Below are 266,087 nucleotides of genomic sequence, written 5' to 3' on the forward strand. Positions count from 1 at the left end.
AAGCTACCATGGTGACCGACTTAAACAGGAAATAATAGGATCAGATGGAGAGTGAAAATAAAAATGGAACAACAAACATTAATATGTGGAGGATCCAAAAAGCGGATCTCAACAATTACAGGACAAAAAATTAAAATATAAAACAGGTCAAAGTATTAATATAAAATACAGGAAATACAAAAGCAGTACATTGTAAAATACATAATATTACTGGACATTTACAAGACAGGACATTACAAGACTTACTATAATTTATAATTTATAACTTATTAAAGACATTATTTTCTGCAGAGAAATAAATCTAAAAAGGGACGGCGTGGCGCAGTAGTAGAGTGGCCGTGCGCAACCCGAGGGTCCCTGGTTCAATCCCCACCTTGTACCAACCTCGTCACGTCCGTTGTGTCCTGAGCAAGACACTTCACCCTTGTTCCTGATGGGTGCTGGTTGGCGCCTTGCATGGCAGCTCCCTCCATCAGTGTGTGAATGTGTGTGTGAATGGGTAAATGTGGAAGTAGTGTCAAAGCGCTTTGAGTACCTTGAAGGTAGAAAAGCGCTATACAAGTACAACACATTTATGATTTATTTATTATTTATTATTAGCTGAAACTATATAATAAAAACAGCAGATTAAGAAATACAAATGAAATACGGCTTTAAGTGTGATGACTGGTCATCACACTCGAATATAGCAAGAGGTAAGATATAATAATTTTTTTTCTAAATAACAAAAAGGAGCTGTAAACAGAAACACTGGAACTTAAGAAAATGCAAACCAAAAACGCTAGTATGAGAACTAGGAAATACAAAAATTGGAAATTAAACTGGCACGTGGGCACACAAAACGGAAATATTTGCGTGAAAGCAAACAATCAAAAACCAGCCGCACAGTTGCGTGAGAGCAAACTATGAACCCAGAAAGAATGAACAAAGAAGGTTGGTTTATATAGGAGGGTGATTAGCAAAAACAGGTGTGTGTGGACCGGGAGTAGCAGGTGGAGTGATGAGTAACCATGGTGACAGGCTAAACAGAAAATAGACAGTCACTTGGGACACCACCATGGAAAAATAACTAATAATATGTGTAGATCCGAGCAGCGGATCGCAACATTAGGAAGAATAAGCATTTAAGTCTCAACTTAAAACTCATTTGTATACTCTAGCCTTTAAATAGACCTCCTTTTTAGACCAGTTGATCTGCCGCTTGTTTTCTTTTTCCCCTCAGTCACCCCCTCCCTTGTGGAGGGGGTCCGGTCTGATGACCATGGATGAAGTACTGGCTGTCCAGAGTCGGGATCCAGGATGGACCGCTCGCCTGTGTATCGGTTGGGGACATCTCCTCGATGCTGATCCGACTCCGCTTGGGATGGTTTCCTGTGGACGGGACTCTCGCTGCTGTCTTGGATCCGCTTTGGACTGGACTCTCGCGGCTGTGTTGGAGCCACTATGGATTGAACTTCACAGTATCATGTTAGACCCGCTCGACATCCATTGCTTTCAGTCCCCTAGAGGGGGGAAGTTGCCCAAATATGAGGTCCTCTCCAAGGTTCTCATAGTCATCATTGTCACTGGCGTCCCACTGGGTGTGAGTGCTCCTTGCCCACTAGGTGTGAGTTTTCCTTGCCCTTATGTGGGTTCTTCCGAAGATGTCGTAGTCGTAGTGGTTTGTACAGTCCTTTGAGACATTTGTGATTTGGGGTTATATAAATAAACATTGATTGATTGATTAATTGATTGATTGATTGATTGATTGAATAGATTAAGAAGTATAAACATAAAATAGAGATAAAACAATATAATGCTATTACAATTTTAAAAACAGTTCATTATATTTTAATGAAGTCAAAGTTGTATTTTTAAAATAGGAAAAATAGTTCATAAACCTTTAATTAGGACACAAGTGACAAAATACTTTCATTATGGATCCATTATGGATTGAACTTTCACAGTATCATGTTAGACCCGCTCGACATCCATTGCTTTCCTCCTCTCCAAGGTTCTCATAGTCATCATTGTCACCGACGTCCCACTGGGTCATTATTGTCACCGACGTCCCACTGGGTGTGAGTTTTCCTTGCCCTTATGTGGGCCTACCGAGGATGTCGTAGTGATTTGTACAGCCCTTTGAGACACTAGTGATTTAGGGCTATATAAGTAAACATTGATTGATTGATTGATTGATTGATTGATTGATTGATTGATTGATTGATTGATTGATTGATTGATTGAAAATAATGATAATAAAAAAAGACTTTTAAGAGAAAATGTTACTTCTAAAATATGAAAAATAGTTCATAAACTTTTATTTAACATGCTGTGAAAGTGGATTAGATTAAAATTATACTATAATAAAATGTAAACCTTTACATATGTTAAAACATTGGGTGTGAGGCATTGTGCATGTTTATGTATGGCGCCGCTGTGGCTGTTAGCAGGAGCTCTGTGTTCTTGTGTCATCCTTTTGTGTTTCCCTCTTGTTTTCATGTGTTATTATGTATGGTTTTTTTTTTGCCTTTTGGTCCAGGACCCTTGGGGACTGTGTGACAAGGGGTGGCACTTTCATGACTTCTGTGGTGCTTTTTTGTGGACTTCTGGATCTGTCTCCTGGGAGCCTACTGGCCACGGAGACCAGCTGCTGGGTCTCTGCCACACCAGAGTCGGTTTGGAGAGATTGGAGGAGGTGCGGATGAGGGGACAGGGCTGCAGAGCAAGCACTGAGCGCCGGGACGGACAAGGTTCACAGTGTCTTGGCTGAATGAGCAGGTATCGGACACCTCAGTCTCCTCAGACGTATCCTCGCTCATCCATGCGGACTGGACACTGGCCAAGAGTTGGTTGGCGGCCGAGAGTGGAGTCGGCTCTCTCGGTTGCTTTGTTGGGTCTGCTCCTGTCTCTGGTCATGCTCCCTCCACCCCAGCAGACGATGGCGTGGAACACCGCAGAGGCCACCACAGTGTATATGTTTATTTTACTTTTAATTCACAGCTGTATGTAAAAGTGTCTGGTTGTATCAGCTGTGCTCTTTAATGTCTTTATTGTTCTTTGTGTTCTTTGATGATTGATGATATAAGAGGGATGTCTACTATGGCTATGAGTTGTTGTTATTCCTTTGGCCTCAGTCTGGACCCCCTCTCCAGGGGCCAAGGCTTAGACCAATTGTTTTATTTTATTTTATTTTAATATTTTATTTTTTTCTCCCATTACCCCCACTTGTTTACCTGTATCTCACTTTTTTGTAAGGGGTGCTGGAAGTTGGCAGACCCGTCAGCGTAATGTTTGTCTGATCTTGAATGGAATTGTGCTGAAAATTTTAATTTCCCCTAGGGGATTAATAAAGTATGTCTGATTCTGATTCTGATAAATGTGTGTGTGTGTGTGTGTGTGTGTGTGTGTGTGTGTGTGTGTGTGTGTGTGTGTGTGTGTGTGTGTGTGTGTGTGTGTGTGTGTGTGTGTGTGTGTGTGTGTGTGTGTGTGTGTGTGTGTGTGTGTGTGTGTGTGTGCGTGTGTGTGTGTGATGGGCGAGATAGACGAGGCTTGTCTGAACGGTAAGCCGTTTGAATGGAAAAGCGAAGAGAGATGACACTAAGATTCAACTATTGAATGAATACATCAACCAATTTTAAATTTTGTATTTATATTTTTGCATGTTCTGTGACTGCATGTCACTAAAGTTATTGGCTAATAGTAGACAGATACAAATATTGTTTGAATTGTTTATGTAGATTTATAGCTAATAGTCTAGGGTTAAAAATAGAATGTCAAATGTCAACATTTATATAAGTTAAATTGATTAAAAAAATACTTTTGAAATAAAAAATAAAAACCAGTATGTAAACAAGTACTTGACAAATATAAATTATCAAACCGAATAATAACTTTAAAACAGCGGAATAAAAAATATAAAATAAATAATACTTTGAGAAGAATAGATTAAGACTTATGAAACAAATTGATGTATTTCAAATTAAAAAGATCTAAAAGACAGTTGAAATGTTAATATATTATGAAAAGTAGTTTTAAGAGGGTCGGACTCTGCCAAGGCTGTCCTTTGTCACCGATTCCGTTCATAACTTTTATGGACAGAATTTCTTGGCGCAGTCAAGGCATTGAAGGGGTCCGGTTTGGTGGCCGCAGGATTAGGTCTCTGCTTTTTGCAGATGATGTGGTCCTGATGGCTTCATCTGGCTAGGATCTTCAGCTCTCACTGGATCGGTTCGCAGCCGAGTGTGAAGTGACTGGGATGAGAATCAGTACCTCCAAGTCTGAGTCCATGGTTCTCACCCGGAAAAGCGTGGACTGCCATCTCTGGGTTGGGGAGGAGATCTTGCCCCAAGTGGAGGAGTTCAAGTACTTCTGAGTCTTGTTCACGAGTGAGGAAAGAGTGGATCGTGAGATCGACAGGCGGATCGGTGCGGCATCTTCAGTAATGCGGACGCTGTATCGATCCGTTGTGGTGAAGAAGGAGCTGAACCGGAAGGCAAAGCACTCAATTTACCGGTCGATCTACGTTCCCATCCTCACCTATGGTCATGAGCTTTGGGTTATGACCGAAAGGACAAGATCACAGGTACAAGCGGCCGAAATGAGTTTCCTCCGCCGGGTGGCGGGGCTCTCCCTTAGAGATAGGGTGAGAAGCTCAAAGTAAAGCCGCTGCTCCTCCACATGGAGCCAGATGAGATAGTTCGGGCATCTGGTCAGGATGCCACCCGAACGCCTCCCTAGGGAGGTGTTTCAGGCACGTCCGACCGGTAGGAGGCCACGGGGAAGACCCAGGACACATTGGGAATACTATGTCTCCCGACTGGCCTTGGAACGCCTCGGGATACCCCGGGAAGAGCTGGACAAAGTGGCTGAGGAGAGGAAAGTCTGGGCTTCCCTGCTTAGGCTGCTGCCCCCGCGACCTGACCTCGGATAAGTGGAAGAAGATGGATGGATGGAACTTTTAAGACAAAACTAGACAAACGTTTTTTTTTTGTAAGGAAAATATTTAACTTGTATGTAAGATAAAACAGCCTAAATCCAAAATTAGACTTTTAATAATAAATAAAAATAGTAACTTTTATTTAAGATATATTTGTACAACATTATTCTTTTAAAGTAAGAAAAATAGTTAATCAACATTTAATTAAGTTCTATTACAACAACTCGAACTTGGTAGTACAAGACATTAGATAATGAGTTTGCCATTGCTTATGAATAAACTTTTGTAATTGGGTTAAAATGGTGTAAATGCACTATTTATAAAGTCAAATAAAAAGTTTATGTCACTGTAATCAAATGAAATAAAACATGTGAGAGGGTGGATTAAGCCTTAAAACAGCATTACACAGGAGTCATAAATCATTCTGATAATGGACTACAACTAAAATGGCGGACACCGTAAAAAAAAACAAATTTGTAATACCAACTTCTGCCTGTAGGAGTCATAAATCCTTCTGACCTTCCATCCATCCATTTTCTACCGCTTATTCCCTTTCGGGGTCGCGGGGGGCGCTGGCGCCTATCTCAGCTACAATAGGGCGGAAGGCGGGCTACACCCTGGACAAGTCGCCACCTCATCCTTCTGACCTACAAACTATAACTGAAATGGTGGATGTTTTAAGAGAATTACAAAACAAAATGGCAGCCGGACAAGACGTACATCTACTTCCGGTTTTAATTCACCCATTTAGGCCACGGCCACTGGGTTTGACATCACCCCTTCCCTCCCCTTAATAGGGTTTCCAGTACAAGCCATTCCCTTTGACCTTTAGATCAATCCCCTCGCTAGCCCAGGTGCGTATAATTCTTCCTGTTTATTATGGAAACCAAAATGAACAGGCAACCAGGGACGCCGAAAAGGGGGGGTAAAGGAGACGGATTCTAGGGGCCCATGATGGAGGGGGGCCCAGAGAGGCCCCTAATGATGATGAAATTATAATACAGAGGGGTCCTGTAAAGATACAGGGGCCCTGCAAAGATTATTTTCATGGGGCCCAAAATCCCTAGTGACGTCCCTGCAGGCAACTATAGACTTTAGCACAACAAATACTCTCATTTTCTTCTTCAAACTGATTTGTTTGAAAATCTGGTTTCAATTTGTTTTGGTTTGAATAAAGCCTAAAATGCAATTGTGGCTTTTTGTGTGTTGTGCTGTATCAGAAGTTGGCTCGCACCAACTTTCCAGACATGCCTTGTAGCAGTCTATTCATCTAATTCCTGACAGGGTGATTTTCTATTATGCATTTGATCTCTGCTGCACTACGTGACATTGCTTCGTGGTTTGAAGTATACAGAAATCCATTTTTTTTTGGTTGTGAATGTAAAAGTATTTGCAAAATTAGTGGCGCTGCAACTATAGCAGTCGGGCACCAAATTCTGAATTTCCTCCCTGGACATGAATTCTCAGGCATTCACTGAAGTTAAAGTTTACTTAAGTTTAAGTTAAAGTACCAATGATTGTGACACACACACAAGTTGTGGTGAAAATTTTCCTCTGCATTTGACCCATCCCCTTGTTCACACCCTGAGAGGTGAGGGGAGCAGTGGGCAGCAGCAGTGGCCGCGCCCGGGATTTGTATTTGGTGATCTAACCCCCAATTCCAACCTTTGATGCTGAGTGCCAAGCAGGGAGGTAATGGGAACCATTTTTATAGTCTTTGATATGATTCGGCCGGGGTTGGAACTCACAACCTACCAATCTCAGGGCGGACACTCTAACCACTAGGCCACTGAGTAAGTCACCTTTACTTTGCGGGTCTTCTTATCTTTGTCACGTCTGGGCATGACGGTGGTGATCAGTATACTTGAATGCGGAGGCAGCAGGCAGCGTGCGGGTAAGAAAAGTATTAAATCTGTTAAACAGGCAAAAAGACAAGGAGTCATGCTGCTAAAAAGCACACATGAAGCCTAAGGGACAAAAAATGAATATCTTTGCACAGCAAGGCATGACACAACACTAGAAACTCGCTCGGAGGTATCGTTCATTAAACTTTATTTTGTGAACTGTTTTTTGTCTTGCAAATTACGATTTCTTTTTTCTGACTATTTAAGTTTGACATCGTATTTTTCGGATTATAGGTCGCAGTTTTTTTTCATAAATTGGCCAGGGGTGTGATTTATACTCTGGAGCAATTTATAAATAAATAAATGATAAACGGGTTGTACTTGTATAGCGCTTTTCTACCTTCAAGGTACTCAAAGCGCTTTGACACTACTTCCACGTTTACCCATTCACACACACATTCACACACTGATGGAGGGAGCTGCCATGCAAGGCGCCAACCAGCACCCATCAGGAGCAAGGGTGAAGTGTCTTGCTCAGGACACAACGGATGTGACGAGGTTTGTACTAGGTGGGAATTGAACCAGAAACGCTCGGGTTGCGCACGGCCACTCTCCCACTGCGCCACGCCGTCCCTGGTTCAATTCCCACCTAGTACCAACCTCGTCACGTCCGTTGTGTCCTGAGCAAGACACTTCACCCTTTATGTGTGAAATTATTTACACATTACCGTAAAATATCCAATAATATTATTTATCTCATTCACGTAAGAGAATTGCTCATTTCTTTTTTAATTTGTCAAATTGTAGCTGATTTTGATGCATCTTCGCGTTTTCCGTTCGGGCTCCAGTACTCTGGAATGCCCTCCCGGTAACAGTTTGAGATGCTACCTCAGTAGAAGCATTTAAGTGTCACCTTAAAACTCATCTGTATACTCTAGCCTTTAAATAGACCTCCTTTTTAGACCAGTTGATCTGCCGCTTCTTTTCTTTTTTCTCCTATGTCCCCCCCTCCCTTGTGGAGGGGGTCCGGTCCGATGACCATGGATGAAGTACTGGCTGTCCAGAGTCCAGACCCAGGATGGACCGCTCGTCGGGACCCAGGATGGACCGCTCACCTGTATCGGTTGGGGACATCTCTACGCTGCTGATCCGCCTCCGCTTGAGATGGTCTCCTGTGGACGGGACTCTCGCTGCTGTCTTGGATCCGCTTGAACTGAACTCTCGCGGCTGTGTTGGAGCCACTATGGATTGAACTTTCACAGCATCATGTTAGACCCGCTCGACATCCATTGCTTTCGGTCCCCTAGAGGGGGGGGTTGCCCACATCTGAGGTCCTCTCCAAGGTTTCTCATAGTCAGCATTGTCACTTGCGTCCCACTGGATGTGAATTCTCCCTGCCCACTGGGTGTGAGTTTTCCTTGCCCTTTTGTGGGTTCTTCCGAGGATGTTGTAGTCGTAATGATTTGTGCAGTCCTTTGAGACATTTGTGATTTGGGGCTATATAAATAAACATTGATTGATTGATAGATCTATAACTTATCACCAACTTAACAATACCAAGTTTTACCATTTTGTAAATACATTGAAATTAGGTTTGGTGTATTTAAATTGCTGCCTCTTTCATGTTTATCAAACTTAATTGTGTTGCATCTTCAACTTATCACCAATTTAATACAAAGTTTCAAAAACCCATAAGTTCACAAAACTTGGAAAATGTTGGGACAATCTTCATGTTGCATGGAAGTAACATTTTTTTACAGTACTTAATTAAGGTAAGAAACTAACATGCCACATAGACAGTTAGGAGATAACCGTCACAGTAGCGTACAGCTAGCAATGGTCCAGTGACGAGTGGATGGCGACACTGGCAAATAAAGCCCTTTGATTGGTAATCGGCAACAGGTGAGTGTCCTGATCACCAAACATCGACAGGTGTGCACAATTAGCACTTAAATGCTGCATTCCACTTGCCTCAGAAGTTGGAAGTGGGTGGTCAGAATGACATCACAGTTTAAAGGCCTACTGAAATGAGATTTTCTTATTCAAACATGGATAGCACGTCCATTCTATGTGTCATACTTGATCATTTCGTGATATTGCCATATTTTTGCTGAAAGGATTTAGTAGAGAACATCAGAGATAAATTTCGCAACTTTTGGTGCTGATAAAAAAGCCTTGCCTTTACCGGAAGTCACAGACGATGACGTCACAAGGGGGAGGGCTCCTCACGTCCTCACATTGTTTTTAATCGGAGCCTCCAGCAGCAAGAGCTATTCGGAATTTCCCCATTAATTTGAGCGAGGAAGAAAGATTTGTGGATGATGATATTGATAGCGAATGACTAGAAAAAAAAAAATTAATAAAATAAAGTTACAAAAAAATTTAAAAAAGTGATTGCATTGGGACGGATTCAGATGTGTTTAGACACATTTACTATGATAATTCTGGGAAATCCCTTATCTTTCTATTGTGTTGCTAGTGTTTTAGTGAGACTAAATAATACATGATAGTCGGAAGGGTGTGTCCACGGGTGTCTAGAAGCCAGTCTCTGAGGGAAGTTGACTGCAGCTGCATGGATGGCGCAAGCTCAGCTGATCTCCGGTAAGAGGCGACTTTTTACCACAATTTTCTCACCGAAACCTGCCGGTTGACAAGTGGTCAGGAACCATGTTAGCTTGACAGCTCTGATCCATAGTGACACTTCACCTCCGGGAATTTTGAACGAGGAATCACCGTGTGTTTGTGTGGCTAAAGGCTAAAGCTTCCCAACTCCATCTTTCTTCTTTGACTTCTCCATTATTAATTGAACAAATTGCAAAAGATTCAGCAACACAGATCTCCAGAATACTGTTTAATTGCGCGATGAAAAGAGACGACTTTTAGCCGCAAATGGTGCTGCGCTAAAATGTCCTCTACAGTCCGTGACGTCACGCGTATACGTCATCATTCCGCGACGTTTTCAACAAGAAACTCCGCGGGAAATTTAAAATTGTAATTTAGTAAACTAAAAAGGCCGTATTGGCAAGTGTTGCAATGTTAATATTTCATCATTGATATATAAACTATCAGACTGTGTGGTCGGTAGTAGTGGGTTTCAGTAGGCCTTTAATTGTGAGGGTTCCAATTATGATGTGGAAAATCAACATGGCCACATTCACGAAAGGCTATGTTTGCGCTGGCCTTGTTTGATTATGAACAACTTATGAGAAAATGCTAGCAACATACAGTGGATATTCCACATTAATATTAATGTGGTTTACACTACGTCAATGACGTCCCCATTTCAAAACGTCCAACAATACATTCTCGATGGCTGTTTTACTGCGACAAAAACTCATTAGATGTGCTAAACGTGTATATTATAGAAGTGGACATCATTGTTTACATTCAGGGTGGCCATCTTTGAAACAATTTCAGGGGTGGTCAGAATTATCTGACTTTCCATGTCGGAAATCCTATCTCGAGGGGTCCTCCGGTCGAAATTCCAACTAGGAACTCGGAAATTTTGACTTCCCAGTACAAATGTACGATCCGGTGGCCATGCACTGCTCGCCTGTGTATCGGCTGGGGACATCTCTGCGCTGCTGATCCGCCTCCGCTTGGGATGGTTTCCTGCTGGCTCCGCTGTGAACGGGACTCTCGCTGCTGTGTTGGATCCGCTTTGGACTGGACTCTCGCGACTGTGTTGGATCCATTATGGATTGAACTTTCACAGTATCATGTTGAACTTTCACAGTATCATGTTAGACCCGCTCGACATCCATTGCTTTCCTCCTCTCTAAGGTTCTCATAGTCATCATTGTCACCGATGTCCCACTGGGTGTGAGTTTTCCTTGCCCTTATGTGGGCCTACCGAGGATGTCGTAGTGGTTTGTGCAGCCCTTTGAGACACTAGTGATTTAGGGCTATACAAGTAAACATTGAGTAATTGATTGATTGAAATGGAACGCACCTCTAGCAACAAGAGGAAACCTGAATAAACATAAACCACAACTATAACAAACCCAAACAAGTCATGACCCTCTTTGCTTTCGCCTTATGTAGTGAATATCAATCAATCAACTAATGTTTATTCATATAGCCCTAATCACAAGTGTCTCAAAGGGCTGCACAAGCCACAACAACATCCTTGGTTCAGATCCCACATGGTATGTTATGTATGCTTAAAATCTTGGCCATTTAAAATAGTTCATTTTATTTTCCGCCAAAAAGCAATCAGTTGCTGGCGCATTCCTGTATGAGTATGGTTGGGATCCATCTGCACTGTAAGGTGTCATCCATTCTGTTTAGTGACATTGGACTAAATGTAAACAAAGATTGGAGTCCTGATGATTTCACAATCTCTCATTAATCACCCCACTCATAAATCAAACAAGTTGGTCCGATAGTATCAGTCGTTCTCGGCTAAATTACTGGATCAGATACAGTACAAAGAATAGGTAACTCCTCCAAACCACTTGGTAAATGTCATGATCCACCGCTCGGATCATGTCATATTCTGTTTTTGTTCTGTTTCTGTATCATATTCTGTTGGTATTTGACTTCCTTAGTTGATGGTGGCACTTGCTGTTTTGTTCTGTTGCCATAGTTACGCATTAAGTGTCACCTGCCTCTTGTTTTTTACACGCACCTGCTTTGTAATTACTCTCCTTATTTAAACCTGCTTTTTCCGTTTACTCACTCTCACATTCTATTTTCTGTTCCATGCAACAGGTGACGACGCTGATTCCCGATTGTGGTAAAGAACTGTTTTTGTACTTGCTAGCTTCCGCGCTATGCTTCCTTTGTTTGTTCCCTAGCTCACATACTAGCGCTTTTAGTTCTTTCTAGCTCCCATGCTAGTTCTGTTTGTTTTGCCTTTAGTGCCTTGTGCAAGTTTTTCTGTTCTTAGTCTGTTCTTTAGTATAAATAAATCATTATTTCTTACCTTCACGCTGTGTCCAAGTCTGACTGCATATTAGAGAGAACGAACCCGCACCACCATGCCAGCTAACCGTCACATTAGGAAAAACAGAAAATGACATGATCCGAGCAGCGGATCATGACAGTAAATGCTCAACAACAGCTGCAATGTTGCATTGCAATGATCAGAGGTAGTCCTGGTATAAATAACTTAGACTTAGACAAACTTTATTGATCTACAAACAAAACAAATAGATAGGTCTAGATGTGACTTTAAGGTTTCACCTATTACGTATAAAATACTACACGATCTAGCTCCAGCTCCGGCCGATCTTGCCGATTGTATTGTACCACATGTCCCGGCAAGAAATCTGCGTTCAAAAGACTCCGGCTTATTAGTGATTCCTAGAGCCCAAAAAAAGTCTGCGGGCTATAGAGCGTTTTCCGTTCGGGGTCCAGTACTCTGGAATGCCCTGCCGGTAACAGTTCGAGATGCTACCTCAGTAGAAGCATTTAAGTCTCACCTTAAAACTCATCTGTATACTCTAGCCTTTAAATAGACCCTCTTTTTTAGACCAGTTGATCTGCCGCTTCTTTTCTTTTTTCTCCTATGTCCCCCCCTCCCTTGTGGAGGGGGTCCGGTCCGGTGACCATGGATGAAGTACTGGCTGTCCAGAGTCGAGACCCAGGATGGACCGCTCGTCAGGACCCAGGATGGACCGCTCGCCTGTATCGGTTGGGGACATCTCTACGCTGCTGATCCGCCTCCGCTTGAGATGGTTTCCTGTGGACGGGACTCTCGCTGCTGTCTTGGATCCGCTTGAACTGAACACTCGCGGCTGTGTTGGAGCCACTATGGATTGAACTTTCACAGCATCATGTTAGACCCGCTCGACATCCATTGCTTTCGGTCCCCTAGAGGGGGGGGGGGTTGCCCACATCTGAGGTCCTCTCCAAGGTTTCTCATAGTCAGTATTGTCACTGGCGTCCCACTGGATGTGAATTCTCCCTGCCCACTGGGTGTGAGTTTTCCTTGCCCTTTTGTGGGTTCTTCCGAGGATGTTGTAGTCGTAATGATTTGTGCGGTCCTTTGAGACATTTGTGATTTGGGGCTATATAAATAAACATTGATTGATTGATTGAGGTGCAATGTGCAATCTAAAACCAGACTTTTTCAGCCTTCTTTGATGCGAATTCATCAATTACACTATCATTAGTAACCTATTATTTCATTGTATTATTGATGCGAATGATAAAAAAGTCCAGAGATATGTTCCTGTCACATAGTGCAGTGTTTATTAAAACATAGGGCCGGGCCAAACCAATCAGAGGACAGTGTTCAGTATCGGGGGTGTTGATTGACTCAGCCTCAGGCAATATTGCTATATTGGATTCCATGTAAAGGTGACTGGGTGTGTATCATTTTATGTCTAGAGGCCTCTCATTGTATTAAAACCATATTTAGCCCATTGTTGGGCTGACAATATATATCTGATCCTCAGCTGTGGTCTGGCTCGCAGCGGTATAGTCACTGACCTAAGCGAGGGTTACTCTTTCCCTATCAGATTTACGCGTTGTTTAACTCACACTCACACACAACCTCTGCAGCCGCAAAGTTATCCCACGCCGGCCTGCCCCCTTACCCTTGCCTTTTCTTCTGACAGTGAGTGACACAACCTCATGACACGACCCATCAGAAGCAAGTTGACGTGAAAATTGGCCGTGCAGCTAACTTGACGACTTGAAGTGAAAATGAGCTGTAGTCTGTTTTCTGTTTTTTAGGAGAGCGCCCTGGGACCACATTGCCCGTAGCAAAATCTGCCTCTGGTAATGATGCCACTAGAAACAGTATACTGTACAGTTATCCCTCGCCTCATCGTGTATTTTGGGCCTAAATTAAGCATTTTAACGTTTAACTAAAATATCAGTACACTAGTACTATTTGCCCACTTGATGAGACCAAACCAATCAGAGCACACTGTTCAGAACCTCAGGCAGTATTTTCTATATTGGATTATGTGTAAAGATGACTGAGTGAGTGTGATTTTATGTCTGGAGGTCTCTCGTTGTATTAAAACCATATTTAGAAGGCAGTAAACACTTTTTTAAAAGGCTTTAGCAATGAAAACCTTCAGTTTACAATTAATGATTCCTATTTTGTAGAAATTAATTTACATTTAACAGCAATAAACTGTCATGTCTGTGTGATCATGTTGTTTTTTAGTCATGTTCCGTTTGTTTTTTGGACACTCAGTTCCTGTTTTTGCACTTCCTTGTTTATTTTGTTTCCATGTTTACCCATTAGTTTTCACCTGTCCTCATGTCACGCACCTGTCTCACGTTTTGCACTCGCACACCTGTTTTCACTGCTATTTAAGCTGGTCTGTTTCTGTTGTTCGTGCTGGCTGTGAGGACTGGTGGGCATGGATGCGATGACGTGAACACAACAAAAGGTAGGATCTTAAAATATTTATTTAACAAAAAGAGAGCTCTGAACAGAAATGCTGGAGCTAATAAAAATGCAAACCAAAAACGCTAGTATGAAAACTAGGAAATACAAACAGAAAACTAAACTTGGCATGAAAGCACAAACGAAAAAACAAATCATCAGTATGAAAACTGGAATAATCAAGTGGTATAGCGTGAGAGCTAGCGAGAATAAAAGTAGAAAAAGTAGCAGTCGTCACTTGTTGCATGAGAGCAATTTATGAACCCAGGAAGAAATGAACAAAGAGGCTGTCTTAAATAGGAGGGTGATTAGACAAAACAGGTGTGTGTGGACCGGGATTGGCAGGTGGACTGATGAGTTACCATGGTGACAGGCTGAACAGGAAATAAACAGTCACTTGACGGCGAGTGATACCAGAAAGGAAAAATAACTAATATGTGTAGATACGAGCAGCAGATCGCAACACTGGCAACATCATCTTCTACCACCATCTATCACCTGCTAAGCGCCTTGTAATGAACCATGCCAATGATCCATGTCCCGTTCTCGTTCGGTTCCAAGTAAGTTTTTTGTTATTTATGCCGTAGTGCAAGTTTTTGTTTTATGTTCATAGTTTAGCCTTAGTGCACGTTTTGTTTTCACTGCCAAGTTTTTGTACCTCCTTGTGAGGGCCTTTTGTTTGTTCCTGTTTTTTAGTAGTTATAGTGTTAAAATAAAAGATGTCTCTACCTTCACGCCGTCTCCGGTCCAAGTTCACTTGCATCTCGGGAAAACAACCACCTCATAGTCCACGTATTGACATAAACAAGGGAATGTTGTATGCCTGTACAGCAAAAATGTGTGGAGGGTGTTGGGGAGGATTAAATAAATAATGATAAAATGAAATAAATATGTATATCTGTTCATTTAACTGTGTTATAAATACATTTTTCGTATGATTCCAATTGTTAAAGTAAAGTACATGTCATTATCCGTCGCCATGATTATGTTTTGTTTAGTTAAAGACTACCTTTGTTCTGTTTCAGCACCCCTGAGTTTGTGTGTTCTTGGTTTCCATTGATGCTAATTAGTTTCACCTGCCTCTGATTAGTGTTTGGGACGCTCACCTAATCAGAGAGCTACTTATTCCTGCTTTTCCCCACTCAGTCTGGCTGTCTTGTTGGCTTCACGCAACAGTTACGACGTATACCTTTTGGATTCACGTTCTAAGCTTCGCCATAGCTTCCATGCTCTCGGAAGATTTTTATGATTTTTGAGGAATAAATCATTTCCTTACCTGTACCTTGCCTCCGGAGTTCCTCCTGCATTTCGGGAGAATGGCCGCGTTGTGACAAAATTGTATTAGATAGACCGTGTTGATATCAAACCTCATCCTTATACTGATTTTGACTGTACTAAATGGGAACAGATCATATAACATTACAAATTACATGTATCTGTATTTATTGGCCATAGTACTCTATATTGTGTCATAATTGCCCATAGTCGGTTCTGCATAGAAAACTGTGTGATCTAACATCAGTATAACATATTTGTGAAGGTATTTCACATTTGAATTCACCTCTTATGCTAAACAACACGCTCACTGAGTTTGTCTGCCTCTTTGTGTTTACTATCAACAAGAACAGTCAAAGGTTGGACCTTAGCGGCGCCGAGTGAGATTGTTCTTACTTCCCTGTGGTCTGGAATACAACATTTAACCTGGTCTTCACTTCTATTCATCTGCAGTTTGTCTGTGTATTCCTCAGACATGTCTCAGTCATGAAATAGCTCATTTGCAGTGGAAATAGATTATTTTCAAAGATCGATGATGAATCCTTTGAGCTATAACCATAGCTGCCTCACAGTTCATATGACTTCCTATTAGTTGATTATGTACTCTCATATTCAAACCATGAATGAAATATGTTTTCAGGGTCCCAGCTACTTTGCATAGATCCATCCTAGGTGATGACTAATACAGTTTTTTGATTCAGACAGATGCATTAGCAGAATATTCATTAAAAGCTTTGTGTTCGGTAGAGAGCTGACATGATTATGGAATTTGATTGCCCTCCATTTCCTCCAGCATCGCTGACGAGTTGTTTACGAAATATGAATGGAAAACTTAATCGAATGGCATCCACCTGCTCAGGCATATGAAATAATGAATGAATGAATTTGTACTTCGCAAAGAAAAAATGCATCCGTAAGAACCTGTGAGTGAATTGATTAACGTAGACCCCGACTTTAAAAAGTTGAAAAACTTATTCAGGTGTTACCATTTAGTGGTAAATTGTAAGGAATACGTACTGTACTGTGTAATCTACTAATAAAAGTATCAATCAAGCAATCAGCCAATCAAAGAGAGAAAAGACAGCCAAAATGAGAGCAAAAATAATAAAACTAAGTATGCGGGCTCTAACATGTGGTATGCCAAAGAATCACTTTAATACAGTGTTTTATTTCCCTATATTCAAACACAGTGTTACTGTTCAAAATGTGTGTTAATGTTAGAGTGGCCAAAAAATATTAAATATACTTGTTAAAAAGGACGTATACCTTGTTTTAATGAATACCTAGGCCGACTACGCTACTGTATTTTAATGTTGGTCATTCTGGTGATACTTGGAAAGCTATTTGTTTTCTTAAGTTTGAACTTAGTTAAAATGGTTTGAAAAACACTGATGTAGAGTATTTATTTTACTCCTTAATTTTCATATCCATGCTGCCATTCAACCAGACTAAAGGATGATTATCTCATGTTTATCACTAGTTGAGTGTTTTTTATGCAATACTATATGTCCCACTGACATACCACCTGTTTGGGGCCTACTGCAGATGGGCTTTTTTTTCATTTGTTGTCACCCTTTTTTATTATTTAATATCACTTACCCTGGATACAAGCCTGCCACTTTGTGACAGTGGTTGCTGTAGCAGTAAACACACAAAATACAGAACACAGCAGTTGAATAACTACCAAAGATTAGATCATGTCCACAGGGGTGCCGCTAGGGATTTTGGGCCCCATGAAAAGAATCTTTACAGGGCCCCTGTATCTTTACAGGACCCCTCTGTATTATAATTTCATCATCAGTAGGGGTCCCTTTCCACCAAGGGCCCCCAGAATCCGTCTCCTTTTTGACGCCCCTGCATGTCCGTGATAAAGCAATTGGTTGCACAACAATTGCACAGTCAATGACAACAAATAAGGAAGGCAAATCCCCACAAAGTTGTGTGACATTTTCACTGACTTATCTTACTATTTAAATAGAAATGTATAATATTAGTCCAAATGCCACACTAATACCCATTTTGCACTGATATGAACATATAAAATGTCTACCTATTTTCCTCCAAAAAGAATGTACAAACATGTTTCATTATGTATAATATCCACTCCACACTCAGTACGCTGTAGCAGAAGTGTTGACAGAATAATGTCAATACTTCAAAGTTTGAGTATTTATATTTATTCATGTTGTGAAATGTGGCTGTTGTCTGTCGAGGAACATCTATGTTAATTAAATGGAACATTAAGGGTCTGATTTACGAAAGTTTTACTTAAACATGTGCAGACTTGATAGCACATACAAAGCTGATCTACTATGCCATGGGTGTCAAACTCTGGCCCGCAGGCCAAATCCGGCCCACCGTGTAATTTAATTTGGCCCTTGAGGCAATATCAATTTAGCATTAGAGCTGGCCCGCTGGTGTTATACAGCGTCGGTGCCGCTGTAACACCGCATTCACTGCTAATACTCATACTTGCCAACCCTCCTAATTTTCCCGGTAGACTCCCGAAGTTCAGTGCCCCTCCCGAAAATCTCCCGTGGCAACCATTCTCCCGAATTTCTACCGATTTCCACCTGGACAACTATATTGGGGGCGTGCACTTAAGGCACTGCCTTCAGCGTTCTCTGCAACCTGTCGTCACGTCCGCTTTTCCTCCATACTAACAGCGTGTCACATAATATTTGTGGCTTTTACACACACACACACACACGCACAAGTGAATGCAAATCATACTTGGTCAACAGCCATACAGGTCACACTGAGGGTGGCCGTATAAACAACTTTAGCACTGTTACAAATATGCGCCACACTGTGAACCCACACCAAACAAAACTGATAAACACATTTCGGGTGAACATCTGCACCGTAACACAACAGAACAAATACCCAGACCCCCTTGCAGCACTAACTCTTCCGGGAAACTTCCAGCAAACTGACCAATAATTAACGTTTTATTCATACATTTTCTCTTGCTACTTCAAGGCTTAAATGTTTGGTTCATTCATTATTAACCTATGAAGATTGTATATAGAAAAAAAGGCATAACATTTTTATTTAAATTTTATTTGATATGCCATTGATATTTGTTTTTTATTATTATTATTATTATTTGAAACTGGATTTTGCATGTCACTAAAGTTATACGAGCCTTGCTTGGTCAATATTTAATGCAAAACTTGTTTGGGTCCCTATTAAAAGGTTAATTTATTCAACCTTGGCCCGCGGCTTTGTTCCGTTTAAAATTTTGGCCCACTCTATATTTGAGTTTGACACCCCTGTACTATGCGAAGTGTGCAAAGTGGATTGCGTCCGTCAAAGCAGCACTAGGTAAATGTTCAACCTTTATTAAATATTTTCATAACTTTTGGGATATCACATTGACTTACAACAAGTTGAATGACACCTCTGTCATGACCTGAGGGGGTCTGCATCTGCCACAAATCAACTTCAGGAGGGTGGAACACACCCTGCCACACGGAAAACTTCAAATTTGCAGACTGCTTTGCTGCATATGTCTCTTGCCTCTTTTTGCATTCGTTACAAAGACTGAAATTGATGAAGAAGAAGATGCAAAATAACCAAAAAGTTTTGTATGAGGAGACAAAAAAAAAAGTGAGACTACCTGGATGTAAGGACAGTCAAGGATGAGCTTAAAAACGTTAAAGGGTTTTCGCCCGATGCTGTCTTGGCTCTGTTCTTGCTGGAATGGTAAGTACCTTTTGATACTCAAATTAAAATAATAATGCTAACGTTTAGCTATCGGAAATTTGTGTGGTAGCAATAGAGAGCCACCAGCTTGATAGTTTGCAGTTCAACACTGACACTACCAGCCATGCAACAAACTCAAACGTACTGTATAAAGAAAAAATACAATGTTATGACTGCAAAACGCAAGTATAAAGTTTGTGTATAATATGTATGTTCCTACTGTGGAACGATCAGTCATATAAAATCATTGTGGTACTATCATGTCAGTTTGTATGCACTTGACAGAAGTTCCTGGCGATTAATGGCGCTATGCGCAGGTCCTTGTGAGAAATTTGGTCTTTCTTCAGGCAAAACCCTACCGCTTTGGTCCACTGGCGCTGCCAAAATCAGCCAAAACTGAAAGTTCTTGAATAATAATAATAACATATATTTATATCGCGCTTTTCTAGAAACTCAATGCACTCACAGAGAAGTGGGACTCATCATTCATTCACACCTGGTGGTGGTAAGCTACATCTGTAGCCACAGCTGCCCTGGGGTAGACGGACAGAAGTGTGGCTGCCAGTTTGCGCCTACGGCCCCTCCGACCACCACCTATCATTCATTCATCATTCATTCAGCAGTGTGAGCGGCACTGGGGGGCAAAGGGTGAAGTGTCCTGCCCAAGGACACAACGGCAGCGATTTTTGGATGTCAATAGGTGGGAAGCGAACCTGCAACCCTCAGGTTTCTGGCCGGCCGCTCTACCCACTATGCCATGCCGACCCAATGGGGCTTTAAGTAAGCAGAATAAGGACGGCAACACATTTTGTGTCTCTGTCTTTGTTAATATGCAGAAAACATGCTCATCACCAAAACATCCACAATACTGGGAGGAGAAGATGCAAATATGATAAACAGCAAGTGCAATGTGATTTATCAACACTTATCACAGTTCTACATATGGACTGACGGAAAATAAAAATACTGTGGAAAAAGAAAACAGATTATAATAGAATATTATCGTTTATTCAGCGATTTCCTTTTATTCCATAAAGGCTGAAAAACACTGATTTATTCAATGTATTTGTATGAAGAAAACGTGGCATTGATTAAGGCACAAAGGCTGGACGAATGGGCAGCAAATAAAAAAAGATGATACTTAACGGGAAGAAGTCAGTAGAACTCCGAATATGTTTTGCCCGTAATCCACCACAACCTCCTGCACTGATGTTGGGGGGACAGGAGGTCCCTGTCGTGGAAACAACAAAGTACCTGGGTTACCACCTCGACCAAAACCTCACTGGAGATGTGCACATCGAGAAGGCAATAAACACCGCCTCCAAGCGGCTGCACTACCTTACAGTCATGGCGAGACATGGACTACCTGCCGACGACCTTGTTACCATCTACGCCACTCTCATCAGGCCGTGTCTGGAATATAGCTCAGTGCTCTTAGTGGGCTGCTCCAAAAAACAACAGGCAGAGCTAGAGCGAGTCCAGAAACGTGCTTGTAAAATCATTACAAGGAGAGCTGGAAACATCTCACAACCCCTACCATCACTCCAGACCAGGAGAGAGGAGGCTGCAGTGAAGCTGGTCAGGGATATGCATGATGAGCAACATCCTTTGCATGACCTGCTACCTCCAACACGAGGCAGCCGCACTGCCAGGACATTGAGGAACCAACATAAGCTGGCTGAACCCGAGCCCAGAGCAAAGACAAAGAGACTTAAAAACTCTACCCTGCACGCTGCAATTAAGCTGTATAATGACACTAATTAAATAAGTAATATAGTTATCAATCAATCAATCAATGTTTACTTATATAGCCCTAAATCACTAGTGTCTCAAAGGGCTGCACAAACCACCACGACATCCTCGGTAGGCCCACATAAGGGTAAGGAAAACTCACACCCAGTGGGACATCGGTGACAATAATGACCCAGTGGGACGTCGGTGACAATAATGACTATGAGAACCTTAGAGAGGAGGAAAGCAATGGATGTCGGTAATGGCACCATTCCCAAAGTATGTGGGCTCTATTGATAACCTCACTAACAACTTTAACGACACCCTGCGCGAAACCATTGATAACATAGCACCGCTAAAGTTAAAAAAGGCTCCAAAAAAGCGCACCCCGTGGTTTACAGAAGAAACTAGAGCTCAGAAATTATTATGTAGAAAGCTGGAACGCAAATGGCGCATGACTAAACTTGAGGTGCACCTTCAAGCATGGAGTGATGGTTTAATAACTTATAAACGCATGCTTACCTTAGCTAAAGCTAAATATTACTCAAATCTCATCCACCGTAATAAAAACGATCGTTGTGGCCGTATTAATGTTGTTATATACCAGAATGCTAACAGTTTCCATGCTGCTGCTGCCCTGAGGATGTTCAACATTTTTAAAATACTGTTTGTTCTTTTAAATTTTTATTGTTGTTTGTTTCATATCTATTGTAAAGTTCAGCTGTTATTTCAGTGGGGCCTTGGCTCCACTGCAAGCATGAATAAATAAAGTCAAGTCAAGTCAAGAACCTTTGAGCATCGACCGTAGAACAATCTTTCACTGACACAACTCTGTTGTGAGCATACATCCATTCCTTTCACATACATCATCTTATCACAGTCCCACCTTACAGTTGCGGTATCACCACATATTTGACACTCTGCTGGCATAGCTTCACAGATTCAGTTGACATATCAGCAAGTGGAGGTCAGATAATAGCAAAGTGACTAGACCCAAATAGCACAAATTGCATTTCCCCCTCTTAGATACTATTAATACTGCAGAATACAAGAGGCATATGCGGTACTATTAATCCCACTTAATACACAGGACAAAAACAATAGACCACTGTTTGCCATGCACTAATAACTGTCCCAATGTACTGTACATGCGGTTGTTCAGTCTGAATCAACATTTCTACTTGGGAATTCAGTATTTCTGAGAAGCGTGATGTACATTTAGACATAGTTGCCATATTAGAGGAAACAGCTGAAGGCTGAGTACAGGGAGTCCTGTGTTCGGACCAGGAAAACCAGGGTCAGCATGTTCCAGTGTCTTTGTTAGTCTGATGTATGTTCTGATCAAGCTAAAATAATCTGGAGTTTATTTGAAGGAAAAGCAGGAAAGACAGACGTCAAATCTCACATTCACCAACATGCGCAGAGTGATTGAGTGAATCAGGCTTCTGCTCAACGGAAGGTAACAATAATGGTGTTAAAGGGGAACATTATCACAATTTCAAAAGGGTTAAAAACAATGAAACATCTGTTCCCAGTGCCATCCATCCATCATCTTCCGCTTATCCGAGGTCGGGTCGCGGGGGCAACAGCCTAAGCAGGGAAACCCAGACTTCCCTCTCCCCAGCCACTTCGTCTACCTCTTCCCGGGGGATCCCGAGGCGTTCCCAGGCCAGCCGGGAGACATAGTCTTCCCAACGTGTCCTGGGTCTTCCCCGTGGCCTCCTACCGGTTGGACGTGCCCTAAACACCTCCCTAGGGAGGCGTTCGGGTGGCATCCTGACCAGATGCCCGAACCACCTCATCTGGCTCCTCTCGATGTGAAGGAGCAGCGGCTTTACTTTGAGTTCCTCCCGGATGGCAGAGCTTCTCACCCTATCTCTAAGGGAGAGCCCCGCCACACGGCGGAGGAAACTCATTTCGGCCGCTTGTACCTGTGATCTTATCCTTTCGGTCATGACCCAAAGCTCATGACCATAGGTGAGGATGGGAACGTAGATCGACCGGTAAATTGAGAGCTTTGCCTTCCGGCTCAGCTCCTTCTTCACCACAACGGATCGGTACAACGTCCGCATTACTGAAGACGCCGCACCGATCCGCCTGTCGATCTCACGATCCACTCTTCCCTCACTCGTGAACAAGACTCCTAGGTACTTGAACTCCTCCACTTGGGGCAGGGTCTCCTCCCCAACCCGGAGATGGCACTCCACCCTTTTCCGGGCGAGAACCATGGACTCGGACTTGGAGGTGCTGATTGTCATTCCGGTCGCTTCACACTCGGCTGCGAACCGATCCAGCGAGAGCTGAAGATCCCGGTCAGATGAAGCCATCAGGACCACATCATCTGCAAAAAGCAGAGACCTAATCCTGCGGTTACCAAACCGGAACCCCTCAACGCCTTGACTGCGCCTAGAAATTCTGTCCATAAAAGTTATGAACAGAATCGGTGACAAAGGACAGCCTTGGCGGAGTCCAACCCTCACTGGAAATGTGTTCGACTTACTGCCGGCAATGCGGACCAAGCTCTGACACTGATCGTACAGGGAACAGACCGCCACAATAAGACAGTCCGATACCCCATACTCTCTGAGCACTCCCCACAGGACTTCCCGAGGGACACGGTCGAATGCCTTCTCCAAGTCCACAAAGCACATGTAGACTGGTTGGGCAAACTCCCATGCACCCTCAAGAACCCTGCCGAGAGTATAGAGCTGGTCCACAGTTCCACGACCAGGACGAAAACCACACTGTTCCTCCTGAATCCGAGGTTCGACTATCCGACGTACCCTCCTCTCCAGTACACCTGAATAAACCTTACCGGGAAGGCTGAGGAGTGTGATCCCACGATAGTTGGAACACACCCTCCGGTCCCACTTCTTAAAGAGAGGAACCACCACCCCGGTCTGCCAATCCAGAGGTACCGCCCCCGATGTCCACGCGATGCTGCAAAGTCTTGTCAACCAAGACAGCCCCACAGCATCCAGAGCCTTAAGGAACTCCGGGCGGATCTCGTCCACCCCTGGGGCCTTGGCACCGAGGAGCTTTTTAACTACCTCAGCGACCTCAGCCCCAGAAATAGGAGAGTCCACCACAGATTCCCCAGGCACTGCTTCCTCATAGGAAGACGTGTTGGTGGGATTGAGGAGGTCTTCGAAGTATTCCTTCCACCTATCCACAACATCCGCAGTCGAGGTCAGCAGAACACCATCCGCACCATACACGGTGTTGACAGTGCACTGCTTCCCCTTCCTGAGGCGGCGGACGGTGGTCCAGAATTGCTTCGAAGCCGTCCGGAAGTCGTTTTCCATGGCTTCCCCGAACTCTTCCCATGTCCGAGTTTTTGCCTCTGCGACCGCTGAAGCTGCGCACCGCTTGGCCTGTCGGTACCTATCCACTGCCTCCGGAGTCCTATGAGCCAAAAGGACCCGATAGGACTCCTTCTTCAGCTTGACGGCATCCCTCACCGCTGGTGTCCACCAAGGGGTTTTAGGATTGCCGCCCCGACAGGCACCAACTACCTTGCGGCCACAGCTTCGATCTGCCGCCTCGACAATAGAGGTGCAGAACATGGTCCACTCGGACTCAATGTCCAGCACCTCCCTCGTGACATGTTCAAAGTTCTTCCGGAGGTGGGAATTGAAACTTTGTCTGACAGGAGACTCTGCCAGACGTTCCCAGCAGACCCTCACAATGCGTTTGGGCCTCCCAGGTCTGTCCGGCATCCTCCCCCACCATCGCAGCCAACTCACCACCAGGTGGTGATCGGTAGAAAGCTCCGCCCCTCTCTTCACCCGAGTGTCCAAAACATGAGGCCGCATATCCGATGACACAACTACAAAGTCAATCATGAAACTGCGGTCTAGGGTGTCCTGGTGCCAAGTGCACATATGGACACCCTTATGTTTGAACATGGTGTTTTTTATGGACAAACTGTGACGAGCACAAAAGTCCAATAACAAAACACCACTCGGGTTCAGATCCGGGCGGCCATTCTTCCCAATCACGCCTCTCCAGGTTTCACTGTCGCTGCCAACGTGAGCGTTGAAGTCTCCCAGTAGGACAAGGGAATCACCCGGGGGAGCACTTTCCAGTACTCCCTCGAGTGCTCCCAAAAAGGGTGGGTACTCTGAACCGCTGTTTGGTGCATAAGCACAAACAACAGTCAGGACCCGTCCCCCCACCCGAAGGCGGAGGGAGGCTACCCTTTCGTCCACCGGGTTGAACTCCAACGTACAGGCTTTGAGCCGGGGGGAAACAAGAATTGCCACCCCAGCCCGTCGCCTCTCACTGCCGGCAACGCCAGAGTGGAAGAGGGTCCAATCCCTCTCGAGAGAAGTGGTTCCAGAGCCCTTGCTGTGCGTCGAAGTGAGTCCGACAATATCCAGCCGGAATTTCTCGACTTCGCGCACTAGCTCAGGCTCTTTCCCCCCCAGTGAGGTGACGTTCCACGTCCCAAGAGCTAGCTTCTGTAGCCGAGGATCGGACCGCCAAGTGCCCTGCCTTCGGCTGTCGCCCAGCTCACAATGCACCCGACCTCTATGGCCCCTGCTATGGGTGGTGAGCCCATTGGAGGGGTGACCCACGTTGCCTCTTCGGGCTGTGCCCGGCCGGGCCCCATGGGAACAGGCCCGGCCACCAGGCGCTCGCCATCGTGCCCCACCTCCGGGCCTGGCTCCAGAAGGGGGCCCCGGTGACCCGCGTCCGGGCGAGGGAAATCTGGGTCCATGGTTTTTCTTCTTCATAAAGGTCTTCGAGCTGCTCTTTGTCTGATCCCTCACCTAGAACCTGTTTGCCTTGGGAGACCCTACCAGGGGGCTTTATGCCCCCGGACAACATAGCTCCTAGGATCATTGGGACACGCAAACTCCTCTACCACGATAAGGTTGCAGCTCAGAGAGGAGGTTCCCAGTGGCTTGTTTTATTTTTTGAAGTTTTTTTCAAAATTTTACCATTCCAGGAATATCCCTAAAAACAGCTTTAAAGTGCCTTTTTTTCGCTCTCTGCGAAGACACTATCCATTTCCCTGTGACGTCATACAGTGCTGCCAATGTAAACAAACAATGGCGAATAGCACAGCAAGATATAGCGACATTAGCTTGAATTCAGACTCGGATTTCAGCGGCTTAAGCGATTCAACAGATTACTCATGTTTTGAAACGAATGGTTAGAGTATGAAAGTATTGAAGAAGAAACTGAAGCTATTGAGCGAATAGGTATTGACGCTATTCATAGCCGTAGCATGGCCGAATAGCTGCCTTAGCATCGCTGGTAAAATGTGCGGACCAAACAATCAGGACTTTCGCATGTTGTGACACTGGAGCAACTTAAATCCTTCGATTGGTAAGTATTTTTTTTCGCATTAAATGTGGGTGGAAGGAAACATAATATAGTTGCAAATGCATCTGCAGATTATCCATACATCTCTGTGCCATGTCTGCTTTAGCACCGCCGGTAAATAGCATGTTAGCATCGATTAGCATAGCATGTTAGTATCGATTAGCTGGCAGTCACGCCGCGACCAAATATGTCTTATTAGCACATAAGTCAACAACATCAACAAAACTCACTTTTGTGATTTCGTTGACTTTATCGTTGCAAATGCATCTGCAGGTTATCCATACATCTCTGTGCCATGTCTGTCATCGCCGGTAAAATGTGCAGACACTCCGGCACATTCAATGGGGGTCTGGCGGCAGATTTTTTGCCAATTTCGCATCTTCGGGCCAGTGGTGCAACTTGAATCCCTCCCTGTTAGTGTTGTTACACCCTCCGACAACACACCGACGAGGCATGATGTCTCCAAGGTTCCAAATAATAACAGAGCTGAGACCCGGTGTTTGCAATGTGTTGAAAATGAAAATGGCGGCTGTATTACCTCGGTGACGTCACGTTCTGACGTCATCGCCAAAAGAGCCATAAACAGAAAAGGCGTTTAATTCGCCAAAATTCACCCATTTATAGTTCGGAAATCGGTAAAAAAAATATATTGTATTTTTCCTGCACCATCAAGGTATATATTGACGCTTACATAGGTCTGGTGATAATGTTCCCCTTTAACAATGAATCACAATGCAGTGGCTCGCAACTAACCCACCTAATGAACATTCTAAGATACAAACAGTTTCTCGGCTATGTCTATTTTTTTGCTTTTAAGTTAGAGAACAAATGTGTTTTACCAACCAACTTTAGATACTGTCCCACTGCTAGTTGGCATAATGTATGTCAGAGTAAACCCTTGTTGTCAAAATGATCCATACTTCGAAACCAAGTCGATACTACCACACAGAAAATACTTCAATACCTGCTTTTTTTACATATTGTCAGTACGAAATATTGTACAAAATATGGCAAAGTACGTTAATTCTTGGTGCTTGATCAATGAGTCAGTGCCGAAGAATAACACCTGCTGTCTTTAAAAAAAAAAATTAAGGAGCCAGTCGTGGTTAGTTACCAGTTAACCATTGGTAAACAGGTATGAGCCAATGATTTACTCTTTTGTGGAACCCTATCATGAGTGTGGATCTGGAGCTTCTGGTCCCCCCTCGCTCATAGAACAAATATTGGAAGTGTGGCAGTGTAGCATTCTTTGTAGGGGTGGTGTAACCCTGCTTCATAGCACACCTCATACGCGTCTGGTTGGTCAGAGATTTAGATCTAGAAGAAATTATCTATGATGCACTTTAGCCACGTTGTCGCTATATTTAGCGAGCAGAGGTACAAATAAAAAGTGCGAGAGAGGCGTATCGTGCATCATGCATTTATTCGGTAATCAAATACAAGCGGTCACAAAAGTATTCGCCATGCGAGTGAGTGCAGAGCTCTGCCACCATAAGTCTAGAAAGTGTACGTTAAAATCTCCAGATGCAAGCAACCCATACTTGAAATTCAGCACCACTCCCGAAAACCTCCGGAAATAAATTTTCTCCAGAAAATCTCCCGAAATTCAGCTGGAGCTGGAGGCCACGCCCCCTTCAGCTCAAACATGCACAGTTCGAAGCATTTAAAGTCATTTTTAAAAACGACTGCTAATCCTCCTCGTTTTCGACTGGACGACCGCGGACAATTAAAGTAGGAACACTCCGGAGGCAGAAGTTCATTTAGAGGGGCGGACTCACCGGCTCTCAGCCATGTTTCCGTCACACAGAGGAAGTCAAGTCCGCGGGAAGTGAAGAAATCCTTCAGGATAAACGTTTTGTTTGTCAAAGATCTTGCGTTCACAAGACCGAACCTGGCGGGGGCCAGCACGTCCAAGGACGCAGCTGATCCAGGTGGCGGGGGAGGGGAGCCACGAGGCGGGAAAGGAAGGCAGGAATCCGGCCAGGTGAAAAAGCTGACAGGGACGTCGAAAAACCAACGTCGAAGTTGATCATATCAGTGGGAAAGGGGCAAAGATCCAACAGTGTTTGGCGGTCATACTCAAGCAGTGAGCTGACAGGGACGAAAATAGATGCAAACAACACAAATACGAACAGAGCTGACAGCAAGAGACGGCAGGGCAAAGCACATACTGGCGCCATCTTCTGGAAACTCGGAAGTGACGTTACTCAAATAGTGAAAGGTAAGTGTTATTTTGTTTTTTTTTAGCAACCAGCAAGCACAGTACAGTTAGTAAAACAACTGTGTTTTTATTACTGTGTATTTGATAGGTGCTGTATGAAATTCAACTATTTATTGTATTTATATATATAAAAAAATAAGTATATATAGCTAGAATTCACTGAAAGTTAAGTATTTCATATATATTAGGGGTGTGGGGAAAAATTGATTCGAATACGAATCGAATCGTTTACGTTGTGCGATTCAGAATCAATACTCATTTTTAAAAAATCGTTGTTGTTTTTTTTGTTTGGTTTTTTTTGTTGTTGTTTTTTTTTCATCAATCCAACAAAACAATACACCATAACAATGCAATCCAATTCCAAAACCAAACCTGACCCAGCAACACTCAGAACTGCAATAAACAGAGCAATTGAGAGAAGACACAAACACGACACAGAACAAACCAAAAGTAATGAAACAAAAATGAACATTATCAAGAACAGTATCAATATTAATTATAATTTCAGCATAGCAGTGATTAAAAATCCCTCACTGACATTATCACTAGACATTTATAAAAATAATTTAAAAAAGAACAATAGTGTCACAGTGACTTACACTTGCATCGCATCTCATAAGCTTGACAACACACTGTGTCCAATATTTTCACAAAGATAAAATAAGTCATATTTTTGGTTCGTTTAATAGTTAAAACAAATTTCAATTATTGCAATCAGTTGATAAAACATTGTCCTTTACAATTATAAAAGCTTTTTTTTTTTTAAATCTACTACTCTGCTAGCATGTCAGCAGACTGGGGTAGATCCTGCTGAAATCCTATGTATTGAATGAGTACAGAATCGTTTTGAATTGGAAAAATATCGTTTTTGAATCGAGAATCGAATCGAATCAAAAAAATCGATATATTATCGAAATGTGACCCCAAGAATCGATATTGAATCGAATCGTGGGACACCCAAAGATCCACAGCCCTAATATATATATATATATATATATATATATATATATATATATATATATATATATATATATATATAAATATATATATATATATATATATATATATATATATATATACATACATAAATATATATATATATATATATATATATATATATATATATATATATATATATATATATATATATATTTATATATGTATATATATGAAATATATATGAAATACTCGAGTTGATGAATTGGCTGTAAATATACTCTCCTCTTAACCATGGCCCTGCCCCAGCCACGCCCCCAAACCACACCTCCGCCCCACCCCTTTATTATCTTCTTAAATCTGTACTTTCAAATCCATTTTCTACTGCTTGTTACTCTCGGTGTTTCCTAGCCACTCAGACAAATCAAATTGTCTAAAAATGCTCGCTCCTTCAATTATTTAGAGGAATATATATATATATATATATATATATATATATATATATATATATATATATATATATATATATATATATATATATATATACACACATACACTCATATATTTACAAATATATATATATATATACGCACATATATATACAGATATATATATATATATATATATATATATATATACACATATAAATATATAAACATATATATATATATACACATATAAATATATAAACATACATATATATATATATACACATATAAATATATATATACACATATAAATATATACACACATATATATACAGATATATATATATATACACACATATATATATACATACAAACATATATATATATATACAGCCCAGCCAAAATTTTTGGAACCCAATGCGGCCCCCAAGTCAAAAAGTTTGAGGACCCCTGATCTAGAGTCTCCCATTTACCTAACATGCATATTAGTGGAATGTGTACCCAGGCACGCACAGGTAGAACATGCACTGAATAGTTTATAATAAAGTGTAATTATAAATAATACATTGGGTACAGGTTTTTTTTTGTTTTTTTATAAGCATCGAGAATTGTGTATATTCATAGGTTCTATACCTGTATATCTATGCCATAGGGCCACGCTCCTTCTCTCCAATTCATGCACAGCCCAGTCCATACAAATATTGTGCAATTGGGTTTTTTAATGCTTAGTCTAAGTGCAATTATTGTCCTTTTATTCTCACCCAAAGGTATGCTTCCAGGTGTTTCCAACCGAAGCGATCAGAATAGAGTTGTTAGCTTACCGGAGGCTGTTTTTTTTTTTTTTAACATTTTTAATCTTGTTTGGTGTCCACTGCATTAAAACTTTAAGTGCAATGTAATGTTTCACCTTCCAGGGACGCTGGAATTATTGCAGTGTCAGAAGCTCGTAAAAACAAAAGTATTCAAGTCAGATTTGATAGGGAATGCTGCTCCACCAAGAGTGTGCCCATCTTTTTCCTCTTAAACACATGGGAGAATATGGCCCAAAGTAAATATTCACATATCGTTACAGTACTAAATGTCATAATCTACGGTATTTGCATTTCAAAATATGCAAAATTTGCCAGGTAAAGGGATTTTTTCTGTTGATTTGCTCGATGCTATTTATATAAACCTGCTAACAAAAAAACACAACCGAATGTGGAAATCCAGATACAATGCAGATAGCAAAAATGTAACATAAAACCATTGAAATTGTGTTTTTATTTACAGGTTAATGATCTTTTCAATACATTGCAAAGCCCTGGGCAATGAAAGTGAGCATTATGGAAATGGGAAATCATTCAATAACACTGAAAAGAAGCTGTCTTTCTTTTAGCTGACAGTATGTTCTTTTGCATAGTCCTTTTGTTCCTTTGTCATCCTTACACGTGCCGGTGTTTGCATGCAAACAGGCTTAACGTAACCATGGTAAAGTACACTCATTTACACATACCAGGATGGATTAACCCTTTTGGCCTGAGACGGTGAAAGGGAAGACATTCATTTGTGACTACACGTACACAAGTGCAGGAAAAAACCCAACTAATCACCAAAGAAAAGTCCTCACCAGAAATGGACTGATTAAAGGCCTACTGAAATGAGATTTTCTTATTCAAACGGGGATAGCAGGTCCATTCTATGTGTCATACTTGATTATTTGGATTTAGTATACCGGGGCGGTATAGCGGCCGTGCTAGCAACTTGAGGGTTACAGTTTCAATCCCCGCTTCTGCCATCCTAGTCACTGCCGTTGTCCTTGGGCAAGACACTTTACCCACCTGCTCCCAGTGGCAGCCACACTGGTTTAAATGTAAAAATTAGATATTGGGTTTCACTATGTAAAGCGCTTTGAGTCACTTTGAGAAAAGCGCTATAATTCACTTCACACTAGAGAACATCCACGATAAAGTTCGCAACTTTTGCTTGCTAACAGAAAAGCCCTGCCTCGACCGGAAGTCGCAGACGATGACGTCACATGTTGATGGCTCCTCACATCTTCACATTGTTTTTAATGGGAGCCTCCAACAAAAACAGCTAGGAAAGTTTCTCCATTAATTTGAGCGAGGATGAAAGATTCGTGGTTGAGGATATTAATAGCGACGGACTAGAAAAAAAATAAAAAAAGTTAAAAAAATAAACGCGATTGCATTGGGACGGATTCAGATGTTTTTAGACACATTTACTAGGATAATTCTGGGAAATCCCTTATCTTTCTATTGTGTTGCTAGTGTTTTAGTGAGTTTAATAGTACCTGATAGTCGGAGGTGTGTGTCCACGCGGGTCTGTTGACGCGCAGAGTCTCAGGGAAGTCGACGGCAGCTTTGTGGGCGGCACAAGCTCAGCTGATCTCCGGTAAGAAGCGACTTTTTACCACAATTTTCTCACCGAAACCTGCTGGTTGACATTCGGTCGGGATCCATGTTCGCTGTGACGCGTAGAAAAGTTTCACCCCTGTGAATTTTAAACAAGGAATCCCCGTGTGTTTGTGTGGCTAAAGGCTAAAGCTTCCCAACTCCATCTTTCTACTTTGGCTTCTCCAATATTAATTGAACAAATTGCAAAGGATTCAGCAACACAGATCTCCAAAATACTGTGTAATTATGAGGTTAAAGCAGCCGACTTTTAGCTGTGTGTGTGCGCAGCGCTTATATTTCCTAACAGCCCGTGACGTCAAGCGTAAACGTCATCATTACGCGACATTTTCAAGAAGAAACTTCCGGTAAATTTAAAATTGCAATTTAGTAAACTAAAAAGGCCGTATTGGCATGTGTTGCAATGTTAATATTTCATCATTGATATATAAACTATCAGACTGCGTGGTCGGTAGTAGTGGGTTTCAGTAGGCCTCTAAGATAGCACTTAGCAATACCTCCTTTTGAGAGTAGTGTTTCATTTCTGGGGGTTTGGATTACACACACACTTAAATGCACACACACGCACACACACACACCGGCCTAGTAAAACAGTCTGATAAGGTTGTCAGACAAAAACAACAGTCTGTTCATCAACCAGCCTCTCGGAAACTGAAGCAAAAAGAGCAGAGCTCCATCTCTGCAACCTTAGGCTGTGAGAAAGGAAATATAATCCTCATTTGGAATTAAGAACGGCATTCCAAGTTTATATAAATGAAATTGATGCAATCCACTGAAAGTAATTATTAAAATCAGGAGTCATTTTTAAATCGTAAGTAAACATTATTTTACATTTTATCACAACTCAGTAAGTTCTTTCATGCTTTGATTTCTCACTTGTTAAAGCACAAAATAATTTTAAAAAATCCACCCCGATAATCTGTTACGAAAGTGTTTCCACATTGATTGAACCAATCCTATTTTCTGTAGAGAAAATCCTGGGTTCAATGTAGTCTTTGTTAGATTGCTCTTTGTAAAACAATTTTTTTCTGCTCGATTCCTACCAGAAATAATGCCAACGCTTGGAACAACTTTCGTCTATCATTAGAAGAGAAACGTTTCCTCCCAAACCTGGCAAAAGGTGATAGAAAAGTCTCTCTGACTGTATTTTTGTTGGTTTCCCCTCAGTGAGACAGCAATAACAAATGTGGCACCAGGCAGCATTTTCCTGTAAGAAGATGATAGAGACTTGACTTCATTTGCAGTTTAACTCATTAGTCATGCGTCGCCAATCTGGTCATAAGGATTTTCCTAAACGTTGCACATCATTGGGTTTGTGAAGGTAGCATTTTTCAGGTACATACTTGCAAGGATATTGGAAAAAATCCATGCAAAATGTGCTCCCAATTTTGCATATATTTAGTTATAAAGACCATCTTCAAGCCGCCTTTTGACTGTCTCTTCAGAATGCTCCGTTTTGTGGGCGGTCTTATTTACGTGCCGAAGCCGTCCTCCAAGCCAAACCCGCTTCAAATGTGTCTCCAACCCGTCGCCCATATCTTACTTTTGAGCGCCTCCATATTGTGTCCACTGATAGATATACAAACCCCGTTTCCATATGAGTTGGGAAATTGTGTTAGATGTAAATATAAACGGAATACAATGATTTGCAAATCCTTTTCAACCCATATTCAATTGAATGCACTACAAAGACAAGATATTTAATGTTTAAACTCATAAACTTTTTTTTTTTTTGCAAAAAATAATTAATTTAGAATTTCATGGCTGCAACACGTGCCAAAGTAGTTGGGAAAGGGCATGTTCACCACTGGGTTACATCACCTTTTCATTTAACAACACTCAATAAACGTTTGGGAACCGAGGAAACTAATTGTTGAAGCTTTGAAAGTGGAATTATTTCCCATTTTTGTTTTATGTAGAGCTTCAGTCGTTCAACAGTCCGGGGTGTCCGCTGTTGTATTTTACGCTTCATAATGCGCCACACATTTTCGATGGAAGACAGGTCTGGACTGCAGGCGGGCCAGGAAAGTACCCGCACTCTTTTTTTACGAAGCCACGCTGTTGTAACACTTGTCTTGCTGAAATAAGCAGGGGCGTCCATGATAACATTGATAAATGATAAATGAGTTGTACTTGTATAGCGCTTTTCTACATTCAAGGTACTCAAAGCGCTTTGACACTACTTCCACATTTACCCATTCACACACACATTCACACACTGATGGAGGGAGTTGCCATGCAAGGCGCCAACCAGCACCCATCAGGAGCAAGGGTGAAGTGTCTTGCTCAGGACATAACGGACGTGACGAGGTTGGTACTAGGTGGGAATTGAACTAGGGACGCTCGGGTTGCGCACGGCCACTCTCCCCACTGCGCCATGCTTGGATGAAAACATATGTTGCTCCAAAACCTGTATGGAACTTTCAGAATTTTTGGTGCCTTCACAGATGTGTAAGTTACCCATGCCATGGGCACTAATACACCCCCATACCATCACAGATGCTGGCTTTTGAACTTTGCGCCTATAACAATCCGAACGGTTATTTTCCACTTTTTTGGAAGACACCACGTCCTCAGTTTCCAAATATAATTTGAAATGTGGACTCGTCAGACCACAGAACGCCTTTCCACTTTGCATCAGTCTATCTTTGGTGAGCTCGGGCCCAGCCAAACCGGCGGCGTTTCAGAATATTGTTGATAAATGGGTTTGGCTTTGCATAGTAGAGTTTTAACTTGCACTTACAGATGTAGTGACCAACTGTAGTTACTGACAGTGGTTTTATGAAGTGTTCCTGAGCCCATGTGGTGATATCCTTTACACACTGACGTCGGTTTCTGATGCACTACCGCCTGAGGGATCAAAAGTCCGTAATATCATCCCTTACGTGCAGTGATTTCTCCAGATTCTCTGAACTGTTTGATGATTTTACGGACCGTAGATGGTAAAATCCCTAAATTCCTTGCAGTAGCTCGTTGAGAAATGTTGTTCTAAAACTGTTCGACAATTTGCTTACAAGGTGGTGACCCTCACCACATCCTTGTTTGTGAATTACTTAGCATTTCATGGAAGCTGCTTTTATACCCAATCATGGCACCCACCTGTTCCCAATTAGCCTGCACACCTGTGGGATGTTCCAAATAAGTGTTTGATGAGCATTCCTCAACTTTATCAGTATTTATTGCCACCTTTCCCAACTTCTTTGTCACGTGATGCTGGCATCAAATTCTTAAGTTAACGATTATTTGCAAAAAAAAAAATGTTTATCAGTTTGAACATCAAATATGTTGTCTTTGTAGCATATTCAACTGAATATGGGTTGATAATTATTTGCAAATCATTGTATTCCGTTTATATTTACATCTAACACAATTTCCCAACTCATATGGAGACGGGGTTTGTAGTTTAGAACTATATTCCACTTTTTTGTTAAAAATGGCAACACCGGTGAGTTTCCGCATGCATGTGCATATACGATCCAGTCTGCCCGCTCCACATTACTTGCATTTTTAGCCGCCTCGTACTAGCAGTTTTTCTAGATTTAGAATTCACAGAAAAAGGAATGACATGTTTTTTTGTCTCGCATAAGGATTGTGAATTATGAAACGTTACAAAAAATAAAAGGCAGAGGGGTTCGTGCGTCTGCCTCTCAACACGAAGGTCCTGGGTTCGATCCTGCGCTCTAGGTCTTTCCGTGTGGAGTTTGCATGCCCTCCCCGTGACTGCGTGGGTGCCCTCCGTGTACTCCGGCTTCCTCCCACTTCCAAAGACATGCGCCTGGGGATAGGTTGATTGGCAACACTAAATTGGCCCTTGTGTGTGAATGTCAATCAATCAATCAATGTTTACTTATATAGCCCTAAATCACTAGTGTCTCAAAGGGCTGCACAAACCACTACGACATCCTCGGTAGGCCCGCATAAGGGCAAGGAAAAATTCACACCCAGTGGGACGTCGGTGACAATGATGACTATGAGAACCTTATGTGAATGTGAGTGTGAATGTTGTCTGTCTATCTGTGTTGGCCCTGCGATGAGGTGGCGACTTGTCCAGGGTGTACACCGCCTTCCGCCCGATTGTAGCTGAGATAGGGTCCAGCGCCCCCCCGCAACCCTAAAGGGAATAAGAGGTAGAAAATGGATGGACAAAAAATAAATTTGCAGTACCCTATGAAATATATGTGTTAGCGTCCATGGCACAGTAGTTTATGACGTTCTCAAGTGCAGACATCCATCCATCCATTTTCTACTGCTTATTCCCTTTTGGGGTCACGGGGGGCGCTGGCGCCTATCTCAGCTACAATCGGGCGGAAGGCGGGGTACACCCTGGACAAGTCGCCACCTCAGGGCCAACACAGATAGACAGACAACATTCACACTCACATTCACACACTAGGGACCATTTTTTAGTGTTGCCAATCAACCTAAGTGCAGACATGAGATACCATTTTTTGTGTGCGTGTGTTTGTGTGTGTGTTGGGTTTTTTTATTCAACAGCAATTTGTAAGTAAAATTAAAAATCCTTACATTTTGAATCGCAAATTTTGACAGGCATGTATGTGGGAGGCATAGTTTACTTATTCAAGGATAATGCAGCACATTTCAAAGTTAGCACCTTCTAGGCCAGTGATTCTCAAAGTTGTTTCACTAAATACCAATACAAGGAACACTCTGCTCTTCAAGTACCACCATAATGACGAACGTTAAATAGTTCTTAACAACCTTGAGACCTCCGATTTCGGAAGGTGGGTGGTGGGGGTGGATGGTTGGTCGGGGGTGGGACAGGGGGTGTGGTCGGTGGCGTGGGCGTGGTCGGGGGCGTGGTTAAGAGGGGAGGAGTACAGTTACAGCTGTTGTGTGCGCATTTTCTAAAGTAGATGTTATTGTCACATATGCATGATTGATTGAAACTGTTATCAGCAGATTGCACAGTACAGTACATATTCCGTACAATTGACCACTAAATGGTAACACCCGAATAAGTTTTTCAACTTGGTTAAGTCGGGGTCCACATTAATCAATTCATGGTACAAATATATACTATCAGCATAATACAGTCATCACACAAGTTAATCATCATAGTATATACAATCCGGGGGGTGGGATGAGGAGCTTTGGTTGATATCAGTACTTCAGTCATCAACAATTGCATCAACAGAGAAATGGACATTGAGACAGTGTAGGTCTTATTTAGTAGGATATGTACAGCCAGCAGAGAACATAGTGAGTTCAGATAGCATAAGAACAAGTATATACATTAGAAATACATTCGATTCGATAAGGTAACGTGTGGAGTTCCCCAGGGTTCGGTCCTTGGCCCTGCACTCTTCAGCATCTAAATGCTGCTGCTAGGTGACATCATACGCAAATACGGTATTAGCTTTCACTGTTATGCTGATGACACCCAACTCTACATGCCCCTAAAGCTGACCAACATGCCGGATTGTAGTCAGCTGGAGGCGTGTCTTAATGAAATTAAACAATGGATGTCCGCTAACTTTTTGCAACTCAACGCCAAAAAAACGGAAATGCTGATTATCGGTCCTGCTAGACACCGAACTCTATTTAATAATACAACTCTAACATTTGACAACCAAACAATTAAACAAGGCGACACGGTAAAGAATCTGGGTATTATCTTCGACCCAACTCTCTCCTTTGAGGCACACATTAAAAGCGTTACTAAAACGGCCTTCTTTCATCTCCGTAATATCGCTAAAATTCGCTCCATTCTGTCCACTAAAGACGCTGAGATCATTATCCATGCGTTTGTTACGTCTCGCCTCGACTACTGTAACGTATTATTTTCGGGTCTCCCCATGTCTAGCATTAAAAGATTACAGTTGGTACAAAATGCGGCTGCTAGACTTTTGACAAGAACAAGAAAGTTTGATCACATTACGCCTGTACTGGCTCACCTGCACTGGCTTCCTGTGCACTTAAGATGTGACTTTAAGGTTTTACTACTTACGTATAAAATACTACACGGTCTAGCTCCATCTTATCTTGCCGATTGTATTGTACCATATGTCCCGGCAAGAAATCTGCGTTCAAAGGACTCCGGCTTATTAGTGATTCCCAAAGCCCAAAAAAAGTCTGCGGGCTATAGAGCATTTTCCGTTCGGGCTCCAGTACTCTGGAATACCCTCCCGGTAACAGTTCGCGATGCCACCTCAGTAGAAGCATTTAAGTCTCACCTTAAAACTCATTTGTATACTCTAGCCTTTAAATAGACTCCCTTTTTAGACCAGTTGATCTGCCGTTTCTTTTCTTTTTCTTCTATGTCCCACTCTCCCGTGTGGAGGGGGTCCGGTCCGATCCGGTGGCCATGTACTGCTCGCCTGTGTATCGGCTGGGGACATCTCTGCGCTGCTGGTCCGCCTACGCTTGGGATGGTTTCCTGCTGGCTCCGCTGTGAACGGGACTCTCGCTGCTGTGTCTTGGATCCTCTTTGGATTGGACTCTCGCGACTGTGTTGTACCCATTGTGGATTGAACTTTCACAGTATCCTGTTAGATCCGCTCGACATCCATTGCTTTCCTCCTCTCTAAGGTTCTCATAGTCATCATTGTCACCGACGTCCCACTGGGTCATTATTGTCACCAATGTCCCACTGGGTGTGAGTTTTCCTTGCCCTTATGTGGGCCTACCGAGGATGTCGTGGTGGTTTGTGCAGCCCTTTGAGACACTAGTGATTTAGGGCTATATAAGTAAACATTGATTGATTGATTGATTGATTATTTACATTAAGTTACTTACAATCCGGGGAGATGGGATGTGAATGTAGGAGGATTAGTAAAGGGTTGAAGTTGCCTGGAGGTGTTGTGGTGCATGTACAGTAGATGGCAGTATTGTCCTGTTTAAGAGTGTCACATGCTGTTTACGGCAGACGAACTGCCTTCTGGTAGAGTGGTAGACGTAAACGTGACTGCTGTTGTCTTGTGTTGTTATTGCTCTGGGAGGACGTTAATGAAACTGCCTAACAATAAACCCACATAAGAAACCAAGAACTCGCCCTCGATCATTCTACAGTTATAAAGTCATTGGGCAGACACACTCTCAGACACGTCACTCAGCTGGAGGTCACGCCCCCTCCAGCTCCGCCTGAATTTCGGGAGATTTTCGGGAGAAAATTTGTCCCGGAAGAGGCGCTGAATTTAAATCCGGGAGGGTAGGCAAGTATGCGTTAAATACAGTAGCGTAGTAGGCCTAAGTTGTCATTAAAAACAAGGCAGAGCTTTTATTTAAGAAAATGTTGTAAATTTTTGGCCACGCTAACATTACACACAGTTTAAAGAGTAACACTATGTTTGAATATAATTATTAATTAATACGTAATAGTAATTAAGGGATTATTTAGCATCATCATCATCAGCGGTCACTTGAAGCGAGTATGACAATCCTCCTGGGTCCTCCTGATAGGGGGAGGGTATGTGTCCTGGGCATGATGTTAAAATGCATCTGGCAGTGGAGGCTCCTCTATGGGTTCTTGGGGCAATAGGAGGTTAACCCCTTTACTACTGTTACCCCAGGTGGCCCTTGGCAAAGGTTAGTACCTGACTGCCCGCTAGCCAGGGATACGGTGAAAACCTCAACGGCGGTACAGGCGGAAAATGTTCGATTTGGGAAATACCACAACAGCTTTAATAGCGAAAGAAGGCTGCAGCAGAAAAGGGTCCCTAGTCATCATGGACTCCATGCCACTGGACCCTGAACCGATTCTGTCAAGGATCGTGTGGTGACTGTCTGTGCAACAGTCTCCCCACGTAAAACAAAGTCACAAGACAGGCATCCTCCAGAAAGGGATACACCCCTACCAGGAGGATCGTCATACTCGTTCGAGTGACTGCCAATAATAATGGTAGAGGGTATGCCTGTGTGTGAATTTGTTTAACATGGGGAGACTGGTGCACAGACAATCACCACACAATCCTTTTCAGATCCGGGTCAGGGTCCGGTGGCATTGAGTCCAAGACGACTGGGGACCCTTTTCTGCTGAAGCCTTTATCGGCCATCGCAGCCTTTGTGGTGGTTATTACGTCTACCGTCTTCCGCCTGCTCCGCCGTTGAGGCCTGCACCGTATCCCTGGCTAGGGGGCAGTCAGGTACAAGGCCTTTGCCAAGGGCCACCTGGGGTAATCGTAGTAAAGGGGTTAACCTCTTAGTGCCCCAAGACCCCATAGAGGAGCCTCCACTGCCGAATGCACTTTTAACGTCATGCCCAGGACATTTATTTAGCATACCACGAGATGGAGCCCACAGTTTCAGAATTGCTCCTCTAGGCAGTTGTGCTGAGCTGTCCCTCCCTGAAGTCTTTGTCCTAGTCCGGGGTATCACCACCTCCAAAGTTATTAACCGTATCAACTCGGTATCCATTGCACCGGTCTCCCTGCGGCCCCTTCCAAAGTTTCCCGTTCTTCCCATTGGGTTGAGTTTTTTCTTGCCCGGATATGGGATCTGAGTCGAGAATGTCGTCGTGGCTTGTGCAGCCCTTTGAGACAGTTGTGATTAAGGAATATGTGAGTAAACTTTGATTGATTGATTGATTGATTGATTGATTGATTGATTGATTGATTGATTTATCAAAGGCAAAACAGGAGTGTGTGTAGTACCTCATGTAAAATATCAATAATGAATGACAGGGCACTTTGTACGAAACTTTTAATGCAAATGTACGATATTCCTCGCTACCTTCCAGCCCCCTCATTGATAAGAATCTGCAGTACTGGAAAATGTCTCCAAGCAGTATTATTGATTCCTGTGGCAGAGTGTTCGTGCTGGGCTGGTAATTTGACATACCAAGTCTATCACGTGTCAAATCCTTTGTATGTCAAATATCTTTGGCCAATTAAGCTGATTCTGATTCTGATATGTTGCACCAACAACCTAAAATAATGAAAAAAATACGTTTCCCATTGTTTTGTATTAGTACGAAACGTACATAAAATGTAATTCAGGCTTGATTTTTTTCAAAGTATAAAACTTGTTTGACATACATAAAATAGTGTGAAACAATTTTCTAATGGGGGGGAGACACCCATACATCCATTTTCTACCGCTTATTCCGTTTGGGGTCGCGGGGGGCGCTGGTGCCTATCTCAGCTACAATCGGGCGGAAGCAGGGGTACACCCTGGACAATTCGCCACCTCATCGCAGGGCCAACAGAGACAGACAAACAACATTCACACTCACATTCACACACTAGGGCCAATTTAATGTTGCCAATCAATCTATCCCCAGGTACATGTCTTTGGAAGTGGGGGGAAGCCGGAGTACCCGGAGGGAACCCACGCAGTCACGGGGAGGACATGCAAACTCCACACAGAAAGATCCCGAGCCCGGGATTGAACCTAGGACTACTCAGGACCTTCGTATTGTGAGGCAGACGCACCAACCCCTCTGCCACCGTGAAGCCCGGGGGGAGATACCTCAAAATATAATTCTGCTTAATGCCCCAGTTAAGCCTGGCAGCCATGGCAACTAATCACTTTAAAAAAAATGCAATTAAAAGTAAATATATTCAACCTTTTGTCACCTAAAAACCTCAATTAAATTAAGCAACAGTCTGGTTAATCATTGTCATAAGAAAGAATCATTTAGAATGAATAATCACCCACTTCATTAAAATATGCCATTTTAAGGTTGGACCTTCAGTTATTGAAACCCGAGGCAAAGCGTTATAGCCAACATCAAACCAACATCGACTCTTTATTGGTGATAAATGAACTTTTAAAGCAGCCTTTTAAACCCTAAAGGTCACAGCAGGGTTAAGGTGCATAAGGAGAGGTATATACAAATTATGTAATGTGTATATTAGAGGTCTAAACTTTTGAGAGAAGAAGCCAGTTTAGTGGCGAATGATGCATAAAGAGGCTTCATAAACACAAGGTTTCTCTTTGACAGAAATATTTTGAACAGATTCGAAAGACAATATGCCACGGGAACCCACACATAAACCAAATTATCATCCTAATCCTGCCAAAACAAACTTCCCTAACAGGATCAGTATGCAGAATGCACCGTTTTAAATGAATTAACCTTCCAGGGCCTCTCTCTATCCACTGCTTTCTTCATCTATCTCATGCTCGAGCTACCACATAATAACTCTTTCCACCCTTTTGTTTCCTTCTGTTTTTCCATCCATCTCCACAGATGAGATCACTGTACTGATTTCATCACAGCTGCTACAGTTTGGAGCTTTGTGCGGACAGTCCAGTGCGGCCTTGTATTCAGCTGTGCGTTTTTTAACAACTGTAGAACATCATTTAGGACAGCTGCATATAACACTCAAATCTGTGTGTGTGTAATATGAGACTTTCATGTAAAATACAGGATTGTGCAGACTGCACAATTTTGATGGCAATTAATGTTTACTTTTAAGGCGCACATTGCCCTCTGAGAGCCTCTAGTGGTCATTTAGCGACATTACAAAAAATTGTTGTGTTATGTCCCAATTGTCATCACATATGTCATCACAATTCCATCCGTCCATTTGCTCTGCATAACTGTCAAATATCATTTGTTCTCTAATATCCAAGATACTACAAAAATAAATAAAAATAATATTAATCAAGGTACAGAACTGTGGTTGTATATATATATATATATATATATATATATATATATATATATATATATATATATATATATATATATATATATATATGTATATATATTAGGGCTGGGCAACGATTAAAATTTTTAATAGAAGTTAATCGCACTATTTCTCTGATTAATCGTGATTAACTGCATTGTATACGCAAAGCCCAATAATGAATTCAAAAGTAGTGTGTAATGCACCTTTATTGGAATATTCTCCCACATGAACAAAAGCGCCAAAACATTTGTTGTGCAAACACAATTTAAATCAGTCCGTGTTAAACAGTAGCAGTTAAATAGCATATTTTATGAAAATCAACTCAAAAAATGAAAATACAAACATTTAAGCTTATTGCCACTGCCAGGGTATTTAAGTTATCCTGTTTGTTATGGAAAATAAATATAATCTACATACAAATCTCTGAGCCACAATCATAACATCTGAATAGGCAATTTCTGAGGTAACAGCAGGAAAAAATTTTTTTATCAGGGTCTTATGTTTAAAAAAACCTATATTATAGGTAGTGGGCTGTTTTAGGGAATTTTTGATCAAATTATCCGTAGTAGCAATATTAATAATGTTGTGTTTATTCTGCGTAGTGCACTTGAAATATTTATGACCATATCTAGGAATTGATATGATGGGAATTTTCCGATTGTTTGCTTGGTGCTTTGATAAACTGAACGCATATACATGGTACTATTTGTGATGTTATGAGCCAGGGGAAAAATGAACTACCCTACCCAGCATGCAACAGGAGTGACGAGCATGCGCGGTAGCCCGGTATAGGTTGTGTCGCCATGACGGCATCTTGTATGTTGTGATATGCACGCTCTGAAAGCAAACGTTAAGAACTCAGCCAACACTCCTCGTCTGCATTATTCATAAATAGACAGACAACAAAAATACTCCGCTGCTTCACAAGCTGCTGGATGTAGCCGGCAAAGTATTCCCATGCTAGTTAGACGGTCTAGCAAGCACGCGTCATTCAGTCCAAAACGGCCCGATCTATCCACATTCAGAATTGTCTGGCGGCCGTAAGTGATCCCGGAGTGACCACGCTGTAAGCCAGCCATGAAATTTGCAGAATTGTACGGTATTTTTGCCAAATGTTCCATCTTTACCAAGAGCCCCTCGACGCCGAAGTACATCCGGGAGATGCCATCTTGTTAAGAAAAGGCGTTAACAAAATAAAAGCATGTAAACAACATACGCAAATGTGTGATAAAATAATTGTCGGCGTTAATAGATTGATGAGTTAACTCGTATTTAACGCATTAATTTGCCCACCCCTAACATATATATAAATATATATATATAGTCTGTTTTAAATTTTCCTGAGCGAACTCTCCTGAAGAAATCAATAAAGTACTATTTGCTATCTATTATTTATGACTGGTGATTCATGATCATTTTTTCTCCTCTCAATAGGAAAATAAAAGGATGTAATGATATATTTTTAATTGAATTCTAATACATATTGTTATTCCTATTATAACGCAAGCTAATGATGTAGCGCTCATGTCGCATAAAGAAAATACAGGGAAAAAAAGTATGTTAGTGAAATATGCTAAGCAGTAGGAAGTAATGCATTTATTATTCCCAATAATTGCTAGTGATATCTTGTAACATTACAACTTTTTGCTCTCAGCCTCTTTAGGACCCGAGCACAGAGATACAAAGATCATCTGGAAATTGTTTCTTTCCAGGGCCATTGCTAGGAAAGTGAATCGGTCCCTATACCCCATGTATTGCCAACTGCACTGTTCTTGTTTGAAAGTGTTCTACACAGTAAGTTAATACACCCAATTTGTTTCCTTTTTTACAATTACTACTTAAGAAGTCATTGTATTTTTTTTTAATTATTAATTATTAGTTGTCTTTTATTTATTTATTTTGTATTTAAGCTAATCAAATTTCCCACTTTTAATAAATTTTTCAAGACCATGTTAAACACATCATCATGACCTAACTGACCTTTGTCAAATGCTCATAAATATGAATTATAACCATCTGATTAAGGTCATTCAGTTACTCAGTGATTAATAATTATTGATAAGGATGTTTAAGAATTACTCAGAAATGAAGAATTACTGAGTAGAACTTCAATGTGTCATAATACAATTCAACCTATTGGAAAGAGGCAGTATTTACATGTTAGAGATGTTGAACTGTGATGATAATATGTTATGTGTTGCCAACACAACATACCACTAGATCGATTTCAACAGTTCACAAATGCTTTTAATGTGTGGTGAACATAAATGAATGTTTAGGTTGGACAAAAATGTAAATGTTTGCACCTTGTGGGGCAAACAGCGAACAATATAGAAGTGTTTGGTGGTGTTTCTCACATCTTTCTGTGACTGTCATCAAAAACTTGTAAAGTTTTCACAGTGTTATGTTACAGCAGGGGTCGGGAACCTTTTTGTCTGAGAGAGCCAAAAAAACAAATATTTTAAAATGTATTTCCCTAAGAGCCATATAGTATTTTTTTTTGCACTGAACACAACTAAACGCGTGCATTTGTAAGTAAGACCAACATTTCCAGAGTATAATATGTCTCTTATTCTTTGTATTAACATTGTTATTCTGAAGTTAACTATGGAGGGGGCGTGGCCTGGGGGCCTGCTGCAAAGCGGGATGTTGCCAGGACCGGCCTCGAAATCAGCGACAGGTGCGTAGAAGGCCCACCTGGGCCTTTTTATCTAATCACCTGTCGCTCTGTTATAAGCAGCAGCCAGGAGGACTGACAGGGTTGGGGCTGGAGCCAGAGCGCGAGTGAGGACGAAAGAGAAAAAGACAATTGCAGGAAAGCAACTGAGAGACTAATTAAAAAACAACTACAATATTTTAACCCTAAAACAGGCTCTCATGTCGGTGCTTGGTGGTCTGAAGAACCCCCAGGAGGGCAAGCCCAACACTAACCAATAATAAATAAATTACTTCTTACCATTAACGCAACTTCTTGAACATAAAAATGCATGAGAATGTTTTATATTTTGAACGTGATTACAAGTGGAATTATTCATTACTTATCCTGTTAAGCAATGTCAGCGCAGATTTATCCGAGAGCCATATGCAGTCATCAAAAGAGCCACATTTGGCTCTAGAGCCATAGGTTCCCTTACCCTTGTGTTACAGCCTTACTCCAAAATTGAGTTATTGTTTTTTAAATCACATGTACATAAGTATTCTCAGCCTTTGCTCAATACTGCATATTTGGCAGCAATAACAGCCTCAAGTCTTTTTTGATACAATGCCACAAGCTTGACACTCCTGTCTTTGGGCAGTTTCACCCATTCCTCTTGGCAGCACCTCTCAAGCTCCATCAACTTGAATGGTAAGTTTTATTTGTGATCCAGGATGTCTCTCTACATTAATACATTCATCTTTCCCTCCGTCCTCACTAGTCTCCGAGTTCCTGCTGCTGAAAAGCATCCCCACAGCATGATGCTGCCACCACCATGCTTCATTGTAGAGATGGTACTGGCCTGGGAATAAGCGGTGCCTGCATGGTTTGCTTCAAACATGGCAGTTGGCTAATCCAGTGTTTTTCAACCACTGTGCCGCGGCACACTAGTGTGCCATGATATATACAGTCTGGTGTGCCATGTGAGATTATCAAATTTCACCTATTTGGGTTAAAAATATTTTTTATCAAACCAGTAATTATAGTCTGCAAATGATGTGTTGTTGTTGAGTGTCTGTGCTGTCTAGAGCTCTGCAGAGTAACCGTGTAATACTCTCCATATCAGTAGGTGGCAGCAGGTAGCTAATTGCTTTGTAGATGGTAATACAACGGGAGGCATAAATTATTTAATGCATAAACTACAAATAAACAAAAGGTAAGTGCCCTTAAGAAAAGGCATTGAAGCCTAGAGAAGGCTGTGCAGAGCAAAAATAAAACTGAACTGGCTACAAAGTAAACAAAAACAGAATGCTGGACGACAGCAAAGACTTACTGTGGAGCAAAGATGGCTTCCACAATGTACATCCGAACATGACATGAGTATGTCCCCACGATGAAGGATAAAAACAATGTAGATGCGGGAAATATCGTTCAAAGGAAGACATGAAACTGCTACAGGAAAACTCCACCAAAATAGGAGTGCAAGACAAGAACTAAAAGACTACACACAAGAAAACAGCAAAAAAGTCCCAATAAGTCAGGGTGTGATGTGACAGGTGGTGACAGTACACCTACTTTGAGACAAGCACTATAGTGATACATGCTTGGTTATGCTTTAAAGTCATATCCAACAACTGCGACAAGGACTTTTCACTATCAACTGAGTTTTGTTTTTTTAATGATTTCTGCTGTTTGTGTGCCTCCGCATTTTTTTAACTCGAAAAATGTGCCCTGGCTCAAAAAAGGTGGAAAAACACTGGGCTAATCAGACCAGAGCATTGTATTTCGTCTGGTCTGAGAGTATTTCAGGTGCATTTTGGCAAACTTTACTATGAAATGGCTTCTGTCTGGCAACTATAGCATGCAGCCCTGATTGGTGGATTGCTGTACAGATGGTTGTCCTTCTGGAAAGTTCTCCTCTCTCCACAGAAAGTGTAGCTCTGACAGAGTGACCATCAGGTTCTTGGTCACCTTCCTGACAAGGACCTTTCTACCCCCGATCCCTCAGATTAATCGACAAGCCAGCTCAAGGAAGAATCCTGGTGCTTCCAAACTGTTTTCATTCATGGATGATGGAGACCACTGTGCTCATTGAGACATTCAAGGTAGCAGATATTTGTGTACACCCTTTCCCAGATTTGTCCTTTCAGACAATCCTGTGTCCGAGGTCTACAGAAAATTCCTTCGACCTCCGATTTTCTTTGTGTTCTACCATGCACTTTGAGGTGTGCATCTTTCCAAATGATGTCCAACCAACTGAATTTACCACACGTGGACTCCAATTAAGCTAAAGGAAAATCTCAAGGATGATCAAATGAAACAGGATGAGTCCGAGCTCATTTTTGAGCTTCACGGCAAAGGCTGCGAATGCTTAAATATATGGAATTTATTAGTTTTTTATTTGTAATAAATTTGCCAAAAAAACGCAAAAAATTTTGCGAGCATGTACATCGTGCCAGACGTATCAATGTATTTTAGGGCTACCATACACGACCACAACCCTAAACCCTATTCAGTAGCAATATTGCATGAATTTGGTTGAAATCATTTTTTTTTAACACATGTAAAAACCTTAATTATTTTTTTGACTTTTTATGTATGGTATTAACATATCTATAACATGTCTCAGTAACCCCCTAAAATAATTTATTATTGTTTTTTGTTGTTTTCCTTTTTTTTTTTTTTTTTTTTAAACTGCCAACAAATTCAGTATAACACTGCCAGAATATGAATTTTAAAAATTGTTTAACATCATTCACTTAAATATAATCAAACATTTGTCAACTTGTCCTTTATTTTTAAAGTAGAGATTAGCTGATGCCTACAGGATTGTCCTCAGCGGGTACTATGAATTGGGATAATACATCATTGTTATTATAAGTATATCATTATTAGCCTATATCCTTAGAGCAGGGGTAGGGAACCTTTTTGGCTGAGAGAGCCAAGAAGCCAAATATTTCAAAATGAATTTCCGTAAGAGCCATATAATGTTTTTTTGAACACTGAACACAACTAAACGTGTGCATTTTTAAGTAAGACCAACATTTCTAGAGTGTAATAGGTCCCTTGTTCTTTGTAATAACATTGTTATTCGGAAGCTAACTGTGGAGGGGGTGTGGCCTGCGGGCCTGCAGCGAAGCGGGGTGTTGCCACGATCAGCCTCGAAATCAGCGATAGGTGCGTATATGGCCCACCTGGGCCTTGTATCTAATCACCTGTCGCTCTGTTATAAGCAGCAGCCAGTAAGAGAGATGGGGTTGGAGCTGGAGCCAAAGCACGAGCAAGGACGACAGAGAAAAAGACAATTGCTGGAAAGCAACTGAGAGACTTATTGAAAAATAAAAAAATATTGTAACCCCGAAACAGGCTCTCATGTCGGTGCTTGGTGGTCTGAAGAACCCCCAGGAGGGCAAGCCCCACACTAACCAATAATAAACAAAAAACTTCTTACCTTTAACGCAACTTCTTGAACAGGTGCGATAGAAAACGGATGGATGGATTAAAAATGCATGAGAATGTTTTATATTTTGAACATTATTTTCAACACTGTGATTACAAGTAGAATTATTCATTACTTATCGTGTTAAGCAATGTCAGCTCAGATTTATCCAAGAGCCAGATGCAGTCATCAAAAGAGCCACATCTGACTCGCGAGCCATAGGTTCCCTACCCCTGACTTAGAGTAAAGCCTCCCTCTCTCTTTAAAAACAAGTAATATTTATATGTTTAACATTAACCGTGGGTCCTTGAACACACCACAGTTATGGGCAAAGACTTAGACTTAGACTTCCTTTTTATCGTCATTCCAATTTGAACTTTACAGTACAAATAAGAACAAAATGTTGATGCATTAGCTCATGGTAGTGCAGGATAAAAGAGCGATAAGGTGCAGATATAAATAAATAGATTACTCTACAGATAAATATATTGCACTTTTGCCCATCCATCCTTCACTCAACGTAGACATCATAACGTCATCAAAACTCACCTTTGAACTTTCAAACACACACAGCACCAACATTGTGAACAAAGATGAAGTGATGAATCAAAGGGTAAAATATATAATACATGTTTATGTGGCAGCATGGTCAAAGTGATAAATAAGTTCCACGTTTGCATCTCTTTGAGACTGTTGAACGCATCATAACTATCCCCTCAATTCCTGTTATATTGTCTTTTTATTCCAGCAAGTTAATCCATTTTGGGGGGAATTGAGGGGATAGTTATGATGCGTTCAACAGTCTTAAAGAGATGCAAAAGTGGAACTTATTGATCACTTTAACAATGCTGCCACATAAAAAATGTATCATATATTTTACCCTTTGATTTATCACCTCATCTTTGTTCAAAATGTTGGTGCTTTGTGTGTGTGAATGCTCAAAGGTGAGTTTTGATGACGTTATGACGTCTATGTTGAGTGAAGTATGTCAAGTTAGATTTGCTTATGTCCAGGTTTAATGAATCATTTTGTATTTTTATTGGGTAGTCTTAGACATTTTAAATTAAACATTATTGGCCACATTTTTAATTAATTTTATTCAAACATGTGTGACGTCGTTAAAAAAAAAACTTACATATTTAAATGACAGAAGAACATTTTCAAACTCCCATTTGTCCATGTGCATTTTAAAGGGTATTTTGATGTAGGACATGAGTTTGTCCACTAGATGTCACCCATGTGTTTTGGATCAGATGCATTGCATTTTCGTGGGAACCTTTCGTTAAAAAATATTACTGAATAGAGAATAATTTTTTGGACAGTTGACTTTATTTTAATGATAGCATAAAGTGCTTCATGAGGGTGGTTGCCGCTTTAACCCGAAGAAGTCGACAAAACAAAACTATCAAAACAAAATGAACTTGACCAACAAGGAGCATGGCGGCTGGCTAACAAGGGATGCTATCATCGCAAAGTAATTGTGGTAAGTCAGGGCCAGTTAGTTAAGTAATTAATGAAGTAAGAAGGAATATAGGTAGGATTTCTTCTTCATTAATGTGTTGAGATTTATTTGTGCCATTGAAGCAACTGAAAGTTGATAATGTCCACCCCTACATGCCGAATATCAAATATTTGACATGATTTGAACACATGTAAGTGAGGATGTTGGGCTGAAAGAAGTAAGTAAATACAGTACAAAGACATCCATCCATTATCTACCGCGTATTACTTTTGGGGTCGCGGGGGGCGCTGGTGCCTATCTCAGCTACAATCGGGCGGAAGGCAGGGTACACCCTGGACAAGTCGCCATCTTATGGCAGGGCCAACACAGATAGACAGACAACATTCACACTCACATTGACACAATAGGGCCAATTTAGTGTTGCCAATCAACCTATCCCCAGGTGCATGTCTTTGGAAGTGGGAGGAAGCCGGAGTACCCGGAGGGAACCCACGCATTCACGGGGAGGACATGCAAACTTCACACAGAAAGATCCCGAGGCCGGGATTGAACCCATGACTACTCAGGACCTTCGTATTGTGAGGCAGACGCACTAATCCCTCTTCCACCGTGAAGCCCAGTACAAAGACATTTTTCGACAATTTCAAGAAATATCTTACTGTCTCAGGCTACAAAATAAACGGTCATACATTTCCAATAGTTGGTTTCCACTGAAAACATATATCTGGAAATTGGAAGCTCAGAATATGTCGCTTAAAAGGTTACTGATTTGTGGTGTTACTATCGGTGTCTATAGTTTACACAGGGAAACCATCAAAACAAGCATTAGAGAAATGTCATAAAACTCGTAAAAGTCCCACTTTATAACATTTTATTGTATTTATTTTTGTATAAATGGCTGTAATGATAATGTCAATGAGGGTTTGCTAATCACTACTATGTTGGAATTGGTATGAATACTGTTCTTGATCATATACATTTTTGTTTGACTGCTTTTGGATCGTTTTGTGTCACGTTTGTGTGTCCTTTCAATTGCTCTATTCAATCAATCAATGTTTACTTATATAGCCCTAAATCACTAGTGTCTCAAAGGGCTGCACAAACCACTACGACATCCTCGGTAGGCCCACATAAGGGCAAGGAAAACTCACACCCAGTGGGACATCGGTGACAATAATGACCCAGTGGGATGTCGGTGACAATGATGAACCTTGGAGAGGAGGTAAGCAATGGATGTTGAGCGGGTCTAACATGATACTTTGAAAGTTCAATCCATAATGGATCCAACACAGTCGCGAGAGTCCAGTCCAAAGCGGATCCAACACAGCAGCGAGAGTCCCGTTCACAGCGGGGCCAGCAGGAAACCATCAATAGCAGAGGCGGATCAGCAGCGCAGAGATGTCCCCAGCCAATACACAGGCAAGCAGTACATGGCCACCGGATCGGACCGGACCCCCTCCACAAGGGAGAGTGGGACATAGGAGAAAAAGAAAAGAAATGGCAGATCAACTATTCTGGTCGGGTTTGGTTGTTGAATTGCAATTATTATGGTATTGTTGGGGCAGCACGGTGGAGGAGGTGTTAGTGAGTCTGCCTCACAATACGAAGGTCCTATGTAGTCCAGGGTTCAATCCTAAGCTCGGGATCTTTCTGTGTGGAATTTGCATGTTCTCCCCGTGACTGCGTGGGTTCCCTCCGGGTACTCCAGCTTCCTCCCACTTCCAAAGACATGCACCTGGGGATAGGTTGATTGGCAACACTAGATTGGCCCTAGTGTGTGAATATGAGTGTGAATGTTGTCTGTCTGTCTGTGTTGGCCCTGTGATGAGGTGGCGACTTGTCCAATTGTAACTGAGATAGGCACCAGCGCCCCCCGCGACCCCAAAGGGAATTAGAGGTAGAAAATGGATGAATGGATGGATGTTGTGTATAGTGTTTTATGATTGATTAATACAAAAATTAAAATATTTCAAATGCCATTTTTACGGTCTGGAAAAGTTATGAAAAATATATTTTTTAGAAGTTTAGAAAAGTAATGGAAATATATCTGAAATGTCATTCATCCAAACAAAAGGAATGTGTTGTAATTAGGGGTTTAATGGTCTACTGAAATGAGATTTTGTTATTTAAACGGGGATAGCAGGTCCATTCTATGTGTCATACTTGATCATTTCGCGATATTGCCATATTTTTGCTGTAAGGATTTAGTAGAGAACATCGACGATAAAGTTCACAACTTTTGGTGCTGATAAAAAAGCCTTGCCTTTACCGGAAGTAGCAGACTATTACGTCACAAGGGTGAGGGCTCCTCACGTCCTCACATTGTTTATAATGGGAGCCTCTAGCAGCAAGAGCTATTCGGACCGAGAAAACGATAATTTATCCATTAATTTGAGCGAAGATGAAAGATTTGTGGATGATGATATTGATAGCGAAAGACTAGAAAAAAATAAAATAATAAAAATAAAATGAAGAGAATAATTTCGCCACATCTAGTATGTGTGTGTGACAATCATTGGTCCTTTAACTTTTTAAATAAAAACGACACAACACAATGTTATAAAGACATAACTTAACTTTAAGCTACAAAGGATGGAAGAGACAAAATGGATGTGACAGCGGAACTAGTTTCGCCATCAGACCCGGACCAAGCTGAAACGGAAACTTAAAAACGGTGTAATAAACATAGTTTATTTATAGTTTATTATTTAAAACATGTTTTTAAAAATGTTACTTATAACCGTAAAAGTGGTCACATATCACTTACTTTTACAACTCTGTTCATTACACCCACAGCCATTTGGTCTGTCCGTCACTGAAACGTATCCGCTTTAACTTCCATCACGTTTTGGAGAAGGTCAAACCACTGCTCATTTAATATGAAAATATTTGGTTCTACATAATTTCTTAAGTAAACCTACTGCTAATAGAGTCTGTTCTAAGAGGTGTTGGTTGCACTTTATTTTGTATATGTTAATATTTTATTATTTCAATGTTGAAACATTTGTCAGAGTTTGTTGTAGACGAACCCCAAGATGCAGAGAAGGAATGAAGCACTTTGCAGGAAAACATGATTTAATTTAAAACACTAAGGGTACATCAAAAAGCGCGCACGAGGCGGATAACAAACAAAATGGCCTAGCGTGGAAGCTAGCAGGTATCAAGCAAGAAACAGACGTTGTACTTATAATATGAAAACAAACTTGAAAGCAGGGAAAAAAAGACAATAAGCTACAAATTATTATTAAATATAGCTTACCGCAACACTGCATTGACACGATATAATATGACACGACACGACGGGTAGCAACGACGAGAGTGACAATAATCCAGCACTGACTGGAAGATCAAAGCAGGTAAAATAGGAGTGGGCTGATTGACACCAGGTGTGGCCAGGTGCCAATCAGCCGCATCAGAGGGGAAAACAGGGCACAGGGAAAAAAACAGTAAACAGACAAAATAAGAGCGCTGACAGGAACTAAAAACAGGAAATACTAAACACACACAGAAGAAAAACTATAACAAACAAACTGTCAATGGCAAGCCTGACAAAAACAACAACAATAGAATCAGGTAAACCCACTGTACAAATGCTGGTTATTGTAGTTGTACTAGATTGATTGATTTGAATTAGATTTATCGGTCCCCGTTGGGAAACAAAAAGACATCATACATGACCAACACACAGAAATTTCTTGAATATGGAAAATCAGAGCATAAAAGGTTTCCTTTTGTTAATTCAACCTGAAGTGTTGTTTGGACTTTAGTCATTCAAGGTTTGAATGCATCGGTCCATAATTGTTGTTTGCCTGCTTGTTTGTCTTTATAATTCATTTATACATAATTCTCTTACAAGAAATAACAGGAATATAAGAAACTTCACCTACAATGTCAAGTATGCAGTATTTATTTCACAGTCAAACTACTTTTTTTTTTTTCTTGCTAAAAAGTTACTGAATAGATTTTCAAATGACTGACTCGTTTTGGACCGTGTAGTTCTAGAAAAAAAAATTGTCCCTGAATCATATCAGAAACCACAAATTCTGAATCAAACCGAATCATTGTTATTAGGAATTGTTACGGAAGACACGTTTTATCCCACTCTTTTTTTTTTTTGGTGAGGATTATGGGATAATTAATAATTTTCCCACGCTTCCGTCAGTCTACATCAGGGCAGCTGTGGCTACTGATGTAGCTTACCACCACCAGGTGTGAATGAATGATGGGTTCCCACTTCTCCGTGAGCGCTTTGAGTATGTAGTTATAGAAAAGCGCGATATAAATCTAATCCATTATTATTATTATTAATTTCGACTGGAAAAACAAGACTTGTGCTGAAATATTTAAACATCACAACTGTTCGCGCTTATGAAGTCATGGAGGTGCTACAGAGTTCCACAGGCCAAAGGTCCAAAAGTCCTCAAAACTGAAAAACTTCCGGCACTAAAATGCATGAATTCATACGACTCGATCAAGTCATATGAGTAGTGAGCCGCCCTTTTGCCACCGTGTTTTCTGGACTGCCAGATTGCAGTGAAATATAACTGTGGTAAGAACAATCTGTGCTTTTGGGCTGGATCTGCACTTTAAAAGACTCTTACTGTCATTATTGTTCCAACAAACAGTATATGTAGTGCTGTTTAACAAACGACTAAACCACCAGATGTCCACAAATTAATAGATTTGTGAAGATGTGGGATGGAGCAGAAGTAAAGAAAAAATACATTGGAATTGAAATATGAGAAGATATATCCAAGTCTGTCTCTGTTTTTGAATTTGGTTTTAGAGAGACCATTTCAGATGGAAACCTAATTTTACTTTATTGACCCACCTGTTACGCTTGGGTGGCATTGTAATGCGCGGATCGTTTCCCCAAGATGCAGATGAAACTCCAGAGGCAGCGTGCAGGTAGGAAGATGATTTATTTTTCATAAATCAGTCAAGAATAAACATAAATGGGTGCCGATTGCATGGGAAGTTATGGCAAAGCTTAGCACAGGAACAAGAATCAAGAATCACAGGAATAACCAAATGTAACTTGTTGCATGAAGCAAAAAAAAACAGCCATTGTAGCAAAAGGCAGGCATAAATGCCTGGGAGCAGGTGAGCATCCTGAACACTAATCAGATGCAGGTGAAAATAATCAGCACCTACAGCAACCAAGAACACAAATTCAGGGGTGATGAAACAGAACTAAGGGAGTTGGTAGAGCAGCCGTGCCAGCAACTTGAGGGTTGCAGGTTCGATCCCCGCTTCCGCCATCCTAGTCAATGCCGTTGTGTCCTTGGGCAAGACACTTTACCCACCTGCTCTCAGTGCCACCCACAGTGGTTTAATTGTAACTTAGATACTGGGTTTTACTATGTAAAGCGCTTTGAGTCACTTGAGGAAAAAACACTATATAAATATAATTAACTTCACTTCACATAAACTAAAATAAAACAAGATCCGGGCAAGGGATCATCACAACACCAGCACACATTAGATGGCACCAAATGTTGTGCTGTAGGTCCCAGATTTACCACAATTAATTCAATAATATGTAAAATGAACAAAAAGAGCACTAAGTTTATGTCCTGTGCCCTTATTTTGTAATATTAACTTCCTCGTGTGGGACACACCTGCACACAGCTGCCAATTAACTTTCTATTTGAAAGACAGCGCTGGACTGCTTTTACTTGCTAGTCATACACATGTTGTTCCCTTCTCAGAGTGAGCTATACCACAAAAAGAAGTTCAGTGACTTGTGCAATTACGTTTGCACTCGCCCTCTTTTGTTACTCTCCACTCCTACGTGTGTGTTTTCCCACTCCCTCGTGAGAGCATTTTCTTTTTTTATGTTTAATAATGTTATTTTTACTCGCTGTCTGTTTTGGAGAAGCCATGGAAGGTCATTGATGACAAAGAGTACAAACCCTACTTTGGTCCATGTAGCGTTAAAAACTGAGTAGCAACAGAGCTCATTTAAAAGTACTCATTAGAAGCGAGGCAACATATTCAACATAGCAAACAACACTTTTGAACATTTGAGTTTTATTGTGTAATAAGTCATGTTTAAATACCAGCTAAGAAGTATGATAATTGGTCATTTAAATAGGATTGAACTGAATGCCAATTTTTAATTGTTTTATAAAACCCAGGTCTCGAAAAGGAAGGGTTGTCTTATATTCATAGTGGCTTTATATTTGTATCCATACTCTTCCTATGAATGTAAAGTCTGTCCTTATTGAGTATCATCAATATGAAAGACCAAAATGCTACCTCATAAGTTGCCTGTAAAATGTTAATTATTAATTTCTTAAAGGTCAAATGCACACATATGTTGATTAAAGTATTCACAAATATATTAAACAAGTAATAATGCAAATTCTAATAGTTAATGAACATGTATTCATGTCTGACATGTAGCCTTTACTGCCCTGCTGACAAAGTAATAACTTGACACCTCAGAATTGTTTGTCAGATTCACACACGTTTGATTACAGCACAAAGAATGTCCAATGCCCTGTGAAAAGAAAAAAAAGACTGACCTTTAAAAAAAGGATTTAAAAAGCGTGATGTCAAATATTGGATATGAATGACGCATTGAAGGCCCTAACCACAAGACACTGAGAAAGCTAGTGTAAAACCATTGCAATCCACAGGGAAGTGTGTATATGCATGGGTGGAAGTGACAATAGGTGTCTCATAAAATGAGTTCCTCAAGAGTTTTCGGGGGGGAAATTTGCATGTGAAAGGTTAATACTGTACCTGTATAAATGGGACTGTTGACAATCACCACTATATTGTTAGGACATCAAAGACAAGGTAAGATGCCGCTCAGAACTTTTAGCCTTTAAACATTTAACTAGTCTTTTTAGTTTTAACAGATACGCTTTTTAATTTCAAACCCATATAGAAGGCATTGAAATGTGTGTAGAAAAAAGCAGCTGTTAAGATTTTGTGCTGTTTTTCTTTTGTTTTTATTTACTTTTGTTAAAAAAAATGTTTTTTTTAACTTTGGCATGATGGTCAGATTGAATGATAAGAAGTAGTCGGATTTAAAAATACAGAGGAACCTGCTTATGTCGACAACCAGTCCAAACTGGGAGACACTAGTGATTTAAGGCTGTATAAGTAATCATTGATTGATTGATTGATTGATTGATTGATTGATTGAAATGGAGCAACTCAGCATATGCTTCGGATTATTAGAAAGTACCCGCTTAAACCGACATACAAGATGGATCGCTTTTCCAGACATAACATGTATGACCAAAACAGGTCATTTTTGTATTATTACAACAACTCACCATTTGATTTGATTCTGATTATTGGGGTGACAATTTGTTTTAACACGATTCTCCATTCAAACTGACCCTTGCAATACATTATTTGCCCCCAAAAATTTAATAAAACCCTTTCAAAATGGCACTTTCTATATCTTCTCCTGGAGCTTCACTCAAAATATGAAATATTTCCCCTCCAAAAAAATATTAGAAAGTCGAATATATGATGTGAAGTAATTGAAGCCTTAAATAGGACAATTATTTATAACAACATGGATTTTAGGGACGGCGTGGCGCAGTCGGAGAGTTGCCGTGTGCAACCCGAGGGTCCCTGGTTCAAATCCCACCTAGTACCAACCTCGTCACGTCAGTTGTGTCCTGAGCAAGACACTTCACCCTTGCTCCTGATGGGTGCTGGTTGGCGCCTTGCATGGCAGCTCCCTCCATCAGTGTGTGAATGTGTGTGTGAATGGGTAAATGTGGAAGTAATGTCAAAGCGCTTTGAGTACCTTGAAGGTAGAAAAGCGCTATACAAGTACAACCCATTTATTTATCATAGATTTTAATTAAGCATTTTTTTTTTTGAGCAAAGACATATAAAAAAAATCCCACTAAAATTCTTGGCGATCCAAAAGGACTCATGGAAGTGTTGAAAAGTTCCCCCACCCCCACTCCCAAGTGGTATAAAATGGATGGATGGATTAGAATCTAAATTAAAAAAAAATAGCTTTTCGGTTGGGAATCGATTTTTTGGAGTACTTATTGTAATTTATATTAAAAATTGGTTTGTATATATATCGATATATTGTAGTATTGTTAACTCCCTCATTATAGCTAAGCACCATGTAACAACTGCGGCATAACTACTGTTATCTGCACACAGTAACTTCCTGCAAACTGCGTTCCAGTTTAAAGTAAGCTTTAAAATAAAAGCAAAGCTGTATTAACCTGGATTTTTATTTCAGCAAATAACACAACTTATCAATGTCATTTTAATTATTTTTTTTATCAGTCACAGAAAAAAAGATGAGAAGATTGCACAAAAAGAGATATGGTTATTGTAGTCAAGACATACAACCAAATATCCCCTGTTTGATAAGAGTATAAAATACCGTAATGTTGGCGAAATAATAATGTAAGATCAGCCATATCTTCTTCACTCTTGGGCTGGATGTAATTAAGAGGCAAATACCATTGTCCCCTTTAGCCCAACTCCTGAATCGCTCCTCAGAACCAAACACAATACAGGCGATCCTTGGTTTACCACGATGATGTAACAACCGTAGGTTCAAGAACTCTTTATTGACCATTCTCAAGTAAATGTGCGAGTAATGGCTTCGACTTTGGCTATTTTGAATGGGGGTTGAGATAAGTTTGTTCCACTGTAGTGTACACTTATAGTAACTCATGGATCAATCTCATCAATAGATGTCTTCTTTTTCAGATGAATGTGTTTGACTTCACCCTCATCTGTGCATTTATTCAACTGGGTTATCAAAACCCACTGAGTTCTTGGACTCTCAAGCCAAACGGTATGTTTGATGGCCAAGAAAACCCTTCAGGTCAAAGTTCAAATGATTTTCATATTTCATTTTTTTTTCTTCTATGTTTGTTTGGCATTTAGTTCTGGTTGTGAAGGTAAATGGTATGTTGGGCCAACAAGCCCTCAAGTGCTTGCACTCAGCAGAGGAAGTAATGAGAGGCGATGACAAGGATATATTGTGGAAGAAGAACGGCGCAGAGGAAGCACAGAGGGGTAATTCATACCTGGTGCAGCTGGAAGAGAGTTTAGGAGGAGGCAACTACAGCTGCTACAGCAAGGACGGGTCTCTCCTCAATCACACTCTCGTCCTGATTCAAGAGGGCAACACAAATAAAAGAAAGATTCTGGTGAAAAGTGACCTAGGTAGAGTCACTTTTAAAACATTACAAGATGCCATTGCGGTTATTTAAACTCGCGTGAGATGTTTGTGTTGCTCGGCTCTGACTGTGTCTCCTCGTTGTAGGGGATTATTTAAAGTGCTCAACCAAAAATTTCGAGGGGGCGTTCAACTGTTCTTGGACCTGGGACAGGTCTCGTGTTGGAAAAGTGGAACTTATCGGAGTTGAACGGTAAGCTCACACACTGTAGCAATGTTTCCTGTCTCGCGGTCCAATAATAACACACTGCTCAGACTCACACTCACGCTGAGAGCAACAGCCAGAAATACTTCATCTGGAACTGCAAAATACGATTAAAGGTCAAGGGCACATCACTGAAATCAGTTTCACATGAATAGTCATACAAGTTGCTGAGTTGTACAGTGTAATCCAGGGGTCGGGAACCTTTTTGGCTGAGAGAGCCATACAACCTGAATATTTTAAAAAGTATTTCCTTGAGAGCCATATAATATATTTTTTTAACACTGAATACAACTAAATGCATGCATTTTTAAGTAAGACCAACATTTTTTGAGTATAATACGTCTCTTATTCTTTTAAATAACATTGTTATTCTGAAGCTAACCAACAACAAATAAAATACTTCTTACCGTTATTGCGACTTCTTCAACAGGTGCGGTAGAAACCGGATGGATGGAATAAAATGCATGAGAATGTTTTATATTTTGAACGTTATTTTTGACACTGTGATTACCAGCGGAATTATTCATTACTTATCGTGTTAAGCAATGTCAGCTAAGATTTATCTGAGAGCCTGGTGCAGTCATCAAAAGAGCCACATCTGGCTCTAGAGCCATAGGTTCCCTACCCCTGGTGTAATCAAACACCTTAGATCAGGGATTTAGGAATGTGCCCGGTAAAAAAGCCCGTGGGCCGCACTTTTAGACTTACTCCTCCACCAAAAATGTGGTCAGCACTGATTCAAATTTCCTTTTAGTTATCTCTACTCTGCCACTGTACGCTTCTTTACAACCTAGATCTCAGTGTTGTGCTCTTGGTGACAGTGTATTATTAGTACTAGTATCTTGAATATTTTTTATGTCAACATTACAGCTTTTTTTTCTCACATTGCTTAATTGTAATTTAGGAATGTGCCAAAGAAAAAACGAGCTGCAGGCCCTCAAATGGACACCCCTGCCCTAGATGAAACGCTGAACTTTTTGTTTACTCACTCACAGAGAAAGGAACTGCTCAGTGGACACCAGTGGTCATCACTCGACATGCAATTTCAGTTGCTCAGAGGACGGCACTGGACACGGGATCTCCTGTGTGGACGAGCAGTACTGCGCCTATGCTGAGGAGAAGAGTCGCATCCACGTCACGGTATACGTGAGGACGGATGATTTCCTGGTGGAGAGCTACTTCAAACACTTCTTTCTGTCCGAAATAGGTCTGTATTCTGTATTTTTTGTTCTGTTCATGTGTCCTTTGTTCCTTTTTTTCAAAATATTAAAACTTTCAATAGATGGCCATTAAAAAAAGTTTTTTTTTTAAATGTGCTAGATGAATAGTTTTGTTGGTGTCTTGCAAACAACAAGTTTGGAATAGAATAGAGCATACTTTATTGATCCCTGGGGGCAATTCAGCACCACAGTTCGCTCACAATAGAAAATAATAATAATGAATAATATATAACATATATTATATATATAATATATGAATAGTATAAATATATTCTACATATATTTTACATTTAAGCGCAGTCAAGGAACATATACATTATACAGTCTGATGGCTGTCGGTATGAAGGACCTCCTGTGTCGTTCCATGTTGCATTTAGGGAGTCTGAGCCTTCCACTGAAAGTGCTCATTCTCTCCGCAAGCTCCGAGTGTATTGGGTGGGAGGTGTTGTCCATAATGGCTAGGAGTTTTGCTAGACTTCTCCTCTCTGACACCACCGCCAGAAAGTCCAGCTCCACTCCCACCACGTTACGAAAATTAATACTGTCAAGCCTTGGTTTTTGTAAGCCATCGGACAGTATGAGTCGTTTTTAGGACAAATTTGGACAATATATTTTCCCAGTTTTTCAGTTCTCATCTTTTGGAGGTGTGTGGATCGTAATCTGCTGGAGGTGACCGATGTTTCCAGGCCATTGCTCCCATGCTTTGGAAAAATTTTCCGCCCTCATTGTTGACTCTGTTGACATATTCAAAAGCAATATTAAGACTTTTTTATTTGTTCAAGCTCTTAATTAGCTTCTCTTGGAGTGCATTAATTTTTATGTTGTCTATATATATATATATATATATATATATATATATATATATAAAGTTTCTTCATTCGTATTCATACTGTGTGTTATATTGTTTTAATGTTTTAATATATTTATTTATTACTTTATTTTTAATTATTTTATTATTATTATTATTATTATTATTATTATTTGTTTTTTAGGGGGCTTTTATATCAAGTGTAATTTCTGATATTTTAACTGTGTTGTGAAGCACCTTGTGGCTTTTTTCTCTGTACTTACTTATCAGAATAGAGTGCCCAAACAAAACATTTTAAGTGTTTGTGACTCAGTCGCTGTCCTTCTTTTTTATTGAGTGTAACTGGTTAAGGCTAAAGAGTGTAACTAAAAATATATTTATAAATTACGGACCGCGTGGGGTGGCCTTTACTTTAAATAAAGGGAAATAGTTTAGGCGCAACCTATGCAATAGGTAATTTATTTTAATTAAATGTTTTTTGTTTTTTTTTATGCACACATATTACTAGTGTGATTTTAATGATGACAATGTGCATTTATTAGAAAAAATTAAGGTTATGGCAATTTTTTTTCCCAAAATTCACAGCTTGGCTTTAAACTTTGTTTTATCTGATTACTCGATTAATTGAATGAAGTAATTTATAGCTTACCTGATTACTTAAATAATTGATAGCAATAGCCCGTGATTGCTTAATAAACTACTATGGAACCAAATAATTTTGCCAGGATGCATTCCTCTCTCTGAGCTCTCTTAAATGTTAATGTATTCATTTAATTTTTCCTTTATATTTATTCTCATTTTGCTTCTGTATCTGGAACAGATTAAGATGCTTTACATTACTACTTGTAGGAAAAAAAATCCTTATTTTTTTTGTAGGATTGGAACTGCCTCTGACTTTTTGGAGAGGATTACAATGTCCGAATCTCGACAATGGGATCAAATTGGGGGCAGATATTTGCATTTTCTAACTGATTGGCGATAATCCGATTTTCACTTCAGCTGTGTCCCAGTGTTTACGTGCTAAAGATTGTACTCACGTAAAAGATTCCTTGAAAAGAAATGCACGCTCAGGAAGACACTATTACATGCCCATATTTTTTTTGTTACAAACATGCTGGAGTTGCATGAATTCCAGTAGAGTGCATGTCTTGCCAGAAAAAAGGCTGAAATGAGAGAACAAGGCTCGTTGTCTATCCACAGTGCGAAGGCACTCCTAATATACTAATTCCCACCAACATGGCGGAAAATAAACTAACTGTCTCCCAAGTAGCATTTCCACTGAAGGACTAAAGAAAGAGGCATGGCTAAGGGGACAGAAAAAAATGTCAATGTTAAGTAGGGGTGATCGACCCAAATGTTGATACTATCAATACTCAGTGTAGTGCCAGTATATTATCGATACTAAAGTGATCAATCCATATTTATATTTTTCTTGTTCTTATTATTACAAAATAAATGTTTTTCTTTGATTTTTATTATTATTTACAAAGTGAGGGAGTAAGACTTTAGATACAGAAAGTCCTTGAGGGAAAAACCCAAATAATTTGAATGGGAGCCAGTAGCATTTTTTGCTTTTGTATACTTTTTATGCACTAGCAACATTTATTTTCTTAAAAAATGTATGTAGCATTCAACACCACAAATGTAGTACATCATCTTATTCATAACAGTACTAGATAATTCTAAATGTAAAAAGATAAGCTTCATAAAAATATAATGTGTACTTTAGCTACTTGCTATAAAACTTTTAGACTTTTAGACCCATAATCTTTTGTCCAAGTATCAAATCGGTACTTAAAGTTGGATCGTATCTGGGGCCAAATACATTAAACAGGACATCCCTATTACTAACCAAAACTAATTTTTGCCTGTAAATTGTTTTGTGAATGGGGTTTGAATCATTTTCAAATATTTGGGAGTTATTTTGCCTTGATGCTGTTGGGTATCAAATTGGCCTTTAGAGTTATGGCGATAGCTAAACTGGGAACTTCTTTTGTAATGTATACATTTGTCAAAAGTTGACCTCTTCTCTTTGCTTTAACAGTGAAACCTGACAAAGTGAAAATACGTAGAGTCAACACTTCGATGATCGAATGGACTTACCCAAGCTCCTGGAGCAGCCCCTACTCTTACTTCCCCCTGACGTTCCAAGTTTTAGAGCGCCGACGTGGGTGCAAAACTTGTGACAAACCCTGCAATGAGTCAGCCAATGCAAAGGTGAGGACAACAGTTACAACTGTTGTTGTAATGAAATTGAAAGTACTATTCATCATTTATTTGTGAGACACCACAGAAGGTGGATACAAATGGTATGTTACTTTATGGAGCTTTGTGTCTTTTGTCAGACCATAACGGTGCACTCCTTGAGCACTTGTCAGTTTGAGGTCAAGCACAAGTCTGGGACTGTCTGTGTCCGAGCCAAGGATGCTCTCTGCAACTCACAATGGAGTGAATGGAGCCACCTAAGGTCAGTTTATGCATTAATAATACCAGTTCCAGTCATGTCTATTTGTGTTCCATTACTGGCATGGTACAGGCCCATGCCTTTATTTCCCAGGTTTTGAAGCAGTTTTTTTGTGGTCCTGACCTTTGTTTTTTCATGACACTGTTTTCCTAATGGGCTGTTGTAGTACATGACTGATTTGTTTATTCTTTTTATGTTTTTCTATTCCAGTATAGAATGAGGAAGAAGAAGAAAAACATAAACAAACAGCGTACCAGCCATCAAAGCAGAGAATGTGTGTAGTACATAAAAGTACACTGGACCTCCCTATTATATTTCTCACTTCTATTGTATTTATTACATATCCTATATATTTATTGATGTGTGTCATCTTGACAAATGTGTTTCTTGTAATAAATTATTAATGCACCTTTTAGTAGTGATGTATGTTTTGTTACTCTTTATTGGTTTGTTAAGTTTACTGGGAAGGTTTTGCTTACATTACGTAAGGACATTAGTTCCTATTTTTCAGACAAAGCCAAAATCCGCTTACAAACCACAACTGTTCACTAGAAGAGGATATGGCCGTCAAAAGACGTGTGTTTTATTTTGGCTGAAACTATCGACTCGTCAGATCATCACACACAATATAGTGATAATACTAATACAATAATAATAAACAGTAGACCAGGGGTTTCTTAACCATTCTGACCACGGGGCCTAACTTTTACACTGCAGAGGTGCCCGGGTCCCACTCCAATATTAACACTGAATAAGTAATCTCACTCTTGATTTTAATCATATGCCATATTTATGTCTAACGTACTGACAGTCGAACATTAGAAATCTTGTCAAATGATACAAAAGCATGTGTTAATTACAAAGATTATCATCAAGCCATTAGTATAGGCTGATTGGAAAATTAAATACTTGTCAAATATACTAAAAAGGAGTGGTCTCATGAAAAAGTTTTAAAAAAATGAATTTACGCAGTGCTAAAAAAATACGTACAAACGAAATGAATAGTACAAAATAATATTATATGTTTATTACATAAACTCCCCAAAAAATAAAGTGCAAATGAAAATACAGCTACTTCACTTTAGTCACAATTTTTTGCGCTTAAGACTCAACATTATGACTATTATGGCTTCAAACTTCTTCTGTTTGTTTGAGATTGTCTCCACTGCCACATGTGGTGGAATATATATATATGTAGGTGTGGGAAAAATCCCATGACTACTTCATCTCAACAGAACTGTTTCATGAGGGGTTCCCTCAATCATCAGGAGATTTTTTTTTAGGCTGAAACAGTTCTGTAGAGATGAAGTAGTCTTGTGATTTTTCCCACACCTACATATTGCGCTCTACCACGGTATCGAGCACTATTCTCTGGATAATCCAATCAAGACATATATATATATATATATATATATATATATATATATATATATATATATATATATATTATAGATAGTATTATTTGCGGATGATACAACAGCATTTTGTTCAGGAGAGAACACACAGAGGATAATACAAATAATAACAGAAGAAATGAACAAATTAAAAAAATGGTTTGACAAAAACAGACTATCATTGAATCTCAGTAAAACTAAAATAATGCGATTTGGTAACAGTAGAAAAGAAAGTCAAACACAAATACAAATAGACGGAATAGAAATTGAAAGCGTAAATGAAACCAAATTTCTAGGTATAATGATTGATGATAAATTGAACCGGATATCTCATGTAAAAAATATACAACATAAAGTAGCAAGAAATACGTCAATAATGAATAAAGCCAAGTATGTTCTAGACCAAAAATCACTTCATATTCTCTACTGCTCACTAGTGTTACCATATCTGAGTTACTGTGTAGAAATATGGGGAAATAATTACAAAAGTACACTTCATTCACTAACAGTGTTACAAAAAAGATCAGTTAGAATAATACATAATGTTGGATATAGAGAACATACAAACCCTTTACTTATTGAATCAAAGATACTGAAATTCCACGACATAGTGGAATTGCAAACAGCTAAGATTATACACAAATCAAACTATAACCTGCTTCCCAAGAATATACAACAATTCTTCTCAACAAAAGAAGAGAAATATAATCTTAGAGAAAAATGTAATTTAAAACATTTGTATGCACGTGCAACACTTAAGACCTTTAGTATATCAGTATGTGGAATTAAATTATGGAATGGATTAAGCAAATAAAAATCAAAAAATATACAAATATGATCCACTTCAAGAAACTCTTCAAACTGGAAGTGTTTACAAAGTAACAAAAAGAAGAACTATAATAAACATTCTGATTTTACTCACCCATTTATTCTCAAAATAATCTTACTTATCTCATCGTATGGAATAAAACTTACTTCACCAATTATTTATTTGTTTATTTATGTTTATCGTGATTACTTGTTACTTAAGGAGTATACATTGTGAATACATTGAGAACAGGAAGTGAACAAAAGTTTTAGCAACTGTTATGTAAAGAAAAGGGGTAGGATTTAATAAGCTCTGCTTCTTCCTACTCCTTTTCGAACATGTTGAAAAGAGAAACTGGAAATTGTGATGTTTCATGTTGTATGCTTGCATGTTCCAAATAAACTCAAACTCATATACATTTACGTTTAGTATAGATTATAATTTGACTGAGAAGCCGTACACCCATGTTTTGTATTCTGGTAAACTGATTTAAAAATGTCACAGTTTTCATAATGAGCAGAAAAAACACGGTATTTGTGAATGCAAGTAACAGATCGTGGAAATATCATTTCTGACATGTTTAAAATATTTAAAAAATGGCAATCAAACAATGCTGACATGCATCATAATATATGAGTTGCAGGTTAAGTACAAACACGGATGCGATCATGTACACGTTTCCACATTTAATCGCGGGAAAGTCCCAAATGCACTACATCATTACCATAGAATCACATAGCGCAGTATTGTGGTCTGTAAAGGTCCTGAAGAGGAAATGGGGAACTATCTCTTCCCTCCCTTGTCTGGAAAAGCAGAAGAGATTGTAATGTGATGTGATTCAGATGTTTAAACTGAAACCCTGATTTATGACCTTTTACTGACCATTCTTCAGCTGCCCCTGTTCCTCCATCCATCCATCCATTTTCTACCGCTTATTCCCTTTCGGGGTCGCGGAGGGCGCTGGCGCCTATCTCAGCTACAATCGGGCGGAAGGCAGGGTACACCCTGGACAAGTCGCCACCTCATCGCAGGGCCAACACAGATAGACAGACAACATTCACACTCACATTCACACACTAGGGCCAATTTAGTGTTGCCAATCAACCTATCCCCAGGTGCATGTCTTTGGAAGTGGGAGGAAGCCGGAGTACCCGGAGGGAACCCACGCATTCACGGGGAGAACATGCAAACTCCACACAGAAAGATCCCGAGCCTGGATTTGAACCCAGGACTGCAGGAACTCCGTATTGTGAGGCAGACGCACTAACCCCTCTGCCACCGTGAAGCCCCCCTGGTCCTCATCACAGTCAAATTAAAGAACATTGTCCATCCATCCATTTACTACCGCTTATAGGTTGAATGGCAACACTAAATTGGCCCTAGTGTGTGAATGTGAGTGTGAATGTTGTCTGTCTATCTGTGTTAGCCCTGCGATGAGGTGGCGACTTGTCCAGGGTGTACCCTGCCTTCCGCCCGATTGTAGCTGAGCTAGGTGCCAGCGCCCCCCGCGACCCCGAAAGGGAATAAGCGGTAGAAAATGGATGGATGGATGGTATTCCCTTTTGGGGACGCGGGGGGCGCTGGCACCTAGCTCAGCTACAATCGGGCGAAAGGCGGTGTACACCCTGGACAAGTCGCCACCTCATCGCAGGGCCAACACAGATAGACAGACAACATTCATCCATCAATCCGTCTATTTTCGACCACTTGTCCCTCTCTGGGTGGAAGGCGAAGTACCCCCTGGACAAGTCGCCACCTCATCGCGGGGCCGACACAGATAGACAGACAACATTCATCCATCAATCCGTCCATTTTCGACCACTTGTCCCTCTCTGGGTGGAAGGCGAAGTACACCCTGGACAAGTCGCCACCTCATCGCGGGGCCAACACAGATAGACAGACAACATTCATCCATCAATCCGTCCATTTTCGACCACTTGTCCCTCTCTGGGTGGAAGGCGAAGTACACCCTGGACAAGTCGCCACCTCATCGCGGGGCCAACACAGATAGACAGACAACATTCATCCATCAATCCGTCCATTTTCGACCACATGTCCCTCTCTGGGTGGAAGGCGAAGTACACCCTGGACAAGTCGCCACCTCATCGCGGGGCCAACACAGATAGACAGACAACATTCATCCATCAATCCGTCCATTTTCGACCACTTGTCCCTCTCTGGGTGGAAGGCGAAGTACACCCTGGACAAGTCGCCACCTCATCGCAGGGCCAACACAGATAGACAGACAACATTCATCCATCAATCCGTCTATTTTCGACCACTTGTCCCTCTCTGGGTGGAAGGCGAAGTACCCCCTGGACAAGTCGCCACCTCATCGCGGGGCCGACACAGATAGACAGACAACATTCATCCATCAATCCGTCCATTTTCGACCACTTGTCCCTCTCTGGGTGGAAGGCGAAGTACACCCTGGACAAGTCGCCACCTCATCGCGGGGCCAACACAGATAGACAGACAACATTCATCCATCAATCCGTCCATTTTCGACCACATGTCCCTCTCTGGGTGGAAGGCGAAGTACACCCTGGACAAGTCGCCACCTCATCGCGGGGCCAACACAGATAGACAGACAACATTCATCCATCAATCCGTCCATTTTCGACCACTTGTCCCTCTCTGGGTGGAAGGCGAAGTACACCCTGGACAAGTCGCCACCTCATCGCAGGGCCAACACAGATAGACAGACAACATTCATCCATCAATCCGTCCATTTTCGACCACTTGTCCCTCGCTCGGTGGAAGGCGAAGTACACACAGGACAAGTCGCCACCTCATCGCAGGGCCAACACAGATAGACAGACAACATTCATCCATCAATCCGTCCATTTTCGACCACTTGTCCCTCGCTGGGTGGAAGGCGAAGTACACACTGGACAAGTCGCCACCTCATCGCAGGGCCAACACAGATAGACAGACAACATTCATCCATCAATCCGTCCATTTTCGACCACATGTCCCTCTCTGGGTGGAAGGCGAAGTACACCCTGGACAAGTCGCCACCTCATCGCGGGGCCAACACAGATAGACAGACAACATTCATCCATCAATCCGTCCATTTTCGACCACTTGTCCCTCTCTGGGTGGAAGGCGAAGTACACCCTGGACAAGTTGCCACCTCATCGCGGGGCCAACACAGATAGACAGACAACATTCATCCATCAATCCGTCCATTTTCGACCACTTGTCCCTCGCTGGGTGGAAGGCGAAGTACACACAGGACAAGTCGCCACCTCATCGCAGGGCCAACACAGATAGACAGACAACATTCATCCATCAATCCGTCCATTTTCGACCACTTGTCCCTCGCTGGGTGGAAGGCGAAGTACACACTGGACAAGTCGCCACCTCATCGCAGGGCCAACACAGATAGACAGACAACATTCATCCATCAATCCGTCCATTTTCGACCACATGTCCCTCTCTGGGTGGAAGGCGAAGTACACCCTGGACAAGTCGCCACCTCATCGCGGGGCCAACACAGATAGACAGACAACATTCATCCATCAATCCGTCCATTTTCGACCACATGTCCCTCTCTGGGTGGAAGGCGAAGTACACCCTGGACAAGTCGCCACCTCATCGCGGGGCCAACACAGATAGACAGACAACATTCATCCATCAATCCGTCCATTTTCGACCACATGTCCCTCTCTGGGTGGAAGGCGAAGTACACCCTGGACAAGTCGCCACCTCATCGCGGGGCCAACACAGATAGACAGACAACATTCATCCATCAATCCGTCCATTTTCGACCACTTGTCCCTCTCTGGGTGGAAGGCGAAGTACACCCTGGACAAGTTGCCACCTCATCGCGGGGCCAACACAGATAGACAGACAACATTCATCCATCAATCCGTCCATTTTCGACCACTTGTCCCTCGCTGGGTGGAAGGCGAAGTACACCCTGGACAAGTCGCCACCTCATCGCAGGGCCAACACAGATAGACAGACAACATTCATCCATCAATCCGTCCATTTTCGACCACTTGTCCCTCGCTGGGTGGAAGGCGAAGTACACCCTGGACAAGTCGCCACCTCATCACAGCACCAACACAGATAGATAGACAACATTCACACACTGGGGCCAATTTAGTGATGCCAATCAACCTAACCTCAGGTGCATGTTTTAACCCAAAGGGACCCTAATTAATCACAGGGTTGATGCGTATTGATTTTGATGATCAATTATTAAATACCATTCCTTTTTAATCAAAATCAATTGTGTGTCATCGTGCATAATGCAAAGACTCAAGAACGAAGGTAACATACTGTATATTTCCCTTTTTATCAAACACTTTAAACGGAAAAAAAGTGGACCTGTTACTCTTTTTCAGTGCCAGCAGGATATCGCTGATTTTTTTTTTGTTGATATTGCAGCTTACAGCTGCTTTTCCACAAAGTTTGAAAAAAGTTTGAGAACCACTGATTTAAGGTGTTAATTTTGCCTTATATTATAAGTGGTAGAAAATGGATGGATGGATGGATGGATTATATATCATCCATCCATCCATCCATCCAATTTCTACCGCTTATTCCCTTTAGGGTGGCGGGGGGCGCTGGTGCCTATCTCAGCTACAATCGGGCGGAAGGCGGTGTACACCCTGGACAAGTCAATCAATCAATCAATCAATCAATCAATCAATGTTTACTTATATAGCCCTAAATCACTAGTGTCTCAAAGGGCTGCATAAACCACTACGACATCCTCTGTAGGCCCACATAAGGGCAAGGAAAACTCACACCCAGTGGGACGTCGGTGACAATGATGACTATGAGAACCTTGGAGAGGACCACATATGTGGGCAACCAAACCCCCCCCTCTAGGGGACCGAAAGCAATGGATGTCGAGCGAGTCTAACATGATAATGTGAAAGTTCAATCCATAATGGATCCAAAGCGGATCCAACACAGCAGCGAGAGTCCGGCAAACTTTTTTTGAGCTTTGGGAATCATTAATAAGCCGCAATCCTTTGAACGCAGATTTCTTGCCGGGACATATGGTACAATACAATCGGCAAGATAGGATGGAGCTAGACCGTGTAGTATTTTATACGTAAGTAGTAAAACCTTAAAGTCACATCTTAAGTGCACAGGAAGCCAGTGCAGGTGAGCCAGTACAGGCGTAATGTGATCAAACGTTCTTGTTCTTGTCAAAAGTCTAGCAGCCGCATTTTGTACCAACTGTAATCTTTTAATGCTAGACATGGGGAGACCCGAAAATAATACGTTACAGTAATCGAGGCGAGACGTAACAAACGCATGGATATTGATCTCAGCGTCTTTGGTGGACAGAATGGAGCGAATTTTAGCGATATTACGGAGATGAAAGAAGGCTGTTTTAGTGACGCTTTTAATGTGTGACTCAAAGGAGAGAGTTGGGTCGAAGACAATACCCAGATTCTTTACAGAGTCGCCTTGTTTAATTGATTGGTTGTCATATGTTAAAGTTGTATTATTAGATAGAGGTCGGTGTCTAGCAGGACCGATAATCAGCATTTCTGTTTTTTTGGCGTTGAGTTGCAAAAAGTTAGCCAAAAAAAAAAAGTTGTTGATTTGAAAAAAAAAACATAAACAATTTAAAAAAAGTCTCTACCTCATCATAGGGCCAACACAGATAGACAGACAACATTCAAACTCACATTTATCAGGTGATTTCAAATGACTCTAAGAAATGTTTTGAGCTTTTGCCTGGCACTGCCTGACTTTGATAATTGTCCAGCTGAGTAGAGGTGATTCTTACACTAGACAATAAGGTCAAGTTAAAATGAAAAAACTATTCCCTGCAAAAAGTCTAACAATATGACCCAATTAATTTGATAAAGTACCCATTTCAATGCTGATTTGGGACATCATTAAATCCCATGAGGCCAAGGCTAAGATGCAAAAAAAAATGCTGTCCAGTGAGCAACAATTCTACATTCATGTTTAACATGCAGTTAAACTGTAATTTCTTACGTCCCCAACAAGATCAATTATGTGCACGGATTAAAATTCTCAGATCTTGTTGACCTTGCCCACATTTGTTGATCCTGTTAATTACCGAGCACAGAGAAGCAACACTTACAGCAGATGGTATTTATCTGCCATGCATGGGCCAAATTTGACAAAACATGGTTTCTACAAGAACTCGGACGGTGACGTAAAAAAAGTGTGGCCTGGAAGTCATTTTTTTTGTTTTTTAATTGGCCCGTGATACACTCTTAAAAATAGAGATACCAGATTGTACCTAAAAGGGTATTGTTGTTCAGGGTGTACCCTTTTGACGGACAGGAACCTTTTGAACAGCTAAATTCAGATCACTGTAGACCAGGGGTCACCAACCTTTTTGAAACCAAGAGCTACTTCTTGGGTACTGATTAATGCGAAGGGCTACCAGTTTGATACAGACTTAAATAAATTGCCAGAAATAGCCAATTTGCTCAATTTACCTTTAATAAATAAACCTATATGGGTATATGGGTAAAAAAATGGGTATTTCTGTCTATCAGTCCGTCGTACATTTTTTATTCTTTTACGGGAGGTTTTTTGTAGAGAATAAATGATGACAAAAAACACTTAATTGAACGGTTTAAAAGAGGAGAAAACACGAAAAAAATGAAAATACAATTTTAAAACATAGTTTATCTTCAATTTCGACTCTTTAAAATTCAAAATTCAACCGATAAAAATTAATAGAAAAACTAGCTCATTCGAATCTTTTTGAAAAAAATACAAAAAAAGAATTTATGGAACATCATTAGTAATTTTTCCTAATTAAGATTAATTTTAAAATCCAATCTGCACTTTGTTAGTATATATAACAAATTGGACCAAGCTATATTTCTAACAGAGACAAATCATCATTTCTTCTAGATTTTCCATAACAAAATTTTTTAAAGAAATTCCAAAGACTTTGAAATAAGAATTAAATTTGAGTCTACAGATTTTCTAGATTTGCCAGAAAATTTTTGGGGAATTTTAATCATAAGTTTGAAGAAATATTCCACAAATATTCTTCGTCGAAAAAACAGAAGTTAAAATGAAGAATTAAATTAAAATGTATTTATTATCCTTTACAATAATAATAAAAAAAATTACTTGAACATATATTTAAATTGTCAGGAAACACGAGGAAGGAATTTAAAAGGTAAAAAAGGTATATGTGTTTAAAAATCCTAAAATCCTTTTTAAGGTTGTATTTTTTTTCTAAAATTGTCTTTCTGAAAGTTATAAGAAGAAAAGTAAAAAAAATTATGAATTTATTTAAACAAGTGAAGACCAAGTCTTTAAAATATTTTTGGAGGATTTTCAAATTCTATTTGAGTTTTGTCTCTCTTAGAATTAAAAATGTCGAGCAAAGCGAGACCAGCTTGCTAGTAAATAAATACAATTTAAAGAAATAAAGGCAGCTCATTGGTAAGTGCTGCTATTTGAGCTATTTTTAGAACAGGCCAGCGGGCGACTCATCTGGGCCTTACGTGCTACCTGGTGCCCGCGGGCACCCGGTTGGTCACCCCTGCTGTAGACTATTTTTTCAGACTATTTATTTGAGCTGAAAAAGAAAACAGCAATACGCACATTTCCATATTCAGCATAAGCAGCAAGAATGTTGCAGTTACATAGTGAAAGCACCATGAGCTCAAAAGGAATAAGCAGAAGTTATATAATTGGTCAGAACTGCTGCTAGTGCCAGGGTGCTGTAAATGTGTGCTTGAAGCCAATATTAAAGAGAATAAAAGCTCAATACACAAAAATAGGTAAAATCTCCAACAATACAATTTCCAATAAAACCAGATGGTATCCTCCTGATCAAGAACTCCCTTGGTGCTCTGGGTGCATCTGTTAAAGGCCTACTGAAACCCACTATTACCGACCACGCAGTCTGATAGTTTATATATCAATGATGAAATATTAACATTGCAACACATGCCAATACGACCTTTTTAGTTTACTAAATTGCAATTTTAAATTTCCCAGGAGTTTCTTGTTGAAAACGTCACGGAATGATGACCTATACGCGTGACGTCTCGGACTGTGAGGAAATATTAGCGCTGCGCACACACACAGCTAAAAGTTGTCTGCTTAAACCGCATAATTACACAGTATTTTGGACATCTGTGTTGCTGAATCTTTTGCAGTTTGTTCAATTAATAATGGAGAAGTCAAAGTAGAACGATGGAGTTGCGAAGCTTTAGCCTTTAGCCACACAAACACACGGTGATTCCTTGTTTAAAATTCCCGGAGGTGAAGCTTTACTATGGATCAGAGCGGTCAAGCGAACATGGATCCTGAACAAATGTCAACCAGCAGTTTTCGGTGAGAAAATTGTGGTAAAAAGTCGCCACTTACCGGAGATCAGCTGAGCTTGTGCTGTCCATAATCAGACACTGGCCTCAAGACACCCGTGGATACACCCTTCCGACTATCAGGTACTATTAAACTCACTAAAACACTAGCAACACAATAGAAAGATAAGGGATTTCCCAGAATTATCCTAGTAAATGTCTCTAAAAACATCTGAATCCATCCCAATGCAATCACGTTTTTTTTTTTAATTTGATTTTTAATTTTATTTTTTTTCTAGTCCGTCGCTATCAATATCCTCAAACACAAATCTTTCATCCTCGCTCAAATTAATGGGGAAATTGTCGTTTTCTAGGTCCGAATAGCTCTTTTTGTTGGAGGCTCCCATTAAAAACAATGTGAGGATGTGAGGAGCCATCAACATGTGACGTCCTCGTCTGCGACTTCCGGTAAAGGCAGGGCTTTTCTGTTAGCGACCAAAAGTTGCAAACTTTATCGTGGATGTTCTCTACTAAATCCTTTCAGCAAAAATATGTCAATATCGCGAAATGATTAAGTATGACACATAGAATGGACCTGCTATGCCCGTTTGAATAAGAAAATCTCATTTCAGTAGGCCTTTAAAAGCAGCCTCGGAAACCTTGGGGTTGTGTTTGATCAGTCAATGTCTTTGGAGGGTGACTGTCGTCAACTTACCAAAAACTTTCTTCATCATCTCAGAAATATTTCTAAAGTGACACATTTGTTATCAAAATTGGATTGCAATTGTCTCTTCACTTTTTTCAACAAGTCAACGCTAAAGAGACTTTAGACGGTACAAAATGCGACTGCCAGACTTTTGACCGCTGCACCCAGAACTGCCCATATCACCTCTGTTTTATCTAGTCTTCATTGGCTTCCAGTCAAATTCAGCATTGAGTTTAAAATTTTAGTCCTGACTTTCCGTGCGTTGCATTGTTGGGCCCCTTAGTACATCACTGACTTGTTATGAACCCTACTCTTCAGGACCGAGCCTCCGGTCTTCAGGCCAGGGTCTTCTAAAGATCCCAAAAACTTGTTTTAAAACCCATGGAGACCTGGTATTCCAGGCTATAGCTCCCAGACTCTGGAACAACTTGCACCAGCCCCGCCGTGATCTTGACTGTGTTGAAACTTTTAAGAAACGTTTGAAAACTTCTCTTTTTAGTAAAGTTTTTAGTTAATGCACCTTTCAACTATCATTTTTAATCCTGGTTGTATTATTTTCATGATGTTGCCCCGGTTGTTTTAATTGAATTGTTTTTTTTACTTCACCTATGTTTGGTACAGCCAAAGACATGCACCTGGGGATAGGTTGATTGGCAACACTAAATTGGCCCTAGTGTGTGAATGTGAGTGTGAATGTTGTCTGTCTATCTGTGTTGGCCCTGCGATGAGGTGGCGACTTGTCCAGGGTGTACCTCGCCTTCCGCCCGATTGTAGCTGAGATAGGCGCCAGCGCCCCCCGCGACCCCAAAAGGGAATAAGCGGTAGAAAATGGATGGATGGATGTTTGGTACAGCGCTTTGTGACTTTATCTGTGAAAAGCGCTAATAAATAAAATTTACTTACCTACTTGGATCATCTTGAAATAATTAAAAGAAGTTAATAGAATAGGGATAATGGAAATAATCAAACATGGTAATAAAAAAACAATATGTTCTAATTTTTAATATTATTGTTATTAATTATAATGCTCTAAATGCCTATATTTCTACTATTATTAGTACAGTCTATGAGACAAGCACAGTTTGTATTAAATCAGATATTGATTATTAAATAAAGGTGCAAAAATTTTCTTGTCTCGTTTAACAAAACAAAAACCAAAGCGCTAAATTGAGCAAAACAGGACGCTCAATCTTTATAATTGTAACTAGGAATACAAAAAAGTCCAAAAAAAGTGCAATTTTCATTATGCAACCCATCCATCCATTTTCCTACCGCTTGTCCCTTTGGGGGTCGCGGGGGGGGGCGGGGGGGGGGGGGCGGTCGCTGGTGCCTATCTCAGCCCTCTATGGAAAACCCCTTTTGACCTGCAGGATAATTCTCATGCAATGTATTTTACCAGACACTAGATAGCAGTATTGCACCAGACACTTATTTTGACTTTTTTTTGTCAAGATGTCAGAGATCATAAATGCCACAATCAGCACTAGAACTATGCATACATTAAGATTGACCATACGAAACAATTTGATTATTTTAATTGTAACAATTTAAATCGATTAGAGTGCTCTTTGGGCAAATTAAAAGAGTACACATTGGTATATTCAAATTGATAACACACCTTATGATATGGTAATGTATTTGTATCAGACATGTTTCACAAGTTAGAATTAGACACATCATGTGGTTACATTTGCAAATTTCGACATATCTGAAAAGGAGTATGAAGAAACAATCCTACTGTACCCTTTCTCCTTACTGATAGTTAATTCGCACCACACATTCTACATATTTACATTCAGTTAAAGTATATGTATCTCCATTTATGGCAGGAGTGTCCACAAATTCAAAGAATGCTAAGGACCACTTAAATATTTGTTTATATTTTGTTAAAGTAAAAAGTATACACAAACAAATATTGGCAAAACTTTTTTGTCATTATTAGTTATTAGTATCAATCACAGTTTATTTGTATAGGCCTTAATCACACATGTCTCACAGGACTGCACAAGCCACAGCAACAGAGCCCACATCAGGGCAAGAAAAAACTCAACCCAATGGGAAATCAACATAGCAACTTTTTTCTCTTTACATTGAGAAATTCTTCTATATTTTTGGAGTTGTTGTTTTTTTTTTTAAACAAATATTATAAATTGTAAAAAAAAAATTACCAGGATTTCACAGCATTTAGTAGTTGTTTATTTACAGTAAAATAGTAGATTGTAGCTGAGATAGGCACCAGCGCCCCCCGCGACCCCAAAAGGGACAAGCGGTAGGAAATAGATGGATGCATAGTGTCAAAAATTAACTGTAATAATTCAACAAATAATAAACAATTCAAAATATTGTTATACTTCATAACAATTAACTGTTATTTCACAGCAACATACCCTAATCATATTCCTCTGTATTATCACAACAAATTATTTTAAATTCAAGCTGATTTGTCTTTAAGAGGTTCTGTAGACCAGTGGTCCCCAATCACCGGAATTGGTACCGAGCCGCAGAATAATTTTGTATTAATTTTTTTTTTTTTTTTTTTTTTTTTAATTAAATCAACATTAAAAAAAAAACACAAGATACACTTACAATTGGTGTACCAACCCCCAAAAAACGCTTAATTTTTTTCATGACAAAATTATCAATCATCAATTTCGGGACAAATTATCAAGCGTTGACCGGTCAGCAGCTACAAAAAGGTTGGGGGCCACTGCTGTAGACTATGTTGCACACACTTCTACAGTTAGTGGTAGCATACTGTTAAAACAAGACGATCCATCCATCCATTTCTACCAGGGGGGGGGGGGGGGGGGGGGGCGGCTGGCGCCTATCTCAGCTACGATCGGGCGGAAGGCGGCGTACACCCTGGACAAGTCACCACCTCATTGCAGGGCCAACACAGATAGACAAACCACATTCACACTCACATTCACACACTAGGGCCAACTTAGTGTTGCCAATCAACCTATCCCCAGGTGCATGTCTTTGGAAGAGGGAGGAAGCCGGAGGGATCCCACGCATTCACGGGGAGAACATGCAAACTCCACACAGAAAGATCCCGAACCCAGGACTGCAGTACCTTCGAATTGTGAGGCAGACGCACTAACCCCTCTGCCACCGTGAAGCCACCGTGAAAACAAGACTAATTAACTCTAAAATAAAACATTTGTGAAGTCACAGCATGTAATGATTAACTGTAAAATCGCACCTCTGCGGCTAAAGTAAACTGCTGTAATGATATTTCACGGTAATACACTGTAAATGTTAGTGTGAAAGTAATGCGATTGGTGGCCAGTGATTTGCTGTGAATTTACAATGACAATGTTTACAAGGAACATACACAGGTAGGCCTATTCAGAGTACCACATGGCGATAAATGGCCCCCGAGCCGCACTTTGGCCACGCTATTTTAATGGCAGCAAGAGCCTATTGTGAGAGCCTCTCCCAAGCATATGTCTTGAATTTTACAACCGGGTCATGTTATGCGTCTGCAATCCAATCAAGCCATTATTATCATCAGCCCGACCTTTTTTGATTTAGGACAACATCTGGCGGTTACAACTCCTTTCTGATCACTTAGCTTCTTCAAGATCAGTTTTAACGCAGATGTTTTATGGCCTTGCCCCATATGTGCACACGCACGCACACACACGCACACACACACACTTTGACAAGCTTTGTTCCACAGCCAGTGATATGTTGCCAACCTTATGTCTGCATGGGTGCCATGGAGTTAGTAGATCACAGTGTTGGGATCATCAAGGCCCAAGTGACATCTCTGTTTTGTGGATGGTGATACACTGATATTTGGGCTAACAGTGCGTGTGTTAGCGGGCGGGGATATAAATATAAGCCACCCGAGGGGCTTCCACTGACCCGCATGCCGACCAAGGCAAGGCGGATCACGGCGAGCTACAATCAAACAAATGTGCTGAAGGATAACTCTGAACGTGTGTGTCCAGTGTGTGAGTGTGTGTGTGTGTGTGTGCGTTGCTTTGTATTTATCAGCATTGAGGATATTATGTACTTACATAGGGAGGCGCTCACATGTCTCCTTTCACAGCAGGAGACGTAAATAAACAGATAAAGGAAAAGATGAGATGATTTTCTCCACTGGCTGTTTATAGCTTTTGCACCCCTAAAAGACTCAAATGGGAAAACAGTGCTAGGAAATATTAGCATTTAAGTTATGGAAAGTGTACACACACACACACCAACACACAAAAAAAAGAAAAAAAACATGAGATTTGTTAATTGTGCATCTTGTTTCTAAGAAGTCCTCCACTAATTAGTATTATTGTATCACCTTTTCATTATAATTAAACACTGTTAGTTTCTTCTGCACGCATGGTTAAAAACATGATAATTCACTGGACATTTTATGAAGAGCAACTGTCAAGTCAAAATGTCCAAAGTCAAAGAGATGCAGATTATAGTGGTGTATGCATGACTTGCAGTTGGAAAATGTTGGCTTAGGTTCAACGAAGACACACGGTTAATATATAAGGTTCAATGAAGACCTATAAGGTAAATATCAATTAGAGGATTACAGTGTCTTGGTTTTGCTTGTCGGTTTATTCAGATGTACTGAAATTGTGCACATTTTTTTGGAACATTTGATATGACCTTTTTACTTTTTTGAGGCCCTATCAGCGTTCCTCTTTACTTTTTTTGAACATTTTTGTGCAGTTCTACCATTCTGTGAATAGATATAAGCTGCTGCGAATACTCTGCAGTGGACATTTGTTTTATGCATTCATTTCCATCCATTTATATACCGCTTATTCCCTTTCTGGGTCGCGGGGGGCGGGGTGCCTATCTCAGCTGCAATCGGGCGGAAAGCGGTGTACACTCTGGACAAGTCACCCCCTCATCGCAGGGCCTAAGCATCCATTTATCGCGGCTAATTAGTTGTGAACAGCCATTTTCTACCGCTTATTCCCTCCAAGTGTTGTTATGGACATGCCTGTGATGGATGAATTTCTGCAATGTAGAAACCTTTAATTATAATTTGAACGTTTTCCAACAGAGAGCATTAAAAGTCTGTTTAGGACCTTCTCGATACGTTGTTCAGAATTATGGGAGGTATGTGATAGACATGACAACACACCCTTTACTCACTGTTACGTACACTTTTTTAATCCTGCTACTAATAATGCTGGGCCAATCAGTGACCACGATACTGAGGAGTGTGGTCTGGGTTGCTTTGGTCTCCTATAGAAGCTGATATAACTGTAATATCAATATATTTAGTTTATTTCCTTTTTTTTTTTTTTTTTTTTTTTTGCTTGAAATGCTTAATTCATTTAGCAGCAAAAAAATATGTACAGAAAAAAAAAAAAACGAAAAAATCTGCGTTGTGGGGAAGCTGCAATATTTGGAAGCACTTTGTGATGCATGGCGACATTAACAGGGATGCTTTGTTTTGAGGGACAAGCGGTAGAAAATGGATGGATTATTATTTTTTTTAATTTTTTTTTTTTCAAGAAATAGACCATTAGTGCATACCCAGTAATATATAAGTATTTTCCACAGTGTCAACATTTTTATTGTAAATACACAGCAAGTTATTAGCTAATAATTCATTTAGTCGCAGTAACATTTACTGTAAGGGCAGAGCTGTTTACTTTTAATTTCAATAAACTAAATGCCTTAACTTCAGAGTTGTCATTTTGTACAGGTACTCACAATACAATTATAATTATATGTTGTGATGTCACCATTCTAATTTGTGTTTTGTTAAATTATCTCTCGTTTTAACAGCTTACTGCCAACTACCGTACAAGAGCGTCAAACTGGTTTACGGAACCCCATAAGGCAGTGGTTCTCAACCTTTTTTCAGTGATGTACCCCCTGTGAACATTTTTTTAATTCAAGTACCCCCTAATTACAGCAAAGCATTTTTGGTTGAAAAAAAAAGAGATAATGAAGTAAAATACAGCACTATGTCATCAGTTTCTGATTTATCAAATTGTATAGCAGTGCAAAATATTGCTCATTTGTAGTGTTTTTTTTCTTGAACTATTTGGAAAAAAAGATGTAAAAATATGTAAAAACTTGTTGAAAAATTAACAAGTGATACAGATTTCTACACATAATCATCAACTTAAAGTGCCCTCTTTGTGGATTGTAATAGAGATCCATCTGGATTCATGAACTTAATTTTGAACATTTCTTCACACAAAAATAAATATTTATGCAACATGTCCACAAAAAAACCTAGCTGTCAACACTGAATATTGCATTTTTTTCACAGTTTATGAACTTACATTCATATTTTGTTGAAGTATTATTCAATACATTTATTTATAAAGGATTTTTGAATTGTTGCTATTTTTAGAATATTTTTAAAAAATCTCACGTACCCCTTGGTTTACTTTCAAGTACCCCCAGGGTTACGAGTACCCCCAATTGAGAACCACTGCCATAAGAGACGAATAGGTGTGAATTTACAGTAATTCGCTGTGATATTACAGAGTGCTATATGTTTACGGTTCATTGTTGTAAAATAGAAGGGTGTCGTATTTTTTTTTTTATATAGTAATCCCTCAGAATGCATTTGTATTATTTTACTGCGAACAACTATACTGATAAATGCTGTGAAATCCTGGTCATTTCTCGAGGCATCACGCGTGTGGTGTACAAATGCATGGCGATCACTTTTTTTTGTTTGTTTTCTTATCAGTGTTTGCAGCAGTTTCTTGGCTGGTTGCAGTGTCGTGGGAGAAGTAACAAAAAAAAAAAAGCGCACAGCACAGACGCGCCGTAATCCTCGCATTCATGTTGGATTCACCACCACTTGGTCCCAATAGAGTTCCGGCGCTCATGAAATCCAAAGCTCACAGAATATTATCCACGATGCTTTTTTTTTTTTTTTCTTTAATTTATTTATTATTTTTAACTTTATTTTAAGTGTTACTTTTAACTTGTTTATGTGTGTGTGTGTGCGTGTTTTTAGGCGCGTGTGTGCAGCTTCTGACTAAGTGGCTGCAGGGGCGGGACGCTCCAAAGTGGTGTCCGGACGGGAGGAGAGAGATGGAGGGGCGTCCAGTCCGCGGACAAGCTGATCGTCCGTCTTATTAAGCGTGCTCGAGGGGCGTTGCCGCTCGCAATTTTTTTAGGCCACGCCCCCTCCTCTTTGGCATCCCCACAGAAGGTCTAAAGTGATTCCTCTGGGAAGGAAAGAGTGCAAACCACGCAGGCTGGAGCCGGAGCGTAATTGCGGTTGTTTGCGTCGTCTGAACGGGGGGAAAGACGTGATGTCACCCGGTTGCCTCTTCTTCTTCTTCTTCGCTTGGACTGTTTGTTGCAAAAATTGACATTTTTTTTTATATCAGCTGCGGTTTTGCTCCCTCCGCCCTCCGCGTGCCTTCCACACAAGACAAGGTGCGTTTTGACAGCTCGTCTCTCCTTTCCCACATGTGGCATCTTTTGTTCACTTTGAGAAGCGGGAGCGCGACAAAAGTGAAATAGTGCGCGCCAGGAGGAGTTGGAGCGAAAGAGAGAAAGCGCGCGCTCGCCAGAGAGAGAGAGAGAGGTGCGTTTTGATGTTCGGCATCCACGACAGCATCCACAGGAGTGGGAGTAGTATGAAAGAAGAGCCCATGGTGGCCGGCATGAACGCAGTTCGGACATGGATGCAAGGCGCCGGAGTGCTGGACGCCAACACGGCCGCGCAGAGGTGAGCGCGCCGCGGCGGGGAGGAGAGGCGTGCATGCCCGGGGGTCTCGAACCGTGTACCGGTGGTGCCAAAAGGACGCTGATGTTGGATAATCACGACTAAATACTTTTTTCAAACTATTTTAAATGTCAACTTTTTATATTTTAAATCATCGCATATTTAATTAATTATCAAGCTAATTGTTAAAAATGAGTAAATTCACAATGTTGTTTAATTCAAACGACGCGTTATATAGTGCGTCACATGCCGCGGATGTATACATGTTTGTGTTCGCTATAATTGCTGTTTGTTTGGCTTGCGGTGTCCGCAGCGGAGTGGGTCTGGCCCGGGCACACTTCGAGAAGCAACCGCCTTCCAACCTGCGAAAGTCCAACTTCTTCCACTTCGTGCTGGCTCTATACGACCGCCAGGGTCAGCCGGTGGAGATAGAAAGAACCACCTTCATTGACTTCGTGGAGAAAGATAAGGTATCGTTTATGTGACTGAAATGTGGTGAAATAATGTCATTACGTAAATAAAGCGGCCTGTTGAATTAAACCACACCTGCCTTTACTTGGGAACATCTTCCTTTTTTTTTTGATTAACTGATTTAATTGAATGGACTTTTTTTTAATTTTGGATAGTGGATTTATTTCGTTGGATATTTTACAAGCTCAAAAATGAAAATAATAATAAATGTGTGTGGGTGTTTTGAAAAAACAAAACAAACAAAAAAAAAAACCTCCGCCAGATAAATTGGATAAGTGTAAATAATACCACGTGATATTTGTCATTACGCTTATTTTTCAAAATAAAAAACGCATCCACAAATTGTATTTATTAGCGTAATTTATCACAGGTGCAACGTGTTTTTGTTTGGTTGTTTTTTTGGTGTGTTTTTTTTAAAAAGCGACTTTTTTTTTTAAAGCGCCTTAATGAGACAGTTTTTTTTTCTCGTATTGACTACGAAAACTAAATAGTTGTTTTGAAAACATTCATATTTACAGGAAACGACGGGGGAAAAGACCAACAATGGGATCCATTATAGACTTCAGCTCCTCTACAGCAACGGTGAGTGTTTGCTTTTTGGGGATTTTAATGCAAAAAAAAAAATCAGACGAAAACGTATTGAGTGCAAGTAGCCTAGAGCTCTAATTACTAATTTATAGAAATCGACAGAAGAGAAGCGTTAGAAAAACAGATGGATGGATGGACAAAAATCTAAAAGAAATGCTTTGTATTTCATAATGATGACAATAATGTTTGTTACTGTAAGAAAACATATTTAACAATATTCAGCATACCAACCTTGAAATAATTTTTTTAGCCTTATTTCTTGGATTGAATTGTATTTTTAAAAATATATTTTTTTAGTTTTTTTAGCTTTACAGTTTATATACATTCCATTGATTGAATTCCAATTAAAATATGTATTTATTAATTATATGTATTTGTATATATATATATATATATATATATATATATATTTGTGTGTATATTTATATATATATATGTATGTGTATATAGAAATATATATATATATATATATATATATATATATATACTTGGGTGTATGTGTGTGAATATACAAATATATATATATATATGTATGTGTATATAGAAATATATATATATATATATATATATATATTTCTATATTCACACACATACACCCAAGTATATATATATATATATATATATATATATACTTGGGTGTATGTGTGTGAATATAGAAATATATATATATATGTATGTATGTGTGTATATATATATATATATATATATATATATATATATATATATATATATATATATATATATATGTGTGTGTGTGTGTGTGTTTATATTTCACTAGGAAAATAAAAACAAACTTGTTATGATTTTCTAAAGTGGCCAAAAATTAAATTATGTTGTTGTTCTTTTGCGCTAATAATAATTGTTAAATGTGTCCTGCAGGAATAAGGACAGAACAAGACTTGTATGTTCGGCTTATCGACTCCATGACCAAACAGGTAAGATATTTTCTAATATTGTCAACTTTGCATTATATTCATGCTTGTATGCTCTTAATTCTGACCACCCCCATGCATGCTTGTGTCTGAGACCCTCAACTTCAGCCCGGCAAGCACAGCCATAGTGTGATAAACGACCTGTCTTACCTGTGGAATACATTTACCAAGGAACGTAGAGGACATGTGTCGTCCTACTCTACCTCCGCATATAGAAGCCAGTAACTGGAGTGTGAGATTGTATAAGCATCTTTTGTGTGTGTGTGTGTGTAGGTAGGAAAAAAAGTGCAGGATTGTGTCAGTGTTTGGGAGAGACAGTGATGCATACCAGCTCAGTCTTTGAGGACCTTGACCCTCATTTCCTCAATGTGAAACAGAACAAACTCTATCCCAGAATGTGATGTGACCAATCATCAAGAAACATGCAGGACTGGCACCAAGTGCATTAGGGAGTTCACCGTTAAGATGAATTAGCCACCGAAGCTCTTTTAACACCGGCCGCCAATACGACTTAAATGGAACTTACACTGAAACGAGAGAGAGGAGGTTTTATTTTGCTGCTATAAATGTGTTTGCGTGTTTATTGTTTACTGAGAGTGTGTGTAAGAGTGTGTGCATGTTGATGGCAGCCCTGGAGAGCATGTTGAGTGGGGTTGGAGGGGAAAAGCAGCCTACAATTTTGGACGCTGTGCTATGTAGAGCAGATGGTGCACTATACTCCAGTCTGGCAGCCCAACTGCTCACTGTACACCACACATAAACATACATGCACATATGTGCACACAGGACAACACATATGCGCACACACACACACACACAAATGCTTTCTTTTCCGTGTGGCCACAATACACACATTCGCTTGAGGTTATGTTCAAAGCACGCCGTATTCTTTTTGTCTCACTTCAGGCCATCGTCTATGAAGGCCAGGATAAAAATCCCGAGATGTGCCGAGTTCTTCTCACCCACGAAATCATGTGCAGGTAAGACCGGACCCCCGCTTTGCTGCCAATGTCAGTTTATTTTTAAACCTAATTGGAGGTGTCTCGGCTGAAGTAAAGTGAGGGCAAAGATGTGACGAGCACTTCTAAATTACTAAGGAAATCCTATCATTTTCTTCAAAGTGGGTTGGGAAGATCGGCCCTGGCCTATTTCTGTTGGTAGGGGTGTGAGAATGCGTGTGTGTGGATCCTTCTCATGTTCGGCTAATTAGGACAAGAAAAAGCTCATTACTCAAACCCATCCTCCTTAGTCTGCGTAACACAGTTTGCCGTGTCCTGACAGTGAGCTACGACACACTGGGATTCAATTCAGCCTCACACACACTCCAATCCTGTCACGGTGCACATTCTGAGTACCAATAAGGGCATCACACAGGCGATGGCCATCTAAACACACATGGAGAGTTACACAAGTAGAAATAAATGGCCCGTGGCACTTCCTGGTTATCACACAAGGCAATTTAGACCACTTGTTTTCATATGCTGCAGGAAACGGCCCGAGATCAGAAATCTGATCCGGCTCCACAGGGACGCAGGAAAGTAAAGGGAGGGGGTGGGAGTGGGGGGTGGGGGTCATTCTCCCTCCCTGCTCTCTTTTGTGTGTTTCCCCCTGGTGCACCACTAAAGCAGATGCACACACACAGGTACACACACACACACACACAAGAATACTGTACACTAACATGTATGCACGCAGAGCACAGAGCAGGCAGAGGGAGGAAAAGGTAGTTGTGTTGCCAAAGGTGCAAAATAAAAAAAAAATAAGGATGACAACACGTTGTTACATTTTCGCTGCAGTCAAATCATCGGGAAAAAAAAGAAAAAAAAGGCACTCGTCACATCAGTATGCAACCCCCTTCCGTACCCAGCATGCACTACTCCCCGGGTCCGGTGGGACCACTCTGTGACCCACTTCTGAGGGAGAGAAAGAACACGGCGGAATAGAGGGAGGGGACGAGCTCTGAGGAGGAAAACTAGAGAACACAAGATGTCTGCTTGTGTGATGTCTGACAGAAATGGAAGTAACCTGAGTTAGGTTTCTAACTTTCCTTTCCAAACCGTGCCCGAGAGTCACCCCGCCGATCTCACCTAGCGTTAAAAACTAAGCTCCTCAGTCCCTAAAGTCTCATTCCAACTGTACGCCATCGCCATGTTCCTCACACTTTCGTGGTTAACGCCCGTCTTGTCGCCCTCCACAGTCGGTGCTGTGACAAGAAGAGTTGCGGCAACAGGAACGAGACCCCGTCAGACCCGGTCATCATCGACAGGTAGGCATACTCTGACCTTTTAACCTTGGCCCGTGCGTTCAGGGTGTGATGGGTGAGACGCAATAATCATTTGAGAGGAAGCAGATCTCCGCTTGTTTACATTTCTGCAGCCTTGATCATCTCTGTGAGGGAAATGTGTGAAACAGCAGTAAATACTATAGCAGCGGTGTGTGTGTGTGTGTGTGTGTATGTGTGTGTGTGTGCGGACTCCTTCATGTGTGGTCACACACTGTCCGTGTGGTTACGTTGATGCAGTTAGAGCATGTGTATTGGTGGATAAATCCCGACCTACCCAAAATGCTTTGTTGTTTTTAGCCCACACTCCTGCACTTTTCCTTGAGTGCAGACCGATTCCTTCTGTCGTCATAAACCAGAGCTGACTAATGCAGCGACACACATGATTTACACTTGGCGGGGGAGAGAAAAAAAAAAAAAAAAAAAAAAAAGGAAAAGCCCTGCAGATTTGCAGTCAGGTCTCTGTTGCATGGCACTCACGTTGTGTGCTTCATCACAACTTAACTTTATTTTCAAGCAATTTGCAGTTTTTATTTCCTGCCCTTTATCCAAGTTTTTTCTGTTGATTGGACATTTACAAGGGGATGTGTGTGCTAATGAGGCAGTGACCTGATGAACACAGCTGTCCTAAGCTACTCTTTTACCTGTGTGTGTGTGTGTGTGTGTGTGTGTGTGTGTGTGTGTGTGTGCGTGCGTATGTGTGTGGGTGTGTGCCACCCTCGTTTCGCTCCAGTGAAGCGGAAGGCCTCACCTCAGTGCTCCCTGAGACAGCTGCACCCCAACCACGTGGGCGCAGAAAACACGCCTGCCCGTCACTCCGTGCCACAACTATTTTGGTTCGCATGCGTCCTTACTTGTTGAATTGCTCATCAGTGCACCTGCTGCGTCTTCACCTCCGCCATTTCTCCTCCAGTTGGGCTGCAGTCATCGTCGGGCGCCTTTTTAGTCCCCCGCCTTAGCGTTTGTGTTTGTTGTTGCGGTGGCTTTCTGACGGTATTCCCCTGACGGCGTGATGGCTCAGGTGTAAGGGTTGCATTAACGAACAACAAATTAGACGAGTGGGGGAGGGAAAATAAGGATATCTCGGCTTTCCTCTTTCTGGACAAGGAAATTAGGTCAGGTCAGAGGAGTGACGTTTTGGGGGGGTGGTTTAAGAGTAAAATGAGGTGGGTTCATGCATTTGCTCACTAATAGGGATGGGTATTGTTTACATTTGAACAAAATCAGTACTTTAAAAATGGTAAACGGTGCCTGAACCTTAAAGGCCTACTGAAACCCACTACTACCCACCACACAGTCTGATAGTTTATATATCAATGATGAAATATTAGCATTGCAACACATGCCAATACGGCCGGTTTAGTTGACTAAATTGCAATTTTAAATTTCCCGCGGAGTTTCTTGTTGAAAACGTCGCTGAATGATGACGCGTGCGCGTGACGTCACGGACTGTCAGGAAATATTAACTCAGCACGGCTAAAAGTTGTCTGTTTTCATCGCATAATTACACAGTATTTTGGACATCTGTGTTGTTGAACCTTTTGCAATTTGTTCAATTAATAATGGAGACTATAAAGAACAATGAATGCTGTTGGTGGAAAGCGGTGTATTGCAGCTGTCTTTAGCACCGAGACACATCCGGTGTTTCTTTGTTTTTAACACAGAGGGGTCAAGCGAACATGTTTCTTTCTCTACGTCAACCAACATGTTTTTGGATGGGAAAATTGTGCTATATATATATATCTTACCGGGGACATCATTGGTTTATTCATCCTCCTGCTAAAATTGTGCTATATATATATCTTACCGGAGACATCATTGGATTATTCGTCCTCCTGCCGTAGCTGTTTAAAAGTCAGCTGTGAGCTTGGCTCCTCGGCTTCTCTCTGAGACACTCACTGCGTGTTCACCGCAGCCATTCGACCTCGAGGTATGCCTTTACAATCTCACTAAAACACTATTAAAACAATAAGCAGATAAGGGATCTTCCAGAATTATCCTAGTAAATGTGTCTAATTACATCTGAAACGCTCACACTGCCACTGCTTTTTATTTTATTTTATTTTATTATTTTTTCTAGTCCTTCGCTATCAATATCATCATCTACGAATCTTTCATCCTCGCTCAAATTAATGGGGAAATTGTCGTTTTCTCGGTCCGAATAGCTCTTGGTGCTGGAGGCTCCCATTTAAAAACAATGTGAGAACGTGAGGAGCCCTCACCCTTGTGACGTCATCGTCTGCTACTTCCGGTAAAGGCAGGGCTTTATTATCAGCACCAAAAGGTACAAACTTTATCATCGATGTTTTCTACTAAATCCTTTCAGCAAAAATATGGCAATATTGCGAAATGATCAAGTATGACACATAGAATGGACCTGCTATCCCCGTTCAAACAAGAAAATCTCATTTCAGTAGGCCTTTAAAACATGCAATTGTTTTGTGAAACAACAAAAACAAAAAAAAAAAACCTTTTTATTTTCGATGAATTTTGTGACGTTCAAGACTGATGATTTAAATCCATCCATCCATCCATTTTCTACTGCTTGTCCCTTTTGGGGTCGTGTGGGGTGCTGGAGCCTATCTCAGCTGCATTCGGGCAGAAGGCGGCGTACACCATGGACAAGTCTCCACCTCATTGCAGGGCCCACACAGATTGACAGACAACATTCAAACTCACATTCACACACTAGAGCCAGTTTAGTGTTGCCAATCAACCTATCCCCAGGTGTATGTTTTTGGAGGTGGGAGGAAGCCGGAGTACCCGGAGGAAACCCACGCAGTCACGGGGAGGACATGCAAACTCCACACAGAAAAATCTCGACCCCAGGGTTGAACTTGATAGGCACATGCACTAACCCCTGTTTCACTATGCTGCCCTGATAATTTAAATACTTCAGTTCAATAAATTAAAGAGGACCTATGATGAATTTAATATTTTTCTGACCTATACAATGTTGGCCACTCGTCTTAAACAATGCCAAAGTGTCAAATCATAAGGTTCATGCATTTTGGCGTTAGCTTGCACACAGTTTTGGATGCCTTCGTTCGCTATGTTTTGCAGTTTGGCTGCGTCGTGACATCACAGTGAGGCGGACGTACTTATTTGGACATTAAGATGTGAGGAAACACAAAAAAAGGTTAAGTTAAAGTTCCAACGACAGTCACACACACTGGGTGTGGTGAAATTATCCTCTGCATTTGACCCATCCCCATGTTCACCCTTTTTGGAGGTGAGGGAAGCAGTGAGCAGCAGCGGACGCCATTCTTTCAAATCATTTGGTGATTTAACCCCCAATTCCAACCTTTGATGTGCTAAGCAGGGAGGCAATGGGTCCCATTTTTATAGGACCCATTGTTTTCTCTACGTCAACCAGCATGTTTTTGGATGGGGAAATTGTGATATATATCTTACCGGAGACATCAATGGATTATTCATCATCCTTCAGCAGCTGTCATGTCAAAAAAGGCACCTGTGAGCTTGGCTCCTCGGCTTCTCTCTGAGACACTGCGTGTTCACCGCAGCCATCCGACCTCGAGGTATGCCTGTACAATTTTTAAAATCTCAGTAAAACACTATTAAAACAATAAGCAGATAAGGGATCTTCCAGAATTAACCTAGTAAATGTGTCTAAAAACATCTGAATCGCTCACAATGCAATCGGCGTTTTTTTTATTTATTTCAACTTTATTTATTTATTTTTATTTTTTTTTTCTAGTCCTTCGCTATCAATATCCTCAGCCACAAATCTTTCATCCTCGCTCAAATTAATGGGGAAATTGTCGTTTTCTCGGCCTGAATAGCTCTTTTTGTTGGAGGCTCCCATTATAAACAATGTGAGGATGTGAGGAGCCCTCACACGGGTGACATCATCGTCTGCGACTTCCGGTACAGGCAAGGCTTTTTTATTAGCGACCAAAAGTTGAGAACTTCATTGTTGATGTTCTCTACTAAACCCTTTCAGCCAATATATGGCAATATCGAGAAATGTTTAAGTATGACACATAGAATGGACCTGCTATAACCGTTTAAATAAGAAAATCTCATTTCAGTAGGCCTTTAAGAGTGGAATAATTGAGGCACGATAGCTTCTTCTTTTTTCCTCTAGTTAGCACCAGTGCTAGTATGCAACTGAGTTTTTGTTCCCAACCCTACTCATTTAGCAACAATATATTCTTGGCAGTTGTAATATTCAAGCTTTCATAAACAAACAATCAACTGAGACTCCGAAGCTGACTCAATTAACAGGACCCCCCCCCCCACCATCCCCTCAAATTCATAAATACCATCAGCAGCTTCTCTCCACCCTTGAAGTTATTTAGTTCGTTAAATAAGGGCTCGTTAGCTCGCTGCTGTTTTGCAGAGATGATTAGATTTTACAGCCCTAATTAGCCGGGCTAGCTCAAACTCCTCTGGAAGAGTAATGGGTCTTATTGCCTAATTAGCTCCCTCTCGTTAAGATTGGAGAAACAGGCCACGGCAGCAAAACCGCAGGAATGAGGGGAAAAAAAAAATAAAGGCAGCTAATGAGAAACTTATTTGATTGTTAGGAGAACAAATCTGGTACAGTGTGCATCGGCAGCGCTTTGGGTACTGTATTCTCTCGCCGGGAGACCGAGAGAGAATTTGTTTGGACATTTAAGCGCCGACGAGCAGCGATGCGATGCTGATGTTAATTATGAAACATGTCTGTTTAAGCTGCACTCGCCGAAACGTTTAAGAAGTCGGAAACGTCTTCAATGTGTCCTCCTTTGGCGTCCCTGACGGTTAGGTTGGAGCTAGGGCTGGGCGATATTGCCTTTTTTTAATATCGCAATATTTTTACGCCATATTGCGATGTACGATATATATTACGATATTTTGCCTTGGCCTTGAATGAACACTTGATGCATATAATCACAGCAGTATGATGATTCTATGTGTCTACATTAAGACATTCTTCTTCATACTTCATTCATATATGCTACTTTTAAACTTTCATACAGAGAGGGAGCTCAAAAATAAGTCAATTGAGCAAAAGTGTATTTATTAAAGTTAGTAAGCAATGGCACAAACATTCAAGTCATTTCCAAAACATAAATTGCAAGATTGTCAGACATTTTAAGTGTCAAATAAAAATGAGCTGCATAATAGGAAATCAATTAGTAGTCGTCCTTCACTATGTGGTATGTTACTAAGGTTATGAAATCCTCTTCATTCTCTAGCGAGTGACTTTTCAAATGATGCTACATATTAGTCGTAATGCTACTTTTTCTAGCAACGCTTTTTCCCCACACTTGACAAATTACGGTTGTCTGTTCGACATATTCCCACTTGAAGCCGAACCACCGCCAGACGATGGAAACCCTGCTGTTTTTCTTGGGAATTAAGTCTTCCTTCATTTGTTACCACATACGCACCATCTTTCTCACCTACGGCTACGTTAGCAGCTAACTTTAGCCACACCGCTAGCTCTCTGCTGGGCGAGGGCGTGTATGTGACGAATGACGTGACAGTTTGTGACGTATGTAAGAATGTGCGCCTGCTTGTCTGTGAGGAGACACAGGAAAGACCGAGGAGAGCCTGAAGTGTACGCCCGCAGCTAAAAGTCCTGCGTGAGAACGTATACCGTATGTCCTTGAATAGCCGCCGGGGCGCTAATTCATTTAAAACCTCTTCTCACCTCTGCGCTTATTGAAGGCATGCGGTAAAAGTAAGCAGGCGCTAATTATTTTAAAACCTCTTCTCACCCCTGTGCTTACCAATGGCATGCAGTAAAATATCGAGTGTGATATATATATAAAAAAAAAATAATAATAAAATTCCTCCCGCGGCCCGGTAGTTGGGGACCCCTGCTCTACAACATGTCATCGCGCCCACCTTTAAACCATGCTGTCTGCGTGCCTGTCAGACTCACGCATATCGCTGCTTCTCATACGAGATTGCAATGCATACTTGGTCAACAGCCATACCTTTTACACTGATGGTTGTGATAAAAACAACTTTAACACTCTTACTAATATGCGCCACACTCTGTGAACCCACACCAAACACATTTCTGGAAAACATTGGCTCTGTAACACATTATAAACGCAACATAAGAATTACCCAGAATTCCAATGCATCCATGACTCTTGGCTGTATTATACACGTGCCCCCAACCCCGCCCACCTCAACCGGCGCCAAGAGTCATGGATGCATTGGAATTCTGGGTATTTCTTATGTTGCGTTTATAATGTGTTACAGAGCCAATGTTCTCCAGAAATGTGTTTGGTGTGGGTTCACAGAGTGTGGCGCATATTAGTAAGAGTGTTAAAGACAAGTTGTTTTATATCACAACCATTAGTGTGATCTGTATGGCTGTGGAACAAGACCCCTGGTTTACACATAGTGAAAGCAAAAAAATAACTCCTCCGCCATTTTGGAAATGACGACACGGGAAGTGTCACTCGTGGCGTCACGACTTTGACCCAGCGGTAAAAGTACGCATGCGCTAATACATTTGGGGAGTGAGTTTGACCTGGCAGTAATTCAAGACAGGCACATATTACATGCCTGGCGGCTATTCAAGAAAATTCGGTACTTAAATATTTAGATATAGTTATTTTCTATATCGTACAGAGACAAACCCGCGATATATCGATATATCGCCCAGCCCCTGTTGGAGTTACTCATTTCAGGAACACAAGTTTGTAGGAATTTGCATCGCCGTATTGTGTCAGCGTAGCGGAAAGGTGAGACGCTCCTGTTCACCTCTCTATGTCTTCCCCAGGGAAACACGCGGTCCACTTTAGACTCTTTACGGAAACAGGATAATATGAGGGGGGGAGCCCTTAACCCCCCCTCCACCTCCACTTTTCAGCTCTTCTCATCGCTCCTGCTTAGCACGGAGGTTAATGGTATGCAGACGCCGCCAGTCACTGCGCGCCCTGACATCATGAACACATCTTCCTCTCACCCGTGGACACCTTTTTGCTATCGCTTTGCATAGCTTCTGTCAATCCCGCGTTTCTCAACGTCTTGCTGCATGCACATGATTGCAAGGCTAATCTGTGAGCGCCGCTCTGGGGGCCAATGTCCTCTCTTTCCTCAAACCACCTGTGTCCAGTGGCCCTTTTCTTTGCCTGTGCAGCTCTCGGAGGCTTGCCGCAGGGTGTACCCTCCCCCCCCCCTCCCCCTCCCCCCCCCCCCCCCCCCCCCCCCCCCCCGGCCCCCCAGGCTTCACCCCTTTGGAGGGCTCTCTGCGGCCCCTGATAAGCATCCTCCTTGCATAGCCAATGAACCCATCCTTCCAGTTGCTGTTTTTGTTATGAGGCTGCTGTGTTTACATGCACGGGAGATGTTATTTCAGGTTAATTGCTGTTTTCGAGTGTGTGCTTATGGGTGTTTGTGTTTGCGCACGCTCCAGCAGCCCGCTTGTTGATGTGGCCCACTTCCTCGCATGCCGCGTCTGTGTTTGTGCGTCGGCGTCGATGTTGGTTGCTTCCCCGGGAGTGTGTGCGGCGATAGAGGCCATTTCCTGGCGAGTGTGTGTGTGTCTTGAGTGAAGAATGTCGGGCAGGAAGTGCTCCTCCCGGGGAGGATGATGTCATGGCGGTTTCCTGTCCTGCTACAGCGGAGCGGAGCGGCTCAGGGCAGATTTTAGATCACCTCCAATCAAAAATTGTTTTCCGAGCGTGCGCGCTGCGCCGCTCGTTTGTCACACCTGCTAATTGTCTCTGTTTAGCGGGGAAGCCCCTCATTGTTTTGGTTGCTGTGTTTGGATGCACTTCCCGAGGTGAGAGGTCATGTGTTGCCTTGGCTGAGCTAACGTGCGCTTGTGAATAATGTATTTCATTGACTTTATGTCAGCTCTGCCAGCCCCCCCAAGCCGAGCCCACCCATGTTTAATTCATCTGTCTCATTTGTGTGCGTGCGTGTGTATGTGTGTGTTGGTGAGCGCACGCAAATTTGTGTCATTTAGAGGCCCCGTCTGCACCTGTCCAGCCATTAGCCCGCTTCTAATTTGCATTTGATGCTAATGTGGTTTACTGGCAGCGCCTTACATTGCTGCAGCTTAGTTTCACTTTCATATCAGCGGGCAGGTGAAAACACACTTAGGGCCTCATCTACTAAGATCCAAATACCACACGCTTAACAGCGTGGGAAAACTTTAAAAATGGTGTGTACTATTTGTGGGCGTTTTAAACTGCGTGTAAAATTGATAACTGGCGCAGAGCGCCCTATAGGGCTAGGCGATATTGGCTTTTATTAATATGGCAATATTTTTATGCCATATTGCGATATATGATATATATTACGATATTTTGCCTTGGCCTTGAATGAACACTTGATGCATATAATCACAGCAGTATGATGATTCTATGTGTCTACATTAAAACATTCTTCTTCATTCTGCATTCATATATGTTCATTTTAAACTTTCATGCAGAGAGGGAAATCACAACTAAGTCAATTGACCAAAACTGTATTTATTAAAGACTCTTCATTCTCTCACAGGTGACATTTTTTAAATGAAAGAACAAATTAATAGTGCTGCTACCTTTTTGTAATAACACTTCTGCTGTATACTTTGCATTGATTGATTGATACTTTTATTAGTGGATTGCACAGTACAGTACATATTCTGTACACTTGACCACTAAATGGTAACACCCGAATAAGTTTTTCAACTTGTTTAAGTCGGGGTCCACGTTAATCAATTCATTGTACAAAAATATACTATCAGGTAGGGGTGTAACGGTACACAAAAATTTAGGTTCGGTACGTACCTCGGTTTAGAGGTCACGGTTCGGTTCATTTTCGGTATAGTAAGAAAACAACAAAATATAAATTTTTGGGTTATTTATATACCAAATTTGTAAAGAATGGCTTTATCCTTTTAACATTGGGAACACTATAATAATTCTACCCACGTTAATCCACATTAAACTGCCTCAAATTGTTGCTTTGATTAAATAAAATGACAAAACCTTTCTTTTACATATAAAAAGTGCAACATTAAACAGTTTCAAGTCAAATCATCATGCTTAATTTATTACAGCATTTGGGAAGCCTGTAGTTGACTTTTATTATACACACACACGCAGCAAAATGAGCTAACCTAACGCTAAAAGCTAATTAGCCTTCACCTCAACCCAGAACTATGAGAGAGCTGAGCTGCAGTTTAAGTTTATAGAAGGTCAAGTTTGTAAATGTTGTGACTGGGAAGTGTTTTTTATAATTTGGGGAGAGTACGATGTCTGCTGCTAACCTGCTAAACACATATCTGCTCATCTCGACGCTGGAGCACTGACTCCATGCTTTCTGAATACGCACTGCTGATTGGCTGTTACATCGTTCTGAATACGCCCTACTGATTGGCTGTTACATCGTTCTGAATACGCACTGCTGATTGGCTTTGTATGTAACCAATCAGATGGTTGTGTGGGCGGGACAATGCTGGGTGCTCACTGCTCAGACAGAGGCAGCTGCAGAGCAGCTTGTTAAGACTTTAGATTACAAACGCGTTCGATACACCCTCGTATCGAACCGAAACCCCCGTACCGAAACAGTTCAATACAAATACACGTACCGTTACACCCCTACTATCAGCATAATATAGTCACCGCACAGGTTAATCATCATAGTATATACATTGAACAGCATATTTCTGTTGTCTGCTGAATATCTTTCCACTTGAAGCCAAACCACCGCCATATATGTTGGGCATTTACTGTATTGTTCTTCCTCCATTTGTGATAAGTTTTGCTCCATCTCTCTCTTGTATTGTCACAAGCTCCGCTCGCTCGACCTGGCTCAGCTAACGTTAACCGTGCTGCTACCTCTCTGATCGGCGAGAGCTATGACGCTAGACTCGTGAGAGTATGTGACGTATGTAAGAAGGCGGCTTGTTTTCTGTATCTGTCAGAATGAGAGACGAGGAGGAGTGACAAACGTTTGTTGTGTGATGCCCGCAGCTAAAAGCAACTCGACCTGCCTCAGCTAACGTTAGCCATGATAGGTTAGCTCTTGGTGAGCGCATATGACGCTAACGCGCGACAGTATGTGACGTATGTAAGAAGGCGGCTTATTTTACGTCTCTGTGAGAAGGACAGACGAGAGAGTGAAAAACGCCAGTAATGTAATGCACGCAGCTTAAAGCAAGGTGTGAGAACATATAATCGAATATCACAATAGTCATTTTCTATATCGCACAGAGACAAACCCAGCGCCCTATTTAAATGAGTATATGTGCGGTGTTTTATCATGAAGACACTCAATTACTACACATTCAGGATTTCATGCTCCTATCTGTGGTGTTTTTTCCTGTTTTGAAACAAGCAGCAGACCTGCATCACTTTTGCTGGGCATTTTAGGGACTTAAACTTAGACTGAGACTTCCATTATTGTCATTCAAACTTGAACTTTACAGTACAAATAACAACAACATGTTGTTGCATTAGCTTTGTTGTAGTGCAGGATAAAAGAGCAATAAGGTGCAGATATAAATATATTTACTCTACAGATAAGTATATTATGGGGACGGCGTGGCGCGGTTGGGAGAGTGGACGTGCGAGCAACCTGAGGGTACCTGGTTCAATCCCCACCTACTACCAGCCTAGTCACGTCCGTTGTGTCCTTGAGCAAGACACTTCACCCTTGCTCCTGATGCGTCATGGTTAGGGCCTTGCATGGCAGCTTCCACCATCAGTGTGTGAATGTTTTTTTTTTTAAATAGTGTCAAAGCACTTTGAGTATCTTGAAGGTAGAAAAGCGCTATACAAGTGTAACCCATTTACTGTAGATATTGTACTTTTGCATATGAATCCACGTTTACGGATGTATGTTTTATTGTCTTTGCAGTCCAGCGAGTTAATCCGTTTTGGGGGGGGAATTGAGGGGATTATTTGGGGGGAATTGAAGGGATTTTTTTATAATTTATTTATTATTTGTTATTATATGTTATTTAAAGGCAATCTACACCTACAACAGAACCCGCTTTTTAAAGCTCGCTGCAGCTGAAGCCCTTTAAGTTATCCAGCAGCATTGAAATTATGTATCGATATTGCTGAATAGACATATGTCTAATATTTCTTTTTTTTGACGGTCCATATATGTTGACAAGCATACGTAGAACAGAGCAAGATCACAATCATCTCCTTTCTCCCAAGTATTTCTGCTCAACTGCCAGTTTGCACGCCAAACAGTTTTAGTCTTGATGAATCACACTGCAAGAGCTCGATAATTCCAATGTTGTTTTCTCCTCCAAGTATTGTGGGCGTTCTGATGATCGGCACACCGCTAAATGGATTGCACCTGTTATTTTGCTCTCCTGAAGGCCTACTGAAACCCACTACAACCGACCACGCAGTCTGATAGTTTGTACATCAATGATGAAATATCAACATTGCAACACATGCCAATACGGCCTTTTAGTTTACTAAATTGCAATTATAAATTTCCCGGGAGTTTCTTGTTAAAAATGTCGTGGAATGATGACGTATACGCGTGACGTCACGGACTGTGAGGAAATATTAGCGCTGCGCACACACACAGCTAAAAGTCGTCTGCTTTAACCGCATAATTATACAGTATTTTGGACATCTGTGTTGCTGAATCTTTTGCAATTGGTTCATTTAATAATGGAGACTATAAAGAACAATGCTATTGGTGGAAACCGGTGGATTCCAGCTGTCTTTAGCACTGAGACCCAGCCGGCGTTTCTTTGTTTGTTGTAAAAGCAAAGCGGTCAAGCGAACATGTTTTCTCTACGTCAACCAGCATGTTTTTGGATGGGGAAATTTTGATATATATCTTACCGAAGACATCCGTGGATTATTCGTCGTACTGCAGCAGCTGTGAGCTTGGCTCCTCGGCTTCTCTCTGAGACACTGTGTTCAACGCAGCCATCCGACCTCGAGGTATGTCTTTACAATCTTTACTTTACAATCTTTAAAATATCAGTAAAACACTATTAAAACAATAAGCAGATAAGGGGTCTTCCAGAATTATCCTAGGAAATGTGTCTAATTACATCTGAAACGCTCACACTGCCGTTGCCCAGAGCTGTCGCTTTTTTTTCTTTTTTTTTTTCTAGTCCGTCGCTATCAATATCCTCAAACACAAATCTTTCATCCTCGCTCAAATTAATGGGGAAATTGTCGCTTTCTCGGTCAGAATCGCTCGCGCTGCTTGCGTCCATGATTGTAATCAATGGGTGGATGTGAGGAGTCCGACAATCTGTGGCGTCATGCGCACTACTTCCGGGTAAGGCAGGGCTTTTTTTTAAGAGTGACCAATCGTCGATTTTCTCTACTAAATCCTTTCAGCAAAAATATGGCAATATCGCGAAATTATTAAGCATGACACATAAAATGGACCTGCTAGCCCCGTTTAAATAAGAAAATATCATTTCAGTAGGCCTTTAAGAGACGCAATCTTAGTAGATAAACTTTGCCTTTGCTATCGAGTTTGTAGCGTTTCAACACATCAGGCCCTCAGTGTACATACAGTTGTCACACGTGTGCTGATGTTCATTGGCTTTGTCAAAACCGTCACACAAATCCGTCACTTGTTGCCTTTATAAGAAAACAAAGTCTTGTGACCCGGCTTGCACCTGTGAAGAAATGGCTGCCGTTGGCGATGCTATTTTTTAGCTTGACTCTGGCTAACTAAGGTTCGCACTTGTAGTTTTTGCAGATTTGGCGGGGTCAAATGCACTAGCAGTTAGCGAGGCATTGTGAAGCTACATGCTACTTGTGGTTGTGGAGGGCTTACGGCCAAGAGTTACTGGCTCATCGATATGCAGAATTCCCCTCCCTCAGGTGCTGGCTGCTCTTATAAGAATACACACACACATCGCTCTCACCCCCAGATAAACTCATTTCCAAATATGTGTAGAGCCAAGCACACGCACGCACGCACGCACACACACACACACACACACAAAAATCCACAGCCATGACTACAAACACACACATATACACAAATACGTTTTGACCTGCAGTTCCCTGCATCTGTTTGGCGGTGTTCTTTCTTCCCTGCAGTGGTTTCCCCCCTCAGGGTTGGAAGAAAGCGCGGCCCCAGGGGACGGACGGGCTCGCATGATTGACAGCAGTGAGTTTGGAGGTCGAGGAGCCTCTAAAACAGGGCTACCTCTTTTTTCTTCTCCCTCTCTCGGTGCGGCGCTGTAACCCCCAAAAACTGCTGCACTTTTACTTGCAAAGGGAAAAGAAAACACACAACATCGCGTTGGTGGTTTAGTCTTTCCGAATATGAAATTTACTTGGCGGGAAGGAAACAATGGGAGACATTTATACATTTTTGAAAAGAATGTGCATGTGTTTCATTGCGTTGTTGTGAGTAAAACAGACGCCCCGTAGCTGAATGCAGGTAACAAACACTTTATTAGTCCTTGTAAAAGGCAATTTACAAATGTCATAACACCCAAACTGGCAAGCCGGCAGCTGACTTGTCAGCTCCAAACTGCTTGGTCATTATTGCTTGACCTGGCTCTGCTTGGTGCCAGTGTTTCTTCAGTCCCGGAATGACAGGGTTCGCTCCAAATGGGTAGACATTTTTAGTGTGGAAATTGCAGACCGGGGGATAGAGAAAGAATGGAATAAAGATATATTTGCTAAGAAAAGGCCTCATGTGTGTGTGTGTGTGTGTGCGCGTGTGTGTGTGTGTGTGTGTGTGTGTGTGTGTGTGTGTGCGCTGCAAGTGATGAAAGAGTAACATTTTCCAGGACTTAGTCCATGCCCTGGAAGATGCGCTCAATTTGCTTTTCAAATGAGGCGTGAAGAGCACAAGCGTGTGCCTCTCGGTGCAATGCTATACATTTGTCTGTGTGTGTGTGAGCGTGTGTGTGTTAGAGAGAGGCTTTGTTTTCTCACTGCGCTGATGCCTGTGGACAGTCTGAGCGCGGCTTAAGTGCGCTCTCACGGCCGATGTGTTACACGGCTGTCTGTTTGCGGGCCTTAATAGAAAAAGTAACACCGGCAGCCTCGCACGCCCTGATCTCAGGCCCCAAATGATGCATTGTTTACTCCTGCTAAGTGAGAACACAGACAGCACGCCTCATGCCAGCTCAATAACCCCTCTCCCTCCCGCCCCCCGCAAACTGGCGTCTCACTTCCTACCAGCCAGTCTCCATCCGAGCCCCTCAACTGCCGGCTTTACCTCAGCGTCGTAGCCCAGGATGTAAGTCCAGGTGTCCAGGATGAGCGCTCGGTTGACCCGCTGTGCCCGAGTGCAATGTATAGTCTGATGATTGTTTTCCATCAATCTGTTCAGGAAGAATGGATAGCTGGCCAGGGCGAGGTGAGCGGCGTTCTCAGTTTCACACGCCACAATTGAAGGAAGACCTGCACAGCAGGGGAGAAGGGGAGGCGGGGGGGGGCTGGAAGTGGAGACGGGGGACTATATGGAGACTGATAATAGTGTTGAGTGGGTGGGACTAAACAACACTGTGTATTTACTAGTGTTGTTAAATCAGAATTAGAATCAAAAATACTTTAAATTCCCTGAGGGGAAATTAAGATTTTCAGCACATTCCCATTCAAGAGCAGACCAACTGTCACACTTGGACTATGACTTGAACTATGGGATAGTTTGTTTCTCCGATGCAAAGGGAAATTGGCACGAGCGAGACGTGAATGTACTCTAAGTACATTTTTGATTTATTACTACACAAACAAACTACCAAAGGCAAACAAATGGCGCGCACAATGGCGGAGAACAAACTTGACTAATGAAAAACAAATGACTAGCATGAAGGGTACAAACTATAAACATGAAACAAAAACACTTGCACTGTGGCATGAATAACAAAACTTACGTGGCGTGGACAAAATGAACAGCATGGTCTTTGGCATGAAAGGAGTTGAGTAATACGGGATGTGTGGGGAATGTGAAGTTGCCAGACTGACTACCAGGTAACTGTGGTTTAAATAATAACTATGATCATTACAAACAGGTGTGAGGGCTGAGGACAGGGTTGTGACATGAGGACCAGGTGAAAATTAATGAGTTGCTATGGAAACAAAGAAAACAAGGAAGTGCAAAAGCAAGAACTAAATGTCCAAAAAACAAAACATAACATGACCAAAACAAAACATGATTTCCTGGGTGTAACACAAACATTACAGGGAGACAGACAGGTGTGCCAACTTCCAGCGGCCTTTACAAAAAAGGTGAGAAACAGGTAAACATTGGGAAAGGGGGAGGGGGTGATGAGGAAAAAAAAACAGTGTAAGCCTGTGTAAGAGGGGGTCCGGACTGAGGCCAATGGAAAAAAAAAACATAGTAATAGCACACATAAACCGTGCGTAAGAGGAAAAAAGACAAAAGGACATTAAAGACATTAAAAGAGCAGAGCTGATGCAACCAGCCACTAACATACACAGCCACAAAAGTAAAACAACAACAAAAAAACAAACACTGTGGTGGCCTCTGCGGTGTGCCACGTCATTGTTGGCTGGGGCGGAGGGAGCATGGCCAGAGACAGGAGCAGACCCAACAAAGCAACCAAGAGAGCCACTCCACCCTCGGCCGCCCACCAACTCTCGGCCAGTGTCCAGTCTGAATGGATGAGGGAGGATACGTCCAAGAAGACCGACGTGTCCGATACCTGCTCATTCAGCCAAGACACTGTGAAGCTTGTTCGTCTTAGCGCTAGCTCCGCAGCCCTGTTGCTTGATCCACATCTCCTGCAGTCTCTACAAACTGACTCTGGTGTGGCAGAGACCCAGCAGCTGGTCTCCATTGCCAAAAAGCTCCCGGGATGCAGATCCAGAAGAATGATTACGGTTTTTAATCAGATGAATTACACTTCTGAATTTGGATTAATCGTAATTAATCACAGATTATTACTCACTAAAATCAACCCATATTTTGACCCACATTAAAAGTTATTGTCAGAATGTCACATGAACATTTTTTCATTGTTTTGATTGAATGCGCGTCGTTTATGTGGGACAGGGTGTCATATGGCCAGTAACTTTTCCAGCTCCTGCCATCCTAGTCATGGCCGTTGTGTCCTTGGGTAAGACATTTCACCCGCCTCGCTCCCAGTGCCGCTCACATCGGTGTATGAATGTGAATACATGTTTGGTAGTGGTTGGAGAGGCACAGATTGGCAGCCAGGCTTTCGTAAGTCTACTCCAGGCCAACTGGGGCTACAAATGTAGCTTACTGAATGATGGCTACTCGGTTCTATGTGAGTTCTCTGAGTGTCTAGAAAAGTGCTATATAAATCCAACCCATAGTTTGTTTAAAATTGGGTAACAGTTTTATTTAAATTAAATTTGCCAGTCTGTGCACAAGTTAGTGTCCTCACTCATCCTTGCACTGATGTATGCATTGACCTGGTCACTAACCGTACACCGACAACCATCAGCTTTGGTAAAGGAGCATGTGCGGCCAAAATGATTTGTGCAAATAATCTGTGTATATACAGTACAGGCCAAAAGTTTGGACACACTCTCTCATTCAATGTGTTTTCTTTATTCTCATGACTATTTACATTGTAGATTGTCACTGAAAGCATCAGAATTATGAATGAAAACATGTGGAGTTATGTACTTAAAGGCCTACTGAAACCCACTACTACCGACCACGCAGTCTGATAGTTTCTTTATATCAATGATGAAATCTTAACATTGCAACACATGCCAATACGGCCGGTTTAGTTTACTAAATTACAATTTTAAATTTAAGTTTCCTGTTGAAAACGTCGCGGAATGATGACGCGTGTTTGTGACGTTATTTGTTGGAGGGGACATTTTAGCCCAGCACGACTTACGGCTAAAAGTCGTCTCTTTTCATCGCGCGATTACACAGTATTTTGGGCATCTGTGTTGTTGACTCTTTTGCTATTTGTTCAATTATTAATGGAGAAGTCAAATAAGAATGCTGTTCGTGGAAAACGTTGGATTGCAGCTGCCCTTAGCACCGAAACACAGCCGGTGTTTCTTTGTTTGTTGTGAAGCTTTAACACAGAGCTGTCAAGCGAACATGTTTCTCTACGTCAACCAGTACGTTTTTGGATGGGAAAATTGTGATATTAAGTCGGGGCAGCGTGGCGTAGTGGGAGAGTGGCCGTGTGCAACCCGAGGGTCCCTGGTTCAATCCCCACCTAGTACCAACCTCGTCACGTCCGTTGTGTCCTGAGCAAGACACTTCACCCTTGCTCCTGATGGGTGCTGGTTGGCGCCTTACATGGCATCTCCCTCCATCAGTGTGTGAATGTGTGTGTGAATGGGTAAATGTGGAAGTACTGTTAAAGCGCTTTGAGTACCTTGAAGGTAGAAAAGCGCTATACAAGTACAACACATTTATCATTTATCTCTTACCGGAGACTTGAGTGGATTACGCGACCTCATCCTGCAGTTCAAAAAGGCAGCTATGATCTTGGCTCCTCGGCTTCTCTCAGAGACACTGGCGTTCACCGCAGCCATCCGACTTTCAGGTATGACTTGATAATCTCACTAAAATACTATTAACACAATAAGCAGATAAGGGATTTTCCAGAATTATCCTAGTAAATGTGTCTAATTACGTCTAAAATGCTCCCACTGCAGCCGTCGCCTTTTCTTTTCTTTTTTTTTTTTTTTTCAGTGCTTCACTCTAACGTTCCTCATCCACGAATCTTTCATTCTCACTCAAATTAATGGGGAAATTGTCACTTTCTCGGTCCGAATTGCTCTTACTGCTGGCGGCTCACATTATAAACAATGTGAGGACGTGAGGAGCTCTCACACCGGTGACGTCACGCGCACATCGTCTGCTACTTCCGGTACAGGCAAGGCTTTCTTATTAGCGACCAAAAGTTGCGAACTTTATCGTCGATGTTTTCTACTAAATCCTTTCAGCAAAAATATGGCAATATTGTAAAATGATTAAGTATGACACATAGAATGGACCTGTTTAAATAAGAAAATCTCATTTCAGTAGGCCTTTAACAAAAAAAAAGTGAAATAACTGAAAACACGTTTTATATTCTAGTTTCTTCAAAATAGCCACCCTTTGCCCTGATTACTTTTTGGCACTCTTGGCATTCTCTCGATGATCTTTAACCCGAAATGGTTTTCACTTGACTGGTGTGCTTGAAGCTCATCGAGAGAATACCAAGAGTGTGCAAAGCAGTAATCAGACCAAAGGGTGGCTATATTGAAGAAACTACAATATAAGTTGAAGTTAAAATACCACTGATAGTCACACACACCAAGTGTGGTGGAATTACACACTGCATTTGACCCATCCCATTGTTGCACCCCCTGGTGAGGGGAGGGGAGCAATGAGCAGCAGCGGTTTGGTGATTTAACCCCCAGTTCCAACCCTTGATGCTGAGTGCCAAGCAGGGAGGCAATGGGTCCCATTTTTATAGTCTTTGGTATGACTCAGCGGGTGTTTGAACTCACGACCTACCGATCTCCGGGCGGACACTCTAACCACAAGGCCACTGAGCAGGTTTTTGTATATATATATATATATATATATATATATATATATATATATATATATATATATATATATATATATATATATGTGTATATGTATATGTATATATATGTGTATATATGTGTGTGTGTGTGTATACATATGTATATATGTGTGTGTGTGTGTGTGTGTGTGTGTGTGTGTATATATATATATATATATATATAATGTGTGTGTGTATACATATGTATATGTGTGTGTGTGTGTATATATATATATATATATATATATAAATATATATATATTTATATATATATATATATATAAGTATATATATATATATATATGTATATATATGTATATATATACAATATATATATATGTATGTAGGTGTGGGAAAAAATCACAAGACTACTTCATCTCTACAGAACTGTTTCATGAGGGGTTCCCTCAATCATCAGGAGATTTTAATGGAAGCATTCACATACAATGGTGTATATAGGGCACAGAGTGGGTGGGTACAGGCAGGCGTAGGGGTGTGGTGATTGGCTCATGTGTTACCTAGGAGGTGTTTCCGTCTGTGGCGGCATGTTGAAATTATTTCACCACGCTTGTTGAGGGATGATAGATCTGGATGATATATAATAAACAGTTTCTCTTTTAAGCATAGGTTGCATCTTTTATTACCACTGTTGTAAGGTGTGCTGGATGCAAGAATTTGCCATGTTATTGAATATTCAACATCATTGTCTTTGAGGTTCCAAATGTGCTTGCTGAGTTCTGTAGAATTCCGCAAAGTCTGGTTTCTAAAGGAGGCCTTGTGATTATTCCATCTGGTTTTAAATGCTCCTTCGGTTAATCCTACGTACGTGTTATATTTACATATAAAATATGTTCCCATTATTTCACCTTTTTTTGTTAAGTACATAACTCCACATGTGTTCATTCATAGTTTTGATGCCTTCAGTGACAATCTACAATGTAAATAGTCATGAAAATAAAGAAAACGCATTGAATGTGAAGGTGTGTCCAAACTCTTTGGCCTGTACTGTACATAAATAATCCTAGGGTATTTAATCGATCCCAACTGGACTGTTTGGTTGCAATTAGTGCAATATTTTCTGTGGTTAATCACACAATTTATTTTTGACACCCCTCGTGTATAGAAATTATATTTGTGGTGTCTGTTCTCTTATAAAAAACAGATTCATATCTTCCAGTTGAATCTTTTTGTATCTGTTTTTCCATATCTGAGTTTTCTGACATTGAGCTGGACTATTACGAGCTGCAATGTTAAAATACAATAAACACACCATCAGGGGATATAATTAAAACCCAAAGCTGGCACGTCAGTCAGCAGACAATTATGGTCGACAGAGCAATGACATACATTCTAACGCCCTTTAATAATTCTTTGCATTAATCAATGACAAATGAGAGCGAGCGCATGTCAGTGCTTCACTTCAAACAGCCGAGCATGAATTTAAAGGCCTTTGTTTGTGTTTATGTAAGTGATGGGGGGAGACAAAGTAAGGCGTAGGCAATCGACTGAGACACTTTGTTGTTTTACACGTCTCAGCCCTTTTGTGTCTGCGCTTGTTTGTTTGTTTGCTGAGCGACTTGACCTCGCTGAGAGGAGCGTTCGCTCCTCCTTGTGTTCGTCTCGCTGACTGCTATCCTCGACTTCTCTCTCTGCCCCTCTTGACGAGGTGTTTTTCTTTGGTCCTCCCACTCATAACTCCCTTTTTTTTTTTTTTTTTGGTTAATCACATGGAGTCTTCCCGCTTTTGAACACGCTTACTTGTCTCTTCCTCCATGCCTGAGTGTGGCACAGGGGTGAATCAACGCTAATTATCCCGGTTATTGGCTTCTGCCGCATAGGGGCCTTGATTTACATGAGGTGACATTCAGTTCAAACACAGAGACCTGCGCAACCTTTTTTTGGAAAACAATTAACCGTGCAGCGTTCTCCTGTCTCTTTTGCTCCTGATGCACCACTCCCCTCGCTCTTTTCCTCTGACTATTGTCTTCGCTAGTACAGAAGGCGCAGAAAAAAGTCAGCGTGCATGCGAGCAGGCAAATTTATAAAGAATTAAGTGCCGATATAGGCTGATTTTATCGTGCGAGTGTCCACGGAAATGCAAGAACCTCCATTGTTTTATTTTTAGTCCAAGAGCATCAACAATGAACTTCCTTTGTGTTTTGGATACAAAGAACAAAACACACGAAAGTTGATGATAGCTGCTTTTCCATTGGAGATTCATGCTGGAAAAACAGTGTATTTTCTTAACAAACTTAAAAACAAAATGTGCAGCTTGTTTGGTTTGGATGAGCTATTATCTCCCATAGCCCAAAAATATATTGGTTCTGAACTATTGCACAATAACTGAGATATGGTAACACTTGCGAGCAGTAGAGAGTATGGAGTAATTTTTGGTTCAGAACATATTTTGCCTTATTAATTTTTGACGAGTTTTTTGCTACTTTATTTTGTATATTTTTTACCTGAGATTTCCAGTTCATTATATCATCTATTATACATCCATCCAACCATTTTCTAGCGCTTGTCCCTCTCGGGGTCGCAGGAGGCCGGGAGCCTATCCCAGCTGCACTCGGGTGAAAGGTGGGGTACTCCTTAGACCAGTGCTTCTCAATTGGGGGTACGTGTACCCCTGGGGGTACTTGAAGGTATGCCAAGGGGTACGTGAGATTTTTTTAAATATTCTAAAAATAGCAACAATTCAAATATCCTTTATAAATAAATTTATTGAATAATACCTCAACAAAATATGAATGTAAGTTCATACACTGTGAAAAGAAATTCAACAATGCAATATTCAGTGTTGACAGATTTTTTTGTGGACATGTTCTGTAAATATTGATGTTAAAGATGTCTTCTTTTGTGAAGATGGATGGATTTCTATTACAATCCCCAAAGAGGGCACTTTAAGTTGATGATTACTTCTATGTGTAGAAATATTTATAATTGAATCCCTTGTTTATTTTTCAACAAGTTTTTAATTATTTTTATATCTTTTTTTTCCAAATGGTTCAAGAAAGACCACTACAAATGAGCAATATTTTGCACTGTATAGAATTAGTGCTGTATTTTACTTCTTTATCTCTTTTTTTCAACCAAAAATGCTTTGCTCTGATTAGGGGGTACTTGGATTAAAAAAATGTTCACAGGGGGGTACATCACTGAAAAAATGTTGAGAACCACTGCTCTAGACAAGTCGCCACCTCATCGCAATCATCTATTATTACACTACTATGTACTACTCCATCTATTTGTATTTGTGTTTGACTTTCCCTTCTACTGTTACCGAATAACATTATTTTTGTTTTACTGAGGTTTAAAGATAAGTCTGTTTTTATCAATCCATCTTTTTATTTTTTAATTTCTTCTGTTATTATTTGTATTAGCTTCTGTGTGTTCTCTCTTAACTGTGATGAGGTGGAGACTTGTCCAGGGTGTACACCGCCTTCCGCCCATGTGCAGCTGAGATAGTTTCCAGCAACCCCCGATACCCCCAACGGGACAAGCGGTAGAAAATGGATGGATGGATGTTCTCTCCTGAACAATACACTGTTGTATTGTCAGTAGATAATATTAACTTTAATTCCTTTTTAATCGCACAAATACCGTTTATATAAAGATTGAACAATATTGGTCATAGTATTGATCCCTGGGGTATGCCACAAGATATTTTCAGCTCCATAGACATTTCTCCTACTATTTTCACATATTGTTTCCTGTTGGTTAATTTGCTTCTTACCCAGTTCAAGACCAACTCCCTGAGACACTACTGTTCTATTTTTTTGCTTAAGATACTATGATTGATTGTGTCAAATGCTTTTGTTGAATCCATAAACACTGCAGCAGTACATTTTTTGTTATTAGTGATCTCTTCCGTTATTTCGATCAATTACATCGATGTTGAAATGTTAGCACTGGATCCGTATTGGTTATCTGTGAGTGTTTCATTTTTATTTATGAATTTGCCCAATCTATGGTTAAACAGTTTTTCAATAATTTTAGAAAATTGTGGAAGTAGAGAAACTGAGACTTTTACTATTTTAATTTTGTCTGGGAATTTGCCTGTTTAGAATGATAAGTTGCTGATATATGTTAAAGGTTCTGAAATCTCTTCAATAACCATTTTTATCGTTTCCATATCAAAATGGTTACAATCAGTTTAGCTCTTGGATTATTCACAATATTGATTATTTAATTAAAGTTAAGTTAAAGTACCAATGATTGTCACACACATACTAGATTGTGGCGAAATTATTCTCTGCATTTGACCCATTACCCTTGATCACCCCCTGGGAGGTGAGGGGAGCAGTGGGCGGTGCCGCGCCCGGGAATCATTTATGGTGATTTAACCCCCAATTCCAGTCGAAGAATTTTGATAGTAGTTGTACCGATCCACTTGGCCCTTTTTAAAAAAAACTAGAAACTGTGCCTTACGTTTTATTACTGGTTGTGGAAATCTTGTCCACCACTGCACTTTGTATGCAAAGGCAAACTGTCCATCTTTAAGTGCCCGAAGACTTTCTCGATGGATAGTTTTTATAAATAAATGTCTTCCTGGACTTGCCTCCACCTTTCTGTGTTCCTTTGTGTGTAGTGACTCAAGTCATTACAGCCTACGCTCAAAGGATATCCTCCACATGTTGGTTCCTAGAGCCAACACAGAACTTGGTAAAAAACCTTCAGTTATGCTGCTCCCTGGTCATGGAATGACATCCAGAAAGATCTGAAGCTACCAGAATTGATCACTTTGGGGGAGTTTCAGACCATTTTAAAAGGTCGTGAAGCTATGGACAAAATTTTAAATTGAATTATTACTTAATCGTTTTACAACCTTATTGACCTGTTGAGGTATGACTGCTGTTGCTCTGTTGCATTGTCTTGTAATTATTATTGTAAATTTGCTTGTGCCAACCTCTTTGTCAGGTCGTTTTTGAAAAAGAGATTTTAAATTCAATAAGTCTTTACCTTGTTAAATAAAGTAATGGAATGGAATGGAACTGACAATGTATACTGACCTCACTTCTGTCATCCAAACTGTCACTTCCACATAAAACACAAGTGAAATGCCTCGAGAACAGTATTCTCCCAATCCTGCCTTACAGTTACAGTGTGCTGAGATGACCTTAAACTGGTGAGCCGTGATTATCCAGGCTGTCGAACTTGGGTCGGATCATTTGAGAGAGCATTACTCTAGTCTTGACAGCATAATATCCACTTGGTATAAATACATACAAACAAACACAGACTTCACAAACCCATCCAGCAGCAAATGAGTCATAGTTTGCTCGACTCTTGCAATTTTGATAGTCCGTACAGGTGTAAAAAGCTGTGTTGAAAAATTAGGTAATTCACCAAGTGCAAGGAAGATGTTGTGTGATATCTGCTCCAGACCTGTCAATCTGACAAGGATCACTAGATTTTTGATTGATTGATTGATACTTTTATTAGTAGATTGCACAGTTCAGTACATATTCCGTACAATTGACCACTTAATGGTAACACCCGAATAAGTTTTTCAACTTGTTTAAGTCGGGGTCCACGTTAATCATCCATCCATTTTCTACCGCTTATTCCCTTTTTTTGGGGGGGGCGGGGGGCGCTGGTTAAAAGCGGAGTACACCCTGGACAAGTCTCCACCTCGTCGCAGGGCCAACACAGATAGACAGACAACATTCACACTCACATTCACACACTAGGGCCAATTTAGTGTTGCCAATCAACCTATCTCCAGGTGCATGTCTTTGGAAGTGGGAGGAAGCCGGAGTACCCGGAGGGATCCCACGCATTCACGGGGAGAACATGCAAACTCCACATAGAAAGATCCCGAGCCTGAATTTGAACCCAGGATTGCAGGAACTTCGTATTGTGAGGCAGATGCACTAACCCCTCTTCCACCGTGAAGCCCTCCACGTTAATCAATTTGTGCTAATTGCCACTCTTTTCTAGTGTTGTCCCGATTCCAATATTTTGGTACCGGTATCGGTACCAAAATTATTTTGATACTTTGTTCTTAAATAAAATGGTGACCATACAAGAAAACTTGTCTTTTAGTAGTAAGTAAGCAAACAAAGGCTCCTAATTTAGCTGCTGACATATGCAGGAACATATTGTCACTTTCCATTCTATAATTTTGTCAAAAGTGGTAGAAAATGAATTATTAATCTACTTGTTCATTTACCGTTAATGTCTGCTTACTTTCGCTTTGAGCCTGTTCTATCTACACCTCTGTTAAAATTTAATAATCATTTATTCTTCTGTTGTTTGATACTTTACATTAATTTTGGATGATACCACAAATTTGGGTATTGATCCGATACCAAGTCATTAAAGGATCATACATTGGTCATATTCAAAGTCCTCATGTGTCCAGGGACATATTTCCTGAGTTTATAAACATAATATTCAAAGTCCTCATGTATGTGTCCAGGGACATATTTCCTGAGTTTATAAACATAATATGGGCTTCACGGTGGCAGAGGGGTTAGTGCGTCTGCCTCACAATACGAAGTTCCTGTAGTCCTGGGTTCAAATCCAGGCTCGGGAACTTTGTATGTTCTCCCCGTGAATGCGTGGGTTCCCTCCGGGTACTCCGGCTTCCTCCCACTTCCAAAAACATGCACCTGGGGATAGGTTGATTGGCAACACTAAATTGGCCCTAGTGTGTGAATGTGAGTGTGAATGTTGTCTGTCTATCTGTGTTGGCCCTGCGGTGAGGTGGCGACTTGTCCAGGGTGTACCCCGCCTTCCGCCCGATTGTAGCTGAGATAGTCGCCAGCGACCCCAAAAGGGAATATGCGGTAGGAAATGGATGGATGGATGGATAAACATAATATACATTTTAAAAAAACGAAAGAAGATGTTGTGATGCCCCAAAAAATACAGACGTAATTATAGTAGTATCGACTAGATACGCTACTGTACTTGGTATCATTACAGTGGATGTTAGGTGTAGATGCACCCATGGCGTTTGTTTACATTTTGACGCCGGTGAGCTACGGTATGTAGTAAAGCACTTTTAACTATTCCTCGTCCTGCAGGGATGATACTTGTAAGAAACTTACTTTTATCCTCCCCACGGAGGCGAGGATTAGTGATTTAGAAGTTACTAAATCACTGCCGACTGGGGCTGGGGGTGGACTGGTACTTTTCAGTGGCAGTATAGCACCGAATATGATTCATTAGTATTGCGGTTCTATACTAATACCGATATACCGTACAAACCTACTCTTTTCTCCTTTAATGACAGAGTGACTTTTTATCACTTTTATGACTCACAATAATTCTCAATCATGAATAGGTCGAAAATATCACATGTAGCGTCGTCGTAAACAATGACTCTCGATGAACAAAGCCTCATATAATCTGGGATACTTTAGCAACAAAACTGAAGATCCTCCCACATTCAAAAACAGAGACAAACTTGCAAGCATTGCTGTTAATGAAGCGTGTCTCTCTACTGTCATGGCGCCGGCATTACTATGTGACAAGATGTTTACACCAACAATCACGGCCGCGCCTCTGATACGAGCGGGGATGAAAGGGAGCGGAGAAAAAGAAGACGTGACTGCAGCTTCTCTCCGTTTGACAGGAGGACGGTTGTAACAGTCGCCCACTGAGAGCTCAGACGGAGACATGGCGAGAACAGGCATGCATGGCGAGGGAGATGTACCTGTAGGAAAATACTCTGCTGTTTCCCCCTCCTCGCAAGACTCCGAATCCAAAGGAAAACAATTAGATCCCCCTCACAGTCCTGTAGTGTTGATTACAAATGAGCAAAGCTGGCATTTATCACATTACTACAAACATTTATTAAAGCCGGTTCCCCCTGTAAAGCTGCAGAGATAACAGTGGGTAATTGCAGAGACCGGCTCTATTAGTTAAGTATGCCTAATGTCACTGCCTCAGAGCATTAATGGACGCCGTAGTATTATGTTCCTGCGCTCATTACCACCCCGCTCCCCCTCATACACACACGTACACACACACACACACACACACAAGCCCTCTCCCCGTGCATTGACCCTGCAGCAGGAGTCTGTGCCACTCTAATGAGAAATGGAAAACACTGCTCCACATGCTCCAAGACACACACACACACACACACACACACAAACACAAATGGACACACACTCTCGGCAGGAGCCATTACAAGGGGACAGAAAGGTACAACAGTATAATCACACGCGCCCTGGGAAACAAACACGGCGTTATCAGAGTGATTGCTAATAAAAGTTTAATAAACACCAAACGGCCTTAATGGTGAATTAGCCTGCCTCTGCCCTCTCGTGTGCTATAATTAGCGATTTCACAAACGTTCTCACCCATGGTTTTCCTCACTTTTGCGGATTTCTTCGTGGGTCCCCTTTGCCAAGATATTCACTTGAGAGTACCATGAGTTGATTAAGGTGGACCCCGACTTAAACTAGTTGAAAAACGTATTTGGGCGTTACCATTTAGTGGTCATTTGTACGGAATATGTACTGAACTGTGCAATCTACTAATAAAAGTTTCACTCAATCAATCATTGTCCAAATACCAATATTTTGTTACCGGTACCAAAATTATTTCGATACTTTTTGGTACTTTTCTAAATAAAGGGGACCACAAAAAATTGCGAAATTGGCTTTGTTTTAACAAAAAAAAAATCTTACGGTACAATAAACATGTTTCTTATGGCAAGTTTGACTCTAAATAAAATAGTGAACATACAAGTCTTTTATGAGTAAGAAAACAAAAGCTCCTAATTTAGTTGCTGACATATGCACTTCTATTATTTTGTCAACAAAAGTGGTAGAAAATGAGTTGTTAATCTACTTGTTCATTTACTGTTAATATCTGCTTACTTTCTCTCTTAACATGTTCTAGCTACACCTTATGTTGAAATGTAATAATCACTTATTCTTTGTGAATTAGTGAATTATATTTATATAGCGCTTTTCTCTAGTGACTCAAAGCGCTTTACATAGTGAAACCCAATATCTAAGTTACATTTAAACCAGTGTGGGTGGCACTGGGAGCACGTGGGTAAAGTGTCTTGCCCAAGGACACAACGGCAGTGACTAGGGTGGCGGAAGCGGGAATCGAACCTGCAACCCTCAAGTTGCTGGCACAGCCACTCTACCAACCGAGCTATACCGCCCCTTCTGTTGTTTGATACTTTACATTAGTTTTGGATGACACCACGAATTTGGTATCAATCCGATACCAAGTAGTTACAGGATCATACATTGGCCGGTACTTTTCGGAGGCGGAATAGTACCGAAAATGAATGAATGAATGAATGTATGTATGACGGCAGACACTTCATCACTCTTTGTAATTTGACAGACATGCAACGGCACCCGCCGAAAAGGGATACGGAAAAAAAGCAAGAATGCTTATCCATGTGCCGCCCCTTATTTAAAAATGAACTTATATGTTGGTTATATAGTCCAAGTTTCAACAGCAGATTTGATGGATACATGACAATTTCTGAACAAGAATAACATGATGGAAAACACTTTGTTAATAGCATTGAGCGACCATGAGATTAGCTCCATCTTGCCTGGGTTTCTTTCGTCTTCTGAAGCCTTGTCTGGTGTGTTATGTCCTTTATTCCACAGTGAGTTCTTTTGCACCTGTGGCCCACAGTTGAGATAGTCCAAACAACTAGTCAGGTTTTTGATAGTTTCCCAACACATTTTTTACCGCAAGGTTGAACACTCTTAGGCTAGAAGACATTTTAATTTCCCCCGTTCACATTGTCCCGCAAGAATGTGGAATTTACTATGTTATGTTTGAATTTCAGGACACCCCTGAGTTCATGTGGACCATTTCTGAGTGAAAACAGACTGTATTTTTGCATTTAGAGCCCTTTGCCGTAAACATAACTTGAAGGATACTGTATTGGATTATATCATGTTGTTTAAGAAAAGGTGTCTTTATGAACAGATCATTGGTATGAGCTCTATGATTCATTAGTATGGCGGTACTATACTAATACCGGTATACCGTACAACCCTACTTGAGACCAAAGTTTTCTTGTTGCCTGTGAGGGATAAAAACACTGAAGCGCTATGTAAGGGAGGACGGTTTGGCTCAAGCCCCAGTCTGGTGTTCTAAGTGCCACTTGAGATGTGTGAGGAGGGCCGCGGGAGGCTGGGGGTGGGGGTGGGGGGTGCTTGAGACTGTTGAGGAGGAGGAAAAGAAGAAAAGGCACAGGACTGGATGGCAGTGAATGATGTGGAATCGGTTAGTCAAGAGGGCGGGTTGCTGCAACCCCCCCCAACACACTCCTCGTCCAAAAGCTCTTTATTTGTCTGAGAGCATTTCCATGTACGCCGTAATTGACGTTAAATCGATGACGATTTGTAATTCACAATCGCAAGGACCTATCACTTTTTTATGGCGCCTCCATCCTCGCTCATCAATATTACATCAGCGCCCTGACGCTTGTGGCGAGAGAGAGCAGAGCAGGGCGCCAAAAAAAATGGCTGAGGGGAGAAAATGTGGCTTCAGTCCACTTTGTGTGTGTTTGTGCGGGTGGGAGAGGGCATCTGCTGAGGTTGTAGAAAATGTCGCTTCCAGCATACACAAATGTGCAAACGCTGTACTCGACTCTATGTGTGTGTATGTGTGTAAGTGTGTGTTGTGTCTTATAGTCATGTGTTTATGTGTGTGGGCTTGCCAGCTGAGTGACAGTTTAGTATTGATCGGTGGGAGGCCCCCGTGTCATTAGACCCAGTGTGGACCAGCAGGCACACGTGGAGGTCAGGGCACACATTTTGTGCTAGTGTATGTGTGTGTGTGTGTGTGTGTGTGTGTGTGTGTGTGTGTGTGTGTGTGTGCGTGTGTGTAGGAGGAATTGGGACCAAGTGTTCAGTAGTGACAGGCTCAAGCATCTGAAAGAAAATCAATGGTGTCATAAAAGGAAGGTTTCCTCCTCTCCTTTCCCGTCCCCGTCCCCCCGTTTTATTCTCATTCTTTTTTCCGCTGGGAGAGTTGCGCCACTTCACTCCACTTTTTTGGTTTTATCCTCCGTCTTTGTCTTATTTTGGTAAACACCCCCAAAAAACAGACATTTGGCTCGCCAAGTAACCACCAGTGTTAAAATACAGCAGCGTAGTCGGCCCAAGTAGTCATCAAAAACAAGGCAGAGGTTTTATTTAACAGGTATATTTATTATTTGTGGCCACTGTAGCATTAGACACAGTTTGAACAGTAACATTGTGTCACAACTTGGCTTGGAATTAAGTTGTTTCTTCGATGCAGAGAATGATTTGCACGGGCGAGACGTGACTGTGAGTACATCGTTTATTTAAACACTATAATAAAAAATAAACAAATTAAGGGTGCTCACAAGGAGGTACAGACACTCTGCTATGAACAAACAAAAGACTAGCATAAATGCTGCAAACTACAAACATGAAAAAAAAACACTTGCTCGATTGGCATGAATAATAATGAACTATGAACAAAACTAGCACAATGGCATAAATACAAAAACTTACACGGCATGGAACTATGGACGAGGGCATGAAGGAGGTGCAGCATGGGTAGCGTGTGTGAAGATCCCAGAATGAAGACAAGAAAAAGAGTGACTTAAGTAGCTATGATAATTAGTGAAAACAGGTGTGAGGCTGAGGACAGGGACGTGAAATGACAGGTGAAAAGTAATGAGTTGGCATGGAGACGAAAACAAACCAGGAAGTGCCAAGACATAGCTTAAATGTCCAAAAAAACTCAACATAACCTGACCAAAACCAAAACATAAACTTACAGGCGTGACACATTGTGTTTGAATAAGGTGTTTTCATTTGTTTTTTTTAACCTCATTTATATTTTCATACTGCGATGAGGTGGCGACTTGTCCAGGGTGTACGCCGCCTTCCGCCCGATTGTAGCTGAGATAGGGACCAGCGCCCCCTGCGACCACAAAGGAAATAAGCGGTAAAAAATGGATGGATGGATATAGTTTCATATAAGTAAGGTTTGATCTCAATTAGAACATTTTAACTAATTTTTTTTTCTACTTTTGTCTCATGATTTTACTTTTTATATAATACATATGATCACAATTATGACTTTTCATCTCATAAATTCTACTTTTTATCTAATTCATAATCATGACATTTTATCTCATAATTTCAATTAAATATCTCATGATTTCAATTTAATATCTCATAATTATAACTTTTCATCTCATATTTTCAACCTTTCATCTCATAATTTTGACTTTTCATTACACAATTTAGATATTTTTAATCTCAACATTCCTTTTTTTTATCTGAATTATGACTTTTTAATCTCATAATTTCACAATTCATTGCATAGTTCTGACTTTTTCTCTCATACTTATAACTTTTTATCCCATAAATTCCACATATCTCATACTTATACATTTTTATCGCGACGGCCCGTCAAAAATATCTGTTTCCCTCTTTCCCTGTGTGTGTGTGACAAATGTGTGTTTGTCTGCCAAAGACACGTACACCCGGCGAGGACTCCAGGGTCACAACAAGGAATGCATGTGTGATGTGCGGATCAATGGTTGAGGTTATCCTGGCAAAAGCAGCTATTAGTGACAGAAGTGATCCCGGATCATCCCTCATTAACTTAAAGGGCACGGGGGCTGTTTGTCCAGATAAAAGACATGACCCCCAAACCAGGGCCAATTAACTGCGACTCCTTTGTTTATCCCAGCTTCAAATCAAAAAGTAACTGATTTGACTTGTGCATTGTTGTGAATCTACGCTGTCCTTCAGTTATTTATTATTAAAGATGAGCTCACACACACACACACACACACACACACACACACATATATGCACGCAGGGCAAGCATCCACCTGTTCTCCTCTCTCGCCTGAGGGCACTAGTATGGTGGATAACAATTTGAGAGAGCCTGCTGCAAAACACTAATCAGACCTAACGCCGCCTAATTAGCACAGAGTCCACTGATTGGCTTACAGCAATAATTAACACAGGTGAGAATAATTAGCTCCCCATAGACCAGTGTGTGTGTGCGTGTGGAGGATGTTATTATGCAGCCTCGGTCCCCAGTGAGACTTAGCAGGCAGAGAGAAGAATCAAACTCATTACAGAAACCAGGCCAAGCCGTGTTAGGTGCTCTGCTTTCCCACACCCCGAGAATTAGCCACAGAGAGATCCACCTGCCATGCGTATGTCCCTTCTTCGCCTTTCTTGCTTACATGGTCGGTTTTTCTGCATCGTCTCTTTCTCTTCGAGCCTCCCCCTCAGTTGATGATGACTGAAGGTGCGTTTGAGGAATCTCACCGCGGGGTGAACCTGCTAAGATGAGATGAAACACAAGCACGGGGCAGCTTTCCATCATATTCTTTCTTGCTGGGGGTATGCTCGGAGATTGTATCACCCCTCCCAGCCATTTCCTCTCCATATATATATATATATATATATATATATATATATATATATATATATATATATATATATATATATATATATATATATTTATTTATTGTAACGATACCAATATTTTGGGACTGCTACTAAAATTATTTTGATACTTTTCGGTACTTTTCTAAATAAATAAAGGGTGATGACAAAAAATTGCAGTTTTGGCTTTATTTAAAAAAAAAAAAATCTTAGGGTACATTAAACATATGTTTCTTATTGCAGTTAAGTACTTAAATAAAATAGTGAACATACTAGACAACTTGCCTTTTAGTAGTAAGTAAACAAACAAAGGCTCCTAATTAGTCTGCTGACGTATGCAGTAACATATTGTGTCATTTATCATGCTTTTATTTTGTCAACATTATTAAGGAGAAGGGATAGAAAATGTATTATTAATCTACTTTTTCATTTAAAAAAAATAACTTAGATTTATATTGCGCTTTTCTAAACACTCAAAGCGCTCACAGAGAAGTGGGACTCAACATTCATTCACACCTGGTGGTGTATATATATATATATATATATATATATATATATATATATATATATATATATATATATATATATATATATATATATATATATATATATATATATATATATATATATATGTATATATATATATATATATATATATATATATATATATATGTATGTATGTATGTTGTTACGATACCAATATTTTGGCACCGCTACTGAAATTATTTTGATACTTTTCGGTACTTTTCTAAATAAATAAAGGGTGACAACAAAAAAATTGCAGTTCTGGCTTTATTTTAAAAAATAATAATCTTAGGGTACATTAGACATGTTTCTTATTGCAGTTAAGTCCTTAAATAAAATACTGGACGTACTAGTCAACTTGTCTTTTAGTAGTAAGTAAACAAACAGAGGCTCCTAATTAGTCTGCTGACGTATGCGGTAACATATTGTGTCATTTATCATGCTATTATTTTGTCAACATTATTAAGGAGAAGTGGTAGGAAATGTATTATTAATCTACTTGTTAATTTAAGAAAATAACTTAGATTTATATCGCGCTTTTCTAAACACTCAAAGCGCTCACAGAGAAGTGGGACTCAACATTCATTCACACCTGGTGGTGTGTATATATATATATATATATATATATATATATATATATATATATATATATATATATATATATGTATACATATATATATTGTAACGATACCAATATTTTGGCACCGCTACTAAAATTATTTCGATACTTTTCGGTACTTTTCTAAATAAATAAAGGGTGACGACAAAAAAATTGCAGTTTTGGCTTTATTTAAAAAAAAAAAAATCTTAGGGCACATTAGACATGTTTCTTATTGCAGTTAAGTCCTTAAATAAAATAGTGAACATACTAAACAACTTGTCTTTTAGTAGTAAGTAAACAAACAAAGGCTCCTAATTAGTCTGCTGACATATGCGGTAACATATTATATAATTTATCATGCTAATATTTTGTCAAATGTATTATTAATCTACTTGTTCATTTAAAAAAATAACTTAGATTTATATCGCGCTTTTCTAAACACTCAAAGCGCTCACAGAGAAGTGGGACTCAACATTCATTCACACCTGGTGGTGGTAAGCTACATCAGTAGCCACAGCTGCCCTGGGGTAGACTGACTTACTGCTTACTTTCTCTTTTAACATGTTCTGTCTACACTTCTGTTAAAAAGTTATAATCACTTATTCTTCTGTTGTTTGATACTTAAAATTAGTTTTGGATTATACCACAAATTTGGGTATCAATCCGATACCAAGTCGTTACAGGATCACACATTGGTCAAATTCAAAGTCCTCATGTGTCCAGGGACATATTTCCTGAGTTTCTAAACATAATATATATTTGAAAAAAAAAACGAAAGATGTTGTGATGCCAAAAAATATCGACGTACTCATAGTAGTATCGACTAGATACGTGCCTGTACTTGATATCATTACAGTGGATGTTAGGTGTAGATCCACCACTGGTGTTTGTTTACATCTTGACGCCGGTGAGCTACGGTGTGTAAAGCACGTTTAGCTATTTCTCGTCCTGCAGGGATGAATGATACTTGTAAGAAACTTACTTTATTTGACGCCATGGAGACCAGGGTTAGTGATTTAGAAGTCGCTAAAACACTGCCGACGGCGGATGGACATTATCCGCCAGCTGGCTAGCCATATCTTAAAGCACCTCTTCCTGAGGGCGTTTCAGTGTTATAACTTCACCTTTATCGTTAGTTTTTAAGCCAAAATGTGTCCGTTCTCCCTTTTCTGTCTACAAACTGTGTCTGCTTGTAAGTATTCCATGATTGTGCACAGCTGAACATGCTCGTCCGCTCGTAAACCAGCAATGACACGATGTGATTTCGACGCGGGGGGGTGGGGGTGTTCAGGACCGGTACGTTTCAGAGACGGTATAGTACTGAAAAGGTTTCATTAGTATTGCGGTACTATACTAATACCGGTATACCGTACAACCCTAATATATGACAAAAGCCTTTATACAGTGGCGATATAGCCTGCGAGCTGTGGTCTCCTTCTCTATAAAACAACAAAACAGCAAGCATTACTTACCTGCTGGCTGTATTTATGCCGGAGAAGCATGGAATCATGCACAGGACACCAAGGAGATAATGAGAAAGACAGAGATGGACAGACCAAGGAAAGAAAAGAGGAGCGTTTTTGCAGAAAGTCTGGCCGTTGTGCATCAGTCTGTTTAGCAGCATGGTGTCTTCCTATTTTTACCAAAGTGCGGCTTCTTTGATCAAACCGACATCACAGAAAAGGAAGACAGAGGCAGGAAGACGACGAGAAGGTTTTTTTTATTTTTTTTATTGAAACACAATTGACGGCTTGTCACTTTTAGCTCCAAGGCACCGACGATGCAGAGTAGTTAGAGAGGTGCCTCAGAAGAAGCTAGCGGGACGGAACGCGCTCACACACATACACCAACACACACCCCTTCAGGAGCTTGGTGTGCTAAATAAATAACAAGCGACGATGTAAATTGGTGTTTTCCTGGAGTGTGTGGTTGCTTCTGAGATGTATTTTTCATGTCAAAACATTTTACAGTGGTTTAGGAGAGCATGGTTAATAACCCCGCCTCTAGCGTCTCTAGAAGCGCATGCATAAATACACACTCTCACTCAGGGTGGTAGTTATTGCCGCCTGAATGTTCATTATTGACCAACTACTGTCAAGGGCATGTTTGTCTAGATTTTTGACTGACACATTGATAGAAATATCGTAAAGAGGACACGAATACTGTATTTCCTTAGTACAGTATGGTTAGGCATGGATTCCTATCACATTCGAACTGATACAGTAACAATTCACTGTACTAAATGCCATCCATCCATCCATTTTCTACCGCTTAATCCCTTTTGGGGTCGCGGGGGGCGCTGGCGCCTATCTCAGCTACAATCGGGCGGAAGGCGGGGTACACCCTGGACAAGTCGCCACCTCATCGCAGGGCCAACACAGATAGACAAACAACATTCACACTCATACTTGTATAGCGCTTTTCTACCGTCAAGGTACTCGAAGTGCTTTGACATTATTTCCACATTCACCCGATCACACACACATTCACACACTGATGGGGGGAGCTGCCATGCAAGGCGCTAACCACGCCCCATCAGGAGCAAGGGTGAAGTGTCTTGCTTGAGGACACAGTGGACATGACTAGGTTGGTAGAAGGTGGGGATCGAACCAGGAACCCTCCCAACTTTGTCATGCCGTCCTAATAGGGAGTCAATATAGGTACCAATTTTGTGTTCATTTTGGTGCCGGTACCAAAATTATTTCGATGCTTTTCGGTACTTTTCGATAATTTTCTAAATAAAGGGGGACCACAAAAAATTGCATTATTGGCTTTATTTTAGCAAAAAATCTTATGGTATATTAAACATATGTAGTGAAGATACAAGACAACTTGTCTTTTAGTAGTAAGTAATCAAACAAAGGCCCCTAATTTAGTAATTTATTGTGTCTTTTTCCATTCTATTATTTTGTCAACATTATTAAGGACAAGTTGTAGAAAATGAATTATTAATCTACTTGTTCATTTAATGTTAATATCTGCTTAATTTCTCTTTTAACATGTTCTATTTACACTTCTGTTAAAACGTAATACTCATTTATTGTATGTTAGCTGTTGTTTTTTGAATGCTTTACATTAGTTTTGGATGATATCACAAATTTGGGTATAAATCGATACCAAGTCGTTACAGGATCATACATTGATCATATTCAAAGTCTTTGTGTGTCCAGGGACATATTTCTTGAGTTCATAATAAGTCAGTGGCCTAGTGGTTAGAGCAGGGGTGCCCACACTTTTTCTGCAGGCGAGCTACTTTTCAATTGACCAACTCGAGGGGATCTACCTCATTTCTATATATCATTTATATTTATTTATTTATGAAAGAGACATTTTTGTAAACAAGTTAAATGTGTTTAATGATAATACAAGCATGTGTAACACATATAGATGTCTTTCTTTCACAAAGACAAGAATATAAGTTGGTGTATTACCTGATTCTGATGACTTGCATTGATTGGAATCAGACAGTAATGATGATAACGCCCACATTTTCAAATGGAGGAGAAAAAAAGTTGTCCTTTCTGTACAATACCACATGAAAGTGGTTGGTTTTTGGCATCTAATTCATCCAGCTTCCATACACTTTACAAGAAAAACATTGGCGGCAAATTCCGTAGCTTGCTTGATTGACATTCACGGCACCCGAGGGTCTTGTGAGATGACGCTGGCTGCTGCCAGTTCATTATTATGAAAAAATGACAGAGAGGAAGGCGAGAAACACTTTTTATTTCAACAGACTTTCACGCCGTCCCTTCCGTCAAAACTCTAAAGGCCGACTGCACATTTCCTATCTTCACAATAAAAGCCCTGCTTCATGCTGCCTGCGCTAACAAAATAAGAGTCGACTGGTAGCTCGCGATCGACGTAATGGGCACCCCTGGGTTAGAGTGTCCGGCCTGAGATCGGTAGGTCGTGAGTTCAAATCCCGGCCGAGTCATACCAAAGACTCTAAAAATGGGACTCATTACCTCCCTGCATGGCACTCAGCATCAAGGGTTGGAATTGGGGGTTAAATCACCAAAATGATTCCCGGGCGCGCCACTGCTGATGCCCACTGCTCCCTTCACCTCCCAGGGGTTGAACAAGGGGATGGGTCAAATGCAGAGGACAAATTTCACCACACCTAGTGTGTGTGTGACAATCATTGGTACTTTAACTTTAATATAATTGTTTTTTAAAACAAAAGAGGATGTTGTGACGCCAAAAAACATTGATGTAATCATAGTAGTATCGACTAGATATGTTTCTGTACTTAGTATCATCACAGTGGATGTCGGGTATCAATCCACTCATGGCGTTTGTTTACATTTTGACATCGGTGAGCTAGGGTGTGAAGTGAAGCATGTTTAGCTTTTTCTCGTCCGGCAGGGATGATACTTGTAATAAACTTACTTTATTTGTCGCCATGGAGGTGAGGATTAGTGATTTAGAAGTAGCTAAAACACTGCTGACTGCGGCTGGACTTTAGCTGCTAGCTTGCTAGCCATGTCTTAAATCACCTCTTGCTGAGGCCATTTCAGTGTTATAACTTCACCTTTATAGTTAGTTTTTAGGCCAATATGCATACATTCTCCCTTCTCTGTTTACACACTGTGTCTGCTTGTAAGTACTCCGTGATTGTGTGCCGCCGAACTTGCTCGTCTGCTCGTAAACCAGCGATTTTTTTTTTAATTTAATTTTATTTTATTTTAATCTTCTATTTTTTTCTCCTATTTCCCCCACTTCTTTACCCGTATCTCACCTTTTTTGTAAGGGGCGCTGGAAGCCGGCAGATCCGTCAGCGATCCTGTTCTGTCTCCCTGTAATGTTTTGTCTGATCTTGAATGGGATTGTGCTGAAAATTTTAATTTTCCTGAAGGAACTCTCCTAAAGGAATAAATAAAGTACTATCTAATCTAATATAATCTAATGAGTGACAGAAGACATCCCGAACTATAAGGGGTACAAGTGCCCCTTATAGTCCTGAAAATACGGTAATGTAAGAATAATGTACAACATTTACCTTGGAAAGTAGACTTGTACAGTATCTCCTTCCAGTTGATTCTCCATCAAAAACACCATCAGCAGCTTTTCCATAATTTTATGTATAAATGTCCGTTGTTCAGATATTATGTTAACATTCTTGGCTGACGTTATTGACTCATTCTGCCTTAGTTTGTTGCACAACAGCAGTAATACACTTAAATGTGTCTCCTTCACACTCATTTTATTCCTTCCCACGGTTGGAAAAATGTTATATCCATCTCAATGTATAAGCTAATGTTAGCGAGTAAGAGCAGATGTTTTGGTCAGACGTTATGGGGTTCACTGTGACATTTGACACGCCAACTACTGATGAGGACGCTTATTTCTCAAATCTTGGCTTGCAACTTAAAGCATAACCATTTGCTGAAAGACAGTTCTTATCCCAAAACACTCTTAAGTTGGGGCACTCTTAAATTGAGGTGCTCTTGAAGTGGCTTACTACTACTGCAGAAGGGAGCAAGGTCAACTCTGGGTAAGCCACTTTTTAAGTATTAGGCCTTTTATGTGCAAATGACATTTCACAATCATAATTAGTGAAGTGAAGTAAATTAAATTTATATAGCGCTTTTTCTCTAGTGACTCAAAGCGCTTTACATAGTGAAACCCAATATCTATGTTACATTCAAACCAGTATGGGTGGCACTGGGAGCAGGTGGGTAAAGTGTCTTGCCCAAGGACACAACGGCAGTGACTAGGTTGGCAGAAGCGGGAATCGAACCTGCAACCCTCAAGTTGCTGGCACGGCCACTCTACCAACCGAGCTAAACCGCCCAAAAATACACAAAAATATTTTGTCAGCCAAGAAAAATTATTGATTATAATTAGAGATATCCGATAATACCAGGCTGCCGATATTATCGGCCGATAAATGCTTTAAAATGTAATATCGGAAATTATCGGTATCAGTTTCAAAATTATCGGTATCTGTTTCAAAAAGTAAAATTCATGACTTTTAAAACGCCACAGTGTACACAGACGTAGGGAGAAGTGCAGAGCGCCATTAAGCCTTAAAGGCACTGTCTTTGCGTGCCGGCCCAGTCACATAATATATACGCCTTTTCACACACACAAGTGAAGGCAAGCCATACTTGGTCAACAGCCATACAGGTCACACTAAGGGTGGCCTTATAAACAACTTTAACACTGTTACAAATATGCGCCACGCTGTGAACCCACACCAAACAAGAATGACAAACACATTTTGGGAGAACATCTGCACTGTAACACAACATAAACACAACAGAACAAATACCCAGGCTCCCTTGCAGCACTAACTCTTCCGGGATGCTACAATATACACCCCGCTACCCCCTACACCCTCAACCTCCTCATGCTCTCTCAGGGAGAGCATGTCTCAATTTCCAAGCTGCTGTTTTGAGGCATGTTTAAAAAAATAATGCACTTGGTGACTTCAATAATAAATATGGCAGTGCCATGTTGGCATTTTTTTCCATAACTTGAGTTGATTTATTTTGGAACACCTTGTTTCATTGTTTAATGCAGGGGTGCCCATTACGTCGATCGCGAGCTACCAGTCGACCGCGGGGGGTGTGTCAGTCGATCTCGAGCCAGGCTTTTAAAAAAAATAGACCTAAAAATTAGTGATCATCAATCTTCACCAAGACGTCACTTAAATGACATTCACGGTACCGGAGGGTCTTGTGAGATGACGCTGGCTGCTGCAAGATCATTATTATTAAAATATGATCGAGAGGAAGGCGAGAAACACTTTTTATTTCAACAGACTCTCGCGCCGTACCTTCCGTCAAAACTCTAAAGGCCGACTGCACATTTCCTATCTTCACAATAAAAGCCCTGCTTCATGCTGCCTGCGCTAACTAAATACAGAGTCTCGGAAAACTGGCGTGCACAAGCGATCCCTCAGAAAGCTGGCGTGCACATCACTTGTGCACGCCAGCTTTCCGAGACTCTTATTTTGTTAGCGCAGGCAGCATGAAGCAGGGCTTTTATTGTGAAGATAGGAAATGTGCAGTCGGCCTTTAGAGTTTTGACGGAAGGGACGGCGGGAAAGTTTGTTGAAATAAAAAGTGTTTCTCGCCTTCCTCTCTGTCATTTTTTCATAATAATGAACTGGCAGCAGCCAGCGTCATCTCACAAGACCCTCGGGTGCCGTGAATGTCAATCAAGCAAGCTACGGAATTTGCCGCCAATGTTTTTTTTGTAAAGTGTATGGAAGCTGGATGAATTAGATGCCAAAAACCAACCACTTTCATGTGGTATTGTACAGAAAGGACAACTTTTTTTCTCCTCCATTTGAAAATGTGGGCGTTATCATCATTACTGTCTGATTCCAATCAATGCAAGTCATCAGAATCAGGTAATACACCAACTTATATTCTTGTCTTTGTGAAAGAAAGACATCTATATGTGTTACACATGCTTGTATTATCATTAAACACATTTAACTTGTTTACAAAAATGTCTCTTTCATAAATAAATCAATATAAATGATATATATAAATGAGGTAGATCCCCTCGAGTTGGTCAATTGAAAAGTAGCTCGCCTGCAGAAAAGGTGTGGGCACCCCTGGTTTAATGCATCTGGCGAGGCATCACAACTAAATTAGGCATAATAATGAGTATTTATCGGTATCGGTAGATATCGGAATCGGTAATTAAGAGTTGGACAATATCGGATATTGGCAAAAAAGCCATTATCAGACATCTCTAATTTTAATAATCAATTAAAATACATGTCAAATAATGTGTCAAATAAGTGTCAACAACGTTGGCTTGGGTGCAACCAAACATAGAAGATTGAAATGTACGCACAGAACACTTTAACAAACACACGTTAATCAGTGAGGTAATCAGAGTGAGGTGAGGTAATCCTAATACAACACAGAGGTCTTGTTTCCAACATCTCGGTGCTTGCCGCTAAGAGTCACACGGTAATTCATCTGAAGGATTGTTTACATTGTGTAGGTACTGCTGTTTTGATTGGCACCGCATGTCATGTGTGCTGACAATAATCTTCTGTTATGGGTCCGACATTTGTGCAGTGATCGGTTGAGTATAGACATTAGTGTATGTCATTGTATTAAGTAATTTTCTGCAAGAAAGGAGGAATGTTTGTGGGTTTCACAAAAGAACATTGGAGAAAAAAAAGTGAACCTTTTTGCTGAACTACCGTATTTAAGAAGTAATCAGATGTTCTTTACTATCTTTAGCCAACCTGTTTGCCAGTACCTGCTTCAGTAGTCATCCTCCGTATCGGCAGTGAGCTGTGCAACACGTACTGTACATCGAGGTTGCATGAGCGAAATGGATGTACTGACGAGCAGCTTAAAGCCATATAAGAGCTGTTAAAGTGGTGTTTATATGATGCATTTGCATACCGTTCATAGCTCATTCTGTCTGCTGCCTCCTTCAACACACACACACACACACACACGCACACACACGCACACACACACACACACACACACACACACACTCACAATGCACGCACTTACACACAAGCTGCACTTTTCCCTCTTGAATACTTTCCGCATGCCTTACTGACTAAAGAAAAATGAAAGAAGGTTGATTGAGGCAAAACAAGGAAGGTCGTTTTTTTTTTTTTTCCATATTTCCTGTTTCAATAATTAATATGCATGAGTTTTATGGCCGCTTAAGATGCGATCAATTATTCATTAACAGCATGTTAATTGCATCCACATTCGTGAATATTTAACCAAACACTAAATCAATGGGGTCGAATGAGCAGCAATATGGACATTTTATAAGCCTTGCCAAAATGAGGTTAGGCTTTAATGAAAACCGCAGACGACAGATTGAAAGGCGACAAATATGGAGAGTTTGCAACGCAGATACTATGAATAAATGCAAGGTTGTAACAACAGTCTTTGACCCATTTTTTTCTCGTTGTCTCTTTATTCTCATCCCTTCCTATTTTAAATGGAAAAAAATGTAATCTCTTCATCTTTGCCCAATGGAGCCAGTCTTTTTTTTTTAAGACTCCAGACTCCTTTGTCCTGGATGTGTGTGTGTGTGTGCGGACTTTGTATGTATACGTGTGTGCGTGTCACAGTGGCGTCTGGACGGTGACATTTCCCTGCTTGGATAACCATCGAGCCCCTTGTCCCCCTGTCCGTCCAGCCATGACGCAGGGTAATGTCACCTGTCAGTCTCAAACTCCTACTTACAACCGCTGTCACCCCCCCTGCCTCCAGCCTGAAAACCCACACGGACCGCCCTTTCACCTTGGCCTGCAGCTTCTCGCCATGCAGGACCTCAGCTGAACAGCCTTCACGGCCGCCATCCTAGCTTTTTGTCTTGGTCTCTTGTACCTCAGATGACTTCATATACGCCTGCTCTTTTCGCTGCCGTATATCCAAATGGCAGCCCCGCCTCCTCTTGCCCCCGGGCCTTCAGACACGGATTGGGAGGACTTCTGGTGAATGGCAAAGTCAGGGGTGGGAAGTTGACTTTTTACTTGGACCCTGGTGCGTCGGGCGCCTGTTTCCAATTACTTCCTCGGCACAGGCCGGGTGGAGGTTTATGCGTTATATGGGAATGTAATTGACTATAACTGCCCTCTTAACATTAACCAGGTGTACTCGCTGAGTGTGTGAGATTAGGCCCCGGGTCTTGGCCTGTTGTAATGTGCCTTGACTGTCTGTGTGTGTTGTTGTTGTTGATGCATTTATATTGTGCCTCTCTGAGGGCCTTCTGCCCTTTAGCGCTGCGTTCACTAATAAATCTGCCATTTCTACTGTGCAAATGTGCGCATTTGTTGCAAGTGATGCATCTGCCTGTGTGTGGATGCAAGAATAAGAGGGAAAGTAATTGAGGGAGAACACAGAACCGAGGGGGCGGGCTGACTTTACAAGGACAAAGTCAAAATGGGCCCTTTCACAAGACTGACACTGTGATTTGTATGTATAGCGCTGTGCAGGCTGCAGGGCACAAGCCCGGGGGCTGTCGCAGATGCAGAGAGCAGTTCATGGGCAGGAGGGGGTAGAGGTGAAGGGGGTACGTGTGTGAGAAAGCGACAGTTGTGTGTGCCGGAAAACCAAGCCCCAACTGCCTGTCAATCACGCGTCGGCCACAGCCTGTCACTCCCAGATAGAGCTCGTCCGAGGGAGAACGGGACTCCCTGGGACCCTGAGAGGTGAAAGGAGGGAGGTGACTGACTGTCTGTCTGTCTTTCTCAGGCGATTTGATTTGATATTTGATACCGAGCATGTGGCATTTGAATGCAAATCTATTTTCATCGTCCCACTGTCTGATAGGGTTAAGAGGAACCTATTGGGGATGTGCATGCATGTATGCATGCGTGTCAAGGGGCTTTGGCACACACGGAAAATGGGGAATTATTCAGATGCATTATATTACTCGCCCATTCAATCGCATCAGGCACTTTTTGCTCCGAAGGCAATATGACGGCAGCTCACTCATAAAACATCCAATAATAACTTAGAGGTTACAAATATTTTGAGTGGAGCGATCTTTTGACTTGCTGGGTGAAGTCGGTTGCGGCAGTTGCAAAAACCATACATTATGCATGTATTTTGTACGTATGTTTGGATACATGAGCTGGATAATTATTTTTTGTTTTTTAAAAGCCCGCAGCATGCCAAGCAGGTGGACAGACGGATAGAAAGAAGCACGGATAAAGCCGCCAGTATCGCTGTATGGAAATGTGAGGCTCACTTCCCTCCCAATTAGAGCAGTGACTTCTGAAATGCCATAATACCCATTAATTAGCCGGCTGCTATTTTCTCAGTGATTTGACTAATTAGTCTGCGAGGCGCTACACTATCTGGACCATTATTACTGGGTTGAAGCCATGCAAATACGCTCACTCGTGTTCAATTGACGCGCAAACACCGGCGAGCTGGTGTGTGTGCGCGCCGCCGAACAGTTGACCGACCCTATTTTAAGTGACGCCATTATGCGCTTCAGCGGCGCCATGAGAGGGTTAATGGTGAAGAAGGCGATAGTGATGAACAGTTACACACAGCTCGCCCTCTTTATTCTCCTCATAACATCTTAATGTATGTAATATAGAAGTGAAAGCGAGCAAACAGCACCACTGGCCTGTGATCTCCTCCAGGAAGCGTTTTTAAAGGCCTACTGAAACCCACTACTACCGACCACGCAGTCTGATAGTTTATATATCAATGATGAAATATTAACATTGCAACACATGCCAATACGGCCTTTTTAGTTTACTAAATTGAAGTTTTAAAGTTCCCGCGAGTTTCTTGTTTAAAACGTCGCAGAATGATGACGCGTGCGCGTGACGTCACGGACTGTCAGGAAATATTAGCAGCTGCACCACTCGCGGCTAAAAGTCGTCTCCTTTAACCACATAATTACACAGTATTTTGGACATCTGTGTTGCTGAATCTTTTGCAATGTGTTCATTTGATAATGGAGACTATAAAAAACAATGCTGCTGGTGGAAGGCGGTGGATTGCAGCTGTCTTAAGCACCGAGACACAGCCGATGTTTCTTCGTTTGTTGTGATGCGGAGCGGTCAATCGAACATGTTTTCTCTACGTTAACCATCATGTTTTTGGATGGGGAAATTGTGATATACATCTTACCGGAGAAATCATTGGATTATTCGTCGTCCTGCAGCAGCTGTTTAAAAGGCAGCTGTGAGCTTGGCTCCTTTGCTTCTCTCTGAGACGCTTCGTTTTCACCGTAGCCATCCGACCTCAAGGTATGTCTTTACAATGTCTAATTACATCTGAAACGCTCACACTGCCGCCGCCTGGAGCCGTCACTTTTTTTTTTTTCCTAGTCCTTTACTATCAATATCCTAATTCACGAATCATTCATCCTCACTCAAATTAATGGGGAATTTGTCGCTTTCTCGGTCCAAATTTCTCTTACTGCTGGTGGTTACCATTAAAAACAATGGGAATATGTGTGGAGGCCTGCAATCAGTGACGTCACACGCACATACTTCCAGTAAAGGCAGGGCTTTTCTTTTAGCGACCAAAAGTTGCGAACTTTATTGTGGATGTTCTCTACTAAATCCTCTCAGCATAAAGATGGCAATATCGCGAAATGATCAAGTACGACACATAGAATGGACCTGCTATTCCCGTTTAAATAAGAAAATCTCATTTCAGTAGGCCTTTAAACACCTTGTAATGACGGTGTGCGGCGCCCCCTGTGTGACAGTCCATCAGACCAGTCTCACATAGGACAGACGGGCCATGAGGCCGCTAAAGCTTTTCAATAACTCCTTCTGTCAGGTGTCGGATTGATCTGTTGTTTCTCCACTGGTGTAGAAAAAAAAGTTGGATCGAAAAAAATACTTCAAAAAGGCCTCGCCGTATGTGTCTTCAGCTTATTAATCGGCGTTGTCAATAATGCAGGCGCATCCCCCGCTGTTGGCCGCCACTTGTGTGTTTGCACGTGCAAGTATGCGCTCACACTCCTCGCTGCCCCGTGAACTTCATAAGTGTCCCATCACCACTTTAATCAAATTACTCATGAACCAAAATTGACAGTTTTCATTAATTATAAAGGATTATTCTAATTGCGATTCAAATTTATTCATTTAGAACAGACGGCATTCAGTAATGTTTCAGCAAATTTGCATATTAAATGGAGAGGGGAGGCCATTAGCTATGCTAATATATGCATGATTCCTTATTTTGTGATTGGTGGGCCATATGTAGCAGGCTGGGGAGTGCAGGTGAGGAATCGAGAAGGAGCCGTAATATGTTTGATAAACACAGAGGGACACAAGGCCAAAACACACACACACATAAGCCATGCTGAGCCATACGTCTCTGCTCGGCATCGGTCCGTCTTTTCAGTCTCACACACACTCTCTCTCTCTTTTCATATTCCTCCCTCAAGACCCGTCGGAGGAGCAACTTTTCACCCCGGGAACAAACGCGTCACACTAATTAAGTTTCAGATTTCTGATCCGACTGCATTTACCAACGTAACCTTGAGCAAGCGTGCAGTCACAGTCACAGTTTTGATTTAATACAGTGCTTAAATGGAACAAAAAGAAGGAAGTTTTGCAAGCGGCACATTCATCGCCACAATGTATGGCGCCGGGCTCGGGTTGACACCATGCTCTTTATCAAGCTATATATAGTCATTGCATTATGCATTAACTTTAACATGTGCTTAAATCGCAACTATGCGAATATGCTCCTCAACTAAGTTAGAGAAGAGGACATTAAGGGTGAACGAGCGCACACACACACAGTCACACACACCTTGCGGCTCTGTGGTGGCGTCCACCCATGCTGATGACAGGGCCATTATTCACTGGTCAGTCCGTGAGGGCAGCGTTTGGGTTAGACAAGGTAGCAGAGCGCCTCAGTTTGGCAGAACGGCTCTGAGGTGAGAAGGACCAGAACCCTTCATTATTCCTCTGATCAGGAGGCCTCTAACAACCCCACCCCCCCCACCCCAAACACACACACACACACACTCAGCCTGGTGCTTGGTCTCTGTCTTCATCAGATTAATGGGCCAGGCCCGACAGAGGAAGTGTTTCAATCAGCACCGCCTGCCAAGCTTGTCCATCACTCCGACAGCCACTTATTCCTCGTGGCATACCAAGAAACACGGGCTTACAAATGCATGTTTGATGTTTATTTGGCCGCATTATCCCCGACTAAACCCCAGGTCAGTCAGATAGCAGCCTTAAAGGCCTACTGAAACCCACTACTACCCACTACGCAGTCCGATAGTTTATACATCAATGATGAAATATTAACATTGCAACACATGCCAATACGGCCTTTTTAGTTTACTAAATTGCAATTTTAAATTTCCCGGAAGTTTCGTCGTGAAAACGTCGTGTAATGATGACGTGTACGCAAGACGTCACGGGTTTATAGGAAGTATGAGCGCTACACACACACACAGCTAAATGTGGTCTGCTTTAACGGCATAATTATACAGTATTTTGTAGAAACCGTGTTGCTGAATCTTTTGCAATTTGTTCAATTAATATTGGAGAAGTCAAAATAGCAAGATGGAGTTGGGAAGCTTTAGCCTTTAGCCACACAAACACACGGTGATTCCTTGTTTAAAATTCCTGGAGGTGAAAATTTACTATAGATCAGAGCGCGGTCAAGCGAACATGAAACACGACGGAATGTCCACCAGCAGGTTTCGGTAAGAAAATTGTGGTTAAAAAGTCGCTTTTTACCGGAGAAAAGCTGAGCTTGGGCCATCCATAGCTGCCGTCGACTCCCCTGAGAAACTGCGCGTCAAGACACCCGTGGACAAACCCCTCCGACTATCAGGTACTATTTAACTCACTAAAACACTAGCAACACAATAGAAAAATAAGGGATTTCCCAGAATTATCCTACTAAATGTGTCTAAAAACATCGGAATTCGTCTCAATGCAATCGCGTTTTTTTTTTTTGTTTTTTTTTTTCTAGTCCGTCGCTATCAATATCCTCAAACACGAATCTTTCATCCTCGCTCAAATTAATGGGGAAATTGTCGTTTTCTCGGTCCGAATAGCACTTTTTGTTGGAGGCTCCCATTATAAACAATGTGAAGATGTGAGGAGTCCCCACACGTGCGACGTCATCGTCTGCGACTTCCGGTAGAAGCAGGGCTTTTGTTTTAACACCGAAAGTTGCGAACTTTATCGTGGAGGTTCTCTACTAAATCCTTTCAGCAAAAATATGGCAATATCGCGAAATGATCAATTATGACACATAGAATGGACCTGCTATCCCCGTTTAAATAAGAAAATCTAATTTCAGTAGGCCTCTAAAGGTCTACTGAAACCCACTACTACCGACCACGCAGTCTGATAGTTTATATATCAATGATGAAATATTAACATTGCAACACATGCCAATACGGCCAGTTTAGTTGACTAAATGGCAATTTTAAATTTCCCGCCGAGTTTCCTGTTGAAAACGTCGCGGAATGGTGACGCGTATGATGACGCGTGTTCGTGACGTTATTGGTTGGAGGGGACATTTTAGTCCAGCACCACTCACGGCTGAAAGTCGTCTCTTTTCATCGCGCAATTAAACAGTATTTTGGACATCTGTTTTGCTGAATCTTTTTCTAATTTGTTCAATTAATAATGGAGACGTCAAATAAGAATGCTGTTGGTGGAAAGCGGTTTATTGCAGCTGCCTTTAGCACCGAAACACAGCCGGTGTTTCTTGTTTGTTTGTTGTGAAGCTTTAACACAGAGCGGTCAAGCGAACATGTTTCTCTACGTCAACCAGCAAGTTTTTGGATTGGAAATTTGCGATATTAAGTCTGCTCTTACCGGAGACTTGAGTGGATTACGCGACCTCATCCTGCAGCTCAAAAAGGCAGCTGTGATCTTGGCTCCTCGGCTTCTCTCAGAGACACTGGCGTTCACCGCAGCCGTCCGACTTTCAGGTATGACTTTATAATCTCACTAAAATATTATTAACACAATAAGCAGATGAGGGATTTTGCAGAATTATCCTAGTAAATGTGTCTAATTACATCTGAAACGCTCCCACTGCCGCCGTCTGGAGCCATCGCCTTTTTTTAAATTCTTTTTTTTTGTAGTGCTTCACTCTAACGTTCTTCATCCACGAATCTTTCATCCCCGCTCAAATTAATGGCGAAATCGTTGCTTTCTCGGTCCAAATTGCTCTTACTGCTGGTGGCTCACATTATAAACAATGTGAGGATGTGAGGAGCACTCACACCGGTGACGTCACGCGCACATCGTCTGCTACTTCCGGTAAAGGCAAGGCTTTTTTATTAGCATCCAAAAGTTGCGAACTTTATCGTCGATGTTCTCTACTAAATCCTTTCAGCAAAAATATGGCAGTATCACGAAATCGCCGTTTGAATAAGAAAATCTCATTTCAGTAGGCCTTTAAGCCATGTCTACGCTAAATCGATTAACCCCTTAAACAAATATTTTTTTAGCCTAAGCCCCGTTTCGGCCACACTAAACCAGCGTTTAAGGTTCCCCTCCTCGGACAAATTTTTACACGGCTAAGTGCGCCGTGTATCTCTTGACTCTCCGGCACTTACCTTTGTATGGTAAATGGTAAATGGGTTGTACTTTTATAGCGCTTTTCTACTCCTTTTTAAGGAGCCCAAAGCGCTTTGACAGTATTTCCACATTCGTCCATTCACACACACATTCACACACTGCCGGTGGGAGCTGCCATGCAAGGCGCTCACCAGGACCCATCAGGAGCAAGGGTGAAGTGTCTTCTACTTACCGAAAACTTTGTCCGTTTGTGGAAGGAGAGTCAACGAGAATGCGGTCTCCCGTGGATGTGATTAAAAGGAAACGTGTGCTTTGTATTACCTGGCCGTCAAGGGATGACTAACTACGGGAAACGGTGAATGCTTTTGGCCTGGCAAAGCAAAATGTATCGTTTATTGTCCTTCATGTACAAACCCTGTTTCCATATGAGTTGGGAAATTGTGTTAGATGTAAATATAAACGGAATACAGTGATTTGTAAATCATTTTCAACCCATATTCAGTTGAATATGCCACAAAGACAACATACCGTTTTTCCTTGAATTGCCGCCAGGGCGCTATTTAATTTTAAACATCTAATAACTCCTGCGCTTACCAAAGGCATGCGGTAAAAATAGGTATGCACTAATTATTTTAAAACTTCTTTTCACTCTGGCACTTACCAAAAGTTTGCAGTACAAATTTGAGTGTGATGTAAGCTTGGACCTTAAATCCTACTGAATAGCGCTTAATCTTCTTCCCTTAATGCGATTTCAAATTACCGGTATTGAAATCAGCCTCCTCCATTTTGAAAATGATGACAGGGGAAGTGTCACTCGTGATGTCACGAGTTTGACCAGGCGGTAATACTAAGTATGTGCTAATTATTTTGGGAAGCGAGTTTGACCCGGCAGTAATTTAAGGCAGGCGCATACTATATGCCCTGCGGCAATTCAAGGAAATACGGTATTTGCAAATAATTATGCTGAATGGTCCATACAGGTTTTGGAGCAACATATGTTGTCATCCAAGCAACATTATCATGGACACCACTGCTTATTTCAGCAAAAAAATGCCAAGCCAAATGTCACAACAGCGTGGCTTCATAAAAAAAAGAGTGCGGCCCGCCTGCATTCCAGACCTGTCTCCCATCGAAAATGTGTGGCGCATTATGAAGCGTAAAATATGAAGCTCTACATAAATCAAGAATGGGAAAGAATTCCACTTTCAATGCTTCAACAATTAGTTTACTCAGTTTCCAAATGTTTATTGAGTGTTGTTAAAAGAAAATGTGATGTAACACAGTGTTGAACATGCCCTTTCCCAACTACTTTGGCATGTGTTGCAGCCAAGAAATTCCAAGTTAATTATTATTTGTAAAGAAAAAAAAGGTTTATTAGTTTGAACATCAAATATCTTGTCTTTGTAGTGCATTCAATTGAATATGAGTTGAAAATGTTTTGCAAATCATTGTATTCCGTTTATATTTACATCTAACACAATTTCCCAACTCATATGGAAACAGGGTTTGTATGTCGCGGACTCAACGTCTAGGTCGAGAGTATATAAAGGCACCAAAAACGAATGGACAATGAAGGTAAAGGCAAATGAGTGAAGAGTGAACAGATATCTAGATCCCGAGATTGAGTCATGTAAAATGTTCTTTATCACATTGTTTACGTGTTTAAAAAAGATTGTATTAATTTATGATGGCTCAGGTGTGATTCACTACAGTAGGCCCCCACAGCACACTGGATTCCAGTTAATTGAAATACCACAACACTGGATATTGTTCAGATAAGTTAAATTTAAGAACTTGCACACAAAGCAACACTGCAGATGACTGACGTGTGAATTTTCCGCGCATGCGTACTAGGTCGCGCTACGCCGGCGGACAAAGGGGAGCGGGGGTTTTTAACGGTGGCATCGTTGTGTGTGGACAGGTTTGGTGTGATTTACCCTGGATAACCTTACCCAGTTTAGTGTAAACGGGGCCCTACTCAGCCACAAGTTGCTCAATCTGACTGCCTGTCTTTCATCGCTCTCTTTCAGTTGAATTTTGAATGATCCTTTTTCAGATGAAATGGATGAAACACAATTTGTTAAGTGTCTCTGGGACTTCTGTCCCCAAGCTATAGGACTGCCACTGCGACTGGGTAACCGGCGACCGGCTATCTCTCCCAAGTGGGGCTTCTACCCGAGCGGCGACGGCGCTGTGCGGATGCTTCCCTGCGCAGGCCCGCTCTCTCTCTCCCTCCTCCAGGGTCCATTTGTTCTGAGAAATATTTAACGACGGGGCAAATCCAGCTGACATGACATGCACAGACACGGAGCAAATACTGAGGAGCAGGGAGGATGGGGCGACCAGTTGGAAATGAATTTTTCAGCGCAGTGAGATGTTCTATTTGAATAAATCATGACACTTAAGATAGACATGGGGGCAATAGTGAGGTGCACAACACTACTTTGAGGACTTTCATGTCTGAAGGAAGAAAGCATCAATGTATCTGTCTAATATACTATTTAATCAATCTATTCATCTCATCAATTTATTAGGGATGGGCTTTACTTTATATTTTGTTGCCCAATCTCCTTCTTGAGTAAAAGTTTGGCTTCAAGTCTATATCTACAGTATTGTATCTAGCCTGTATCATATCTGTACATTGGTCTATTGGTCTGTTACAGTAACATGCATTTTGAAAAGAAATACAAACGCTGAAATAAGAAATAGTTTTTGAAAATCAATGCAAAAGAACGCACTTTAAATGGTATGGGCTAATATACTGTAATATTATGTACAGCATTTACCTTGGGGGTGTTTCAGTTGCGCTGCTTCTACGTCCAGTGTTGCCGAGTCGGCTTATTATCCACCAATTATACGCTACTTGCAGGCCTCGGATTTTAGCTTTTTAAGGTCAAGGCAAGTGTTGCCTTAAAGGAGGGCTCATTTTTTATGGCACCAATGCAAGTTGGAAGGGCACAGAGGCAAACATTATCTTTCGAGGCAGGGTCTCCATAGCATATATATATATATATATATATATATATATATATATATATATATATATATATATATATATATATATATATATATATATATATATATATAATTGGCCCTAGTGTGTGAATGTGAGTGTGAATGTTGTCTGTCTATATCTATGTTGGCCCTGCGATGAGGTGGCGACTTGTCCAGGGTGTACCCCGGCTTCCGCCCGATTGTAGCTGAGATAGGCGACCCCACAAGGGAATAAGCGGTAGAAAATGGATGGATGGATATATATATATATATATACATATATATATATATATATATATATACACATATATATATATATATATATATATATATATATATATATATATATATATATATATATATATATATATATGTTGGTGTGGGAAAAATCACAAGACTACTTCATCTCTACAGAACTGTTTCATGAGGGGTTCCCTCAATCATCAGGAGATTTTAATGGAATCATTCACATGATATTCAACATTATTGTCTTTGAGGTTCCAAATGTGTTTGCTGAGTTCTGTAGAATTCCGCAAAGTCTGGTTTCTAAAGGAGGCGTTGTGATTATTCCATCTTGTTTTGAACGCTCCTTCGGTTAATCCTACGTACGTGTCGGATGTGTTAATGTCCTTGCGTATTACCTTTGCTTGGTAAACGACTGATGACTCTAAGCACCCTCCGTTGAGAGGGCAATCAGGTTTCTTGCGACAGTTACATTCCTTATTGGTTTCAGAGTCATTTAGTCCTGGGTTGGGCAGTCCTTTTGCAATTGCTTTGTTGTGGTTTGAAATGATTTGTTGTATGTTATTCATACAGCTGTAGCTCAATTTAATGTTGTTCTTGTTGAATATTTTTCTTAGGGTGTTGCCTTTGGGGAAGTGTTTGTCGATCATATTCTAGTTTCTTCAAAATTATAACCCTTCAGCTCTGATTACTTTTTCGCACATTCTTGGCATTCTCTCGATGAGCTTCAAGAGGTAACCTGAAATGGTTTTCACTTCACAGGTGTGCTCGAAGCTCATCTAGAGAATGCCAAGAGTGGGCAAAGCAGTAATCAGAGTAAAGGGTGGCTATTTTGAAGTGTATGCTCCACGCTGATGTATTTGAGTGACAGACCAGAGAAGTCAGAATTGACAACAAGTGTCACAAAGGTAAGACCGTCCCGTCTGTTAAGTCAATACTAGACAGAATGTGACGATCGGTCACTTCATTTCTGTTGGTTTTCCTTGTTTTTTATTTACTTCCCGTCAGTGCTCTTATTTTGTTAAATTTCGTGTTTGTTTCGCGGAGCACTGTTTTCTACTCACCTGCCATTGATTGGCAGCTGGTCCACACCTGCTGCCAATTAGCATATGTGTATATATGTTTTCACTCGAGCACTCCTTATTGCTCGAAGATCTCACTCTGTTTGGAACCTTTGTTTGCAAGACTGCTACATTTTTCCTGCATCTTGGGGTCACGAAATCGGCAGCCATGAGCGTTCCTAACACAGACCAAATTAAAAGACGTCAACACAGCATTTGTAGCTTCTCAATATTTTTATGGATGCATGTTCATCATTTGGACGCAGACTGCAGCTTGCGTGATGCGGACTGACGCTATGACTTGACTCGTCGTCTAGGCTGAAAACAGGGAGGACATATTTGCTCAAAAAGGTTCATTATGTCTTCTTATTCATCCCATCCATCCATTTTCTATACCGATTGTCCCTTTCGGGGTAGCGGGGGGTCGCTGGAGCCTATCTCAGCTGCACACAGGCGGAAGGCTGGGTACACCCTGGAAAAGTCGCCACCTCATCACAGGGCCAAAACAGATAGACAACATTCACACACTAGGGCTAATTTAGTGTTGCCAATCAACCTATCCCCAGGTGCATGTCTTTGGAGGTGGGACGAAGCCGGAGTACCCGGAGGGAACCCACGCAGTCACGGGGAGAACATGCAAACTCCACACAGAAAGATCCCGAGCGCAGGATTGAGCCCAGGACTTTCGTATTGTAAGGCAGACGCACTAACCCCTCATGCACCGTGTTGCTTGTCTTCCTATTCATGTACTCTTTCAAATGTTCTTGTAATCAGACAATATTCAAATGGAATCTTTACCTGACCTGTTTTGACTGTCATCTGCAGTCTTCTTCAGAAGGGTCACCTGACCACTGTGACGGGTTGCCTATCAGATGTTCTTATAGGCCTGGCCAACCAGGCAGGTAAAGATTCCATCTAAATATAAAAATATCGTCGGATTACAAGAAAATCTGAAAGGGAGGACATGTTTTCAGTGGATTGTGTCGATCTTTAAGTGGCGCTCAAACACTCACGTTAACTGTCAAATCAAAACTTATATTTTTTTCTTACAAGCGACAGGAACAAGCAATTCTGTAACAATATTGCAGCTCTTTATTGCTGAAAAGACATATGCTCGTAACTCAAATTATGCGATCAATTTCTCTCTCTCTCTCTATCTATCTGATAATCAGATCCTATCATATCATATAAGAAAGCTGGGCCATTGCAGTCCTGTTAGTGTCCGAGGCCCAGGGCCAGACCCTGAGACAGACCTGGTTCTGGATTATTAATGTCCCCCCCTGCGGAGACAGAGCCCCTCCCCCAACCAATGGCCCCCTACACCCCTGGGGTCAGCCTCCGTGGCTCCTGGTGCAAGGCTCCCCTCATAAATCTCCCTAAATTAGTGTGCGCGTGCACTCGTGTGTGTGTGTGTGTGTGTGTGTGTGTGCGTGTGCGTGCCCCTTCCAGGCTTAAATATGTACCGCAGGAAGGGAGACAGGTCACCGGGAAAACAAGCCAGGCAAGCTCACGGTTGAAGTGTCAGTGATGCATGGCGGAAAGGAGGGAAGTACAGAGTTGCAGAGCCAAGAAGAAATAAGAGAAATGACACACCAGGGGAGGAAAAAGAAAATGTATAAAGCAGAATCACAGAAAGAACATTTTGTGAGTCACCTTCAGTCCTGACGTTTACATCCTGCTTTCTAATATTTACACCCAACGCGACTTCGTTAGGAACGACTTCCCGAACAATCCCTTTTTGCTTAATTGCCTGCGATGGAGGACGTTCCATTCCTCTACCTGCCGAGATTAGTTCAACATGTCCCACGGTGGTTAACAGGCGCGGGGAAGTGCTGTTGTGTCACTTAGTTAACCTTGGAGATAAATGGCTCCCCTCAGGAGCACAGTGAATTACACACCTCATGAAGCATATTAGGCGCCTGATACAGAGCTTTTCTTGTGGAGATGATGTGTTTGGCAGAAATGGATGGAGAGAGGCGCAGAGGGCTGAGTTATGGCATTGCTATTCTTACAGTGTGTGTCAGCATCGTAGGAAAACTGACGGCGCAGAGAGAGGAGGAGCAAATAATAAAGAAATGTGCCACAAAGACGTGCAACACGATGAGAGCTGGGGGAGAAGATGAATCAAGCGGAACGACTGCATCGCTGTAAAAGTTCCCCCTTGTGTTAAATTTGACAAGGAAGAATACTGTTCTCCTCATTTGTGGCTGATGTTGGGAAATTATTAGAGACTTAAACGCAATCAGCCCTTGGAGGCTCGCTCGCTGTGTGCTAATCACATAAACATTCTGTGTCTCCTGCAGAGTAATAATATTTACATGCTACAGGGATTACTTAAAAGTTGGCTTATAATTGCTTTCCTTGTTTTGTTTTTTATGGGCAGCGGGCGATTTTCTGTTTAATTGCTCCGGAGTGACGAATAATGCCAGCTCATGATGAAAGTGCGGGATCATTAAATTACGACAGCATTACACTTCCACTGTGCGCGCGTATTTTTGTGTGTGTGTGTGTGTGTCTAATTCACCAGTTTGCGCTGCTACACACGTTTTTGCCATGCGCCGTCAAAAGGGCCGAGCAGTAATTTACACAAATTCACTTCCACAGCCATTTCTGGATTTGGGAGTTGGCGGGAGTGGGGGGAGGGTAATTATGGAAGGTGGGGGGGGGGGGGGGGGGGGGGGGGGGTACGATGGTTGTATTTAATTTAATCCATGAGCCCATGCAGCAGTTTTGCAGTAGTAATATTTTAGCAGCGGAGTTGCAGAACACAAACAAGGGATTTGTAAGGCGGCGGACAAAACGAGCGTCCGTGCGGGCGGGGGCCACGTGAGAAAGTGTGCATATAGGCAACGTGTGGGAATGAAATGCTAATTTCTGTTCTTTTAACCTGCACTCCTGCCTGTGTCAATTTGACATGACCCATCCAGCTCCAATCGGGCAGAAGGCTGTGTACACCCTGGACAAGTCGCCTCCTCATCGCAGGGCCAACACAGATAGACAGACAACATTCACACTCACAGCTATACCGGATGGCGGTATAGCTCGGTTGGTTCAGCTGCCCTGCCAGCAACTTGAGGGTTGCAGGTTCGATCCCCGCTCCCGCCATCCGAGTCCCTGCCGTTGTGTCCTTGGGCAAGACACTTTACCCACCTGCTCCCAGTGCCACCCACACTGGTTTAAATGTAAAAATTAGATATTGGGTTTCACTATGTAAAGCGCTTTGAGTCACTAGAGAAAAAAGCGCTATATAAATATAATTCACTTCACATTCACACACTGGGGCCAATTTAGTGTTGCCAATCAACCTATCCCCAGGTGCATGTCTTTGGAAGTGGGAGGAAGCCGGAGTACCCGGAGGGAACCCAAACATTCACGAGGAGAACATGCAAACTCCACACAGAAAGATCTCGAGCCTGGGATTGAACCCAGGACTGCAGGACCTTCGTATTGTGAGGCAGATGCACTAACCCCTCTGCCACCGTGAAGCCCTTGACATGACCCTTTATTTTTTAAATAGGTTTCCGACATTTTGTTTTGTGCGCCTGAAGTAAAGTTTAAACTGAGAGGAGAGGTGAAGAAGGTTCACTTCTTCCAAATTGAGGCTCGGTTTAGTTTTAATGGAACCTGGTTTGATGAACCTGATTGGTTATTTAACAGGTTTCGTGAATAGAATAGTTTGTGTATTAAGGCAAAAAGTTGTCCTTTCTGTACAATACCACATGAAAGTGGTTGGTTTTTGGCATCTAATTCATCCAGCTTCCATACACTTTACAAGAAAAACATTGGCGGAAAATTCCGTAGCTTGCTTGATTGACATTCACGGCACCCGAGGGTCTTGTGAGATGACGCTGGCTGCTGCCAGTTCATTATTATGAAAAAATGACAGAGAGGAAGGCGAGAAACACTTTTTATTTCAACAGACTTTCGCGCCGTCCATTCCGTCAAAACTCTAAAGGCCGACTGCACATTTCCTATCTTCACAATAAAAGCCTTGCTTCATGCTGCCTGCGCTAACAAAATAAGAGTCGACTGGTAGCTCGCAATCGACGTAATGGGCACCCCTGGGTTAGAGTGTCCGCCCTGAGATCGGTAGGTCATGAGTTCAAACCCCGGGCGAGTCATACCAAATATTATAAAAATGGGAGCCATTATCTCCCTGCTTGGCACTCAGCATCAAGGGTTGGAATTGGGGGTTAAATCCCCAAAATGATTCCCGGGCGCAGCCAATGCTGCTGCTCACTGCTCCCCTATGGGGATGGGTCAAATGCAGAGGATACATTTCACAGCACCTAGTGTGTGTTTTTGTTTGATTGATACTTTTATTAGTAGATTGCACAGTTCAGTACATATTCCGTACAATTGACCACTAAATGGTAACACCCGAATAAGTTTTTCAACTTGTTTAAGTCGGGGTCCACGTTAATCAATTCATGGTGTGTGTGTGTGTGTGTGTGTGTGCGTGCGTGCGTGCGTGCGTGCGTGCGTGTGAGAGACAATCATTGGCACTTTAACTTTAACTTTAATGATCATTTCAGTTCAGTTCAATTCAGTTCAGGTCAGTTCAGTTTCAGTTTATTTCCAACATGCATACGATACAATGTATTGCATCACACATTTCCAGTTGTTTCGTTACAGCACGTCCGAAAAGGAGTAGGAAGAAGCTGAGCTTATTTAATCCTACCCTTTTCCTTAACATAGCAATTGTATCCAATTTCCTTTTTCTCTGTAACAGAACTTTGAACAAATAAAAAATAAATAAAACATATGACATAGTAAGCAAACAAATATTAAATACAAAAATATTTGTCTAAAAAAAAGGGTTCAAAATGTTCATCATAATTCTTGTTCTGTGTTCTTTGTGAAGACGTGTAGTTTAAACAGTCTCTTAAACTGAATCATATTGGTGCTTTGTTTGATTTCTTTGGTTAATCCATTACATCATTTAATTCCACGTACATATATGCTAAAGATTTTAAATGTTGTACAAGCATACAAATGTTTTAATGAGATTTTCCTCTACGGTTATATTTCTCCTCTTTTGTTGAGAAGAATTATTGTACATTCTTGGGTAGCAGGTTATAGTTTGCTTTATACATATTTTTAGCTGCTTGCAAATGCACCAAATCATTGAATTTCAGTATTTGTGATTTAATATATAAAGGGTTTGCATGTTCTCTATATCCAACATTATTTATTATTCTAATTGATGGGTTCCAGTCTTGACAAAAGTCCATATTTAAGTAAAATATTTAGTACATTTTGAACACAATATAAAGTGCGATACAGTACTGTATATCAAACAAACATAACTATTTGGGGTTGTCAAGTTGGGCAATTAATAGCTGAACAGTGTGCTGAGCACATCATTAAAATGCATTGTGCAGGTATCTTAATTGTTATATTGGCGAGTAAGCTCGGCTCAGCTTGTGCAATCATGGTCTACTACAAAATGAACTTTTTATTAAGATCATTATTTAGTTTGATTAATAGAGTAAGTGGTCTTCTTTCAGTTCTACCATCTATAATGGTTACAGTAAGACAGTACAGTGTACGTCATTTCGAAATAGTGTTTGTTGGGAAGATGTCCCGATGGTTAGTCTGCAAGTTGGTTGTATTTTTACCGAAATAATTTGAGCCACATGGTTTACAACGTGTCTTGTTGTCCACCACGTCAAAGGTGTAGTGCAGGCCTGGGCAATTATTTTGCCTCGGGGGGCCAAATTTAGAGAAAAAAATTTGTCTGGGGGCCGGTATATCTAATACAAAACCTCACAATGATGTCTGATTGAATGCTAAAACAGTTATGACAGATGCCTTAAAAACTAAATTTAATTTAAATGTATTTTACTAGTGAGACACCCAGAATGTACATGAAAATAAAGAATGTGTGATTTACAATATTAACTATGAACAATAAAACACTGAATATTGACAACATATGGAAATCTCACCCTCTCTCGATCAACATATATTACAATCAAGTTTAATGCAACAAACACAGCGAAATATGAACGCGGAGGGTAAGAAAAAAAAACACCTAGAATCTGATATATGACTAAGCTTTAGAACTTTGTAAGATCTTTGTAAAAATCTTCTACGGCGTTTCACCCGCGTTTCAGGTTGACACTCTTTGGAAACGCTCCCCAACCACACTGCTTGGTGCCTCGTCTCAGCTGCTGTGACTTACATTACCATAGTATCTAATTAGATGACCATAGTAACTAGTATATCATGCAAAAGTCCAAATTCTAACCTTTGAAAGACTCTGTTGTCCTCTGTGTTTTTTATACACTTTTATTTTTATTTTACTGTTTTAATTGATTTTACCCTTTAAAATAGTTTTTAATCATATTTGTTTTTATATTGTTTTTATTGGTTTTATTTTTATTCATTTTTTGTTTTATTCAGTCATTGGTGGAGCATAATATTGTTTTTAACATGGCTGTGCAGCACTTTGGAAACGTTATTGTTGTTTAAATGTGCTATATAAATAAAGTGGATTGGATTGATTGGATTGGATTTGTATAGTTCAAGACTTACGGTAGTATGAAAACATCACTGCACATCGGAATACAGTTTGCATCTTCCATCCATCCATCCATTTCCTACCGCTTATTCCCATTGGGGTCACGGGGGGCGCTGGTGCCTATCTCAGCTACAATCGGGTGGAAAGCAGGGTACACCCTGGACAAGTCGCCACCTCATCGCAGAGTTTGCATCTTAAAGATCTAAAAAGATTGGGAATGTGCCTTACAAAGACACTACTGATTAGAAACCATCCTCGCTTTTCCACCCATCTCTCTCCCACATGAAATTTAACCTGATTGGATTTTGTCTCTGTCAACAACATTGTCTCGTTTTAATTTGTTGACTAAATCGTCAATTAATTTCGTCAACTGATTTGTTTTCATTCGTTGTTGTCCTAATTTCTTCAAAGGAAAATATGTCGTTGACGATAACGAAGACGAAAATTATTTGACAAACAAAATTAACACCGCAGCTGGGTGGCAGCAGTGATCAGTCTAATCATCAGGCACAGTTGGACACAGTATAAGTACAACATGCACATGCAGGAACACAAGTACAGACCTTAACGGAGAAGTTTGTGACAGCAATGAAAAACAAAAGGAGTCACCATCTACGGCATATATAAAAAATGTAACTTGCACAGTGAGTTGTAGGGATGAATAAATAAATATTATCAAGTTCTCAATAGTAATTGAATTTCCTTATAAGACTCCATCATAAACGCCACAGGTCCCAGTGTGGCCCCAACGTTACTTGCATGCGCAGTACGATAAAGTTTGACAAAGGAAATTGACCATATTCTACCTACTCAGACCTACTCAGTGGCCTAGTGCTTAGATTGTCCGCCCTGAGATCGGTAGGTTGCGAGTTCAAACCCCGACCGAGTCATACCAAAGACTATAAAAAAATTGGACCCATTGCCTCCCTGCTTGGCACTCAGCATCAAGGGTTGGAATTGGGGGTTAAATCACCATAAATGATTCCCGGGCGCGGCACCGCTGCTGCTCACTGCTCCGCTCACCTCCCAGGGGGTGATCAAGGGTGATGGGTCAAATGCAGAGAATAATTTCGCCACACTTAGTGTGTGTGTGACAATCATTGGTACTTTCACTTTAATTTTATTCCGTAAATGAACAAGGAAGTTAGTACTACACAGGAAAATATGGACAAAATGTAGGCAGAGGATGGAAAACAACTGCAAGAGCAATGCAAAAAAAGGAAAGTGATTGTGCTCCACACACCAATGACTTAAAAGTCGCAAACAGGTCGCATTGCAGTTGAGACTTCAGTCACATTTGGAAAGATCAGTTTCCCAACAGATTCGGACTACCTCCTAATCTGGCCCAAATCTGATGCGGAAATATTACATTTCAAGTACATTGGAGCATTTTGACTGGCAAGGGGGGGCAAGGTAGGAGTGGTGGGGGTTGACGTGGTTTTCGCGGGTTTTGGTGAGGTGGAAAACAATGACCAGGGATCCACGAAGAGTCCCCCGAAACCTGTGTAGGCCGTGGGGGGTCCAGGTGACGTGGCGATGACCCTCAGGGTTTCGGGAGAGGTTAGGAGGACCTCCGCACTTAAACAAGTTGAAAAACTTATTCGGGTGTTACCATTTAGTGGTCAATTGTACGGAATATGTACTAAACTGTGCAATCTACTAATAAAAGTATCAATCAATCTATCAAAAAAAAATATCCAATCTGTGTCACATGATGGCAAACAAATCTGATTTAGTGTACTTTGTAAACGAAGCCTTACTTGGTACAGTGTTTGGCTACTCCAACCTCCTCTGCATGAATGCATGTCTCACACTCGGGTGTTCCAAAAAAAAAATCTCTAAAGGTTGTGACAAAAAGGAGGTGTAGATTGCCCGACACCTGTTCTGGGTCATTACTAGATCAGATACAACAGAACATGTCATTGGGATCATCTGCACTTTTTCAGTTAAGTGAGCTGAGTAACAAAATCTTGAGGAACACGAGGAAATCTGTCTGGATTTTTTTAAGTAACATTGAACAATGGAACTTCCACACAAGTGCACAACAAAGTCTATCAGGGATGGGTATTGTTCACATTTTAACCGATTCGGCACCTATTCCCGGTGCCCAGGAATTGATCTTTACTCAGCAGTACCAATTTTCGTTACTTTTCGGTACCATGTGGTCATGAATGTTAATGTGTTTAAAAATGTAGTATCTTGTTTTTTAATACAACAATTAAAACTGAGCTGATAATTAGAACTGTGTTGTCTTTATATGTTGTTGTTTTTTACACACCATCTTTTTGATTATAACGTGCATCTTAGTTGTAGCTTTGATTACCATATTTACAGGTGTCGAAATTGCCATGTAAAATTGCTAATGCTAATTAGTAGCATGTATATGGTATATCCGTGGGACAGATCTCTTGCCCCCCGGGATGATATCTGATTAGTATTAGAAACGGCCCGCAGGCCACAGCCGCGTGCTGCTGTTTTGCGCGCACCAATACTCCATCATTGTTGGCGCTAGGAATTTTCAAAATGGTGTCCAAGGGACCCGATCAAGTCATAAAAATGGGGTCTCACAGTACATTTTTGGGGTCCCACTTTATTGTAAGCATTTTGAAAACAAATGATAAATGTATGCATTATCCTGTTATATCTCACATTCTATATTGTGTTTTGGAAAAAGGTTGTCATTAACGTTACTTAAAGGCCTACTGAAATGAGATTTTCTTATTTAAACGGGGATAGCAGGTCCATTCTATGTGTCATACTTGATCATTTCGCGATATTGCCGTATTTTTGCTGAAAGGATTTAGTAGAGAACATCCACGATGAAGTTTGCATGTTGATGGCTCCTCACATAATCACATTGATTTTAATGGGAGCCTCCAACAAAAACAGCTATTCGGACCGAGAAGACGACAATTTCCCCATTAATTTGAGCGAGGATGAAAGATTCGTGTTTGAGGATATTGATAGCGACGGACTAGAAAAAAAGTTTTGAAAAAAAGTTTTGAAAAAAATAACGTGATTGCATTGAGACGGATTCATATGTTTTTAGACACATTTACTAGGATAATCCTGGGAAATCCCTTATCTTTCTATTGTGTTGCTAGTGTTTTAGTGAGTTTAACAGTACCTGATAGTCGGAGGTGTGTGTCCACGGCCGCGTGTTGACGCGCAGTGTCTCAGGGATGTCGACGGCAGCTGTATGGGCACCACAAGCTCAGCTGATATCCGGTAAGAAGCGACTTTTTAACCACAATTTTCTCACCGAAACCTGCTGGTTGACATTCGGTTGAGATCCATGTCCGCTCTGACCCATAGTAAAGTTTCACCTCCGTGAATTTTAAACAAGGAATCACTGTGTGTTTGTGTGGCTAAAGGCTAAAGCTTCCCAACTCCATCTTTCTACTTTGACTCTTCCAATATTAATTGAACAAATTGCAATAGATTCAGCAACACAGATCTCCAAAATCTTGTGTAATTATGCTGTTAAAGCAGACGACTTTTAGCTGTGTGTGTGTGCGCAGCGCTCATATTCCTAACAGCCCGTGACGCCAAGCGTACACGTCATCATTACGCGACGTTTTCAAGAAAAAACTCCCGGTAAATTTAAAACTGCAATTTAGTAAACTAAAAAGGCCGTATTGGCATGTGTTGCAACGTTAATATTTCATCATTGATATATAAACTATCAGACTGCGTGGTGGGTAGTAGTGGGTTTCAGTAGGCCTTTAATTAATTAAAAAAATAATACAAAAGAAAACACATTTTTATTCAGTTATTAATATTCATTCACTTTCTTCTTTCCTTCATGGACTTTACTGCTGCCGGTATTTTTTTTCTATATTTTTATTGTAATATTTTAAGAATGTGTTTATTCCATTTTTGGCCAAAGTAAGACAAAGAAAACAATCTGAAGTTGTCCTTGTTTTTTAGTTTTAATGCCACGATTTTAATGGCCTGCACAGATTTTCCTCCATGCAGCCCCTGAGCTAAAATGATTTCGACACCCCTGGTATATCTCATTTGAAAAAAGTATACAGCTACTGCATTGTTTATTCTAATCAAACAGTGCAGGTAAACCTAATGTTGCGGCTAGTAAGCTTGAGTCCATAAAATTAACTTGTATTGACAGCCTGTCGGGAGAACAACAACACATCTAAAATGTGATGAACTAAAACGGGGGAAATAATTATGAGCTCTCGTTAGCAGTCTGTCAGTATTCACTGGTCAGCTGTCAATCAGATTATACATAAATGCTTAGAATAATCTCTTTGCTATTGCAAATCAACCCGCATTGCCCTTTAAACCCCACCTCCCACCCACTCACTATGTCGATCCATGTAAATATGCACAGAGATAGAGCACAGAGGATTCAACATGAGGCAGTTTTGTCATCTTTCCGTGCGACTGACTCCAGCACCTTAAGTCATGTAAATAATGAATCAGATGATCCATGCGTGGATGAGATGTGTGTGTGGGGGGGTTGGGGGGTACACCTTGGCACATGCACATGGGGACGGCGTGGCGAAGTTGGGAGAGTTGCCGTGCCAGAAATTTGAGGGTTACTGGTTCAATCCCCACCTTCTACCATCCTAGTCACGTCCGTTGTGTCCTTGGGCAAGACACTTCACCCTTGCTCCTGATGGGTCCTGGTTAGCGCCTTGCATGGCAGCTCCCGCCATCAGTGTGTGAATGTGTGTGTGAATGGGTGAATGTCGAAAGACTATCAAAGCGCTTTGGGCTGTTTAAAAAGGGGTAGAAAAGCGCTATACAAGTACAACCATTTACTATTTACCATTTACATGTTGATATCCTGCCAACATCTCACTTTTTTTCCACTTTTTCTTTCCAAACCTGATATTTAACCCAATGATTTAGTCACCCCTGACTCCGGTGACCTTAACTTTCCTACTTTCACGTATCCATCATAAACGCCTCCGAGGAAGAGGAGGACACTTGGGGGAAAGATTGGAGTCAATGAATTAAACAGGAGGTGCCGAGAGGAAGGTACAGGATGTAGTCTGCAGCTGTCTGTGAGGATGCCCTTTGACCTTTGGTTGATAAGGACGTTAGGAGACCCTCAGCCTGTGGCCACTGTTAAAAGAAAAGGAGGAAGAAAAAAAAAAACATCTCTCATCTTCATGAATTATTGAGCTATTGGTCCACAGCTTCTAAAATATACAGTAGGGTGGTCTGTCTCTCCTTTCGGATTTCACTTTTTCTTTTTCCCATTTCTCTCTTCCTTCTTCTCCTTCAGTTTTAGTGTAGCTTCTTGCACCAACAAGATTGTAAATCACAACACAAACAAAGCAGGAAGCGCCAAAAAACACTTTGTTATTCAGATCATAAGAGGCTGTTTTCGTTTTTTTTTTCCCCCCTTAAGGAACATCGTCTATCGCTAACCAGCTGTCATGCATTTAAAAGTTGTCGACTTCTTGAGTTACATCAGACACATGTAATGCGCGCATGAGAAGGGGCGGCCCTCGAAATGAGACAGAACTCTGCTCCGTCCATTTATCTTTGTCTCATTCTCCGTGTATTCCCGCGCCTTACTTGACACGCCTGCTATGTGTGACACGCTTGCCAGCGTGCGATTATATCTAACGGCGAGTTGGCTCCAAAGGCGCTGCCCAGTGCAGAATCCCCGCCGTAATAAATGAACAGAGGGGCGGAAAATAAGACGTAAGGAAGAAAAGCTGAGCAAAGGAGCGATTCTCTCTCTAGCTGGTGGAGATCTGTATTGTAAGCACTTTCGGCTGTCAGCACTTCTTTGAGCTACCTCAAAGGGAGGATGAGGAGGGGCGGGATCAGGAAATGTAGAGGGAAGAAGAAGGAAAAAAAAAAAATCGCCTTTTTTGAGGGTTCCTGTTTGTTTGTCGGCAAACACGCTGCTTATGTTAGTCATTCATCTGATAATGTGATTTATTTGTCAGAGGCACAATGCGGGAGCAAGGATTTACGGTAGTATCTGTTCAGGAAGAAGTTGTCAGGCTTCAAGCAATAAGCTTGGGGGGAAGGAGGAGGAGGAGGGGGGGGGGTATGGGAATAAATTGCCAACCATCCTTTTTCTGCTTTTCAGGCCTGCGGTGGCCCCCCCATGCTGCCAACCCCCCCAACCACCCCGCACCCCCTTTACTACTCCGACCCACCCGCCTCCCTCCCTCATTAAGTATTGATGTGGGCAGCCATACTTGCCATCTCAGCCTATTAATAATGCATGGCAGGTGCTGTTGATGTGGTCTCTCACACTGAGATTGAGAGCGGCAGGAATGGCAACACGGAGCTGCATAGTCGCTACAGTACAACCTCCGTCGCCGGGCGCTGCCGCTTTGAGGGAGGGGCGGGCTCGGGAGGGGCCGCGTCTGCCCCTGTGAGTTTATGGCAAGCTGTGACAGCAGCCCCCGAGATGGATATACAAGGTAGCATCTTACTCAATTTCCCGGAGCAGTTTTTACATTGAAAACTGCCTTTTGTCATAAAGTAGTGATGGATGAGGTGTGTGAGAGAGTCTGTCACTGTGGCTGCTTTATTCTGTTTTCTTGTTGTTTTATGTTTCTTCAACCCCCCCCCACAACACTTTCACTGACAGACAAGTGTTCCTATTTTAATTTCTTTCTTTTATTCTGTGTGCAGGTTCTTCCTTAAGTTCTTCTTGAAGTGCAACCAGAACTGCCTGAAGAATGCAGGGAACCCTCGAGACATGAGGCGTTTTCAGGTGAGATAAAACTACTGTGTGTAAATGAAAAAAAAAAAAAAAAAATGCAATATGAACTAAACGCTCAGCTGACAGTCATACAATATACAAAACACAACATACACTGTATTGCCAAAAGTATATGGCCACCTGCTTTGACTAACATATGAACTTGAAGTGCCATACCATTCCTAACCTATAGGGTTCAATATGATGTTGGTCCACGTTTTGCAGCTAATACAGCTTCAACTCTTCTGTGAAGGCTGTCCACAAGGTTGCGGAATGTGTTTAGAATAGAATAGAAAGTACTTTATTGATCCCTGGGGGAAATTCAGCACCACAGTTCGCTCACCATCCATTTTCTACCGCTTATTCCCTTTCGGGGTCACAGGGGCGCTGGCGCCTATCTCAGCTACAATCGGGCGAAAGGCAGGGTACACCCTGGACAAGTCGCCACCTCATCGCAGGGCCAACACAGATAGACAGACAACATTCACACTCACATTCACACACTAGGGCCAATTTAGTGTTGCCAATCAACCTATCCCCAGGTGCATGTCTTTGGAAGTGGGAGGAAGCCGGAGTACCCGGAGGGAACCCACACATTCACGGGGAGAACATGCAAACTCCACACAGAAAGATCCCGAGCCTGGATTTGAACCCAGGACTGCAGGAACTTTGTATTGTGAGGCAGACGCACTAACCCCTCTGCCACCGTGAAGCCCCAGTTCGTTCACAATAAACAATAATAATAATAATAAATAATATATGACATATTTATATATAATATATATTTAAGTTCCCTCACAATAAACAATAATGATAATAAATAATATATGACATATTTATATATAATATATATTTAATATAAATATATTCTACATTTAAGTGCAGTCAAGAAGGAACATATGCATTATACAGTCTGATGGCTGTCGGTATGAAGGACCTCCTGTGTCGTTCCGTGTTACATTTTGGGAGTCTGAGCCTTCCACTGAACGTGCTCATTCTCTCCGCAACGTCCGAGTGTAGTGGGTGGGAGGTGTTGTCCATCATGGTTAGGAGTTTTGCTGGACTTCTCCTCTCTGATACCACCGCCAGAGAGTCCAGCTCCACTCCCACCACGCTACTGGCCTTCTCTAACCAACTTGTCCAGTCTATAGTCATTTTCGACCATTCTTCCAAAAGTTGGTGAGGTCACACACTTATGTTGGTCGAGAAAGCCTGGCTCTCAGTCTCTGTCCTAATTCATCCCAAAGGTGTTTTATCGGGTGGAGGCCAGTCAAGTTTATCCACACCAGACTCTGTCATCCAGGTTTTTACAGTATGTGCTTTCTGCACTGGTGCACAGTCATGTTGGAAGAAGAAGGGGCCCGCTCCAAACTGTTCCCACAAGTTTGAGAGCATGGAATTGCCCAAAAGTTTTTGTATCCTGGAGCATTCAAACTTCCTTTCACTGGAACTAAGGGGCCAAGCACAACTCCTGAAAAACAACCCTGCACCATATTTCCTCCTCCACCTAATTTCACACTCGGCACAATGCAGTCCGAAATGTACCGTTTTCCTGGCAACCTCCAAACCCAGACTCATCCATCAGATTGCCAGATAGAAAAGTGTGATTCATCATTCCAGAAAACGTGTCTCCACTGCTCTAGAGTCCAGTGGCGACACGCTTTACACCACTGCATCCAACGCTTTGCATTGAACTTGGTGATATATTGCTTAAATGCAGCTGCTCGGCCATGGAAACCCATTCCATTAAGCTCTCTGCGTACTGTACGTGGGCTAATTGGAAAGTCACATGAAGTTTGTAGCTCTGTAGCAACTGACTGTGCAGAATGTCGGCAACCTCTTTGCACTATGCCCGTCAACATCCGCTGACCCCTCTTTGTCAGTTTATGTGGCCTACCACTTCCTGGCTGAGTTGCTGTTGTTCCCAAACTCTTCCATTTTCTCATAATAGAGCTGGCAGTTGACTTTGGAATATGTAGGAGCGAGACAATTTCTCACGACTGGATTTGTTGCACAGGTGGCATCCGATGACAGTTCCACGCTGGAAATTAATGAGCTTCTGAGAGAGGCCCACTCTTTCCCAAATGTTTAAAGTTAAAGTACCAATGATTGTCACACACACATATATAGGTGTGGTGAAATTTGTCCTCTGCATTTGACCCATCCCCTTGATCACCCCCTGGGAAGTGAGGGGAGCAGTGGGCAGCAGCGGTGCCGCGCCCAGGAATCATTTATTGTGATTTAACCGCCAATTCCAACCCTTATTGCTGAGTGCCAAGCAGGGAGGTAATGGGTCACATTTTTTCATAGTCTTTGGTAGGTTTGAACTCACAACCTACCGATCTCAGGGCGGACTCTCTAATCACTAGGCCACTGAGTAGGTTTGTAGAAACTGTCTCCATGCCTAAGTGCTTGATTTTATACACTCGTGGCTGGGCCAAGTAATTAGGACACCTGGTTCTGATCATTTGGAAGGGTGGCCAAATACTTTTGGCAAAATAGTGTTTTTTTCCAGTGAGGAAACAGGTAACAAAAGTGTGTAATTATTGTAAATATTATATCAATAATGGATTAGATTTATATAGTGTATTTCTAGACACTCAAAGTGTCAAACGCCACATTCTCACTTTGACGGTGGTAAGCTACATTTGTAGCCACAGCTGCCCTGTGGCTGCCAATTTGCACCTACTGACCACCACCAGTGTGAGAGGCCAAAGACACAGGAGCTGGGACTCAAATGAGCCACGCCGTCCCAATAGAGCACCCCATGTATTAGCACAGGGGTGCTCATTACGTCGATCGCGAGCTACCGATCGATCATGGAGGGTATGTCAGTCGATTGTCAGCCAGGCATTAAAAAAATACAACAAAAAATTTGCAATCATCAGTCCTCACAAGGACGTCACTTTTGTCACTTGATTGACATTCACTGCACCCGAGGGTCTTGTGAGATGACGCTGGCTGCTGCCAGATCATTATTAAGAAAAAATGACTGAGAGGATGGCCAGAAACACTTTTTATCTGTACAGACTCTCGCACCGTACCTGCCGTTAAATCTATAAAGACCGACCGCACAGTTCTGTCTTCACAATAAAAGCCCTGCTTCATCCTGCTTGCGCTAACAAAATAAGAGTCTCAGAAAGGTAGCTTGGAAAGTGTATAGACAAGTATGGAAGCTGGACAAATAAGATGTCCAAACCAACCACTTTCATGTGGTATTGGACACAAAGGAGGACTTTTTTTCTCCTCCATTTGAAAATGTGGAAGTTATCAGCACTACTGTCTGATTCCAATCAATGCAAGCTATCAAAATCAGGTAATAAATCAACTTATATTATTGTCTTCATTAAATAAAGGAACATGCTTGTATTATAATTAAACACCTTTAACTTGTTAACAAAAAAAGTATCTTTCTTAAATAAATAAATATAAATTATATATATATATCAATTGAGGTAGACCTCCTCGACTTGGTCAATTGAAAAGTAGCTCGCCTGCAGAAAAAAAGTGTGGGCTCCCCTGTATTACATGTAGCAGCTTTTTTCTAAGCAAGAACTTTCTATATTACACGCTTCTCAGTTCAGAATAAATCCCAGCAACGAGACAGCCATGTTTGATCACAATCACCACTTTGCTCAACACAAAGGAGCTTGTAGAAAAACAAGTGTCAAAATGTATCTTGTACTAGTGGGTTATGAAAGTAGGCAACAATTAGACAAAAAAAGACCAACACACACAAACGTCTCCGTTGCAGTAAATGGCAAAAAAAAATCTCACATATCTACGAATGCATTTAGAAATTAAGTAATTTTCCTGAAAATCTGTGTTATTTCCTGCTGTTCTTTTAATTTGAAGGCCTGACTTCAAGTCAGCATTATGCCCTAGTGTTGACGAGCGAACCAGAAGGTATGTTCCTTCGGCAAGATCTGGGAGGGGTTTTTTTTGTTCATGATAATATAAGTAAGCATGAACTATTGAAACAAGAGAGCAACGGAAAGGAAAGACAACGTGTGGGAGATTCCCAGAAAAAAAGCAGTGTAGTGTTGACAGGTACAGTATGTGTCGTGGAACACTATTTAATTTTAAAAACTGGGCCAGGGGACTTGAACACTACTTTAGAGCTCATACAGTAAGGTACACATCTGGATGTACCTTAGCAAAAAGGCTTGGGGTTAGAGGTGTCCGTATCCAATATTGATATTGGTCCGATCCCAGCAAAAAAAGAAAAAAAAAACATATCGGCTTGCACTTGAAATTTCCGATATAAGGTCTGATACAATCAGTTCTCACTGTGTTCACTTACAGCTTAACAAAGGTCCTCCGATAAGCACACATGGTAGCTCTTATCTAGCATGTCAGTGTAGTCATTTACTAAAGGTAAACATGGTCGTTTGTAAGATACTCAGAGCGGGCAGCTACAAAAATAGCTAAGCGCACAATAGCACACAAACTAGACATACTAAATTAGTCTCCTTAATGCAAGCCATCTCAAATAATTGGACGAGCTGTTCTGGAAGTGCGCCGCGCAATGCGCGTGTAACCCCAGGAAACATGCTTTATCAGTATCATCCATTACCATGCTTCATACCTCGTTTAGAAAAGCTATGCACTACAAAACATGCTCATTAACCATTAATTCCAACTCATTTTAATTAGGAAAAAACAAAAATACCACAAATTGTGCTATACATTTTGGTTGTGTAGGTTAAAGTGTTGTCCTGAGTTAATGAGGCTGATCAATTTCAATTTATTATTTATTGAGTTTGTTTTATTTTAATTTCTTGCATCAATCAGTTCAAGTTGGTCAAAAAATGTGTACTGATTAAAACATTTTTTTTTTTTTTTCAGGCAAATTAGTACAATTTAAAGATTTTCTGTTACAATCTAAAAAGCAATGTTAATAAATGTATTATTTTTGTAAGTTGATCTATATTTATCTATTTTTTGTTTTCTTTAATGTTTTGCAGAGGTGTACGCTAACAATTTTTATACATAAAGTATACTGTGTATAGTCACGGTGAAGAGTGGGGGAGGTGCAAATAGTTTTCTTCTTATCTAGAAAATAATTGAGAAGCACTGTCATATTGTAACATATTGCAGTTTAAAACACAACATCTGTCAATAAAAACTATTATCAAATAACTATAGTTGCGTATTACTTACAGATGCAAAGTATTTAAAGGCCTACTGAAACCCACTACTACTGACCACGCAGTCTGATAGTTTATATATCAATGATGAAATATTAACATTGCAACACATGCCAATACGGCCTTTTTAGTTTACTAAATTGCAATTTTAAATTTTCCGCAAAGTGTCGTGTTGAAAACGTCGCGGTATGATGACGCGTGCGTTTGACGTCTCGGGTTGTAGCGGACGTTATTTTCCAGCCCGATCCAAGCTATAAGTAGTCTGCTTTAATCGCATAATCAAACAGTATTCTGGACATCTGTGTTGCTGAATCTTTTGCAATTTGTTCAATTAATAATGGAAAAGTCAAAGTAAAAAGATGGAGGTGGGAAGCTTTTAACCTTTAGCCACACAAACACATGGTGTTTCCTTGTTTAAAATTCCCGGAGGTGAAGCTTTACTATGGATCAGAGCGGTCAAGCGAACATGGATCCCGACTACATGTCAACCGGCAATTTTCGGTGAGAAAATTGTAGTAATAAGTCGGCTCTTTCCGGAGATCAGCGGAGCTTCCGTCCTGCTGTAGCTGCCGTGACTTCCCTCAGAGACTCTGGCGTCAAGACACCCGTGGCCACACTCCTCCGACTTTCAGGTACTATTTAACTCACTAAAACACTAGCAACACAATAGCCAGATAAGGGATTTCCCAGAATTATCCTAGTGAATGTGTCTAAAAACATCTGAATCGTTCCCACTGCAATCGCCTTTTTTTTCTTTCCTGTTTTTATTTATTTTATTTCTTTCTCTAGTCCTACACTCTAAATTTCCTCATCCACGAATCTTTCATCCTCGCTCAAATTACTGGGGGAATTGTCGCTTTCTCGGTCCGAATAGCTCTAGCTGCTACTGGCCATGATTGTAAAAAATGTGAGGATGTGAGGAGCCCTACAACCCGTGACGTCACGTGCACATCTACTGCTACTTCCGGTAAAAGCAGGGCTTTTTTTTATTAGCGACCCAAAGTTGCGAACTTTATCGTGGATGTTCTCTACTAAATCCTTTCAGCAAAAATATGGGAATATCGCGAAATGATCAAGTATGACGCATAGAATGGACCTGCTATCCCCGTTTAGATAAGAAAATCTCATTTAAGTAGGCCTTTAAAGCGTATTTTAAAGTCTCCACTAACACACGTGTCAGAATCATTCATCTTACATTATTGTGGCCACAAGATATTGCCAAACATTTACCACTCCACTTAAATTTGAAGACATCATAAGCCTATAATTCCCGTGTTTTTCAGACTATCAGAAATACCTGTGAAATTGTGGTTAGGGGAGCATCCCACTGAGAATACTTGGGATGTGCTGAATAAAAAGTTGTGCAATGGTCCGATCAATACACTACAACAAAAATTATCAATAAAAGGTTTTGGCCAAAAACGTATGCAACTTTGGATAGAAATGAGTTGTGACTTCGCAGAAACATGTAGAAATGAACAAACAGCAAACGTTCAATCAAAGCTCAAGGTGGTCCAACCAAATAAGGCAGGAATTGAAAATATCCATAATTTTATGTGTCTATTGTCATATTTTTGTTTGTTGCTAAGCCTAATTGTGCAAAAAAGAAAAGAAAAAACTACTTTCCAAAAGGTAAGACATTTTGTTCAGAAATTGTAAAGAATATATGTTCGACTTATTTTGGTTAATGCCATATTCTTTTTACAATATTGCCCATTATTTCCAATGTATTGATGTGTCAACGTCTGTATGAGAAGTTATATACAGAAGCTAAGATTCTATGAACGTGTACAATTAGGTTCTAATCCAAATGGTTTGTTCCGCTTTCAGCACTATCGTCTCGGCTCCCATTTAATTTTAGTCAATTTTCCAGTTTCATGCATTCCATCTGTCTTTCCCCGGTCTCAGGTGGTTGTGTCGACTACGGTGAGCGTGGAGGGTCATGTCCTGGCCGTGTCTGACAACATGTTTGTGCACAACAACTCCAAACACGGGCGTCGAGCTCGAAGATTGGACCCCTCGGAAGGCACACCGTCCTACCTGGAACACGGTGAGCACTGAAAACACAGTTTGTCTGTTTTTTAAGTCATTTTAAGGGACCACGCACATTATTGAACACAATAACACAGGATATTGTGTCAATATGCCAGATATTTGCGAGGTTTCTAATTTCCATCCGTAGTTCCACAACGAATAAAACACACTACCTCAAAACATTAAATATGGATTAAAAACAAGGACTGTCAAAATGAATGCGATAATAACCAGTCAACAAATGTTTCCTTTAACGTAAGTTAAAGGATTATCATATGTGACGACCAATCCATACCGTAGCGTAAAAAAAGCAGTGGCGTTCCGTCTGATGTTAAGCCAGTGAAATGGCCAGACCAGGCCTGGGTGATTATTTTGACCCGGGGGGGCCAAATTTAGAGAAAAAAATGGTTCGGGGGGCCGGTATATCAGATATTTAGGAACACGAATACTCAACCTCACAATAATGTCGGATTGAATGCTATTGTTATGCCGGTTCGGCATTGTGATTCGATTCCCTCAAGGATGCGTCAAGTGAACACAGCAAAGGTAACATATACACAATTTATTTAAATAACAAAAATAGTTATATAACAAAAATGCTGGCGCTAGTAGAATAAAAGAAACAAAGGACGCTAGCATGAAAGCTAGGATATACAAAAATGAGAACTAAACTGGCACATAGACACATTAAAGAGTAAAACAAAACATACAGCATGAGAGCTGGAATAAACAAATGGCTGAGCGTGAAAAGCTAGCGAGAATATACATACGATAGTGCAGGCGTAACTCGTTGCGTGAAAGCAAATTATGAACCCAGGCTGAACAAAAAAAAAGAGGATCGGCTTATAAAGTGACGGTGATTATCTGTAGCAGGTGTGCGGGGCGTGAGCAGCAGGTGAACTGATGAGTAACCATGGTGACCGACTTAAACAGGAAATAATAGGATCAGATGGAGAGTGAAAATAAAAATGGAACAACAATAAACAATAATATGTGGAGGATCCAAAAAGCGGATCTCAACAGCTATGGCAATAATGACAGACCGCCCTGAAAACGGATTGGAATTTATTTATTTTTTACTGAATGAGACACCTAGCATGTACATGTAAATAAAGAATGTTGGATTTACAATATTAACTATGCACGATAAAACACTGAATATTGACAACATATGAACGTCACACCCTTCACGATTTACATATTTTACCATCAAGCGAAACGCAACAAAAATGCAACGAACAGTGAAATATGATCGCGAAGGGTAAAAAAACCATCTACAATCTGATACATCTGATATATCACTAAGCTTTGGAACGTTATTGAAAAAATCCCCTTCCGCGTCTGTCCCTGACACCTACATTACAGGCTGGTGCCTCTGGAAACAATCTGTGGAAACGCTCCCCACCCACATTGCTTGGTGCCTCGTCTGAGCTGCTGTGACTACCATAGAAAACTAATTAGATGACCATAATAACTAGTATATCATGCAAAAGCGCAGATTCCAACCATTGAAATACTTTGTATAGTTCAAGACTTACGGTCATTTGAAAACATCACTGCACATCATTATGGCAGCTACAGTTTCAGTCTTAAAGATCTAAAATGATTTGGGGATGTCCGGTGGGCCAGATTGAAAAGCTTAATTTGCCCAGGTCTGGGCTAGAAAGCAGAAATGGACAGAAAAGGGTAAATTGAATGATAACGTAGAAGCCATGACAGGTCTCTCTATGCACAAGACCAAGGTTATTTCCATCCATATCGACGTGCCTAATCACCGTTCACCATTCCTAGGAACGAGCAGCACTGTTTCCAAGTCTGCGTATTACAAGTTACTTGTTTTCTAAAGTCGCTTCCAAAGTTTGTGAGTTGCATGTCACATATTTTTGGGTTTGTTTTTGAACGTGTGGTTGCTTATTTGGGTTTGCGTTTCTGTCCCCACAATAAAGCAAAGCACGACTATGCCAGTAAGTAACCTGTCGTTTTCTACACAACGTTTCCTGTGTGTACACTGCCTTCCGCCCAAATGCAGCTGAGGTAGGCTCCAGCAGCCCAAAAATAAGGGACAAGCGGTAGAAAATGGTTGGAGGGATAGTTTCCTGGTCATTGCTCCCTTGGTCGACTTGGCAAGCCCCCAAACACTAATGACACATCTGCAACTACACCAGAGCCCCGACTGACGGACAAGACATAAGACATAATGAGAATTTGTGGGGAAAACATAATAATTTAAAGTAGTATATTTATTAGGGCTGTCAAAATTAACTAGTTAACTAATGTGATCAATCACAAAAAAAAATCACACATTTCACTTCAAAATACAGCCTGAAGGAACTTTAGTTAAAACTGTTCCCAAGTTGTGTGCAAATAAATGATTTGTTCAAGTAAAATATTTAAAAATGTTCCTAGATGACATTCTGAAAATAAAATGACATTACTGTATAGATATTGGGTATTTTGTTTAGCTAATTTCAATTCCACAAGCAAGCAATCACTTGTGATTAATCATGATTGAAAAAAAAAATGTCATATATATATATATATATATATACATATATATATATATATATATATATATCCATCCATCCATCCATTTTCTACCGCTTATTCCCTTTCGGGGTCGCGGGGGGTGCTGGCGCCTATCTCAGCTACAATCGGGCGGAAGGCGGGGTACACCCTGGACAAGTCGCCACCTCATCGCAGGGCCAACACAGATAGACAGACAACATTCACACTCACATTCAGACACTAGGGCCAATTTTAGTGTTGCCAATCAACCGATCCCCAGGTGCATGTCTTTGGAAGTGGGAGGAAGCCGGAGTACCCGGAGGGAACCCACGCATTCACGGGGAGAACATGCAAACTCCACACAGAAAGATCCCGAGCCTGGATTTGAAACCCAGGACTGCAGGACCTTCGTATTGTGAGGCAGACGCACTAACCCCTCTGCCACCGTGAAGCCATATATATATATATATATATATATATATATATATATATATATATATATATATATATATATGTATATAGTTTAAAAGCCCTACTAAAAACTCAAACACAGCAACATTTTTGTAATAGTTTAACAACGTTTGCAAGTTTGTTTTGCTTTTTACCAGGCGTCTAGTTTGACCTTGAAAGTAAAAAGTGTGCTGCTCTCCCTGATTGGGACTGAAAGGCTGTTCCAGATTTGTTTGTCCTTAATTAAAACAATATTTTCCCCAAAGATGGTTCTTCTGTGTTGCGACACACAATCAACTCTCGTTCCAGACCTCCCAGCAGGCACAAAACATTGAAACCACGTTGAGAACTTGTTGAATTAGCTGCTGACGTTGAGCAACTCAAACTTAACGTTGGGACAACATTTAATCAATGTCGGCTTCTGACGTTGATTTGATCATTGAAATTTGGTCATTTCCCAACGTTAGACATCATTATTGTCTAAATCAGGGGTGTCAAACGTACGGCCCATGGGCCGGATCAGGCCCGCTAACAGGTTTTTCCCGGCCCGCGTGATGAGTGTGCCAAGCATAAGAATGAGCTGCTTATTTTTTTTTTTTTTGTGAAAGAAAATGCTGTTCTAAATGTGTCCATTGGATGTAACAAAAGTAATTCTGTTAGGCAAGCAAACGATTTATACCGCGGCCGAGCAAGAGGTACACAGTAAAAGGTGACTGTGGCTCCACCTCTTCAACCCAAAAGACACTTGAAATTTGCCATTTTATGTCTTCTGCTTCGAACACATCGTCACTTAGCACTCTCTTTGCTCCAAAATGTCTCTGTCAAATACAAACCCCGTTTCCATATGATTTGGGAACTTGTGTTGGATGTAAATATAAACGGAATACAATGATTTGCAAATCATTTTCAACCCATATTCAATTGAATGCACTACACAGACAACATATTTGATGTTCAAACTCATAAACTTTGTTTTTTGCAAATAATAATCAACTTAGAATTTCATGGCTGCAACACGTGCCAAAGTAGTTGGGAAAGGGCATGTTCACCACTGTGTCACAGTATCTTTTCTTTTAACAACACTCAATAAACATTTGGGAACTGAGGAAACTTATTGTTGAAGCTTTGAAAGTGGAATTCTTTCCCATTTTTGTTTTATGTTGAGCTTGAAAACCTGTATGAACCATTCAGCATTAATGGTGCCTTCACAGATGTGTAAGTTACCCATGCCTTGGGCACTAATACACCCCCATACCATCACAGATGCTGGCTTTTGAACTTTTGAACAATCCAGATGGTTATTTTCCTCTTTGTTCCGGAGGACACCACGTCCACCGTTTCCAAATATAATTTGAAATGTGGACTCGTCAGACCACAGGACACTTTTCCACTTTGCATCAGTCCATTTTAGATGAGCTCAGGCCCAGCGAAGCGGGCGGCGTTTCTGGTTGCTGTTGATAAATGGGTTTGGCTTTGCATAGTAGAGTTTTAACTTGCACTTACAGATGTAGCGACCAACTGTATTTACTGACAGTGGTTTTATGAAGTGTTCCTGAGCCCGTGTGGTGGTATCCTTTACACACTGATGTCGGTTTTTGATGCAGTACCGCCTGAGGGATCAAACGTCTGTAATATCATCGCTAACAGGCAGTGATTTCTCCAGATTTGTTGAACTTTTCGACGATTTTTCGGACCGTGGATGGTAAAATCCCTAAATTCCTTGCAATAGCTCGTTGAGAAATGTTGTTCTAAAACTGTTTGACGATTTGCTTACAAAGTGGTGACCCTCGCCCCATCCTTGTTGTGAATTACTTAGCATTTCATGGAAGCTGCTTTTATACCCAATCATGGCACCCACCTGTTTCCATTCAGCCTGCACACCTGTGGGATGTTCTATATAAGTGTTTGATGAGCATTCCTCAACTCTATCAGTATTTATTGCCACCTTTCCCAACTTCTTTGTCACGTGTTGCTGGCATCAAATTCTAAATTTAATGATTATTTGCAACAACAAAAAAAGTTTATCAGTTTGAACATCAAATATGTTGTCTTTGTAACATATTCAATTGAATATGGGTCAATAATGATTTGCAAATGATTGTATTCCGTTTATATTTACATCTAAAATAATTTCCCAACTCAAGTGGAAACGGGGTTTGTACAAAAAAAGTGAACTTTAACCCTTTTGAATAGTTTTTACCTCCGTTTCTTGAGGTTTGTTGAGTTAGCACTGGATTAATAGGTGGACATGACAAAGTATTTCCACCGGCTTAGCAACCTTGTGGTTAGAGTGTCCGCCCTGAGATCGGTACGTGAGTTCAAACCCCGGCTGAGTCAAAGACTATAAAAATGGGACCCATTACCTCCCTGCTTGGCACTCAGCATCAAGAGTTGTAATTGGGGGTTAAATCACCAAAAAATACTCCAGGGCGAGGCCGCCCCACTGCCCCCACCTCCCAGGGGGTGAACAAGGGGATGGGTCAAATGCAGAGGACAAATTTCCCCACACCTAGTGTGTGTTTGACTATCATTGGTACTTTAACTTTATTTTGACACCAGGAAGCGTTTAGATGTTGTGTTTTTTGTTAATCCCAGAAAGACTGGGATTTAAAGTTTAATCCTGGCTTTGTAGATACACAGACAAAGTGTTTTTGAAGCTGCACCAATTTCCTCAAAATTTTCAACAAACTTAAAGTGTTTTGTCCAGAGGATTATTTGTGATTTGTACGTTTTCATAATGTGCTTCTTCTATTTTTGGCCAAAGTAAAACAAAGAAAACAACCTGGAAATGTCTATATTTTTAAGTTATCATGCCATGATTTGCACAATACAGCCCATTTGGGAATAGATATTCCTCTTTGCAGCCCCTGAGCTAAAATGAGTTTGACACCCCTGCTCTAAATTTACCAATACAACATTTTTTTTTACGTTGTTCGGAAGTCAGGTTTAAAGGGCATGTGTGTATAATCAAAGTTGCATCAATGTCTTGTGCCTGCTGGGCTGTTGCCAATTCCTGCGGCTCTTCTTTTATGGATGTACAAACCCCGTTTACATATGAGTTGGGAAATTGTGTTAAATGTAAATATAAACGGAATACAATGATTTGCAAATCATTTTCAACCCATATTCAGTTGAATATGCTACAAAGACAACATATTTGATGTTCAAACTTATAATTTTTTTTTTGTTTTTTGCAAATAATCATTAACTTTAGACTTCGATGCCAGCAACACGTGACAAAGAAGTTGGGAAAGGTGGCAATAAATACTGATAAAGTTGAGATATTCTCATCAAACACTTATTTGGAACATCCCACAGGTGTACAGGCTAATTGGGAACAGGTGGGTGCCATGATTGGGTATAAAAGTTTTAGAACAACATTTCTCAACGAGCTATTGCAAGGAATTTAGGGATTTTACCATCTATGGTCCGTAAAATCATCAAAAGGTTCAGAGAATCTGGTGAAATCAGTGCACGTAAGCGATGATATTACGGACAGTTGATCCCTCAGGCGGTACTGCATCAAAAACAGACATCAGTGTGTAAAGGATATCACCATATGGGCTCAGGAACACTTAATAAAACCACTGTCAGTAACTACAGTTTGTTGCTACATCTGTAAGTGCAAGTTAAAACAAACCAAAAGTCATTTATCAACAACACCAAGGAGCACCGCTGGCTTCGCTGGGCCCGAGCTCATCTAAGATGGACTGATGCAAAGTGGAAAAGTGTTCTGTGGTCTGACGAGTCCACATTTCAAATTATATTTGGAAACTGTGGACGTGGTGTCCTCCGGAACAAAGAGGCAAATAACCATCCGGATTGTTATAGGCGCAAAGTTCAAAAGCCAGCATCTGTGATGGTATGGGGGTGTATTAGTGCCCAAGGCATGGGTAACTTACACATCTGTGAAGGCACCGTTATTGCTGAATGGTCCATACAGGTTTTGGAGCAACATATGTTGTCATCCGAGTAACGTTATCATGGACGCTCCTGCTTATTTCAGCAAGACAATGCCATGCCAAGTGTTACAACAGCGTGATTTCGTAGTAAAAGAGTGTGGGTACTTTCCAGGCCCGCCTGCAGTCCAGACCTGTCTCCCATTGAAAATGTGTGGCGCATTATGAAGCGTAAAATACAACAGCAGAGACCCCGGACTTTTGAACGACTAAAGCTCTAAATAAAACAAGAATGGGAAAGAATTCCACTTTCAAAGCTTCAACAATTAGTTTTCTCAGTTCCCAAACGTTTGAGTGTTGTTAAAAGAAAAGGTGATGTAACACAGTGGTGAACATGCCCTTTCCCAACTACTTTGGCACCTGCTGCAGCCATGAAATTCTAAGTTAATTATTATTTGCAAAAAAAAATAAAGTTTATGAGTTTGAACATCAAATATCTTGTCTTTGTAGTATATTCAACTGAATATGGGTTGAAAAGGATTTGCAAATCATTGTATTCTGTTTATATTTACATCTAACACAATTTCCTAACTCATATGGAAACAGGCTTTTTACATATAGTATATAAATTTATGAAATAGCACTTTTGAATTATTGGAGGTTTTTATAGTGTAAAAACACACATTTCTCCAAAATATTACAGTATTAATAAGGTTTTCTGTCAAATATCTTAATTGTAAATGTATAAGTTGTAATCATACTAAATGCCCATAGTCTGTAAAGCAGTATTCAATGTAGGAGAACACGTTTGTTTTTTAAAAATGTACATCCTGACAGTATCATCAAGCTTCTTTGTCCTCCATCTCGTTCCAGTTACCCCCCCACTCTCCCCACATCCCTCCTCGCCTTCTTACTGTCTGTCTCCGAGCTCATTCTCTCCTCCGTCTTTCTTCCTCGCTCATGTTTCTCACTTTGGTCTCTTGTAGTGTGTCTAAGTCGCGCCTCAGAGAGGAGAAAGTGGTAGCTAGTGAGTCTCTTGCGTGTCCCTGGCGTCTTGCTCCCCTCAGGTCTCCGCCTCTGGGCCTTCTACTCTGCCTGGCATAAGCACTACGTGTCTTATGAGGTCTGTTCTGCTTAGAGCCAACACTGACTTTATTTCCTCGGAGACCTGCTTTTTATCCCGCAGCCCTCCATCACTCCCCATCCCTCAGGTTTTTAAACACACCCATGCACATTGCGCTGGCAGAGTCAGACCCTTTAATACTTCATAATGACATGTGCACATGATTTAGGGAGCACGCACTGATTCCCAAATCTCTAATCCAGTTATTTTCTCATTTCTGTTTCCTAGAGATTGAATAAGAGAAACATATTTCTCTTTCTCTTTGAGGAAAGTCAACCTCGGGGATGATAATGACAAAAAAAAAGCCAGGATTTACATGATGGCCTATGGTAGATTGCATTAGGATTGAACGCTGTGGTTAAGTCTTTTTAATGACTAGTCTCCGGAGGTGCGGAGGACCACTTGGCCTGGACTGATAGGCGATTAGAGAAGTCCACAAAGACATATTGGAGTCATCATAAAAGCTTGGATATTACAATGAAACAATAGCGCAACTCGCCACACTAACAGATGTTCCTTGTGTCAGAGAGATTTGTTTGGGAATTTCCTCCCTGTGATTTTTTTTTTTTTTTATTCTCCTGATGATGGGGGTCGGAGGAGGAACAACGGGAGTGAAGGAAGAGAAGCGAGAGGTGCCTGACAGGAGAAGGGGGAGCAAAGATTGTTTGATGGTACAAAGCAAAGATGAAATACTAAGCTCGGAGATGCCGCGGTTTCCTTTTTTTTGTTGTTTTTGCCTTCACTTTCCATCCGGCACCGTGTGTGCGACACGCACAACTTTGGGGGGGCTCATTTCAAGCGATAATAGATGAACAGTGCATAGAGTTGAACAGATGGCACAGAGGAACACCCCAAAGTATAATCCTATCACATGGATTCACGTTCCACCATCTGGTTAATCCAAACACACACACACACACACACACACACACACACACACACATCCGCATGGAGCGCACGTAATATCAACGGCTGCGAAAAGGAGGCATCTTAGGCTATGATTACAGCCACAGATTGCCGCGTGGTGAATGTTGATCTCTGCAGGCGTATCGGGAGGCTAAATATCATCCCGGCTTGTTGGGGAAGATCAACAGAACACAGAGTCAGGCAAAGCGCAAAGGCTAGGCTTCGAGGGGACGGGGGAGTCAGCCTAGGCTAAAGTGGATTATGTCGCTTTTGCAGAATTACAACATGTCAGACAAGCAAATCAGAGGTTTAGCTCGTATAAACATATATTTTTGTTCTTTTTCTTCAATCACATCCCGCAATCTCTAAATCCGTAATACTGGCAGACAAGGTCACGTAACAGTGGAGTGGCACTCATTGTTTGTTCCGTTGTTCCGTGTAGAGTGAATATGCTTTGAAAGAAAACACAAAAAAGCTCGCTAGACACATTAGGAAAAAGTGCCGCGAGGCTTGGAGATGACCGTGTGCAGGAAACAGATAGCTGAGCAAGTGCTAAGTGTTTGCTTAATGAGGGCGGCGTATTCCGAGGGCAGCGCCACTGTTGGCCCGGCCCCGCTCCCCGGTCGCATGGCCTTTGATCAGACACTCAGCACACCTGACATTTACACGCCTTCACGCTTTGCCACGTGTCATAAAACAAGCACACCGCCGCTGCCCTCGCACACAGGGCAGGGGTGATGTTTAATAACGGGGTGCGTATAATCACTCTGATTAGTATTCCTCTCTTGTTCTTAACCCTTGGGATGGATGAGGAGAGCAGGTAATGTGTGTGTGAAAGAGGGGACTGCTACATGTGTCGTACCCATAAAGGTCTTCTCTATGGTGCCAGACCTTTATGGGCTTGTCATTAGGTTACTTAACATCTCATTCTTTCTGTCCTTTCATCTGCTCAGCAACCCCCAGCATCAAAGCCATTAGCCCCAGCGAAGGTTGGACCACAGGGGGCGCTACAGTTATCATCATCGGGGACAACTTCTTTGACGGACTGCAGGTCATTTTCGGCACCATGTTGGTTTGGAGCGAGGTGAGTCACTCTCTTGTCACCTTGATAGGCATCGCTATGATGATCTTAAACACAGTGGCGGGCCGTGCGTTTCTCACCTAGGCCTTCAGTGATGTTCGACTTCAATGATTACCTCTCAAAATACCATAATTTGTGTCACCACATGACCTATGCTGGAGAAATATTATACAGGTACACATTTACGCACTACTGGGCATTGAATCACCACTAACAGTGTACAAAACTGGTTATTTTCTGACGCATTTTAAAATCAATTCAAACATATCTTATGTGGTACTGTCAAAATAAAAATGACAAAAAACATATTAAACGTGAAAAAATTAAGAAATAAAATATCTGAACTCACAATTTCTAGAACACATTCGAGCTTCCAGGGTTGGCCGACATCATCACGTAAGATGTAGTTTCTCTTGAAATATCCTTCTTGAAAATGGCCTTGCAAATATATGTGTTGTCTTGTCTAATCATAAAAGATGCAGACGAGGCGTGTTGGCTGAGTTCTTACAGTTTACTCCACAGCGCGTTCATCCAAAACATCCAGCTGGCTACATTCAACAACCTAAACGGGGCTCCTGCGCATGCTCTTCACTACCGTGGTATGCTGAGTAATGGAGTTATTATGTTACCTAGCTCATAACATCACAATATACAGTGGGGCAAAAAAGTATTTAGACAGCCACCGATTGTGCAAGTTCTCCCACTTAAAATGATGACAGAGGTCTGTAATTTTCATCATAGGTACACTTCAACTGTGGGACACAGAATGTGAAAAAAAAATCCAGGATTTAACATTGTAGGAATTGTAAATAATTTATTTGTAAATTATGGTGGAAAATAAGTATTTGGTCAACCATTCAAAGCTCTCACTAATGGAAGGAGGTTTTGGCTCAAAATCTCACGATACATGGCCCCATTCATTCTTAACACGGATCAATCGTCCTGTCCCCTTAGCAAAAAAACAGCCCCAAGGCATGATGTTTCCACCTCCATGCTTCACAGTAGGTATGATGTTCTTGGGATGCAACTCAGTATTCTTCTTCTTCCAAACACGACGAGTTGAGTTTATACCAAAATGGATACATGGATGATACAGCAGGGGATTGGGAGAATGTCATGTGGTCTGATGAAACCAAAATAGAACCTTTTGGTATAAACTCAACTCGTATATCTGCCTTAGGCCAGCTAGAAGGCCTTACTGACAACAACTCGTGATCTGATTGGCTATCGCAACTGTCTGTCAAACGTATGTGTCCGTTTACTTACAGTGCACAGGCGCCTGCATTGTTGATTCTGAAGGCTTCTGGCAGATTTCATACAGCATGGGAACATAATTTAGCTGAATTCTGAATAGATATAAACTCTATAACCTAAAAACAACAGCTTTGGAAGGAGCATATAACATGAAGAGAAAATGAATACTTTTAGATATTTAGGGAAATAAAATAAAAAAATAAAAACTTTTATCTTTAATTATGATCATAATTTCTGGTTATAAGCTCTGCCATCCGAGAGGAGCTCAAAGTAAAGCCGCTGCTCCTCCACATCGAGAGGAGCCAGATGAGGGGGTTCAGGCATCTGGTCAGGATGCCACCCGAACGCCCCCCGAGGGAGGTGTTTAGGGCACGTCCAACTGATAGGAGGCCTCGGGGAAGACCCAGGACACGTAGGGAAGATTATGTCTCCCGGCTGGCCTGGGAATGCCTCGGGATACCTCGGGAAGAGCTGGACAAAGTGGCTGGGGAGAGGAAAATTTGGGCTTCCCTGCTTAGGCTGCTGCCCCCGCGACCCAACCTCGGATAAGCAGAAGAAGAGGGATGGATGGATTGATTTCTGGTTATGTTATGGCAGCAGAGAAGGCCTTGCTGGCTCTGATGGCACACCACTGATAAACATAATGCTTATCTCAACACTCCTCAGAATTGGTGACTTACGTTGGCATAGGCGATTATTAAGGGTACCGAATTCAATACGATTTTTGGCACAGACTGAATTCTGACGGTCCAAAAGAGGATCGATTAAAATGAAATCAAACAGTGTCATGATTTTGATTGCACGTGATGTCACGTACGGTAGCAGACTCTACCGGCTCAAATACTTAGCGGGCAAACAAAGCAGTCAAGCAGCAATCAGAACGGCCCGAGGTAATGCAGCAATTTTCCATGCAAAACAATGCTAGTATGGCTGATAGAAAACTCTCACACGCACTGTAAATCTCCACTTTACAAAATACGCTAGCTCATTGCTAATATAACATCGGAATTGCTGTAGACATGCTAACTATTAGCATCAGCGATTTTACATGAGAATTTCAACAGCTCTAAAATCCATTTTATAATTCATTAGCTGGGGTGTAATAAGTACAAACCATACAATACAGACAACTATGTAGGGTGCAACAACAACAAAAAAATTACAACTATATACGTCTAACGTCTTGGAAATGCAAAGTTTACTGTAAAATACTTGCAAATGAGACTCAAAAGTGTGAGAAACCAGTATATGATAACTGGATATCACAGTTATTATCAGCTTACTGTTAAATGTTGAATTTTAAAAAGGAAATTAAAATGTATTAACACATAAACACAAACAGAAGTACAGACAATTGATAACGTTGAGTGCCAGTAACGATTCCCAAGTACAGAAAATTGGCAACGTATTATATTCAATGTGAAAGGTACCCATCCGAAGTTGTCGACATAGCCAAAATTGAAAGTTGAAAATAACTATTTCATGCATATAATACTTTTAGAATCTACGGGCTTATACTAAGTGGATTAAACAAGACACTTTTTATCTGTTCCTGATGCATATATTGTACATGATATTGTACTGTTGTCCTATCAGCATGCCAGTATTGTACACAATATTCACCTCCTTAAGATGAATAGCAGTTACTACCACTTTAAGACAAGTTTGTACGACAAGTAGATTGCACCATGCATAATTATCACGCTTGAATATAAAGTTAACTAAATCAACACATTAAATTACTCTTTGCCTATGAATAGAAGCGGATTTTTAGGAATATTCACAAAAGTTATTTGGAAAATGTCAGGGCCAAAGAGTGTAAAATTAAATATGTTTATTTATTTATTTTTTTAAATAATGAAGCCTTTGTTTGTGTGGCTGTTGCCCAAGGCTGCGTATAAAAAACATCAATGTTGAGTATGTTGAGTACGCACACAACACATAAAGCCATGTGAGCAGCAAAATTCATGAGATCACAGCTTAAAATGGTGTGTGCTGCTCGATTAAAAGCTGCTGCTTGTGTTGTTGTGTACAAAAGTGTAGATAAAAATATAATCGGGCAGCAATCAAACATATGTACATGTGATTATCATGTATACCATACACCAACAAGATTCTGTGGGCAAATCTTGGCTCTCTCAATGTCAGTTTATGGCTGTTTGTATACTGTATAAGTGCATTTAGGGTTGTCACGATACCAGGATATATATATATATATATATATATATATATATATATATATATATATATATATATATATATATATATATATACATATACATATACAGAAAAAACTCAGAAGCTATATCATCCCTAGCCTGTTTAGCAGGTTTTTTCTGCTTGTCAAGGGATTGGCAGGGGAAACCTGCGAAACAGGCTTGTAGGGATGATATAGCTTTTAAGTTTTTTCTGACCTAACGTGTGTATATATATATGTATATATATATATATATATACATACATACATACATACATACATACATACTGTATGTACATATATATATATACATACTGTGTGTATATATATATATAGGGGCTTCACGGTGGAAGAGGGGTTAGTGCGTCTGCCTCACAATACGAAGTTCCTGCAGTCCTGGGTTCAAATCCAGGCTCGATATCTTTCCGTGTGGAGTTTGCATGTTCTCCCCGTGAATGCGTGGGTTCCCTCCGGGTACTCCGGCTTCCTCCCACTTCCAAAGACATGCACCTGGGGATAGGTTGATTGGCAACACTAAATTGGCCCTAGTGTGTGAATGTGAGTGGGAATGTTGTCTGTCTATCTGTGTTGGCCCTGCGATGAGGTGGCGACTTGTCCAGGGTGTACCCTGCCTTCCGCCCGATTGTAGCTGAGATAGGCGCCAGCGCCCCCCGCGACCCCGAAAGGGAATAAGCGGTAGAAAATAGATGGATGGATATATATATATACATACTGTGTGTATATATGTATATATATATATATATATATAAAGTGTTGCCAAATGACAAAATAATGTCTCGAAGCTGTGTTTTTTTAGCACTTTTAGAAGTGATAAAAGTTGGGTTGCACTGTGGTAATGCATGCTCCCTGGGCTTGTGGTGGTGGATCTAAGCAGTCACTCGCCTGGCACCTACTTTCGTGGCCGCTTTCATAAGTTATCGAATAAATGCATGACACCCCTCTTTCACTTTCAATATGCATTTTTTATATGCTAAATATAGTAACAAAGGGCCTGAACTACAAACGTACTAAGATCCAAATACCACTGGCTAAACAGCAATATGAACTATAAAAATGTGTGGACTTAGTGGAGGTGTTGCATGTGATCTACAAAGACTACATGTACAATTGAAAAATGGTGCAGGCACCCTTATTTAAATGAGGTTTTTTGGGTGTACCATTGGGGCTTTTACCACAAAGACACTCAATCATGCTCCTACCTGTCGGTTTCGCTGTGTTTTGAATCCAACATGTGCCACTTTTTCTGGCCAATTTATTTTTGACAGTCCATATATGTTGGCAAGCATATGTAGAATAGAGCTGCTGCGCAATGGCCTCCTTTCCCACAGCTGTGTCAGCTTGCACGCACTTCTTATGCGTACCAAAAAAAGATGCAAAATAGCCCTCGCAGTTGAGTTTTATTCTTGATAAATCAAACTGTGTGCAAAATAATTGTACAAACCTTGTATCCATATGAGTTGGGAAATTGTGTTAAATGTAAATATAAATGGAATTCAATGATTTGTAAATCATTTTCAACCCATATTCAGTTGAATGCACTACAAATACAAGATATTTGAGGTTCTAACTCATAAACTTTTATTTCTTGCAATTGCACTTTGAGAAACGTTTTGCAAATAATAATTAACTTAGAATTTCATGGCTGCAACACGTGCCAAAGTAGTTGGGAAAGGGCATGTTCACCACTGTGTTACATCACCTTTTCTTTTAACGACACTCACCAAACGTTTGGGAACTGAGGAAACTAATTGTTGATGCTTTGAAAGTGGAATTCTTTCCCATTCTTGTTTTATGTAGAGATTCAGTCGTTCAACAGTCCGGGGTCTTCGCTGTCGTATTTTACTCTTCATAATGCGCCACACATTTTAGATGGAAGACAGGTCTGGACTGCAGGCGGGCCAGGAAAGTACCCGCACTCTTTTTTTACAAAGCCACGCTGTTGTAACACATGCTGAATGTGGCTTGGCATTGTATTGATAGTGTAAAACAAAAAAAACAAAAAAAGATAGTGTAAAACACAGAATATTTGCGCAATTTATTTTGACCACAAATGCTCCTTACCTTAATTTGGATGGTTACCTTATAGGAGGAGCTAGTTGAGTGAGGAGGAGACTCCAACCGTTTTGCTCTCTGGCAAATTTATTTTTCAAATAAACCCCGACTATACTTGAAATAAATCTGTGACCAGGTTTTAAGTAAATCAATGAAGTGCATTCAAATACAACGTGATGCTGTATGACAGTCTGACAGAATAATTGCACTTGCATCATCTCCTCCCAGTATTGTGGGCATTCTGATGGTCAGCATATATTTTGCATATTCAGAAGACAGACGTGCTAAACGGATTGTGCTCCTTATTCTGATCACTAAAGAGACACAATCGACTGTGCGCATGGTTAGTAGATCAGCTTTGCATGTGCTATCAAGTTTTCACGTGCAAGCATGCTTTTAGCCCATGGGTCGGCAACCTCTACCACTCAAAGAGCCATTTTGACCCGTTTCACAAAATAATGAAAACAATGGGATCCACAAAACTCTTTTGAAATTTAAAATGAAATAACACAGCGTACAACGTTTTTTTTTCCCTTTTGCTATGTATAAACTAGGGGTCTCAGACACGCGGCCTGCACCTTTTATATGAACATTTTATATTAGTGCGGCCCACGAGTTTTAATTGAATGCCGCTTGACAACACCACAATTGCCAACCATCCCAATTTATCCGAGAGATTCTTAAATTTCAGGGCAACTGTTCCCTCGAATGTCTGCTGATTTTCACCCAAACGATAATATTAAGGGCGTTCTGTGATGACATTGTGCTTAACACCCTCTACAAATGTAACAAAAAGCTTGTCAGCCCATTTATATATTGTATGTGGCTTCTGCAGACACATGTAAATGACTGCAAGGCATACTTGTTCAACAGCCATACAGGTCACACTGAGGGTGGCCGATTAAACAACTTTAACACTCTTACTAATATACGCCACACTGTGAACCCACACCAAACAAGAATGACAAACACATTTCGGGATAACATCCGCACAGTAATACAACATACACACAACAGAACAAATACCCAGAATCCCATGCATCACTAACTCTTCCGGGCTACATTATACACCCACAACCCCGCCCACCCCAACCGATGCACGGAGAGAGAGGGGGATGGGTGGGGGCGCGATTATGGTTGGTGGTAATCCATTAAAATTGTCAATGAACAAGGGCGGACCGGAAGCGGCAAATCCGCAGTCGTGATAGGCTTTGTAAAACGCTGGCTCATTTTTTTTAAAACAGCACACGTTCTTTCTCGATGCTGACTAAGTAAACAAGCTTATTTTGTACATCATTCGGTACTGACAATACTGAAAAAATCAGGTATGGATGTATTTTGTGCGTGTTTGTATGGTCTTGGTATCAAAGTATCGATACTTTTGACAACCTTATGTGTACTGGGATTGGTTGGCGACAAATGTTTGTACCCCAGTCCCACCCAAAGTCAGCTGAGCTAGGCTCCAGGTCACCCTGCACACAAGGAGAATGGATTTAATTCAATGGGATGTGCAGCTTTCTGCCTTCTCACCTCACTCACGGTTTATTTGTGTCACTTGTGCACAAATATTCAGCTCCCTGTGTATTTTTATTAAATTTGTATTTGAAAAATATGCATCCCTTTGTAAGGAGCATCTGCCACATGACTAAAATGTAAATTCAGTCCATGTGAGAAATTGAAGGTCAGCGACTGGCGCAGTGAAACAGCTTTCTCTTTAGTAAAGAAATTATTCTATAAAAAGCTCCCTATATTATCGTGCTGGAACGTGAGCGGGGGGGTCACACAATGGCAGAATGAAAGCCTAGTTAAGTGAGCAATAAAAGGGAGGGTTTGAACAACACACGTGCACGTACACATCCGTGCACGCTGGCAGGAGCATTGATAGCTTCTGAGCGCCTCGAGCTTTGAGTGCTAGTTGGGCACAGGATGCAGAAAACGAGTACTCAGTGAGGTCTCATCTGTGTTTTGTCTTGTTGCCGCTTTCCTTCAAAGAGCCTTCAGCACGCGCCCACACACACACACACACACACACGCATGGCGAGTGGGCTCATCAGCCACTCTAAGCGAGCCTCTTAAAGACAACTGTGGTGCTTTAATGTAAGCTCACGGCAGCTAGACAGCCAGCACTGACAGACACCGAGACAGGGGCAGAGAGGATGAGCATATCATACGTTTACTTATACGGCATAATAGATGTTTGCGGAGGGAGGGCTGTTTTATTCATAGACTACTTTTGAAGCCCTCTGTAAAGATCCATGTCAGCACTGATAACCATCTTTAGCATGACACTGCCTTAGGCTTTATCAGCTCACCTCAGGCCTTTAGAGCACGATGATTTAGTTCAAGTTCAAGTGTATTGTTCTTCGGTCAACAAACAAACAGTTATACACACATAGATTGAAAATGAGAAAAAAAAAATGTTGCAGACCGAAAGGGTTTAGGCCGAAGTTGAAAACTTATTGCGCCTAACCCTATAAGCAATGTCAAAATATTAAATAATTAAAACCAATGGTGTCCTGCATTATTGATCTTTGAGGGCTTTATTTGCTAAATAACGGAACTCTCCTGAAGGAACCATCCATCCATTTTCTACTGCTTATTCCCTTTTGGGGTCGCGGGGGGCGCTGGCGCCTATCTCAGCTACAATCGGGCGGAAGGCGGTGTACACCCTGGACAAGTCGCCACCTCATCGCAGGCCCAACACAGATAGACAGACAACATTCACACTCACATTCACACACTAGGGCCAATTTAGTGTTGCCAATCAACTTATCCCCAGGTGCATGTCTTTGGAAGTGGGAGGAAGCCGGAGTACCCGGAGGGAACCCACGCAGTCACGGGGAGAACATGCAAACTCCACACAGAAAGATCCCGAGCCTGGATTTGAACCCAGGACTGCAGGACCTTTGTATTGTGAGGCAGACGCACTAACCCCTCTGCCACCGTGAAGCCCCTGAAGGAACCAATAAAGTAATATCTATCTATCAATCTAAATACTGCATATTTCAGTTTTACTATAAAAACAAAGTTGTCTTTGACAGAAAAGGCATAAAACTTTGTTTATTTTACTGTATGTCAACCTCAAGTTGATATAGAAATTTACTGTAAGCATTAACTAAAAAATAATAATAATAATTTGACTTATTTTTAACATTTTAGTGTCTGAGACCCTCTATGCTCCCCAGGAGCCTAAATGATTAAAAAAAAATCCATATATTTTGTTATGGTTTGAAAATAAAAAATATCAAAAAGGGCCCCCGCATGTTTAAATTTTTCCGTGTGCGGCCCTTTTTGGAAAAAGTTTGGACACCCCTGACGTAAGAGAACACCAAGAGCAAACTTCTGCAAACGTGAGCTTTAGAATGATGATGACGAATAATTTTTCACTGTCTTTATAGTAAAAGGGCAGACAAGTCCGATGGGTCAATTAGTCCACGTGACAAAAAGTGTTCACGTAGGTGGGTCGACTCCAAAAAAAAGGAAGTGACGAAGAGGGCGACGGTTGAGTTGTTTCATCCATCAATGAAAATAATTTTGTCAAAACTATGTGCAGATTATTAAAAAAAGTATCCATTGAAGATGTAAAAATCTGGTCAGTTCCTTCTTTTGAAGACTTTAACCTTTGAACCATTATTTATTTTGCTATTGAAGACAACTTGAACATCATTCTTTCAGCCCTGTACCAGTGATTGGACATACAAAACATGCATCAATGTCCCCGAAACAACAGATAGTACGCAGCGTAAAGGCCAGCTGAATATGTACTCTTTCTAAGGAAGTTCAAGTCAAATGTGTGTCTTTATTGTATATTTTGTATAATATTCTAACATTTGCATGCATCATGATGAATTATATTGTTTTATAATTTGCCACCATACTATCTGACTGATCAATCAGAGAATAATTTAGTTATGTTTTTAATTAAAGGTCAGACTTTACTGATTGATGCACGCAATAGTCAAAATTGGCTGCATTAAACTATGAATTATGCCAATTGTGAATAGAAATTAATTCATGATATGTCTAATCTTAACCTGTTAAGGGCGATGGGTCAGCTGAAGCCTAACCCAGCTTGACTTTAGTGTCTTTAGGACAGGTCACCAATAATCACAGGACACATACAGATACAGTCAAGAACAATTTACAACCAGATTCACACATTTGGACAATTTAGTTTCCATGTGGGAGGAAACCGGAATACCCGAGTAAAATCATAGCCAGATTTAAACCATTGCCACCTAAAATCATTAACGTAATCAGACTCTTGAGAATTTAACTGTTTTATTTTTTTATTTTTTTAGCCTAAAATGACTGAATTTGCTGCTTTAAAAAAATAAGTACAAATAAATAAGCTGCGGCAAAGGTTACAATGTTTTGAGGCTCATCTTTAGCATTGGCTTCTGATTTTACAAATTTGATATCATTGTTTTAAGTTTTGTTTTGGAGGCTTAAGTCCCAAAAGCACAAGATTTTAACAAATCTAACATTTATGTACTGTACCTTGATAGCAGTTTACATGTCCTCACAGGATCTCGCAGGTCTTTTTTGAGATATCTGATCTCATGAGGTTTTTTTTACCCAAAATTACAACGTAAATACATGTTTTAAGTGTTTATTATAAACAATAATGCAGGGAACAGTGCAAATTTCTCTAAATTGTGATTGTCTCCCTGCGTAATTATAATAGGGAAATTAGTTGAAGAAAACATAATTAATAAATAAATAAAAAATAATAGGGTTGTCAAAGTTAACGTGTTATCTAATGTGGTTAATCACAAGAATCGATTAATTTAATATTGGAAAAACACAGATTCCATTCCATCCATCCATTTTCTACCGCTTATTCCCTTTTGGGGTCGCGGCGGGCGCTGGCGCCTATCTCAGCTACAATCGGGCGGAAGGCGGGCCACACCCCGGACAAGTCGCCACCTCATCGAAGGGCCGACACAGCTAGACAGACAACACTCACACCCACATTCACACACCAGGGCCAACTCAGCTAGACAGACAACATTCACACCCACATTCACACACTAGGGCCAACTCAGTGCTGCCAATCAACCTATCCCCAGGTGCATGTCTTTGGAAGTGGGAGGAAGCCGGAGTACCCGGAGGGAACCCACGCAGTCACGGGGAGAACATGCAAACTCCACACAGAAAGATACCGAGCCTGGATTTGAACCCAGGACTGCAGGAACTTCGTATTGTGTATTTATCTCATTCACTTAAGAGACTAGCTGGATATCAGCAATCGTCACACACACGTCAACCAGTGAAAATTTGGCGGAGGCGAGTCATGGCAGAAGTGCATTGCGCTATTTGCGCTATTTATTTTGACTACAATTGCTTCTTACCCTAATCCAGATGGTTTCCTGATAGGTGCTGATAGGGTTGCTTTGCTGTAAGTAATGCATTTGTCAGGGCAAAGATGATTGAGGAGACGCCAACTATTTTGCTCATTGGCAAATTTCACTTTCAAATAAACTGACTGTACTTTAAATAAAACTGTGACGAGGTTTTGAGTAAATAAATAAAGTGCATTCAAGCACAACATGTTCCGGTATGACAGTCTGTGTCACACCTGGACATGGATTATTTTTGCTTCTTCGATGCAAGGAGAATACGGGACGAGCCAGACGTGACTGTGAGTACATGTTTGTTTATTTGGAATACTAAATCCAAAAATAAACAAACTAAGGGCGCTCACAAAGAGGTGCAAAACTTTGCTACAAAAATACAAACAGGAAAACAAAACAACTGCTCGATGGCATGAAAGACAATGAACTAAACTTAAACTTGCACTGTGGCAGAACTATGAATAACTAACACAAAAACACTTACATGAAGCAGAATGCAATAATCCCAGACTGATGGACAGAAAGAAAATGACTTAAGTAGTGGCTGTGATGATTAGGAACAGGTGCGGGACTGAGGGCAGGGGCGTGACTAGGAGGGCAAGGTGAAAATCAATGAGTTGTCATGGTAACAAAAACAAACCAGGAAGTGAAAAAACGGAACAAGTCCAGAAAACAAAACAAAACATGATCAAACATAAAACCAGATTTACAGACGTGACAGTCTGACAATAAAATGGCGTATTGACAAAATATTAGGGTATTTTTTTTTAAGTTGATTTAAATTATGCATGCAAGAAATTCACTGCAATCCACCATAATTACCATTATAGAATGAAAAGGTGAGATTAATCAGATTTAAATATAATCATTCAACAGCACTAACAAAGAACAAAAAAAATATGAAATGCATCTTGCCAACATGGAACAAAAAATGTGCGAAATAGGCTTTATTACAACAAAGTACACTAATATGTCTGTGATTATCTCAGCCTCCACATGTGGAAAAAATTAACGAAAAACTTTCACAGTTAAAAATCACCGGAAATACTGTACTGTCATGCAGCAATACTGTACAAATTACATATTTTTTACCAGCTATGCACTGACTAATTTCAAGTCTATTCATGCTCCCATAGGCGCCGATCTACATTTCTGCCAGTGGGTGCTCGGTGTGTGTGTATTTACATTTTTTTTTTACTTTCAGCGAAGTTAATATCCCATATGATTTGTGGCTTTATTTTTTTTTCAGACGGACCAAACTTGCCACAAAATTAACTACAACAAGATTGATTTTTCCAAAATTATTTTAAAGATTGAAAGTTGCTGTTGATCCCATGTGGGTGCTCAGCATTGGATCGGCGCCTATGCATGCTCCTTGTCTATAGTGCACGTTTCGGACGCTGCTCAGGGACAAATGGGATCACGCTTCAAAGTGATGATATGGGTTGCGAGGAAGTTTAAGGGATTGGACAAAGTTGCGAGTCTTTTGATTGATTGATTGATATTTTTATTAGTAGATTGCACAGTACAGTACATATTCCGTACAATTGACCACTAAATGGTAACACCCGAATAAGTTTTTCAACTTGTTTAAGTCGGGGTCCACGTTAATCAATTCAGTGCATGATTTGCAGGGATTCGAGAGGGACAAGGGGTCGAAAATTGGTTGTATGGTTGAATTTAAATAACTTGGCGCAATCCCAACATTGCAATATCCATGAGGGTCTGAATAATGATATTGTATTGTCGATAACTCCTATTAATCAAAATTACCTGTCTGTCCACAGCTGATCACCCCACATGCCATCCGAGTACAGACACCACCCAGACACATCCCCGGGGTGGTGGAGGTCACGCTGTCCTACAAATCCAAACAGTTCTGCAAAGGCACACCTGGACGCTTCATCTACACAGGTATTACTACCTATACTGTATGCACCAATGTTCTCTAATTACAGTCGTTGACTGTGTAATTAAAAGAGATCATACAACTCCAGTCTACCGACCTGCTGGCTGACAGTATAATGCTGTTCGCTCCTTGATAGGAAAAGTTGTGCCTCATATTTTTCACAGCGCTAATGTGCATGGAATGCATATATCCAAAGTATGACTAAGGCGGGTGTGGAGCATCACATCAGGGAATGAATATGTTTGCCTCCTTTTATGAAGCAGGTGAAGGTCAGGGGGAGGTTTAACCTTTTGATTAGAGGGATTATCGAGATTTAACCCGGTAGGGGCGATCCATACTGAGATTTCTGATGGCGGGTGTGTTACATCAGAATGTATCGGCATAGATTTATAGCCAGGCGGTGAAAAGAGCAGCGGAGAGAGTGAATGTGAAGCAGTGATTAACCGACGCGTGGACACAGGTCTCAGGGGAGAATGTGAATCACATAAATCTGTCTGTAATCTCAACCACTGATGGATTTAGCAAGTAAAGCCCCCACTGGAAGTGCCAACATTTGACAAAATCACATTTGTGCAAACGTGCTGGCTGGTTCCCTTTTATTTATCTTTTTTTTTTTTGCATGTCTTTTAATTATTGTACATTGACAGAATCTGTGTGGCAAAGAAGGCTACTAGGTGGTTAGTGCAGTGGTTCTTAACCAGGGTTCGATCGAACCCTAGAATGCGGTGAGTCGACCTCAGGAGTTCGGCGGGGATCAAAACACACCCGACTCTTCGTGTAAATACAAACTTCTCCCTGTTGGCATATTACAGATACGGCAACAGCTGACTGATTTGCAGGTGTGTAATTTGTTGTGGGTTTATGCCCTGTCTTAGTTTTGTTGTTTGAACAAGGTAATGTTCATGCACGGTTGGTTTTGTGCACCAGTAAAAAAAATATGGTAACAATTCAGTATGGGGAACATGTTCACCATTAATTAGTTGCTTATTAACATGCAAATTAGTAACATATTGGTTCTTAACTAGTCATTAAGTACTAATTAATGCCCTATTCGGCATGGCCTTATTATAACTCTAACCCTGACCCTAACCCTAACCAAATAACTAACATATTCTATTACTTAGAACATCCATCCATCCATCCATTTTCTACCGCTTATTCCCTTTCGGGGTCGCGGGGGGCGCTGGCGCCTATCTCAGCTACAATCGGGCGGAAGGCGGGGTACACCCTGGACAAGTCGCCACCTCATCGCAGGGCCAACACAGATAGACAGACAACATTCACACTCACATTCACACACTAGGTCCAATTTAGTGTTGCCAATCAACCTATCCCCAGGTGCATGTCTTTGGAAGTGGGAGGAAGCCGGAGTACCCGGAGGGAACCCACGCATTCACGGGGAGAACATGCAAACTCCACACAGAAAGATCCCGAGCCTGGATTTGAACCCAGGACTGCAGGACCTTTGTATTGTGAGGCAGACGCACTAACCCCTCTTCCACCGTGAAGCCCAGTGGTTCTCAAATGGGGGTATGCGTACCCCTGGGGGTACTTGAAGGTATGCCAAGGGGTACTCGAGATTTTTCAAAAATATTCCAAAATTAGCTACAATTCAAAAACCCTTTATAAAGTGAAGTGAATTATATTTATATAACGCTTTTCTCTAGTGACTCAAAGCGCTTTACATAGTGAAACCCAATATCTAAGTTACATTTAAACCAGTGTGGGTGTCACTGGGAGCAGGTGGGTAAAGTGTCTTGCCCAAGGACACAACGGCAGTGACTAGGATGGCGGAAGCGGGAATTGAACCTGCAACCCTCAAGTTGCCGGCACGGCCACTCTACCAACCGAGCTATACCGTTATTCAATAAATGTATTTATTGAATAACGCTTCAACAAAATATGAATGTAAGTTCATAAACTGTGAAAAGAAATGCAACAATGCAATATTCAGTGTTGACAGCTAGATTTTTTGTGGACATGTTCCATAAATATTGATGTTAAAGATTTCTTTTTTTGTGAAGAAATGTTTAGTATTAAGTTCATGAATCCAAATGGATCTCTATTACAATCCCCAAAGAGGGTACTTTAAGTTGATGATTACTTCTATGTGTACAAATCTTTATTTATAATTGAATCACTAGTTATTTTTATATCTTTTTTTCTAAATAGTTCAAGAAAGACCACTACAAATGAGCAATATGACATAGTGCTGTATTTTACTTCTTTATCTCTTTTTTTCAACCAAAAATGCTTTGCTCTGATTAGGGGGTACTTGAATTAAAAAAATGTTCACAGGGGGTACATCACTTAAAAAAGGTTGAGAACCACCGACTTAGAACATGTTCCCCTAGTGTCCAAATAACTCTAAATTAAGTCTTTGTTACTTAGAATATGTTCCCCTATACTGAAGTGTTACCAAAAACATACAACTTTGTCTTGAATTTGAAAAAAAAAACATTTTATTTTTCACTAAAGAAGGGTTCGGTGAATGCACATATGAAACTGGTGGGGTTTGGTGCCTCCAACAAGGTTAAGAACCACTGGGTTAGTGTAAGTGTGGAAGTCACCGCACGCATGCATAACCACTCTAACTGCATTACCAAGACAGAGGGCAGATGGGTGGGCAGCCTTTGCCATGCCAGAGCTGTCCAACAGCCCTCAACGCTGCCAAGCCTATAAATGTGCATAGGTGTGTGTGTGTGTGTGTGTGTGTGTGTGTGTGTGAGTGTGTATGTGCAGCCTTTTAATGTGCCAGACACGGGGAAAGGGTATGCATAAACACATCTCTTCCCAGCCCTCCACTCTTTCACCTTGTCACATCCACTTATTCCAAACTTGCCTCTTTGAACAAATTCAGCCTCTGCCGCCTTTGCCTCTTCGCCGCTGGCACGTTGAAGGGTCTCAACAGGTGAGACCGAGCAGGAAACATCCACTTGGACCGTCATGCCACACCTACGGAGCGCGGCACCTTCCCTGGAATAGTGGCCCGTGTCAAGGCCTATAGACCCCATCGTCGGTGGCTAATTGTATCCGCCCGGCAGCGCCTCACATGACAAAGTATTTGGAGGAACAAAGCAAGCGACGAGGAGAGAGATGGTGGATTACCGTGGGGCATGTTGGCCTCCTGGGTCTGTTTGGCACCAGTTTGAGCCCAGTTGCCAGTGGGTACTAATCATGGAGGATTGGCAGCACTGCGTGGCAGCTGGCAGCTCGCGCGTACACACTCGCAGACACCCATACGCTCGTATATTGCGTGCGCACACACATGCACACACACCCTGAATTACGTTGGGGACAGCTGGCTTTGCTAATCAACTTCTGCTGAGGAGAGGAAAGCGAGCAGCACACAGACCTAATTAAGTCAACACATACCCAATACTGCTGCTACTGCTACTTTGCAAACACACACACACACACACACACACACACACACGTACAGACCCTACCGTCCATAGGTTTGCTTCGGCAAACATGGTCATTGATGCTCTACAACAAGCACCCAGGAACATTTAGAAGCGGTGCAGGACGGAGGAGACAAGAAGGGGACTTTTGGTGCAGAAGCCATTACTGTAATGTGTTCTCCGCTGTCTCTGAGGACTCCTTTGCCGTTCGACTTCAGAAAGCTCCAATTAGACTCATCAAAGGCAATTAAGCTCTCCACTGATAAGAATAAAAGAATGTTTTCCATTCTCCACTCTTCCTCTGTCTTTTCATCCCCTTATCCCCCCTCTCTGCTTCTATATGCCCTCTGCCTTACCCACCTCTGGGGCTTACGTGTCCCCCTAATCTCGCTCTCTTTCTTTCTCCATCATTATCAGGTCATTGCTTGCTGCCTCTTCCCTCTCCACCCTGTTTAAATGCATTTCCATGTTTGACTGTGTATCACCTTTAACTGGATTGCTGTCTACATAACATTCATCAGTGGAGCGCTCTCTTTTCTTTTCTCCAAGCAATATAAGACGGTAATAATAGTGCATGTCAGCAGGGTGTGTTTGTGTGTGTGTGTGTGTGTGTGTGTGTGTGTGTGTGTGTGTGTTTGTGTGGCACAGAGGTGCTGGCCAACAGATTGAGAAAATTGATGAATCGCCCTTGTCGTTAAAAAGGCAATCCCTCCCTCCTCAGTATGCAGCCTTGTCTGCTTAGTGCTTCCACTCCAGCCTGTGCTGATATTAAAAGGGCCTGCTTGCTCACATTAAGGTCGGCACCGCATGCAGCGGCGGGCATCTGCACACGCGCACGGACAAACATCAGGGGTTGTCTCGCAGTGCTGGCTGGATATTGGGTGTTTAGGAAACATCATTCAGAGACAAAAAGTCAAGAAGGGAATTTAAAACCAGCTGAGAGGACGCCTGACGTCTCTGCTCATTTGTGCGTCTGTGCTGCAAATTTGTCTGCTCCTTGTCATTTTATACTGGAAAGACCAAAATGAAAGGTGAGGTTACAATAGGCGCATTTAGACATCAAAATCCTGCTCACCATGTCATCAAAGCGAAGCACTTTACACTGGAATCAGCAGATTTCTGTCACCCCGGTTTTTACCCGCAAGCTGCTCAGTGAAAACCGAACTTTATTGTCAAAACATTTTATACGTTCATAATGCTAAGTTGCAACTTGTCTCTTTGATGCGTCTTTGTTGTAAAGCAAATGCAGGGGTTGTGGTTTAAAGCGGGATTAGAGCCGTACCTCAACCTCAGAATCAGAATCAGAAGTACTTTATTATTCCCAGAGGGGAAATTAAGATTTTCAGCACAATCCCATTCAAGAGCAGACCAACATTACAGAGAGACAGATCAGGATCGCAGACGGGTCTGCCAACTTCCGGCGCCCCTTACAAAAAAGGTGAGAAACTGGTAAATGCTGGAGAGGGGAAGGACTTGGGGGATGGGTAAAAAAAAAAAAAAGTTTGTGTGTGTGTATACAGTATATATATATATATATATATATATATATATATATATATATATATATATATATATATATATATATATACTGTACCGCTTATTCCCTTTGGGGTCGCGAGGGGCGCTGGTGCCTATCTCAGCTACTATCGGGCGGAAGGCGGAGTACACCCTGGACAAGTCGCCACCTCATCGCAGGGCCAACACAGATAGACAGACAACATTCACACTCACATTCGCACACTAGGGCCAATTTAGTGTTGCCGATCTATATGTATATATATATATATATATATACATATATATATATATATATATATATATAGGGGCGGTATAGCTTGGTTGGTAGAGCGGCCGTGTCAGCAACTTGAGGGTTGCAGGTTCGATTCCCGCTTCAGCCATCCTAGTCACGGCCGTTGTGTCCTTGGGCAAGACACTTTACCCACCTGCTCCCAGTGCCACCCACACTGGTTTAAATGTAACTTAGATATTGGGTTTCACTATGTAAAGCGCTTTGAGTCACTAGAGAAAAGCGCTATGTAAATATAATTCACTTCACTTCACTAATATATGTCTTGCAGTGCTGGCTGGATATTGGGTATATATATATATATATATATATATATACATATATATATATATTCAGTCTTAGCCTGGGCCCCTGGAGAGGGGGTCCAGACTGAGACCAATAAAGAAAAAAACTTCATAGCCATAGCACACATCAACATATGTGTAAGAGAGAAACATCAAAGAACACAAATTACATTAAATACATTAAAATAGCAGAGCTCATGCAACCAGTTGCATTTCTACATACAGCTTCAAAAGTAAAACAACAACAAAAATAAATTAACCAATGATATATGCGCCCTTTTAAATGACCTGAAATCAATTTCATCATTGTTCTCAGCCCCCTAAATAGAACAATTTTAACATGTAACATCCCTCTTAAAAAGAAAAACATATTTTTAGATTAAAATATTGTATAAAAACAATACAATTGCATGTATTACTAACAACTACAGTATTTTTTGAAAAGTAATTGTGACGTTTCGGTGGCATTGTGGTGACGAGTTCTCTCGTGGTGCAGAAAAGATGGAACACAGCGTGAGGGTAAGGATCAATCAATCAATCAATGTTTACTTATATAGCCCTAAATCACTAGTGTCTCAAAGGGCTGCACAAACCACTACGACATCCTCGGTAGGCCCACATAAGGGCAAGGAAAACTCACACCCAGTGGGACGTCAGTGACAATGATGACTATGAGAACCTTGGAGAGGAGGAAAGCAATGGATGTCGAGCGGGTCTAACATGATACTGTGAAAGTTCAATCCATAATGGTTCCAACACAGTCGCAAGAGTCCAGTCCAAAGCGGATCCAACACATAATGATTTATTTACACACTAAAGAACACTATAAAACAGACTAGGAAACAAAACACTTTACATGAAGGCACTAACAAACAAAACAACAGAACTAGCGTGCAAGTTAGAAAGAACAGAAAGCGCTAGCGTGAGAACTAGGGAAAAGAACAAACAAAATAGCGTGGAAGATAATCGAGCGCTAATAGTTACCACAATGCTGGAATGCCACATCATCTGTTGTGTTGGAGCAAACAAGAGTCCAAGAAACAAAGTCAAACAAAGCCTGTCTTAGATAGGGAGATAAATAATCAAGGGCAGGTGCACGTGATCAAAGGAGAGACAGGTGACACTAAATGGGTAACTATAACAACGGAACAAAACCAGGAAGTGCCACAAAGAACTGAGGAAGACAAATACTGGACAGAATGCGATAAACAGAACCAAAACCAGAATATGCCATGATCCTACATGTGGATCATGACAGTAATGTATTAATACTGCGTTAAAAAGTACTGCATTAACTTTGGAAAGTGGACTTCTACGGTATCTCCTTGCAGCTGCAACACCGTCAAACACATCATAAGCAGCTTTATTTTTTCATGGATAAATGTCCAACCCTTTAGATATTACCTTAATATTATTGGCTGACTATAATCTCTTTATGTTTCAATGTAGAGCAGACTTGCAATGAAATGCTCAAAATGCACTGCCAAGTTGGTGACATGCTTGCTCATGTTTTTGATGATTTCTTTCTTTAATTCAATGAATACCATCCATTTCTTCTTCTCAGCACTGCCTTTCACACTTACTTTCTCCTTTACAGTTGTTGAAAGACCAATTTATTTCTATCTCTAGCTATAAGCTACCACTTTTGAGTAAGACCAGAGGTTTTAGGCAGGTTCACTTTGACACATACACAGCAACTTAAAGCATAACAATAAGCCAAGAGACAGAGCTTATCTCAAAACACTGTTAAGTTGAGGTATCACTGTACAGTAAGACTTCGAATTTCTGTTCGCAATTCGTTCAAAAAGGCCTAGTCGTGCACAAACCAAAGCAGTTTTACAAGAAATAGTGTAAATGTAATACATTTGTTCCAAACATAGAAAAATATTAACACTTAATACTGTCAAGGCCTGAACAGGACTCTGAACACAGATGCAGGATTTTAAGAAAATATATTTATTTGGATAAGGGAAAGGGTCCAAAAGGGGAGAAACTAAACAGGCTATCAAAACAGAGTTTACCTAACCTCTAAACTAACAAAAATCTCAATAAACTCAAAACGCTCCAGCAGCGGAGGGAAAAAGGTGCTAAGAATACCAAATGCAAACTACAACAAAAAGCGCTCCAACGGAGGCGATGCTAGGAAGCTAATCTTACCTGACAAAAGGTTTACAAACAAATAAACTCCCGTGGATCAAAAGGGTACAAAAACATGGCAATGACTGTGGACATGGAACGCTGGAGGTACGCACAAAAGATACGAAAACACTCCGGCACAGGACAAGAGGAGGGCGAGACATTTATACACATGAGGGCGGGTGACACAGGTGGGCACAATCAGGCAATCAGGAAGGACGTCAGACCAGTGAAACAGGAGGAAGGGCAAGTGATCTGAAACGAGAGGCAGAGTCAGCCTTTCAAAATAAAACAGGAAATGAAAAAACATGAAACCAGACAAAACCCAGACAAGACTTCACCCAGGTGTGACAAATACATTATATATCAATCAATCAATCAATCAATGTTTACTTATATAGCCCTAAATAACTAGTGTCTCAAAGGGCCGCACAAACCACTACGACATCCTCGGTAGGCCCACATAAGGGCAAGGAAAACTCACACCCAGTGGGACATCGGTGACAAGGATGACTATTAGAACCTTGGAGAGGAGGAAAGCAATGGATGTCGAGCGGGTCTTACATGATACTGTGAAAGTTCAATCCATAATGGATCCAACACAGTCGCAAGAGTCCAGTCCAAAGCGGATCCAACACAGCAGCGGGAGTCCCGTTCACAGCGGAGCCAGCAGGAAAACATCCCAAGCGGAGGCGGATCAGCAGCGCAGAGATGTCCCCAGCCGATACACAGGCGACCAGTACATGGCCACCGGATCGGACCGGACCCCCTCCACAAGGGAGAGTGGGACATAGGAGAAAAAGAAAAGAAACGGCAGATCAACTGGTCTAAAAAGGAGTCTATTTAAAGGCCAGAGTATACAAACGAGTTTTAAGGTGAGACTTAAATGCTTCTACTGAGGTGGCATCACAAACTTTTACCGGGAGGGCATTCCAGAGTACTGGAGCCCGAAATGAAAACGCTCTATAGCCCGCAGACTTTTTTTGGGCATTGGGAATCACTAATAAGCCGGAGTCCTTTGAAAGCAGATTTCTTGCCGGGACATATGGTACAATACAATCGGCAAGATAGGATGGAGCTAGACCGTGTAGTATTTTATACGTAAGTAGTAAAACCTTAAAGTCACATCTTAAGTGCACAGGAAGCCAGTGCAGGTGAGCCAGTACAGGCGTAATGTGATCAAACTTTCTTGTTCTTGTCAAAAGTCTAGCAGCCGCATTATAGAGAATAATTCTGAAAAAAAACTAATCAACAGTATTTGTACCCTTATCTTATAAGGGTTACTGGTTCAATCTAGGCCTGGAGAGCTCATGTCGAGGTGTCCCTTAGCAAGACACCAAAAAAATAAGTGCTCCTGATTGTTCTTAGTTAGTGCCTTTCACGGCAGCTTCCGCCATCAGCCTTTAAGTGCATGGGTGAATGTGATGCACAATGTAAAGCGCTTTGGGTATCATTCCAGGTATAATAAAGCGCTATATAAATGCAGATCATTTTTTTTAACATTTCTCTTGAGTTTAATAGTGTTTCTCTTTTTTTGGTCCTGTGGTAGCTTATTCTGCATTCATACGCAATAAAAAAAAGCAGAGACTGAGTTGCTAATAATTCTTTATTTTATTACTAAAATCCGCAAAATGATAAAACGGGCAAACAGAGTCTTTTAGGCGCAATGTTTGGCTAGACAATAACCAAGTTTTTTGTCGGAAACAGAATCTTACAAAAAGTGGGGCGTACGAAGATCGTGAGTTGACTGTTTTTCTTTTAAGGCACAATTCCGGCAGCAAATGGAGACAGACAATCCTTATAATTGTAGTGTAGGGTTGTACATTATACCAGTATTAGTGTAGAAGCGCGATACTAAGGAATCATATTCGGTACTATACCGTCACTGAAAAATACCGCCACGTCCCCGCGCCCCCGTCGTTGTCACGTCATGTCATTGCTGGTTTATGAGCAAAGGAGCATGTTCGGCAGTGCACAATCACGCAGTACTTATAAGCAGACACAGTGTGTAAACAGAAAAGGCAGAACGAACGCATTTTGGCTTAAAAACCAAGGATAAAGGTGAAATGCCCATCGGAAGAGGTACTTTTAGACATGGCTAACTAGCTAGCGGTTAAAGTCCAGCCCCAGTCGGCAGTGTTTTAGCGACTTCTAAATCACTAATCCTCGCCTCCATGGTGACAAATAATGTATGTTTCTTACAAGTATCATCCCTGCAGGATGAGGAATAGCTAAACATGCTCCACTACAAACCGTAGCTCACCGGGGCCAAAATGTAAACAAACGCAATGGGTGGATCTACACCCAACATCCACTGTAATGATACCAAGTACAGTAGCGTATCTCGTCGATACTACTATGAATAGATTTTATTATTTTTTGGCATCACATCTTTCTTTTTTTTTTTTTTTTATATTATGTTTATAAACTCAGGAAATATATCCCTGGACACATTAGGACTTTAAAAATGACCAATGTATGATTCTATAATTACTTGATATCATATTGATACCCACATTTGAGGTATCATCCAAAACTTATGTAAAGTATCAAACAACAGAAGAATAAGTGATTATTACATTTTAACAGAAGTGTCAACAGAAAATGTTAAAAGAGAAAGTAAGCAGATATTAAAAGTAAATGAACAAGTAGATTAATCATTAATTTTCTACCACTTGTCCTTAATAATTTTGACAAAATAATACAATGGAAAATGACACAATGTGTTACTGCATATGTCAGCAGACTAATTACGAGTCTTTGTTTGCTTACTTACTAATAAAAGACAAGTTGTCTAGTATGTTCAGTATTTTATTTAAGAACAAATGTGCAATAATAAACATTTGTTTAATATACCGTAAGACTTTTTGTTAAAATAATACCAATAATGCAATTTTTTTGTGGTGCCCATTACTTAGAAAAGTACCGAGAATAATGAAATAATTTTGGTACCGCCACTAAAGAATGTTTTCATCGGTTGTCTGGTTACATACTTTTTTCACGTTTTTATACTACACATACCGTGTAGTATAAAAACGTGTTTTAAAAAACAAAAAGTCCATATCATCATAAAGTGGCGACAGCGACAATATGTGAATATGTTTGACCCGATCCTGAATACCAAATAATATCCAAAATAAGTAACTACAACCTTACAGTGATAATAGTGTATATTACAGTAGTTTCAGCTTCTATATCCCATCACGGCTTAGTATACACGAGTTAAGTAAAATGTTATAAAAAGCTCTCAGATGCAGTGTTAAATGAGTGTCTGTGTCAGTGTCAATCAAGTCCCAGTATATGATATTCTTTGTCAAGACAGAATTTTGATACAGCTCATGTATTGGATCTCATTAGGTAGCGCAGGTGTCAATGCAGGCATCCATCAATAATGGCAGCGCAAAAAAAGGGAACATAATGAGAGGGGAAATGCACTGCCTACCTTTCTATCCAAACAGACTCCCAGATATACTCCTCATTCATATGCACACGCGATACACCACCGACTGCAGCATGTAGTCATCCGGCAATAAAAGTGGGGTGCAACCATGAGGAGATCAATTACTTGTCTTGCTCCTATTTGTGAATGCTGTCTTTTATTGAGCTTGGGTGGAGGCCTGCTGTTGATTAAAACGGCCGGTCTCCAGCTGGAGACGGAGGGCCAGCTGAGATAGCAGCACACGTTTCGCATTTACGCCGTCTTAACTGCGAGGAAATTCACACCCCGATTTGAGATTGAGATTAATTTTCTGCACCATGTGGCTTGTCTTCCCTCTTTAGCATGCTCAGTTCTTATTACAGAAGCATCTGCTCCGTGATGATGATGTAAATGAATTTGGAATGTGGGTTGTTTTGTACGCCGCCGAAATGAGCAGCGCTCACCGAGGGAAATGATTCCCCGTGTTTTGTTATGTCTTAATTCGAGCGCGCGCTTTTCATCCAAACTTCCCGAATTTGCATTCTCCCACTGATGATCCATGCTGTCAGGTATTGTTAACTGTCGACATACGCCTTTTTTTTTTTTTTTTTTTTGCAACAGATAATTAGAGCTCAGGTTGTAGTAGCTTCCACACCTCCATTGATTTGTAGAATCTTTTAGCGCTCCTCCTCCCCGCCTCGCTGCCTTGCTTTAAGAGCAAAAAGCTCCACTCATCTGTGTTCTCTGTATGAATTTCCAGCCATGCATTAGTCTCCCTGACATTTTCAAGCGATGCTTTATTTAGCCTGTCGGATTCTCCAAATAAACGCAATCTCGAGGTTTATGGAAAAATGGATAAAAATTAGATTGTAAGTTATTGATTTGAATTATGTGTGTGTATGTGTGTGTGTGTATGTGGGGCAGCTCTCATCCGTGCGTAGGGAGGGGTGTGGGGGTCGGGGTGGGGTGGGAGAAATGAAGCCGTAATTCAGGGCTATTGAACCCCCTGCCACTGGCGGCATCGATCGGCGAGCAGCGCTTATGAGATCACACCTGAGCACTGGAGACTGCAGAGGGGGGCGGGGGAGGGTGCGTAAAGCGGGAGACGAATGAGCTGTGAGGGAGAAGGGGAGAAACACGGGGGTTGTGATATGATCAGCTCCTAAGCCACCGTCTGAGGTCCTGAGAAGGCGCTAACATCCAGCCTCAGTGCCAATTACCTAACCCTGCCAGAACACACATTGACACAGAACTAGTGAAGACCAGTTTCCTCTCCTCCATCTTTTCTGCAGCCCTCCTTCCCGTTTCCAGTGGTAACAACCAACCATCTGACCTCTCAATTACACTCCTGAACCAGCCCTTCCCACATTTCCTCCCCCCCGCACATACCTCCAACATCCCTCCATCCCGCCTCTGTCTTCCTCCCCTCTTCCTCTTCCTCGCTCACCCCTTCAGACCCGCTCCCCCTGCGGCACTGTGGGTTATTATGGTGAAATATGAAGCGGTGTAGATTCTAAGCTTCATGAAATTTCCATGAGCATTGATCTGATCTGATGTGGGTGATTGCTAGGTGAATCCCTCCAGTCCAGGGCTGTTGCTCATCTATTCATTTATTTATGGCATTTATGTTTTACTGGCTTTGATTTGCTCTTCTGGAGAGCGACAGCTAAAGATTATAAATATACCTGTACAGGAGAGTGTGCTTTGAATCCTGCACTACACTTCCCCACTTCTACTCCGGTCAGGCTTTCCTCCAGCACAATTGCCGGTGTGAAATGGGAGATATTGAGAAGAGATGTACGAGCCTAACCCCAAAGAGGAACACGCGCCTGGTAAAAGTGCTAGAAACGGCTTTATGGTGCTTGAAAAACAGCAGAGAATGTCGACTTCTTCTCTCAATTACTACTTATTTACATACAACAGGATCCATCTGTTTATATTATGGGCCTGATCTACTGTGATCCAAACTACAAGTACTAAATCGCAAATTTACAATAACACTGTGTCTACTCTTAGTGGACGTGTTGTGGATGATCTACTACGACTCCGTGTATAGTTGATAACGAGTGCAAAAGTGATGCAGACCCCTATTTAAATGAGGTTTTTGCATGTGTACTGGCTACCACCATGGAGATGTATATGGCGTCTATGGTCTAAACCTGTGGCGTTTCATCATGTTGTTTACATGCAGCACACATGTATAACATGTATCTGAAGCGCCATCTAGACCAGAGGTTCTCAAATGGGGGTACGCGTACCCCTGGGGGTACTTGAAGGCATGCCAAGGGGTACGTGAGATTTTTTTTTTTAAATATTCTAAAAATAGCAACAATTAAAAAATCCTTTATAAATATATTTATTGAATAGTACTTCAACTAAATATGAAATGCAACAATTATGCAACAATTATGATTAATTCATCCAAACGAGAAGATATAAACATCCCATCAGTCAGCATCCTTGTCAGAGCAGAAATTGTACAGTAAGTGATTGTTTTATTATGTTCGTAGTTTTTATTTCTTGTTTAGCACTCAGCAATAGTGCTCATTGCTAGATCTGTTTATCTTCAGCTTCTAAAACTTGTCATATGTCCCCCTTATATTCAGGCTCAAAAATATAAAGGTCTGGATTATTATTTGTCCCAAACTAGTCGTTGTTGTTGTTGTTGACTCATGAAGTATACCATGAGTAGTCGTGTTGTTGTTGTTGTAAAAAGCGAATGTTGTGATGCGTCTATGAAATTAATGTGCCGCTATGCTTAAAATGACCAAATATTACATGTTAATAAAACTACACCTTATGCTACATTACATATATACTTACAAAGTATATAGAAAACATTGATGGAGATTTTTTAATGTGTTTAGAGCGCTTTATAGGCACAATTGAGCAACTCCCATTACCTCTATTGTTAGCTGACTCTTGCTCGTGTTTATTTACAAGTTAGAATGCATAAATAAAGAAAAACATGTGTAGGCTTGACTCACATAAGGATTGTGAATGATAGACAACATTAAAACAAAAAGTTAAATTCCCCTTTAAGTCATCCAGCAGCTATAAACTTATACAATGTCATTGCTCAATTTAAGCAATGTCTAATATTTTTATTTCTGACTGTTAAAATTTGTTGACACGCACAAAAATGAAATATTTTATCTCCCAATCGTCTGATCACTTCCTTTTTTTTTTTGTGCGTCGCTGTGTCTTTGTGGAGTTTGCATGTTCTCCCCGTGAATGCGTGGGTTCCCTCCGGGTACTCCGGCTTCCTCCCACTTCCAAAGACATGCACCTGGTGATAGGTTGATTGGCAACACTAAATTGGCCCTAGTGTGTGAATGTGAGTGTGAATGTTGTCTGTCTATCTCTGTTGGCCCTGCGATGAGGGGCGACTTGTCCAGGGTGTAAACCGCCTTCCGCCCGATTGTAGCTGAGATAGGCGCCAGCGCCCCCCGCGACCCCGAAAGGGAATAAGCGGTAGAAGATGGATGGATGGATGTGTCAATTTGCACAAACACTCCAAACATCTTGAATATAGACGTAATACAGAAGCTGCAGAACAGTCTTGATAAATCACATTCCAAATAATAAATGATTATATTCATATCTCTTCCTCCTCACAATATTGTGGGCATTCTAATAATCAGCAGGCATTCTGCATAGACTAATGACACACATGCTAAATTGATTGCTCTCCCTTGTTTGATTATTTATAAAACAATCCTATGAGCATGAGCTGAGTAAATCAGCTTTGCGTGCGTTATCACGTTTGCATGTGTTTTAATTCACGCAAACCCTTACTAAATCAGGCCTTATATACAAAAGTAGTTTACTTGTTCACTTAAAAGGCATCCGTCACTTTGTGGAGAACTGATTAAAAATAAATCACACAACAAAAAGCCTTACAGACAAAAGAGAGGATTTTGTTAGAACAATCGCCTCAAACTGCAAGTCTAATCAAGAGAAAATCCCTCTTAAGGCTTGAGAGGATAATTTTTTCGGGAAGTAATGTCAAATATTTGTCTCCAGGCATGATTTTTGCACTTTACTGTTTGACCTTGCCAGTGCACCAGCTGACATGTAAAAATGTCCATACCATACATTTTCATCTGCTTATCTAGGTACGGATTAAGGGGTAACAGTATATCAGTAAGCGAGCCAAGGTTTCTGTGGTCTGTGGCCAGCTGCAAGACATAATCTTTCCAAAATGCTCTCAGTCTACCACTGGGCCTCAAGAGAAAGGAGTCGTCTGGACTAAATGACCCAGCCACCTTAGCTGGGTCATCTCGATGTGATGGAGTAGTGGCTCTACTCTGAGCTCCCTATGGATGACAGAGCTCTTCTCCTTATCTCATAGGGCAGGGGTCGGCAACCCGCGGCTCCGGTGTCGCATGCAGCTCTTTGCCCACTCTGATGTGGCTCAGCTGCATAATCGCCGACTCCCCCGATTATTTCGGGGGGTTTCCAGATTTTGGTGCCTCTCCCGGACATCACTCGGGGCTAACATTCTCCGATTTTCACTCGGACTACAACAATGAAGGCGTGCCGTGATGGCTTTACTTGTAACGTCCTCTACAACATGTCATCGCGCCTTTCCACCATGCTACCTGCGTGCCGGACGCATGCATTTCGGTGCTTCTATCGTCACACATACGAGATTGCACGGCATACTTGGTCAACAGCCATACAGGTTACACTGAAGGTTGTGATATAAACAACTTTAACACTCTTACTAATATGCACCACACTGTGAACCCACACCAAACAAGAATGACAAACACATTTCGGGAGAACATCCTCACAGTAACAAAACATAAACACAACACAACAAATACCCAGAATCCTTTGCAACCATGACTCTTCCTGACTATATTATACACCCCCGCGCCCCCAACCGCGCCCACCTCAACCGACGCACGGGGGGGGGGTGTATAATATAGTCAGGAAGAGTCATGGTTGCAAATGATTCTGGGTATTTGTTGTGTTGCGTTTATGTTGTGTTACTGTGAGGATGTTCTCCCGAAACGTGTTTGTCATTCTTGTTTGGTGTGGTTTCGCAGTATTAGTAAGAGTTTTAAAGTTGTTTATATCACAACCTTCAGTGTGGCCTGTATGGCTGTTGAACAACTATGCCTTGCAGTCGTGTACGTCCATCTGGGGAAGCCTTAAACAACATGTTACTGGGCTGGCAAGCTGTTTGTACATGATGTAGAAAGCGTCAAAGGCAGTGGCTTTATAGCACGCCCGTATTATTGTTATCTGAGTGGCCATCAGCAGATATTCGCGAGAATGGTTGCTTTGAGAATTCGGGAACCTCCCGGAAAATTTGGGTGGTTTGACAAGTGTAATGCTGTCGAGCGGAATTCATGTAATAGTCGCGGGCCGGGTGTCTAAGACCCCTGGTTTACACATAGCACAAAGCAAAAAAAAAACTATTTATGCTGTGTTATTTCATTTTAAATTTCAAAAGAGTTTTGTGGCTCCCATTGTCTTCTTTATTTAGTGAAACAGGTCAAAATGGTTCTTTGAGTGGTAAAGGTTGCCGACCCCTGTCTTAGGGTATCTCCAGCCTCGCTATGGCGGAAACTCATGTGGACCGTCTGTATCCGCGATCTGACTCTTTCAGTCACTACCCGAAAATAGGTGAAATGTAATATTTGAGCAAAAATGTTTTGACATTGTTTTCAACTGATCGTACAAGACACTTAAAAGTAGTCAGTGTTCAGCTTGTACAGCAAGTTTCATTTCTAAAGTGTTGTTACTTGCCAAATGATCAACACTTTAGTTTCTGAAATGTGAGATACTGTGTGTGTGACTGGAGCACAATTCTGCAAGTGCTACATTAACCGTTGCTTTTTATTTGGCTTTATTTCAACATATACAAAAGAAAGCCCAGCCTCAACCAGGGGTGTTAATGGTTGCTGATTTTTGCAATATCCTTTGAAATCAATGGTAAAAGGAATAATGATTTTGTTTCACACTGGTTTACTAGTTTTCACAGCTTTCTGACAGCACTTTTATTGAGCACTTCCATGTATGTCACGATATGGAAATTTCACATCACGGTTATCATTATTACCACATTATTGTTAAATGTGCCCACAAAGTACTCATGCACAAACTGAACATTTAACTTTTTAAATAGTGGAAAAAAATAGAAAAAATATACGGACCCACCTTTTAAAAGCTAACTATTTTGCAAGTTTTGTGTTTCTTATGCTCCACTGACAAAAGAGTGTTCTGTTCAGCGGGCCGTAAAAAACACTTCCGTGTCTTATTCCTCCGAGTATATATCGATTATTCTGTCCTAAGAGAGCACATATTCTAGGTTCAATGTACACAGTTGGTTACTTTAGTTGTTCAGACAGTAATGTCTTTACATAACAGTGGTTCTTAACCTTGTTGGAGGTACCAAACCCCACCATTTTCATTCACCGAACCCTTCTTTAGTGAAAAATAAAATGTTTTTTTCCCAATTTAATGATGTTACCATATTAAAGAAATAGTAATAAAGATATATTTTACAAACAGAAAGTTACAGGAATGTACACATGATCCAATGTTTACATCTCATTGTGCAACATGTGAATGTTTTAGTGGGACCAAAATGCGATATCGGAATAATTTCCAACCCCACCTTGTACAGAGCTCATGAAAAACAATGTTGTTTTTTTTTGTCATTGTAAGTGTGCCAAAATAATTCCATAGAAATTATTGCTGTCATTTGGTTATAATAAAAAAAACATTGAACTTGTTTTTTAGTCAGGTTTGGACGGAGGCTCCGTCGAACCCCGGAGGCCGACTGAGTGAACCCCTGGGGTATGATTTAACCCTGGTTAAGAACCACTGTTATATAAGTTTAGGTTGGGGTGCGTCGTTTCTCAATTGGGAAAAACGTTAATGTGTCTTTTTTGCTTTTTATCATTTACGCTCGAAAATAGCGCCAGTATGTCCATGAGTTTATCAAAACGGCAATATCTTTAATACTAACACATTTGTCAATGAAATAAGCGTTGACTGTGTCGAGGGAATAAAATGTATGAATACGCACTAAAGTTGGGAGTGTGACGGGGGTAAGTGTGTGTGCGCCTCACAATAAGAAGGTCCTGTGTTCGATCCCCAGGCTCGGGGTTTTTCTGTGTGGAGTGTGTATGTTCTCTCCTTGAATGCGTGGGTTCCCTCCGGGTACTCCGGCTTCCTCCCACCTCCAAAGACATGCACCTGGGGATAGGTTGATTGGCAACACTAAATTAACCCTATCTATAGTGTGTGAGTGTGAATGTTGTCTGTCTATCTGTGTTGGCCTTGCGATGAGGTGACGACTTGTCCAGGGTGCACCTTGCCTTCCGCCCGAATTCAAAAATCTAATAAGCAAGGTTCAGTTCTGTTCAGTTTCAGTTTATTTCGAACATGTATCTAAAACCATGTAAAGCATCACACATTTCCAGTTCTTTCATTACAGTGAGTTGGAAGAACGTCATTCCTGCATATTTATGTTATTGCAAATTAAAAGATGAATTTGAACAGATGTACCGAGTAACACTAAAAACATTGCATGTGCTGACGTTTCTCCCTTCCTAAAATCAGATGATGAAATATAATAATTTATATCCTTCAGAAAACTTTTTCTAATACATGTAGTACTCCTTAATCCTACTATTCTTTTCATACAACTTCCTGTGGGCAATGTGTTTTTTATGTATTTGTTTTAAATAAAAGCACGTAGCCCACAGGAAGTTGGATAATTTCCATCCTCTGCAATGGATTATTCCGTGTTTCTGTACTGTCTACGTTAAACGTTCTACTTTGAGTGGGTTTGGTGTTTAACTTTTCAGCACAATTATATTCTGTAATTTATTGTTTTTGTTGATTTACTGTAATGTGCTCAATGTCAACATGCTAGTAATATAAATGTCACATGACATAATGTTATGTAATTGCCAATAAGGTTGCAACAATTAATTTAACCAGAAAAAAGCTCAGATTTATACCGTGTTGCTTCGATGAATCGTTGAATGAGTGTAAAAGAGAAACATGGATCAAATCCGGAACACATGGAGTGCTCGGAACTTGAAATACGTGGACATAGTTTCTGCACGGCGGCTGCAATAGAGCGGGGGTTCTCTGATCTGTGTGGCAGCGAACATGTTTTTTTTTTTGCTGTTGTTGTTTTTTTGTGCCAACATGCTAAAGGTGCAATTTCAATGTTGGTGATGTGCATTCATTAGGAAAAAAAAATGAAGGACATGACGAGCATAAAAGTTTTTATTAATTTAACTACTTTCCCTAAAATGCGCATCAAGGCTATAAAGTGTGTGTTATCCGAGTAGTTAAACTTAGTTAAAGTTAAAGTCCCAACGATAGTTGTTATGATCCTCTGCCGGGATCATGTTCAGTTTGCTTTTTGGACTCCCTCAGTTCCCGTTTTTGTGCACCCCTGGGTTTGTTTTCTGTTTCCACCGGTGCTTATTGTTTCCACCTGTCTCTGATTGGTATTCGGGAAGCTCACCTGTTCCCCGAGCACTAATCAGCAGCACTATTTAATACTGCCTTTTCCGGTCAGTCAGTCTAGTTTCCTAATTTGCTGAACGCAACAGTTGACGACTTTTGATCCCTGGTACCTGTTTACTACTATCTTCCATGCTAGGCTCTGTTTGTTGCTAGCTTCCAAGCTCGCCCTTTTGATTTTTGCCTTTCTTGCTCTGAGCACACTTTTGTTTGTTCCCGTCTGATTTATTTCTTAAAATAAATCACTTCCTACCTGCACGCTGTGTCCAAAGTCCGTCTGCATCCTGGGAGAACAAACCCCGCATCACCATGAGACCTGATCGTTAAAATAGTCACACATGCACTAGTTGTGGTGAAATTATCCTCTGCGTTTGACCCGTCCCCATGTTCACCCCCTGGGAGTCAAGGGGAGCGGTGAGCAGCAGCGGTGGCCGCGCTCGGAAATCATTTTGGTGATTTAACCCCCAATTCCAAGCCTTGATGCTGAGTGCCAAGCAGGGAGGCAATGGGTCCCATTTGTATAGTCTTTGGTATGAACTCACAACCTTCCAGTCTCAGGGCGGACTCTCTAACCACAAGGCCACTGAGCAGGTTCTATTATTATTCTACATACTAATCAAGAGTTTACTTGATTATTAACATAAATCATGGATAATTTTATGCTATAAACTCACTCCTTTTACTTTCAGTCTTCAAATAAATCATTGGGACGGCGTGGCGCAGTGGGAGAGTGGCAGTGCGCAACCCGAGGGTCACTGGTTCAAATCCCACCTAGAACCAACCTTGTCAAGTCTGTTGTGTCCTGAGCAAGACACTTCACCCTTGCTCCTGATGGGTGCTGGTTGGCGCCTTGCATGGCAGCTCCCTCCATCAATGTGTGAATGGGTAAATGTGGAAGTAGTGTCAAAGCGCTTTGAGTACCTTGAAGGTAGAAAAGCGCTATACAAGTACAACCCATCCATCCATCATCTTCCGCTTATCCGAGGTCGGGTCGCGGGGGCAACAGCCTAAGCAGGGAAACCCAGACTTCCCTCTCCCCAGCCACTTCGTCTAGCTCTTCCCGGGGGATCCCAAGGCGTTCCCAGGCCAGCCGGGAGACATAGTCTTCCCAACGTGTCCTGGGTCTTCCCCGTGGCCTCCTACCAGCTGGACGTGCCCTTAATACCTCCCTAGGGAGGCGTTCGGGTGGCATCCTGACCAGATGCCCGAACCACCTCATCTGGCTCCTCTCGATGTGAAGGAGCAGCGGCTTTACTTTGAGTTCCTCCCGGATGGCAGAGCTTCTCACCCTATCTCTAAGGGAGAGCCCCGCCACACGGCGGAGGAAACTCATTTCGTCCGCTTGTACCCGTGATCTTATCCTTTCGGTCATGACCCAAAGCTCAGGACCATAGGTTAGGATGGGAACGTAGATCGACCGGTAAATTGAGAGCTTTGCCTTCCGGCTCAGCTCCTTCTTCACCACAACGGATCGGTACAACGTCCGCATTACTGAAGACGCCGCACCGATCCGCCTGTCGATCTCACGATCCACTCTTCCCCCACTCGTGAACAAGACTCCTAGGTACTTGAACTCCTCCACTTGGGGCAGGGTCTCCTCCCCAACCCGGAGATGGCACTCCACCCTTTTCCGGGCGAGAACCATGGACTCGGACTTGGAGGTGCTGATTCTCATTCCGGTCGCTTCACACTCGGCTGCGAACAACAAGTACAACCCATTTATCATTTATCCTTATTTTAGAAAACGCACAAAATTAAATCAAGCTATGTTGAAGAGGTTCATTTAGCCTACTGATGTGTATTTATAAATGGTTGATTTATATAGGCTCGTAAAGTAAATTTTTGTACCTGACAAGTTTTGGCTACCTTGCTTCTACTGCCTTCATCAGAGGTGCCAATCGATGTTAGCGTGACGTTGTCTGTGGATTTTTCCATCCGGTACTAGGTACAAAACTTTACTTCACTAGCCTATATAAATCAACCATTTCATTCCATATAAATCAACCTGGGACGGCGTGGCGCTCTGAAGAGTGGCCGTGCGCAACCCGAGGGTCCCTGGTTCAATCCCCACCTAGTACCAACCTCGTCACGTCCGTTGTGTCCTGAGCAAGACACTTCACCCTTGCTCCTGATGGGTGCTGGTTAGCGCCTTGCATGGCAGCTCCCTCCATCAGTGTGTGTGAATGGGTAAATGTGGAAGTAGTGTCAAAGCGCTTTGAGTACCTTGAAGGTAGAAAAGCGCTATACAAGTACAACCCATTTATCATTTATTTATTTATTTATTTATTTAAAAAAAAATTAAATCAAGCTGCTCAAGATTGGTCAATATATATTTTTTGTAGTTCAATGTGCGTAATTAAAAAGGTGTAACGGCCATAAATTAGCTCGGTTGATTATTTTTTTCAACATATATGATAGTTAATAATGTTAAAATGCTATTTAAAACATTGCTTATGAAGTTATAAAGGTTTAACGATGCATGGCAATAGTTTGACTTTGGAGCGGATCAATTTCTAATTGGAAATTTGTTGGAAATCAAGTTAGTTTGATCTCAGGAGCTCTATTTTATTTTTCTTCCCAGCTTTCCTTTTATGGCTTTTCACCTCTCTTCCCACCAGAGATTCGACCGCCAGATTAGTCCAAAAGCATGTGTAGCATCCACCGTTCTTGCGCCTTGGCTTTGTTTGAGCGTTCAAGGAGGAGTCCTGCTGAAGCCACTATGGTCCAGCAGGACAGCTTGTACTCATAGCCTCTAGGGGGCTGTTTTTTTTTCTTTCTTTCTAGGGGCCGCCTAGTCAGCCTGGCTGCTCAGATGTGAGGAGAGCAGGGCATCGGCCCCCAGGAAACGTCCAAGCTGTGACCCACAGGGGAGACAGACGGACGGCACAGACACATAAGGGGAATCCCTCACATATATGGGCCTCCTTTGTGTTCATGTCGAGGCACACACGTGCATACAAACACACAAGAAGCAGTGTCAGAGTCGTGGTCGGGACTGTTATCCACGCTCTGACTCCCCGGGCAACCTGCAAAAGGGCGGGGGGGAGGGAGGTAGAGAGTACATTAGGAATGAATTATATGAGGAGAGCATTTATCCAACAGTCCTCCTCTGAAGTGTTTGTACTGTACGCCTCAGATCTTCATTGTATTTATTCAAATGTTTAAATATTCATGGTAAATCTTCTCATATTCAATTACACCGGCTCGACCACAGCACGCAGAGAGCGCTTTCTCCCTGCTGTCTTGATGATCTGTGTGTGTGTGTGTGTGTGTGTGTGTGTTTAGCTTGTTCCCCGGAGCGATCAAGCCTTTGTTATATTGCAACCCGGCTGTGTAATTGCTTATATTAGTCGCTGATCAACACAGGACACACACCCAAACACACACACATGCACAAAAACACACCGCATTCTTGGCTTTTTATTAAGCGCCAAGCAGGCGACAGAGATTCATTACATCACACGCAAACAAAGACGCACACCAGACTGATAGACCGCCCACATTTCCTGCGTGTTTAGCCTCAACGTTGAAATATTCACACGTTTAATTCAGTCATCGCGACAGCAAGAAAGTGATCGGCTTTCTTTTCTTCGCATCATGGCAAAGAATCACCAAATTTCCCATCTCTTGTCTTTCCTTGTTTGTGATCAGCGCTGAACGAGCCGACCATAGACTACGGCTTCCAGAGGCTACAAAAGGTCATCCCCAGACACCCCGGAGACCAGGAGAGATTACCCAAGGTACGACCACCAACGCATCCCTACGCAATTATTGCGCCGCAAATTGTATGTATTTACGTCTTCTCCGGCTTGATGGCGAATGGATGTACACGCCACAAAGGCACCATGAGCTCACATACAGACAAATGACTGTATTCCCTGGACGCTGAGACACTTTAGCAGTATGGACATTAACATTTTATTACACGCTCATGGACATTTTTTTGCACTGAAAAACGCACAAGCGCCTCTATTCACACTTGTGCTGTGTGTAAGGTCGTTTAGATTGGCAAGGGGGGGAGGGGGGGCGGAAAGAGAGAGAGAGAGAGCGAAAGAGAAAGAAGGAGGTTAGGTGATCCATCATAGCTGTCCAGTCTTACCTCCTGCTGGGTCAGTGGATCGAAGTCAACCCCGGGTGGACTTTATTACTTCCAACACACACACTTTCACAGGGCAGCACACACACACACACACACACACACACAAAACGTCACTGGGAGGCCGAGATGGAGAGCCCAGGTAGATGTAGAAGGAAGATGGAGAAATCACTTGTCCTGCTTGTGTGTCATGTCTGTTGGACACCAGACTTGTCTTTAACCGCCCTCGTCTTCCTCCTCCTCACTCGCCGGTGTCTCCTTCTGCTCTAAATGAACAGCAGTGGGCAGGCAGGCCCAGTTGTTCATTTCAGCTCTATTGATTGGTGCCTTTATTAGGTAATAACACTTTGTTGACCACACTCCTCTCAATGGTTGGTCTCCATCATTAGAGGGGCACACACTGGCAACTTGTCTTGTGCCCCCGTTCAGTGCAAGCCAAGCCTGTTTATGCACACAAATTCTTAGATCAGAGAGGAAGTTTTCCCAGAGGCACATTTTGTGAGGAGATTCTTAATGAAGCCTGGAAATGCCTGCTTGGTGTCCATATGTTGTGATGATGATCCAGTGTCCAGCTGCACTGTGTTGTCGCTAATGGTCCCGCAGTAAGTGAATGCTGGAAGCTGGAGCTCTGCGGGCGGACGGCGCGGTGCTTAGTAGCTCAGGTTGTGGCGTGCAGGGGGAGGGGGGAGGGGGGGGTCTGGGGCCGGCTAATGAGTGACCGTCCTGCCAGACGAGGCCAGGCTCTGCTCTGGATCAGGTTCCCCCTTCCTGTTGACGTCTCGGCGGGCCTGACTTTACGGGAAGAGACCCCGCGCCCAGGAAATGGTCTCTCCTTACAGCGGCAGGGCAAGGCAGGCAGCACGGCGCTAACCACATTTATCTGTTTATCAGAATGACTCTGGAGCGCTGCCTAATCGCGTTTAGTTTCTGGACAGATCCCTTTGCTAACGAGAGACCGATAAGCACAGACGGGGCACCGGGGCATGAGAGGGTGATTAATAGAGAAAATGGGGAAAAAGGGAGAGAAGACAAGGAGACAACAGAAAGATGCCGTTGTATAGACTTACCGTCAAAGTAAATAGTTACAAATACTCACTAAATTTCTCACAAAAACATTCAAATAAAGTCATTCGGACCTACTGAGATGTTTTATTTTCCGATTGGGGTGCACCAAAGAGCAGAAAAGGTCAATATGGTAAATGGGTTGTACTTGTATAGCGCTTTTCTACCCCTTTTTAAGGAGCCCAAAGCGCTTTGACAGTATTTCCACATTCGCCCATTCACACACACATTCACACACTGCCGTGCAAGGCGCTCACCAGGGCCCATCAGGAGCAAGGGTGAAGTGTCTTGCCCAAGGACACAACGGACGTGACTAGGATGGTAGAAGGTGGGGATTGAACCAGTAACCCTCAGATTACTGGCACAGCCACTCTACCAACTTCGCCACGCCGTTCCCCAATATCATCATCGGCGGTCACTCGAACGAGTATGACGATCCTCCGGGTAGGGGTGTTAATCCTTTTATGGAGGAGACAGTCACCACGCGATCCTTGACAGAGTCGGGTCAGGGTCCAATGGCATGGAGTCCAAGACGACTGGAGACCCTTTTCTGCTGCAGCCATTGTGCTAGTTCTTAAATCTACCGTCTTCCGCCTGCTCCGCCGTTGAGGTCTTCACCGTATCCTTGGTTAGGGGGCAATCAGGTACAAGGCCTTTGCCAAGGTCCACCTGGGGTAACAGTAGTAAAGGGGTTAACCTCCTAGTGCCCCAAGACCCCATAGAGGAGCTTCCACTGCCGGATGCTCTTTCATGTCTTGCCCAGGACATGATAAGGTCAAACCTACCCTAGAACCTCCATTTTTGTACACCCCACTTTATAATTAATCCGGAAAGTATTGACATTAGTTCACTTTTTCCACATTTGGTTATGTTACATCCTTATTTCAAAATTGAATATGACGATTTTTGCCTTCCAAATTCTACAGAACTCGTGAAGACAATTTATTTGCAAATGTAAATATAAAAATCAGTATTCACAGCCTTTGCTCAATACTTTGTTGATGCACCTTTGGCAGCAATTACAGCCTCAAGTATTTTTGAATACGATGCCACAAGCTTGGCACACCTATCTTTTGGCAGCTTCGCACGTTCCTCTTTGCAGCACCTCTCAAACTCCATCAGGTTGGATGGGAATCGTTGATTTTCATCCAGCATCTCTCTGTACATTGCTGCATTCATCTTTTTCCCATCCTGACTAGTCTCCCAGTTCCTGCTGCTGAAAAACATCCCCAAAACAGGATGCTGCCACCACCATGCCTGACTGTAAGGATGGTACTGGCCTGCTGATGAGCGGTGCCTGGTTTCCTCCAAACATGGCACATGGCATTCACGCCAAAGAGTTCAATCTTTGTATCATCAGACCAGAGAATTTAATTTCTCATGGTCGGAGAGTCTTTCAGGTGCATGTTGGTCAACTTTTTACTAAGGAGTTGCTTCTGTCTGGCAACTATACAGTGCATGCCTGATTGGTGGATTGTTGCAGAGATGGTTTTCCTTCTGGAAGGTTCTCCTCTCACCACAGAAGAATGCTGTAGTTCTGACAGAGTGGCCATCGGCTTACTGGTCTCCTGCCTGACTAGATTAAGATGAATGCAGCAATGTACAGAGACATCCTGGATAAACACCAACACGGCTGATCCAATCCAATGGAGCTTGAGAGGTGCTGCAAAGAGCAATGGGCGAAACTGCCCAAGGATAGGTTTGCCAAACTTCCCTTTGGAGCCTATCTCTGCTGCATTTGGGCGGTAGGCGGGGTACACCCTGGACAATTGCCACCTCATCGCAGGGCCAACACAGATAGACAGACAACATTCACACTCTCATTCACTCACTGGGGCCAATTTAGTGTTGCCAATCAACCTATCCCCAGGTGCATGTCTTTGGAGGTGGAAGGAAGCCGGAGTACCCGGAGGGAACCCACGCAGTCACGGGGAGAACATGCAAACTCCACACAGAAAGATCCGGAGCGCAGGATCGAACTCAGGACTAGGGATGATGTCTGATAAGGAATTATCGAGTTCAAGCCTATTATCGAATCCTCTTATCAAACCGATTCCTTATCGATTCTCTTATCGAGTCCAGATAGGTTGGTGTATATGGAAAAAAACACACAATATTTGGTTTAACAAAAGCTCACTTTTATTATATAAGAAAAAAATGTAATTTAATAAATAAATAAATATTGACTGTTACCCTCCTAAAAAAAAAAAAATAAAATGAATAAATATTGACTGTTGTTCATGATATGAAACTGTGATGTATAATACTGTAAGTGTGTTCATGTTCCAAATAAACTAAAGAAATAAAGAAAGCACTACTTTATTAGACGTACTTGCAAACTCTGTTGTGGTGTAGATTACAAGATAACGTTAACATTATCAGACACATACAAAAAGGCTCACGTTAATGTTATCGTTAGCCACTGACTATGCTTAGTCTAACTAACATTACTGCTGTCCTGGTTGACATAAGAGGTAACGTGACTAGGAGTGAGCAGATATGGAAATTAACCGGCAACAGTTAACGTTAGTTACTCACCGGCGTCACCGCCACTGTAGCTGGGTCTTGGGCAGCTGGCAGAAGAGGGGCGTTCTTCGTCGTCTCTGCCGCTGCTTCTCCACGTGTCGAAGACGCGACACGGTTCTCGAACTTTCAGGTTATGCGCAGCCTGCTTCCTCCATTTTTTTTTGTCAAATGAAGCCATGCCTTAGAGCGCTTTTTCCGGTCCATTTTTGCTGCTTTTCCTATCTGTGCCTAATGACTGAGCTACGTGACGTCATTTCTTGTGATGTCAAACGGGGCATTTCTTGTCGGAATGGGATTTGTTCCTAGTGACTCGAATAAAGAACCAATTGTTTTTCTTTACTATAGTGGTCTTGATAACGACTACTGGTTCTCAGAAAAGGGATTTGAGTCCGAGGACTCGGTTCTTTTCTTATCGAACAACCGGGGAAACCGGTTTCAAGTATCATCCCTACCCAGGACCTTGGTATTGTGAGGCACATGCACTAACCCCATGTGCAACTTGTGGCATCATATTCAAAAACACTCGAGGCTGCAATGTCTGTCAAATGTGCATCAACAAATTATCGAGCAAAAGTGAATACCTATGTACTTATATTTTTTTTGTTTTAACACATATGAACATTTTTTTTAAATAAATATTTTCACATTTGGAGAAAAAAAATTAATGTATTCCATTTTGGAATGAGGCTGTAACATAAAAAAATGTGGAAAAAGTGAAACGCTGTCAATACTTTCTGGATGCTCTGTTTGTAGACTTAAAGTTTGCACCGTTTTTGTCTCCTGTCTCGGTTATTGTATACAACCTAATATTGCGCATACGAAACAAGTCTGTATGGCCGAATACCATTATGTGGGATAGAGTGCCCAAATTAAGAATCCACACATTGCTGTTTGAATTTATGATTTTTTAAATCAAATTTGCCTGCAAGATAATACAACTTGAGTTTAAAGAAAATTGCAAGTGAAAGCACTTTTCATAAAGAGAAAAGAAACACTATTGAAGTCAAGAGAGAAGTCATATCAAAGTACGAAGGATATACTAAGGCAGGGGTCGGGAACCTTTTTGGCTGAGAGAGCCACACAAGCCAAATATTTTTAAAAGTATTTCCATGAGAGCCATATAATTATTATTTTTTTTAAACTAAATACAACTATATACGTGCATTTTTTAAGAAAGACCAACATTTTTAGAGTATAATAAGTCTCTTATTCTTTTTAATAACATTGTTATTGTGAGGCTAACCAAACATAAATAAAATACTTCTTACCATTAATGCGACTTCTTGCACAGGTGCGGTAGAAACCGGATGGATGGATTAAAATCCCTGAGAATGTTTTATATTTTGAACGTTATTTTTGACACTGGGATTACCAGCGGAAGTATTCATTACTTATCGTGTTAAGCAATGTCAGCTAAGATTTATCTGAGAGCCAGGTGCTGTCATCAAAAGAGCCATAGGTTCCCTACCCCTGTACTAAGGTAATATAGATAAAGGGGGAAACTATTACATTTTTCCCCAGGGGGCCAAACTTTTCCTAGCGAGGGTTGCACACATACAATTGAACAATGTGGGAGGCCACTTTAATACATACATGAAATATACTAAAACCAATGTATTGTAGGTCAATCACATATGCTAAATCATCTGAACAAAATATCCACATCTTAGCTTTACGTTTTAGGTATATCAGCAAATTAGTTTAATATTCAATCCAACCACCTTGAGATATGTCATTTCTTCTTCTTATTATTCTTTACTAATATTTCATCAAGTAAAACTTTTTAAGAGCTTTTCAAGCACCTTTTGGAAACTCACCATGTCTTGCAAGAAAGTTGGACACATTTCCATCAAGACAGAAAGCACAGAAATGAAACTAAATATACAAAATATACATTAAGATGCACACGTTTTGGTTTTCAGGTCTAATTGGATGGATTTGAGCAGTGTGCATTTTTTAAATTTTAATGTTTTATATTTTGTGTGTTATCATCTGGAATGTGTTTATTCCGTCTCTAAAATGCGTCCTGGGTCAATTTAAAAAAATATATACGGGCCACAACTGGCCCTCGATCCGCACCTTGGACACCTTTGGTTTACACCTATCACACAAATTACTCTAATATTATTCAACCAAAAAAATATGCATAATCAGTGAGACTCCTATCTTGTTTACCCGGCATCGTTTTGCTTTCTCACCTTAACCTACTCAGTGGCCTAGTGGTTAGAACAGGGGTGTCAAACTCAAATACAGAGTGGGCCAAAATTTAAAACTGAACAAAGTCGCGGGCCAAGGTTGAACAAATGAACCTTTTAATAGGCACCCAAACAAGTTTTACATTGAATATTGAACAAGCAAGGCTCATACAACTTTAAAGTGACATTTAAAATCCAGTTTCCAATAATAATAATAATAATAATAATAATAAAAACATATCAATGGCATATCAAAAAAAAATTGAAATAAAAATTCAATCAATCAATGTTCATTTATATAGCCCTAAATCACTAGTGTCTCAAAGGGCTGCACAAAAAATGCCTCTTTTGTATTTGCAGGCTTCTGAGGGTAATTATCAAAATAAACTTTTTCAACAGGCTAATAATACATTTGAAAATAAAATAACAATAAGGAATGAATCAAACATTCAAGCCTTGAAGTGGCAAGAGGTGGGCGGGGTTGGAGGTGGGGGGGTTTATTGTTGCGTCCCGGAAGAGTTAGTGCAGCTAGGGGTTATGGTTATTTGTTCTGTTGTGTTTATCTTTGGTTACGGTGTTTCGGATGTTCTCCTGAAATGTGTTTGCCATTCTTGTTTGGTGCGGGTTCACAGTGTGGTGCATATTTGTAACAGTGTTAAACTTGTTTATACGGCCACCCTCGGCTGTTGACCAAGTATGCCTTGCATACATTTGTGTGTGTGTGTATGAGCCCCATATATTATGTGAGTGGGCCGGCACGCTGTTTGTATGGAGGAAAAGCGGACGTGGACGACAGATTGTGGAGAACGCTAAAGCAGTGCCTTTAAGGCCCGCCCCCAATATTGTTATCCGGGTGGAAATCGGGAGAAATGGGGAAAAATGGATGGCTCGGAGATTTTCAGGAGTGGCACTGAACTTCGGGAGTCTCCCGGGAAAATGGGTAGGGTTGGCAAATTTGAGAATTTGCGGTGTTACAGCGGGGGGGGGGGGGGGGGGGGGGTGTAATACCAGCGGGCCAGCTTGAATGTTAAATTGATATTGCCTCAAGGGCCAAATGAAATTACACGGCGGGCCAAATTTGGCCCACGGACCAGAGTTTGACACCCATGGGTTAGAGTGTCCGCCCTGAAATCGGTAGGTCGTGACTTCAAATCCCGGCCGAGTCATACCAAAGACTATAAAAATGGGACCCATTACCAGGTACTTAAGGGTTGGAATTGGGGGTTAAAACACCATAAATGATTCCCGGGTGCAACTCTGCTGCTGCCCACTGCTCCCCTCACCTCCCAGGGGGTGATCAAGGGTGATGGGTCAAATGCAGAGAATAATTTCGCCACATCTCGTAGTATGTGTGTGACAATCATTGGTACTTTAACTTTAACCGCGCGCAATGATGGAGGCTAAATCAAGTGCAAGAGTGTGATGCATGGTTGAAAGTGGGGAACATTTCAAAATACGGTAGTGCTTAATTGGTTCTGTGACCAAGCTCTTAACTCTTAAATCAAAACAGTTGCATCCCAACTCAACGTCGCTCGTTGAAATTAATTGAAATTACTTTAATTGTGCATGGCCCCCAAATTAGACCAATTTTAACGCGTAAAATGCCTTTTAAAAACAAAAATATTGTTAGATAAGAAATATTGTAATATTAACGACTATAGTGGGTTTATGAAGCAATATGATAATAATGTACAGCATTTACATTGGAGAGTCGATTACTATTGTATCTTTTTCCAGCTGCTTCTTTGTCAAATGCTCCATCAGCAGCTTTTCCTTATTTTCATGAATAAATCTCCGCCGTTTAAATATTATTTCAACATCCTTTGCTGGCATTAGACTCCTGCTTCAGTATGGTGAAGACTAGCAGTTGGTGACCCGTTAGGTCACATTCTTTATTATTTCTTTGTATCACCAAAGTTTTTTTTTAATCTAATTTCTTCCATTTAAGGCAGCACAATGTGACAGGGGTTAGTGCATAGTCCTTACAAAAAGAAAGTCCTGGGTTCGATTCCCGAGCTTGGGGTCTTTGTGTTTAGAGTGTGCATCTTCTCCCCGTGACTGTGTGGATTCCTTCCGGATTCTCTGGCTTCCTCCCACTTCCAAAGACATGCACCTGGGGATAGGTTGATTGGCAACACTAAATTGGCCCTAGTGTGTGAATGTGAATGTTGTCTGTCTATCTGTGTTGGCCCTGTGATGAGGTGGCAACTTGTCCAGGGTGTACACTCCTTCTGCCCGAATGCAGCTGAGATAGGCTGCAGCACCCCCCACGACCCTAAAAGGGACAAGCGGTAGAAAATGCATGGATGGATCATCCACATCTTTTTCTCAGCATTGTCCTTCTTACTTTCTTTCTTCCCGTAGTTGGAAAACAAAGTTATGTAAATCTCTAGCTATAAGCTAATGCTTGCGAGTAAGACCCAAGGTTTTGGGTGGATCACACGGCAAAAAAACCCCGAAAAAAAAACAGAGTGAGTCAAGGTGCTTTAAAGGATTTGTTCACTTCAAGGCTGGCTCAAATCTGGACTATGTTACAGTTCTGTGAATGTCCTGCACAGGAGATGCTCTCACAATGCTCTGAGATCCAAAGACGAAGTGAAGTGAATTATATTTATATAGCGCTTTTTCTCTAGTGACTCAAAGCACTTTACATAGTGAAACCCAATATCTAAGTTACATTTAAACCAGTGTGGGTGGCACTGGGAGCAGGTGGGTAAAGTGTCTTGCCCAAGGACACAACTGCAGTGACTAGGATTCCGGAAGCGGGGATCAAACCTGCAACCCTCAAGTTGCTGGCACGGCCGTTCTACCAACCGAGCTTTACCACTTGATAAAGGGTGTTGCTCTCTGTCCCTTTTGCTAGCACTGAGCTGGGGGAAAAAAACTTTTGTCCATGCAGCTCCTAGGAACATGTTACAAAGAGACTGGAAGCTTAAATGCATTAAAATCTAAACTGAGAGCATTTGAAGCAACCTCAATTAATCTGTAACCGTTTCACTTGATGTCCATTCCGTCATTTTAAAGTGTAATGTGAATGTAATTGTAAAGATGAGGTCAAAACTTTACATACACTTGTAAAGAACATAATGTCGTGGATGTCTTGAGTTTCCAAAAATTTGTACAACTTTAATTTTTTTGTGATTGATTGATTGGAGCACATGCTTGTTTTCCACAAAAAAAACATTCATGAAGTTTGGTTATTTTAGGAATTTATTATGGGTCTACTGAAAATGTGACCCAATCTGCTGGGTCAAAAGTATACATACAGCAATGTTAATATTTGGTCACATGTCCCTTGGCAAATATCACTGCAATAAGGCGCTTTTGGTAGCCATCCACAAACTTCTGGCAAGCTTCTGGTCGAATTTTTGACCACTCCTCTTGACAAAATTGATGCAGTTCAGCTAAATGTGTTGCTTTTCTTCAGCATTGTCCACCTGTTTAAGTCAGGACTTTGGGAAGGCCCTTCTAAAACCTTAATTCAAGCCTGATTTAGCCATTAATTTACCACTTTTGACGTGTGTTTGGGGTCATTGTCCTGTTGGAACCCCCCAACTGCGCCCAAGACCCAACCTCCGGGCTGATGATTTTAGCTTGTCCTGAATAATTTGGAGGTAAGCCTCCTTTTTCATTGTCCCGTTTACTCTCTGTAAAGCACCAGTTACATTGCCAGCAAAACAGGCCCAGAAAATAATACTACCACCACCATGCTTGACGGTTGGAATGGTGTTCCTGGGATTAAAGGCCTCACCTTTTCTCCTCCAAACATATTGCTGGGTATTGTCGCTAAACAGCTCAATTTTTGTTTTATCTGACCACAGAACTTTCCTCCAGAAGGTCTTATCTTTGTTTATGTGATGTCAGATGAAACAAAAAATTCGATATTTGCCCACAATACCCAGCAATATGTTTGGAGAAGAAAAGGTGAGGCCTTTAATCCCAGAAACACCTTGCCTACCTTTTGACCTCGACTGTATGTGTATCTTTGCTGCCTCTTGGCCAAGATTCCCTTGAAAAAGAGGTTTTCAACCTCAATGGGATTTTTGTTCCTGGTTAAATAAAGGTTAAATAGAAAAGAAAGGAAAACAGTGTACATGTGTTTGAGCTTGCTTGTCAGGCATGCCAACACTGAATATAAGTTGAAATATAAATGTGTGACTATCATGTTCCAATACATCTAATTTGCACAGGTGTTTTTCCACACGAGTTTAAATGTGTTTTTTATTTTCGTAAGATTTTTCTTCACCCGGCAAAACTTAAGATGTGGCCCTTGAAACATTTTTTTTTTTTTTACTTCATAGCACAGTATCTCACTTGTCTTACCTGCACACTGTCTTTCTCTATCTGGGGATCTGTTTGTGCCCTAATGCTTCACCTTTCCCTCATTTCCTACCTCCTCGCATCCCCCCCCCCACCCCCCCACCCCCCATCCCTCCATTTACCTATCTAGCAATCCCTAGGAGGCATCTGGTGTTGAGGAAGAGTAGCGAGAAGCAGGCGAGGAACGGCGCATACATACTAAAGAACCACTTAGCTGAGTCGGGCCTCTACATTTCTCAATCACACCGAGCGGACCTCCTCTCTGGTCCCCCTTTTTTCCTGCCTCCTCCCTCCTGCCTCCCTTTCTCCCTCCCCCAGTAGTGCTAGTAATGGGAGGTTAACACAGAGGCAGCGTTCCCATTATTGAGTGAATTTAGCACCTCGGACAGCGCTCTACAATCTTTATTGCTTTGCTGACCCTCCCGTCATGTCCTGGGCGTGCTCGACAGCCTCCGCCATGTGTGTGGCTGCGGTGTGTGTGTGTGCGTGTGTGTGTTTGAGTGTGTGTGTGTGATATGAGGTCTGATTGAAAGGCGGTGTGTCACGGAACAGAGAGCACACATGCTCCGGGGCTTGTTCACAGCGAGGGATACACTGAGAAGGGTATAACGCACAGCGTGTGTGTGTGTGTGTGTGTGTGTGTGTGTGTGTGTGTGTGTGTGTGTGTGTGTGTGTGTGTGTGTGTGTGTGTGTGTGTGTGTGTGTGTGTGTGTGTGTGTGTGTGTGTGTGTGTGTGTGAGAAAGGAGGGAGAGAACGAAACGAGGGAGAATTGGAGGGGCGGGGGCTGCAATTTTCTGGTTGTCGCGCCTCCAGCATATATCCTGGCCCCGGCACATTAACTTTTAAAAAGGGTTTCTTAGGTCTATAGGTGTCTACATCACACACACGCACACACATACATATGTATATATAGATATAGAAGGACTGCCTTGAGACACAGACTCATAGACTGAAGGAGTGAAAAGAACAGAGAGGGTAATAAGGAGGGTAAGTGGTAGAAAATGAACTCTATGCAAGAATAAATGTTTGAATGGAACACTTCTCCATTCAAAGTTATGGCACAAAGTGACTATTCACGTGGAACATTATCAGGGTCAGGTGTAAAGAGGAGCGTTGTATCGCCGTCAGCCTGATGCTGTGTTGGGCTCAGTTCGATTGATGCGCGATCATGTGCAGATACGTGATCCAACAGGAAGGATGGAGAAGATGCAAAAGATGGCCGACTGATAAGAGCGATACATGGCTCATGTTTTATTCACAGCTAAACGGTATCTCCCAAACTGCCCGGCCAGTTACAAAGTGCACGGACGGACCCATTTCTCTTCCTCCCGCCTGCCGCTCTCGCCGCCGTCTTCCTGTCGTCGCAGCCTCTGTTCTGCATTCACAGCATAATGCTACTAGTGAAATGGAATGAAAGAGACTGAACTCTTCCAGCCGCCGCACTCATGATCAATTTCCCCCCTTCTCTGCCCCCCCTGATTGTAGGAGGTAATCTTGAAGAGAGCAGCGGACCTGGTTGAAGCCTTGTACGGGATGCCTCACAATAACCAGGTAAACACAAGCATGGGAGCCATCATACCTTCCTTCTAAGATCTTATTTTGTTTGTCCTGTTTACTAAACAAAATGGCTATTTTTTCCACGGGGAATAATGTTCTAGGTTTCAACATTTCTAACTGTTGTGCAAGTGAAAGATTAGCAAGAACATTTTAAACTGTCAGGCAAAAACTGCAAAATATGTGGCGCTTCCAGTCCCAAATGTAATTTCGCACACAGGTAATGTGGCTCTGCGACAGAAAGTTGTGTAGACTTCACTCCCTGTCACATTAAGAATTGCGCTGGATAATGAATTGACAGTGGAACCTCCATTTACGAACTTAATTGGTTCGTGATTAGAGTTTGTGAATAGAAAAGTTCCTATATTGAAGCAAATTACTCCATAAGATTCAATGTAAACATGACTAAAGGGTTCCTAACATAAAAAAGTCCATATTTCAGTAAAATATTATACACTTTCAACACAATATGAAGCGCTGCACAGTATCGTATATCAAACATCATAAAAAGGGTCTAATGCAGGGGCCCCCAAACTTTTTGAACCAGGGGCTGCATTGGGTTAAAAAAATATATATATTCCGAGTGCAATGATGTCACGTTATCGAGGGGAAAATGCATTTTTAGACCATATGCTAGGAGACACAGAGAGTAACAAGCGGTAGAAAATGGATTAGAAAGAACAAATTCTAAAAAAATTATAATAATAAAAAAAAATCCGCAGGCCGGATTTTGGACACTGGTAGGCCGTGTTTTGGGGACCCCTGGAGTAATGGATCAACATTCTATTTGATAAGAAAGTCAAAACAACACGTCCGCATAAGGCCCAAAAAGGTCAGGAACTTTTGGTTCCTGGAACCTCTAGAATGATGGTTTCCTGCAGAAGTGTGTGGTTTGTGTTTCCACCGCCTTTTACAATTCAGGGTAGTTTATTCAAATCAGACTGATAACATATGGAAGAGTGGTTTACTATATTTCTAGACTAATACTATTTAAAAAAGTGGACAATATTAGGTCAAGTTCTTTTACTAAAAAGTAAGTAAATGAAATACAAAGCAATAATTATATAATTGTATAAATAAGGTGTACCGAATTGTTCATACGAAGTCAAGCTTTTGTCCGCAATGTCAAACAGTCAGAAAGTCTTCCTTTCAGCAAAATGGTGAATTCATGAGGGTCAGACTGTTCTTTGTGGTCCATTTCAGCTGCAAATAGCAATATGTAAAAAATAAACGTCTGTGTTGATCTCACGCCAACAACATGAACACATTGGCTTTAGCGTAGGCTTGTTAGTATTAGCATTCTGTTCACTCAGGTTGAGGCTAATAACTACACAAATGGATTGTTACTGACTACTTTTACAACATGTAATAAAGTAAATAGTTCATATTTGATGTTATTTACCTTCATTCCACCTGTGTACTGCCTCCTTTATTTCACATTTTGCCGACAGTCAGAGTAGTAAGCAGCTGAGGTTGTTGCTCCCCCGTAAATATGTTTAAAAGAATCCGTCCACTTCACTTTGCTTCCCATATTGAAATTATGTCTGTGAATATAACAAACAACAATAATTTGCACGGAGCTGAAAGACTGCAGCTGAGTAAACACACAGATAGTTTCACTCATTAGCGTTCTTCAGCACAAAGACGCCCCACAGAAGTTGCTGCAACTCAAAAGGTCCTTTTGTGCATATTTCTCTTTCTTATCAAGTTTTGTTATAATAGAAATACACAACAAATAACAAATGAACAATTTGTCCTCGAATACTCCGCAATGGTGGTCGTGTGTTTGAAAAAGGGGCTTTAGGAACACCACCAACGGTGTTCAACCCAGGGGCGCCGCTAGGGATTTTGGGCCCCATGAAAAGAATCTTTATAGGGCCCCTGTATCTTTACAGGACCCCTGTGTATTATAACTTCATCATCATTAGGGGCCTCTCTGGGCCCCACTCCATCATGGGCCCCTAGAATCCGTCTCCTTTACCCCCCCTTTTCGGCGCCCCTGGTTCAACTAATCACCATTCAACAGCACAGGCCACCCTCAAAAAGGTTCTGGGTAGCTTCGAAAAGTTCCTAAGGTTCTTAAAGGACTAAATCTACCCCAGTAGTTTTAGGTGGAAACACAAGGTGTAAGTTCCTGAAAAGTTTATCCAGTGCAAAGGGGCTTATACTGTCCTTCGCCCTGTGGTGCACCCACAGTTTGAAATCACAAATTCCCTTAAGTTTAACAGATAGGTAGTTACAATGATTAGCAATAAAAAATAAAATAAACTTTACCTTGTCCGTTAGCCTTTTTTGTCTACAGTGTTGACAACGCTGTGGATATTTCCTGAATGTTTCAAACCACACATCGCCTGTCCATTGCTTTCTTTGGACTCATATTGAGCTAGCAAAACTAGAAAAAAGTTGTACAATGGCAAAAATAAAACACTTAAAAAGGACAAAAAGCAGCATCGCTAACCACAACATTGGGCCGACTCAATGAGTACTGGAGCTGGATCAGCCCGCCGACAATGAATGTGCTGCCGGGCACAACATGGCTGCGCTGCGAGGCACACGATAGGTGGATGAAACATTCATACAAAGAGACAACATTTGTACAAAATTCGTAAAAAGAGGGATTCATAAATCAAGATTCCACTGTAGCTCATTGTCTATTGTGCTGCTCAACTTATCTCTCAAGACGAGGGCATGAGTTGCCCAGTGTGACCAACTTGGCAACTTTCTCGCTAAATCTGTCGACTTTCCAACTCCTCTTTGTAATTTTTATTTTTTTTGTCACACAACAGAGCGTTGATTGTGATGTAACAACAATCATTGGTAACAAAATAACACTTTAGTTTCCATGGATTAAAGCAAGCCTAATTCATGGTCATCGTCCATCGGTCCTGCTTTCGCCCGCAAGAGGGCAACAAGATCGATTACATTTTTGTTCGAATTGTGATGTCTCGCATGCCACGCTGCAAGCTCCGGCGGGCCGCACTTGCCGCAGTTTGGACACCGATGCTATACAGTATATGTATATACGTATATACTATAGCTGTCAAAATTAAAGAATTAACTCATGTGATTAATCACAAAAAATTGATTAATTATGTACACATTTAAATCATTCATGCAGTTTATTTTTGAGCTCTTTCACCTTAACCGCCATACGATCAGCGATCTCATCAATGCATACGTCATTAAATAGAAAATAGTTCAGAGAGTCCAACTTGTGTGCTCCCTGGCAAACTTCACTCCAAAATACAGTCAGAAGGAACTTCAGATAAAACTGTTTCCAACATTTTTGCAAATCAATGACATGCATTCATGTAAAATGTTTTCAATTAAGCAAATTTTAATCATGCAATCGACTAATTTCCTTTGGTTAATCATGATTAATCCAAATTCCAAAATGTAATTAATCCAATTTGTGAAGTGAATTATATTTACCGTATTTCCTTGAATTGCCGCCGGGGCGCTAATTAATTTAAAACCTCTTCTCACTCTTGCACTTACCAAAGGCATGCGGTAAAAGTAAGCATGCGCAAATTATTTTAAAAACTCTTCTCACTCCGGCACTTACCAAAGGTATGCTGTAAAAATCTGAGTGTGATGTAAGCTTGGACCTTAAATCCTACTGAATACCGGTATTGAAATCAGCCTCCTCCATTGTGAAAATGATGACAGGGGAAGTGTCACTCGTGATGTCACGAAATTGACCAGGCAGCAATTCATTATAAGGAAATACGGTATATAGTGCTTCTTCTGTAGTGACTCAAAGCGCTTTACATAGTGAAAACCCAATATCTAAGTTACATTTAAGTTACATTTAAACCAGTGTGGGTGGCACTGGGAGCAGGTGGGTAAAGTGTCTTGCCCATGGACACAACGGCAGTGACTAGGATGGTGGAGGCAGGGATCGAACCTGGAACCCTCAAGTTGCTGGCACGGCCACCTCTACCAACCGAGCTATACCGCCCTTTTTAAAAAAAATACAGCCCCAGAATCAAAAAACACAGGACGAGATGTTGAACAGTCCCTCGTGCCAAATGTGGAGAGTACTCACTCGAGATGTCCTTGTTGTTAAAACTGGTAGGCAGACAACGTGAGGATGTGGAGGGTGGGGTGTTCTTGTGAGTTGTGGGATATGAGACTTGGTCAGGGTTAAATTCCAGGACGATTGGACAAGCGACACATCTTCAGTAGTGTGCCCTTGCATCATTGGGTGTTTCAGCCCTCAAACACTGTACACCCTCCACAAAGGTGGCCCACCGAAGGATGATCAGTCCTCAGCTTGTGTCCCGTGCTCAACTGTTCCCGAAATTCACCCTGTTACACTGCTGTTTTTGGGGCCCAACCGGGGTCCTTCCGCTTGAACCCAATATAAATATATATATATATATATATATATATGTGGGTGTGGGGAAAATCACAAGACTACTTCATCTCTACAACGCCTTCTTTAGAAACCAGACTTTGCGGAATTCTACAGAACTCAGCAAACACATTTGGAACCTCAAAGACAATAATGTTGAATATTCAATAACATGGCAAATTCTTGCATCCAGCACACCTTACAACAGTGGTAATAAAAGATGCAACCTATGCTTAAAAGAGAAACTGTTTATTATATATCATCCAGATCTATCATCCCTCAACAAGCGCAGTGAAATCATTTCAACATGCCGCCACAGACGGAAACACCTCCTAGGTAACACATGAGCCAATCACCACAGCCTACGCCTGCCTGTACCCACCCACTCTGTGCCCTATATAAACCATTGTATGTGAATGCTTCCATTAAAATCTCCTGATGATTGAGGGAACCCCTCATGAAACAGTTCTGTAGAGATGAAGTAGTCTTGTGATTTTTCCCACACCTACATATTGCGCTCTACCACGGAATCGAGCACTATTCTCTGGATAATCCAATCAAGACATATATATATATATATATATATGTATATATATATATATATATATATATATATATATATATATATATATATATATAATTTATGTGTTTGATGCTGCATTCACGTACACATCTACAAGAGCTCCCATACAAATGACTCACAACTGCTCAGTTCTCATCGTTCACTTAAAAGAGCCGTTCATAAAGTTTGATTTGTTCACGAATGTCACATCTCTACAAAAGCTACTATACAATATACAATACAAAATAGGTGCAATAGTTGACAAAACTGGTTTTATCGAGCCTGACATGTGCAAAAAAGATGTCAATTCTGACTTATTTTCTTCTTCTGCACCTTCCTCAATGCCAGGAGATGATCCTCAAACGAGCAGCAGACATCGCGGAAGCGCTCTATACGACTGTGCCGCGAGGGCACAACCAGCTCGCCGGGCTGGGTAGTGGATCCGTCCACGCGGGTATGATGGCCGTCAACTCCTTCACCGGGTCAGAAGTGGCTCAAACAGCCAATCAGGGTGAGTGAAGATGACACAATACAAAGTGTTTACAGAATAATTTGACATTTTGAGAGGTAAAAAAAAAAAACAAGGAATTTGGGAGGAGTGGCGGTAACTAAATAAAGGGAGGGGAGAAAGATGGAGAGAGTATATAAAAAGAATGTGGACCTGGAGAGTCACGGATGAGGTACGCTGGAGAAATACGAGAGGGTCCTAGGGGTGTGTATATTAGACTGGGGTCGGCCCCCGCCTGACAGAGAGAGATGTGGGTGCAGTCAGGGGTGATTCATCACACGTATCAGGGGGAAGGAGAGAAAAGTGGATGGATGGATAAGCCTCTGGATGTGTTTCCTTCCGCAAATGTCTACTTTGTACGAAGAATACAACCACCGCTTTTAATGAGGTTGGAGTACTGGTGCTAATTATGCTGCAAGATACTCTTGTGGTTTAAGTGGAGCCACTGTTGCAGTGCAGAGTACACGAGTGATCAATTCCAGGTGTTTTTTTTCTGCTGTGTCAGCATTTGGAAACTGGGATGTACATTTATATAGTGTTCCATCTTGTCCTCCCACCGTAGCCCAAACCCCTCCACCACTATTCTTCCCATAAGAGAAGTGAATAGTATGAATTTCCTCATCAATATATATACAGTATGTTTATTTTTGGCCACGGGCCAGTTAGGTCAGAGGTTTCTTGTTTTAGTACGTGGATCACTCTTTTATCGCTCCTCCTCCGTGCCATATGCCGTTCAAGATTGTTCCAACATTTCTCTTGGCTTATATTGCCATGGCCATTATCCATGCACAAGGAATACAGTGACAATTTGTCCTCTTCAGCAGCACTGTGGCTGCTTACAGTATACTCTCAGATAAGAAGCATGACAATGGCTTGTTGGTTACCACTTATGTACTCATTCATGTACTCATTACTATTTATACTTGACTTTCACAGCTGCTGAAACATGCATGTACCTTTCAGGCCTTAGTCTATGTGATTGGATTTTTACATTGTCCCTTGTAGAAATAACAGAAATAGATTCGATCTTTTCTGGGGTAAAACCATGGCATACAAAAGTACAAAAGGTAACTATTATTGATATTAGAAGATAAAGAGTGTTTTATTTTTCTTTTGGAGTGAATGTTGCAATGACAAAACAAAGTTCACAAAAAACAGTAAGTGCCTGGTTTACCAAGATCGAAATCAGTGCTGAACAGCCCATGCAAACTATAACATTGTGTGAACTATTAGTAGACATGTTGCCGGTGATCTATCAAGACTGCTTGTACCATTGATTACCAATACAATGGTGGCGCACACCGGCCTGTTTAAATGACAATTTTGCAGGTACTATGCGGCTTTCACCATGGATACACTCATTAACAATACATTCATGTTATCATGTTCCTGCCTGTGGTGTTTTGCTATGTTTTGAAACATGCAGCAGATATGTACCACTTTTTATGGGCATTTTAAAAGCAGACCTACATAGGAGATGTTCCGATCCAGGTTTTTGCACTTCCTATCCGATACCGATATTGTTTTTGCACTTCCGATCCGATCCGATACTGGCCTATCCGGAATGTATTAAAGTTTAATGTTATTTAGCCTAATTAGTTGTCAGATTCAAGTTGAAAAGGGTTTTAGTACTCTTGATAACTAGCCAACTGAATTAGGTTAGTTTGAATAATACACAATGGTTGGTATTCAAGGATGAACACAAAATAGAAAAAATTATAAATGACAAACAGAAATGGCATCATTTAAACAGTAAAAAAGTGAACAGTATAAAGTGCAAATAATGCCGTAAAACATTATTAAAAAAAGCAAAACACACAAACAACCTGAGTGGAATAAAATGTCTATAACTTCTATGAGTGCTAAAACGCCTTTCACTCGCAAGAGTCATTAAAATATCTTACAACTTTACTACCACGCTTGACTTTATTGTGGCATGTTTTGCACTCCACCACTTCACCTTTTTTGTTTTGTAGGATAAAATAATCCCACACTGCTGACATTTTTACCGTAGCTTTTCACACGGCCGTCTTAACATTTAGAAGACAAACCTTTGGACGTGTTGAAGGTGTGCTGGAAAATGCGGAACGGAGCGTAGGGAGCAGCAGAAGAGTGGAATGTATTATTTAAATCGGTGCGTTTTTTTTTTTTAAATGGATCTGGATCGGCATTTTCCCATGCCTTGCCGATACGCATTTTTTGGCAAATATCGGCGGCCGATCCGATCCAAATATCGGATCGGGACAACCCTAGACCTACAATTCAATCTACAATGGAACCCAATTTTAACATGCTGAAAGTGCACCCTGGGAGCAGTGGCGTGTTCAGCGGGTGGCCTGGGGTGGCACGTGCCACCTCACTCAGAGGTGGAACGATTTGAAGCATACAAACGCAGCGTAGTAAGACTGTGGCCGGTGTTCTGTCCGCACGTATCCTGCGGGTGGCGGGAGTGTGCTTTATCTAGTGATGTGAAGAGATGTGCAGGGCCTTCAAGGTGTGTGTCAAGTAATGGAGTTGGTATTTTCGCAATGCGCGTTTTGCGGCATCCTTCATGTAGGGAAGGACCCGGAAAGGATGACGTGGAAAGCGTGCCTCGCTGCCCGGCTGTAGCACGAGACCGCTTCAGGACGCAATTCAGATTTTACAAGGAGACTTGACAACTCATAAACCGCCAATGCTCCATTGAAAATGTGGGCTTTTAGTTGCTGTCTGTTTGGAATCTGGGAAAAGAATAAAAATATGTTTTTTTAAATGCCAATAGGATTTTAAAAAATGGCACATTATATTACATTTGACAGAAAACGTAATCCAAGCCATTTACAATGCACATTTCAGGAAGTTGTTTTCAAATAGAAGACATGTTAATGATATATCTCCTATGTGAAAAAAACAAGCACCATTTTTTTTAAAAACGCCAGCAGACACCTAAACGAATGAATTGAATGTGATTTAATCATCCCTTAATTTATCCAGCAGCTATAAGATTATAACATGTTAAAATATCCATCCATCCATCCATCTTCCGCTTATCCGAGGTCGGGTCGCGGAGGCAGCTCAGGGATCCCGAGGCGTTCACAGGCCAGCCGTTACACATCGTCTTCCAATGTGTCCTGGGTCTTCCCGTGGCCTCCTACCAGTCAGACGTGCCCTAAACACCTCCCTAAGGGTGTGTTCAGGTGGCATCCTGACCAGATGCCCGAACCACCTCATCTAACTCCTCTTGATGTGGAGGAGCAACGGCTTTATTTCTAACCCAAAGCTCATGACCATAGGTGAGGATGGGAGAGTAGATCGACCGGTAAATTGAGAGCTTTGCCTTCTGGCTCAGCTCCTTCTTCATCACAACGGATCGATACAGCGTCCGCATTACTGAAGATGCCGCACCGATCCGCCTGTCGATATCACAATCCACTCTTCCCTCACTCGTGGACAAGACTCCGAGGTACTAGAAGTCCTCCACTTAGGGCAGGGTCTCCTCCCCAACCCGGAGATGGTACTCCACCCTTTTTCGGGCGAGAACCATGGACTCGGACTTGGAGGTGCTGATGTCAAAGTAGACAATAAGTTCATTGTTTTTTTTTAATTTATGACAAACCAAATATATTAACACACACGTAAGACAGATAATTCCCTGTCAGTTGTCTCTCTTTAATGGAGGGGCAACCTGCAACCTTTTTTAAAAAGAGTATATTGTGATTCGTATGCAAATAATTGTCAAGCTTGGCTTGGATTGAGGTGGTATCTTCGACGCAGAGGGAAGTTAGCACGAGCGAGACGTGAATGTGAGTACATCTATAAATTTATTTATACACTATAGTACAAAACAGGGAAAACAAGGACACGCTCAATGGCGGATAATAATCTAGGCTATGAAACAAACGGGAAACAAAACACTTGCTCGATGGCATGAATAATGGACATAAACAAAAGACTTAGCACAAAGGCAATTGACTATGAACTATAAACAAAAACTTACATGACAAGGAGCTGTGGATTAGGGCATGAAGGTAGGAACAGCATGGGTAGGGTGTGTGAAGATGCCAGACTGAACACTTGGCAACTACCGGTTTAAATAATACCAATGATAATTACAAGCAGGTGGGAAAACTGAGGACAGGGGCGTGACATGACAGGTAAAAAACTAATGAGTTGTCATGGAGACGAAAACAAACCAGGAAGTGCCAAAACAGAACTAAATGTCCAAAAAACTATACACAACCTGACCAAGCATGGCAAAAAACAAAACATAATCTTACAGGCGTGACAATAATATTTTGTGGTATATATCATGCTTGCTATACATAGCGCAATACAGATTTTAGTCCAGATCACCCAACCTATTTGTAAATTCACGTAAGCAGTGACAGATGGTGCGAGTCCTGATGGTCTTTATTTATATTGCCTGCATTGCAATAAAGCAGCTCGTCTGAAATGTGTCTGAAGCTGCCTCATCTTTCTGCCACTCAAAAGGTTTGATTGACTTTTGCCCTTTTCTGATGTCATGCATACTCTCTCGTTGGCAGCATTGCATGGTTTTATTTTGGTCTGCCTCCTTCTCGTATATCTTTAACACCTATTCTCTCTTCTATTCCCTTCTTCCGTCTTCTCCGCCTCTTTCCCTGTCCATAGGTTTCAGTAGGAGTACAAGCAGTGTGTCTCCTCACGGTTATGTCCCCAGCTCCACTCCCCAGCAGAGTAGCTACAGCTCTGTCTCCACTAGCATGAATGGCTACGCTAACTCTGGCATGGCAACCTTGGGCACCTCGCCCAACTTCCTCAATGGATCTGCAGGCAACTCACCGTATGCTAGTGAGTAAATGCATCACATCTTGGAGCCTAAGCCATCCATCAGCTGCATAAAAGGACCAGGGGCCTCATTTTTTTTGAAGGTTTCTGCGTATAACAAAAAATTGCGTTAACAGGAGTGAAATGTAAGTACGTATTTTTTACCACAAACTTTATTATTTGTAGAAAAATTATATGCAGAAAAGTTGCCTATTCCCACACACTCTTTTCACCCTGCATTCCTCTAACTCTGCATATATTGTCTATTTATTTGTTAGAGCCTAAATATGAAAATATAGTGCTGTAATAACATAGTTATATTGTACGTCGTTAAAGTAATGTTTATTTTGCTCATATTTAATTAAATGATAAGAAGATATAAATAGGTCAGATATTTGTTCAAGACTAAAAACCAAAGAATATGTACTGCGGCACAATATTTGGTGTTATGAATTTAGGAAATTATTATATTCATCTTTTTTTCAACACAGTTTGGAATTTATAACGCGGTCCAAGTGCAGATGTTTGGATCTCACGCAGCCACGTTGCAAATGCTTATCCACTATGTAATCTACGGTATGTTATTATTAATAAGATCAAATAATTTGTATAAGATAAACTGCACAAAAATACATTTAGTGTGGCAATATTTTATATTGTAATCATGCCAATTGCCGACATGAGCTTTAAATTTTGCTCATGATGACTACTTGTGTCATGAAACAAAAATTACTGCTTTGTAATAAAACAAATAATCACAACATTGTTTGGACAATGACTTGGCAAACAGACGGCTTCAATGTGAAAAGGTTTGTTTTTTTTCATCTCAGCTCTCAGTCACGGTGTAACGGATACTATGATTGGTCAAATATTGACATTCAAATTATTTTTATTAGATACTATACTGTGTGACCTTACTTAGCCCTTCAAAAATAATATTGTTTTGGTGCTTGACGTAATAAGTACTAATCTAAAAATATTGCCTCTTTTCTTTTATTCAATCCATATTCATGATCTAATTAGCATGACCGTTTATAAATACTGGGAGAAACTGCTCTGTGCACAATTCACTGCTGGTGTGATTTGTAATGAGAAGAGTGCATACAAGTGTGTGCAGTAAGCTTTTATAAATCATTTGTGTGTGCGTTTGTGTGCGTATAGAAGAAAAGGGATTTGTGTGGCCCCATATCTGGATAAATCTCACGTGAGAGGAAGAGCGGGGGGGGGGGGGGGGGGGGGGTAATCATTTTGCAATGCAGTCTGCTGAAAACGATGGAAAGCACCACTCTATATAGTCACTGACACTGTCAAAATTGGAAATGCCACAAAACATATTTTGAGATATCCAATACTCTATTGCCATCTAGTGGCTAAAGTGAATAGTGACACCCCTCGCCCCCCAGGAAACGTCACGTTTCGTGTGTCGGATAAACCGTGAAGAATGGGGCCACGTGGATCACTTTCCTACTGTATGTGCATCCTGATGTTTTAAGTTAGAATCCATGCACAGTTGTATAAATGAGGCCCCAGACGAGGAGGGGCGGAACATTTTGCTTGTAAAGCATCAAGTCGAGTGACACTCAAGGTTGAAAATAGAGCAGTTTAGCTGGCTCATCTGTTTCTTTAAGAACACAGTCAAACACAAATCCTCCCTTTATTGGCAAAGGGGAGCAGATCACCTTAGCGTCCCCCCTGAAACGCACACACATACCCGCCCCACCGGCACAGCTCACACACACACGCACACACATTCCCCTTCTACATTAAAGACCCTTGATTAAATCAATAAACTAATTGCTAGAGAAGCAATTCCATTTCGGCTCTTTGATTCCTGGGTGTTAACAAGTATTTTAACAGGCCCATCGGCCCCTCACAGACACTTTCAATCAATGGCCCCTCAGCCTGCCTTTGTAGGTCCAATTTTCATTAATTGATTAGTTAGGCCCCTTCATAAATGGATTATGACTTTATTGCAAGGATTTGGCAGGAAGGGCCATAAAAGCTAAGTGTTGGATAATAACAACAATAAAGGCAGAAGCAGATATCAGAGGGCAGGTGAAATACGACTTGGCTGATTGTAAAATCGCTGAAGGGGAAAATGCTCTTAGTATATTAGCAGACAAAAGACAAACCCTTAAGAAGTGGAGGGATGGGATGATGTCAGAGGGAGAGACAGAATTTGCCGTATGAACACGAGGGCTTACATGTACAGTAAATCCAGCTAATATTCTTTGTGTAGATTTAGAAAAGCCTCCATTTTCACTTAGAAGCTCCTTTATAAAGAAGCTACAGTGCTGTTTTGTAAAGGAAATCCTCAATGAAAGCTTCCATAATGCTGGGAAATTGAATGTCATATTAAATTGAATATACAAAAGCCATGCGGTCCAATTTAGACGCTACATTCATTGGATTCACTTCCAAAGGCTAAGTACAAATCTGCTAAGAATTCCTTCTTTATAGGCGACAACAATCCAATTGTGTTTGAAGAGGGGAAAAAATGCAAAATGGCAGAAATAATCAATTTATACCTCTTTAGGTGTGTGGGATCTATTCTCTGTAACTCCATAATTCCGGAAGTGTGAATTAAACCTAGCCTAACTCTCCCCTTTATTAAGTATACACAACCCCTTCCATTTACCAACCTAATTGGTTCTTGAACAGGGTTCATAAATATAAAAGTTTGTATATTGAAGCAAATTTCTCCCACTTTGTTGGTTAATCTTCTTTGCCTGCAGCATAAGGGTGTGGGGAGGCACTGTTGACAATGCTGTGGATACTTTCTCAATGTTTCAAACCATGCCTCGCTTTTGCATAGCTTTTTTTCCAACTCATAATGAACTAGCAAAACTAAAAAATGAAATTTAAAAAGGGTAAAAAACACTGAAAAGGCACACAAAGTAGCACAGTACAGAACAGCAGCAGTGCAATGACTATGCTGCAAGGCACACAATGGCGTCGCCGCGAAACACACAATGGGTGGATAAAATGTTTGTACATGGAGACTAAATTTGTATCCTGTCCTTGGTTCATAAGTCAAAACGTTTTTACAATTCCAGCAGGCACAAAACATTGATACAATGTTGATTATGCATACATGTCCTTTAAAACTGACTTCTAAACAACGTTGCAAAATAGTTTTATTTGTAAATTGAGACAACATTAATGTCTAGTTGTTGCATCCACGTTGTTTGTTTGGGAAATGACTAAGTTCTAATGGTCAAATTGACGTCAGAACCCGACATCGAGTAAATGCATGTTGTTCCAATGTTAAGTTTGAGTTGCTCAATGTCAAGATCTAATTCAACAAAGTCTCAACGTTGTTTCGATGTATTGTGCCTGCTGGGATAAGGGGTTTGTAAATTCAGGTTCCACAGTACTTGCAGGATTTACATCAAAAAACTACCTACTGAGAGACATCTCTCAGTACTGTATATGTTTTCAGTTCAATTCAGACTAAGAGAGCAATAGTTTAAGTTCATTTGCTGATTAGAGAGCAAAAAATACAACCTAAATAACAAAAAACATATGTTAGGGACTATAGGGCTACTGCTCTTGTGTTTTTATTTAAAGGGGATTGCTCCTTTTACACTCAAAGGGTCCATATGAGGGGAAAATAAGCTACTGTACACTTGTTTTTTTTTTTATTTCTAAAGAGTCATTTGTGTCTTACTAGTTAATCCAAAACTAAGGACTAAGGTCTCGGGGTATCAAATAGTCAGGGTTGTAACGTCCAAACAGAGAACAACATGAGTCATCAAAACCTACTGAGACAAGTACTGCATATTGACATTTGACTTTCAAGAAATTGCTTACAATATGTGTGAGTTAAAACTGTTATCCCTCCTGCCATCATCCGTTGACCAGTCCCCTTCTGTTCGTCCCGTCTGCCCATCCTCTGCCCTCGGCCCTCTCTCTAACCCTACTATCTACCCCTTTTCTGTCTTCATCTCCCCATCCCCCCCGCTCCCTCTCCCACTTTAAACCCCTCGACGTCCCCTCCCCACCTCTCAGTTGTCCCGTCCAGCCCAACCATGGCATCGTCAACCAGCCTGCCCTCCAACTGCAGCAGCTCCTCCGGCATCTTCTCCTTCTCCCCGGCTAACATGGTGTCGGCCGCCGTCAAGCAGAAGAGCGCCTTTGCCCCCGTCGTGCGACCCCAGAACTCGCCGCCTCCCACGTGCACCAGCGCCACCGCTAACAGCCTGCAAGGTGAGCCACTGATACCTGACCAGTGTATACCCTGGAACCTTCAAAGTCCAACACAATGCATTGTTTTCCAAAGGCCTTAAATGTTTATATTTGCAATATCTAAAAGCTGCTGCATTTCAAGGCATTTCAAGACCGCCATCTTGCGATTTTACCAGATTTTACCTTTACAAAACATGACAAATACTGTATGTTTGGGAGATCTAGATCGCATCGTGGGCCGATATTTGCCTTTTTTAACTGATCGACTGATGAGCTGCCGAGACCAGCCGATCTTTACCGCAGTTGTGTCCCAGTGTTTACATGGCTAAAGATTGTCAATATTGTCCCGGACTACGATCAATGTTGACTGTTCTCTCTTTTCGGCAGAGCATGTAGGGGATGGCCCAAGTGTGCCTGAGTGAGCAGCACAGAGAGAGAGAGATAGGTGCATTGTTTCTACGGACCGAATCAGAGAAACGGCAACTCTAAAAAAATAATTGAATTGGCCGGACGTATATCATCAAGAAATTGCAACAAAAGTCTATATCGTTAAACTAGTATTGTGACATCGATACTATCTATATGTGGATTGATATGCCTATACCCATAGTGTGGCGAGATTCGGTGTTGTGGTGTGGGATTCAAGAAAAGTTAAAAGTTTGTTTATTATCATCACAAAATTACAAAAGGTGAAATTAAACAATGACTTTGAAGTCATTGGATAAAATAGCAATAATACAAAAAGAGATTTAGGGCAGCACGGTGGAACAGGGGTTAGTGCGTCTGCCTCACAATACGAAGGTCCTGAGCAGTCCTGGGTTCAATCCCAGGCTTGGGATCTTTCTGTGTGGAGTTTGCATGTTCTCCCCGTGACTGTGTGGGTTCCCTCCAGGTACTCCGGCTTCCTCCCACTTCCAAAGACATGCACCTGGGGATAAGTTGATTGGCAACACTAAATTGGCCCTAGTGTGTGAATGTGAGTGTGAATGTTGTCTGTCTATCTGTGTTGGCCCTGCGATGAGCTGGCGACTAGTCCAGGGTGTACCTCGCCTTCCGCCCGAATGCAGCTGAAATAGGCTCCAGCGCCCCCCGCAACCCCAAAAAGGGACAAGCGATAGAAAATGGATGGATGGAATAAGAGATTTAAGAAAATTAAATTGAATTTGTGTGAATTCACCTGGGTGACCGGTGCAATGGATGCCGAGTGGATATGGTTAATAATGTGAGTGTCCAGTCCATAGGGAGGTCAGCAGGGGGATCCTCTTGCATGTAGACAGGTCAGAGTGCCGAGACGCCACCGACTGATGCAAAGAGGAGTGGTTCAACCCAGGTGCCGACTTCATAATGTTAGAGCCTAGTCGATAAGGAGGCCAGTAGAGGATCCTCTTGTATGCAGACAAGTCAGCAGCACGGAGATGTCACCAACTGATGCACATATAGAGCAGTGGTCCACCTAGGGTCCAGACTTGGAATAGCCAGCGCCTTCTTCGTGGAAACTGATCCGTGGCCACTTGAAAAACCTCTCCACGCAGGAGAGGAGGGCAGACCATAAAAGAGACAGGGCAGATCAACTGGTCTAAAAAAGGTTGTCTACTGAAAGGCTTGAGTATACAAATGAGTTTTAAGATGGGACTTAAAAGCTTCTACTGAGGTAGCATCTCTAACTATTACCGGGAGGGCATTCCAGAGTACTGGAGCCCGAATAGAAAACGCTCTATAGCCCGCAGACTGTTTTTGAGCTTTGGGAATCACTAATAAGCCGCAGTCCTTTGAACGCAGATTTCTTGTCGGGACATATGGTACAATACAATCAACAAGATAGGCAGGAGCTAGACCGTTTAGTATTTTATACGTAAGTAGTAAAACCTTAAAGTCGCATCTTAAGTGCACAAAAAGCCAGTGCAGGCGAGCCAGTATAGGCGTAATAGGATCAAACTTTCTTAGCCGTATTTTGTATCAACTGTAATTTTTAATGCTAGACATAGGGAGACCCGAAAATAATACGTTACAGGAATCGAGACGAGACATAACAAACGCATGAATAATGATGTCAGCGTCGGTGGTGGACTAAATGGGACGAATTTTAGAGATATTACAGAGATGAAAGAAGGGTGTTTCAGTAACACTCTTAATGTGTGACTCAAATGAGAGAGTTAGGTCAAAGATAAATACCAGATTCTTTACCAAGTTGTATTTTGTAATTATTTCTTGTCAAACGTTAAGGTGATATTATTAAATAAGTGCCGATTGTTAGCACGACTGATAATAAGCATTTCCAATTTCTTAGCGTTAAGATGCAAAAAGTTGCTGAACATCCATTGTTTGATTTTAATAAGACACGCCTCCAGATGTCCACAGTCTGGTGTGTTGGTCAGCTTTAAGGGCATGTAAAGTTGGGTGTCATCAGCATAACTGTGAAAGATAACACCGTATTTGCGTATGATCAGCTAATTATTTCTTCATCTCTTAAAGGCCTACTGAAATGAGATTTTCTTATTTAAACGGGTATAGCAGGTCCATTCTATGTGTCATACTTGATCATTTGGCGATATTGCCATATTTTTGCTGAAAGGATTTAGTAGAGAACATCCACGATAAAGTTCGCAACTTTTGGTGCCAAGAGAAGTGCCCTGCCTCTACCGGAAGTCGCAGACGATGACGTCACATGTTTGATGGCTCCTCACATATTCACATTGTTTTTAATGGGAGCCTCCAACCAAAAGTGCTATTCGGACCGAGAAAACGACAATTTCCCCAATAATTTGAGCGAGGAATGAAATATTTGTGTTTGAGGATATTGATAGCTTCGGACTAGGAAAAAAAAGTAAAAAAAATAAGAAAACGCGATTGCATTCTGATGTTTTTAGACACATTTACTAGGATAATTCTGGGAAATCCCTTATCTTTATATTGTGTTGCTAGTCTTTTAGTGAGTTTAAATGTACCTGATAGTCGGAAGGGTGTTTCCACGGGTGTCTTGGGGGAGTCGACGGCAGCTATGGACGACACAAGCTCAGCTTTTCTCCGGTAAGAAGCGACTTTTTAACCACAATTTTCTCACTGAAACCTGCTGGTTGACATGTGGTCGGGATCCATGTTCTCTTGACCGCGCTCTGATCCATAGGAAAGTTTCACCTCCAGGAATTTTAAACAAGGAATCACCGTGTGTTTGTGTGGCTAAAGGCTAAAGCTTCCCAACTCCATCTTTCTACTGTCCGTTAAAGCAGACAACATTTAGCTGTGTGTGTGCGCAGCGCTCATACTTCCTAAAAACCTGTGACGTCTTGCTTACACGTCATCATTACACGACGTTTCGACGACGAAACTCCCGGGAAATTTAAAATTGTAATTTAGTAAACTAAAAAGGCCGTATTAGCATGTGTTGCAATGTTAATATTTCATCATTGATATATAAACTATCAGACTGCGTGGTGGGTAGTAGTGGGTTTCAGTAGTTATCATTGTATACACCTGATACATTTCCTATGTCGCAAAAAGCTCCAGTTTCTGCTTGAACGGTCGTCGTCACACTTTTGTACATGATGGCCTCGGAAAGTTCCACATGATGAAGTGAAACATGATGAAGTGAAACATGATGAAGTGAAACTAGTGGCTCATAGACAAGCTCCTCTGACCTCCTTTTAATAACAATTTGTCACCTTTTCTTTTCCTCCTGTTACCCTTTCTTCCTCACTTTACACCTTTTTACCCCCTCCTTGACCCCACCGTCCTTCCTGGCTTCAGATCAGTCTTTTGTGGACTCCAGCAAGTACTCATCAGCCAGCTCTCTGCAGGGCCTGGCCTTCTCCTGAAGTACGTTGGCCCTCTCTTTGTTTTATCTACTACAGTCCTCCCCTTTTCTTTCCATCCCACGCCGCTCCTTTGCACCAGCAGCTGCTCATCCTGCCCTGCCCTTCCTTCTCATTTTTTATTTGTCACGCTCCACTTGACAGTCAGATCGCATATGTGTTCCATTTCCTGGTTTCACTTCCTGCTTCCTGTCTTGTGCTCCGTCCGTGGGGAGTGTGTGTTTCGTGCGTGGGTATGTGTGCGTGAGTGTGTGCCACCAGGGGTCATTCTGCTCTCCCGTTTCCATTCAATGCAGCTCATAGTCAGCCCGTCTAGGCAGGATGTTGTATGGTGTTGAGAGAAATGATGGATGGGAATCTTTATCAGAGCTCCAAGCTAAGCACTTCCTCACTTCCTCTGCCGGCGTTGATGAGCACTGAGCACGGTGACCCGGGGGCCACTGCACGCTGATCATACTCACACACACACACACACACACTTCATTCGGTTAATCCCAGCAGGCTGGAGACATTTAGGAAATAACCTGGGAATTAGTGGATTGAAGAGGAAGGAGAATCAATAGGGAGCCAATATCAGCTATGAAAAAGTCCTCCATGGGATGTAAGAATGAGGATGAGAAAGAGAAGCCGCTCGCACAATCTGATGAGGTCTAATACAAGAACGTTATCAATAACTTTTCACAGATAATAACGCTCACTTTTGATTGACACGTTCATCTTACCCAGTGCTATGAAACTGACGACCCGCGGCCCATATTGCAGCAGATATCTCAAACCCGCAGAGCACTCCTGTTGCATAGACCAGTGGTTCTCAACCTTTTTACAGTTCTGTACCACCTGTGAACATTTTTTTAATTCAAGTATCCCCTAATCAGAGCAAAGTATTTTTGGTTGGAAAAAAGAGATAAAGAAGTAATTATTGAATTGTATAACAGGGCAGAATATTGCTTATTTGTCGTGGTCTTTCTTGAACTAGCTGGAAAAAAAGATATAAAAAATACTAAAAACTTGTTGAAAAATAAACAAGTGATTCAAATATAAAAAAAAAGATTTCTACACATAGAAGTAATCATCAACTTAAAGTGCCCTCTTTGGGGATTGTAATAGAGATCCATCTGGATTCATAAACTTAATTCTAAACGTTTCTTCACAAAAAAAGAAATCTTTAACATCAATATTTATGGAACATGTCCACAAAAAAAATCTAGCTGTCAACACTGAATATTGCATTGTTGCATTTATTTTCAAAGTTTATGAACTTAAATTCATATTTTGCCCAAGTATTATTCAATAATTATATTTATAAAGGATTTTTGAATTGTTGCTATTTTTAGAATATTTAAAAAAAAATCTCACGTACCCCTTGGCATACCTTCAAGTACCTCCAGGGGTACGCGTACCCCCATTTGAGAACCACTGGCATAGACCATCTTTGACCAGTATTGTTACATGGCGTTAAAAACACATTTACAATCTTTGAGTTGCATGAACCTATTGCTTATATTTTCATTTATGACTCTATCTATAGAAAATATATAATCAGGTGTGTGTTTAAGCTATGGAAGAATGATAATGAAGGTCTTTAGTTTTCTAAAAAAAAAATATAATGAAATACAATTATATTATACCATTATACTGTATTGTTATATTTCATGATAATGATTACATTATTTAGAAAAAATATGATAATGTAAATTATTTAAATAAATGTAATTGTTTATATAACGTTAACTATAATATGGTCTGTGTATTTTTGACGCACATGCATCATACTGTGAGCTGCACCCATTATTTTTGCTGTGCTGTTGGAAAAACAAATAACATTACAAACAGCGCTCAGTATGGCTCAGTGCAGTTGTACACCACTAAAAACTTCAATTATAAAATAAAAATAACAATAACAGAAAATACATGTCAAATATTATTTCAAATATTCAAAATACAATATCTTAAATTTAAAAACTATTATAATAATATTGTTATTACCATTATTATTATTGTTTTTGTTGTTGTTGTTATTCTTATAGGCACCTCTCATCTCATTCAAGGTCATGTCACTTGATTATTACATGGTTAAAAACATAAAATAAATATATAATATAGTTTGATAAAATTATAATATTTAATAATCATGTCATTTAACATAATATAATAATGTTGTGTAAATGTACTCCAATGAATACATGCATAAAGTGCATTACCACCCTAGGGATTAACTTAAAAACACATCTGCTTTCAACTTCTGACTCTTTAAAACCCTTTACAAAGAATTGATTTACGTGGACCCCGACTTAAACAAGTTGAAAAACTTATCCGGGTGTTACCATTTAGTGGTCAATTGTACGGAATATGTACTGAACTGTGCAATTTTTCTAATAAAAGTATCAATCAATCAAAAAAAACCTCACGTTTAGTATTTTGTAAAATGTAACATTGGTTTCTGTATGCATTTTAAACCGCATTTGGTCTGTTTCCTGTGGTTTTTGTTGTCCTGTGCTATTTTTTAGCCTGTGTCATGTTTTAAGTTTTTGAAAAACTCCCTAAGAATAAAAATGTATAATTAATTAATAATGCGCTGTAAACAATTACCAGGATTCACAGCATTTGATGGTATTTTTTACAGTAAAAGATTGTAATCAAAATGTACTGTAACATTAGACACAACAAATGAAAAAAATACAATATCCTTATTTTTCACAGCAATCAACTGTTATTAAAGTGATGCGATTATCAGCCGGTTGCTGTGATTTTACAATGAATCTTTTTAGACACAGTAAAGAATATGAAACAGTTATAATACAGTGGCTAATTTTAATCAAAGATTTAAAGAGGCGGGGCTTCACGGTGGAAGAGGGGTTAGTGCGTCTGCCTCACAATACGAAGGTCCTGCAGTCTTGGGTTCAAATCCAGGCTCGGGATCTTTCTGTGTGGAGTTTGCATGTTCTCCCCGTGAATGCGTGGGTTCCCTCCGGGTACTCCGGCTTCCTCCCACTTCCAAAGACATGCACCTGGGGATAGGTTGATTGGCAACACTAAATTGGCCCTAGTGTGTGAATGTGAGTGTGAATGTTGTCTGTCTATCTGTGTTGGCCCTGCGATGAGGTGGCGACTTGTCCAGGGTGTACCCCGCCTTCCGCCCGATTGTAGCTGAGATAGGCGCCAGCGCCCCCCGCGACCCCAAGAGGGAATAAGCGGTAGATAATGGATGGATGGATGGATTTGAAGAGGCCTGTTTTGGAGGATTTGAATGTGGAACACTTGATTAATAACAGTTGAGCATTATTTTGTGTTTAAAGGTGTAATATTTTAGGTACAGCTGCCAGATGTTGCAGGTGTGCCTAATGATGAGGCCATTGAGTGCATAGGAGGTGTCATACATACATTTGCATGTGATAAGTGTGATTGCATCCACACACACACACACTTACTCAAGTGTGAGTGTTAACAATCACATGCAGCGAAGCGAGGAAAATGTTTTGATTTGTGCTCCTGCTGGACTGAGGAGCTAACGAGGGAACGAGACGTGCGTCCTTGTAGGCCAAAGACGCTGGAGCACGTTGGTGTGATGACAGATGAAACCCAGCTATCACATGACTGACCTCGCTCTCTTTTCTTTCTTTTTTTTCTCTCCCCCTCTTTTCCCACAAGCAGCGATTCCGGGGATGATCGTTCCTCCCATGTAGAGGGTCTGGAAAAGGGGAAGAACACGTCACAGTCGTAGCTGGCGGAGCTGAAGGGGAAGGAGAAACGCTTCAAAACTCAGGCCTTTCCACTGGGATCTTATCTTTTTTTTGCCACGTGATTTATTTCCCTTTTTTTTTTTGGTTGAATTGTTGTAGCTTCTCTGACACCCGTTTTGGGATACATAGTTTGCCCCCTCATAGCGTGACCCCAGTGACCTCACGAGAAGAGCATATATGTATTTTTATGTTGAACTATGGAGGCCCCAATCTGTCTTATAGCATTGGAAGCAGCACAATATATATATTGTATCCCATCATGCATCTCTTCCTCCCTCAATGCTGTCCTGCAAAAACTGTGAGCTTGTCATTCAAAAACCATGAGAAGATTGGCCAAATTGCTGTTAGTAAAAAAAAACAAAAAAACTTGAAAAGCCTGAAGATGATGTGTGCGTCCAGCCAGCACCGTACTGATGGAGTCGAGCAGAATTACAATACAAGCGTGACATATGTGATATATTTTTGTATATATATAAAAAAAAAAAGGTGATTTTCTTTTGGGGGGGCTTTTTTTTTTTGGTTTGTTTTTGCAATAGCTCTAGTTTGAAAACATGAAATGTCTTAAGGCAGCTTCTCAGTACAGAAGTACAGTCGGTGTTTTGCTAGAACAAACAAGGATTTGGATACAAAACGGGGATTTTTGTGTAAAAATATCCTATAAATAATGTATTTATCCCTTGGTATTTGTACATGGCCTTTGTTGACTTGTGTTGTGAACATACATCAGCGTGTGTTTCTCCCGTCTCACTGTTGTCGCTCACTATTTAAACCTGTTTTTGTTTTGTACGTGACTCACCAAACCACGCCATTGTCTATTTTTGTATAAGTTAATAAAACGTGTCTGTCTTTTTGTTTTTTGTTTTGTTTTCTTATGAAAATGTTTATGGTATGACAAAACGTAGCATCTTATTCAGAGTATTTGGTTGAAGTAGTTTTTTTTGTTTTTGTTTTTTTAAAGAATATATACACATTAATATATACTGTAAATCTATATCTTTTTTGTTTGGTTTTTCAGATTGATACTGTTAATATGCATGGGTTCTTCTCGTGTGTGTGTGCGTGTGTGCATCAGGAGAGCTACATGTTGTTGTTTTTCTTTCTCCATGTTATTTATGCCTGCGTCCATACTGTATCTTGACCCACTCTTGTTTTCTGTCACTGTAATCTTTACCAGCAGTCTAGATGCCTTAACAATGCAATCCCATTCATCATTCAATCACATGTACAGTTTTTTCTAGTCCCGCCACAATTGTCTTTTTTGCCACAGAGGAATTCATGGGAACTTGAACAGGGGGAGGGGGGGGACAAAGCACAAACTGGAAGCCACACTAGAAAACAAAGAGCCATAATTCAAAAACAATCCAACGTATGTACAAAAGTGCCACAGCAATGGCTTTTTATTTCCATCACGTGTTTCACCTTAGTGAGCTTTTTAATTGCAGTTGGACGTAAAGTAGCACAGGGAAGCGCTGACATAGCACAATTTGAATCCCTCACAGACACTAGTAGCCAATCTTCACCTCATGTGTCCACCGGCTTCACTACAATATAAACAGGAGCTAATTTCTCTAGTTCTTAGTTGTGTTTTTTTTTTTTTTTTTTCCGTTTATTTTCTGTCTGTGTGTGTGCGTGCGTGTGTGTGTGTCTTTGTGTGTGTGTGTTTGTGTCTTCAAGCTGTAGCTGGGACAGACAGACATATAATTGGGGTTTTTCCTCTCCTGGTTTTGTTAAGCATTTAAACACAGAGGCGCTTGTGTGTTTTCAGGCACTTTGTTTCTTAGGTCATATCACTTTCAAAGCTCTTTTGTCGTCTCCACTAAAAAAATAAAATAACAAAAAACTTCTTCTGGATATTGATAAGGTTTTGTACAACACAAATGACAGATGCAAACCAAATAGCTGGTGAATATTTTTTTCCTCTGATTTTGTTTTATTTTTTTTATTTTTATTTTTTTTTTGTTGGTCTTTGACTGCAAATACACTAAAAAGCTCTAAGAGAAGAAAAAAATCTACTGTATAGATTGTATTGTTTTTGATGAGTTGTAAAATAACTTTTGGACTCTCACAATGTTGAATTAAAGTTACCTCTTGTCTGTGACTTTGTCCTCCTTTTTGAAAGTATTATGATAAAACTATGATAATTTGTTATATTATATGAAAGAGCTGCAGGTTTCACATGGGAATAATGCAACATTTCATTAAAGCTATTTGTGGAGAGGCAGAGCCGGCGAACGAGCAGCGGGGCAGGGCACGCTGGAGCCTGGCCCAAGATGGCGGCAAGGAGGCGGAGACGATGACCGAGCAGAGAGGCGGGGCGTGCCGGTAGCGACGCTACGAGCGAGATCAGGTGCGTGGCTGCAGGCTATCCAACGCCTTCTGCCCCGATTTCTCCTCCTTCTCCCCTTTTATACACTGCGAGGAGATATGTTGATTGTCTCCCGGTGTGCGAGCCACGCACCTGATCTCGCCCCGCCTTTCCGCTGCTCGTTCGCCGGTTCCGTATCTCCACAGTATTTATATATATTTTTTAAATACATTTTTAATTTATGGCTTATCAGAATATAAAAAAAATTGCAAAATTTCATTTGATATCACCGGGAAAAAAATGTGTTCTGTCAGTGGCTGTTATGAGCCCCATGGGCAATAGCCCTGGGTTGCATTTTATTAGGGGCGCCACAAGGATGAGGGGGAAAAAAATCCATATTTATTTGTGCTCGTTTGCTCATCATGTCTGGGTATGTGTGTCAGGTGGCCAACATCTACAGACAGGATGGAGTGGTCAGACCGAGGGTGTCCAGCCATTACAAAAACATAAAAGTGGATAAAAAAAAGTAATGTATTTTTTTTTCTTCTTTCAAGTCAAAACTTCCTGCTTTTCAAAAATGATACCAAAATCAGATTAATTTATTGATGTCTTTTTTAGATATCTAAATGTGCAGAGCATTTTCAAAACACCTTTGCATCAATGCTGGCATTTCCAGTGGCTGACAATGTATGATGTGTTGAGGCACAATGTTTTTTTTTTTCCACATCACGGAACATTTTGGTGCAAATAGCATGCAAAATGTCTCCCTCTGAAACAGATGAATTATGTTTTTTACAATGAGCTCAGAGGGAAGTTAAAAAACATTGGGAGAAACGGAGCGCTTGATTTGCCCACCCTAACCCGCCTACGGCGTGGCGCAGTGGGAGAGTGGCCGTGTGCAACCCGAGGGTCCCTGGTTCAAATCCCACCTAGTACCAACCTCGTCACGTCCGTTGTGTCCTGAGCAAGACACTTCACCCTTGCTCCTGATGGGTGCTGGTTGGCGCCTTGCATGGCAGCTCCCTCCCTCGGTGTGTGAATGTGTGTGTGAATGGGTAAATGTGGAAGTAGTGTCAAAGCGCTTTGAGTACCTTGAAGGTAGAAAAGCGCTATACAAGTACAACCCATTTATCATTTATTTACAACTCAGTACGGGTACTCACAACTAATTTGTAGTTTTGTTTTGTTTCGTTTTGTTTTGTTTTTAATAATCGGGTTATCAAAGCTATTTTTTAAAGTCACCAATTTATTGGTGGGACATCATGATTCCTGAAATTGGCATGATAATTTTTTGTTTGATATTTATCATGCATCCATACTAATAACACAAAGCCAACATTCAGGCTGTCTATTGATTGATTGATACTTTTATTAGTAGATTGCACAGTACAGTACATATTCCGTACAATTGACCACTAAATGGTAACACCCGAATAAGTTTTTCAACTTGTTTAAGTCGGGGTCCACGTTAATCAATTCATGGTAATTGGTTTAAAAATAAATATTTCAAAATAAATGGGTTAAATAAAATAAATGGGTTGTACTTGTATAGCGCTTTTCTACCTTCAAGGTACTCAAAGCACTTTGACACTACTTCCACATTTACCCATTCACACACACATTCACACACTGATGGAGGGAGCTGCCATGCAAGGCTCCAACTAGCACCCATCAGGAGCAAGGGTGAAGTGTCTTGCTCAGGACACAACGGACATGACGAGGTTGGTACTAGGTGGGATTTGAACCAGTGTGCGGCCCTCAGTGGAAAAAAGCTTGGACGCACCTGGGTTGGACCATAGATTGTAAATGGGACATGTCTCTTGAGCCGTGAAGCTAAGCTAGTGAAATAATCGTACCTACTTTAGGTAAAAAAAAAAAAAGTTTTTTAAAGCATATGAATGATTGATTTTACCAATTAACTAGTGATTTAAAAATGAACAAATCGTAATAAAAAAATATTTTTAAATTTTACCATCCATCCATTTGCTACCGGTCATCCTTTTTGGGGTTGCTGGAGCCTATCTTAGCTGCATTTGGGTGGAAGGCGGTGTACACCCTGGACAAGTCACCACCTCATCGCAGGGCCAACACAGATAGACAGACAACATTCACACTCACATTCACACACTAGGGCCAATTTAGTGTTGCCAATCAACCTATCCCCAGGTGCATGTCTTTGGAAGTGGGAGGAAGCCGGAGTACCCGGAGGGAACCCACGCAGTCACGGGGAGAACATGCAAACTCCACACAGAAAGATCCCAAACCCGGGATTGAACCCAGGACTACTCAGGACCTTCGTATTGTGAGGCAGATGCACTAACTCTCTCCCAATTTTACTTATATTCAAAATCCTCGAAAAAGTGGCGGTTTCTGCCTTGTGCATTATGTCATCAATTTTAAAGGCCTATTGAAACCCACTACTACCCACCACTCAGTCTGATAGTTTACAGTTGGTACAAAATGCGGCTGCTAGACTTTTGACAAGAACAAGAAAGTTTGATCACATTACGCCTGTACTGGCTCACCTGCACTGGCTTCCTGTGCACTTAAGATGTGACTTTAAGGTTTTACTACTTACGTATAAAATACTACACGGTCTAGCTCCATCCTATCTTGCCGATTGTATTGTACCATATGTCCCGGCAAGAAATCTGCGTTCAAAGGACTCCGGCTTATTAGTGATTCCCAAAGCCCAAAAAAAGTCTGCGGGCTGTAGAGGTTTTTCATTTCGGGCTCCAGTACTCTGGACTGCCCTCCCGGTAACAGTTTGAGATGCTACCTCAGTAGAAACATTTAAGTCTCACCTTAAAACTCATTTGTATACTCTAGCCTTTAAATAGACTCCCTTTTTAGACCAGTTGATCTGCCGTTTCTTTTCTTTTTCTTCTATGTCCCACTCTCCTTTGTGGAGGGAGTCCGGTCCGATCCGGTGGCCATGTACTGCTCGCCTGTGTATCGGCTGGGGACATCTCTGCGCTGCTGATCTGCCTCCGCTTGGGATGGTTTCCTGCTGGCTCCGCTGTGAACGGGACTCTCGCTGCTGTGTTGGATCCGCTTTGGACTGGACTCTCGCGACTGTGTTGGATCCATTATGGATTGATCTTTCACAGTATCATGTTCTCATAGTCATCATTGTCACCGACGTCCCACTGGGTCATTATTGTCACCGATGTCCCACTGGGTGTGAGTTTTCCTTGCCCTTATGTGGGCCTACCGAGGATGTCGTAGTGGTTTGTGCAGTCCTTTGAGACACTAGTGATTTAGGGCTATATAAGTAAACATTGATTGATTGATTGATAACATTGCAACACATGCCAATACGGCCTTTTTAGTTTACTAAATTACAATTTTACATTTCCCAGGAGTTTCTCCTTGAAAACGTTGCGTAATGATGACGTGTACGCTTGACGTCACGGACTGTTAGGAAATATGAGCGCTGCACACACACACAGCTAAAAGTCGTCCGCTTTAACGGCATAATTACACAGTATTTTGGAGATCTGTGTTGCTGAATCCTTTGCAATTTGTTCAATTAATATTGGAGAAGTCAAAGTAGAAAGATGAAGTTGGGAAGTTTTAGCCTTTAGCCACGCAAACACACGGTGATTCCTTGTTTAAAATTCACGGAGGTGAAACTTTACTATGGATCACAGCGAACATGGATCCCAACCGAATGTCAACCGGCAGGTTTCGGTGAGAAAATCGTGGTAAAAACTTGCTTCTTACCGGAGATAAGCTGAGCTTTTGCCGCCCATAAAGCTGCCGTCGACTTCCCTGAGACACTGCGCGTCAAGACACCCGTGGACAAACCCCTCCGACTATCAGGTACTGTTAAACTCACTAAAACACTAGCAACACAATAGAAAGATAAGGGATTTCCCAGAATTATCCTAGTAAATGTGTCTAAAAACATCTGAATCCGTCCCAATGCAATCGCGTTTTTTTTTTTTCTAATCCGTCGCTATCAATATCCTCAAACACAAATATTTCATCCTCGCTCAAATTAATGGGGAAATTGTCGTTTTCTCGGTCCGAATAGCTGTTTTTGTTGGAGGCTCCCATTAAAAACAATGTGAGGATGTGAGGAGACATCAACATGTGACGTCATTGTCTGCGACTTCCGGTAGAAGCAGGGCTTTTCTGTTAGCAAGCAAAAGTTGCAAACTTTATCGTGGATGTTCTCTACCTTTCAGCAAAAATATGGCAATATCGCGAAATGATCAAGTATGACACATAGAATGGACCTGCTATCCCCGTTTAAATAAGAAAATCTCATTTCAGTAGACCTTTAATAAATTGATGACATGGCGGCCAAAAAAAAATGAAAAATTGTGCCTTGGAGTGTTTTTGTGTTGGCATATGTTGGTCTCTGTGGGGAATTACCGCCTCCTTGTGTTGTGTGGCGGCCCTGCGGCTGTGCTGACAATGTGTGAGGGGCTAGGGGTGGAGACTAAAGGGTGTCTCGCACTTGACTTCCAAGTTGTTTTAAGTTTACAACATTTCACATGTTAAACAATGTAAAGTGATTTCATCGGTTCCAGGCTCAAAGCTTCTAAAGTGGAAAGTCAATGTTTTAAGTCACATTTGAACATTCTAAACCAGGGGTGGGCATTACGTCGAACGCGAGCTACCGGTCGATCGCGAAGGGTGTGTCAGTCGATCGCAAGCCAGGCATTAAAAAAATAAACATAAAAATGAGCAATTATCAATCTTCACCAAGATTTCACTTTCGACAGTTGTTTGACATTCTCGGCACCCGAGGATCTTGTGAGATGACGCCGTCTGCTGCGATCTCATTATTAAGAAAAAAATCACAGACAGGACAGAGAGAAAGACTTTTTGTTTCAACAGACTCTTGGGCCGTACCTGCAGTCCAAACTTTAAAAACCGACTGCACGGTTCCTGTCTTCACCATAAAAGACCTGCTTCATCCTGCCTTTGCTAACAAAATAAGAGTCTCAGAAAGCTAGAAAGCTACGGAGTTTGATGCCAATGTATTTCTCCCCAGCCCTCAGCGACCGCTCCCTCTCCTCGCTCGTCCACACACTCACTGACGTCACTCACCTGCTGCCAGACATTAAAGGGCCACACACATATGCTACTCTCATAACAAAGTCTTTAAAAACGAGTTTGCAAGTTGGACAAACATGATGCCAAATCCAAGCACTTTCATGTGGTATTGGACAGGAAGGAGGATTTTTTTTTATCCTCCATTTGAAAATACGGACGTTATCAGCACCACTGTCTGATTCCAATCAATGCAAGTCATCAGAATCAGGTAATACACCAACTTATATCCTTGTCTTCATGAAAGAAAGGAATCTATGTGTGTTAAACATGCTTGTATTATCATTAAACACCATTAACTTGTTAACAAAAATGTATCTTTCATAAATAAATAAATATAAATTATGAATATACGCGACTGTGTTGGATCCATTATGGATTGAACTTTCACAATATCATGTTAGACCCGCTCGACATCCTCTCCAAGGTTCTCATAGTCATCATTGTCACCGTTGTCCCACTGGGTGTGAGTTTTCCTTGCCCTTGTGTGGGCCTACCGAGGATGTCGTAGTGGTTTGTGTTGTGGTTTGTGCAGCCCTTTGAGACACTAGTGATTTAGGGCTGTATAAGTAAACATTGATTGATTGATTGATTGAAATATGAATGAGGTAGATCTCCTCGACTTGGTCAATTGAAAAGTAGCTCGCCTGAAGAAAAAGTGTGAGCACCCCTGTTCTAAACTCTCCAACGAGTGTTGTGTTCTTTTTAACACTGGAAGACAAAACTAAAATAAAGTTAAAAAAACTGCTCCTTTGAAGTCAGCTGACATTACAGTGTTTACTGAGTGATACTGTAACCTAGTGGCTGCTTATGGGTACTGCAGGATGCTTGTCTGCCAGTAAGTAACAAGCATAGCAGCACCTCTTGAAGACTTTTGCTGGTATGCAAATAACATCTTATTAAATGTATTAGCTTTTTGTAACCCACAGCTAGACCATTTCTTATAACAAGGTCAACATTCACTTGGTTGTACATGTTTAGTACTTTATTAGTATTTAAAAAAAAAACAACAACAACAACATTAATAAAAATAAAAAAACTGGCAACCAGGAACACCTCCAGACAACTACAACACCCTACCCCCACCACAGCCCACCTGCCTGGATTTTAAATAATCAAATGTAAATATTCAAATTAGGGCTGGGCGATATAGCATTTTATTAATATCTCGATATTTTTAGGCCATGTCACGATACACGATATACTGTATCTCTTGATATTTTGCCTTAGCCTTGAATGCATATAATCACAGCAGTATGATGATTCTATGTGTCTACATTAAAACATTCTTGTTCATACTGCATTAATACATATTCATTTTAAACTTTCATGCAGAGAGGGAAATCACAACTAAGTCAATTTACCAAAACTGTATTTACCAAACAGTTATTAAGCAGTGGCACAAACATTCATGCCATTCCAAAACAGAAAGTGCAAGATTGTCAGAGACATTTTAAAACAAGCCATTAGTGCACTTTTGTGAATGATGTCACTAAGATGACATATCAAAACAACACAACGTTGTGGCTTGTGCAGCCCTTTGAGACACTTGTGATTTAGGGCTATGTAAATAAACATTGATTGATTGATTGACCACTAAATTAAAGTGTACTTTTTATACAAAATGCTACTACAATAGTTGAAAACAAACAAAGTGCACTTTTGAGCATGATGTAACACAAGATATTTCATCCATCCATCCATTTTCTACCGCTTGTCCCTTTTTTAGTGTCTCGGGGGGGGGGGGGGGGGGGGGTCGCTGGAGCCTATCTCAGCTCCATTCGGGCGGTAGGCGGGGTACACCCTGGACGAGTCGCCGCCTCATCGCAGACAAGATGTTTCAATAACTGTCAAATACAAATGAGCTGCATAATCGGTGCCTGCAAACGTTATCTCCTTCTGTTGTTGACTTTTTTTTTTTATCATACGGGGTTGATTTGGAAACAGTTGCTTCAGCATTTTGTTGGGTGGCACCGGCCGGAGATGTTGACATGCATAGTTTCAAGCACTCTTCATTCTCTAGCGGGTGACTTTTCCAATTATGCTACATTAGCAGTGCTGCTACTTTTTGTAGCAACGCTTTTGCCGCATAAATGTTGAAGCCAAACCACCGCCGGACGATGGATCCTGTGCTGTTTTTCTTGGGAATAAATTCTTCCTTCATTTGTACGTATACTCCAATATCAAGATAATTTTCTGTATCGCACAGAGACAAACCCGCGATATATCGGGTATATTGATATATCGCCCAGCCCTAAATCAAATGTACAGTATATTCCTGTTGTTATGCTTTCTCAGCTCACTATGCTCACTGCTAGCTGTACATATCCTACGAAGTCACACCTACACTGTTACAATGTCCATTTCTCAGATTATATACAAACCCCGTTTCCATATGAGTTGGGAAATTGTGTTAGATGTAAAAATAAACGGAATAAAATGATTTGCAAATCCTTTTCAACCCGTATTCAATTTAATCCCCTACAAAGACAAGATATTTGATGTTCAAACTCATAAACTTTATTTTTTTTTTTGCAAATAATAATTAACTTAAAATTTCATGGCTGCAACACGTGCCAAAGTAGTTGGGAAAGGGCATGTTCACCACTGTGTTACATCACCTTTTCTTTTACCAACACTCAATAAACGTTTGGAAACTGAGGTAACTAATTGTTGAACCTTTGAAAGTGGAATTCTTTACCATTCTTGCTTGATGTACAGCTTAAGTTGTTCAACATTCCGGGGTCTTGTTGTCGTATTTTACGCTTCATAATGCGCCACACATTTTCGATGGGAAACGGGTCTGGACTGCAGGCGGGCCAGAAAAGCACTCGCACTCTTTTACTACGAAGCCACGCTGTTATAAAACGTGGCTTGGCATTGTTTTGCTGAAATAAGCAGGGGCGTCCATGATAACGTCGCTTGGATGACAACATATGTTGTTCCAAAACCTGTATGGACCATTCAGCATTAATGGTGCCTTCACAGATGTGTAAGTTACCCATGCCTTGGGCACTAATACACCCCCATACCATCACAGATGCTGGCTTTTGAACTTTGCGCCTATAACAATCCGGATGGTTATTTTCCTTTTTGTTCCGGAGGACACCACGTCTGCAGTTTCCAAATATAATTTGAAATGTGGACTCGTCAGACCACAAAACACTTTTCCACTTTGCATCAGTCCATCTTAGCTGAGCTTGGGCCCAGCAAAGCCGGCGGCGTTCCTGGTGTTGTTGATAAATGGCTTTTGCTTTGCATAGTAGAGTTTTAACTTGCACTTACAGATGTAGCGACCAACTGTAGTTACTGACAGTGGTTTTATGAAGTGTTCCTGAGCCCATGTAGTGATATCCTTTACACACTGATGTCGGTGTTTGATGCAGTACCGCCTGAGGGCTCAAAGGTCCGTAATATCATCGCTTACGTGCAGTGATTTCTCCAGATTCTCTGAACCTTTTGATGATTTTAGATGGTAAAATCCCTAAATTCCTTACAATAGCTCGTTAAGAAATGTTGTTCTAAAACTGTTCGACAATTTGCTTACAAATTGGTGACCCTCGCCCCATCTTTGTTTGAGAATTACTTAACATTTCATGGAAGCTGCTTTTATACCCAATCATGGCACCCAACTGTTCCCAATTAGCCTGCACGCCTGTGGGATGTTCTAAGTAAGTGTTTGATGAGCATTCTTCAACTTTATCAGTATGTATTGCCACCTTTCCCAACTTCTTTGTCACGTGTTGCTGGCATCAAATTCTAAAGTAAATGATTATTTGCACAAAAAAAAAATGTTTATGAGTTTGAACATCAAATATGTTGTCTTTGTAGCATATTCAACTATGGGTTAGTAATGTTTCGCAAATCATTGTATTCCGTTTATATTTACATCTAGCACAATTTCCCAACTCATACGGAAACAGGCTTTGTAATTGTTGATGACTGAAGTGCTGATAGCAACCAAATACCCCCCCCCCCTCCCCCCCACACACACACACGCACACACACACACACCCATACCCAACCCAATCCACATCCACATCCCGGATTGTAAATAATTCAATGTATATACTCTGATGATTAACCTGTATGATGACTGCATTATGCTGATAGTATATATATATATCCATCCATCCATCCATTTTCTACCGCTTATTCCCTTATATATATATATATATATATATATATATATATATATTCCATAGTATACATTGGGGCGATATTGCTCAGTTGGTAGAGAGGCAGTGCCAGCAACTTGAGGGTTCCAGGTTCAATTCCTGCTTTACACATCCTAGTCACTGCCGTTGTGTCCTTGGGCAAGACACTTTACCCACCTGCTCCCAGTGCCACCCACACTGGTTTAAATGTTATTTTAGATATTGGGTTTCACTATGTAAAGCGCTTTGAGTCATTAGAGAAAAAACGCTATATAAATATAAATTCAATTCAAAATTCACATTTGTACCATTAATTGATTAACGTGGACCCCGACTTAAACGAGTTGAAAAACTTATTCGGTGGTTACCATTTAGTGGTCAATTTTATGGAATATGTACTGTACTGTGCAAACTACCAATAAAAGTTTCAATCAATCAATCAAACCTCCTATGGCAAATATCAGACAATAACAAAAATGTGCATCACTACACCTGATGAACATGTTGTTGCAGGCTTAAAAATAACATCAATATTCACCTGTGCAAATAAACACAGCTATATTGCCCTCTGTGTGATTTGTAGACAAATTTGATTTAGTTTGTCCCAAAGGCATTGCCGTAGTCAGGAAGTAGCTCAACCTCCTTTAAAAAGTTAAATGTTACAGTCTTTTATGTTGGTGCTTGAATGTAAGTATTGACTTATTTACACAGCAGCTGTTTGATTGTAACTTGGATTTTAGTTGTGTATTCGATTGTCACATGTGGAGGTATTGAAATTGCTCAAAAAAATCGCCATTTCTAACCAGTAGACTGTTTATGGTCAATCCATTTGGAATTTCGAGCCTCTTCTGGCTGCCATCTTGGCGAGATGAAAAACAAACGCTACTCCCGCGCTTGCTTCGTATGTAAACACTGAGTTACTGTCTTTAAAATGTGACATTTACTGACGTGTCTGCGTGATTTTTATGTCCCTATGTCTTTTTGATAATTTAGACCAGTTGGGCGCTAATGCCAACCATTGATATTGTTGTAAGAACAATACCAATGGGCGCAATTTGCAAAATGCGCAACCGCATTTTGCAAAATAAATGTCAAATCAAAGTCAAGCTCTATACTCTCGGCAGGGTTTTTGAGGGTGCATGGGAGTTTGCCCAACCAGTCTACATGTGCTTTGTGGACTTGGAGAAGGCATTCGACCGTGTCCCTCGGGAAGTCCTGTGGGGAGTGCTCAGAGAGTATGGGGTATCGGATTGTCTGATTTTGGCGGCCCGCTCCCTGTAAGATCAGTGTCAGAGCTTGGTCCGCATTGCTGGCAGTAAGTCGGACACATTTCCAGTGAGGGTTGGACTACGCCAAGGCTGTCCTTTGTCACCGATTCTGTTCATAACTTTTATGGACAGAATTTCTAGGCGCAGCCAAGGCGTTGAGGGGATCCGGTTTGGTGGCCACGGGATTAGGTCTCTGCTTTTTGCAGATGATGTAGTCCTGATGGCTTCATCTGGCTGGGATCTTCAGCTCTCACTGGATCGGTTCGCAGCCGAGTGTGAAGCGACCGGAATGAGAATCAGCACCTCCAAGTCCGAGTCCATGGTTCTCGCCCGGGAAAGGGTGGAGTGCCATCTCCGGGTTGGGGAGGAGACCCTGCCCCAAGTGGAGGAGTTCAAGTACCTAGGAGTCTTGTTCACAAGTGGGGGAAGAGTGGATCGTGAGAGCGACAGGCGGATCGGTGCGGCGTCTTCAGTAATGCGGACGTTGTATCGATCTGTTGTGGTGAAGGAGGAGCTGAGCCGGAAGGCAAAGCTCTCAATTTACCGGTCGATCTACGTTCCCATCCTCACCTATGGTCATGAGCTTTCGGTCATGACCGAAAGGATAAGATCACGGGTACAAGTGGCCGAAATGAGTTTCCTACGCCGAGTGGCGGGGCTCTCCCTTAGAGATAGGGTGAGAAGCTCTGCCATCCGGGAGGAGCTCAACGTAAATCCGCTGCTCCTCCACATCGAGAGGAGCCAGATGAGGTGGTTCGGGCATCTGGTCAGGATGTCACCCGAACGCCTCCCTAGGGATGTGTTTAGGGCACGTCCAGCTGGTAGGAGGCCACGGGGAAGACCCAGGACACGTTGGGAAGACTATGCCTCCCGGCTGGCCTGGGAACGCCTCGGGATCCCCCAGGAAGAGCTAGACGAAGTGGCTGGAGATAGGGAAGTCTGGGCTTCCCTGCTTAGGCTGCTGCCCCAGCGACCCGACCTCGGATAAGCGGAAGATGATGGATGGATGGATAATGTAGGGTTACCTGGAACTTGAAATAGGCCACCTGGCCTGAATCCACACTTCCTTCGCCAAAAACCTTTGTTTCCCAACCCTCACGCTTGGATAAATAGGCCTTGATGCCATTTACTCAGTGTTGGGAGACTGTTTTGCTGTTAGATCGTGTCCAAATTTGCAAAGTGCGCTAGATTGGTGAAATGCTTACAACAGCCATCCATCCATTTTTTACCGCTTATTCCCTTTTGTGGTCGCGGGGGGCGCTGGCGCCTATCTCAGCTACAATCGGGCAACATTATGAAGCGAAACTATAGCCACTGTTGGGCTGGAAAATTGTCCCTACAAGAATCCTGCCGATGTGTGGAGTGATTGATGGATGGATTTGAATATCAGTCAAACCAGAACTATTCAACAAAAAGATTACATTTCCATCCATTTTCTACCGCTTGTCTCGTTGTTTGATTGATTGATTGAAACATATATTAGTAGATTGCACAGTACAGTACATATTCCGTACAATTGACCACTAAATGGTAACACCCGAATAAGTTTTTCAACTTGTTTAAGTTGGGGTCCACGTTAATCAATTCATGGTAGTTAATCAATTCATGGGTTCGGGATCCCGGGGGGTCTTGCTGGAGCCTATCTCAGCTGCATTCGGACAAGTCGCCACATCATAACAGGGCCAACACAGATGGACAGACAACAGCCACACTCACATTCACACACTAGGGACCATTTAGTGTTGCCAATCAACCTTTCCCCAGGTGTTTGGAGGTGGGAGGAAGCTGGAGGACCCGGCAGGAACCCACTCAGTCACGGGAGAACATACAAACTCCGCACAAAAAGATCCTGAGCGCAGGATCAAACCCAGGACCTTAGTATTGTGAGGCATAAACACTAACCCCTCTTCAACCGTGCTGCCCGGAGATTAAATTATGGAAAAAAATTTTAAGTAAGCACAGACCCCACCCCACTCGCATAAATATCCATCCATCCATTTACTACCGCTTATTCCCTTTTGGAGTCACGGGGGGCGCTGGTGCCTATGTCAGCTACAATCGGGCGGAAGGCGGGGTACACCCTGGACAAGTCGCCCATCATCACAGGGCCAACACAGATAGACAGACAACATTCACACTCACATTCACACACTAGGGCCAATTTAGTGTTGCCAATCAACCTATCTCCAGGTGCATGTCTTTGGAGGTAGGAGGAAGTTGGAGGACCCGTAGGGAACCCACTCAGTCACGGGAGAAAATACAAACTCCACACACAAATATCCCGAGCGCAGGATCAAACCCAGGACCTTTGTATTGTGAGACAAACGCACTAACCCCTCTCCTACCGTGCTGCCTGGAGATTAAATTCAATCCATCCATTTGCTACCGCATATTCAATCAATCAATCAATCAATGTTTATTTATATAGCCCTAAATCACAAGTGCCTCAAAGAATGCACAAACCACAACAACATACTCGGTAGGGCCCACATAAAGGCAAGGAAAAACTCACCCCAGTGGGACGTCGACCATGATGACTATGAGAAACGTTGGAGAGGACCATATATGTGGGCAACCCCACCCCCACCCCCAAGGGACCGAAAGCAATGGATGTCAAGCGGATCTAACATGATATGGTGAAAGTCCAGTCCATAGTGGATCGAACGTAACCGTGAGAACCAAGTCCAAAGTGGATCCAATATAGTTTCGAGAGTCCCATCCAAAGTGGACCCAGCAGGGTCATTCCAAGCGGAGGCGGATCAGCAGCGCAGAGATGTCCCCAACTGATGCATAGGCGAGCGGTTCATCTTGGGTCCCGACTCTGGACGAGCGGTCCATCCTGGGTCCCGACTTCTGACAGCCAGCACTTCATCCATGGCCACCGGACCGGACCCCCTCCACAAGGGACGGAGGGACATAGGAGAAAAAAGAAAAGAAACGGCAGATCAACTGGTCTAAAAAGGGGGTTTATTTAAAGGCTAGAGTATACAAATACGTTTTAAGATTAGACCTAAATGCTTCATATTCCTTTTGGGGTCGCGGGGGACGCTGGTTCCTATCTCAGCTACAATCGGGCGGAAGGCGGTGTACACCTATCCCCAGGTGCATGTCTTTGGAAGTGAGAGGAAGCCGGAGTACCCAGAGGGAACGCACACTGTCACGGGGAGAACATGCAAACTCTACACAGAAAGATCCCCAGCCTGGGATTGAACCCATAATTACTCAGGACCTTCGTATTGTGAGGCAAACGCACTAACCCCTCTGCCACTGTGAAGCCGGAGATTAAATTATGCAAAACAATTCTGAGTAAGCACAGACCCCACCCCCTTCACATAAATATCAATATTTATATTTTTATTGTATTAAAAAAAATGATTCCTACAAAAATAAATTAGAAATACAGTTACAAGTAGATTACAATTTACTGTTGCTGCACAGCATAGCATGTTTCCCAAGCTTCAGCGTTCGCCTGTCATTGTCAGTTTCTTGACAGCATGAAGCCACTTGTCACACCGATCCAGTGACCTCTTTCTAGACCAGGGGTCGGCAAACTAAAACGTTGAGAGAGCCATATTGAACCAAAAATACAAAAAACTAATATGTCTGGAGCCACAAAAAATTAAAAGCCATATATAAGTCTCATAATGAAGGCAACACATGGCATAAGTGTCTATATTAGCTATAATACCTACTATCAAAATGACTGTGTGTCGCAGGCTGAAAGAAATCTTCGTTGACAGAAATGTTGACATTAAATATTTATAATACACAATTGTACAGCATTAGAAACCATTAGTAAACCAGAGGCTATTCAGAATGTGAGATAACTCCTGGAAATTACAAGCTTTTTAATGGCCAAAGGTATAGATGTGTGTCCAAGTTAAAGGAAATGGCCGGTGGTCTCCTTTTAATAGATTTATTACAATCTTTGGCAAGCTAGGTAGTATTTGCTGTGGTCTGGAACGACATGGCACACAAACAACTATCTGAAATGCAGCCAATATTACCTATATTTAACATGTCAAGAGACATGCAAAACTAAATTTTAAACAAAGAGGATTAAAGTAAAGGATATTAAATGAGCTCAAATATACCTACAAATGAGGCATAATGATGCAATATGTACATACAGCTAGCCTAAATAGCAAGTTAGCATTGATTAGCTTGCGATCATGAACTGATCAAACATGCCTGATTAGCATTCCAACAAGTCAATAACATCAACAAAGCGCACCGTTGTGCGTTCACACACAGTATAAAAAAAATGGTGGACAAAATGGGAAAAAGTAGTGGAATATTGTACATGTAAACCAGGGGCGCTCACACTTTTTCTGCAGGTGAGCTACTTTTCAATTGACCAAGTCGAGGAGATCTACCTCATTCCTATTTATAATTTATATTTATTTATTTATGAAAGAGACATTTTTGTTAACAAGTTAATGGTGTTTAATGATAATACAAGCATGTTTAACACACATAGATTCCTTTCTTTCATGAAGACAAGAATATAAGTTGGTGTATTTGATTCTGATGACTTGCATTGATTGGAATTAGACAGTGGTGCTGATAACGTCCGCATTTTCAAATGGAGGAAAAAAAAAGTCCTCCTTTTGGTCCAATACCACATGAAAGTGGTTGGATTTGGCATCTCATTTGTCCAACTTGCATACTCGTTTTTAAACACTTTGTTATGAGAGTAGCATATGTGCGTGGCCCTTTAATGTCTGGCAGCAGGTGAGTGACGTCAGTGAGTGTGCGGGTGGGCAAGCAAGTGAGAAAGCGGTCGCTGAGGGCGGGGGAGAAATACATTGGCATCAAACTCCGTACCTTGCTAGCTTGTGCATGCTAGCTTTCTGAGACTCTTATTTTGTTAGCACAGGCAGGATGAAACAGGTCTTTTATGGTGAAGACAGGAACTGTGCTGTTTTGACAGTAGGTACGGAGTCTCTAGAAATAAAATGTGTTTCTCTGCGTCCGCCCTGTTAGTGATTTTTTTCTTGAATATGAGCTCGCAGCAGCCAGCGTCATCTCACAAGATCCTCGGGTGCCGAGAATGTCAAACAACTGACGAAAGTGAAGTCTTGGTATGATTGATGATTGCTCATTTTTATGTCTATTTTTTAATGCCTGGCTTGAGATCGACTGACACGCCCTCCGAGATCGACCAGTCGATCGCGATCGACGTAATGAGCACTCCTGATGTAAACAAACTGTTGTGTCACAGTCCACACTATGGTGAGTTCAAGAAGCACTGAAATAGTAGGACATAACAATTTTCACCAAATACTCTTTATCAGTAAAGCATACACACAAACATAATAAACAGTGGGCTCTCTAACAATTGGGAAGGTTTGTGCCATGCTTGTCCTCAAACAAAAAACATACTCAAACAAAAACAAATATTTTTCCCCCATGTTTTTCCATTTTCAATCCTTTTTTAAAAATGCTCCAGGGAACCACTAGGGCGGCACTTAAGAGCCGCATAGGCCTTGAGAGCAGGAAGTTGCTGACCCCCGTTCCAGACGGAAACCTGTAAAATGACAACTTCTCTCCATGTGTGCTATTGTGATTGGTCCAGTACACTGCCTCACAGCCTTTAGGCGTGATGACAGGTGATGAGAAAACCAAAAAAAGCAAAGAAGAAACTGTAGACACGTGCGATCACCTCGGAAAACAACGTACACATGAATGGCTTCGCACTGTTTTCACCCCGCCACGATGGCGTCGACCGCAGGAAGTCGGAAGGAGATAGGAAATTTTGTGCGCCTATTTTATGTTAAACACTCACAAAGACGTTATTTTGTATGTCGCGTATTTTGTATTGACACACTTTATTTCTGTATGTCCAGTTTTACAGCGCTGGAATCTTGACAACCTGTTATCATCTGGCTGCTAAACTTGCAGAAGAGGCATTAAGAGAAGAGTTGCCTGGACAGAGGATGGAAAAGGAGCCATAATTGTACTCAAGTAAGAATACCGCTATGTTAGAGTAATATGACTGTTGAAGTCGCTTCCTAGCGGGTTCCACCTGTCACACACGTTCACAGGAGTCTGTCGTTCAGAGTTCAACAAGGTTTTATTCACCATCAATGATTACACTGTTCGACTATTCAGTCCGTGTCCTTCCTCTCCAAACTCTCCAAGCCCTTTTCTTCCTGCTGTTTCCAACCGCTACTGTTAAAGACAACAGGTGATAAAACAACTCGTACCACCTGGGAAATCTAATCACCTTGTTCAGCTTTGTCTCGTGTTGGCACTGCCACGCCCCCACCTGATGGTGCTCTGTCCTCAGCACCGTGGACAGAGGCAGTGACTTCCGCTCCTGCAGACAGTGCTGGCCACACCTCCCTCCACAATGACATAAGTAAAAAGCATTCATCTGAATAATTATTTAAGTAAGAGTAAGTATAGTGAACAAAAATACTAATGTACTGAGAAACTTCAGATTAATTTTCTAGCATTTGTTTAATGGTACTTGCACTACAACTACAGTTTGTGTGTGTGTGTGTGTGTGCGTGCGCGCGAGACTACAGTATGTACAAACCCCGTTTCCATATGAGTTGGGAAATTGTGTTAGATGTAAATATAAACGGAATACAATGATTTGCAAATAATTTTCAACCCATATTCAGTTGAATATGCTACAAAGACAACATATTTGATGTTCAAACTCATAAACATTTTTGTTTGTGCAAATAATCATTTACTTTAGAATTTGATGCCAGCAACACGTGACAAAGAAGTTGGGAAAGGTGGCAATACATACTGATAAAGTTGAGGAATGCTCATCAAACACTTATTTAGAACATCCCACAGGTGTGCAGGCTAATTGGGAACAGGTGGGTGTCATGATTGGGTATAAAATCAGCTTCCATGAAATGTTAAGTAATTCACAAACAAGGAAGGGACAAAGGTCACCAATTTGTAAGCAAATTGTCAAACAGTTTTAGAACAACATTTCTCAACGAGCTATTGCAAGGAATTTAGAGATTTTACCATATACGGTCCGTAAAATCATCAAAAGGTTCAGAGAATCTGGAGAAATCACTGCACGTAAGCGATGATATTACGGACCTTTGACCCCTCAGGCGGTACTGCATCATAAAAATTACATCAGTGTATAAAGGATATCGCAACATGGGCTCAGAAACATTTCATAAAACCACTATCAGTAACTACAGTTGGTCGCTACATCTGTAAGTGCAAGTTAAAACTCTACTATGCAAAGCGAAAGCCATTTATCAACAACACCCAGGAACGCCGCCGGCTTTGCTGGGCCCGACCTCATCTAAGATGGACCGATGCAAAGTGGAAAAGTGTTCTGTGGTCTGACGAGTCCACATTTCCAATTATATTTGGAATTTATGGACGTGGTGTCCTCCGGAACAAAGAGGAAAATAACCATTCAGATTGTTATAGGCGCAAAGTTGAAAAGCCAGCATCTGTGATGGTATGGGGGTGTATTAGTGCCCAAGGCATGGGTAACTTACACATCTGTGAAGGCACCATTAATGCTGAATGGTCGATACAGTTTTTGGAGCAACATATCTTGTCATCCAAGCAACGTTATCATGGACGCCCCTGCTTATTTCAGCAAAACATTGCCAAACCACGTGTTACAACAGCATGGCTTCGTAGTAAAAGAGTGCAGGTACTCTCCTGGCCCGCCTGCTGTCCAGACATGTCTCCCATCGAAAATGTTTGGCGCGTTATGAAGCGTAAAATACGACAACAAGACCCTGGACTGTTGAACAACTTAAGCGGTACATCAACCAAGAATGGTAAAGAATTCCACTTTCAAAGCTTCAACAATTAGTTTCCTCGGTTCCCAAACGTTTATGAGTGTTGTTAAAAGAAAAGGTGATGTAACATAGTGGTGAACATGCCCTTTCCCAACTCCTTTGGCACGTGTTCCAGCCATGAAATTCTAAGTTAATTATTATTTGAAAAAAAAAAAAAAAGGTTATGAGTTCGAACATCAAATATGTTGTCTTTGTAGTGCATTCAATTGAATATGGATTGAAAAGGATTTGCAAATCATTGTATTCCATTTATATTTACATCTAACACAATTTCCCAACTCGTATGGAAACGGGGTTTGTACTTAGGTCTTGTTCACACTCAGGTCAATTCTGATTTTTTTGGCCCATGTGTGACCTGTATCAGAATTTTTCATGTCAATGCGACTGCATTCTGAACGCTCCCGCGCTCTGGTCACATTTTTACAACCAGAACATCATCAAAAAGCGGTAGGCGTCATAATTATTCACCAAAATAGATTGTTGCAACTGAGCAGAAAACAGGTGAAAGTAATATATTTTCTGAAATCACATCAACGTTCCATCACTCCTGTTGCTGCGACCGCTCGCCCACACGCTCTTCAGAGCAGATGGCGATTCAAAATATACCTCAAATCACATGAATAATGATGTCTATACATGATTGTTTTCCCTATAAAGGCCAATTGATCCTTTTTTTTTTTATTGTTTAGTATTTAAGAAACTATATCACCAGTAAAATGTGATTGGCTAAAGCAAGAAAAGGAGTTGCTGAGCCTATAATACCCAGGTCAAAAACAGGCCTGTGATCCCCCCCCCTCACGAAGCTTCTCTCTGCAATGAATCAAATTCATTAATGCATTAGCGATGGCATGCTGAACATGGTTAGCCTGACAAGTTTCCTCCTAAACATATTAGTTAATGATGATTTCAAGGTTATTAATTGCAAACGCACCAGCTCACCATAATTGAGTCATCATTTGCATCTCGGTCATCAGCAGAAAATTAATTTCTTTTTTATTTTTCGCATATCTAATTCAAGGGGCGGCAATTAGATTACCTTGTGAAAACAGCAGATCCCTGGGTTCCGCTGACCTCCATGTGTGTAACTGGAGGCTTCCGTAGCGCCAAGGGGAACCTGGACCTTGTGATGAATTAAGGATTCGTCAACACTAGAGTGCCTCTTTAATTGCTTGCAGGTTTATAATTGTGCAGTGCCTTTTCCCTGCGTATCTAATAACAGAGTTGATAGTTTGCTGACAAACAGTAAAGTAGGGTGCATGATTTAGCAGTAAGAGGTGGAATATTGAATTATGGAGGTGACTACATGGAGCCTAATGTTTTTGATTAGCAAGCCGAGCACCAGCATGCGGCTCTAGGGACCCCGACACACACACACACACACACACACACACACACACACACACACACACACACACACACACAAGCACAACATCTAAGCAGACCCACACACAAACACATAAATCATAAATACACACAGACAAAAGGTGAAGCCATTTTGCTGTAGCTTTCCAGGCCCAGATAGAGTGGTCAGTGTGGAGGAGGACAATAGGAGTGGGAGGCCCGGGGCCGGCCTCTGGAGACATCCCATTCAAAGACACTATTCCTGGAGAGCGGCTACTTTGGACCGAGGCGCCAGAGCCTCGGCACATCAAGAGCGGTTGTGTTCAGGAGTTTCTCTGCTACTAGTATCTTAATGAAATATAATAATGCACATATTCCTCACCATTTGGCACTCCTCCTACCCCTCAGTTCCTCTCTGCATGGACACATGAAGAGAGGAAGGGTAGTGGAGAGGCGGATTTGAAAGAAAAAAAATGGGGGTCCCCATGGGGATCCCGCATAAAGAAAGGAAAGAAATGAGAGAGGAGAGGATGGGGGAAGTAGCAGGGTTGGGTTTGAGAATGGAAGCAGAGCAAAAAGACAAGGAATGAATATTAATAATAGTCTGTGTTGGAAAAATAGCTCCAATGGACAAAGAGCTGCAGTCCTCATCACACTTAATATGGTTTATACTGCTGTTTACACCAAGCAGTACAGATTCATGTCGGAATGCAGTATTTTAATTTTCTGCACTTCTGTATACTTTGTGGCACGGTTTGAAGTCACGCCATTTATTTGTTCGAAACAGTTTTATCTAAAGTACCGTCAGGGATTATTTTGAAGTAAAAATCTGCAAGCGAACGCACCAGTTAGTCTCCTCACTCATCTTTGCACTGACGTATGGATTGACCCGATCACTGACCGTAAAGTTACATCCATCAGGTAACCATCGGTCGAAATAAATTCTGCAATGAATCTGCCTTAATACGTGATTAAGGCAATTATGTTTAATGATTGATGGCATGAGTTGGAGCGTTAAACTCGACAGCTCTAAAAATACACGAACATTAAAAAAAAAAGTAGGTTACAGGACTGATCAGATCAATGTCCAGTTAATCAACTTTGCTAATTAAAGAAGATTTATTAAACTGTTCACCTTGTGTGGTATATAAATACGGTATTATTTCGTTGGGACGGAAATTTCTCAGGTTTTATCCATAGGTCCATTAGGCTTGCATTCTAATGTTTTAATTTGTGTCACTCTACAACGATAACTAGTACTAGCATTGATACTACTCCTAATACAGTTGATTGACTGACCAGAAGTTCTCGTTTTTTGGATCCGAAAAGAAGCATAGATTTATTGTTGGGCCTCGATTATATTACCCCTGTCAGTGCGTATTTTTCTATTGCAATGTAGCTCACATTTCTCTTTAAGTCCCGCCTTCTTGTATGTTGTCACTCTTCATAGGTCAGTCATGTGTAAATCAATAACATTGTCTGCACTTCACATGTTTGCTTTGGCACATGGCATTTTGCCATAGCAATAAATATATACAGTGGGGCTAAAAAGTAATTAGTCAGCCACCGATTGTGCAAGTTCTCCGACTTAAAATGATGACAGAGGTCTGTAATTTTCATCATAGGTACACTATAACTGTGAGAGACAGAATGTGGAAAAAAAATCAAAGAATTCACATTGTAGGAATTTTAAAGAATTTATTTGTAAATTATGGTGGAAAATAAGTATTTGGTCAACCATTCAAAGCTCTCACTGATGGAAGGAGGTTTTGGCTCAAAATCTCACGATACATGGCCCCATTCATTCTTTTCTTAACACAGATCAATCGTCCTGTCCCCTTAGCAGAAAAACAGCCCCAAAGCATGATGTTTGCACCCCCATGCTTCACAGTAGGTGTGGTGTTCTTGGGGTGCAACTCAGTATACTTCTTTCTCCAAACACGACGAGTTGAGTTTATACCAAAAAGTTCTATTTTGGTTTCATCTGACCACATGAAATTCTCACAATCCTCTGCGGTATCATCCATGTATCCATTTTGGTATAAACTCAACTCGTCGTGTTTAGAGGAAGAAGAATACTGAGTTGCATCCCAAGAACACCATCCCTACTGTGAAGCATGGGGGTGGAAACATCATGCTGGGAGCTGTTTTTCTGCTAAGGGGACAGGACGATTGATCCATGTTAAGGAAATAATGAATGGGGCCATGTATCGTGAGATGTTGAGCCAATACTTGTTTTCCACCATAATTTACAAATAAATTCTTCAAAATCCTACAATGTGAATTCCTAGATTTTTTCCCCACATTCTGTCTCTCACAGTTAAAGCGTACCTATGATGAAACTAACTGCTGGAGTGCGCTCCAGCTGCAAGAACATTTTATATACAACAAGAAGTTGTTTTCACATTGGAGATATGTTAGTAATATATATTTGAAGTTGTTTTCACATATAGGAGATATATTAATAATATATCTTCTAAAAATGTAACAATATTGCATATACCGCGGTATTGTGGTATCAAAATCATCACAATAAACCCATGACATGTGACGGTAATAAATACAAACTTTGACAGTGTAGTTTTTTTCTGGCACTATTAAATTGGCCGGTCTGATACGTAAACTATATCTCCCAAAATTCCTTGCGTACCACGAGTGTGCAAGGACCATCTGTGGGAAGTAATAAAGGGGAGAGAAATAAATTTTTTGGGGACATTTCCTGAAGTTTTCATTAAAATTCATCCATAACTTTTGAAGTTATTTTGCCGAAAAACAGATAAACAAGCCTTGGCGAAAATACAACCTATTTGGTCACCGTACCGCAAGGCAAAGTTGGCGCCTTCATTGTAGCATTTCCCATGTAGCATTTCTCAGACGACACATAAAGCCGGTCAAAAGTTGTGATGTTTTGACCCACATTTTTTTCTAATAACATTGAATTGATTGATTGATTGAGACTTTTATTAGTAGATTGCACAGTACAGTACATATTCCGTACAATTGACCACTAAATGGTAACACTCGAATAAGTTTTTCAACTTGTTTAAGTCGGAGTCCACGTTAATCAATTCATGGTAATGAATGGAATTAACTCATAGTTTAAATGCATTTGTTATCCATGTTTTCAAGAAGGAAAATAAAATGTGGTGACACT

The 266,087-nt window shown here is 41.3% G+C and overlaps 2 protein-coding genes and 1 long non-coding RNA gene across 10 annotated transcripts in view; all 3 read left to right on the plus strand.

Moving 5' to 3' along the window:
- Positions 1 to 50,067: 50,067 nt before the first annotated feature.
- On the plus strand, positions 50,068 to 64,590 carry il12ba (interleukin 12Ba). 3 transcript variants are annotated; one of them, XM_061899606.1, is made up of 8 exons: positions 50,068 to 50,312; positions 59,004 to 59,091; positions 59,184 to 59,465; positions 59,566 to 59,671; positions 60,679 to 60,890; positions 63,756 to 63,928; positions 64,057 to 64,178; positions 64,391 to 64,590. In XM_061899606.1, the coding sequence occupies exons 2-8, from the start codon at positions 59,004 to 59,006 to the stop codon at positions 64,455 to 64,457; spliced, it is 1,050 nt and encodes a 349-aa protein (XP_061755590.1). In that variant the 5' UTR covers positions 50,068 to 50,312; the 3' UTR covers positions 64,458 to 64,590. The 3 variants fall into 3 exon arrangements, with proteins under 3 accessions (XP_061755590.1, XP_061755591.1, XP_061755589.1); XM_061899607.1 differs by lacking the exon at positions 50,068 to 50,312 and adding an exon at positions 56,961 to 57,098 and having other exon boundaries at positions 64,386 to 64,590; XM_061899605.1 differs by lacking the exon at positions 50,068 to 50,312 and adding an exon at positions 56,961 to 57,098.
- A 17,796-nt stretch (positions 64,591 to 82,386) lies between these two features.
- Positions 82,387 to 243,091, plus strand: ebf1a (EBF transcription factor 1a). Of its 5 annotated transcripts, XM_061901866.1 has the most exons (17): positions 82,391 to 83,046; positions 83,357 to 83,513; positions 84,033 to 84,096; positions 84,982 to 85,037; positions 85,941 to 86,014; positions 87,232 to 87,300; positions 153,729 to 153,810; positions 160,857 to 160,998; positions 170,819 to 170,949; positions 183,615 to 183,741; positions 206,942 to 207,030; positions 218,976 to 219,041; positions 224,312 to 224,474; positions 229,101 to 229,280; positions 233,268 to 233,465; positions 237,189 to 237,257; positions 240,905 to 243,091. In XM_061901866.1, exons 1-16 carry the CDS (start codon positions 82,913 to 82,915, stop codon positions 237,254 to 237,256), a joined length of 1,800 nt encoding a protein of 599 aa, XP_061757850.1. In that variant the 5' UTR covers positions 82,391 to 82,912; the 3' UTR covers position 237,257; positions 240,905 to 243,091. The 5 variants fall into 5 exon arrangements, with proteins under 5 accessions (XP_061757852.1, XP_061757854.1, XP_061757853.1 ...); XM_061901868.1 differs by lacking the exon at positions 229,101 to 229,280 and having other exon boundaries at positions 82,387 to 83,046; XM_061901867.1 differs by lacking the exon at positions 237,189 to 237,257.
- A 10,034-nt stretch (positions 243,092 to 253,125) lies between these two features.
- The window catches only part of LOC133552405 (uncharacterized), a 58,903-nt gene continuing 45,941 nt past the window's right edge, over positions 253,126 to 266,087 (plus strand). Inside the window, exons 1-2 of one of the 2 annotated variants that reach the window (XR_009806705.1) lie at positions 253,126 to 253,209; positions 259,640 to 259,757. This is a non-coding gene — a long non-coding RNA (uncharacterized LOC133552405). Of the gene's footprint in view, positions 253,210 to 258,727; positions 259,026 to 259,639; positions 259,758 to 266,087 lie in introns of those variants that run through there. The other variant, XR_009806706.1, reaches the window with a different exon arrangement.

Source organism: Nerophis ophidion, linkage group LG05 (assembly GCF_033978795.1).
Source record: "Nerophis ophidion isolate RoL-2023_Sa linkage group LG05, RoL_Noph_v1.0, whole genome shotgun sequence".
NCBI classification, from domain to species: domain Eukaryota; kingdom Metazoa; phylum Chordata; class Actinopteri; order Syngnathiformes; family Syngnathidae; genus Nerophis; species Nerophis ophidion.

Excerpts from the sequence above, each read along its gene's own strand:
- il12ba (XM_061899606.1), top strand. The coding sequence starts at position 59,004 with ATGAATGTGTTTGACTTCACCCTCATCTGTGCATTTATTCAACTGGGT. Across the intron at positions 59,092-59,183 it reads TTGGACTCTCAAGCCAAACG|TTCTGGTTGTGAAGGTAAAT; the intron begins GTATGTTTGATG and ends TTTGGCATTTAG. Across the intron at positions 63,929-64,056 it reads ATGAGTCAGCCAATGCAAAG|ACCATAACGGTGCACTCCTT; the intron begins GTGAGGACAACA and ends GTCTTTTGTCAG.
- ebf1a (XM_061901866.1), top strand. The coding sequence starts at position 82,913 with ATGTTCGGCATCCACGACAGCATCCACAGGAGTGGGAGTAGTATGAAA. Across the intron at positions 160,999-170,818 it reads ACCGTCCTACCTGGAACACG|CAACCCCCAGCATCAAAGCC; the intron begins GTGAGCACTGAA and ends TCATCTGCTCAG. Across the intron at positions 170,950-183,614 it reads CCATGTTGGTTTGGAGCGAG|CTGATCACCCCACATGCCAT; the intron begins GTGAGTCACTCT and ends GTCTGTCCACAG.